Below are 288,358 nucleotides of genomic sequence, written 5' to 3'. Positions count from 1 at the left end.
TGCCAGGACCTGGGGCTTTTTGAGCTGCTCAAGGAATCACTGGGCTTTATCACCTACTCAGAGCTGTTGCAGGAAGGCCATCAGCATGGGAGGCAGGAGACAGGCACCTTAACGCCACCCTTACCACTGGATTAATTTCCTATTGAGGATGTTCCCAAAATATCACAAACTTAATGACTCAAAACAATAGAGATTTACTATCTTCCAGTTCTGGAAGTCAGAATTTCGATATAAGTCACAAGGGGCTAAGATCAAGGTGTTGGCAGAGCTCTGTTCCCTCTGGAGGTCATAAGGGGCAAACTTGTTTCCTTGCCCTTTTCAGTTTCTAGAAGTTACCTGCACTCCTTGGCTTACGGCTGCATCACTCTGATGTCGGCTTCTGTTGTCACATTCCCTCGCTAACTCCGTGCATCTAATTCCCAGCATCTCCGTGAACAATCCTCTTGCCATCCCATAGCTTTAGGATGGGACGGGTTGGAGGTACAAGGTGGAAAGTCAGTGGAGATAGTATCTAATGTGCCCAGCAGCCTGTCTGATGTCACACATGGGGTGTTGTAGGCAGGGGAGAGATGAGGTGGAGAAGTAAGGCTTGGGGCTCCCCAACACGTTCAAATGCGTTAGAGAGATGATAAGCAGTAGCCAGCATGGCAGACTGAAGAGGAAGAGAGTGCAGCTCGAGAGGCCAGGAGAAGAAAGTGTCTCAGGAAGGTAGGAATAATCAATGTGTCAATGTAACCGATAAGCTACAAGAGGCTGAGGGTCACCTATTGGGTTGGCCACATGGAGGTCACTGGCAACAACACTGTGAGCATTTTTGGTGGAGGCGCAGGTACAAAGCCCTGGCCAGAGTGAATTCTAGAGAGAACAAAGATGAGGTAGGGGCCAATCCCTTAGACAATTCCATCACAAAAGTTTCTGAAAAGGGAACCAGGGATGATGGACAGTATCCAAAGGAGAAACCAGGTCAAAGTGAGGGTTTCTGTAAATGGGAGAAGTCGCAACAAGGGTGAATCAAGAATGTCCAGTGGGGGAAAACCACAGGAGCAAATGGTGAACCAGAGAAAGGGGAGGGAGCTGTCCACAAATCAAACCCCACAGGCAAGACTCAAATGCATGTGATGTTCTGAATCTAATGCAGGACCAACTTCCTCACCAGGGCTGCTTGGTAACAGCAGCTCATATTCTGAGGAGAACCCAAGGTTACGCATTACATCAGTGACACAGAATTGCAGAGGAAACGAAAATGGAAAACAGGACACATGGGTGGCTCTGTGGGTTAAGCCTCTGCCTTCGGCTCAGGTCATGATCTCAGGGTCCTGGGATCGAGTCCTACATCAGGCTTCCTGCTCGGTGGGGAGCCTGCTTCCCCCCCTCTCTGCCTATTTGTGATCTCTCTCTCTCTCTCTCTGTGTCAAATAAATAAATAAAAATCTTAAAAAAAAAAGAAAATGGAAAACAAAAAAATCTAGACCCTCCCCGTACTTTCTCAAGGATCCCTCTACAATCACCTGGCAATCTGAAAGCTTGGACCTTCAAGTCAGCCAATCATTCTGAACAGGTCTTTCACAGAATATATTCAAAGGTGACAAGCAATAGGAATTGTATTTTTTAATACATTAACTTGGTCAAGTTACCAAATTTTTCAGTTTGCGGGATTGCACATCACCGTGTCTGCGTCTGTGTTCTCCCTCACCCCAGGTGCAGGACAGATGCTGTGTTTGCACAGCATCCCGTGTCACGAGGACACAAAACCGTTCAGACAGAAAGTAGATTAGTGGCTGCCTAGGCCTGGGGGTAAGAATGGGGTGTGAATACAAATGGGCAAGAGAGCTCTTTCTGGGGTGATGGAAATGTTCTAAGATTGGATTGTGTCGTGTATGTACAACTCAAATATACTAAAAACTATTGAATTGGACACTTTAAACTGGTGAATTTTATGGCATATAAATTATATCTCCTAAAACTACTTTTTAAAAAGAGAGAGAAGCATCTGGCTGGCTCAGCTGGTGGACTCTTGAACTCGGGGTTGTAAGTTCGAGCCCCACATTGGGTTAAGTAGTTAAAAATAAAATTAAAGAGATTACTTAAAATCTTAAAAAAAAAAAAAAAAAGGAGAGAGAGAGAGAACCTGTTCTGTGAAGACATGGGGCCTTCCAGGGGATGGCTCGGAGGGGATTCAACCGACCTCCAGCTCACTTCTTCTAAGCCAGAGCCCGTCTTCAGTGCTGTTGGATCCAGAGACACCAAAGTCACATGGCAGAAGCCAGGAGTCTGTCAAAAGCAAGCAGCAGGAGCTCCTCAAACAGAAGGTCTAGCCTCTGGTATGTCTGTATGGTGGTTTGACCTGTAATAACCGGACCAGTAACCCACAAAGATTTTCATCAGCTAATAATGAGACACAGAACCTAAAAGACTCCATAAAAATCTGCTTTTTGTTCCTTTTCTTGCTTCTGCTCTTGTCAGGACCTCCACCTCCACCCTACTCTTGCCTTACATGCCTTGTAATGCAAACAGTGTATGTCTTCCTTGTTGGTGGGACAAGAGTTAATGATTTCTCTAGAATAGGTAACATCTTGGGAAGGACCATGTGAGAATGACCAGACGAATCATAGGCATGTTTCAGAACACCGGAGCTCGACAGCTCAGTGCCGAGAACTGCTGGCTCCCAGGAATAACACCCGGGCCCTTGTCTTTGTTCTAACTGGTTCCTGGATGCCTGACAGGACACCACACAGGCCCACCGTCCTCAGTAGAGACCCCAGACTCTAAGCAAGGGCAACACTTGTGCTCCTTTCTCTTCTATCTCCCTGATGCTTCATCCGTATCTGCTCTCCTAATGTCTTCAATAAACTGCTCTCACTTCCTGCTGGCTCATGCTCGATTTTCATCCTTCACAAAGCCAAGGACTCCCCTGGCTGGTTCTGTGACCTCCGATGCAATTCCCACCGGCATCCAGAAGAGCATGGCGTCTGGTGCTCTTTGATAAGCGGTAGTGGGCTTCAAGGATAAAAAGATGGAGTTCACAGAGAAGAAACAAGGCTGCGCTCATCCAACCAATTTGTGGTGCTCACTCTAGTCCAATGACACAGAGATTCCCATTTTCCTCCCCTAAGGTCTAGCCTAGTTTTGGGTTTGCTCCTGACCATCTCGGGAGCTTGAATCCCTGTCCCAGTCCCCAGCCCAACTGGGTGATAATAATGCAGCCCTTGGATTACAGCTCACCACTCCCTACATGCAGTTCAGCACAGTCCCCTCTAGAAACTGCGTGGGCTCTCTCTTAAGGCTGAGCTACTAAAGAGAAGAAGAGAGCAAACCTCCCTGGCTGCCCTAACTCCTCAGATCCCCCTCCTGGAGCTGCCTTTAACAGCAGGGGGTGCTCAGCAATGGCCTCAGGATATCGTGAAATTTGGCCCGGAACTAGCAGACTGTCTAGGTGCTGGAGGTAGGTTCTGTCCCCCTCTGGTTCAGGCTGTAGACCTCCCGAGTCTTGTCTCCACCCCTCAATCCACCATCACCCTCTCTCTCTTACTTTTCTCAAGTTCCTTGCATCCTCACTCCCCACCATGCCCTGGTAACTGCAGCTCAGACCACCGCCATCCACACGAGCCCCCCTTTCTGCTTGATCTGCAGTGGAGAAGAGAGGCTCACATCCTGGCTCCCCTTATTCACTGAGCACCTCGGGCAGGGACTTTACGCATCTGTGCTTCAGTTTCTTTGTCTGCTGTGGGCATGAAATGTGTTAATACCAGGGAAGAGTTTATTAGCGCAGCCCCGAGTAAATGTGCCTTGTTGCCTCTTCTCCAGTCGATGAACCGGCCCATTGCAATGCCTCTGGGTGCTCTGCAGGTTTGGGGCACTTTCCAGCTGCCTTTGGTTTGGCTGTTTGTGGCCCAGGAGTTACAATATTACTATCAGAGATTTTTTTCCTCTTCTCTTTCATGCTGTTGCCAAAGTTTGCAATAGCTGAGCTGTCCATCCTGGATAACAAACAGGCTTTCTGCAGTAATTTGCACCTATTCTAAGGTAAGCCAAGACCAGAGTAGACCCTGCCAGGAGTGACTGGCTTTTCTCGTCCCTGTGCTGTCCCCATTCCTCCTCGGCTCTCTGTCACAGGACAGAGTGGAAAGAGGAGTTGGGTAGCAGGCATCCACATTTGTCACTGCAAAACCCTTCTCTTCAGTAGGGACTCATTTTCCCCTCCCTGTCCTAATTCTCTGCCCTTTTAAACCAGAGCTATTATTACTTCTAATTTGCATTGAAAGGTCCCTTAGCAACCATCACACACTGAATGGGATATCAACTTGCTTCTAATACTGTTAGGTTTACCAAAAACTTAGCTCTTCGGAGTAAAACTTAAAATGTGATAAACAGAAATGCAAACAACTTTCACCATATCCACATACATAAACATGCTCCTTTATGGAAGAGCTGCATGATGGCCAAGTTGACTAGAAGGCATATTTTGCATGAATCCCATTTTTCCCTTGCCATTGATAAAAAGCAATCTCATATATTTACCCTTGAAACATTTTTGGAGCCCAAACAGGGCCACTGTTCTTAAGATTTAAAAACACATATAAGGTGTGCCTGGCTGGCCCAGTCAGTAGCATACAACTCTTGACCTTGGGGTTGTGAGTTTGAGCAGCACAACAGGAGTACCAGTTATTTAAAAAAAATTTTTAAACATATATAATATTTAAATAAGATAGATATTTTCATACTTTAAAAAATAATACCTTAAAAAATATTAATAAGACTCTACCTTTTCCAGATAAGATAGAGATAGCAGTATGCTGGTAAACTAGTTCTCTGGAAGAAAAAGAAAGATATATTTGTAGTGTCTGCCTATATCCATGGTGTAAATACTCCCACCTTGGCTGATTTCAAGCCATCAACCGTTTAACAAAGGGCTCATAAAATTTCTGAATGCAGTGTTTAACAACCACAAAGGTTCTAGCACACTCCTGGAAGGCAAAATAAAAGGAAATATAAAATGCAAGAGGGCAACATAAGCAAAAAGTAGGTGGAAAAGGAGGAATGAAACAAGGCTAAGTGTATAAAATGGAGCCAGGAATTAGTAAATATAAAAATGCATACAATAAAGCTCTATAAACAGGTTTAATACTCCCATTTATCTTTAAGAAACTTCCAGCATGGAGAGAAGCTTACTTAGTTCACAGTGTCCTTAAAATAAAAATAAGTCTCATGCTGAGAAGTGCCATTTCCTCTTCTTCAAGTAGGTCACATTTCTCCTGAGGGTGCCCAGGAAGCAAAGACTATGTCACACAGTGAAGGTCCTCATCAACATCAAGGTCACGGCTTGACCTTGAGACTGCATTTAAGTGAGCAATTCTGTAGATGCTGGGCTGGGCCCAGCCAGAGTTCAGGGACGAACATTCCTGCTTTCCTAGTTTAACCCCCAGCAGCTGGAGATGGGGAGGTATTCCAAAGCCTTTGAGTAATCTTCCAGACTTTTGCTAAAGACCAGAATGTGGTATGAAATCATTCTCCCAAAGCCTACCTGAGGGCCTTTTCTAGAAATCCCAATCTTCAAAGCATACACAGGATGGGGCTTCTGCGTCAGGGCCCTGATCTGCTGGCTAGGCCCCAAGAACCGGAGCTTTGTGTCCCTGTCAGAGCAGTCCAGAGCTACCCATAACCCTGGGAACCTTGTAGTGTGAACGGCTAAACACTTCTTCGAGGATGAGCCCTCCAGCTGGTCTCGTTCCCCAGCCCTGACCTGCTCTTCCTTTCTCCTCCTCAGCATCCAATGGCTGTGCTCGCACAACACATACGTCTCCACCGCTGGCACCATTTGTGGGGAGATTCACATTTATTGGCACCGGTGTCTGGCACTGTTTCCCAGAGCAAAAATCAGCCCTGGTTCCCTCGGTTGGCTTATACCATCACCAAAAACACAGTGGATTCGACAACAGCCTTTTTGATGTCTTCATTCCTACTTTTTTAGGTAGAAGTGAAGACAGGTGAGGAGAGGCGTTAAGCATTTGACAGTAATTACCAAAAAGATAGCAGCAACACCTGGAACACACAGACTCTTTCCTGTTGTAAAGAGCATCTCAGGCTTTCTTGGGCTGGTTTTCCTCACTGAGGACAAAGCCACAGAGGTTCGTGCTTCACTCCCAGCCCTGGTGAGATGTAGGCACCCTGGTCTCACCCAGCAGAGGACAGGCTCTCAGGACATCTGAGTCAGGGGCCAGAAATGGCACAGGTTGTCTCCCGGGGCAGGTTCCATCCTCGTCCAGCCAATACACACATCCTCTGCCTTGGGTCATTTTAATCACAAACCCACTGCTGCCCTCACTGTGGCCTATGGTGAAACCTCGGCTCTGCGAAGGAATGTGAAAGCCACAGCGCTTTCAAGGCAACTGACAGCGGCCATTGTGCTATGATTAGTCCAGCAATGAAAAACACGCCTGAGGAAAAGGATGCAGTTGCTGTACTGCTGGGTGGAAGCATGTGTGTGTGTGTGTGTGTGTGCACGTGCGCGTGTGTGCGCACACTCTCTGGGCATCAACTTTTTTTTTTTTTTTAAGAGATTTTATTTATTTATTTGACAAAGGGATAGAGAGATGCAGAGAGCCAAGTCTGGGAAATGGCAGAGGGAGAAGGAGGGGCAGCCCTATGTAGGGCTTGATCCCAAGAGCTGGGATCATAACCTCAGCCATAGGCAAATGCCCAACCAACTGAGCCATCCAAGCACCCCTCCCAGCATCTTCTTTTCCACAAATTCTGAGGCCCTCTACTAAATGCTTCCTGCAGACATAAGTTATAACGAGATATAAGAAAATACAGGAACTGGGAAAGAAAAGGTTATTTTCTTTAAAGAATGGGAATATTCCTTGGTTTAAGTAAGAGAACAAAGGGTCTAGAGCACTTTTTTTGAGCACTGTTTCCAGAAATGTATTCATTCCTTGACACTCCTGGTGTCAAGCATTTAGTGGATACACTGAGCCAAGCACAAGTCTGCTCCCTGAGAGCCAGCCTCTCCTTTTCTGATGCACTAACCTTGGATCCCATTGCCGCTGCCCATTGGTTGATGGGCTTCTATAAAACTGCAACTGTCTGGTGGGGAAATGTGATGTATAAGGCATCTAATCCAGGAAACTTCCCACCTGCTCCATTCAAGAGACATCACAAGGCAAATTCTTTCTGCAGGCCAACAAAACAGTGAGTATTTTGATAGAACCTACAAGGTCCATCAAGGCATAATCTGGCATCGTCCGTGGCAAATAAATGCAAATGTATGGCTTCCTAGCAGCTCTCCTCGTGGTGGGTCAAAGTCCTTTCCATGGTCTCTTTTCATTCGCCCTGTTAGATGGAGATGGCAATAAATCTCCCTGTCTTCAACTCACCCCCCCAACCGTGTGGCACCTGGGGACTTGGTGGGGTCACATTACAGGCAGGGTCTGATGAGTCTGGCCCAGTCAAAGCACTGCTGTTCCCCAGGCTGTGGTATCTGGTTCAGGGATGAGCTCCCCCAGTGTGGCCTGAGCAAAGCACACCAAAGCTCAAAGCCTTCATCAGAGGGAGCTGCCATCCCCAACCCCTACCAAGGGAAGCCAGTCTCAAGAAAGGGCCAATACAGAGGAGAGCCAAGCTAGGAGACACTACGAGAAATAGACCCAGAAACACAACCCTGATCAAACCAGTCCTGGAGCTCATCAAGGACTCGGGTGACAAATCCCAGCGAATCTCCTCTGACGTTCACGCCTGTGCGTTAAATGGGATTTTCAGTAACGTAGAACCAAAAACATCCTAACTAAAATACTACGTCTTCTGAATCACTGAACAGTTAATAAAATGGAATCTACCAACATCCTGTGTAACAAGCTTTAGAAATCCTGGCTTTGGGGCGCCTGGGTGGCTCAGTTGGTTAAGCGACTGCCTTCGGCTCAGGTCATGATCCTGGAGTCCCGGGATCGAGTCCCGCATCAGGCTCCCAGCTCCATGGGGAGTCTGCTTCTCCCTCTGACCTTCTCCTCGCTCATGCTCTCTCTCACTCTCTCTCTCAAATAAATAAATAAAATGTTTAAAAAAAAAAAAAAAAGAAATCCTGGCTTTGATGGGACACCTGTGTGGCTCAGTCGGGTTAAGTGTCCAACTCTTGATTTCAGCTCAAGTCATGATCTCAAGGTCATGATCTCAGGGTTGTGAAATCAAGCCCTGTGTCAAGGCTGGCATCTTGATTCTCTCTCTCCCCCTCCCTCTGCCCCTCCCTGCTCACGGGTGCACAAGGGCTCTCTCTCTCTCTCTCTAAAAAAAAAAAAAAAAAATTCGTCAATCCTGGCTATACTCAAAAAGACCAAACAACCAACAATAACTGTCTGTGTTCATGGGGCAATGGCACATCCAATAATTCATGCACTGTTTTCTACTTATACACCGCCCTAAGAGGATTTGAGTGAGCTTACAACTTAAAAAACCCTATATATTAGAATAATTAAAAGACAAATTAAATATCTAGAAGGAAAAATGGATATATCGGAAAACAGTAATGAAGTACAACCATTATACAGAAACATAAAATTTCGTTCAGAGCATCCTGGCAGCCAAGGTTAAAAAAAAAAAAAAAAAAAGCTTAAGTTTTACATAATTCATATCATCTGAAAAAAATCCCTTTTGCCAGAAGATAATGACATTTTTCCCAGCAGTAAGTAAGTTCTACAGTGGTTGCAGTCAATTTGGAAACTTTAGGCCCCTGAACACTGACATTAGCCAAACCACTTCAGCTTATCTGTATTAGAGGGTCAAAGTGTCAACATTAATCTAAGTACTGGAAAAGTTACAATGTTTATATCAGCCCTTATAAGAAAATACAATGAGCTGCAATGTTTTTTTTGTTTTGTTTTGTTTTGTTTAAGAAAACACAATGTGGGGCGCCTGGGTGGCTCAGTGGGTTAAAGCCTCTGCCTTTGGCTCAGGTCATGATCCCAGGGTCCTGGGATCGAGCCCCACGTCGGGCTCTCTGCTCAGTGGGGAGCCTGCTTCCTCCTCTCTCTCTGCCTGCCTCTCTGCCTACTTGTGATCTCTGTCTGTCAAATTAATAAATAAAATCTTAAAAAAAAAAAAAAGAAAACACAATGTGACACAAGGCCCCTGCGCTCCAGCCAGAAATGGGAGGGCACAGTGAGGGCTTATGCTCTGGGCCCAAGAGGACAGACAGGTCATCCTCGGAGAGGCAGCTAAGCTTCTCCGGCAGGAAAGAGAAGGTGTGCTTCTCTCTCCTCATTTCCCTGGAGAAATATGGAAGCACAGAGAAATTATGCTTGCCTTGAAAGAGAAAAGGGAGCTCTGGACACAATTTGGACTAGGAGACTATGGTCGGATAACCACAGCTAATTTTTACTGAGCACAATACTCCATGTGGTAAAGTATTATTATCCCATTAGGATGATAATATCTGATGAGGAAAGTGAGGTATGGTTTTCTGACCAAGATTTCATGGCTCATCAGTGAAGGAGCTAAGGGTATGATCTGAGGTGGTCACCATGTCCATCCCACCCATCTGCTCTAATGGGAGCCAAGCTGCAGGGGACAGTTCCTTGTGAACTGGGACAGCCCCTCCAGCTTGCCCTGCCCCTTTCCACATTCCTTCACTATCCCACTCTCCCCAAGGCAGTGAAGAGCCCTGTGGAGCCTGCAATCAATGAGCCAAGGGAGCCAGAGGAAAGAATGTTCCAGTAGCAACGCAGCAGGAGTCCCAACGATGGCTGCCAGAGGCTTCCGTATGCTTCCTGCAGGTCCTGACCAAGACAGCCTCCAATCATACTTGCCTTTCCTCCTCCCTGCCTCGTGCTCCCCTCCCCCGGAATCACCTCCCAAGAAACTGCCTACAGCACAGTCCTTCACGCAGGCTCTGCTCAAACATGAATTTAACCAAGACAAGGCATGGGCGTAGAGGACATCAGAGCTCAGAAGGGACAGCTCATCAAATTCTTAGCCAGTTTGGACTTTCGTCATTAAAGTCGTTGACCACTGCCTGGCTCTGAAGAAAGAGGGTGCGGAGGAGGAAGAGGTGTTTAGGGAAAGATCAGCTCTGTAGCCAGCCAAAGGCAAGAGCTTTCCATGACCAAATACGTCTGACTGAGTGATACATTTTGTGAAGGTCAACTTGCCCATTTCAAAGTGAATCATGACAGGAATGATCAGACCCTGGAGTTGTTGGACAACATGTGGAATTCTCAGATAAATGCACTACGAAGTACTCTTCCTCTTGGGCAGTTATACAAGGCTGACGAAACAGGTCCTGTAATGATGCTTGCCAGTTTCCTCGTAAGTGGAACCCAGGCCCCTGATCTGAAGCATAAAAGAAAGGACATGTTGACTCCTTTTGCATATCCTAATGCTACAGGCGTCCATAAAGAGAAAGAAAGAAAGAAAGAAAGAAGAAAGAAAGAAAGAAAGAAAGAAAGAAAGAAAGAAAGAGGAAAGAAGAAAGAAAGAAGAAATCTAATCTTCAACCTCTTGATTTTTACTGACTGTTTGCAGTGTGAGCCAAGACACTGAGAAAGAGACCTTTCATGATGGCCTTGTATCTTGCATCAGAACCTGGGGTTTGCCTGAGGACAGCCCATGAATCTACTGCTAGATAAGGTGGTAAGCAAGGAAACAGTCCAAAGTTAGTTTTTTTTCCTACCACCACTCTTACCTCAACAATTCAAGACTTTATTCAGAAAATAAAATGCTATTAAAGAATTTCACTTCATGAGACATCTCATAAGAAAGTTCTCCAGCCAAGGAAGGCTAGTTTCTTGAGACACAAGATGGCAAGCTGCTCCCACAGATGCTGGTGTTTCTGGGCTGCTCAGAGAAAGGTGACTTCCAGACCTGGGACCCAGAGCCCTGAGGAGAGGGCCCTGGCCGGTGAGTGCTGAGGTGTCTGAGTTTGGACAGGAGCCTGCTGTGGTGGGAACTCAGATCTCTAGGAGGAGGCCCTGGGTAGCTGAGGCTGCCTGCCGTCTCTCGGAAGGGTATGGTGAATCTGGCTTCACAAGCATTGGAAAAACTACAGACAGAATTAGGTAGGATCCAGCTGCCCCCTGGGTGGAAACGTCGCCACCACAGTGGTGAACCATTATTGGAGCGAGAGTCACAGGAACCTACAAACTGGAAGAAGGGGGCCCGGAGAAAATCCCCTCCTCCTGCAGCCTCCATTCCATCGAGCGCCCCCTAGGGGCAGAGCCTAAATGGATGTGGGCAGGGGGAAACAGGAGGTTTCCAAAGCCCCAGCCCCGCTCCACAGAGCAGAGAATGATGGGTTTGCCGTCAAGAGACAAGGGCATAGACTGATGCTGCCGGCTCTCCCCAAGACTGTCAGCCTCAGAATACGAAAGCTGTGATTTTCAAATATTTCTTCTGCTTGGAATGCAGTGAAAAGGTAAAATATCAAGGAAGCCAGAGAGGAACTGTAGTCTCCTGTTATGTCGGAAAAAGAGCACTCAGCTCAGAAGGTGGGCTTCCAATAAAACCTGAAGACAGTTGAGGGAGGCATCTCCTGCATATTTTAGCAACCTCAGCATCAGTGAGGTAGACGGGCTGACTGAAGAACTGCGTTGTGCTAGAGATGCATAAACAGTAGACAACACTTGGGATGCCACTGGAAAATCAAAGGACAAGGATGATGGCAGAGAAAAAGGGAAAAGGTAGAGTTTTTCTGGCATTTAAGAAAGCGTTGTGCATTGTGGTAAAAGACTGCTTCTCCTTGGAACTCATTAATTTTGAAGAAAGCAGCCTCGTTCTTCTGCCTCTGGGTCTGAAGGCCCACATTCTCCTTTGTACTTCTGGAAAGGACCTGGAAAGCAGGCGAAAACCGGAACTCGTGTGAGCCCACATGTGGTCCCTCCCGGGGCATAAACCGCTGGTGCGCTCTCTCCCCATCCCTCCAAAACAAAATAGACCATTCGGTGGAGTAAGGTCAAAAACCATGTGTTGTGTTTTTGGAATGATTTCTGTGGAAGATATAGGACGTGTGGATGTATTAATATGTATTAATTCAGAATAATGCATGTTCGAAGTCCTGGGATAGTCAGCGGGGTGCAGGCAACTGAGAAAAGGAAATCAGCAAATACTAAGGAAATGACCTCCATGACATTTGCACTCGCAGAAAATGCCTGAGAGGATGAGGACCTTTTGAAGACCTCAGGATGGAAATCTCAGTCCCTCCATGGAGAAGGAGGCCCTCCCTCCACTTCCCAGCCTTCTTTCCAGGCCTCACAGCTGCACGGCTCCTGCCTCGCCCACAGTCACACGAGGGCATCGTGGCTCCTGGACTGGGCTACCCTGCAAGGCCTTTTCCTATTAAATGATGACAGAGACGACACTGAGGCTTAGAACAGGAAAATAGGACAAAATTATGCAATAAATGTATAAAAATGCCCTGAGGGTAAATGTATGATATACCTTCTAAAAACTCCCCACAGCTCTAAATGCCTATGATTACAGCTCTGAACCCTGTTGTTTGTTTTTGTCACGTTTAACTTCAGCTACTTGCTTTTGTGCAGAGTGGATGTTTTTCAAGTTCAAAGTGAAAACTATGCCTTTTATCTTTCTTATAAGGCTTTTCTAATCTTCACCAGACATTTCTATCCCGTCTCCTTACTGTTCCACTGTGACTCAATCCAACTAAGAAAATTTTAATGCTTTGTGGGTGCTTTAATTAGCTTTTTTGGGGGGGGAAGTAATTATAATGTGGTAATAGTCCTTTAAGAAGTCAGCTACCTTTAGGATATCTGTCCTCCTCTGAGGCTACAGACAAGGAACCAAGGAACTTAGAGGTCTCAGGCGATCAGTGAGGTCCTCCCCAAATTGTACACAAGACTTTTGTGCATACAGCCTGTGCTTTTGTGAGAGATGTCAACAGTTTTCTCTAGTTACTCAGAGAATTTGTTGACCTCAAGAAGTCTGTGAATCCTGAACCTGTCTAAAATCTGTTATATGAATGAAAGGAAGAAAATTGATAAATAAAATGGCTTTTGTTATCCATTCAATTTCCTTTCCCCACGTCCATCTCATTCACCTTGATCTCAACTCTCTCTCCGCCCCCAGGACCCATACACAGTCCTACCCCCTACACTTAGTTCCTTTAATCAGTAATAGTTGGTTATGACTTTTCTGAACTCTGTCTTTGGGGTTCAGCCAATTCCTTCCAAAACACACACAAGGCAATGGTTAGTGTGTAGAATCCACCTTCTCTGGGAGAAATATTCTGGGGAATAAGTGGCTTCATCTAACACAATCTTCTTGCCCTGGTGTGGAAAGGACCCTCAAGCTGTGGGTGGAAGGGAGTTCTCAGGAAAAGACAGTGCCTCCTACTTCAAGTTGAAAAGAGAGGGAACAGCAGAGAGAAGCCAAGTGCAGCAGGAAGAGGAAAATAGAGGAAAGTAGAAAGCAAGGGGGTCCCACCTGCCAAGCACCCCTCCTCTATACCCAGGCTGAGCTTCCTGACACCAGCCCCTACCCAAGGGCTGGCCTGAATGCCTGACATTTACACACACGCACACAAGAATGCACGCACACACACACACACACATACACACCAACACCACCATCACTACCACCACCTGAGGCCTGCTAGCTCTTGCAGACGCTTTTATTCATTCAATCAGCAACACTAAAAAAAAAAAAAAAAAAAAAAAAAAAATCAGCAATACTTTGGGGGCCTAATTATGCAACAAACACGATACTCGGCATTGAGGATCAAAGTGCAGTAAGTTTAGAGTCTAAAAAGACGGCAAACAGACCCACGTGGAGGTTACAGTGCAACTCTGCATGGGGACACACAGACGGGTGGGGAAGGGGCATCACCGGTGGGCGTCCCCACCCTGTCGTGAGGACTGTAGCTGCCCGGAGGGTGGAACCCTATGCCCTGCCCACCAGAAATCTGGAGCCTGCACCGGCTGCTCTGTTCTGCTGAGTCCTACTCTATAGCTTTTGGAAGGCTACCACATTTAAACCTAATAGATAACATGGTCAAAGATATAAACCACCAACACACATGGCTACAAAAAGATGCCCCATGCCACTGGCTGTAAAAACAATACAAATTAAAACAATACTAACAGAGGGGGCCTGGGGGGCTCAGTCAGTTAAGTGTTTGCCTTCAGCTCCGGCCATGATCTTGGGGTCCTAGGTTTGAGCCCTGCATCAGGCTCCCTGGGAGGGAGCCTGCTTCTCCTTCTTCTTCTACCCTCCACCCTGCCCCACCCCCTGCTCGTGCTCTCTCTCTCAAATAAATAAATAAAATATTTAAAAAAATACTAATAAATGGATAAACATTTTAAAGACTGCTAACAGCCAGCACTGATGTGAATGCAGGAAAATGCATGTGCTGATGGGAGTATGAATTGTCGTGAACTTTTGGAAAATAATTTGGTGATAGCCATAAATTAGAAATACATAACACCGTGGACCCAGAAGTCCCACTTTGGGAGATTTCTCCTACAGGAATAAAAGCACCATTATTGTTTAAAATAGAAAAGGAAAATAAAGTTGGAAACAAACTAAATGTCCACAATTAAGGAGAGACTGACTAGATTATGATCTCTGTACCAAGAAATACTGCACAACCATGACAAAGAACAAGTTACATTTACGCATATTTGCCAGGAATATACTAGTGATGTATCATATAGAGGGAATGTATAAAAGAAAATTATGGGGGCGCCTGGATGGCTCTGTCAATAGAACATGTGAGTCTTGTTCTCAGGGCATGAGCTTAAGCCCCAGGTTGGGTATAGAGATTACCTAAAAAGAAAAGAAAGTTATGGATAAATATATAAAAAAGATTATTTTTAGATAAAATATGAAGAAAAAAATGAGCATTTTAGCTGAGAAAGATACAGAAGGTTCCAAATCAAACTATTCAGATTAGTTATCTCATAGGGTACAATCAGAGGGAAAGAGAAGATTATTGCATTTTTCTTAATATAGCTTTGCTTTGTAAGACTTGCCACAATGGGTATGATTTTTTTTTCAGTAATTAGAAAAAATTAAGTCAAGAGAATGAGAAGACAAGTCACAAACTGAGAGTAAATATTTGCCAGAGATATATCTGATACAGGAGGGTTAAAAATAACTCCTAGGGGCATCTGGGTGGCTCAGTTGGCTAAGCATCTGCCTTTGGCTCAGGTCATGATCCCAGGATCCTGGAATTGAGCCCTGAGTTGGGCTCCCTGCTCAGCAGTGGGAAGTCTGCTTCTCCCTTTCCTTCTGCCCCCTGCCACCGTGCTCTCTCTCTCTCTGTCAAATAAATAAAATCTTAAAAAAGAAGAAGAAGAAGAAGCTCTTAAAACTCAACAATAAGAAAACTAAAAACCTGATTTTAAAAAGAGGCAAAAGATCTGAACAGACACCTCACCAAAAAAGATAGAAAAATGGCACATAAGCATAAGAAAAGATACTCAACGTCATGTGTCATCAAGGAAATGCAAATTAAAACAACAATGAGATACTGCTACATCCTTATTAGAATGACCAAAATCCAAAATACTGACAACACCAAATGTTGGCAAGGATATGGAGCAACAGGAACTCTCATTCACTGCTGGTGGGAAGGCAAAATGGTACTGCAACTCTGGAAGACAGTCTGGCAGTTTCTTACAAAACTAAATACACTCTTACCAGATGATCGAGCAATCACACTCCTTGGAATTTTCCCAAATGAGTTGAAAACTTATGCTCACAAAATCTGCACAGAGTGGTTTATAGCAGCTTTATTCATAATTGCTTAAACTTGGAAGCAACCAAGCTGTCTTTCAGTAGGTGAATGAAGGTATAAACTGCAGTATATCCCTGCAATGGAATATTATTCAGCACAAAAGAGAAATGAGCTATCAAGCCATGAAGTGACCTGGAGGAAACTAATATGCGCATTACTAAGTGAAAGAAGCCAAACCGAAAAGGCTGTATACGTAGTGATTCCAGCTATAGAACATTCTGGAAAAGGCAAAACTATGAATAGAATAAAATGATCAGTGATGGCCAAGGGTGGGGTGCATCAGGAACGAACAAGTAGAGCACAGAGGATTTTTAGGGCCGTGAAACTACTCTGGTACTACAAAGGTGGATATACATCGTTACACTTGTCAAAACCCACAGAGCATACAACACCAAGGATGAACTCTCAACTCTAAACTAATAATGACCTCATTACCTGTCAGAGCTATAACCTTCCAGGGATAATCCTTATTAAAAAGTTTCCTCTTTCCCTTATTATAATTGACAGGTCAATTCTGTTAATATGTTTTTGTTGATTTTCGTTTTCATTTGCCTCTGAAGGAGGTGGGATTTGTGCTGCTTTTTGGGATTGTGATCTTTTTTCATAGGTTAAGATTTATATTGATCATGTTTACAATATAATGATAATTCATTTTTTATGTTTTTCTGAAGAATTTAAATTATTAAATGAATGTTCTTAAATCAAGTGTGATTTTTGCATATTGTTGAAAACAGCCCTCAAAGCAATGGTTTACACGTAATTATCATAAGCCAAAAATCAAATACTTGAAAAGTCTACTGTGAAATTCTGCTGATATAAGGTTGTACTTACTATTAAAAAATAAATAAATAAATCGAATTACCAAATATAAAAAAAAAATAAAATAAAATAAACTAATGATGTCTCCAGGTAGCTTCATGGATTTTAACTGAGGTCCCACTCTCTGATGGGGACTTTGATGGGGGGAGGCGGGGCATGTGTGGAGGCAGGGGGTGGATGGGAAATCTCTGTACTTCCTGCTTGGTTTTGCTATAAATCTAAAACTGCTCTAGAAAATAAAGTCTATTAAAATTGGTTTAATAATTTTGAAAAATTCTAGAAATGTGTTCAGTTTTAGATACAGCCTGTTTAGAAATGATCGTCACATGGGTTTGCTTGGATCGCAGTCCTGCCATTTAAGGGGATGCTTTGGAGCGGTTAAAAAGAATAAAATGGAATATAGATGCTGCAATGGAAACACTCCAGCCCTACAGATATGTAAAGAAGAGATGGCATAACACATACAGTGTGACACCATTTGTGTTGAAATAGAAACAATCCATGTGAGTACATGTTTGTTAATGTACAGAAAATTGCTATAAGGAGGATAAGAGACTCTAGGCAGTGGCTGCCTGCCTACCTCTGGGGGGTGGAGGGAGGTCTCATACCCTCCTGTCCTGTCTGAACTTGATAAGAGTATATTAGTTTATAAATAAGTTAAAAACTCATTGTTTTAGGAAAAGCATCCCTCCCCTCTGCCCTATACCTCCTATCGACAGATGCACTGAGATGGCAGTGTATACTCTGACCAGCAGTTATAAAGCCCATGTCATGCTCAAGCTCACAGAATCAATCATCATTTTCTACATTTGGAACACCCCACCACCACCAGCCCTCCAGGGTCACAAAAAGAAATGTCACAACCAAGTTAGGGTGTGTCTAACTTAATGAATTATAGGTATGCCTACATTTACATAGTGCTTTACAGTCTAAGAAAGGCAAAAAGTCCCCTTTGAGGGATTTGTCTTTAAGGAAGTACTATATAATACAAGCAATAATTTTAAAGTTACATCACAAACAGAATGGCAAACCTGTCCTCACTATAAACACCTACAAAAAAATATCAAATAAATGCATCAACAAAGTGTACCATCCCGGGCCCTAGCTATTAAATGAGCAATTATGAGAGAATCCACTTTACACAAAATTTTAAACCCTCCCTGCATGGAAGGTCATATGTACATTGGGTTAAGGAACAGCCTAGAACACATCGAAAGTGTGTCTTCAAAAGCACTTGGAAGTGCCTGGTGTTTCTCTTCAATTGCCTCTGTCCCAGGAGAGCAGTGTAAGTCTCACCCAACAGCTGCGGGGGGGGGGGGGGGGGGGGGGGAAACCGCGTGACATGGAACATGGAGGGACACCTCACGCTTTCTGCCTCCTCACTCACCCCAGACAGAGCAAAACCAGGAGCATACGATACACAGAGACTTCTGGTTATCTTTAAATATATTATCTGAAGGGCGCCTGGGTGGCTCAGTGGGTTGAGGCCTCTGCCTTCGGCTCAGGTCATGATCCCGCGTCGGGCTCTTTGCTCAGCGGGGAGCCTGCTTCCTCCTCTCTCTCCCTCTGCCTGCCTCTCTGCCTACTTGTGATCTCTGACTGTCAAATAAATAAATAAAATCTTAAAAAATATATATATATGCATATATATATATATATTATCTGATAATGTTCCTCTCAATTCATGATTTTGAAAAAAAGTTCTCCAGTATTTTAAAAGAAGCTTTTAAATGTCATAACATGGTTGAAAATAAACTTTTCAATGGGGGAAAAAAAAATCTCGTTTTATGAAGGACATCCATGGGGAAGTATCACTTGACTGATAGCTGACTTTTCAAGATCACAGATTCCACAAAGGGAGCACGTAGTTGCTGTATCAGTTACAGTAAAACATGAATAGTCATGGCCACCATTTACTGACCACACACCATGTGTTTATAGACACTCTAGCTTTAATATTCACAATAACCCTATGAAGGGGCTACCCTTAGTCCCACTTCACAGATGAAAAAACTGAAGCAAAAAGCAATCAAGCCTGCTCGAGGTCATATAGCTAGGAAGGCGTGTAGCCAGAACTTGATCCAGTGCCTTCAGAGCTCAAGGACCACGTCCCTCTCCTGGCAGGGCTCACTAGGAAAGGGATAAGAAGTAAGGGATGGGCAGCAAATCCAGAGCACAGCAATGGCCTGGCCACGAGCCGCATGCAAAGTGATCTGATCCAATCAGGCTTCCACTCTGAGAACAAGAGCTAGGCGACCTGACAGCAGCAGGTATCTGCGAGCTCACCGTGTGTCCGGAGAGAGTTCCGGGGCCGCCTGGGGTGGTGCAGCATAGAAGCTTCAGAGCAGAGAAGAAGGGCTGAATCTGAATCCAGGAGCACAGCCTGGGTGGGAGACCCAATCCCATCAACAGCAAGCGTGTGGGTAACCATCCCAGAGGGCTTGCTAGGATGGTGTACGAACTTCTACCATGTCCAATGCAGCCAAGACGTCACCTCTTACACATCCTGGCATTTGGAGGGAGGGAGCCAACTGATCATGTTTCAGCCCAATTCAGCAAAAATGTATTATCCTTGACAATTCTATAAGTTGGCAGGGCTTACCTGGGGGGTTCTTGTGTTCCAGCAGTGCCTAATGGTACTCAGCTGGGGCTGGTACATCCAAGATGACTTCACGCACATGACTGCCCCTCAGGTGGAGAGGACCGGCTAGACCTCTCCTGACATGGTTTTTCATTATTCAGTAGTCTCGGGCAAGCCTTTTTACATGGCAGCTTGATCCCAAGAGGGCAATAACAGAATTAGCAAGACCAAGTAAGGGCTTCCAATGCATTCTATCAGTCAAAGCAAGTCACAAGGCCAGACCCAACTCAGGAAGAAATAAATTCCACTCCTTGATGGGAAAAGTGACATAAGCAAGAACTACTGGCAGCCATCTTTGCAGACAATCTACCACAAAACGTAAGTGGAAGCTGTTAAATCTTACTCAGCTACCAGGTGCCCTTCTGCCCTTCTCTCTTTCCTCCATGTTCCTGTCTAGAATGTGGGTGTGATGACCAGAACTTCAGCAGTCATCTTGCAACCACGAGGTCACCTGGAAGATGGAAGCTATGCACTGAAGATAGTAGAAAGAAAGAGAGGAGATTAGGTTCTAGGCGAGACAGAGGAGCTACTATACTAGACAAAGACTACCTCTACTTCCAGAGTGTCTACACATTAAAAAATAATAAATAAATAAATAAAAACAGATCTTACTTAGACAATAGTTATTTGTTTTTTCCCATAGACACAGGCTCAAATGTGAATAACTAACAGAAGGAATCAAATACCCACACTCATTTCCTATTTAAAAAAAATAGCTACGGCGCCTGGGTGGCTCAGTGGCTTAAAGCCTCTGCCTTTGGCTCAGGTCATGATCCCAGGGTCCTGGGATCGAGCCCTGAATCAGGCTCTCTGCTCAGCAGGGAGCCTGCTTCCTCCTCTCTCTCTGCCTGCCTCTCTGCCTCCTTGTGATCTCTCTCTGTCAAATAAATAACTAAAATCTTAAAAAAAAATAAAAAATAACTAATAGTACATATTCTGATTGTTAAGTTCCATTACAGCCATATAAGATATACCAAAGCAAGATTTAAAGTAACAATTTAGTGACAAGTACCTTGCCTCTAAGGTACTAGAAGGCAGTCCCTGGGAGCTTATGAGAAAGTGCTAAGAAGCTTCTCATATAAGAAGTCCCTGGGAGCTTATGAGAAAGTGCTAAGAAGCGTCTAAGAAAAATATCTTTAATGTCTTTCAGCCAAAACTAAGCCTGAGTGCCTGTTCTGAATTCCTTACCATTTAGGAAGAAATAGTATGCAAAGTTCAAATAGTATCACCATACCCTCCCTCCCCTCATTTCTCATTTCCCATTCAATCAACAAATCCTCTCCAATCATTGAGGCTTTGTCTGATTCATAGATATGTAACCTGCCTGTTCTCTCCCCTTTCAGATTTTTTAAAAACATCAAACAAATAGGCAAGTTTTATGACACAAGAATAGGATTAAAAAAAGGAAAAAAAAGATGTACCTATGAAGACTCTAAGACTGATAAACTGAAAAGTGGGAAGGCCAGTTAGGTATTACAGGCCTGATGATCACAGAGATGTAAGTTGGCGATGACCAACATACCCTCAGCCGTCAAATACAAGTGCAGAGGAAATGTCAGCCTCCAAACATAATACCTGCCTTGAAAAGTAGCTGAACTTGGCTATGCTATTATTTCACTCATTTTCATGTAGAGTTTGGCAAATGTCTTATTTGACTTTTGTATATATTTCAAAGTATTGGAGTATTTTATATTCTCATCTATTTTAAACTAGGAGTTAGCTATCTAAAACAAATGGACACATTCCTGAAATACATTTAAATACAGAGTCCTGGGCGTCTGGATGGCTCAGTGGGTAAAAGCCGCTGCCTTCGACTCAGCTCATGATCTCAGGGTCCTGGGATGGAGGCCCGCATCGGGCTCTCTGCTCAGCGGGGAGCCTGCTTCCTCCTCTCTCCGCCTACTTGTGATCTCTCTCTCTGTCAAATAAATTTAAAAAATCTTTAAAAAAAAAGATTAAATACAGAGTTCTGGGACGCCTGGGTGGCTCAGTGGGTTAAGGCCTCTGCCTTCAGCTCAGGTCATGATCCCAGGGTCCTGGGATGGAGCCCTGCATCGGGCTCTCTGCTTGGCAGGGAGCCTGCTTCCTCCTCTCTCTGCCTGCCTCTGCCTGCTTGTGATTTCTGTCTGTCAAATAAATAAATAAAATCTTTAAAATAAATAAATAAATAAATAAATAAATAAATAGAGTTCTGCTGACATAGGCAATTGAGAGCTAGAATAATTTGTTGTGCTGTTTTGTAACACTTTGATCCTAAAGTCTAACTATTTACACTAAATGTTTTTTCTAGAGATTCCTCTTTGAATGTTCATCAAAGTACAGAAAAACACAGCACCTTGGGATTCATCTACAAATCCAGTTACAGGTTTATAACTTAACATTTGATAATCAGTCAAAGGAAAACCTGTTGCCTTCATGTTGCATCCATTTCTATACCTCCTCTAGTAACTTTAAAATCCCAGCGATAACCAACGCATTCTTCACCAGAGACCTCCTCTGACTCCAGTGACCTGCTCCGAGTCATGTCCCCCACACACGGCAACCCACACAGCTCTCCTGCTGCCCACCTGGGCGCCCCACCGAGCTATGGGATCCGCTAGACTGTTTCCAAAGGGGTTTGTGTTTGTTTTGCTTTGCTTTTACTTCCCATATCCTTGCTTCTTATCTTTCTGTTCTTTGCTTTCCTCTTTCCCATCTTCTTCACTGCTTCAGCATCCACTGACTTTCGATCTTAAAACACCCCTCAAGGGGTGGCTGTTTCTTCCCGTCTGCAGCTAGTGATTTACCCACGCAAGTGCTCGAAACTCAGGGGCACAGACCCAGGCTGTACCACCCAGTTACAAAAGAAGCACTTTGGCCAAGGTCCTCGAGGGAATGATGCATGCCCAGCACTCATAAAATAACCACTCGGTCGCCTCTCCCATACACATCATCTCATTTGCATGATTTGTTTTTAAAGCTAAAATACTATGAGCCCGCTAAGCGGAAGGTCCTTTCAGATCTCCAGCCCCGGGAGCCGCCACCGTGCCCAGGCGCGGATCCCGAAATCACTAGCCCGCCAACTGCTCGAGTCCCGGCACCAGACGCCAGACTCCCGCGCGAGACGCCGGAGCGGTGGTGGACGCGGGCTCACCTGGATCCGCCGCGCAGACTCACCTGCTCACTCGCGGACTCACCTGGGTCACTCTGAGACCCGGGAGCGGGCTCACCTGGTCACGGCGCGCTCACCTGGTCCGCGCACCTGGGTTCGCGTCCCGCCCGCGCTGCTGCGGCGGCTCCGGAGGCGGCTCTGCGCCGCTGCAGCCCTGCCCGCCGGGTCTGCAGGGAGGTCCAGCCAACTTCTTCGTGTGCCTCTAAAAGGACGGCTGCTTGGAATAGGTACACCCGATTTCGCGGGGTCTTGGCGTTCTCATGCACCCCGCGAAGCCAGTTCCCTCCCAACATTGAGCGAGACCTCCCCGGAGCTCTTCCGTTTTCCTTTGGTTAGGGAATTAGCGGCGGGGCGCGGGGATCCATCGGAAACAGAAAACTAATTTTTTTCCCCCTGCTGGTGATTGTGGGGAACTGCACGTGGTGGAACAAACCGGGCACCGAGCTTCCTTCCCTCCTGGCTGCTACGGCTGGGGGTCCTTCCCACCTCCCACCCCCATCAAAAGTCAGAAAACTTTCCATTTATTCATTTTTTAAAGTGCCATACTAAGACAAGGCAACTCCGTGACAGAAACCTTCAGATTAATGAGAATGAGAAAAATTCAGACGTCACAAACTAATTTTTAACAACTTATTTCCCAGGAAAATTGCAAAGGTGAAAGAGAATAATGAGGCAGAAGAGTATAATGAGATTCCAGCTTTTGGTAACAGTAGACCAGTCTTCCTGCAGAAGACGATTATAAAAGCTGAGCAAAACATTTAAAAGCAGGGACGCCTGGGTGGCTCAGTTGGTTGGACGACTGCCTTCCGCTCAGGTCATGATCCTGGAGTCCTGGGATCGAGTCCCGCATCGGGCTCCCAGCTCCACGGGGAGTCTGCTTCTCTCTCTGACCTTCTCCTAGCTCATGCTCTCTCTCACTGTCTCTCTCTCAAATAAATAAATAAAATCTTAAAAAAAAACATTTAAAAGCAATATTTGGAGGGCTTGGCGAATAACCAAAAGAAGGCAGAAACTGCAAAGGAGAGCAACCTTGAAAGATGAACAGAAATTGTTGAGATTTGTGATTTGGTGGCTTTTCTCCCCCGAGGGCAGCCCCCTAAAACCAGGAGCTGCTCCTGCTGCAGAGAGCCACAGCCTGACTGGCTGGGAAGGGATAGAAAACAGTCTGAGGCCAGCATGAGAATCGGAAAGTTAGAGGGGTAACCCAGGGAGGCATCCGTGCAGAGGATGAGCCCCCCAATATATGCTGTATTGGTTTTCCATTGCTGCCATAACAAACTACTACAAGCTTAGTGGCTTAGAACAACACAGATCTACTATCTTATTCTGGAGGTCAGAGGTCGTGAACAGGTCTCACCAGGCCAAAGTTGACATGTTGACAGGCTGTGTTCCTTTGCCGAGGCTGGAGGGGAGAATGCATTTTCTGCTCACTCGGTTTGTTGACAGACTATAGTTCCTTGAAGTCTATGACTGAGTGTCCTGCCTTCTTGCTGGCTGTCAGCTGAGCGTCATTCCCAGCTTCCCCTGGGCACTGGGGCATTCCATGACTTGAGGCTTCCCTCCTCCATCTCCAAAGGCCTTACAACTTTGGGTTGAGTCCTTTTCATGCTTCAAATCTATCCTCTTTTTTCTTCTGTCTATCTCTCTGACCCACCTGGGAAAGGTTCCCTGCTTTTAAGAATCATGTGATTCAATTGGGGCTACCCAGATTATCTATAATAACCTCCACATTTTAAGGTCAGTAACCTTCACCACATGTGCAAAATCCCACTTGCCATGTACAATAACATATTCGCAGGTTCTGGTGATTAGGACATGGATAACTTCAGGGGGCCATCATGCTGCCTACCAGAATCAAAGATGTCACATCCTGATAGTACATTAAATACACTAGGTATGCCAATTTAATGACAGAGATTGTCAGACTGGATTAAAAACAAAATTAAACTTAAAAAAAGGACCCAACTGCACGCTATATACACCCCCCAAAAATGCACTTTGAGTACAAAGACACAAGTAGGGTGAAAGAAAAGGAATAGGGGCACCTGAGTGGCCCAGTCAGTTAAGTGTCTGGCTTCAGCTCAGGTCATGATCCTGGGGTCCTGGGATCGAGTCCCACGTAGGGCTCCCTGCTCAGTAGGGAATCTGCTTCTCCATCTCCCTCTGCCCCCCACTTGAACTCTTCCATGCCATCTCGCTCTCAAGTAAATAAATAATTTAAAAAGTAGTAATAATAAATAAAAAGAAGAAAGAAAATAAAAGGATAGAAAGAGTTACACCAGGTGGAGAGGAAGAATAAAAAATCTGAAGTAATCAGCAAACATACAAAAAGATGCTCAACGTCACTAATCCTAAGAGAAACACAAAACAAAACCACAGTGAGATATCGTCTCATATCCAGGAAGACAGTCACTAGGGAACAAACAAGCAAGCCGGGCAATACGGAGTGTCAGTGAGGGTGGGGAGAGATGGAAATGCTTGTGACTGGGACTATGAAGTGGTACCGCAACTATGGAAAACAGTGTGGAGGTGTCTCAAAAATTTAAAAATAGAATTACCATATAATCCAGCAATCCCACTTCTGGGTAGCTATCTGAAAGAATTGATAGCAGGATCTCAAAAGCAAAAACAAAAAACAAAAAACAAAACTTTGCATATCCACATCCATCTCAGAAGTATTCAAAGTAGCCAAGAAGTTGAAGCGACCCAAGTGTCCATTGACGGGGGAATGGATGAAGAAAATCTGGTAAATACACGCGAGGAAATATTATGCTGCCTTGAAAGGAATCTGGGGTGCCTGGGTGGCTCAGTTGGTTAGGCGTCTGCCTTTGCCCAGGTCATGATCCCAGGGCCCTGGGATCAAACTGCACATGGGGGGCTTCCTGCTTGGCGAGGGGTCTGCTTCTTCCTCTGCCTCCTCCTCTCCTCTGCTCATGCTCTCTCTCTCTCTCTCTCAAATAAATAAATAAATTAAATGTTTTTTAAAAAGGCATCAGAAGTGACTATATTAATATTTGACAAAATAGACCTTCAGGCAGAACATTGAGATAAAGTGGGAAATTTCAAAATGAGAAAGAGGTCAATACGTCAGGACAACATAACAACGAAAGTATTTATGCACCTAATATCAGAGCTTCAACATGAATTAAGAAAAACTAACGGGACCAAGGGAAGAAATAAGCAAAGCACGAAATCATAGTGAAAGATTTTAAGAGCCTGCTCTGGATAATATATAGATTACCAAGACGAGTAACCGGCAAACATGAAAAGACGCTCAGCACCACTAATTCTAAGAGAAACACAAATCAAAACCACAGCGAGTGAGATACCATCTCACACCCAGGGAGGCAGTCACTACGGAACAAACAAGCAAACCAGGCAACGAGTGTCAGTGGGGTCTTGATAATCTAGTAAACACAGAAAAGCCAATAAAATATCTAAAAAACACTATAGTCCAGGGATTGGTGAACTATGATCTATGGGCCAAATGCCATGCATAAAGTTTTACTGGGAAATGGCCACACTCTCTTGCTTGCTTACATAGTGTGCGTGGCTCTCTCTGTGCAGCTGCTTTTACAGAACTGAGTAGATGCAACAGAGACCACATGCCTTGCAAAGCCTCAAATACTTAACTACCAAGCCCTTCGTGGGAAAAGTTTGCTAACTCTACTCATTTCAAGAGTGTGACTGACTGTTTGGTAGAGCTATTGTACAATAGCTACTTTGAAGTCTTTGTCAGATACTTCCCACATCTGTGTCAATTTTGCTCTTGGTGTCTGTTGACTGTTTTGTTTTTTCCCATGTGACTTGAGATTTTCGTGGTTTTTCATATGCCAAGTAATTTTGGATTGTCTCCTGGAAATTTTGAAATATTATATAATGAGACCCCAGGTCTTTTTTAAATCCTATGGAGAATGTACTTATTTTTGTTTTAGGCAATAGATCTGCTTAGGTTCACACTATAAGTTCAACCCATCTTCTGAGAGTTGTGTTAAAATTTAGGTCCAGTTTCTGGGGCGCCTGGGTGGCTCGGTGGGTTAAACCCTCTGCCTTCAGCTCGGGTCATGATTCCAGGGTCCTGGAATCGAGCCCCATATCGGGCTCTCTGCTCAGCGGGGAGTCTGCTTCCCTTCCTCTCTGCCTGCCTCTCTGCCTACTTGTGATCTCTGTGTGTCGAATAAATAAATAAAATCTTTAAAAAAAAATTTAGGTTCAGTTTCTAAAGCCTTTGAAGTGTTACTTGGGTAGATCCTGAATATGTACTACTCATTGGTCATCTGAAACCTGATTGATGGTCTGTTAATTCTCTTCTCAAGGTCTCTGTTAAACTGATCAGATCCATATGTACACAGCTCAGTGAACTTGGAAATTCTCATATAGCTTAATGGGATTTTCCCATAGAGCTAAAAAAGAGCTCTTCTTTCTCCATAATCTCCCCAGGACTTTCCAGTACTTTCCTACAATGCCCCTTTCTGGTTCTGTGGCCAGAAAGCTGAAGCTAGAAAGTTACCCTTTCATTGTGTTCCTCTGTGACTGCTCCCATCTTTGGCCAAGTAGCAGGAGGCAGAAAGAGAAGGGGAGGAAAAGCAAGAGAGATTGGTTGACTGGAGATGAATGTTCCTCTTCCTGAGAATCTGGCTACTGCTGGCTCCTGTTGTGGCCTTTGCTGCTGCCAACAAAGGATGGCTTGGGGGTTAAGGCTCAAGAGATGTAGAGAAAAAGAAACGTGGAGAATTCCACATCCTCTCCAGCTACTCAGTCATAACTCAAGGGCTTCTCCTGAAGCTCTCCCTACACACATCCCACTTCCCACTTCTGGGCTTCAGGCAAAACTGCATTCAGGCCAACAGACAGCAAAGGAACAATAGTGGTAAACTCACCTCCAATTCATTGGCACTTTAAGTCCTCTTTTCATTCAACCTGCTACTATATGCTTTTCAGTCTTCCTATGGGTGCTCTATGCAGTCTGCTCAGGTTTTATGATTATAGTCAAGGGGAGAGACAGGATGGAGTGTGCTTACTCCATTCTTACCCAGAACAAGAATCCCAATAAGAGATTAAAGAGAAGATATCACTACAGATCTTGCGGACATGAGAAAGATAATAAGACAATATTACAAATAATTTTATGCCAATAAATATGACAGTTTAGATGACATAGACAAATTGTTTAAGAATACAGTTTACCAGGGCACCTGGGTGGTTCAGTGGGTTAAGTGTCGTCTGCTCAGGTCATGGTCTCAGGGTCCGGGAATCGAGCCCCCACATCGGGCTCTCTGCTCAGCGGGGAGCCTGCTTCCCCCTCTCTCTCTGCCTGCCTCTCCGCCTACTTGTGATTTCTCTCTCTCTCTGTCAAATAAAATAAATAAAATCTTAAAAAAAATACAGTTTACCAAAACCAACACACACAAAAATCGAATAGATTTAGATTTATTAAAGAAATCAAATTAGTTATCAAAAACCTTCCCAGAACACCCCAGCCCAAAACAGTTTCACTAGTGAATTCTATCAAACGTTTAGGGAAGAAAAATAGCAATCTTACATAAAACTCTTCCAGGAGGCATCTGGGTGGCTCAGTCTGTTAACTGTCTTGATTCTTGATTTTTGGCTCAGGTAACGATCTCAGTGTCGACAGCTCAGTGTGGTGTCTATTTGGATTCTCTCTCTCCATCTCCCTCTGCCTCTTCCCTGAGCACACTCTCTCTCTCGAGTAAATAAATAAATCTTAAAAAAAAAAACAAACCCACCTCTTTTGGAATGTGAAGGAGAAAGGCATCTTTTTCATTTTGTGAGACCAGCATATCTCTGACACTACACATTACATGATACTAATACAGAAAACATTCATAAAATATAAGTGAATTGGGGTGCTTGGCTGACTCAGTCAGAGAAGCATGAGACTCTTGATCTTGGGGTTATGGGTTCGAGCCCCACATTGGGTGTAGAGATGACTTAAATAAATAAAACTTTAAAAAATAAAATAGAAGTGAATCAAATCCAACAATACACAAATGTATCATGAGAAAATGGGTTTTATCCCAGGAATACAGAGTTGGTATGACAAGATCAATCAGTGTAATCCACTATATTTACGTAATAAAGGAAAAAACTATATCTCAAATGATGCAAAAAAGGGAAAAAAGGCATTTGGCAAAATTCAAATTCTAAATTCACTGCTAATGATTGTTAACTCATGGTCAATCTAGTTTTATTTTCAACCCTTTCAACTTCCTTTCCTTCCAGTATGATTGTGTAACAAATCCTTATTGAGCCCCTGCTCTGTGCCAGGCTCTGGGTGCGGGACCTTGTACAGAGCAGCCAACAAGTCCTGTTGCCAGGTGTTCACATTTAGGAGGGGAACAGGTAAATGGTGAATTAATAATTTCACATAATGAGGTTACAATGACAGTAATAAAAACCAGTTATGGCAGAGAGTGACTTGATGGGCAAGGGTGTATGTGTTGGGGGGAGTTCTTCATTCTAGAAGTTAAGAAAGTCCTCTTGAGGGGGTGATATTTGAGCTGATCTTGGAATGATGAGGAAAAGCAGTCATGGGAAGGCTCCTCACTCAAAGCAGAGAATAGCAAAGGCCCTGAGGTAGGTCTGAGCAGGACACGTTGAGTGACAGAGAAGGCCAGCATAGCAGGGCTCGGGGTGAGGGTGAGCGGGGGAGACAGGGTGAGGTCTGAAGTGGGCAGCAACCGGCCATGCAGGGACCTGCAGAGCACAGCCAGGCGACTGTGCTCCAGGGGCAATGAGGACCCTGGACACTCTGAGCAAGGATACTACCTGTCCCCAAAACTAACTTACATTTTAAGAAAGCCACTTTGCCTTATGAGGAATGGACTGGGAGAGAGGAAGCAGGCAAGAGAGGATGTAGGAAAAGAATTTGGGGGGCCATAGGGGGGTGCAGGCAAAAAGAGAGAGTGGCCAGGGCCTGCAGAGAAGTGAGCAGATCTGCTCCTGGTGGGGAGTTGGCACCCCAGGCAAGGCTGGGGAGAGGAAGCAGCAATGGCACTTGGTGGGGCTGAGACAGAGGAAGACTAGGTGGCAGGGCAGGTTGAGGAGGGAAATCAAGAGTGCCATCTGGGCCACACTGCATCTGAGAAGACAAGTTACAATGCAAGCAGAGATGCTGAAGAAGCATCTGGATATAGGAGTGTGGTGCTCAGAGGTGAGAGAAGAACTGGAGGAAAGCTTCCTGGGGGGCAGGGGAAGTGGGTGTGCAGTGCACACAGTGCACCCATCCTTTTTTTTTTTTTGCTGTACTGGTTACTGAAGCAGGTAAAGAATCCAGAAACAGATGCAGCAATGTTGAAAGGTTTGTATGTGATAAACTGGCATTTCACCTATGCTGTGGACTTGTGAGGATTGTAAGAGTTACGAGTCAGATGCTTAGAAAAGTACCTGCCACATATTCAATGTTCCTTACACTTTTTTAGACTTCAATTCCAACAGCGAAAGAGTAATTTACCTTCTAAGAGATATCCACATAACTTGCTAACCATCTAGAAAAATGGGTCAGTTCTCAACCCTATACTTAAGTAAAAATATATTTCATATTGCTTAAAGATGTGCATGGAAGAAATTAAACTAGAAAAGTATGAGAAAAACATTTGGTTGAATAGCTAGTTCTCTAGTCTTGGCATGAAGGAAGGTTTTTATTTTATTGTTTAATTTTTTTTAAGGCTTCACAATTTGCATGTCATTCTGGCACAGGGGCCGTGCTAATCTGCTCTGTATCCTTCCAATTTTAGTATATGTGCTGCCGAAGCAAGCGCTACGTGAGGCTTTTTTAATGCTACACAGGAGGGGCGCCTGGGTGGCTCAGTTGGTTAAGTTTCTCCCTTCAACTCAAGTAATGATCCCAGGGTCCTGGGATGGAGTCCCACACTGGACTTCCCGCTCAGTGGGGAGTCTGCTTCTCCCTCTCCCTCTGCCCCTACCACTGCTTGTGCTCTCTTTCTCTCTCGCTGTCAAATAAATAAATACAATCTTTAAAGCTATACAGGAAACCCAGACCCAATAATGAAAAACGTTCAACAACATACAAAATCCTATATGGCAAAAATCCTATAAACCATGCCAAAGATAAGAGGTAAGAAAGTATTGCATTATATATGACAAGCAGAGAATGAATTTCCCCCCAGACAGAAAGATCTCCTAGAAACTGATAAACCTAACAGAAGATTTCTCTTCACAGGAGAAAATGCAAAGCATCAAAGAACATGTGAAAAGAGACTTTATCTCGCTAGTATTTAGGTGAACCAATGGCCAACACATCTTTTTTTTTTTTTTAAAGATTTTACTTATTTATTTGACAGACAGAGATCACAAGTAGGCAGAGAGGGAAGCAGGGGGTGGGGGTAAGCAGGCTGTCCGCTGAGCAGAGAGCCCGATGCGGAGCTTGATCCCAGAACCCTGAGACCATGATCTGAGCCGAAGGCAGAGGCTTTAACCCACTGAGCCACCCATGTGCCCCAGCCATCAGATCTTCTTACCCAACTTCCTCAGATATTAATGCTGGGAGTGCACATTGCTACAACCTATTTTGGATGATCTGGCAAATAAAAATGTGCACATCATTCCAGTCTATAATTTCTCTTTCAGAAATTCAGACAAAAGAAATAAAAAGCATCAGTATATAGAAGATTTTTGCTGTTGTAAAAATATATGTACTGACCTGGAAAGATGTGTATGGTCTATGGTTAAGGAAAAATGCAAGTTATATGGTAAGGGACTAACTTTCTATTTTTGGTTTAGCTTTTCTGTGTACATTTCGGCTTTTATTTTTTTTTTATTTATTTTTTTTTTAAGATTTTATTTATTTATTTGACAGACAGAGATCACAAGTAGGCAGAGAGGCAGGCAGAGAGAGAGAGGAAGGGAAGCAGGCTCCCCGCTGAGCAGAGAGCCCGATGCGGGGCTCGATCCCAGGACCCTGGGATCATGACCTGAGCCGAAGGCAGCGGCTTTAACCCACTGAGCCACCCAGGCGCCCCCATTTCGGCTTTTAAGTGTATGTGTGTGTCTGTGTGTGGTGGTGGTGAGAAGGGATTTTTACACATTCAGCCATTTACTTACAGGTGGACATAGGAGAAGATACCCAACTGCTAAATGTCCGTCAGAGGAGGAGGATGGAAAGGTAGGAAGAGCAGATGAAGTAACTTTTCTTTTGAAACATTAAAATATGTCTATACAGATGTAAATGTATTTTTCTCTCTCTTTTTTTTAAAGAATTTATTTATTTATTTGACAGGGAGAAATCACAAGTAGTCAGAGAGGCAGGCAGAGAGAGGAGGGAAGCAGGCTCCCCGCTGAGCAGAGAGCCCAATGTGGGGCTTGATCCCAGGACCTTGAAATCATGACCCGAGCCGAAGGCAGGGGCTTTAACCCACTGAGCCACCCAGGTGCCCCTGTATTTTTCTCTTTACAACCTTCTGTATCATTTTGACATACACAGGCCAGATCTGAGGCCCCAGAGGCTGAGGATACCTCTTGGCTAAGATGATCCTTGGCTTTGTGCAAAAGAGCCATCATGAAGTGGAAAGTGAAAGCAGAGTTTATTGAACAGTTTAAGTGAGAGTACAGCAGACAGAAAGTCTGGGACACTCCAAAAGGAAAGGAGAATGACTCTCTTCCTCACTTGGAGTTAGGGGTTCATACTGGAAAGGGTCCAGGGAACATGTTACTTCAGAAATCCAGGATAGGGTTGAATTCAAAGGTGAGTGACAGGTGAATAATAGGTGTTATTTCATAAATCATCGAAGGTGGAGGTACTGATGCCAGACTCTGGGTGAGGTTTATTCAAACCTAATGTCCTGGAACATGTTTGAGATTCCGTTCTTTTTAGATGTTATCAGATATCTGGACATCTAGGACAAAACTCAAAGAATGATTAACTTTCTTGCCTCCCCCTTGGAGTGGGAACATAGCTTCTTTGGTTTGGGGCCTTGCAGAAAAACAGCAGAGATGAAGCCTTTCTAAAAATGGAATCCTTCAGTTTCCCTATCTAGATTTGAGTCCTTTCAGATATTGAAAATGAAGGATAAATAAGGGTCTAGTCTCTAGAATTTATTTTTTGAAATTCTAACAACAACAAAAGGCAAACAACTAAATTTTAAAATGAGCAAAGGACTTCAGTAGACATTTTTCTAAAGAAAATATACAAGTTGTCAACAAACTCATGAAAGAATGCTCAACGTCATTATTCACTAGGAAATGCAAATCAGAACCACAGTGAGAAGCCACTTCACACGCACTAGGATGGCTAGAATAAAAAATAAACTAAAATAATAATAAGTAAACAAAGGTGGAAAACGAGGGTTGGGAAAGATGCGGAGAAACTGGAATCCTTTTTTTTTTTTTTTAAGATTTTATTTATTTATTTGACAGAGATTTCAAGTAGGCAGAGAGGCAGGCAGAGAGAGAAGAGGAAGCAGGCTCCCTGCTGAGCAGAGCCCGACCTGGGGCTCCATCCCAGGATCCCTGAGATCATGACCCGAGCCGAAGCCAGGGGCCCAACCCACTGAGCCACCCTGGCGCCCTGGAATCCTTGTTAAACATGGAATTACCATATGACCCAGCATTTTCACTCCTAGGTGTTTATCCAAAAAAAAAAAAAAAAAAAAAAACCAAAAACCACCCCCCAAAACAAAAAACCATGTTCCTAGCAGCAGCAATATTGACAATAGCTGAAAGGCAGAAAGAACCCAAATGTCCATCACGGATGAAAGGATAAACAATACTCGGCATGCATACAATGTAATAATATTCAGTCATGTCACATACGAGGTGGAAGAACCTCAAAAACATTTTACTAAGTGGAGGAGGCCAGACACAAAAGATCACACCTATGATTCCATTTACAAGAAATGTCCAGAATAGCCCGAAGAACCAGAAAGCCGACGAGTGGTCGCCAGGGGCTGGGAGTGGGGAGGGGAGAATGTGTAGCAACTCCTAAATGGGGATGGGGTTTCCTGCTAGACGACAGAAATGTCTCCAAACTCGGTAACAGTGGTGTTCCCGCAACACTGAGAACGTGCCGAACTGTTAACTTTCTGCTGTGCTCCATTAAGAACGGGGGGAGAAGGGAAGCGGGCCGGCTCTTCCCTCCCAGGCCCGCGACCGCGCGGACAACGGTGGCCTCCTTGCGGGCCGCACACCGCCGGCCCGGCCCAAATCGACACCCCGGATGGAGAATCTAGAAGGCGACGTGGGTTGAGGAAATGACAACAAGGGTACCACAGAAGACGCTATCACGAGCGAGAAAGACAGGCGCGCCGAACGCTCAGTGCAGACGTCCCCAACCCGACAGGGTTACACGGCTCTGCGCAGGCGCACGTCTGCGCCGGATCCGCAGGGGACCACGGGGACCGGACGGAGCCTGGGGCGGAGCCTAGAGGCAGAGCTAAAGGCGGGGAGGGGATTGGTCTGCGTGCGGGCGGAACGCGAGGGAAACCGGAACTCCTCAGCAGTGGACGCGGGTTTCCGGCCGGAGCTTGGATTCCGAGGTAAAAGTCCGGCAGGCTGCGAAACCGGCTTCCGGAGACTGTCCCGTCTGAGCGGCGTGAGGGGTGGCGGTAGCGATGAGGCAGAAGCACTACCTTGAGGCTGCGGCGTGGCAGCTACGCGATAGCTGCCCGGGCCAGGCCCGCTATCTCCTGTAAGAGAAGCGCGGGAGGGGAGGTGGGTGGCGGCGGCGGCGGGGTCCCCCTCCCACCCTCACGACTCTCCTTCTCCTTTCCAGCTGGGCCTACAGTTCGTCGCACGGTAGGGAGAACGTCCGACGCCTGTGGGTCGGGCTCTCGGCGCCTCGCCCCGCTCCGTTCCGCGCCCGGCTCAGGACGACGCAAAAGAGCAGTCTCCTCGAACCACTGCCCTCATAAATCCCCCCGGGGGCTGCTCCAAATTGCTAGGACCTCTTTTCTAGTTACACTCCCTTCCCTTGGCGACAGTGTTTCATCCAGGCTCATGGCTTCCAGATTTGTACCCCAACCAAGACCTCTCCCCATTCTAGGCTCATATCCAGATGTCTTGTTGACACCTGCTTTGGAATGTGTGTCAGGGCGAAACTCGAGCTTTACCCCCAGCACAGTCGTCCTCCAGTTCTTCCCAGTTCAATAATGCTGATTCCATCCGGGGAGTGAATTCAGCCCCCGAAACCCTGGGGCCATTCGCGGCTCCCTGAGAGCCTTCCTCCCCAAGCCAGTGTGCCAGCAAATACGCCTCTTGACTTGGAGTATATGCAGCACCTCGTCTCTTCTCACCAGGCCATGTCGCCGTCTTGGACCGGGTCAGCCGCTGGGCTGTTGCCAGCCGCGCTCCTGCGTTCGCACATCCATTCTCAACTGAGCCGCCAGAGTGAGCGCAGGAGGAACCTAAGCTTGATCGTGTTGCTTCTCTGCCACAAACACTCAGATGTCTTGACATCTCAGAGTAAAAGTGGAAAGAAAGTTTTTTTGTGTTTTTTTTTTTTAAAGATTTTATTTATTTGACACACAGAGAGAGCCCAAGCAGGGGGAGAGGCCGAGGGAGAGGGAGCAGGCTCCCTGCAGAGTAGGGGACGCCGGATATGGGACTCAGTCCCAGGACTCTGGGATCATGACCTGAGCTGAAGGCAGTGATTTAACGAACTGACCCACCCAGGCGCCCCAAAGTGGAAAAAAAAAAAATTTTTTTTTAAAGATTTTATTTACTTATTTGACAGAGATCACACAGTAGGCAGAGAAAGGGGGAAGCAGGCTCCCCGACGAGTAGAGAACCCCATTCGGGGCTCGATCCCAGGACTCTGGGATCATGACCTGAGACGAAGGCAGAGGCTTAACCCACTGAGCCACCCAGGCGCCCCAAAGTGAAATTTTTTTTTAAAGGACTACAGGGCCCTATATCAGAAGCCCACATTACCTCTTTGGCCTGCTTTCCCTTTTGCTTACTCAACTGTTAGGCCTCCTTGCTCTTTTATAGCCTTCCAAGTTGCCCCCCATCCTCGGCCTGGAACTCTTACCTCATATATCTGCGTGGGTTGCTTTCTTGTTTCCTCCTGCTCTCTACAGGTCACTCCACAAAGCCTACCATGGCTACCTTATTAAAGACCAGGGCAGCTCCATCACCACTCCCTGTTCATCTCCTTTTTTTCCCCCCCAGCACTACACATTTGGTGTTGCTATATTTACTTTCTCCCTACATGAATTGTCCTTTATTCACTGTTCTGTCTCTTGTACACAGAACTGTGCATGACATTGGACAGTCACTCAGTAAATATGAATGAATTTAACATTTGGCAGAACTGAATTACAAGCATGGTCCTTAGTTGTTGTATACTTAGCAGAGTGCTCACTAACAAATATTTGTTGAATAAATCTGTGATGTGCCTACCTTCCTTTCCAGCTGCATCACCCCCACACCCTCACCTTTCCCTAATAGTCATGCTTTCTTTTTCACTGTACTTCCACCTGAAAGCCCTTTAACAGTAATGGATGCTATCTCCAAGTACAGATATTTGGAGTATTTGACCTTTGTCAAGCCATTTCTTTGGAGTATTTCTGGCTGGTCCACATAGAGTTTAATAGTTTCCAGGACATTTTAATCATATTCTGTTAACAGTTGTTACCAGTCTTATTTATGTTTGCTTAGGGCTCCCCCAGAATGTGAGTTAAAGATAGGTGCTCTTTTGCTCTTTATATATGACTTTCCAGCCTAGCATGGTAAATGGCTGTCTTGATGTGCATAGACAATCTGGAGCAAGTCTGTTCTCCTGTTACCTTGTACTGAGAGCTACCTGCAGAAAGCCTGGCCCACAAATCACAAAATTGTGTGCTAACTATTTAAAAAAGAAAATGAAGGTATAATTTACTGATTTGTGATAAATACGTTTGTAAAATTGGTGAGACAGCCTTTCTTACATAGTAACAAGTAATAAGTAAGGTAGCAAAAAATGGGGACTTAACCTGACTGTTGCTAAAAGGAGTGAATGGATAGAATTAGTGTTTTGCAAAATAAATTATTACCAATTTGCCTTTTTTTGCAAGTTCTCATATTTTGAGTTTGCTTAAAGAGAATATTTGTTCATATTAAATAGTATATTTTATCACAGAGTATTGGCTGTTTGAGGTAACAAAATATTCTAATTTGCTGAATCATGAGTTTTGTTTGTATAATTTCAGATGCTAACATCACTTTTGAAGGAACATGTCCATACTGTTTCCAGTTGCTGGTTTTGGATAACTCTCGAGTGCGCCTCAAACCCAAGTCCAAACTGACTCCCAAAATACAAAAACTTCTTAATCTAGAAGCAAGAAATTATACACTTAGTTTTAAAGAAGCAAAAATTGTGAAAAGATACAAAGACTCCAAAAGTGTATTGGTAAGATTTCAATCCAGTCTGTGTAAATAAACTAGAATTTCCTTTTACTTAAAATGAGGTTGATTAAGGATCAAGCTACATATAACTCAGAGGTTTGTGATAATATACACAGATTGTCAAAATATGCACACAACTTTTTTTCTAGTGATTGATCTTTCATCAAGAGTAAAACTTTGTTTTTAAAAAAAATTTTTTTTTAGAGATTTTATTTATTTATTTGACAGAGCAAGATCACAAGTAGGCAGAGGGAGTTGGGGAAGCAGGCTCCCCGCTGAGCAGAGAACCCGATGTGGGGCTCGATCCCAAGACCCTGAGATCATGACTGAGCTGAAGGAAGAGGCTTTAACCCACTGAGCCACCCAGGTGCCCCTAAAATTTTTGATTGATATATAGCTGATACGTTATTTTAAGTTGACACACAGTGATTTGACAATTACATACATTAGGAAATTCCAACCATGAAATTCCGACAATTACATACATGAAATTCTGCCTCTGGATTTAATGAAGTAAAGAGATGTGAGAATTCATTCAATTGGTCTTATGAATTGATTTAGACCTATATTTGAAGAATATAGAATCAGTAAGGGTTTGCAGGGGTCACTTAGATTTTCAATGATAATTTGCCATGTTTTATTGAAAAACAACTTGAAGTTCTGTGGCAAATGTTAAATGTTAACTGCTGTTATGAAGAACATTCTTCCAGAAGTTAACCGGGTATCACAGTCCCTTTTATTCCCCCAAACATGGTTTTACATTGACAAAGTAGAGACTTTGTTATCTTTAAAAAGGTGTTTTAGGGGTACCTGGCTGGCTCAGTAGGTGGAGCATGTGACTCTTGATCTTGGGGTCATGAGTTCAAGTCCCACATTGGGTGTACAGATTACTTAAAAAGAAAATCTTTTAAGTAAATAAAAATTAAAATGTTTTTTTAATTTATAAGTGTTCAGCCAGCAACTTTTAATTATAAATTTTCTCATTTTAAATTTGTATCTTGTCTGATTGCTGCTGCTGGATTACAGACTCCCCGAGGGCAGCCTCTCTTACCTGCTTGTACCTGGTGTAGTCCCTTAATCCAAGAATTTAATGAACATGTAATTTATTGGGTTAAATTATAAGAGAAATCAGGCCCAATATTTCTTCTTTTTATGTTAGTTGACTACTTGTAAAACATGCAACAGAACAGTTAAACATCATGGTAAAAGTAGAAGCTTTCTCTCAGCACTGAAGAGCAGTCCTACTACTCCTACGAGTAAGCTCAGCCTGAAGACACCGGAAAGAAAGACTCCCAGTTCTGCAAACCTAAATCCTAAGTGTGGTTCCAAAGGCAAGAGCCCAGCCTTGATATTCAGGTATCTTAATTCATTAAGCTATTTGCATTGCTGGTGTGAGCTCTTATTTCTTCGACTTTTCCTCTGTTTAATATATACTCCCTAAATCTGCCATGCAGTCCAGGCCTTGGCCCCATTTTTTTCCTCCATACCCTTTTCTTCTCTAATGTCCTGTACATACATCTTTCATTCCCATCTCTGCTTATAAATTCTAGCTATATTCTTTTACTTCCAACCTCTCCCTTTACTTGTTCCCAGCTGCTACTAAATATATCCACTTTATCCCCCCAGCATGTCCCCACCTGCTCATCCTCCTAAGTTCCTTCTGTCAGTGAACATGCCTTTGTAGACAGTCTGACCTGAAATGGTGAGTAGAGTAGACAACGCCTAGTCCCTTGGTCCTTGTCCAGTTAGTCACCAGTTTCTATCTGCCCTTCCTCCATGCGGTTTGCATCTGTTCTCCTTTTTTCCTCCTACTGTGTTCAGTCTGTGTTCCTCTTTTGCTGGGATTACTACAGTAGTTTCCTGCTTCTAGTCTGATAATTTCCCTACAGCACAGCTCTGATGAGAAACCTTTACCATCTCATGCCGTAGCATCTAGATCAAACGTTCCCGCATGGCTTCCCAGTCCTTCCTACCTGGCACCAGTGTGTGTGCTTTCTTACTTTGCCTTAAATCATCCTGTGTGTTAGCAAAACTGAACTGAAGTAAACTCACAGTTTATGTTCCTGCTCTGAACCTTTGTTCTTGATATTGCCTCTGTCAGAAATTCCTGGGGAAATCTCACTGAATAGGGATTTGTCAGCTGCTACTAAGTTAACTATATGACTGGAGCACCAAACTATTTTTGTAGTTCACAATACTTTATCCACTGTGATAGTAAATTTAGTTCCTTAGAAACTGTGAAAGGAATTTCTGAACATTTTGTACCAAAAGAGGAACTGAGTCTGGTAGTTCCTTGAATATAAATAGCAAAATTCTGTAAAGAGTGAAATTTATCTGTTTACTGCATTGAGTTTTTTATATTGGATTGACATTTATAAAACTGGATAAGAATTGAAATTTTAAGTCTAGTTTTCTCTATATTTTGATTTAATTACTTTGATATTTGGCATGATAAGAATTCATAGAAGTTTCTACCTTATTGGATAACTGTAGATAAAAGTTGGCATATTTAAAACATATTAAAATGAAATATTTAAAATAATTCACTTGCATATAGAACAGACTGCTTCTTAGTTATATGCACGAATGAGAAAGATATTTCACATTTGTTGTACACATGGGGAGTAGAAGAGGGATCAGACTGATAAACCCCAATAAAGTTTCATGGGTATGGAACACAGTTGGAGGGCATGAAACAGAAGAAAACAAATATACAGCAGCTGGGGAATCACTTATCCAGCAAATATTTTTAGAAGACCTCTTCTGTGCCTGGCACTGTTAAGAAGCAGTGGAATATACAGTTAGTAGTACAAATTCTGTCCTATGGAGTTTACGTTCTAGGTGGGGAGATATAATGCAGTGGCACCTGCATGTGTAGGTTGAAATTCTTCATTTTTGAGAAAGGAAGTGGTCTTGAGCTGTGAAGAAACAGGTTTTTAAAGTCCTTAAAATTGTCATGAATCTTGATATCAAACTTAAAGGGGACTCAGCCCTGATGACACTTTAACTTTAGCCTTCTTCAGGTGTGATAGAAACTTCCAGAACCACCAAGTATACCTCCTGAATGTTGCCTTAAGTCTATGTAGTGAGGAGATTTTTAACAAAATGGGAATGAATGTTGGGTTCAGCCACTGCTCCTTTACGGCCATAATAGGTGTAGTTATTATAGATTCTAGTTGCAATTATTCAGGCTAAGCAGGAAAAGCACTTTTAAACTTACGTATCAGTATACCTAAGTGTGGTTTTATGTTTGTTTTCAGGACACCTACATCTGGACAGTCAACACCCACTTGCTCCTCAAAGAATGTGAGCAAAACAAAGAAACACTTCTCTCAACTAAAAATGTTGCTTAGTCGGAGTGAATCCCAAAAGAATTCAAAAGTGGACTTCAGAAATTTTTTACTGTCTTTGTAAAGGATGGGCTCTGAAAATAAATGTTTAATGCAATTTCTGAAACTAAGGTTAGCCAGAAAAATATCTTTCTTAAAACTTTTATTTTTTCTGGGTTGCCAGGGTGGCCCAGTCGGTTAAGCATCTGCCTTCAGCTTGAGTCATGATCCCAAGGTCCTGGGATCAAGCCCCACATTGGGCTCCTGGCTCAGCAGGGAGTCTGCTTCTCCCTACCCTGGCTTGTGTGCTCGCTTGCTTTCTCTCTCTCTCACTTGCTTACTTTCAAAATAATAAAATCTTAAAAAAAAAAAAAAAAAAACCTTTTATTTATTCTTTAAATACGTGGAATCTGTATTTAAACAGATTTTTCTTTTCTGGGCATTTTTCAGTGGTTATGAAGAAAATACCTCATGAAAACGAATAAATGAAACCTGCCTACCTCACAGGTGGTTGTGAGGATCAAAAAAATATGAAAACCCTTTTAAGTAGCAAATCTATTATGGACATTGAGTGGTTATATTATCTTCTCTCCTTTTTTTTAAGATTGTATTTGACACACAGAGAGAAATAATTTTGCATGCAAAAGTAAATATATGAAAAAAAAATATATGGAGCATTCTTAATTGTAAATCATTCAAATATACCAGATTTCATTTTTTTAAAAAAGATTTTATTTATTTGACACACAGAAATAATTTTGCATGCAAAAGTAAATATATGAAAAAAAAAAAGTAAATATATGGAGCATTCTTTTTTTTTTTTTTTTTTTTTTAGAGAGAGAGAGAGCGAGCACAGACAGACAGAGTGGCAGGCAGAGGCAGAGGGAGAAGCAGGCTCCCCACAGAACAAGGAGCCCGATGTGGGACTCAATCCCAGGACGCTGGGATCATGACCTGAGCCAAAGGCAGCTGCTCAACCAACTGAGCCATCCAGGCGTCCCTATATGGAGCATTCTTAATTGTAAATCATTCAAATACACCAGATTTCTTTTTTTTTTTTTTTTAAAGATTTCATTTATTGGGGGCGCCTGGGTGGCTCAGTGGGTTAAGCCGCTGCCTTCGGCTCAGGTCATGATCCCAGGTCCTGGGTTCGAGCCCCACATCGGGCTTTCTGCTCAGCAGGGAGCCTGCTTCCTCCTCTCTTTCTGCCTGCCTCTCTGCTTACTTGTGATTTCTCTCTGTCAAATAAAAAAATAAAATCTTTAAAAAAAAAAAAAAAAAGATTTCATTTATTGGGGCGCCTGGGTGGCTCAGTGGGTTAAAGCCTCTGCCTTCGGCTCAGGTCATGATCCCAGGGTTCTGGGATCGAGCCCCGCATCGGGCTCTCTGCTCAGCGGGGAGTCTGCTTCCCTCCTCTCGGCGTGCCTCTCTGCCTGCTTGTGATCTCTGTCTGTCAAATAAATAAATAAAATCTTAAAAAAAAAAAGATTTCATTTATTTATTTGACAGAGATCACAAGCAGGCAGAGAGGCAGGCAGAGAGAGAGGAAGGGAAGCAGGCTCCCCGCTGAGCAGAGAGACCAACGTGGGGCTCGATCCCAGGACCCTGGGATCATGACCTGAGCTGAAGGCAGAGGCTTTAACCCACTGAGCCACCCAGGCGCCCCACCAGATTTCATTTTTACAATTTTCTATTGTTCCTAGCAATGTTTTATCACAAGTGGCATTTCATTTTCTCTGGTGAAGTCTTAATTTCTAGGTCTAAAATTTAGAGCAGAATACAACAGTAACGGTTTAGCTATGTTAAATATTCTCTGGAACATAAATACACTAAAATGATAGGCTAGGGTTGAATTCAACCTGTCTTCTAAAAATTCCTTAAATAAATAATTTAGATACTTTAAATTATTTCCAAGCTCTCTCTGCTGTTTAAAAATTTAAAACTAAACTCCCATTAGGGCTTGGCAAACTCTGAAAGGCCAGGGTTATTACTGAGTTGGTCTTATAGTTACATGAAGTGAAATTATATTACTAGTGCCAGCATTAGAGAGGGATGGCAAGAGTCATCACGGTGAACTTTAGCCTGTGAGCCATAGGCTGAGGGAGCTGAGCCTTCCCTCTGTGTCCAGGGCATCTGGCACAATACTTTGGTCATGGTACCTTACCTTTCTGGCTAACTTCTCACTGGAGTATCTGTTTTTCTTCTTGCTCTTCTCTCTTCTGCTCTCCCTGATCACCCATAGTGAGCTCTTTATAGTTCTTAGGACATACCATTTTCTTGCCAGTTTGGGCCTTTGCATGGTTTTGCAGAATGCCCTCCACTTCAACCCTACTGTATTATGAGGGGCCACTCTTTTATCAAAAGTGCGGGTGACCCTGTAGTTTCCCGTTTCTGATTGTGTCCCCATTTGCCTGTGAGGTCTTTGCTGGCCTGCATGATGTCATTTGCTGTGGCCCAGAGCACAAGCTCTGCAAATATCCCTAACGACTACACTGACATTTGAATTCTGTAGCCCACTTGTTCCATACCAGATTTAGAACCAAGGTCCTTTCAGCCACCTGACTGGGAAATGGATGAGAAGTGGTAAAAGCAGGAACCTCTAGATGGGAAGTTAGTCACATTACCTCAGGAGCAAATGTAAAAATACCATGGATTCTTGACTTTCTTTTCTGTTTGAGAGAAGGATTTGGGGCATCTTTAAAGAGAATACTAAAATAATACTGTGGACATAACACTCAGAAGGAAACCTAGAACTACGTCTTCATAACCTCGGATTCAGCAGTGGTTTCTTAGCTATGACACCAAAATCACAAGCAACAAAAGAAAAAATAGATAAACTGGACTTCAAAATTAAAAACTTGTGTGTTTCAAATAAGGACAGCATCAAAAAATGAAGAGATAACAACCCATTGAATGGGAGAAAATGTTTGCAAATCATGTATCCCTTAAGAGGTCTATATCTAGAATTATAAAAAACTTAAAACTCAATAATAAAAAGACAAAGATTCTGAGCAGACAATTCTCCAAGGAAACAATTGGCCAGCAAGCACATGAAAAGGTGCTCAACATCTTCCATCTAACATTAGTCATTAGGGAAATCCAAATCAAAACAAGGAGCTACCACTTCATACCCACTAGAACAGCTAAAATCACGAGGACAGTAATAAATGTTGATGAGAATGTGGTGAAATTGGAACTCTGATACATTGCTTCTGGGACTGTAAAATTTGTGCAACCGTGTAAGAATTTGTCAGTTCCTCCAGAAGTTAAACATAGTATTAACATGACCCACAACACCACTCCTAGTTAAAGACCCAACAGTACTGAAAACAAAATCTTGTATATGAATATTCATAGCGACATTATTTGTAATAGCCAAAAAGTGGAAACAAGTGAAATGTCAACCTAACTACTGAATAGATACATAAAATATGACATATCCCTATAGTGGAATATTCAGTCACAAAAGTGAGTTCCTAGAACATGGATAAACCTTGAAAATATGTTAACTGAAAGAAAGTAGACACAAAAGGTCACATAATGTATGATTCAATTTATAAAGAATGCTCAGAATAGGAAAAATACATAGAAATAGATTAGTGGCTGCCTGAGGCTGCGGGGTGAACAGGGAATAACTGCTGAAGAGTATGAAGTTTCTTTAGGGTGACAAAAATGTTCTGGAATTAGCAATGGCCAAACAACTCTGAATACTAAAACCCACTAAAGTCTACAATTTAAAAGGGTGACTTTTTTGGTATGTGAATTTTATCTCAGTAAAATTCTTAAAAAAATGAAATGAAACATTTCCTAAACAGATTACAGTGTAGATACTTGGGATTAAATGAAAATGATAGTCTCATAAGGAGAAGCAGCAGACATGCATTGTACAGCTCCAACTCCTGGACGTCCGTCCCATCGCCATAGGACTCGTTCATATGCTGATGTATCTACTGCAGTGCTTCCTGAACAGTTCCACTTAGCTCTGGGCTGTTTGTCCACCCATGGGATATGGGGCCTGGAACACGTGACCAGGGCACCAGGGATCCTGGAGGCTACAGCAACCCTATGCTAAAGGCAGCCATGATGACAATGAAAAAGAGCCCCTTACCATCCAAAGAGGGATGGGATGGGCAGAACTCTGAGGATGAAAACCTAATCAGGAATGGGTGGGAAAGGGGCAAGAGAGCATAGATCTAATGATTGCCTCATTAGTGTCACAAAGAACTTTGGTGTCACATAGTTGATGAAAATCTGTAGGCCACTGTTCTCTCCATTAGCACAGCCCATTGGACCTCAGCTACAGAAAGCACAATGGTGACTTTTAATACGACCACTACTCAGATTTTAGAACTCAAGTAATATTCCTAGGTGGTTCACCCCTGAGAGGGACAGTGCCAGTGAATTAACTGGGCTCAAAATGCAATTGCACATCTGAGACATCACTCTACTTCAAAGCCGAGTTCTCTCACCTTTCTCACTGGTGCCTGTCTTGCTTCTCTAGTGAGAAAAGCCAGCCTTCCTCCTACCCAATGGGCCAGTCTGCCCATCTAGCCTGGATGCCATCCCTGCTCTGACTCAGGTCAATGGAACAGTCCTGCCTTTTCCTTCCCCTTCACCTTCGTCATCTTCTGGATCCTTCCCCTCCCCACTTTTTCTTCTTTCAGTAAACATTTATTGATGTGTAACACCCACAGAGAAATAAATGCTCAAAGCTCTGACCACAAGCCTGGGGCGGATGCCTCTCCTGGACTTGTAAGGAAGTTTCCCTTTCTGCCTGTGCACAGCTCTTCTCACACAGAGGCCTGGTGAGACTTGTGCCTGTCCGAAATCCGGGTGGGGTGGGGGGCGGGAAGGGCTGCAACCCTAAGGTATAATTCACGTAGATAGTGTTCAATATGCTTCTGTCTCTCCTGGGACTAAACTTACAATTAAATATAAACAGGGGGGCGCCTGGGTGGCTCAGTGGGTTAAGCCGCTGCCTTCGGCTCAGGTCATGATCCCAGGTCCTGGGTTCGAGCCCCACATCGGGCTTTCTGCTCAGCAGGGAGCCTGCTTCCTCCTCTCTCTCTCTGCCTGCCTCTCTGCCTACTTGTGATTTCTCTCTGTCAAATAAATAAATAAAATCTTTAAAAAAAAACAATTAAATATAAACAGGAATTTTTATGAATAAGAATAAATTTGTATAATAATATACTTATTTGGAAAGAAAATACCAAAGTACTTTTAAAAGACATTATGGAGACAATTTTTCCAGAGACTACTTGCTTTAATTAAGTACATTTTTTCTTTTCTTCCTTTCTTTAAGATTTATTTGAGAGAGAGAGAGAAAATGCAAGCAGAGACACGGGCACAGGCAGAGGGGGAGCAAGAACCATCAAGCAGACTCCCCACTGAGTGTGGAGCCTGGCATGGCACTCGATCTCAGGACCCTGAGGTCATGACCTGAGCTGAAATCAAGAGTTGGCTGCTTGGGGCGCCTGGGTGGCTCAGGTCATGATCCCAGCATCCTGGGATCGAGTCCCGCATCAGGCTCTCTGCTCAGCGGGGAGCCTGCTTCCTCCTCTCTCTGCCTGCCTCTCTGCCTACTTGCGATCTCTGTCAAATAAATAAATTAAAAAAAAAAAAAAAAGAGTTGGCTGCTTAACCAACTAAGCCACCCAGGTGCCCCATATAATTTTTATTTTCTATTTGGATGATTAAATTATTATATCTTGGCCAGTGAGAGCCCCTTTTAAGCTGGCTTTATTCTTACAACTCCATGAGAACTTTGAAAGCATCCTTCTTGCTTTCTTGCAAAGAAAGTTCCAGGACCGTCTTCATTCTCTCAGGCCTAAGACATGGAAGTGTCCACTCTCCCAGAAACCCTGCTAGTTTCAAGTAGTGATACCAGAAACAGAATGTTGGGTATACTTTTACTGCGGGATAGTAATGGTACTGCTACCAGACTCCTCCAGAGTTAAGAGCTGGAAAAGATGAATTCTTAAAAATCCTGAGTTCTCATACTTAAAATTTACCTCTCACATTACCAAATGCCTACTTGAATGTTTTAACTCTTTAGCCAACTGAAAGTATTCTTTATAAAGTGATAAACCATACAATTATTCCTTTAATTGTAATTCTTTTTTTTTTTTCAAGATTTTATTTATTTATTTGACAGACAGAGATCACAAGTAGGCAGAGAGGCAGGCAGAGAGGGGTGGGGGGAAGCAGGCTCCCTGCTGAGCAGAGAGCCCAATGTGGGGCTCGATTCCAAGACCCTGAGATCATGACCTGAGCTGAAGGCAGAGGCTTAACCCACTGAGCCACCCAGGTGCTCCACTTTACTTGTAATTCTTAATTCTGACCAAAAATGACTTGTTTGGGAGGCAGTACAGCCTACTGGTTAAAAACCATATACTTATGGTTAAGTTAACTTAAGGTTAAAACTGTAGCCTTTGTGGGGGACTATGACATTTAATTACCTGTGTAATCTTTGGCATTCTTAATTTCTAAGAGTCTGTTTCTTTCTATGTAAAGTGACAGTAATAATAGTACTTACCTGATAAGGATGCTGTGAGGACTCAGTGAGGTAGTACATGAAAAACACCCAGAAGAGTAGATCGCGCGTTGAAAGTACTCAAGCAGTTTGTCCTAATATCATAAATGATCCCCAAAATTCTATATAATAGTAATATCAACACTAATTTAAAAAAACTACTAGAAGAATAACATCTGGCATTACCCTAGGGTGGCTGTCCCTTGAATACATTTGTAAAAAAATTGTTGCAATGATATTGACAAAGACTCTATTCTTGACCAACTTTACAGGGCTCTTCTGAGCCCCATTTTTTTTTTTTTTTTACTAGGTATCATCCTTGGGCTCTGTCTTCTACCTGCCTAGCTCAGATTTAGCAAGAGTCCTGCCAGGTCAGTTTAGGGAGAATTCCCCCACCCTTGACATCTGATCACCATGGCCTGCCTTCAGCAAGAATCCCCTCGCCTTTAATGTCTCCTCTTAGTAATTTTCCACCCCATTAACCCCAATTCTGTTCCTGGCTATAAAACCCAAGCTGTCTTTGACATCTTCCGAGTTGAGCCCCATCTCTCTCCCTGTTGGGATAGTCTTGATACTTATCACAAAAGTCCTGAATTTTTTTCTTACCCTTTTGACAAGTGTTAGAATAACTTTTTTGTTTAACATTATCAACACTTGTCTTAACATACCTTCAGCCTAATTGTTTAAGTTCATATTCAATTCAAGGCAGTTTGGTGTTCTAACAAGTGACAGACTTTGGCAATTGATTCCTTAGGGTGACATGTGAGTACTGAAGATTAGGGGAAGCCTGCTGTATGGATTCATTTTGTGAAATGCAGAAAACCCAAGTGGTTCAGTCTCCAAAGTTATGCATGAGGGGTCCTTCCAGCCTCAGTTGTGTCTTCCTGAAGTGGATTAATCCATAGTGGTAAGTGCAAGATTTTTATACCTAAGTTGCTTTGGAATAATTCCAAACCACATTTTACTTTTCTCAAAGACAGAAACTGTAGCAAAACTTTTGGAATTAACATATTCTTTTATAAATTGGGCATCTCAAAATGTTAGTTTTAAATCTTGGGTACAATTATCAATTGTCCATAAGTTAATAGACAAAAGAGAATGCAGTGGTACAAGTGTGTAAAGTATATGGTTTTTAATATATTAAATTCAATCTCATTAAGCCCTTTTGTTTTGCTATGAAATATTTTAAATTTATCTTTTCAGACCAATTAGCTTTTTAGAGAACATTTTCTTACAATCATACACACACACACACACACACCCAACAAATGTGTATTTAATTTACAATATCTAAAGAATGTCTTTAAATCCTTAACTTTTAGAGATATATAATCTTTAGACTTATCATTAAATCATACTAGTCTGAGATAAGTTATTTCATTGTTTCATTCTGAACTTAGGAAAAGATCACACAAAACTCATGTAAGGATTAGATAGTGGTATTACGTATCTATGTTTGGGTTTTTGTTTCAATATCTTGGAATTAATATTTACAGGGTATAAATCTAAATTCTCACTGTTAGTATTAGCGAACTAAAATACAAGCTACTTTTTTCATATACCCTCAGGAAAACACGAACTAGGAAACCTGGTATTTAAAGATAATTGTGACTAATAAGAAGAGATAAATAGAAGTTTTTTAGGTTAGATCTAAAACTATCTTTTATTGTGGCCAAAAGCAGACCAATTTAATTTACCAGTTACAGTTTTTATCTTTTTAAAATCAGTTTAATGTTGCATTTCCAGGTTAATACAAGCCATGTTTCTGAATTTTAAATATGTACTCAAACTTCTGCCTTTGGGTTGATCAAATACCTGACTTTTGGACAACTGGAATATAAAGGAGTGGTTGGGTAGCAGTATGGCTACCTTCAAGCTTCTGTTTAAAACTCTAACATGGACTTCTGGATTTTGTAGGGAGCATACTCCTCTACTAAGATTCTGGTTAAGTACTGTGTTGTTTCCTCGTATCACTTCAATAAGAACTTCACTATGTCCATGAGCTTCAGGGATACCTCTAAGATGCACCATCTTGTCTAGGATAAAAGTCCTCATTAGAGAGAATAGTTTATCTAAAATATTGCTGGCATACCAATTCTATTCTAAAGAATTTATAAACTTTCTAATCAGTCTTAATATATGTGCACCAAATATGCTAATATTCTCTGTAAGCATTTCCCTAAAAACTACAGTACTTAAATATATGACAGAAAAACACTCAGGCCAGTTTTACCTGGGGGATTTCAATAACCTCAATTAATATGTGAGGTTTCACATCCATATGATGCACTGACTAATGTAACAAAAATAGAAACCAAATTAAAGTTGAAAGTAAACATGAAACAGGAATATTTTAAGCAAATGATGCTTATTACTGGCACTAACTTTTTACAATAAAAGTAACTACTTAGAATTTATACAATGAGGGGCGCCTGGGTGGCTCAGTGGGTTAAAGCCTCTGCCTTTGCCTCTTAAATTTTTTAAAGATTTATTTTCTATTTGACAGAGAGCACAAGCAGGGGGAGCAGTAGACAAAGGGAGAGGGGGCAGCAGAGTCCCCACTGAGCAGAGAGCCCGATGTGGGGCTCTATCCCAGGACCCTGGGATCATGACCTGAGCTGAAGGAAGACGCTTATCTGGCTGGCAACCCAGGCGCCCTACTCTGGGTTATTTTAATGAACAGTTCTTTCACTGTACAACTGTGAGGATTATTAGACTCATTTAAATAATATAGAGCTTTTGGGGCGCCTGGGTGGCTCAGTGGGTTAAAGCCTCTGCGTTCAGCTCAGGTCATGATCCCAGGGTCCTGGGATCGAGTCCCGCATCGGGCTCTCTGCTCGGCAGGGAGCCTGCTTCCCCCTCTCTCTCTCTGCCTGCCTCTCTGCCTACTTGTGATCGCTGTCAAATAAATAAAATCTTTAAATAATATAGAGCTTTTAAAAAATTCACACTGACAACACTTTATATTAAAAAAAAAATAGATTTGGAGCACCTGGGTGGCTCGGTCAGTTGGGTGTCTGCCTTTGGTTCAGGTCATGATCCCAGGGTCTTGGGATCAAGCCTGGAGTTGGGCTCCCTACTCAGTGGGGAGACTGCTTCTCCCTCTCCCTCTGCCTCCTCCCCCTGCTAGTGCTGTTTCTCGCTTTCTAATAAATAAATAAAATCTTTTGAAAAAGGTTTTCTGTTTAAATATTATTTTCAAGTCACATGCTTTGAGATTTTAAGATTAGTATCTTAAAAAAAAAATCAAAAAAGTCTATGCCGTAAGAAAAAATTATACTTTAATCAGTCAATAAGTTCCATCATTAGCAGTTAGCTTTTTACTGGCTCTTGGTGGGGAAAATTACACCCAATTGGAAAAAAGAAAGAGCTTTATGCTATTGATATAAAATTTCACCACAACTGTAAACGTTCTGTCCATCAGTGGGTACAAAAACAAGAAACCCAGGATAAAGGAATTAGATCTTTCTTCATCATGCTAGCCAAGACATGGAGACTAGCACATTTCAAATGGAGAGAATGTTAAGCCCTAATAATGACATTTGCACAGGCTGGAGTAATTAGCACTACCAACTAGATAGGAAAAGAACCTGGGCATGAAGCTCACGGAGATCCTGCATAGCTCAAACACCAGCTCAAAAGAAGAACGAAGAGAGTTTAATTTCCCTCCATTAAGCACACTCCAGCTGCAGTATATAACCAAGGCACCACTTCCCACCTTAGGGCAGTTGTAACTAGGTTACACAGAGAGTTTTCCCCCCCCTGCTTTTACTTGTTTACTTATTTATTTATTTATTTATTTATTTAAGATTTTATTTATTTGACAGAGAGACACAGTGAGAGAGGGAACACAAGCAGGGGGAGTGAGAGAGGGAGAAGCAGGCTTCCCACCAAAGCAGGGAGCCCAAAGCGGGGGGCTTGATTCCAGAACCCTGGCAGATGCTTAATGACTGAGCCACCCAGGTGCCCCACATTTATTTATTTTTATTACTAATACACAAAGAGGTTTTTTTTTTTAATATTTTATTCATTTATTCGACAGAGAGAGATCACAAGTAGGCAGAGAGGCAGGCAGAGAGAGAGGAGGAAGCAGGCTCCCCGCTAAGGGAGAGCCCGATGTGGGTCTCGATCCCAGGACCCTGGGACCATGACCTGAGCCAAAGGCAGAGGCTTTAACCCTCTGAGCCACCCAGGCGCCCCCCCACAAAGAGATTTTAAGAAGTCAAACACCATCAGTAGCACTCTGCTATTAACGTGATCCCATGAAAGTACAAGATTTTGTAATTTAAATATCAAGGACTGGAAAAAGGAGACAATAAATACTACTGTATTAATGCTTGATTTAAAACCTCTTAAGGGGCACCTGGGTGGCTCAGTGGGTTAAACTGCTGCCTTTGGCTCAGGTCATGATCTCAGAGTCTTGGAATCGAGTCCCGAGTCGGGCTCTCTGCTTGGCAGGGAGCCTGCTTCCCTCTCTCTCTGCCTGCCTCTCCATCTACTTGTGATCTCTGTCAAATAAATAAATAAAATAAAATAAAACCTCTTAAGATCTCTCATTTGACTTGTATTTCCATAAGTAAAAGGAAACCTTTTCCTGAACAAAGAAATAGGGTTTTAAAAAAAGATGATAAACTTAGCCAAACAATACCAACACAACTGAATTTTTCTAGAATATCTGAATTAGCTAATGGCTCTGCATAATAATTTCACTTAATTCAAATGTGAAATGTATTTCTAAAACTCATTTTACATTCCACTTTAAGTCAATTATTAAGATAATTATCATTATCTTTACCACAAAGGTACTAAAAATAGTTTCCATTTTTTATGTTATTGAACAGTTAGAAATAAAATCACAGGGATCTCAGCAACAAAAATAGCTAAACCTGTGGTGGTTTCACTACACCAAGGGCTAGTGAGTCTTTTAGATCCAGTAGTTGATGACCTGACCCCAGACTGCATTTCAGTTTCTCCTTCACTGTACACACCTCTGACAAACTGCAAGACGTGCTCTAGACCAAGAAATGAAATAAGGAAATAAGGAAGAATTTGCCAGAGTGTAGAGTGGGGTTCTTTAAGACTTAAAATAGATGAAAAGCATTTCTTGGCTTGTCAAGAAAGCACTTTTTTTTTTTTTAAACAGTTGCTTTTGTTGGAGCAGAACACTCCCTCTAACTTTTTCTCATACAGACGAGGAAATCTCTTTGAGGTAAAGTGTTGGATGCCTGAACAGTGATGCACAAAGCAAACCTGGAACCTGATTGTGGGCCGGAATTACCGAGAGGGCTTGTTAAAAAGATATATTGCTGGTCCCCACCCTCTGATTTTTCTGAGTCGGTAAATCTGGAGCCCAAGAATTTGCACTGCTAACAAGTTCTCAGCTAAGGCTAATATTGTTGGCCTATGGAACCACTAATTTAGAAGAAATATGCTAGTTTAAAAATAAAAGTAAGCTTTGGGCAATTCTAAAAGTTGTCATTTTTAAACTTGTCAACTCTGAGAGAAGACACGCAGTTGAATAATCTCTGTATATCTCAAGAGATTTGACATTAACTAGAGTATACTTATCAATAGTTCATTCTAACTCTATTTTGTTGTGAATAAGTACTGCTTTGAAAAAAAAAAAACAAATGGAAATCAAAGCAGAAACTTGCACAGATATTTGTACTCCCACATTCATAGCAATATTATTCACGACAAAATGTAGAAGCAATCCAAGGGTCCATCGACAGACAAATGGATTAACAAAATGTGGCATTATCCATACAATGGAATACTATTCAGTCTTAAAAAGGACACACACCGGTGCCTGGGTGGCTCAGTGGGTTAAAGCCTCTGCTTTAGGCTTGGGACATGATCCCAGGGTCCTGGGTTCGAGCCCCACATCGGGCTCTCTGCTCAATGGGGAGTCTGCTTCCTCCTCTCTCTCTGCCTGCCTCTCTGCCTACTTGTGATCTCTGTCAAATGAATAAATAAAATTAAAAAAAAAAAAAAAAAGGACACGGGGCGCCTGGGTGGCTCAGTGGGTTAAAGCCTCTGCCTTCGGCTCAGGTCATGATCCCAGGGTCCTGGGATCGAGTTCCGCGTTGGGCTCTCTGCTCAGCAGGGAGCCTGCTTCCTTCTCTCTCTGCCTGCCTCTCTGCCTACTTGTGATCTTTCTCTGTCAAATAACTAAATAAAATCTTAAAAAAAAAAAAAAAGACACACGCTACAACATGGATGAACCTAGAAGGCGCTATGCTAAGTGAAATAAGCCAGTCACAAAAGGACAAATATTTTCAATCCCACTTTTATGAGGTACCTAGAGGAGTCAAATTCACAGAGACTGAAAGTAGAATGGTAGTTGCAAGGGGCTGGGGAATAGTCAGTTATTGTTTAATGGGTAGAGTCTCCACCGGAGAAGATAAAAAAATCTAAAGATTCATGGTGGTGATGCTTGCATAACAATATTAAACATCAGTGTACTTAACACCAGTTATGCTTAAGAATGGTAAATTTTTTCTTATGTGTTCTTTTTTTTGTTATGTGTATTTTACCTCAATAAAAACAAAAACAAAAACAAACCTGGGTGTAACATCCTTTGACAAGCCCCCTCCAGTAGTGCTGGTTTTTAACTTTCATACTTGCGTAATGTTATAATTTCACTATTAACTTGACACGTGATGCAAAACGTGGATTTGGTAATCATGGAGCTGCTACATAACGTATCCACGTAATAGGCATCGTCGTGTAGTGGTTAAGAAACACAGGCTCAGGGGCACCTGGGTGGCTCAGTGGGTTAAGCCTCTGCCTTCAGCTCAGGTCATGATCTCAGGGTCCTGGGATTGAACCCTGCGTTGGGCTCTCTGCTCAACGGGGAACCTGCTTCCCCTTCTCTCTCTGCCTGCCTCTCTGCCTAGTTGTGATCTCTCTCTGTCAAAATAAATAAATAAAATTAAAAAAAGAAAGGAAGAAAGAAAGAAGCACAGGCTCAGGACCGAACTTGGAGCTGGATCTGAATCCCAGCTTCACCATTTGACCTGTTCAGGGTCACAAAGAATTTACACTGTGTCTTAGTTTCCTCTATGTGGAAGTGGATCATCAGAGTATCTATTGCAAAGAATATATGAAGTGCTTAGAACAGTTCCTGATGGGCACTTAAGTACCATATATGTGTGAACTACATTATTGTTTAGTATAGACTATAACTGATTTGTAGGGCATTGTTTCTCAAAGCACATCAAAATAATTTGGGTACCTTGCTTAAAATGCGGACTTCTAGATCCCAAATCTTCTGAAACAGCATCTTTGGATATAGGTTCCACTGTATAAAACCTGCTACTTCAAAGGGGGAAAACTGGAGTGGGAATGGGAAGCACCTGGATTCAGATAAAGTGACCAGAAGACTTACAGGAATGGAGAACCAGGAGCAGTGGTCAGAGGACATTTCGTCAACTTTTAAACAATAAGAATCACAGAAAATTCTGATTCAGTAGTTAAGTGCACTTTCTGAAAATGTCCCAAGTGAGTCTTATCAAAGAAGTTTGGCAAATAATGCCCTAGAGACTCCCACAGATTTTAGTATTCCCCAATTCTGCTTTAAATTCAAGATGTGGTGAAGGCCTATGCTCCAGAAGTGCGAAGTTCCAAATGAATCTATTCATGCAAAAGCACTGCGGCATTACTGTGCAGTAGGCCACAGAAGAAGAGGTGATCTCATTCTCTCCCCATAAGGAACTTGTTGAAGAATGAGCTATAAAACCCATATCTTATTTTCTCCTTACCTGGAATTACAAATTGTGAAGCACATCATGGACTTCAAAGCCTGTCTAGAGTCGTGGTTGTCAACAATGTGGTCCCTCAACTCAGTGATATTAGCATCAAACTTTTAAAAATCTAAACTATCAAGCCTTACCCCAGAAGCTCTGGGAGCAGGGCCCAGTGATCGATAGTTTAATCGCCTTCCAGGTAATCCTGATGTTCGCTCAAGTTTGGGAACCACTGGCCAAGCCAAAGGAATCTCCTTCAACAGTTTCTCCACCAAAAAGTCACTGAATACTTCCAGTACTCTGCTTCCTTCCCAGTCCATTAATTTCTCCCCTCCCACCCCACATTCAATTAACCAGATTCAGAGAAATCATCTACACATTTCAAAAACAACATAAAACTTTATTAAGAACATCTTATATTGTCATCAGATACAGGCAAAGAAAAAGGGGTAAATAAACAGGGAAACTTCATCTTCCCATGTGCTATTGCCACCTCAGAACAGACTCGTGTGCAGATGGCTGGAATTACAGATGTTAACAAATGCTCTGTATAAATAAATTCAGTAACACAATGCTCCCTTTCTATACAGAGAAGAACTGGGTTTACACTTTAAAAAGCTTTGATATAGTGCAACAACTATGAAACAAGACTACATCTTTTAGGAGCTATTTCTTAATAGAATACAAAGCAGTTTTGTAGCTTTATTTTACTTCATATAATACAAATTTTTAGAATGGAAAATTCAGAAAGGGCATTCTAACTTTCCAATTAATTTGTACTTTTGAGTTTTTTCTCAGAGCCAGTTCAATAACTCTACTTTAATTGACGATCTGCTCATCTACAGTGACAACTGACAACCTAGTTTTGTTCTTTTAATTTTGCAAATCAAGATAACCAGGTCATCCCAGCTTTTGCTGATTCTGAAGAAATTCGTATAGAAAAACCCTGATTCAGAGTGCTTGTGAGAAGAGGGACCAAAATAGCTGCATCTGGACTGGTTTTCCTAGAGGGGGAGGCTGGCTACTGAGCACAGCTGATTTTTCTCAGACTCCCGGGTTCCCCCAGGTGGTTATTTTACTTACTGTAGTGATGGAAGGAGCAGAGGGAACGCCAGGGAAGCTGTTGAAATTGCCACTCCAGACAGCTCTCTGCACTGTTTGTGGAGAAAAGAGTGATGGTATCCATTCAAACCACAGTACCCCTACTGCAAGTGTGGTGACATGCTTTTCTCTCGAGGGGCCAGGCCAAACTGCACTCAAAGATGCATGATTTGCCTCATGTACATACACAGTGGAGAAAATGCTCATGATTTATAATTTGGTATTACAGTTCCCTATCTTACCCCATTTCTTGAGAAAATCTAAGTCTACCTTTTAGAAAGGAAGACAATTTGCTGCTAAGGCTTACCAAGTTAACTATCATAAGGCTGAAAAGATAATTTCTAAACCAGACCATAGTATTTGTGTTTACAGTTAGTGAATTAACCAATAGCTAAAGGTTTGTGGAGGATTGGTCAAAGGGTGGGACTGGGGGTAGGATTCAGGTTGAGTACTATCACTTATCACAAATCGCATCAAGCTCTTTAAAAAAATAATGCATTTTTATCATAAATATTTAGAACAGATACTGGCATTAAAATCAGTACCTAAGTCAGAAGTCTGTCTTAAATGGTGAAAATATTTCAACAAACTTCTAATAATTCAAATCTTCCCAGGAGTACATAGTTTATAAATTAGTTTTAAATGGAAAAAAATATATTTTCAATGGGTAAATCACCATTTTAGCAGATCATAAATAAGATCAAGACGTTGAAAATAAATTAATATACAAGTTTTTGCTTTCACTTTAACAAGAAAAACTAACTTACATGGTATACTTTTCTAACAGGATTAGCTAGGTTTTTTATAATTGTGCACTGGTTACCCCACTACCCCCATGCTAAATCTTCTTACATATCCTACACCTAGGGACAGAGGTACACAAGACAGACAGACATACACCTCAATGTGTGAGTCTGGCTGCTGCACACCATTTCCTTAGTTAGAGTGATGTTACAAATGCTGGTCAGGATCTATTAGTAATTTGTCAACCACATTAAAGGTTAAGTACATTCGTGGTTAAGTGGATTAGGTTCCCAGGTGAGCTTCCTGTGATAGTGTTTACAGGGAACCTAACTACTATTGTTTCTGTGAGAAAATGTGCCCAGAGTCCCAAAAGTTGACTAGAAGACTGGAATATAAGCCATACATGGATGGGGACTACTAATATGTGTCTATGTTTTGAAGAGAGGTCAAACGGTTAAAAGCACTGTTTTCAGAACTACTCGTACTGAAAATAAATATTTGCCTTCTCCTTCACATATAAATTCATTTTAACTATAATTTCTAATATTGAGAACAAAAGAGTAAAGCCATTCAGACTAGTGAGACATAATTGGCTTGTGGGATTTAACAGATGTTTTATTAACTATCTAGCTTGAATCTGCTTACAAGGAAAAGAAAAATGTCTAATATTTAATGAATGAAAATAATGTTTATCCTAAGTCATTATTGAGTACAAATACACAGCTTAACAATGTGATTTAAAAAGAAAGCAGGAGAGCATGCAACTGCTCTAACACACAGGGTTAGACATAAAAGGTAAAAGTACATTTGTTTTGGTAATTCTAAATATACAAATATAGCATTTGCCAGATCTACCCTGTAGTGTAGCACTGCTTAATTTCCAAATATACAGTCATTCACAAACTTTAAGGAAACATTAAAAATGTTCCAGGTTACTTTACTGAACTTCAAGGAATATTGTGTTGAGAGTTTAGAGCTAAAAATACTATTATTTTAAAAGTTAAATGGCTAAGCAAATAATAAAAGTATCATTATTTTATTTCTTTTAATCCCCTAGATGGCTTTATGTTAAAGGGATTTAAAAGGAGACTGATTTGAAAATAGCAATCAGTTCCAGAATCAAAGTTGTCCTCTTGGTAGAAGGTCAAATTTTACAACACTTCCAAAGCATTTCCATATTAATCTATTCAAATAATTCTAAACAGTTTGATCAAGGGGGTCCCTATTTAACTTTCCTTTTATTCTACACTGGCAGCTGGAATGGAACCCCTATAGGACTACTGTGGAAAAGTCCTCTAAGCTTTAATCTGACCCTTACTTTAGAGTTAAATTACTGACCTCTAGGGAATAAGGAATCAAAGGCATTAAGAGGCACAGAACTGATATTTTGGTCAGGGAGAAGGGTGAAGATTAAGTTGGAACATTTAGTCACTTCTACAATCAAGTCCTAACTATACCATAATAAAATCTCTACCAACTCTTGATTACTTCTCACCCTTTAGGAATTACATACTTTACAGTGATTACATACTGAAGAAAATAAAGAAAAATATTTGAAAATACACGAAGAAATAGAAACATGGAATTTCTCACAAGGCCCTGGATCAAAAAAATTTACAAAAAGATCTTTTGAAAATAATCACTATTTGTGAGCTTATTAATACACAGAGATCATCACTTTGTTTAAACTAAGTCATATTAACTTACCAATAAAATAGTAAACAAACCAACATTTGAAACAACTTTATAAATTACTTGTTACTTCTTTTGTTAGTCATTCTCTCAACCATATACAAAAATAACGCTACAGGACTGTCCACCTAACCTGTCTCCATTTCTTGCAAAGTCCTGGGCCTTGGAAAGAGACTGGTCATCAATCTTCACTGTAGATGTCCCCGGCAAAGGGCAGGTGCATGTGGCTTCCAGTGACATTGGGCAATCGGGATAAGTCTGGCAGGCTCTGGATCCGGGACCTGAGTTCTTTGCGCACCAGGGAAACTCTGGCTAACTTGCGCTTGTATTCCTGTAACATCAAACCACTTTCATTAGCATTCCTGGAGTTGAGAGAAAAACAATCTAGTTAATACTCTGCATAAAATCTGGTATTACACTCAGTTAATGCTCAATAAAAAAGGATGATTACAATGTTAGCATTAGGATCAAAGGAGGGACTTTGGAAATATACTGCTAGGTAAACTATTTTTATGAAAAAGCACAATCTTTTTCTTTTCTTTTCTTCTTTTTGAGAGTGTCAGAGCACAAACAGGAAGGGGAAGGGGCAGAGGGAGAAAGAATCTTAGGTTCTATGCCCAGCATGGAGCCCAACTCGGGGCTTGATCTCACAACCCTGAGATCATGATCTGAGCTGAAATCAAGAGTCAGATGCTTAAATGACTGAGCCACCCACAATCTTAAACAGTTGTCAAACATCTGTGAAAAGAAGACTACCATATTAATAAACTTAACCTCAACATATAAGATTTTAGGGCACCTTTGAGCTTGGATAAGAAAAATTACATATCTGTTTTCACAAACCTAAACTGAACATTATTTTCTATCGTGAATGTTGGCAACAAACCACAGGAGTATTATCAGTACCTTTGAGTTTGCCTCCAATAGAAATGAGTGGCTATAATATTGTATTACAGGTTCTTAAAGCTATCTTGAAATATTGTTTGTTTATTTATTTATTTGCCAGAGATCAAGAAAGAGAGAGAGAACACACCAGGGGTGTGGAAGGCAGAGGGAGAAGCAGACTCCTGCTGAGCAAGCAACCTGATGAGGGACTTGATCCCAGGATCCTGGGATCATGACCTGAGCCAAAGGCAAATGCCTAATTGAACCACCCAGACATCCCAATATTGTTTACATTTATCATGACTTTGAAATTATGGTAGTTATTAGACCAACTAAATGTTATTTAATGTCTCAGTAAAGAAGCGTATTTTATTATACAAATTTCATTATATCAACAACTGTATTTTATATATAATTTGTTTCCTTTGTAATGCTATGTCTTTTACTTTTTACATTAAAATACTGAACTTGAGAAAGGGTCCAAAGCTTCACCAGACCACCAAAGGATTCCAATGGCCCAAAAAAAGGTTAGGAAAGCCTGCCAACAGCGGCCCAAAGACTCAGAGACTGGAAACCAATCAAGATCATATTTGGCTTAGAGGGAAACAGCCCATTCTCTACACTGGGAAGATCTCCTTTTAACTGCAGTTGCCAGACTTCCACATGGAAAGAGAGGATCCTTCTATGCTTCATCACCTAGTGGAGGTGAGATGTGAAAGAGGGAATCTAGAAAATAGGTATTCTTCCTTCTAGAAAAGATGAGAACCTTCTCCCTCCTTCTAACCAATAACCAAGGCTGACCTCACCAACAAGAAAGAGAAACTTACTGATAAGCTTTTATTTTGGGCAGAAGGCCTATATACAAAAAGCCCTTAACTTTAGTGTTTCTCAACTCTGTAAGAATCAGCTAAGAGGGGCGCCTGGGTGGCTCAGTGGGTTAAAGCCTCTGCCTTCGGCTCAGATCATGGTCTCAGGGTCCTGGAATTGAGCCCCTCATCGGGCTCTTTGCTTGGCAGGGAGCCTGCTTCCCCCACCACCCCACTCTGCCTGTCTCTCTGCCTACTGTGATCTTTGTCTGTCAAATAAATAAAAAAAATATTTACCAAAAAATCAGCTAAGAAATTTTTGAATAAACAGATTTTTTAAGAGTACTTCAGTCCTACTACATATCAATTAAATGAGAATAACCTATGGAAGTGGGTCCAGAGTTAATGAATTTTGTAGAAGTTCCCAAAAGAATGCTAATACTTATGGTTATGAGCCACTTCTTTAGTTCTTCTACCTACATGAAATCAACTTGAAAGCCTCCTCCTTTAAAGAATAACCACATGTGAGGAAAGGGGTTTTTAAGAATTACTAAAACTCAACTGCTCTAAGGGAATGGGGGAGAGGAGAATTCTAAGCACAGGGAACTGGCACAGTAGCTGGCACAGCAGGCAAGGCTGGAAAAGTTCAAGGACAGCTTTGGGCACAGAAGAGAGGTGTCAATTCTTACCATGCCCACGTGTCCCTGCATCTCTAATTTATCATGAAGATCAAGATGGAATAAAAGAGAAATCTAGAATCTCAAGGCATGATTTTCCCCTACCCCTAACCCCTTCACCAGCGATACACACTGGAACACCAAGTAGTTTCAGCAGAGTAGCTCAGAGTGGCACACAAAAGATTACCGCCAGAATGTTTCACATTCTAGATGCATACTTTTCAGGAGGATCTCATTACACATGTCCACATTTAGCACATTTCTTTCTCAAAACACACTGGTATGGGGCAAACACTACTCTCCATCTGTCCCACTGTTCTTAGCTGAATCATTCTTGAATAAATAATACATAAAGCACTCTGGGGTCAGCATGATATACTGAGATGCTGTTCAAACATATTCATAAGCAATTATTCTCTGCTAAAGAATATGTTTTGAGAAATGTCTTATGTACCTTTAGTGGTTATTATTGCTCACCCTAATTTCTAGTTTCTAGCATCCTGATAGGTTGTTCTTCAATAAAGATTTGATTCAAATGATACTGGCAACTAAAAGCCTTCCGCTAATTGGTATCTATTTCAAACAAAAAATTGGCAAATATAAAAGTATAAAAATATAAAAAGCTGCCTTTTACTGAATGTCCATTACATGCCACGCATTAAAATAGAACTCATTTAATCCTCTCAATAATCTCATGAGAAGAGTTATTATCTTTCATACGCATGTGGAGTCACACTTTTCCCAAATAGAAAAGTATGTAGTAGTCAAAAGCTTTCTCTACTGTCATAGGCAGGATCTCCTACTCAGAAGATTTAAGGACCTGTGGCAAGCTGTCTGATGTGAGCCCAAAGAAGAAAGTGGATGAAACCTGGTAACTATCTGATAACATGAACCAGGCCACAGCCCTGAAAGTCTTAAATTACCCAACAAGGTGGTCTAGAAAGAGGCTACAAGATTCCACAGGTTGGTTTCTTATGGCCACAACGCTTACAAGAGGATGTATTACTTTGATTCTGATGTACAATGACAGTACTTCTCTCAGATCAAAATCATCGCAGCACCATGAATGTAATCTCACAGCACTTTTACAGAAATGCTATCACAGCAGTCCCTGATATATGGCAAGTATAAGTTTATTAATGGAGATATAGCATTTAAAAAATGAACAAACAGATGAGGTCTCCTGCCTCCACAAAGCTAACATATCAGGAGGAAGGAGACAAAAAAACATATAAATATTATTTCAGATATGAATATAGTAAAGAAAATAAAGTTGGGCCAAAGGAGAATAAGATGGATCCATGTAGGAGGAGAGTTAAGAGGAGATTAAAGATTCAAACTGTTGTTTCAGAACCACTGATCTAGAGGAGACTGACTTCCAGCATGACAGCATGAGGAGTTCAACTGACCCACCTCCTAGTGAAAACAGTTTCTAAAAACCATACTAGCCATTTAAAGATTCCGGAAATGATCCTAAAGGCAAAGAACCTATGAGGAAATATCTGTTCCAGAAAAATACATTAGGAAAGGTGAGCATCTGTGGTGTCTGAACCAAGATGTTCCCTCCCTGCCTACTCCCAGTTCAGCAAGGCAGACTCCCCTCAGACCACTGCAAGAACACAAGAATCACTCCCTGGCAGCTCCCAGAGGGCTTTCTTCCTGAGAGGGGCAAGGCATCAGCATTTGTGATGCTGCCCCCAGTTACCTGTTGCTAAGGCTGCCTCAGGATAGCGTAGTTAAGGGCCCAGGGGCTCTTCACTCAGCCTCCGTTGGTGAAACAGAGCCTCTAACTTGGATGTGGCAAGCCAAGAATACTGGGGCACTGACAATCCCTGCCCCCCATTCAGGAAGTGATGCTCTAATCAGAAAAGGAAAGCTGAGATGAAAACAGGCTGCTACACCCCTCCTCACTCTTACTAAGAGCTTAACTCCTACAACAGAGGTAACACTCAAACAATAAGTTTACCGTTGTCCCCATCCCTAGTTACAGACCCCTGACACCAAAGATTTTTGCCTGACAAGCAGGCAGTAAAACAGATAGAACATAAACTTGTCACATTTTAGTTACAACCACAAGGCAAGGAGAAGTTCAAGCCTAAGGGTACTGTCAAGAACAGTGGAGGCTACGGTGAAAGGCGATTAGGAGATTGATAATAGGAGCTAAACTGTAGGCCAACTAATTTGCAGGAGAGAAACAGGGAAGAAGACAGCTAGAAGGTGACTTTCTGATGTCAGAACAAATATCTAACACTGACCCCAGAAAGAAAATAGTTATCTCAAAGAGTGCACTTCATGCTCATTGCAACATTATTCACAGCAGCCAAGATATGGAAACAACTAAGTTTCTGTCAACAGATGAAGGGATAAAGATGATATGGTGCATACACAGAGACAATGGAGTATTATTCAACTGTAAGAAGAAAGATAATTCTGGCATTTGCAAGTGGATAAACCTAGAGGACATTATGCTTAGTGAAATCAGAGAAAGATGAATACTATATAATCTCATTTACATGTGGAATCTTTAAAAAAAAAAAAAAGGAAAGAAAAAAAAAGAAAAGGTGAACTCAATAGAAACAGTAGAATGGTGATTACCAAAACCTGAGATGTCAGGGGGAGATGGGGAGATGCTGGTCAAAGGGTACCAGCCTTCAGTTTTAAGATGAATAAGCTCTGGAGATCTAAGGTACAGCATTTTGACTATATTTAATAATACTGTGTTGTGTACTTGATATTTGCTGAGAGGAGACCTAAGTGTTCTCACCACACACACAAAACTATGTGATGTGATGGATGTGTTAATTACACTAAGTGTGGTGAAAACTTCAACAAAGTAGATATATATCAAATCATCACACTGTACAGTTTAAATATATACAATTTTATCTGTCCATTTTACTTCAGTAAAGCTGGTAAAAACAAATCTCTTCTTATTCTATTAGTAAACCAACATTGCCCCCCAAGCCCCCCAAAAAAACTCCACGAAAACTCCTAGGCATGAAAGAGAAAACAAAAATTGTGGGTCCAGTGGCACACATGTACTGTATCAGGATAAGCAAACCTGAGAAGTCAGTCAATAGGTAAAGCCAGGGGTACCTGGTTGGCTCAGTAGGTTAAAGCCTCTACCTTTGGCTCAGGTCATGATCCCAAGGTCCTGGTATTGAGCCCCGCATCAGGCTCTCTGCTCAGCGGGGAGCATGCTCCCCACACCCCCTCGCTGCTTCTCTGCCTACTTGTGATATCTGTCTGTCAAATAAATAAATAAATAAAATCTTAAAAAAAAAATAGGTAAAGCCAATACTGTTTTTTTTAATCCCTTTCATAATCTTCTCATTCTCTAACTAAACCTGCATTTTACAAAAACAGCTTTCAAAAAATTTGTGTTTAAATTTTTTTCCCTAAATGAATTCTTAATTCTGTTTCAGCTTCAACGAAAGGGAAGAACTTGAATTTTAAAATTTAAGATGAAAAATTCCTCCAGAACAAAACCATTAAGAAATCAAGCCCCTTCCCTTAACAATAAATATGAAGCTGACATATACTGCTTTTACTGCAAACATATAGTTCTGTTTATCCTGCCAGTATGAAAAACTTTTGATGCAAATCAAAACCACAAAGATCACACTTCACACCTACAATTATGGCTATAATAAAAAAAAACAGACAAGGGGCACCTGGGTGACTCAGTTGGTTAAGCATCTGACTTGATTTTGGCTCAGGCCATGATCTCACGGTCGAGATCAAGCCCCCATATCGGGCTCTTTCCCTCTCTCACACCCAACCCCCACTCCCATGTGCACACTCATTCTTTCTCTCAAATAAATAAACGAAAAGAAAAAAAAAAGAAAAGAAAAGACAGATTGTAACAAGTGCTGACAAACGTGGAGAAACTGGAACCCTTACACACACTGCTGGTGGAAATGTAAAGCGGTCTGTAATTCCTGAAAAGACCATACAGAGTTACCACATAACCCATCCATTCAACTCCTAGGAGTATACAAAAGAGAAATGAAAATGTATGGCCACACAAAAATTTTAACACGAATGTTCACAGTAATTCATTATAGCCAAAAAGGAGGGAAAAAAAAATCCAAATATCTCTCAACTGATGAACAGAGAAACAAAATAGGATATACTTCTACCATCTAATATTATTTGGCCATAAAAAGAAATAAAGTACTGATATATGCTACAACATGCAAGACCCTTGAAAACATGCTAAGTCAAAGAAGCTAGCTAAACAGACTAAATACTGTATGGTTCCATTTATATGAAATCTCCAGAAGAGCCAAATTTATAGAGCAAAGCTTAGGGCTTGGGGTGGGCTGAAGTGGAAATGGTTATGAGGTTTCCTTTAGAGTGGATAAAAATGATCTAAAATTTAAGACTCTAGTGATGGCTGCAAAATCCTGTAAATATATTTAAAAACTATACACTGTAGGAGTGCCTGGTTGACTCAGTCGGTAGAGCATGTGACTCCTCTGATTTGCAGGTTATAAGTGGGAGCTCTCTGTTGTGTGTAGAGATTACTTAAAAATAAGTTCTTAAAAAAAAAAACCAACAAAACCCTGTACATTGTCACATGGTATGTGAATTAAATCTCAATAAAAATATTAAAGGAAGGGGAAAAAAAGGCTTTGTGAGTTAGTCTAAGAACGTTAGTGCCACAAATACTATTTTTTTTTTTTAAGATTTTACTTATTTGAAAGAGAAAGAGATCATGCTCACGAGGAGGAGCAGAGGGAGACGGACAAACAGAATCTGTGCGGAAAGCGGAGCTCAATGTCGGGCTTGCTCTCACGACCAGAGCTGAAATCAAGAGTCGGATGTTTAACCAACTGAGCCACCAAGGCACCCCCAAATAGTATTGTTTTTAATGGGAAATGGATTCCAAGTTCTCCTACTTTACTAAGAAATTCACTTAAAAAAATTCAAGGATAAGAGTGAACCTGTTATTCTAGGTGCAATAAATACCAAGCTCAAGCTCATACAATATAAATACTGTCCACCAAATTCCAACCTGACTTCTTGGAAAGCCCAATCCATTACTGCAAATATTATATAAAAACCAGTGATGAACATGAGTGATAGTCAAAAGGGTCAAACAAAAGCAATGCCATAGAAAATAAACATTGTTTATAATAACTACTTTCTATACATCACCTGTACCTTACAACACCTACTAATTTACATACCAACATTCTAGATGTCAGTTTGACAGTATTCTGACTTGAGATTCTAGCTCACTGCGTATTATTTTCATTTTTTAAAAAAATTCATCATTCTGTTATTTGATTTTGAATTCAAAGGTCACAACTGATCTACTCCATACTTCAGTTAAACATTTCTTGAGTATCTACTATAGAAGGTACCAGTCACTATGTTGGGAACACCAACATGAATCATAATCCTCACCTAGAAGAATACACAATTTAATGGGCATGCAAAAAATGAATATTACAATAAATTATGATGTATTCCATTAGATGCAAAAACCACTTTCTGTGACACACCAGAACTGGAGGATGGAGGACTCTCCCACACTACATAGATCTGGGGAGGTTTTCAGAATTGAGGAGATGTGAGTAGAACATAATAGGACATGGGAACAGCAAGACAGCAGGGCAGTGAGGATGAAGGGCACGATATGTGCCAATTCACTACCGCCACAGAGCATGGTACAACATGAAGAAATTAATTTCATTACCAAATACAGCCACGTTTAAGAGGACGAACCTGAGAAGAATCCTAATTAGGAGTTTACTGCAAATGTCTAGGAAAGACAGACTAGGGCCTGAAACAAGCCAGAAGTAGAAGAGCACTGCACAAACTACACTGTACGTCAAGCAGCAATGCACTTTATAAAGTACACTGTGTGCATTCAATACCTTAATTCAAAAGACAAAATCAATTTGTAGTAAGAAAAATTAGCAAGACTGGTTATAGTTCTCATGTGAAGAATGATGAGATTTCAAGCTTGATGAGTGGTTGGATGGAGATGCTATTATCTGAGATAGCAAAGACAGGTAGAAACTCCTTTAGAGAAGATAAATAGTTTAATATTCAGCATGTGAAGTGTGTTATCCTTGGGACTTCTAGTAGAAGGCACTTGGAAATGTGGTTCTACTATTCTGGAAGTAAGATTTGGGCTTCAGAGGCAGCAAATAAAAACCTATCTATAAACCATGAGATGTGTAGTAGCCCATTAGGCCTTTATGAGTACATATATAGAAATGTTTCTGAGCCATCTTACACCATTTTGCTTCTCCCTTCCCCCACTCTATCTTCTGTATATCTGTCATCACACAAGATATTGTCAAACTTTGCTTTTCGTGGTTTCAGAAAAAAATAAAATGTATACTGACCTGATTTACTGAATCCACATCCTATGATTCTAATGTACACCAAAACATGGCATGTCCCCTCCCATTCCTGGTAAGAATCACACAAGAAGGAGAAGTAGGCTAATGACGGAAGGCAGAAATGTTCCTAGTATTAAAAAGGACTAAAAAAAAAAAAGCAGTGAAAGTTGATCAGGAAGGCCTATATGTGGAAAGGTTTGAACTTTTTTCCTTAGGAAAATACTAATTTTCCCAACTATTTTGGAACTATGTACTAGTACTAATTTTGGTACTATGACTATACAACCCTCAGAACAATATACCATTCACATCCACTATCTGAAGAACCCAGCAATCATCCTTAACCAACACAATATCTGCCCTCCAAGTTCTTATCTTATTCAATATAAAGAGGTATAATTTGAGATTTCAAAAAGGTCCACTTAAAGCATTTCATAATTGCAAAGTTTAATAGATTCTCGCTCCTAAAGTGTGGCTATACCTGGTGACTTATTTCCAAAGAGAAGAGTATGAAAAGGGGAATAAATCAACTAACTTTACAGTAGAGAAGCCTGACAAACAATGCCTCGACAAAGTGATCTACGGCACATCAACACTGATAGGTGATTTGATAGTTAAGTATCTTGACAAAATGTGGTGAAAATGGCACTTGACCTCTGCGTCTTCCTCCTTCCTTCCTTCATTCCAGTCTAATTTGGAGAAAAACATCAGACAAATCCCATCTGAGGGACAGGTCATGAAATTCCCGTGCAATATTCCCCAAAACTATCAAGATCATCAAACACAAGGAGATTCAAAAAAAGTGTCACAGCCAAGAGTCCAAGGAGACATGACAAATAAATGTAATGTGATAACCCAGATGGGATCCCAGAACAGAAAAAGGACATTAGGTAAAATTTTTAAAAATGTGAATAAAGTGTGGAATTTAGTTAATAAAAATTGGTTCACTAATTATGACAAACATACTAACATAACATACTAACATAAAATAACTAAAATAAAATATTAACAGGGGAAACTGGATATGAGGTATAATGAGAACTCTCTGTATTGTCTTCATAGCTTTTCTGTGAACTTAAAATCGTCTAAGATAAAAAGTTTATTTAAAAAAATCTAATGGACAAATTAAACATTTTCCCAGATTAATTACTGAAGCCCCTTTGCCTACATTCTTACCTTAATCTTCACAAAAGATCAAAAGACAGGTATCACTATCCCTATTTTACAGATGAGAAAACAGATGTAGGAAACTCAGCATAAACTGCTCAAGTCAGAAATGCCTGACACCAGCCACACATTTTATTTAGTAACATTCATCAAAATTAATGAATAATAAATAGATCTTCATTATTCTCAACAAATGCTATAACAATCACCATTCAGAAAGATGATACAATAAAAAAACTATTCAAGATCTTTTGTAGAATACCATTTATATTAAACTATCCAAATTCTGATGCAGATTTGTTATGAATATTACAGGATGATCTGCAACTTCGGCCTCCAAATAACACAGTAAAGCAACACACAACATTTACTAACAAATGACGAGGGATTCTATAGTATTAAACCTGCTCTGAACACAAAATTTTTGTGTAGCCAAAAATGATACAAATTTCTCTTCAGAAGCTTTTGTCCAAATTATTTTTACCTGCCCAGGATCTGCATCCAATTTCTATCCATCCTATAAGTGCCAGCTTAAATCTCAAGCCCTCCAACTGAACTTTCTCAGATTATTTCTTCCACACTGAACTTTCACTACTACCTGATCACTCAACAACATCCTGCTCTGACATGCTACTATCACATACTACACATATAGGGTATACTAGAAAGTTGATGAACAATGAGAACACCATTAATAACAAAACAATTCTAGACATTTGAGTAGCTAAAACCCTTACACATACAGTTACATTTAAGAAATGCAATATTCATAAGAAAATACAGATATTTTCATTAATGGTTCAGCTACAACCTTTTATATTTTTAAGATTTATTTATTTTGGGGGGGGAAGGGCAGAGGGAAAGAAAATCCTTAAGCGGACTCCCCACTGAACGGCAGAGCCTGACAAGGGCCGGCCTGATGCAGGCGGATCTCACAACGCTGTGATCATAACCGGAGCCAAAATCAACAGTCACCCACTCAATTGACTGAGCCATCCAGGCGCCCCAAAAATTATTTTTGAAGAGGACCTAAATCAAGTGAAAAATTTACCTGAGTGCTTTTCTACTAGAAACAAATGATATTTAAATTAACTAGAGAACCAACTTTGCATCTTTTCCTTCTACAAATTCTCTTTTTGTCTTAACCACCTATTTAGCCAAAAGCTATTTACAATATTTTAAATGAGACACATCATAAATCCATAACTGTTTTTTATTTTATTATTTTTTTCATAACTGTTTTTTAAAAGTAATCTCTACACTCAATGTGGAACTCGAATGCACGACCCCAAGATCAGGTGTCACCCCACTTCACCAACTGAGCCACCCAGGGGCTCTGTAAGTCCGTAACTATTACGTACACACTATAGTTCCTAGTAATGTGTATGTTATATATCCAAAACTCTATAAGAGATAGGTTTTCCAGTACCCCAGGCTTCCTCAAGCCACCTCTCCCAACTTTTATTCACAATTTTCCAAACTTCAATTAGCTAATTGCCACCTTTTATCATTTATTCACAGGTTGCCTATTCTGTTTATATAGTATTATTTAAATGAACTCACTTTTTAAGAGCTTCATTCTAAGAAACAACATTCATATAATCACAGCTTTGTTGTGCTACTTGGAATTTCACTCACACACTAAAATAACTACTAGAATAAATGTTCTCAGGCAGCACGTGGCAGAAGTAGCACTGAGCCACTTTTTATCTCATTTCCCTCTTTTAACAAGGCCTACATTTCTGCCCTTTATTTGCTGAAACTATATGTGTTGTTTCATTTACAGATACACACATTTCTCTCCATCCCAAAGGCCAAAAGCTTTTTATTACCACGTACTTCAGCCTTAATGCATTAGGTGTGATGTCATGTGTGGACTGAAAGTGGGTTAGAGCTAGCTTGAAATCTGAACTACCTTTTGAAAACCCTTTCTTTACAACTGAGTATGTATCGTCTAATCTTCTCCATGTTAGAAAACCTACTTTAAGACCAGACACTACCACAGAAACTTTTTCTACTTTAGCCTCACACTAACTTCCTGAGCCACTACTTAGTTATTTCTGAACTTAAATACTATTATACTCTTATCTAGTCTTCATATCCATAATTAGGGTGAAACACACTTTGTGTCCAGCAGAGCACTGGCTATGAACAGGTCTCTAGTCAATACTTCTGGGCATGAAGTCAGAAGATTTGGGTGTGAGTACTGCCTCCTCAGTTTAATACCCATGTGACTCTAGGCAATGACTCCCTGAGATTATCTAAGCGTCAGGTGTTTTCTTTATAAAAGAGGGAAACCTATTTTATAGGGATGTGGGGATTAAATAAATTAATGTACAAGTTTTCAAATAATTAAGTGCTATATAACTTTTGATTACCATTCTGGGATGTTACCAAAACCATCTTGCACTAAGAAGAGCAAAGAAAATCAATGCCCCCAAATTTGGAGTTCTTACTCATTTTAGGGCTGATCCAGATACTGTTGTTCTAAAATTCCAGTTGCTTTAAATGTTTTAATTATTTCTGAATTTGAATATTTATATTTAAATATAAATAGCATCTGTTAGCATCTGTTTTCCTGCAGATGCTACTAATAATTCAACTCTTAGGCCATACTTGACAGTGACTTCTTTAAAAAGCCTTAAGAGAATTTCAAGTGCATCCACATGTGGTCATTAAAAACTGGGCAACAACTGCAAGCATCAGGCCTGCCATGTTAAGGCCCCTTTCTCCCTATCCACTTTCTGAGAGCTGCTGTAGCAGGAGGAATGCATCAAGGAGGAAGCCCAATACTGATTCTACTGGGCAAGCTGCGCAGCATTTGCAGGATGCAAATCTGAGCATAGCCCAGGCTTCAGAATGCTATGAAAACAGAGCTTTGAGAAGTCATTCTCTCACTTTTCACTTGTAAAATCAATCCTCATGGTCCCTTCCAAGAACAAGGTGATGAGACTGGGTAACACCCAATAAAAATATATATTAGGATTTTTTTTTTCAGCAAGGGAAAGAGGGAACATCTGAGCATGATGGTTAAAGACTTTCCCCAACGATATTTCTTAACGATAGATTGTAGTGGTGTGGTATCTCCATGACACCTTGTTTCCAAAGTATTTCCAAAGGCGCATCTTTGCAAATATCTAAGCAATTTAATTTCTCCCTGTATATCTTAATATATGCATCCTTAGTCTGAAATCTGCTTGATTCAGTTCTATTTAAAATTCACATTTTATCATTCTCACCAGTCTTTATTGTAAATAAATATTTGGGAATTAAAATAAGTAAATTCTTGGGTCAGAAAAGAACAAATTAGTGTTGAGGGTAGAGTTAGTTATCCTCATGCAAAATAGTATTGAGACATAATTTTTATATTATAGAACCAATCTTTACAATCTTGGCTCCTTTTATTTGTGCTCCTGCAGATACCTAAATAGTTTTGTTCTTTGACGTATATTTCATTTGCCTCCCTTAAAATGTTAACATAACACATCTTTCTTAAGCCTCTGCCTTCAATATAACTATAAGCTTTGATTATCTCTCAGGATTCACTATACTTGACTTCATTTTGGTTACTCTGGTGTTGGGGCTCTTTGCTAGGACAGACAGGAAATGTTGATTGAAGTACTGATCAAGACTTAAAAAAAAAAATTGTACAAGGTTTTGTTTGTTTTTACCAAGACCAAAAAATTCCGTGATGTTAGGGACTTTCTGAGACTGGGAGTAGCTAAGTCTATTGCCATCTCCAGGAAAAAGCGGGCAAGGCAGATAAAGATACTTAGTGGTTTGCTCTGTCTTCTGTAAGTACCCAAATTTCACTTGGGATCTAATCCTGCTTTGGATAACCTTTAAAAAAATATAAATGCAGTTATCAAATCCTTTATTTCCTTTCAGATCACACCCCTCTCTGACAAAGCCATTTTTCCTTGATTATGTACAGAAGTTTTACCATTTAGTGGAAAATACTTCAGTGTAAATAATCTCTAACAAACCTCTGAAGGCTTACCCTCATTCTCTTAGGTAAGTTTTCTAAAAGCAGATTTTATTTTAAAAACATCCCTGAAATAAGTAATTCCTACCTGTTAGTAAGTTATAAATCTACACTGCAAAGGTTCATTAGCCTTCTAAACTGTTAACAAGTGGAAAAAAGACGGTTTCCTCAGGGACTATTTTTTTCTGCAAGGAATCCAGTCACCTGGTTATAAACTGGGTTTTGGAAAATCAATGCTAACTTGTAATAAGGGTAGATACTGTTAAAAATAAGCTTTCTACATTTCTAGATGCAATCCAGCATATTGTGATCTTAACTAAAATTTTGATGTGCTTACTAAATGCCAGCCATTGTTCTAAGTGATCCATTTAATCTTCATAGGTAGAAACTATTAGTATCCATGCATTACACATAATGAAACTAAAGCACAATTAACGACTGATTAAGGAACTTCTCCCAAAATCAAGAGATTAAGGAGCAAAAAGGAATTCAAACCTAGACAGTCTGGGTTCAGAGTCCTCACACTTAATCATTATGCTACCCTTTCACATCTTGAAATTATTAATAGGATGGGTATTCTGAAGAAATAGGTTATCCAAATAAAAGTTACTTTACATCAAATACAGGATCACCACAGTGGCAGGACTAAGTGCTGGCTGTAAAATATAATCCCACAAATTGTGACTTTTATTAGGTAGTTTAATTCTGCCATTTAAACATCTCTGGACTTCCCAGTACTGGAGAGTTTTCCTTTTCTCATGAATAATAGCATACGGGCCTTAACACTAATTTTTTTTAAACACAAAAAGGACCAATAATAGTAAAAGCAACAACAGAAAAGACACAAGGGAAATGACACAAGAAAGGGAACTAGTATACTTAGGAGTGATGACCAATATTCCAGAAAAGCAGAACCTGCTAATAATTATCCATTTTGATTTTGTTGGGGAAGAGGTTGTCCAGGAGCTAAAAGCATGTAAACTAATTCTGTTTATTAAACAACTTAAAAATCAAGTTGGGTGGTGCAATTTAAGTCAGTGAGCTATAACTATCAAGTTAATTTTTCTTTCTATTTCTATAGATATTTAAATGAGGTAGACTTAATTATGCTATTTCAGCTTCACTCTCCCAGTATGTGTTATCTAGTCACTAACGAATCACGCTATTTCAGGGTCATAAAGGTGAGCTAATCTGTTTAACTGGGTGTCTTATGAAACACTGTTACACAAGGTTTTAACAGGCAAACCAAAAGTCAGAGATTCTGAGCTGTTTGGAAGCAAAAATAGTTTCTTGGCACATCTCCCCTCCAACCCTTAATATGCTCACCTTCGGAGCAAAGCTCCAAGAGCAAAATATGATTTATAACATTCCTCAAAACCACTGAATACATCCTACCCATCTCCCAGGGCTTAGTTTATAAATAAAATACAAACAGTAACCCAACAATCCGCTTATCCTGGTCATTCAACCTCTGCTTCATCATTTCAAACAGCAAACTCACTACTTTATCCTTCACTTTTGAAGAACAGTTTCACTGGATATAAAATCCTAGGTTGGTTAAGTTTTTCTTTCAACACTTTTCATCCCTCTTCCCTTCCTGCTCAAGTGATTCTGCTGAGAAACCTGCTATAATTCTTGTCCTTTAAGAGTTCTCCCTTGCCCTTCCTATTTCTTCCAAGGTTTTGTCTTTGGCTTTCTGCAGTTTGAAAAAGACATGCCTAAGTGTAGACTGTAGGGTTTTTTGGTATCCTGCCTAGTATCTGTCCTTGGAATTTCCTAGATCAGTGGTTTGATGTCAGTCATTAATTTTGAAAATTCTTGGTCATTACTTCAAATATTTCTTCTGCTTCAATTGTTTTCCTTGTGTTCCAAGTACATGTGTGACATCTTTCCAAATTATCCCACAATTTTTCAATGTTCTATGTTGGATTTCTTTCCCCTTATTTTTTCTTTTTGCATTTCAGTTTGGAATTTCCTATTGACCTATTATCAAACTCACTGATACTTTCCTCAGCAGTGTCCAGTCTATTGAGATGACCATAAAAGGCACTCATGATTTGCGTCTTTTTATTTCTAGCATGGTATCTACTTTTCCATTAGAATTATTAACACATTAATAAGTTAAATTCCATGTCTGATAGTTCCAAAAGTCGTGTCCTACATGAATCTGTTTTGTCTCTTCAGGCTGTTTCTTGACTTCTGGCATGCTTTGTAATTTTTTCAAAAGCTGAACATGATTATCATTTAACAGGAACTGAAGTAAACAGGTCTTTATTATGAGGTTTTACCTTCTTTTGACCAGGAGATGGGCTGTTTGCTGTAGATACAGATGGCAGAGGCTGAAACTCAGTACTTTAAACAGTCCTTTACATTAGTGAATTCTAACTAGCAGAATGGTCTTGTCACCTGTAATATATTCAGTAGTCCTAGTTGTACCCTCTTATCTAAACCCAACTCCCCTGATAGTTTTCTATCTTTTGATAGTTTCATGTGGAGATAGCACATAAATTATGCCTGTCCCCAAGTCTGATCTTCAATATCCCCATTTCCTTCAGATGTCCTCCAAAGTACTGTTTCTAATTCCTGTGTCATCTTGGCCCCTGCCTCTGAATACACTGCAGTTAATTCCTTTTGCTAATGTGGAATCCAGAGTTGAGTAAGAAACCCATCAGTGACTGAACAAGCATCCAATGAAACCAAATGTACCTGCCATATTCTGAATGCGTAAATGTATCTTAACACTGTTTAAGCCAGCTATGTCACCATGTTAACTATTCCATGACTAGTGCTTCCTCTCATGAAGTGAAGCCAAGCTGGGTCCTGACCATACTGACACTGTGAGCTCAGGAAGAACTGACTAGAAGTTTTTAAGCAGAGAAAGCAATGCAAGATTCCCAGAGACCCCCATTCAATTTGCACTGGTTATGGAACAATGGTCATCAAACTGTAAACTATTAGTCTCAGAGGTAACCCTAAACTGCAGTTGTAAGTAAATCTGTATACATGTTGGATTTTTCAAAGCCGTTGGCAACTCAAAAAAAGGTTAAGAATGTCCATATTCTTCTAGTACTCTATAACCTGATTTTCATGAACACTTTTTTTTTAATTAAAAAATCCTAAACACACAGTCCTTCAAATGATAACTACTATCTCATTAGGAATTAGAATACAAAACTGTAGCAATATTACTGTATGTTACTGTATTATTACTGTAGCATAATGTTAAGTCTAGCATCTAATAGGTCACCAAACTCATCAAGTTTACAGATAATGAACTGCCTCACTATCTGTACATTTTGGTATGTAAATTATGTTTTAAAAAGTATAGTTAAAAAATAAAACGTCATGTTTACTAATGCTAAAAACCTCCCAAGAATATTACTTCACATTGGAATCAGATGACTGGATCTTAGAAAGATTCCAAGAAGAATAGGCTTTGCTCTGAAGCAATTAACTTTCTCCATAAACTGATCTAAACATGACCAGATTTAAGAGATGCTTTACAAAGAATTCTTGCTTTAGGAAGTTAAGTCTGACAGCACTCTATGAGATGGTTAGTATAAATGATTCACAGTACTCCATATATTTTTAATTGACTTAACTATGTAAGAGGTTTACATTTTACTTAAATCCGATGTATGCAATATTAAAATTATCAAGACTTAAGTTCTATTTCTAACACAAATCTTACTTCCAAAGCAAGGAGTGGATAAATTAGATGGCATAGTAACCAGTAATATCACTCCCCTAATAAATTACAATGGGATACTGAAGGAATTGGACTTAGGCAATAACTTTTTATTAAACCAATAACTTAAATATTCTTGATAGTACTTATCTCTCCACAATTTTGTCAGACACCTAGTTCTTTAAATAAGTCCAAGAAGTATAACTTATTTAACCCAATGGATAAATGGTCTTTGTTTTTTCCATTAAAGTTCCACTCCTATCTGAAATGAAGGAAACAAACAAACAAACAAATAAATGCTGGCCATCAGCTATAAGTGTTAAGTTTAGAAAATAACTTGCACATACATTTTTTAAAAAAAATCAAAGTGAATATACACAACTACTTAAAAACAAGAGTGGAACAAAATACATCAAAATGTTAATAATTGTTTTCAATGGTTGGTGTAAACTCACGAGTGCCTTTCTGTATTTCTTTCTCAGTATTTTCCAGATTTTTTTCTTTTAAGTGGGCTCCATACCCAACGTGGGGCTTTAACTCACAACCCTGAATGCTACCAACTGGCCAGCCAGGTGCCTCCATTTTCTGGATTTTCTATAACAAACGTGTATTGTTTTTATGATGGCAGAGTGTTTTTGGGAAAAAAAGCAAGGGTAAAGTTTTAAATTCTACATATTGCTTTTATAAGTTGAATTAAGCTCAAGTACTTAGAAGTTCCCAAGCATGAGATAAGGAATAGGGGGAAAAGAGCACTGAATTTTAGAACTTGAATAGATCTTATTAATCATTAGATTTGACATCTACATTTTAAAGATGAGAAAAGAACAAGCTTGGTATTATACAATTTTAAGTTCAGAGAATAAGTTCCAGAACCCATAACTCTTAAGTTCTTAGTTCATTATTCTAAGACCATACTCTACACTCACTGAAGACTAAGATATCCTAGTAGAATGTAAATCTGTACATACAGTATGGCTATTAACTATTTTTAAAAAAATTTATAACTCCTTACAGTGATGTTTTCAATTTATGATTTTCATAAGATAAAAGGAAATATATCAAAATGTCATCCGGAGCTAAGTGGCTTTAAAGTATTCAGTTTAACAGGTTTTTCAAATTTCTTTGTAATATATTAACACTTCTGGGCTTCGGTGTTCTCAGTCGTAAAACATGTTTAACAATAGTTATCTACTTTACAGAATTCCAGATAAAACAGAATCAATACTTACAACAGTACTTTGGCACAGAATAAAAGCTATTAGTTATTTTATGATGAAATTTTCAATTTTAAATCATCTCTCTCCTATAGTGAAGTTTAAGTGCAACAGTAGGGTTTCAGGTTAGATAAAAAGACACTGGTAATTTTTCACTCACAGAATTCATGGAAACATCCTTTATGCACTATTGGCAGATTCATTCAAGAGGCTGAATAATTCTGAGTATATAAAAATAAGCTAATAGGACATCAAAAGCAGAGCTTTTTGATGAATAAATGTGGGGTTGTTTTTTTTTTTTTTGCTGTACAAAGCTCAAGTGAAGGGTACTGATGCTCCCTGATTAGTCAGAAAGGGACTGCAGAGTGTAATCTAGCATGCAGAGCCCAAACTAACAAGGCAGAACTCAAACTCACTAGCCCCGGTCATCCAGATGGTCCATTCCTCCATGTAGATAACTTTTTTAAGATTTTGAGAGAGAGAGAGAGAGAGAGTGCGCGCGCGCACATGGATGCGCACTTGAACAGGGGAGGCCGCAGAGAAAGAGGGGAAAAGGGGCTCTCCACTGAGCAGGAGTCCTCATCCACCCCAGGACCCTGAGATCACCATGACCTGAACCAAAGTCAGAGGCTTAAATGACTGGGCCACCCACATTGCCCCAGATGATAACTTCTAAGTAGCGAGCTGAAGGAAAAAGGGTCACCTGCTATGCACTGTACAAGGTGTTGGATGGAACACAACACTAAATTCTGGTAGGTATAAAGCAAGCTGTACTGTTTGTTCCTATCTTCCTTCTTTGTCCCAGTTTTCCTTCTGTCCATCTTTTTTCTCTTTTGCTTTTGTTCCCTTGCCTCATCCTGCTAAAGGAAACTCTTTAACAGTGTTATCATTTACAGATGTACTGTGAAATTTTCAGTTCTGCATTACTTAAAGGGCATCTCCAACTTTCACACAAAATACACTTTGCTTGAAATGCACATATACTGGTATACCTAATGTACAGTATGTATAAATACAACATACAGATAATTCTAAACAGCCTTGACACCAAACTCAGATTTCACACTATAGTTAGCAAACAAGTCAAAGCTATTCCATGAGGATGCTACAGTCATTCCAGCTTGTACAGCAGTCTGGAAACTTATGTGGGTACTAAGACATGCTAATGGTGGCAAATATTTAGGTCCACTCAGATACTCCCTGGACTTCAACTGGTTGGCTATATGTTCCACATTAAAGGAAAATGAGAACAGAATTTTGTAATTCTGAAATGGGATTCAGCATTAAAAAAAAAAAAATACCAATGGTCCGAACTCAAAGGGAATTTCATGAATCCAAAGAGGAGGTATATTGCTTTACATTTCATGAAAGGATGAGAAGATGGCAAATTGTTACATATCTTTTGCTTTATAGATTGAAGGAAAGCTGATGGCACAACGGTCAAAATCAACATCGCAGTTCTAGTTCAAAGCCCTAAAAACTAAATTCTTCTTTTCAACTTGAAGATTAGATCTTCCTGACTAAATGTTACTCCTATTTAGGAATGATATATTATTTAAAATTGCATTGTCTCTATAATAGTTAGGTCCTTACTAATTTACATCTCAAATAACATACAGGGCTTAAAATATTAACTACAGGGGTACATGGATGGCTCATCGATTAAGCATTCAACTCAGGTCATGAACTCAGGGTCACAGGGTCATGAGATCGAGCCCTGTGTTGAGCTCCACACTGAACATGGAGCCTGCCTGTGATTCTCTTCCTTTCTCTCTGCACCCCACATCCCCTGTTCAAGCTCTCATAAACAAACCAAAAAAAAAAAACCTTAAAAAATATTAACTATAGTAATTTTTAATGTAAGAAATCTGCCTGAGGAAAACACTGTCCTTCATAATACATAATTTTGTGGCAAAAATGTCCTGTAACTTACTTTTATTCACACTTTTCAGGAATGTATTATGTATACTGACTATGTAAGTCTAAACTTCCCCAGCAACCTCACTTCTCCACAATTTCAAAGTAGCTTACCTGTCCCACTGTTTCACTCTTAAGCTCTCATTTTACAACCATTATGACTATAATGCTATTGTTTATGTTGTTTCCTTACTTGTTTAGAATTCACAATCATTCCCTTTGTCAGTCAGAATTACAAAGTACAGAGCTTTTTGTAACATGGCTATGAGAACACTCTATTTTCTGAAGGATAGGGGTGGGTCGGGATCTCCAGGTATTTAGGCATTTTCAGTACCTCAGTGTGCTAAGTCTTCTATTATATGCCAGGAGAAATTTCATCCCTCTGTGCCTACTGTCTTATGTATCGTTTTTCTGAAAATGCTTGGTGGTTCCAGTGATATTATTATTCTTATGTAACTACAGACTGTATGTGACCTGCTTCGGTTGTCAGTAAAGTGGACAATATCCAACATGGACTATAGTAGTGATTGGTGTTTTGAATATATATCATCCCCATCACTCCTGGGCCTCACCAGCCAGAGGGGACACTGCTCTTCTCCTCTGCTCCAAGTTCCCATACAGACACAGATTCCTTATCGCTGCAATCTGGTCCAAGAAGGGAGATGCATCGGAATTAGCCCTCCTGATTGTTTCCACTCTGGAGTACCCTTAGTTCCAACCTCCTGCTTCTAGGTGTTCTATGTGGGGTATAAAGTATTTGTGTAAACGCTTCCATTTAGTAAATGCCAAGATGCAGTTCCTCTCTTCAATTCCTGTCAGTATCTATCTCCTAAGAATACTGACCCTAGGAGACACCCATCATTTCCTTTTTATCAGAGCCGATTTATGTCATATATTATATATAGTAAATATAATTTCTTCATTTTCTTTGTATCAATATGTATCTTTTAAGCAACCTTGACCATCCTGACCAATCATTATGAACACAACTCTCTGACAATGAAAATTCTGTGTATCTACACCATCCAACAAAGTGGCCAAAAGTCACATGCTGAGGATCTGAAATATGGCTAGTGCTGAGGACTTAAATTTTATGTTTTACTTAATTTTAATTAACTTAAATAACAAAGGTGGCTAAAGTCCACTTATTGGACAACTCATGCAGCTCTGTTGCTCTATACATTTCATCTCAACCCCTCTATTTCATCTGGTTTTCCATCTATGTCTCTCCTCTCACCCTCTTTTCATTTCATCTATCTTTTTATTTTATATTTACATGATATGTAGCAATATGTAAGGTATATATATATCTTTATTACTTATATGATAAAGACAGACCATACTAAGTTTTACATATTTATTCTAACATCTTAAAATAGAAGTCAAGGGTAGAATGTCTAAGCAACTATTCTTTTGTTTTTTTCCTACAGAATAGAAAAAAAAATCTAAATCATCAAGGAAACAATGTAATACTTTATTTGAATCCAAATTTCTCAACATAATCAATTACATTCCAGAACACTGGGGTGAAATGTAGAAAACACTTTAGACCAACTTGATTTCTGAGACAGTTACTTTAAAGAAATCACGAAGAACTAAAAGGGTGAACATGAGCAAATACTGTACTGAATTTTAAGGAGGTAGATTCCGTAACAATAGACAAGTAAGGCTGAAGTAAGACAAGTAAGGTAAGTCAGAATCTCAAAAAATGACTAAACATATTATTTAAAAAAACACAGGAATCCAGGCACAATCCTTAAGATGCTAAGATTATAACTAGCAATAAAAAAACCTTCCTTTTTTGAGAGGACTATAGATCTAAGACAGACAAGTTAGCTAGAAAACCTCCAAGTTTTCTTGTGTGGGGCTGGAACTTCTGAGGTAGTTACTATATGCTGGGGAGGTATAATTAATATCCCTATTATATAGACAAGGAAACTGATGTACCAAAGAGGTCATATGTATTGCCTAGTTATCACTGAGCTAGTAAGTGGTGAAGCCAGAATTTAAACTCAGATGATCCAGTTCCAGAGTTCCCACTCTTCATCACAAAGCTAAACTGCTTCTCAAAGTGTTCACTGATCTAGGACCAAAGTCAACTGAGAAAAATTTCTAACCACAGACCTATGTTTTGGACTTATCTCTCTAACACATAAAAACATCTTATCTATAACTCAGAATATATCCTTAAGAAACCTGCAAAAGCAAGCAAGCCAAGAGAGCCAAACTAAGAAATGACAAAAGTCAAGTTTTCAAGAAAATCTACAGGCTGGAACATTGACTCAGTAAGATAATAAAGATACACATATTTTAGAAATTAAGTATGTAAGAATGATGAACAACTCCCAGAATGGCTGATGTTAAAAAAATAAAGAGGTATGAAGTAGTCCCAAAATTAACATGATAAAATAAATGCCAACACTCCACTGTCAAAAATAGTATGCTCCATTAAAAAAAATATACACATGCACACTTCAGAGCCTAGAAGATTATACACAACAGAAATAAATGTCATAAATTACTTATGTTAGGATAAAAATTTTATTTACTGGACCTTACTTAAATATTCTTTATTAAAAAAAATAAAGACATATTACAGATCTTACTATAGTTACATACTTTGTTTACTGAAATGATACTCAACTCCTTTTCTCAGAGCCCATTACTTTCATCAGACATACACTTTTAAATACTTACTTGAAAAATTCCCAACCCATGGATTAGGAAAAGTTATCTAAAAGCAGGGAGAGTAAATGCTTTAAGCACTCATTGCTGCAATAAATAAAATGATAACCAACAACAGAAATCTCCCCCACATTATTATTACCTAATTAAACTGTATTTTACATTTACATTAAATAGGTCCAAACACTCCTGGTATCAAGGTCTTGATATGGCATGACTATTCTAGTAGTTATGGACATTTATACTGCTGATTCTCCCATGGGTGACTTTAATAAGGCAACCTGTGCCTGTTGGGACTCCCAACAACATGAAGATTCTGGAACCACAATAACCAAACCAGTACTGGATGATGTGCCTGGTGTGCTGGCAAAATAGACGCAAGGTTCTGGTCAAGTCTGGCCTGACTTGGCAAACTCACAAAACTCTGGCACTATCATCTCCTGTGACTTTGATTCCCTTTTGACTTGCCCCAGAATTGTATCATCTGTGAGTTGTCCCAGTAAAAGCTATAATAAATCCCTTCTTTCCAAGAGAAACCCAAAAAAATGTGAGAAAACTATCTCAACTCCCAACATGAGATAAGCGTGTTGTAAGGATGAATACAACAAAAACAATACCAACAACAAAAAACTCAAGGAAAATATTAAATGAAAATAACAAAAAAAGAGGAAAAATAATGAGAAATGATAAACACCATGAAGTAAAGACTCAGAAGATTCAACATAACAGGAACTTGAGAAACTGAAAAACTGAAACAAAAAAAAAAGGCAACTTAGATCTTCAAAATAAAAGGGAACATCAAATACCAAGCAAAACTAACAAAAGACCAATATCCTACATTTGTGTTAGGCAAAGTGTTAAATGTGTAAGAGAAAGGAAAAATACAGTAACTAAGACAAAAGAGAAAAAAAAGACATGACCCACGAGCAGAAAGGAAAATCCATTCTCAGTCTTGCCTTGTACTATTTTTGTCACTCTTCATGAATGCTATACCTGTCCTTTATTTTGACATAGTAGACTAAAATACATATTCAGGTAAAAATTTTAATAACAATAATATATGAAAAATGGTAATGACACAATAAAAAATAAGAAAAATGATTCTTTCACACCAATAAAGGATCTAAGATCTTATAAACAAAATTGGTCTATAAGGAGCAAAGAGAGGGGAAAAATAAGGGGCTCTTATTTGAAATTATGCATTTTCAATATCAGTAGCAGATTCTGGTTTTTAGCTTCCATTCTGGATTTTTTATATTTTCCATTTTCCCCAATGTATTAATCTGTATGTGTGGATACACATACAAACACATAAATATATATATTTGAGCAAATACTTTTGCGAAAATTTTAAAATAAGTACATGTTTCCTAAACTATGAGGATCACTTACTACTTTTACAATTAGAAAAACTTTAGTGTCAACTATTCAATTTTTTAAGAAAGCAAAAAAAAAAAAAGGAATTTTAAAATAGTTCACTCATTATGTCAGTTACCTCAATAAAGCTGGGAAAAAATAAAAATAAACAAACTTCGCTGCACAAAAAATAAGAACAACAAAGTTTAAATTTGATCTACCTATAATCAAAATCATCCTTCCCACCAAAACTAGTTCCCTATTTTAATATTCTTTTAGTCAATGTCAAAATCATTTGACTCATGGTTTTCAACATTTCATTTATCATGGATTCCTTCTACCTCTCTATCCTCAGACCCAATTGATACATATTTACCATTTGTTTCTGATATCTGCTCATTCCTTTATTTTCTCACTGCTATTATTAACTATATTATCCATAATATAACATTTTCTAATTAAATCCTATCTGGTCTTTTTTTTTTTTTTTAAGATTTTATTTATTTATTTGACAGAGATCACAAGTAGGCAGAGAAGCAGGCAGAGAGAGAGGAGGAAGCAGGCTCCCCGCCGAGCAGGGAGCCCAATGCGGGGCTCGATTCCAGGACTCTGGGATCATGACCTGAGCCGAAGGCAGAGGCTTTAACCCACTGAGCCACCCAGGCGCCCCTCTCTGGTCTCCTTATTGCAAATTCTCTCCATTGTAAACCGCTCAGTAACTTTAACCAGGCTTGCAAACACTGCCAATGTCACCATTCCTTTCCAGCCTTTAGACTGCTACAACCATCAGCTCAACCTGACCTTCAGTGCTCTCCACAATCTGGTTCCAACCTACTTTTCAATCTCACCTAGTAAGACTTACTTCTAGTAAGTCTCAGCTGCCACAGTAACAACAGTAGAAGTTATCCATTAATGAGCACTTATTTGCTCAGGGAGAGTGCTAATTGCTTTGTAAACATAAATTTTTAATCACAATGTCCCTCTTGAAGGGTATTACTATTATTAGCTTATTCTTTGAATGAGTGAGCAACCAGAAGGCAATTACAGCTTAAATTCCTTTCTTTTTATGTAAAAAGAAAGAACACTGGCTTAAAGACTGATTTCACTTGTGGCTCCAGTTCTTCTACCCGGCAGCACTGTGACTCATACTTTCAGGGCTTCTTCGCGTCTGAGTACTGTTCATTTTATTACTCGTGTTTTCTAACATATTGTTAACATGTTATTCTATTGAAGGAAAAACAGGGCAAACTGGTAAAATAATTTTACAATTTTTAAATGGCCACTTACTCCTTTGTTTCAAATGCTCAGCTGCAATTCTATAAGCTGCATTCTTGAACACAATGCCCACCTTTTCAAAGTATTCGACTAGACTAATATGACTTAAAAACTAGTTCGCCTACTGTGCTTGATATAATTTTCTTCAAAAGCCTCAAATCTCTTTAATCATTTTTATTAAAGCAGCATTCTTTTTCTGGTTTAATTACAAAATAACTCACCAATTTAAAACATAAATACTTATATACTTCTTGCAAATTACATTCGTACTGATATTCACTCATTCACCATTTGAATCATTTACTCATTCAACAAAAACACCAGGAGAAAAGTACTATTCCAACCACTTACGATATGGCAATAAACATGAAAAACAACGTTTTAAATCTTCGAAGAGTAATATGTACCATAAAGGAAAAACAAATAAAAAGCCAAAAAGAAAATGACAGTTTAATATATTGGGTGCGAAGAGGGCAGGAGAAGGGGTAGGTGGAACCAAATGAAAAGGCAGTGAAAGAGGCTGAAGAGGTGACAGGGGCACATAAATCTACATGAAAAAAGCAGTTAAGTAAAGAACTGGTTGAGAGAGCATTCCACCCATTCTGTTAACGATTAGTAAGGCAGAAACCCTCCTGCGAGAAAATGCTTCACCTGCTTTAAGAGTTAAATGGATGCTGTTGAGATGGTTCAAGATGAGGTTACATGAAGACTCATAACTAGTGATATCATGGAGTTTTAAGTAAGATTTAAAAGTGTAATGGGAAGCACTGGAGAGTTTTAAACAGGGGTATGATGAGCCCTGACTTCTTCAAAGATAAACCAGGCTGCAGTTGCTAGGAAGAACAGGAGTTACGAGAAAGAAAAGGAAGATGAGTTGTTAACAATCTAGGTAATATGACAACCACTTAGACAAGGGTAGCTTGGCAGAAGTTACAAAACACATATACTATAGTTCTATTTTAAAAGACACAATGGTGTTCCATTTTTATAATAAACTGAACTCATATTTATCTCTACTCCCTACCAAAAAGCGACTAAAACAGTAAAACAATTTTTAAAGGTGGAAACCCAAAGGAATGAAGAAAAGGGAATCACAGCACACAGCTGTCAAGAAACTTTTGGAAGATAGAAAAAATTGGAACAAGGAATAATGACCAAAAGTGATTTAATTCATCCTGAGGAACTTTGGAGAGGCTCAGGACTTTGAGGTACCAAGCTCCCTGAAACCTAACAGTGAGTCTTAAGGTTGACAGTAAGGATCAACTGAAAATCTCTGTAGCAGTCTGTTAAAACTCTTACCCTATAGAGCCAAAAGACAGGAGTGAGAAACCAAGCCAAAGATCTGCATCTGAAGATCCAAATCATGGACAAGAAAACACATGCCCTGTTATGTACCCAGCAATATAATGCATTTTTTTAAAAAGAGAAATGAATGGCCCAGAAGACCTATACATAATATTTGAGAATCATCAAAGACGATGTAGTACAATCTTACTGAAAGTTAGATTGATAACAATGTATCAAGTCCTTACCATGAATTAGCAATTTCATCTTTAGGAATTTATCACAAAAGAAGACATATTTGAGTCAAGAGTATACTAGAAGAGCTGTTCACTGCAATAGTGTTTATAATAATATCAAAGCAACCAAAACACTTAGTCAAAGGACACAGAGCTGTTAAATTATGATATAGCCATTCATTAAAAAGGAAAACAGTATTTAAGTTGTACATATATTACATGAAAAGAACAGTACACAAGATATATGAAGCCAAAACACAGGGCTAAGCCTTTTGCTCAAGGAGCTTTTTTCCTATGATGAAAACAGATTAACTGCATAATCAATAAAAAATATTAAGATTATGATCCTTGAAAGGTAAATTAACCATAAAAAATTCACACTTAATATTTAGATCTCAAAAAATAAGAACCATTCAGAAATGAGTAATATCTACTTAAAAAAAAATCCATATAGCTCCATCTTATCAAATTACTTCTAAATTTAAATCAATGACTTCAGTAAAAAAAAAAGTAAAATGTAAGAAATAACTGAACTACAGATGAAAGATTCCATAAGCAGCTCTCCATATCTTTACCACTATACTCTTAATAAAATTTGAAATTTGATAAATAACCATCAAAAAGCTATATGCAGGTGTTGTAACACCTTCAGCAAGATTTTTAAATCTGACTTTCAGTGCTGTCTATTTAAAACATTCTTATTTCCTATAGTGAGAGAACAGACATTAGGAATCTCTAATCACTAAAAGTCTCAGGCAAAACAAAATTTATCTTAAGCATTTAAAAAATGATAATTGGGGGCGCCTGGGTGGCTCAGTGGGTTAAAGCCTCTGCCTTTGGCTCAGGTCATGATTCCAGGGTCCTGGGATCAAGCCCCGCATTGGGCTTTCTGCTTAGCAGGGAGCCTGCTTCCTCCTCTCTCTCTGCTTGCCTCTCTGCCTACTTGTGATCTCTGTCTGTCTAATAAATAAATAAAATCTTAAAAAAAAAAAAGATAATTGAACTTTCTGGGAAACAAAGCTTTATGAAAGTAAACACTCTTGAAAATCCTGGAATACACTGTCTAGCAGATAGCAGGGATGGATAACAAAAGTAAACAATGTATTCAGAAACAGGGATAAGGCCAAGTAAAGTAAGAAATATCTACTTGGGAAAATGCCATTTGAAATATTAAGTATGAAAGCAAATACATATAAAGTAAGGGGAAAGAAAGTAAAAACTCATATATACAACAATCATTATTAATTAAAATTGTAGACACGAATACCAAAAATAATACAAACAAAAATCTACTGGGGTGCCTGGGTGGCTCAGTGGGTTAAAGCCTCTGCCTTCAGCTCAGGTCATGATCCCGGGGTCCTGGGATCAAGCCCCGCATTGGGCTCTCTGCTCACCAGGGAGCCTGCTTCCCTTCCTCTCTCTCTGCCTGCCTCTCTGCCTATTTGTGATCTCTGTCTGTCAAATAAATAAATAAAATCTTAAAAAAAATTAAAAAAAAAATCTACTGCATAATTAAAGATGGGTAAGACAAATGGGCCACTAGAATAAAAAAGGGACTACATTCCCATGTATACATATATAGGAATTAAGTATAACAGAAACGGCATTTCACAACATAAGACAGATTCATTAACTCATTAACCATTAATTAGTACATGACAAAGGACATTTACTATCACTTTCAATTAGAGCCGTATGTCACACCATAAATTAAAAAATCCTAATGGACAAAATTACTAGGGAAAAAATCTAGAAAGATAGCATAGTATTTTTAAAGTTATGAAATGAGAAGACCATCTTAACGATATCCAGAAAGCCCAGAATCTATAAAAGAAAAGACAAACATTAACATGCAAACTTAGAATCAAACAGAAAAACAGTCAAAGGAAATAGGGACTATGCAACAAAAATAGCTAGTAAATATTTTTAAAAGATGACTAATCTGGGTGAACAAAAAAATAATTTTTAAACTATGAGATATGCAAAAAATTTTTAAAAATCACTGATATTCAGCATGGGTTAGGTTGTACAGGAAAAGACGCATTCATAGGGCATGGAGTTTAAAAAGGCAGAACATTTACACCTGAGACCAATACAACATAGTGCACTATACTCAAATAAATAAATAAATGCAGCAAAATGAATGAATGAATGAATGAATGAATGAATAGGCAGAAACTTTTGGTGGACTTAAGTATCCTGCCGAAACATAAACATACATTCCCTTGGATCCAGATATGCTATTCTGTTTCGGAGAATCAATCTTGCAGATACACTTGGACAACTAGACTAAGCCTGAATCACCAGGATGTTCTCTGCAGCACTACCTATAACACACAAAACTAATAAAAGCAACTCAGTGGCTGCAATCTGACACCATGAGAAGAGGGACAGGCTTAAACAAACTAAACAACACTCATACAATGAATACTACACCCTCAATTTTAAAAATGAGCTAAATCTGAATATATTGATGTAAGATAAACAAAAACGATAAGTACAGTCCTCTCTGACAGTTTTCCCATCCAGACATCTAGAACTTGGAACTATAATTTGACTTAAAAGCCATCAAACTGTGACTTCCAATATTCCATGGAATTCTAGTAATTTAAAACACACCTGGGTACAATGACACAAATAGGGATTTTATAAAAGCATATTTCCTTACAGCAGCTGTATGGAGCATCAAAGACATTCTCATTTTAAATGTGAAAGAACTGTTGATATGTGTACGCTACCCTCCCCAACAGTATCAAAACCAAAATGTCACTTTAAGTCTTCCCTATCCATGAACACCTTCCAAAATAATAAACTAGGTGAACAAGGGTTTATTCAGTAATTTCTACTTCTTAATCGTGAGATATGATTTCTACAGCCATCTGTGACATGCATTTTGTCAGCATAAATTAGATTAATAGTCTAAACAGTTATCTGCTTAGAAACCAGCTAAAGTTAGTCACAAATTCCAAAAATGATTCATAATTGCCAAAATTTTAAAGAACACTTCATGTTTTCATTCATTACAAAAGCTTTAATACCAACCTCCTTAAAAAATATGAAAGAGACAATTCCTAAATACTTATGTTCGATGTAAAGAAAAAAACAAAAAACAAAAAATGACTCAATACCTGATCAATGACAGCTGATATTCAAAGATGCAGATAACTCAAAACTATTTGATGATACCATGGCTTATATGTATGGTAAGTGTAAATCTTGACCTCTCAGTCTCAACTTCAAAGTGATGCCACCTACTTGATACAAAAAATGTCTAAATATCTCAAATCATTTCCATAATCTTTGGACAAAGAAATCACTCAGTTAATAAATGGTAACTTACAAAGACCTCTGTGGAATGACTTCCTAATTTATTGTAAATCTACATTTTTATTACTTCTAAAAACATGCTCAGCATAATTTAGGTGGTCCCTTTTTTAATATAATATCCAGTCATGCTGAAAAACAAGTTCTAGAACACTTTAAGACAGTGATTACCTCTGAGGAGGGAGGAAGCAGAAAGAGTTGGAGAGAGAGTTTTTACCTTTTACTACGAACTTAAATTTCTTTAAAACCTAGAAGAAAATGTGCCCTTTGGAGGCAGAATTCCTGGGTTCTGGACAACTCACTACCTCTTTGTGACCTTGGGCAAGTTATTTAATTTCCCTGTGCCTCCGTTTTCTTTACCTGTAAAATGGGGATCATTCTTCCCGCTATATAGGATTAATGTGAAGTGCTTACAACAGTACCTAACGCACGGTAAATGTGATTGCTATTATTATCATCAGCCTCATCACCTATAACCATCAACTATGCAATCTAGCTGAAAGGAACTGGGAAAAGAGGGAACTGGAGGGTGACATCTGATCTATTTCCAAACTTCCTTACATTTCAAACAAATTCTATTTTTATAACCAGTGATAAGTAACAAAAAAGTGAAAAAGTAGCATACAGTAGAATAACAGTTTCAGTCTTCAATTTTCAAAAACATGAGACAATACAGGCTTTGGAGTTTGATATTTATTTTTAGCAGGAAGAATATGCTAATGATGATGACATCGTTAGAAGATACGCCCATGTCCAATACCTGCAACAGAAGCTCAATAGAAGTTAAAGATACCATACCAACAGACGAAGGACAAAAATTGCATAACATTACTTACCCTTAATTCTGTTAACAATAAAACAAGTAACAATGTTTAACACAGAAGTTGCATCACAATTTCAAAAACTAGCCAAGTTCAGTATCACCTGTTCCTTCATAAAATTTTTTACCTTTTCCTTTCCATGTACAATTGCAAAACCTTTCTAAAGGTAGAGCATGGTGCCAGTAACTATGCCCCAAATTGAAAAGGGTTAATGCTAAATTAAAAGCTGAGAATTAGAGATGGTCTCGTGATCAAATAACTGGTCTCACAGGCAGATCCTCTTCGGCAGAGACCACTAAAACAAGAACTAAACACTAATAAAAGCCATTTAGTAGAGGCAGTATCATAACATACCTACAAATTTACAGAGAACTGCTTAAATAAAGGGATCCAGACAAGTTAGAAATTCTCCTACATACATATATAGAATTAGAAATTGCTAGAGCAATAAACAATTTAAACAAGAACTAGTCAAAAAAGATTCTGGTCCATTCACCCCTGACAACAGCTACTCTGCCCAATGGAAATAGGAAATGTTTCTCTTTTTCAACTCTGCATCCGCAGACTCATTAACAGTATCAATCACCACTTAACTTAAAGGAGTGATGACTTTCTTTTACCAAAGGTTGTGTATGAGCCAGGAGTGAAGTGGGAATATGTTAAACATCAGAATCAGGGATGCAACAAAAGAGTAACTTGAAGACTAACTTCTTGAACAGAACTGATGAACTTTACAGGGACAGGGAGAGGGGGACTAACATACCCAGAATTAATTCTATGCCAAAAAAACTCTTTATTTTTTGATTGTATACCTAAAAGTACATACATGTACTCAGAACAGGAATTCAATAAATCCAACCATAAATTACTATAGTTCACACAGACTTTATACTGCTATTTTCCAATTAGTTCTGTTCTTGAAAATGATAGTTTATATTCTTCGGATGAATTACTCTTACCGGAATTCCACATGAATAATTTTATAAAGCAAACAATTTTCATAATACCAAATTTCTAAGTTTACTTAGGCTGCTGACTTGGTTCAAGTAGAAAGAAACCTGTTCCTGCAAGGAATAGCTTACCTGGGCCATTGTCTCAAAAGGTCTATGTCAAAAAAATGCAAAATGTACAGGAACAGAGTATTTTGAAATGGCTACCAAAAAATAAATTAAACAAATAAACACTAAAGAAGGAAAAGGTTACGCACTTCCAATTTATGCTCTTTCTCTGCAAGGGCTTCCTTTTGACAACGAAGAAAATCTGCTAACATTCGAGTGAGTTGCTTCCTATCATCTATTTCAGCCGCCAATCTGCCATTGTAATCTGCCAGCAACATACAAGCATCCTCTACCATTTTAGAAAGCCTTTCTCCAGATTCTTTATCTAAGAAAAGCACAGAATAACAACATTATTATACAACAAAAACAATGCCATATGCCATTCCCTCACCCTGACTTCCGAAAAAGTTCCAGATCACATTTTCTTTTCTTACCTGTTATCTTATCTAGTAGGGATACTTCTTGAACTTCAACAGGCAAAGATGCTATCCTCTGATGAACTGCTGCATCACCTGAAGCTGCATTCTCTAGATCTTGCAATGCTCTAACAAGATCTAGAGTCTAAAAAGTTATACAACTTTAGAACCACAATAAATGAAGCTTGAACAAATACAAAAGACTTAAAATTTATTTCATATTCCTTACACCTTATGGGCTATAAAGTTTTAAATATAAACTACTTTTGAAGGCAGTCCATTTCTTCTAAGAAATATTAAGAAAAAGAAACTACACTATGTCAAATATTAAAAATATATATTGAAAACTAAAATAAGATATGGCCCTCAGCCTTCAGGAAGTCATACTCCAGTGGTAAAGACAGATAGTGTAAAAATAACTGTCAGACTCTGAAAGTAACAGGCTTCATTTATATGCCAAATACATACAGTGGCAAAAGGGAAAGCAGGCTACAACTTCAACCTACACAATACAAATTTTACATACAACATATTCATTATATTATCACGGTACATAAGCAGAATATTTTAATACTAAATTAGATATTTGGGGTGGGAGATACAAATCATGTTCTACTACAACAAAGAAGAGTCCTCAAGTTTCTATTTCTACATGATGTAATTAAAGCAGAAGAGCAATGAAGTTTGGGAATATGTTTAAATATGGTTACCTTCAACTACTCTATAGTTTGTTAACAAGATCATTAAAATATCATAAAATTCCATATATCTGATGCTTAATACTTCCATAAACACTTAGCCAATATAAAAATTATTTTATCACTAGAATATTTTACTTGCACTGTTTTCATATCAGATATAATTAGGAGGGAATGGCAAGCCTTTGCTGGTAACTTCAATTCATAATATCTATAAATTTATTCCAGAGAAAAATTAATACATTTTCTTTTTACTGGTCTCCATTTATATCCCACCTCCTTTTTTTCTTTTTTTAATCTCTAAGACTAGTTCCTGGAACAGTAGGAAATTACACACACACTTGAAAAATATAGGATATATCCAATTCTGTGCATCATTAAAGATAACACTGACAGATCGTTACTGATTTTTCTTTAAGCTATTCCCTTACAAAAAAGTTGTCACTGGAGTCTAGCAGAAAGTAAATGATCAAATGTGATAAGAATGAATGAGTCTAGGGGCGCCTGGGTGGCTCAGTAGGTTAAAGCCTCTGCCTTGGCCCAGGTCATGATCCCAGGGTCTTGGGAACGAGCCCCACATTGGGCTCTCTGCTCAGCGGGGAGCCTGCTTCCTCTCTCTCTGCCTGCCTCTCTGCCTACTTGTGATCTCTGTCAAATAAATAAATAAAATCTTAAAAAAAAAAAAAAGAATGGAGTCTAATAAGAAATATACTGCCCCACATATGCTTTTAATTCATTACTATGTGTTTAATATTCTAATATTTTACAAAATAATTTTGATTTAAGATATATACCACTACAAATGAAAGTGAGCTTAAGAGCAATGATTATGAAAAAGCTTGTTTCTCAGAGTTCCCCAATTAACTTTTATATTGTCATTTTTTAATCAGTCTTAGAAAGTTCTCAAATTTTCTGAAGTTCTGATAAGTAATCTGGCTTTATGGTCTTGATATGCATGCTCTCACTACAACCTGCTCTCATCTCACCTTCACATTCCCACGTGAATTAATTCTAAGTTTCCAGTGCTGGGTCAAGGATCAGATAAAAAAAAAAGCAAAGTTGTCTGAAAACAACATTAGCCTAAACTTTCTCGAAGAGAAAGAAATGAGTTCAATTGGATCCTACAAAGAGAAATTTTAGCCATTCTTATAAAGAATGACATGAATAAAATGACAGCTACAAAGCTGAACCACTGAGAATTAAGCAGTGTAACTAATCTGAAAGTAGTCATTATAAAATGAAAAGCAACAGCATTTTATGTAAGTACTAGATTAGAGTCAGACAGATACTCCTAAGAAGTACAACCGAGGTTACTCTTTTCATCATGGAGAACACAAGAGGATCAGACCCCATCTCCAGAACTTGGGTAAAATACTGTTCATGGAATCATAAGGCGGCTCTCAGCACAAAGTGCTTTGTCTTAATTATTACCAAATAGAAAGAAATATAAACCTAAGTGTTTGGTTGTTTGAAATGTTATTATTTTTTCCTCAAGCTTTTCTCCCTGATGATCATATGGGCTTCAGTACCTCTGTCAACGAGTGAACAGGTAGTTTGGTTCCAGTCCTAGCTGACCACCTCGCTGAGATTCTTTCTGCCTCCCCAGTATTAACACTGACATAACACACCCACAGTTTTATTTCTTTCAAGCTCCTTTCATTGGGGAAAGCGTTTCACCCAGCCTCTCGTTTCGTGCAGTGAATTCAGGTCCAGTCCTCCAACTCCCACGGAGCACTTTGAGTTCTTATTACCCTAGTATTTCTGGAAAGCCATGTTTGCTTCCAGACCAAAGCTTAGCAAAAACCAGGCTCTGGCACACATATGGAGTTGTGCGCTTCTGTACCACTTCTAGCCCACGAAGATATTTACCTTGTTTTATGAGTATGGCTATGTCTTCATTTTCTCCTTTTAAATTTTATCTGTCCCTCCTATATGTTTGAAACATAGAAGGAGGAAGCTTTAACACTCAATGCCCACATAATTAAAAGTTAAAAATGTTTTTCTGGAATCATCTGATGGCTAAAGAATGCTATACTGTACCAACCTGGGAGGACATGGGGTATTAAGATAATGACTCTAATCCATCTTATTTTACCAGGAACTATATGGTTCTATAGTTACATAGAACTGCATGAATACATGCTTGTTACTGTAACACTCATTTTTACATGTTTAAAAGAAAAAGTACTCTAAAGGGCAGTGTTTATCTCTAGGAATGGCATTTTCAGTGTATATTAAATCATATAATAAAACAGTCTTATCATATAATGTTGTATTTATTTAAAAGGAAACTATTTAAAATGGGGATATCTCACCAGACCTAATCATATTTAGCAATCAGATATCCTCTTTCTATGCAAAATATAGTTGCCTAATATACAACATACTACATTAAACATAAGCAATCTGTCATCAGAAAATAAGAGATAGTCATATAGCTTTTTTCTTATAATCAGAATTGTAATAAAAATCAATTTACAGAAGTAGAACATCAAAATTAATAAAGCTTGGTGGCCACATGAAGTAACAGTAACATAACTTCCTCAACAGAGAAAAACTTCTACCTGTGGTGGTTCACTTGGAGATCCCAGAGAGGAACAGTTTTCATTTTCATCCACCTTTATCTGTTCATAAGTTCGCTTCCTAGGCTTCTTATCACCATCTGAAATGGGAGAACACTGAAGTTTTAATGAAAGCAAACATTTTAACGAAGAGATCATGATAAAAGATTACACACTTACACAGAGCTTGCTTAAGTTGTTCTAATACATCATTCTCATAAACAGACCTTTCTTCCCAAATAGATAATACCCTTCCAAGGTGCTTCTTACAACTTTCATCAGTTTCACTAAAGAAAAAATACAAACAATAATTAATAGAGCTACTGAAAAGGTAATGGTGATTTTCAATACAATCAGACACTCATTCCCTGAAAAAAGCTGTTCAAATGTTTACTGAGCACCACTATGTGACCAGAAGTTCAGCTGTGAAGTGATCAAGACAGACCCACTCCCTGCTTCCTTTAAAAGCTTACAGACACATATTTTTTTAAGATTTTATTTTTTAAGTAATCTCTACACCCAAAATGGGGTTAAAAGTTACAACCCCGAAATCAAGATTCACACACTCTACCCACTGAGCCAGCCAGGTGCCCCTAGACACATTATTAAACAAAAATTTACAAGAAAATGTAAAAGTGCTCACACTGGCTACTAGGGGTTTACAACAAAGATGCCCTTAACTATATGGGGGCTGCATAAGAGGCTAAGAAGCTTCCAAATAGGTGACTTTTAAATTTATTTAACAAATACGTATTGATCAAGGCTATCTGTGGCACTATCAAAGGCACTATCTTTGAGAATACAAATGGAGGGGCGCCTGGGTGGCTCAGTGGGTTAAAGCCTCTGCCTTCGGCTCAGGTCATGATCGCAGGGTCCTGGGATGGAGCCCCACATCGGGCTCTCTGCTCCGCAGGGAGCCTGCTTCCTCCTCTCTCTCTCTCTGCCTGCCTCTCTGCCTGCTTGTGATCTGTCAAATAAATAAATAAAATCTTAAAAAAAAAAAAAAAAAGAGAATACAAATGGAGCTTTATTTATGGCAGCTGTTATTAAAGGGCCACAAAAAAGAACAAGGTATTAAAGACAAGCATAATGCAGAGGCCTCGCCCACTTCAAAACAGATTTAAAAATATATCTGAGGAAGTGATATTTGAGATCTGATGACTGAACAACAGGAAAGTGGCAAACAGACTACTCCCAATCACCTCCTACTGCCTTCATCACTACCACTGTAGACTGAGCTACTATTACCTCTTGCCTGGATTTCTTAAGTCTTTTCATTGGTCTCTTAGGCTCTTACGTCTTTACTCTATGCTCTACTAATGTCAATCAAATCATACAGCTCTTCAATCCCTTAGCAGCTATAAATCATACCAAGCATAAAACCAAAATCCTTATTCTGGACCACGGGACATGTTCTACTTCCTGGCTACTTCTCAGTCCACATTCCCTAAATACCTTCTCCTATACAAATCTCCTTGCTGATCCTCAAACATGCCCAGCACACATATGTCTCACTATTTCTGCTAAGTATTTCCTCTACACAGAATCCTCTTCTAGATGCTCAAGTGGCTCATTTCATCTTTTCCTTCAGTCTCTGTTCAAATGCCATCTCCCCAAAATAGTCATTCTTTATTTCATGATATAAAGTCCTCATATCCTCTAGTTCTTTCCTTAATTTATTTCCTCACAATACTTACTACGAGCATAATATATATTCATCTGTACATCTAGTTATTACTTTTGTCATCCACTGAAATGCAAGCTCCACTAGGACAGAACTTTATCCTGTTTGCTACAGTATCCTTAGGGCCCAGCACATAATAGGCAGTCAATAAATACTTTATTGAATTTCTCAGGAAAAGCAACATATTTAAAAGCGTTAAGGTAGAAAGAACTAAAAGAGTGAGTTCGGTTATCTTTAACTTGGACTATGAATTGTGTGTGTGGAAGAAATGTGAGACAGGAGTCTGAAAATGTGGATAAGGCCATGAAGCAATACCTTAAGTCTTGCTCAGGACTTTAGACTTAATCTCTGAAACAAATGAGACCTCAAAGGCAAGGGAGTATTATGATCAGCTCTGTAACTCTGGCTAGTTTCCTAAGTTGGTTAAACAATACTAGAGGCTCCTGCAATTATAAAGAAAATGACATTATGGGGGTTCCTGGGTGGCTCAGTCAGTTGAGTGTCTGCCTCAGGTCGTGGTCATGATCTTGGGGTCCTGGGATCAAGCTGCGTCTTAGGCTCCCTACTCAGAAGGAAGACTGCTTCTCCCTCTCTTTCTGTCCCCACCCTCCCCAATGCTCTCATGTGCACTCTCTCTCTAAAAAATAAATAAAATCAGGACACCTGGGTGCTCAGTTAAAAAATAAAATCTAAAAAAAAAAAAAAAAAAAAAAAAAAAAGAAGACATTATGGGAACTGGAATGGAAAGAAATCTAAATAACTGTGGGAACTATATACACTACATGGGATAAAGGGAGTGAAGGAGAATGGAGAATTTGATATACTATAAATCACATTATCAGAGAAAGTTAAAGATGACGCCTAATTTCTCATATGGCCATCTGGATAGATAGAGTTGGATCCACTTAGAGAGTGAAACATAGAGGAGAAACAAGTCTGACAGGGAGCAAGGACATAATATGAGTTCAATATGAGACACAGTACATTTGAGATGTCTGGAGGCATACAACCAGAAATTCATCAGGCAACAGGACACACAGGTCTAAAACAAAGAAAACACATTTGGACTGGAGAATAAGACTGTGAGATATTAGGGTGTGGATAATAACTAAATACATGCAATGTATAAAATCACCAGAGGTCAAGTGAAGAGGATGACCACAGAAAGAGGGCCTAGGACTGAACTCTTAAGAAATGCCAATATCGGGACGCCTAGGTGGCTCAGTGGGTTAAGCCGCTGCCTTCGGCTCAGGTCATGATCCCAGCGTCCTGGGATCGAGTCCCACATCGGGCTCCTTGTTCTGTAGGGAGCCTGCTTCTCCCTCTGCCTGTGCTCGCTCTCTCTCTCTCTGACAAATAAATAAATAAAATCTTTAAAAAAAAAAAAAAAGAAAGAAATGCCAATATCTGAAAAGATGACAAAAGACATTTTCTAAAAGGAAATATAAATAATACTCATTTAAGAATAACACAGAGCAGTATTTCATACACTCTAATTTTTGAAAAATGCATCCACTATGATTAAATTTGCAAGTCATGCCTGTAGTATATTTTTTATCTTTAAATCTTTCAACAGACATCTTCAGAGATTTACCCCTGGATTCTGTAATTTACACTGATTTAGTAGTTTACCCCCAATAATGCTTACTAGTAAACTACCAAACATTTGCCTGTTTGGATATAAGCATTAAAAATGGCATAAGCCAAAGCACTGACTTTTCCCTTCAGAATTTTTCTGTAGCAAAATTTTTCAACAGGCTTATTATTCTAAATATTCTATACTTCCACAGCATTTTAAAATGTTATGATATATATACCCAAACACTAAAAAACCCTCAAAATTATAAGCAATATGAAAGGAAAAGGTATGACGTTTATCCAGAAATATTAGTCGGGAAAATGATAGCTTTATAAGCACACAAATTTTTAATTCTTCTTAATGAAGTTCATTCCAAAATGGCAGTTGCTTTTGGTCTCTTAAAGGAAAGCTGTTAATTCAAGTACTCCAAATACCCACCATTGCAACAGTTCAAAAATTTCCCTTCATACAAAGTATTTAATATATTTACAAATGTCACTTATAGTTAAGTCTTTTCAAATGAAAATTTCAAAGAAATTCATTCCATTTTTTGTTGAATGGCTTACAGCAAATTTTAACAAAAGCACATATGCAAATTTAAAACAGATTACCTAGTACCCAAACAATTACCATACCTTGAAACATGTTTAAAAGCCTCCACTATAACTGGTGCAAAATCTTTTGTAAACTCCGGCCCCTTCCTTTTGCTGTTCTGAATAACATCATTGGCTAGGTAGAGAAAAGTAAGCTTCCTGTTTGGTTTGGCTGAAAAATTAAAAAAAAATTTTTTTTAATTAAAAATCTACTTAAAATATCCTAATTTAACTTGGACAAACTTTCTCGATATCTGAATCAACAAACCTACTAACCTTATGTATCATGTTCAACTCTAACTTCTCATTCTACCACCAAACTTATCAAGTCACTATTCTTTAACTCACTAGAGGTTTCTATAGTTTCTGGAAATACTTCATGAGGAAAAAAAAAAAAAAAGACTCAGTAGGAGGAGTTAGTCAACAATTAGTTTCATTGACTTACTAAGCTGCCCAAACTACTTACCTCTGATTCCTGTCTTATCACCATTCCCAAATGAGCAGCTTTATACACCAAAATCCTCAAGTCTATAAAAATGCATCTCTGTGAATCAATCTGTACTAAATTTTGTTAAAACAATTTAACACTACATGAAATACAGATTATTTGAAATAAGATGGTGACTGGTCATGTTAAGATGGTACCCTAAAGACTGAATATATGACTGTTTCAATAACCACACTGATTTTAAAGTTATCATTAAATTATTGTAAAATAAGAGTACAAAATGTAAAATACGTTGAAAGAGACTTCACTTCAACTAATTATGTGTGTTTTGTTTATGAAATAAATATTTCCCAAGCTAATAGAGTAAATGTTAGGGAGACCAAATGGGCAGTTTAGATTTTCAACCACTTTGGATTACACACCTATTTTTTTAAGATTTTTTCTTACTTATTTATTTGACTCAGACAGAGATCACAAGTAGGCAGAGAGTTAGGCAGAGACAGAAGGGGAAGCAGGCTCCCTGCTGAGCAGACAGCACAATGGGGCTCCATCCCAGGACCCTCCCTGAGATCATGACCCAAGCCAAAGGCAGAGGCTTAACCGAGTCACCCAGGCTCCCCTGGATTACACACCTTATATAACTGAATTCATCTAGACAAAAAGATGTCTCTTCTCACAATATTCCATGGATCTAGTCATCCTTCTAAAAAAATGGAAGAGATTTCTCTAATTGTGGGCCAGAATACATTCTTAGTAGTTACAATGTTAAGTTGTATAGTATTAAGTCCAACCCAAATAAGAGTCATACATATAAGTAAATTTAATTAGTGGAACATATCTTTTTTTTTAATTTTATTTATTTATTAGACACACAGAGAGAGAGATCACAAGTAGACAGAGAGGGAGAAGTAGGCCCCCTGCTGAGCAGAGAGCCGGATGCGATCCCAGGACCCTGAGATCATGACCAGAGCCGAAGGCAGAGGCTTAACCCACTAAGTCACCCAGGCGCCCCAGTGGAACATATCTTTTATATCGACTATTTTCATAATGTAATTTTACTAGGATTAAATGTGAATTATTCAAAGTAGTACAGTTATATTCAGAAACACTGTACTCTGCGGCATCCACATTCAATGGTGGAAACTTATGGTCAGTACTGATAATTGAAGGCTCAATTAATGTGGGCCAGCTTAGTGGATTTAAGACAAAATGAGCCCTCTTGATTTGAATATTCAAGTTTAATCATTCAACACATTAAAAGCCACTTCTAGTTCACATCTTTCTTGGGAGGAAACTAGTGACACACACAACCTTCTTACAAGAAACTAAAATACTGAGTCAGAAATGACCAGACTTTACAAATCTATGCCGTCCATTCCATAGTCTCATTTGCCTATCTAAAGATGGGGCCCACTACTCTGCTTTTCAAAGTTCTGGAACAGAATTAAGATATGGAAGAGAGGGCAATAACAAAGACCAACTTCTGATTCTTTCGGCTCTTGTCCAGTTAGATAAACCATTCAGTATAACTGATTAAGAGAGCAGGACCCTTTCTCATGAAGATGACCATAATGACAATTTTCCCAATATTCGATCCTGTCTCTTTTTTACCTATCCCTATCCAAAGAAAATCCCACCCAAAGAAAAGGTTAATACTACTTTTACTATGGGTTACACACTATTATTCTAAGCACTTTACATGTACTACCTAATTTACCCCAAATAATGTAAGGTACCATCACTACCAGCATTTGGCAGTTCAACAAATAGGCATCAAAAGGATTATCTGCCCACAGCGAGATATCCAGGAAGGGATCAGCCAGGATTTGAATCCAAAGTCCAACTCCTAAGCATTCTGTCTTAACTGGACTATGCCTCTTATGACTACGTTATAAATGAAAGGTGGTTATCTTTTGCAAAGATCATGTAGTGACTCAACCAAAATATTTTAGAATATTAGCAGCACTATTCACAACAGCAAAAGGTAGAAGCAACACAAGTATCCACTGACAGATAAGTGAATAAACAAAATGTGGTAGTCCATACAAATGGAATCATGACACATGCTACAACATGAATGAACCTAGAGGATATTACACTAAGTGAAGCAAGCCGGTAAACAAAATAAAACAAAACAAAACTACTTTATGGTTCTGCTCCTATGAAGTACCTAGAATAAATTCAGAGAGACAGAAAGTAAATGGTGACTGCAAAGGGCTGGGGGCAGAAAGTCACACAGAGTTATCGTTTAATGGGTATAAAGTTCCAGTTTTATAAGATGAAAAGAATTCTGGAAATAGATGGTGATGATGGTTGCACAGTAGTATGAATATATCCAATACCAATAAACTGAACACTTAGAAATGGTTAAAAATGGTAAATTCTATTACGTACCACTCAAATTTAAAAATATGTATTTTAAAATACCTTTAAATCCATGGGCTATCATCTCTTAAAAATAATTTAGAATGGTTTCTACAATGTACATTAAAGCAAAAATTCACAAGACTTCAAAATATATTTCCCAGCATACTAAAAAAACAAAACAAAACAAAAACACACAAAACAACCAAACAACCAAAACTACAGCATGGATTTGGTATGAGGTCCAAATTTCAAGACTTTATTTTCCTTTTTTTCCCCTTGTAGAACCCAAGCTAAAATATGAGAAATACCTAGGAACTGCTATATGGATACTCTTCTCCAAATTTTCAGTAAAAAAGAAGAAAATCACAAAAATTCTTTTTTCTTTTTTAAGATTTTATTTATTTGACAGAGAGAGAGATCATAACCAGGCAGAGACAGAGGGGGAAGCAGGCTCCCCACCGAGCAAAGAGCCCAATGAGGAGCTCAATCCCAGGACCCTGGGATAATGACCTGGGCCGAAGGCAGAGGCTTAACCCACTGAGCCACCCAGGTGCCCCATAAAAATGATTTTCTAGTGAACTTTGATAATAACAGAGCCACAAACTGTTATTAAAGCATACAAAATTAACAGAAAGAGTAAACAAACCATTTCATAATTCCTTAAAGTAAAAACTCTGTTGGCAATAAAATGTAATGCTTAAAACTGGGTCTGACCTAATCACTTCCTTTATTTTTATTGTCACAGGGTTCCTTATAAAAACAGTTATTTTCTAAATTTTCTATTCAATTTAAATAGCATTTATTTAATGTTTGCTATATGCCAGGGACCATGCCAGGCACTGACCTTTCCTGTTCAATCAAGAGTTTTCAAGCTCTATATAGACTGGCACATGACAGGTCACATCACTAAAAATGTGAGTTCTCTTTATTCCTTCTCTCCACTAATGTATCACGCCAACATTGGAAGCAATCACAAATATAATATTATAACCCAGTGTATCTGTATGTGTGTATACTGTTATTTTTGTGCCAATAAAGTATAACCAAATAAGGACCAGGCAATATTTACATTGGGAGGAACAATTTTCTATCTCACCTCTCTGAATTAAAAGTTCTAAGCTACAGCGGGCATTAAGTATAGCCCCTTTTCCTTGGACCTTGTATGTGAACAGGTAAATCAAAACAAATAAATAATAATAGAATCTGGCTGGCTAATATATGAGGACATAATATTACCTAAAATGTTGAGCATATGCCCTAAAAGGGCAATACAAATTCAGTTCATCATATAAGTAAGAAACAGCTACATAATAATTCACAATTAGACAATATGAAACAAACTTTGCCAGTCAAAGGACTACATAAATGCCACCTAGTTTAAGCAACTCATGATCAGTTCAGAATCTAGTTTTACTTATTCATAATCAGAAAATGAGAGCTTTGGGGCACCTGGGTAGCTCAGCCAGTTAAGCAACTGACTTGGGTTCTGAGTCAGGTCATGATCTCAGGGTCATGGGTCTGAGCCCCATGTTGGGCTCCCACATTATTCGGCACAGAGTCTCTTGGGATTCTTTCCCCTTCTCCCACTCTCTCCCCCTCTGCTCCTTCCCTCAATTGAGTATATTCTTGCTCGCTCTCTCCAAAATAAATAAATAAATAAATAAATAAATAAATAAATAAATAAATAAAATCTTTCAAAAAGTGAGAGCATCATTACTTATTTTCTTACAACTGTACAAACCATATATGCCTATTCATTTTGATATAAAGCAGAATATCATAATTTAAGGTAATCACTCATGTTTTTATGGTGACTGAACTTTAAAACCACACTAGATGACAATGCAAATAAATACAACAGCTAAAATTTTACTGTGTTATCTATTAACACAAGAACCTCTTTGCAGAGGAAGCCTACTACATGGGAAAAGCAGCAGAAAAACCTGGATAAACGAATATATACACACAGACACACACACATACCAATGAACACTACTATAGCTCTTATAGGAGGAAATCAGAAGAAAAGCCATTATCTTGAAACAAAAATCTACTAAAGACTTACTAACAACTGCGGGACAGCCTCATGTAATTCCCTGGTAAACTCATTATTACTATAAACTACAAGACATGTTCATATAGATGAACAGTTGGTTATATGGCAGAAACTATTCTAACTTTCTGCCACAGAAAGTGCACAATCCACAGGTGATTCATGAATAGATTCTATCCGTCCCAGACAGAAGCAAGAGTTCAGTCAGACACAGCTGGCTGCTTCGTAACAGCTGAGGTGGGTGAAAAGTGAGGGGGATAAAGCCAGTGTATTCCCGTACCACTGAAACAATGCCTCAGACTTTTGGCAGCCCATCTCTTGCTTTAAAACCCTTCAAAGATTATTCTCCAGATAACACTGTAAATCCTTAATAGAAACTAAAGGCCCAAAAATGTCTGTCTCTGCCCTCTATAATATTCTCTCTTCATGCCCAATACAACACTCCTCTAACTTCCCCAACTCCTACCCATCCTTTAGACCTCAGTTCAGCAGGTTCCTCTGGTTCTCCTGCACCATCCAGTACGCAGGTTAGGCAATGCCAATACGCTCTCACAGCACTCCATTCTTTCCTATAGAGCACTTATTCCAACTACAACTACTTCCATTTAATCTACCTAACGCTTCCCAACTAAACTAAGCTTCATTGAAAGCAACAACCGTCACTCTATCTACCCATCTATGGTGGAATTAAGCCCAGCAGTTGATTCAAAATTTGTTTACTTATTTACTAAATCAGTAATTTTTGGCCTAAACCTCTTCCTTTAATTATTTGTTCCACTAAGCTGGTTTCTGGTTTTAACCTCACCCAGCATAGCTGAAGAGGGGAAAATGTAAAATTACACTGCTCTCAGAAAACTCAACTTCAAATTCAGATTATGAGACAAACTTTCTTTCAGATCTAGCTAATCTTGCTTATTTTCAAAGTACTGAGTTCAAATATTTTTATCTCCTCCTCCATTCTAGAGCTCTCATAAATCAATAATCTACAGAAAAATGGGCTAATGTGAATGGAAGGATGAAAGGAATACAAATACTAAGCTTTCAAAACCAATTATTTTCCACCTATTAGACTGGTCAAGATCAAAGTCTGACACTAACTAAAGTTAGCAAAAGCATGACTAAGATTATCACCTTTAGATACCTTCAGACACTGGTGGTTAATATATACTAGTGCAACCTCTTACAAAATTAATTTAGCAATACCTGTAAAAAGTGTAAATGCACAAATCCCTTGACCCTGCAAATTTCATGTCTAGGAATTTACCCTCTGGATATATTATCATAACTGCACAAAGAAATCACTATGGATACACATAACAAGATATAACTAAATAAATCATAGTATATACATACAACCCAATACTCTACAGCTGTTCAAAAATGAGACAGAGGGGCACCTGGGTGGTTCAGTCAGTTAAGTGTACAACTTAAATTTTGGCTCAGGTCATGATCTCAGGATCATGGGATCAAGCCCAGTGTCTGGCTCTGCCCTCAATGTGGAGTCTCCTTGAGATTCTCTCTCCCTCTGCCTCTGCCACTCTCACCCCTCCAAAAAAAAAAAAGAGAGAGAGAGAAATTTATATACTGATACGGAAAGGTATCTCAGACATGTATCTCAGACACAGTGGTAAGAGACACAGTAGTATCTCAGACACTACTGGGTATTTACCCAAAGACACATTCACACAAATACACAGTAGACAGACTTACTTCAGGGAAGATCAAGAAATAATTTGGGGGAGGCGCCTGGGTGGCTCAGTGGGTTGAGCCGCTGCCTTCGGCTCAGGTCATGATCCCAGGTCCTGGGTTCGAGCCCCGCATCGGGCTTTCTGCTCGGCGGGGAGCCTGCTTCCTCCTCTCTCTCTGCCTGCCTCTCTGCCTACTTGTGATTTCTGTCAAATAAATAAAATCTTAAAAAAAAAAAAAATAATAATTTGGGGAGGGGTATGTGTCAAGAGTAACCAACAAAGATTTAAGTAATAAAGGGAAAACACATGGGGCACCTGGGTGGCTCAGTGGGTTAAGTGACTGACTCTTGATTTTGGTTCAGGTCCCGATCTTGGGGTCACGAGATTGAGCCCCACATTAGGCTCCCTCTCCTTCTCTCTCCGCCACCATGCACTCTCTCTCTAAAATAAGTAATTTAAAAAATATATATAATAAAGGGAAAACACATGAGTTATATATTCAATAATTAACTTGGGCCTACATGCTGAAAAGGGCTTCTGGGTAGTGCTCACCTGATGTTCCAATTTGACTTTGTCTTATAGGTACATTATCTCTCTTATTTCAATATTTGGTAGAAAAACAAAATGAAACAAAACAAAAAAAAAGAACACCCAGACCCAAGCAAATGGACATCTTCCCCAGTCTAATAGGTCGAAGTTCCTGAAATAATTTCAAAAATTTTTATTTTAGTATATGCAACAAATGAATTTTTAAAATCTTGAAAAGAACAAACCTCATCCCAGACCATCAGAGACAACTGTAGAAGACACTGTCAATTGGAAGAGTTCTGGAAGAATACACGCCATACAGCTTATTCACATTACACTTCTACAGTGGGACTGAGACTAAAACTTTTCTGCTCTTATAAGGATAGTATTTTTATTTTTATTTTTTTTATTTTTTTTTTTAATTTTTTTTTTTTAAGATTTTATTTATTTATTTGACACAGAGAGAGAGAGAGAGTAAGAGACAGAGCACAAGCAGGGGGAGTGGCAGAGAGGCAGGCAGAGGGAAAGGGAGAAGCAGGCTCCCCGCTGAGCAAGGAGCCCGATGTGGGGCTCGATCCCAGGACCCCAGGACCATGACCTGAGCCGAAGGCAGACGCCCAACTGACTGAGCCACCCAGGTGCCCCTTATTTTTTTTTTTTTAAAGATTTTATTTATTTATTTGACAGAGAGAAATCACAAGTAAGCAGAGAGGCAGGCAGAGAGAGAGGAGGAAGCAGGCTCCCTGCTGAGCAGAAAGCCCGATGTGGGGCTCGAACCCAGGACCTGGGATCATGACCTGAGCCGAAGGCAGCGGCTTAACCCACTGAGCCACCCAGGCGCCCCTGGGATAGTATTTTTAAAATACTACAGTGGAGGGGCGCCTGGGTGGCTCAGTGGGTTAAAGCCTCTGCCTTCAGCTCAGGTCATAATCCCAGGGTCCTGGGATTGAGCCCCGCATCGGGCTCTCTGCTCAGCAGGGAGCCTGCTTCGCTCTCTCTCTCTCTGCCTGCCTCTCTGCCTACTTGTCATCTCTGTCTGTCAAATAAATAAATAAATCTTAAAAAAAAAAATACTACAGTGGAATTTCCACAGTCACTATGGAAAACAGTATGGAGCTCCCTCAAAAAATAAAAAATAGAATTACCATATGATTTAATAATTCCACTACTGGGTATTTACCCAAAGAAAACAAAAGCACTAATTCAAAAAGATATATGTACCCCTATGTTTACTGCAGCATTATTTACAACAGCCAAAATATGGGGGCACCTGGGTTGCTCAGTAGGTTGATCATCCAACTCTTGATTTCAGCTCAAATCCTACTCTCAGGGTTGTGAAATCAAGCCCCATGTCCAGGCTCAGCAGGAAGTCTGCTTGAGATTTTCTTCCTCTCCTTCTACCCCGGCCCTAACATGCTCTCTTTATATAAATAAATAAATCTTTACAAAAAATTGCCAAGATATGGGAGAAACCCAAGTGTCCACTGATGGATAAAGAAGATGGATATACTGTGGAATATTCATTGGCCATAAAGAAGAATAAAATCTTGCCATTTGCAACAACACAGATGAACCTAGACAGTATAATCCTAAATCAAATTATGATTTCACTCATACGGAACTTAAGAAACAAAACAAAGGGAAAAAAATAGACAAACATAAAATCAGACTTTTAAATACAGAGAACAAACTGGTGATTGCTGGGGAGATGTGGGTGGGAGGGCAGGTGAAATAGATAAAGAGGTTTAAAAGTACACTTATCACAATGAGCACTGAGAATTATATAGAATTGCTGAATTACATTCTACACCCGAAACTAATAATACTGTATGTTAATTATACCTGAATTAAAAAAATACATGACTATTTTCTTATAACTAGGCACTGCTCTTAAAGTTTATTGTGTATCTAATTTAATCTTCAAAACAACCCTACACGGTAAGTTATTACCTGCATTTATCAATGAAACAATTATTTAAGTAATAAAAGGCATTCAAAGAAATGCACTGAAATCAATTAGCAATCCCAGAACCCATACTGTGGTCCCTACACATTTTCGCAATAAAAGCAGGAAATGCGTAAGATGAGCCTGGCATAACTTGTCAATGATAAAAAGCAAGAAAGCTATTTAAAAATCACTGGGGTTGTATCCAAAGGATATGGGTGACCCTCTAAGAGGTTGCCACTGGCAAAAGAGCATAAAAAAGAATGACTTATAGGGGCACCTGGCTGGCTCAGTTGGTTAAGCATCTGCCTTCGGCTCATGTCATGATCCCCCTGTTATTTCTTATAAGACCCCTGGGCCTTATTTGGAAAGTCTTTGCACTACACAAGACTAGACAGAACTATAAATGCATGTTTTCCTAACATAATTCCATAGCTGATTTTTTTCCAGTGTTGTATCTTTAACCGGATTAACTTTAAATATGGTATTGAGCAGAAATCTAAGAATCATTTCTTAATATTCTAGTTCTTCTCCCATAAATATAAAGTGTCTTATTTACCAAATGCCTGCATAAAATGGGTTTCCTCCTAAGTATCTACTCTGTTCCTTTCATACATATTCCTCTTCCTGTACTGACATCATAGTTTTCTAACTTTGATGCCTTTACAGGCTGTGCAGATACCTAAAAGAGCACAATATTTCCATTCCTGTTTTCTCTTCAACACTGTCAAAATTCATGGGGCACCTGGGTGGCTCAGTCAGTGAGGTGTCTGCCTTAGGCTCAGGTCATGATCTCAGGGTCCTGGGATAGAGCCCCACATTGGGATCCCAAGCAGGGAGCTGGCTTCTCCCTCTCCCTCTGCCTGTCACTCCCTCTGCTTGTTCTCTCTCTCTCTAATAAATAAATAAAGATCTTTAAAAAAAAAAAAAAAGTCAAAATTCACAAGACAAAAATTAAAAATTGCCTTGGCTCTTCCTCCACATCTACTTTCCCCAATGACCTCTAGAGTTAGTTAAATTTCTTGTAAAAGAACAAATTTCTTATAGACTGCCCTGACTTTACAAATTAATTTGGGAGTAACTGGCCTTTTTGCAGTGTATTTTTACTTGGCACTTTAACATACTATTCTGCTGTTTTAAATATTACAAGTGTGTATTTTAGAGCAATAAAAACTAAAAGTGTTTAGCATTGTTATAATAAAATAAGCTTGTTAAAATACTAATAAAACATGCAAACCAGAAAGTATCTTATAATATCTAAGACAAGAAAACATTAGTAAAAATACTAGTCTCAGTTTCAAGTGATGTGTCCCAGTTCCAATATAAAGACCAGTTTGTAGGGAACTTGTGTTTCCAGGAAGATGGAGCAGATGTAGTTTTCCCTATTTCTCCTGCAAAGTACAACTACCAAATATAAGAAAAGAAACAGAGGCAGACCGGGTAGGAATCTTTGGGTCAGTTCTTGGGAGTTTTCTTTTTGCCTTTAAGTCAGCAACCCAGAAATCCTAACAGGTGCCGACATAAAAAGTTCCAACACAAACTTTTCATTCTAGCCAAATGACCAGGAAAAGAGAATCCTAGAAAGACACGAAACTTTTGGACAATAACCAATCTACTCTAGCCAAACACCACAGGGAAAAAAAATAAAGCAGCACAAAAAACTGTGTCCCGCCCACATCCACACTAACAAAGGCTAACTGGGAAGCCAGGCTGTGATGTAGAGCCCCTCACCTCTCCGGGGTGGTGTCAGAGAAAGCAAAGTTAGGGAGGCCTGGACTTCCATTCCCATCCAGCAGTAAGAAGGCACTGCCCCTTGGGATGGAGTCACAGGAAGCCTAGAGGAGAGCCAGGACTTCCACAATGGCCCAGCCGTCCTAAGACCCACATTACTAACCCCGAGTTGTGGTGTCAGCCAAAATCCCACTTGCACACAACAGTAACAAAGAGTAACTCCCTCCCCTGATGGAGTAATGTCCTAGAAATTCAGATAAAACGGTATTAAATAAAGTCCAGATTCTCAAACAAAATATCTCTCAAACACAAAATATGGATCAAGCAAATATCACGCATTATACCAACAACCAAAGGGATCTCAAATTGAATGAAAAAAGACTATCAATAGATGCTAATACACGGTGACAAAGATATTAGAAGTATCTGACAAAAATTTTAAGCCAGAAATTGAGAATGCCTCAACTAGCACACACAAATATCCTGAAAATACAAACTTATCAAAATTTGTGGAATAAAGCTGAAGCAGGGCTGAGAAACTTTTAGCACTAAATGCATATAATGGAAAAGATGAACAAGTCCCGAATCAATAATCTAAACTCCCACCTCAAAAACCTCGAATAAGAGCAAAATTAACCCAAGAAAACAGAAAGAGGAAATAATAAAAGCAGAAATTACTGAAACTAAAACAAAAATAGAAGAAAAAGAATCCATGAAAGACAAGCTGTTTTCTCCCCAAGTTTTACTGAGATTTAACTGACATACATCACTGTACATCAAGTTTAAGGTGTGCAGCATAATGGTCTGACTTACATACACTTTGAAACACTTAATGCGGGCTCCTGGGTGGCTCAGTGGGTTCAAGCCTCTGCCTTCAGCTCAGGTCATGATCCCAGGGTCCTGGGATCGAGCCCCACATCGGGCTCTGTGCTCAGCCGGGAGCCTGCTTCCCCCTCTCCCTCTCTGCCTACTTGTGATCTCTGTGTGTCAAATAAATAAATAAACTCTCAAAAAAAAAAAAAAAGAAAGAAAGAAAGAAACAATGCAGTAAGTTTAACATCCATCATCTCATATAGATCCAAAAAAGTTTTTTTTCCTTCTCATGAGAACTCTTAGGATTTACTCTTAAAAACTTTCATTTATATAATACAGCAAGATAAACTAGTCACCATGTTGCACACTGCAGCCCTAGCATTTACCTACCTTATAACTGGAAGTTTGTACCTTTTGACCCCTTCTTCCAATCCCCCTTCCACCTCTGGTAACCACGTTTGATGTTTCAATGAGTTTCTGTTTCTAGGGTTTTTGTTTTTATTTTTGTTTTTTTAAGATGTGACATATAAATAAGATCATACAGTATTTGTCTTTCTCTGTCTGACTTATTTCACTTATTTCACTTAGCATAATACCCTCCAGGTCCACCCAGGTCACAAATGGCAACATTTCCTCATTTTTATGGCTGAATAATATTCCATTGTGTATATATACAATAATTTCTTTATCCATTCATGTGAGGATGAACACTTAGGTAGTTTCCATGTCCTAGAAACTGTAAATAATATGGATATTAACATGGGGGTGCAGATACCTTCTCAAGTTAGTATTTTCATTTCCTTTGGATATATCCCAGAAGTGGAACTGCTGCATCATATGGGAGCTCTATTTTTAATTTTTTGAGGATCCTCTATACTGTTTTCCATAGTAATTGTATCAGTTTATAATCCCATCAACAGTGCACAAGGGTTCCCTTTCTTCCACATCCTCTCTAGCATTTATCTCTTATCTTTTTGATAATGGCCATTCTAGCAGGTGTAAGGTGATACCTCATTGTGGTTTTTATTTGCATTTTCCTAATGATTAGTAAAGTTGAGCATCAAAGAGCTGTTTCTTTGAAAATATGGATAGAATTGACAAACTTCTACCAAAAATGACAAGGGAAAAAAGGGAAAACACAAATTTTCAGTATCAGAAATATCATTATAGTCAATATGGATACTAATGCCATACAATGAACAACCCCGGACATATAAATTTGACAACTTAGGTGAAATGGACTACACTTCCTCAAAAAAAATAGGAACTACAGCAACTCACTCAATGTATGATACAGAAAATCTAAATAGTCCTATGACACAAATTGAATGTGTAATTTTTAAGTTACCAAAAAAGGAAACTCTAGATCCAGATGGTTTCTGCTAAATAATTCTACCAAATATTTAAAGAATTTTAAAAATTCTATACAACCTCTTCCAGGAAGTAGGGGAAATTCATCTTATGACGTCAGTGCTACTCTGATTTTAAAACAAGACAAAAACACACAAAGTGGACCAGAAGTCCTTATGAATTCAGATGTAAATATCCTTAACAAAACTTAGCAAATAGAATTCATCAATATGTAGGGGCACCTGGGTGGCTCAGCCATTAAGCATCTGCCTTCGGCTCAGGTCATGATCCCAGGGTCCTGGGATCAAGCCCTGCATCGGGCTCCCTGCTCCATGGAAAGCCTGCCTCTCCCTCTTCCACTCCCCCTGCTTGTGTTCCCTCTTTTGCTGCGTCCCTCTCTCAAATAAATAAATAAAATCTTAAAAAAAAAAAAAAGAATTCAGCAGTATGTAAAAAGAATTCATAATCACAGACAACTGGGATTTTTGGTAGGGATGTACACCTGGCTCAAGATTTGAAAACTGATCAATAATACAGCATATTAAGACTAAATTTAGAAAATCACATGATCAATTGATGCAAAAAAGGCTTAATTCATCAACATTTTATTTTAAAATCTCTCAAAAACCAGGAATAGAGAGAAACTTCCTCAACTTGATACAAAATCTAAAAATAAAACTACAGCTAACATTCTAATGGTGGAAGACTGACTTCTTTCCCAGTAAGGAAAAAGACAAGGATATCCACTCTCATTCTTACTCAACAGTGCTTGAAATGCCAGCAAGTTCAATAAGGTAAGAAAAAGAACACCACAGAGGTCAAAGATGAAGAAATAAAAGTGTACCTATTTGCAAATGACGTAACTGTCTTCACAGAAAAATCCCAAGGAAACCTACCAAAAAACTCCTATAACTAAGTATGTTCAACAAGGTCAGAGAAAACAAGATAAATGCTTAAAAATCACTTGTATTTTAACATATAAGCAATGAGCATGTGGACAATGAAATTAAAAATACAATACCATTTTAAACTGCTCAAAATAGCTGAAATACTTAAGTGCGAAAACAATAAAACACATACAGGGCTACATAATGTTGATTGTGAACATCAATAAAGATCTAAGGAAATGGAAAGATGTGCCATATTTATGGGCTGGAAGACTCAAAGTAATAAAGATGTCAACTTTCCCTAAACCAGTATACAGCATTAAAGAAGCCTTATCAAAACCTCATCAAAATAGCTTTTATTAATACAGATGAGATTATTCTAAAGTCTGTATAGAAGAGCAAAGGAACTAGCACAGCTAAACCAATTTTGAAAAATACATGAGGAACCAGTTTACTCAATTTCAACATATAGTTGCAGTAACCAAGACTACATATGTTGGGGTGCCTGGGTGGCTCAGTCAGTTAACTTCGGCTCAGGTCATGACCTCAGGGTCCTGTGATCAAGCCCGGATCAAGCCCCGAATCAGGCTCCCTGCTTAGCAGGGAGGGTGCTTCTCCCTTTCCCTCTGCTGCTCCCCCTGCTTGTGCTCTCAATTCTCTCTCTCTGCCAAATAAATAACCTTTAAAAAAAAAAAAGAAAAAGACTATGTATGGTATTCACTGGTGGATCTATTGACTAGAGAACCCAGAAATAGAGTCACACAAATAAGTCCAAGTCAGTTTAAACAAAGGTGCAAAAGCAATTTAATGAAAGAACGACAGCCTTTGAGGAAACCGCTGGAGATTCTAAACATCTACATGCAAAAATCGAACCTTGACCTAAATTTCACACCTTATACAAAAATTGACTCAAAGCAGATCATGGACTTAGGCAAAATTATGTGAACATTTTAGAACAAAACATAGTGGGGGAAAAAGAACAAAATCCAGGGCTAAACAAGGTTCTTAAGTGACATCAAAAGCATAATTCAGGGGCACCTGGGAGTTCAGTCAGTTAAGTGCCAGACTCTTGATTTGGGTTCAGGTAGCGATCTTGGGGTGTGGAACAGGGCCCAGCACTAGGCTCCGCATTTGTCAGGGAGTCCATTTCTCTCCCTCTCCATCTGACCTCCCACCCCCGGCTCACGTGCATACACACTTTCTCTCTCTCTCTCTCTGTAAAACAATCTTTTTTTTTTTTTAAACATAATTCAAAATGAAAAAATTGAATAAACTGAGGTTAAGTAGGGGATGTGCTGGGAGTGAAGTGAATATAGCTATGAAAGGGCAACAAAATTCTTTGCAGTGTTGGAAATATTCTTTATCTTGACTATAATAATGTCAGTATCACAATTCTGCTGTGCTTTTTATTCAAAATCTACTTTTTTGGAAATTACAAAAACGAGTTCTGCATGTGTTACCACTGGGCAAAGCTGGCAAAGACCAAACAGGATGCAGTATTTACAAGTGAATGTGAATCTACAATTATCTAAAAATATACAGTATTTTTAAAAATTTCACATTAATATCTCTAGTTTCAGGGCTAAAAAAATCACTACACAAGCAATGCCCATAAAAGGTAATTGGAAGAAACTTCACATAGTATTTGCATACTATTTGCAGACATTAATAGCAATGTCTTTGATTTCACCCCAAGAGGATCTGAAAGCTAAAGCTTTAAAAATTAAAACTACTACTGTATTAATTTAGGCAAGATTAAGATTAAATAAAACAAAACTAACATAAAACATTCATGGTCTCTATTAATCTGAGAGCAGTTTTCAAACTTTCTGCTCTCAGGACCCCTTTATACTCTTTACCAATTATTGAGAACACCAAGAGATTTTACTCACATTGCTCATATTTATCAAAACTTACTTATGTTATTAAAAATTAAAACAGAAGAACCTTAAAATATTAGTTCATTTCATAGTAGTAATAAAAAATTAGATGTTAACATAATATTTAAAAAATGTATTTCCAGGGCGCCTGGGAGGCTCAGTAGGTTAAAGCCTCTGCCTTTGGCTCAGGTCATGATCCCAGGGTCCTGGGATCAAGCCCCACATCGGGCTCTCTGTTCCGCAGGGAGCCAGCTTCCTCCTCTCTCTCTCTGCCTGCCTCTTTGCCTACTTGTGATCTCTGTCTGTCAAATAAATAAATAAAATCTTTTTTAAAAAAATGTATTTCCAAAACTTAAAGGGTCCTGTTTTACATTTTTGCAAATCTTGAGCTTAAGAGAATATAGCTGGATTCTCATATCTGCTTTCTATTAAATAAACCATAGTAATGTTGTTTCAGTGAAAATAATGAGAAAAAGGCAGGCTTTACCCAGATATAGCGAGTACAAGTATTTTAATAGCTATTATAGATAATTGTGGGCATCCTTTTTTGAAACTACAACTCAACAAATTCTATTTTTTAGATACTAAATTGTAATATGGAATCCTAAAATATATCAATCAACTTTAAAAACTGTTATGTTAAAATCCTTGTCTACCATGCTCTTTGAATCTTTTACTCATACATAATTTTATAACATCATGTATTAGTCTTCAAAAAAATACTGGTTCACAGTTACACAGACATTCCAACTACTGAAACATTTCATTAAGCAGTATCAAAAGTCCCATGTGTAAATATCATTATTGATTTCACTGGAAAAGTGTTTAAAAACATTGGGATATTGTTAGGCTCAAGATGACACATGAACTTTTCAAAAATTCTATTCACAGATGACATGATTTTACTTATAGAAAACCCTAAAGATTTTACAAAATAGATTCCACAAAAAAGAGTCCACAAATAACAAACCTATTTAGCAAAGTTGCAGCATACAAACTCAGGACTCAAAATTCAGTTTCTATAAATTATAATAAACAACCCAAAAAGGAAACTAAAGAAAATTCCATTTATAATCAGATAAAAACAATAAAATCATTAGAAATAAATTTAACAAAGGAGGTGTAAGACTTGTACACAGAAAACTGTAAAACACTGCTGAAGGAAATGAAAGAAGACATAAATAAATTCAAATAGATCCCATGTCCACCAGTAGGAAGACTCACTATTGATAAGATAATACCCCTCAAAGTGACCTACAGATTAAATGAAAACCCTATTAAACTCCCCATGGCATTTCTGCAGAAATAAAAAACCCAACCTAAAACTTGTATAGATTTTCAAGTGATATAAAATGGCCAAAAGAATCTTAGAAAAGAAATTATGTTGGAAGACTTGTACATCCTGACTGCAAAACTTACTAGAAAGCTACACAAATTGGAATAGTATTGTACAGGCATAAATACAGGCAAACAGATAAAGGAACAAAATAGCCCAGAAATAAATGCTTACATACAGAATCATTAGTCATTATGGAAATACAAATTAAAACCCCAAGCAGAAGCGCCTGGGTAGCTCAGTCATTAAGTGTCTGCCTTCAACTCAGGTCATGATCACAGGGTCCTGAAATCAAGCCACGCATCAGGAACCCGCTCAGTGGGGAGTGTGCTTCTCCCTTTTCCTCTGACTGTTACTTCCCCTACTTGTGTGTGTGCTCACTCTCTCTAACAAATAAATCAAATCTTAAAAAAAAATAAAAATTAAAAACAAAACCCCAAGCAGATACCACTCCACATTCATTAGGATTATTTTCAAAAACAAAACCAAACAAAACAACACACAAAATAATAAACTTTGGCAAGGATGTGCAGAAATTGGAACCATGCAGGACTCCTGGGTGGCTTAGTTGTTAAGCATCTGCCTTCAGCTTAAGTCATGATACAAGGGTCCTGGAATCAAGTCCCGCATCGGGTTTACTCAGCAGAAGTCTGCCTCTCCCCCTGCCTGTGGCTCCTCCTGCTTGTGCTCTGACAAATAAATAAATAAAATCTTAAAAAAGGGGGGGGGGGGGCGGAGAAAGAAAGAAATTGGAACCACTACAAGTGGGAATATAAAATGGTACAGTTGCTGCGGAAAACAGTATAGTGGTTCCTCAAACAATTAAACATAGAATTATTCCATGACCCAGCAATTCCACTTCTGGACACATACTAAAAAGAAACAAAAAAGCCATTCCAACATATATTTGCATACCCATGTTCATAACAGCATTATATCAGACAGCCACAAAGCAAAAGCAACAGATGTGTCATCAACAGATGAATAAACAAAATGTGGTATATACATAAAACGGAATATTATTCAGCCTTAAAAAGATAAGAAATTCCGGCGTATGCTACATGAATGAACCTTGAAGACATACGAAGTTAAATAAGCCAGTTATACACATAAAATAAATTATATGATTTCACTTAAATATTAAGTAACTACAGTAGTCAAATTCATAGAGTGTAGAAGGGTGGTTGCCAAGGGCTAGGAAAGGAGAGAATGGGGACTTATTTTTTAACGGGTATGGAGTTTCAGTTTGGGAAAATGAGAAGAGGTCTGGAGATGGATGGAGATCCCAATTGCAAAACAATGTGAAAGTATGTAATGCCACTGAATTGCTCATTTAAAAAATGATTAAAATGGTAAATCTGTATTACATATACTTTACCACAATAAAGAAAGGTGCACTGTGTACACAAACACACACAGATATATACTCAAGGGTCAAGATATAACAAAATTAGTAATGTGAACTGCTTTGATTAGCAGTCAGGAATGTGATATATTTTTAGTTGTGAATGTGGTATGAAAAACATACTGAGTTTTAGTACAGAGTGTTCCCTCTGCCTTGATTAATATTTAGGTACTACCAGTTCTCACCCACATCAGCTTTTACAGTATCATAGCACATGTTAACCATTAAAAGGGGAAAAATGTCTTAGAAGTATTACGAAAATAATTTTTACCTAGTGGACTCATACACCCCCTAAAAGAATCTTGGTGATCCACCAGCCAAACTTTAAGAACACTACTCTAAGAACTGATAAATATAGGAAGAACAGAACAATATTACAGACCAAAAAAGCTAGAAATTTTCCAAGTCTTTCTCAATAAAGGAAATGTTCATAACTGAAATTCATTATGTGCCTTAAGATGTCAGAAGTTCCTAAATCAGGCACTGTCTTTAAAGGAAAAAAGTGGTGCCTGAATGGCTCAGTTGTTAAGTGTCTGCTTTTGGCTCAGGTCATGACCCTAAGGTCCTGGGATCAAGCCCCACATTGGACTCCCTACTCAGTGAGCCTGCTTCTCCCTTTCCCTCTACCTGCTGCTCCCCCTGCTATGCTCTCTCTCTCTGTCAAATAAATAAATAAATATTTTTAAATAAATTAATTAAACAAAAGCAAACCATTCTGCAATATTCCTTCCAGCTCTAGAAGTCTCAGATACTACATACTTTCCAGCATTCATTCAATAACTCATTCAACACATATTTACTAAGTATCTACCTTGTGCTAGATTCTGAGGCAACAAAGGAATAGGCTCAGTCCTTCAGTAAAAAGAAACTCAACACGGAACCATTAAAATACTGGATGACAAGTGCTATAACAATAGCAATAGAAACTACTTGGGAGGTTACACCACAGAATATGTCAGAGTTGGAAGACTTGGCAAATTTAAAGATAAGACCACTGAAAGGGAGTCTGGGGAGCAGAAAGAAAAAGAATAAAGAAAAGTGAACAGAACCTAAGGGTTCTGTGGCACACCACCAATACAAGAGGAGGGTGCATAAAGAATATCTGAAGAAACAATGGCCAAAAATGCTCCCAAATCTAGGAAAGACATGAATCTACAAATCCAAGCATCTCAATGAACTCTAAGTAGCATAAATTCAAAGAGACCCACACTGAGACACGTTGTGAAAAGACTTTCAGAAGACAAAGAATTTTGAAAGCAGCAAGGAATGACTCACTGTCATGTACAAAGAAAGCTCAATAAGACTGACAGCCAACTTCTGAGCAGAAACTATAGAGGCCAAAAGTAAGTGAGAGGCCATATTTTTATAAAAAATTGCTGAAAGAAATCTGGCAAAACTATCCTTCAATACTAAAGAAGAAATTAAGACATTTCAAGCTAAACAAAACCTGAGGGAGTTTGTCACTAGTAGACCTGTCCTACAAGAAATCCTAAAGGGAAATAAGATAATAACTAAAAGCCATAGAAAGATCATCAATAGAGGTAACTACATAAGTAAATATAGAAACCAGTATTAACATATGTCTTGGTCTGTAACTCTTTGCTTCCTATATGATTTAAAAGACAAATGCATAAAACAATTATTATAAGTCTGTTGATGGGCATACAACTTATAAAGATATAACTTGCAACAATAATAACATAAAGGGGGAGACAGCTGTATAGGAACAGTTTTTGTATGCTATTGAAGAAAAGCTGGTACCAATCCAAACTACACTGTTACAACTCTAGAATGTTAACTGGAATTTTTTTCCCCCTAAAAAAACCTCATCCCAAAAAGTAGGACTAGGGACTATAAATGGACAATTAACTCTTCCTTCCTGGAGACTAAAGGAAGCTGCAGAAAGGAGTCATGAGATTGGGTGTGAAGCCTGCTTAAGATTCTCTCACTCCCTCTCCCTCTGCCCCTCCCTCCTGCTTGCAGTCTCTGTCTCAAAAAACAGTAACAACAACAACAACAACAAAAAAAAAACAGTATATAAAAGCACATAAATGTGCAAGGTGTTTACATCACTTTTTTAAAAAAACATTTTATTTATTTATTTGAGAGAGAAACAGTGAGAAAGAGCATGAACGAGGAGAAGGGTCAGAGGGAGAAGCAGATTCCCCATGGAACTGGGAGCCCGATGTGGGACTCAGTCCCGGGACTCAAGGATAATGACCTGAGCCGAAGGCAGTCGCTAAACCAACTGAGCCACCCAGGTGCCCTTTGCATCACTTTTTCTGAGGAGAAATTCACATAATATAAAATTAACCACATTAAAGTGTATAATTCAGCGGCAGTAAATGCATTCATAAGGTTGCACAACCATGACCTGCATTTAGTTCCAAAACATTTTTGTCATTCCCCCCAAAGATGACCTCAGACTCATTAAACAGCCATCCATTCTCCATTCCTACCCCCTCCTCCCAGTTCCTGGCAACCACTTTCCATCTCTGTAGATTTACTTACTCTGGGTATTTCATACAAATGGAATCAAAAAATATGTTACCTTTTGTGTCTGGCTTCTTTCAACTTCACAGGTTTCTGAGGTGCATCCACACTGCAGCAGAATTAGCACTTCATTCCTTCTCATGATATGGCTGAGTAATATTCTGCTGCAAGAATTCCACTGCACCATATATATTTATCATCCACTGATGAACATTAAGGATGTTTCCACCTTTTGGGTATTGTGAATAGCACTGCTATAAGCATTCTTGTAAAGTGTATGTTTGAATGCCTAAATATTTCTATGCTTATGAATATATATCTAAAAGTAGAATTACTCGGTCATATGATAATTCTATGTTACATTAGTAAGTAGGACAACTGGTTGGTTGAAGAGGCTAGATACAAGGAAATTACATGGAGGATACTGTAAGGGTGCTAGGAAAAGAGGAGGATGTGGGCAGTAGAGATATTATTTAATATAGCAACAAAACAGCTGAAAGTGAGGCATATATGCAGAGGGTCCAGGCCAAACTTAAGGTTTTGAGCTTAGGCAACTGGTGGACAGTAGTCTTTCACTGGAATAAGAAAGCCAAAAACAGTAACAGTGGGATAGAAGTGGGGAAAGATGACATAAAGGGTTACTTAGTGTAAACTGAGTCTGCAGTATTAAGAAACACCACTCAATAAACACTGAGACTGGGACTAAAAAAAAAGGATCACTGAGTCATCAACATATTGATGGAGAAAATAGATATAGTAACTAAGGCACCAAATTATAAATACATAAAACAAAATTATTTTTAATCATTTAAGAGTTTTTATGTGTTAGTTATAGCACATCAATTGCATTTTTAAAATTCTCAAATAACTTGGATTAAATCCACAACAAATACAGCTGATTTACTAACTAAATTGTAGTAAATCTAGATAAAGTTGCTATATTATCAGGGTTCTCCAGGAAAAATAAGCAATAAAATGTGTATGTATATACATATAGAGATAATAACATTCAGTAGCTCATGAGATTATGTAGACAGACCAATCCCAAGACCTGCAGGCAGCAAGCTGGAGATGCGAGACAGCTGACGGTATAGTTCCAGTCTGAAAACTGGCTCAAGATCGAGAAGAGTCCATGTTTCACTTTGAGTCCAAAGGCAGGAAAAGAGCCCAGTCAGACAGGAAGAGTTTCTTCTTACTCACAGGAGGGTCAGCATTTTTGTTCTTTTCAGGCTTTCAGTTGACTGTGGCCGCCCCACAATAAAGAAGGGCAATCTGTTTTACTCAGTCTACAGATTTAAATGTTAAATCTCCAAATATCTAGCCGCCTGATGGACCAGTCAGGCTGACACATAAAATTAACCATCACAAGTTTGGTTAAGATAATAATTCATGATACTCTAAGAAAACTTCATTTTTTCATCAGCAAAACATGGTCCCTGACCACCCAAAAACTTTTCATTTGTTTAAAAAAAAATAATCTATAGGGGCGCCTGGGTGGCTCAGTTGTTAAGCGTCTGCTTTGGCTCAGGTTTTGATCCCAGGGTCCCGGGATTGAGCACTACACTGGGCTCCCTGCTTGGCAGGAGGACTGCTTCTCTGTCTCCCACTCCCCCTGCCTGTGTTCCCTCTCTCACTGTCTTTGTCTCTGTCAAATAAATAAAATCTTTTTTAAAAATTCTATAAAAGAGAATACAATACACATAATTTGTACAAATACTAAAAAAAAAGAAACAAACAAACAAAAAAAAAGCAGTTTGTTGACTAGGTAAGGATTTTAAAGCCATGCTCTTGAAGCAGAATGACTTTCCTTGAGATGGACCAAAGTGTGCCATCACAAAAACCAACCACTGCAAGCCATTTTCTCAATTAATAAAAATACGTAGTTTTTCCGTTTTAAGGTTTTTTGCACAATGCTGCTTAATTCTTTGACACGTCTATTAGCCTATACTAGAATTAATTAAAATACATTTAGTACAATTGTTTTAAAATTAAGTGTGCATATCACTATGGTCTTTATAAAGTATCAAGAAGTTATAACCTTTATAAAGTATCAAGAAGTGATATCTGAACAAGTTTGAGAAAAACCTATTTAAAGAATTAAAATAAATACATGAGAGTAAGACTGCACGGTTTGCCACTAAAAACATAATTTGCCATTAAAAAGATGTGAAGTTTCTTTAAGCTAATGTATAAACTGACGTGTAACTCCAAAAATACCAAAGTGGTTTTTTACCCTGTAAATAACAAGCTGACTCTAGACTTTATTTGGAAAAACAAAACAAGAATACACAAGAAAACTGGGGGGGGGGGACTTGCAGGGGGCTGGGCAGAAAGGACTGGGGTGGGGAGATGTCCTACCAGATAGGAAAACATACCAAAGAGTGTGATAGTGGTACATGAATAGAGACACAAATGAAACAGAATGACAATAAAAATATACCAAATACCGATAAAAATTTTATAATAAAAGAAACATTTAAAATATGTGGGGATAAAAATGAACTTAAAAAATGATGTAGGGGCACCTGGGTGGCTCGGTGGGTTCATCCTCTGCCTTCAGCTCGGGTCATGATCCCAGGGTCCTGGGATCGAGCCCCGCATCAGGCTCTCTGCTCAACAGGGAGCCTGCTTCCCTCTCTCTCTGCCTGCCTCTCTGCCTACTTGTGATCTCTCTCTGTCAAATAAATAAATAAAAATAAAATTAAAAAAAAAAGGTGTAATACTCTGTGTCAAATAAATAAATAAATAAAATCTTAAAAAAAAAAAAAAAAAGGATTTCTGGGGCGCCTGGGTGGCTCAGTGGGTTAAAGCCTCTGTCTTCGGCTTGGGTCATGATCCCAGGGTCCTGGGATCGAGCCCCGCATTGGGCTCTGCTTGCCGGAAAGCCTGCTTCCTCCTCTCTCTCTGCCTGTTTCTCTGCCTGCTTGTGATCTCTGTCAAATAAATAAATAAAGTCTTTAAAAAAAAAATGGTGTAATACACTAATGCCTATCACTTCTATAATGCCTATCACTTCAATCATGGTCTCTTAAGTCAGTGGAAATCACTACAGAAACTAGAATATTTAGTAACATAAATTAATATTTACAAATTTTTATATTAAAAAACAGATCCATCATAAATGTTCATCAATAAAGTAATGGTTATATAAATTTTGGTGCACCCATAAAACAGAATACATGCAGTAATCTTTTAAAAAGATTTTATTTATTTATTTATTTGTTTGTTTATTTGTTTATTTGAGAGAAGAGGGGAGAACCCTCAAACAGACCCCTGCTGTGTGTGGAGCTGATGCAGGGCTCAATGCCAGGACCGAGATTATGACCTGAGATGAAATCGAGAGTCGGACACAACCAACAGAGCCACCCAGACAACCCTGTCGCTCTAATTTTTTTACATGAGGCAACACCATATACACAATTATGCAACAATCTGAAATATATATTAGAAGAATGCAAAGCACAGAGAAGTCTATATGTTAATCTATATAATACTTTGCCATCTGTCCAAGCAAGATAATGAAATTATAACATATAAATTGCTATATATACAAAGAAAATTCAGGAAGAATATACGAATTGTTAATAAACTGATTCTAGGTGGGGAAAATGCATAGGTAAGGAAGAGAAGAATAATGAAAAGGAGTCTTACTCCTCTCTTTATAACCTTTCTTCCCTTTCGAGTTTTATTTTTGGGGGCATGTTATTAGTAAGATACTGCTGTATATTTTTTAATACACCTGGGAAGTCCAGGCAATTAACATAAGCATAGTGAAGTTTTTACTTAATTTCTCAGTTATCAGAGTATGGACTATTAGAGAAGGGACTAAGGAAAAGCTATAAAAAGAAGAGTAAGACTAATAGGTGCCTGAGAGCAGTCAAGAGTTACGCTACAGAACCAAAAATGCCCAAAAAACCTAGGTCACAGCAAGGTGACCATATTATTAATCATTATAATCCCCTTAATGCATTTTACAAACAAAAAGATTTAAAATATCTTAGGGGCACCTGGGTGGCTCAGTGGGTTGAATCTCTGCCTTCAGCTCAGGTCATGATCTCAGGGTCCTGGGATCGAGCCCCACATTGTGCTCTCTGCTCAGTGGGGAGCCTGCCCCCCCTCTGCCTGCCTCTCTGCCTACTTGTGATGTCTCTCTCTCTCCGTCAAATGAATAAATAAAATCTTTTAAAAAAATAAAATATCTTGAATCACTTAAAGTTCTTTGTAGACCTAGAACATTAAAAATTTATCTAAAATGTTTACTTCATTATCCTGCCTAGTTCCAAAAAGGAACCATGAACTGCTATATTTACAACGTCAAGTAACATTTGTTCTACATAAAACCACATATAAACGACTAAAACAGTAAAAATTGTCCATATATTTTGTAAACTTCTGGTAAATTCTATTCATATTTTATATCTCAAATCAAAGAAGCTTTCCCTGATTGCCACCAGACTACTTTTCCAGTTATATTTTATTTCTTCTTTGTATCACTATTCAGGTACTATTAGTAGGGTCCATTACCCTGACTGGTATGTAAGACAGCTATGTGTGTCTTATCTGCTGAATCATCCTTGGTCTAGCAACAGAGCAGGAGCTCTCTCAATAAATATTTGAGGAATGGGGCGCCTGGGTGGCTCAGTTGGTTAAGCGACTGCCTTCGGCTCAGGTCATGATCCTGGAGTCCCAGGATCGAGTCCCGCATCGGGCTCCCAGCTCCACGGGGAGTCTGCTTCTCCCTCTGACCTTCTCCTCGCTCATGCTCTCTCTCACTGTCTCTCTCTCTCTCAAATAAATAAATAAAATGTTTAAAAAAAATTTTTTTTAAAGTAATAAATATTTGAGGAATAAAGGAAACCAAAAGAATTAACTTACTGATACATTTCAAATGAAAAATTCATTTTATCCAAAAATACTCCTGTAAAATTATGGATTATCATACTATATTTGTTTAATCTAGAAGCACACCTTTATTTTTACTAGCAATTTAAGGGTAAGGCGCCTGGGAGGCTCAGTTGTTTAAGCATCTGCCTTTAACTCACATCCTGATCCCAGAGTCCTGGGATGGAGTCCTGCATCTGGCTCCCTGCTCTGCTGGGAGTCTGCTTCTCCCTCTTCCTCTGCTGCTCCCCTGCTTGAGTGTGCTCTCTCTCCCTCTCTGTCAAATAAATAAAATCTTTAAAAAAAAATTTATTTTTGGAGAAAGAAAAGTGAGAGAGCAGGAATAAGAGGGAGAGAGAAGCTGAAACAGACTCAACGATGAGCACAGCACCTGATGTGGGGTTCCATTCCATGACCACAAGATCATGACCTCAGCCAAAACCAAGAGTCAAACGCTCAACTGACTGAGGCCAATTCTATTGTGTTTGTGTGTAGAAAAGAGCCCAAATATCAGTGTTGCTTTGTAAATTCTGGTATGTTCATGGTCATTATTTCCATAGCAATGAATAACATATAATTAGTGAGATATGTTAATAGTTTTATAATTCAGCCCCAAACTTGAGTTGGAGATGAAAACAACTGCATTCAAAAGACAGTAGGTAAGAGAGTGAAGAAACAACTGCTGAATGAGAGAAAACGTTTGCAAGTCTTGCATCTGATAAGGGACTAGTATCCAGAATACATAAAGAACACTTGTTGGGCACCTGGGTGGCTCAATGGGTTAAAGCCTCTGCCTTCGGCTCAGGTCATGATCCCAAGGTCCTGGGATTGAGCCCCGCATTGGGCTCTCTGCTCAGCAGGGAGCCTGCTTCCTCCTCTCTCTCTCTGCCTGCCTCTCTGCCTACTTGTAATCTCTCTGTCAAATAAATAAATAAAATCTTAAAAAAAAAAAGAACACTTGTAACTCAATTAATAAAAAGACAAATAACCCAATTTGAAAATGGGTAAGGATCAGGGCGCCTTGGTGGCTCAGTCAGTTAAGTGTCCAACTCTTGATCTCAGCTCAGGTATTGATCTCAGGATGGTGAGTTCAAGTTCTACACTGGGCTCCAGCCTGGGTATGGAGCCTACATTAAAAAAAAGGGGGTGAGGGGAAGATCTCAACAAACATTTCCCCAAAGACAACATACAAATGGCCAATAAGCACATGAAAATGTGCTCAAAATCCTTAGCCAACAGGGAAATGCAAATGAAAATCACACTCATACACCACTTTACACCGAGCAAGGTGGCTATAATAAAAAAGACAGATAATACAAGTGTTGGCAGAGATGTAGAAAAATTAGATCCTCATGCACTGCTGACAGGACTGTATGATAGTCACTGTGGAAAACAGTCTGGCAGTTCTTCAAAAGGTTAAACACAAGATTCCTATATGACCTAGCAACTCTACCCATGGGTGTATTTCCAAAAAATATGAAAAAACACCCACACAAAAACGTGTATGCAAATGTTCATAGCACTATTATTCAAAACATGGAAACAACCCAAATGTCTATCAACTGATTAATAAAAAAATTCATATAATGAATTATTACTTGGCCATAAGAAGGAATGAAGTACTGGGGTGCCACCCAGTCGGTTATGTGTCAGACTCCTGGTCTTGGCTCAGGTTGTGATCTCAAGGTCATAAGATCAAGCCCCATATCAGGCTCCATGCTCAGCTTATAGTCTGCTTAAGATCGTCTCTATCTCTCCCTCTGCCCCTCCCACCCACACTCTCTCTCTAAAATAAATAAATCTTAAAAAAAAAAAATGAATGAAGTACTGATAGATGCTATAATACAACATGGATGAGCCTGGAAAACATGCTAACCAAAAGAAGTCAGTCACAAAAGATGTCATACTGTATGATTCCATTTAATAAAATGCTAAGAATAGGCAAATCTGTAGAGACAAAGTAAATGAATTGTTGCCCAGGGCTGGGGAAGGTGGAAGGGGTTAGGGATGATGCCTAAAAGTCAATTTCTTTTTGGGTGATGAAAACATTCTAAAATTCACAAGACTCACAACTATATGATACACTAAAAGCCACTGAACTGTATACTTTAAATGAATGAATTATGTAATATGTTAATTAGATCTCAATAAAGCTATTATATGTCACCTAGTGGCTCAGTCAGTTAAGCATCTGCCTCCGGCTAAGGTCACGTTCCCAGGGTCCTGGGATTGAGGCCCACATAGGGCTCCCTGCTAAGCGGGAATCTGCTCCTCCCTCATCCCCCCAGCTCCTGATCTCTCTCTCTCTCTCTCTCTAAAATAAATAAAATCTTTAAAAAAATTTTTTTTAAAGCTGTTACAAAACAACAAAATCCTGAGGGAGACAAACCATGAGAGACTATGGACTCTGAGAAACAAACAGGGTTTTGGAGGGGAGGAGGGTGGAAGGTTGGGTGAGCCTGGTGGTAGGTATTATGGAGGGCAGTATTGCATGGAGCACTGGGTGTGGTGCATAAACAACTGTGGAACACTGAAAAGAAATTTTAAAAATAAATAAATAAAAATTAAAAAACAAAACAAAAAACAAAAACAACAAAATCCTCATGTTTCTGATTACACTCTACTGCATTTCTCAGGGAAATTATAGCTACTTTAGTCTTCATAAAGGCCTTAGGGGATATCCCTCTAAAGAGAAATTCTTTTTCTTGTCCCCACTCCAGAAATTTTTTCTTTGAAGGATGCAAAAATAAGGAAGGTAGAACAAGAAAGGAAATCTTCAAAAACTGAATGATTACCATGTGTGACATTATCATGTTACCTATTCCTTCTTATCTTTGAAACAGTAATTTTTCCTACTAGTGTCACATTTTTGTCTTTAAACATTTCAAGAAACTAAAGAATGCTACACTTAACATAAAATGTTCACCTGATTTTATTCATTTACTTCTTTATTTCAAGTTTGATCAATTTGGTTTTTTAAAAAGATTTTATTTCTTTATTTATCTGTTTGACAGAGAGAGAGAGATCACAAACAGGCAGAGAGAGAGGGGAAGCAGGCTCCCTGCCGAGCAGAGAGCCTGATGTGGGACTCGAACCCAGGACCCTGAGATCATGACCTGAGCTGAAAGCAGAGGCCCAACCCACTGAGCCATCCAGGCATCCCTCAATTCATTTTATAAACACTTATTTTGTAGAGATAATATGAGGGTTCACGATATCACTGTACGATGGCTAAAACAATGCCTGATGTTCAGTAAATTATTCATTCTCATTCTCTTTACACTACAGGCAATGCAGGATCCTAAAGTTGAGGAGCAGAACTACAGAGGAGGTGGGGGGGACACAAAGACTGCGCCATACAAAAGTACAGTCATATCAAAGAAAGGAAACTTTTGGCAGATAATCCAAGACGAAACAAAACGGCAGTCAGTAGCAGCAGCAGCATGATCATCGCCACTACTACCACCATCACCGTCATCACCCAACACCACTCTCCTCCTAATGCATCTTTTTATAGGCCTTAAATTTTTTCTATGAAGCTTTTATCTATGGAAATATCCCCAAACCCAGTAAATATCACCTTATCACTCTCCCATATGTATCAAATTTTTGAAAAAATAAATGAAATATACGATAACACAGATCCACTTTCACTTCCTCTCTCCCTAATGGTAACCACTATCTTGCAACATGATTTTAATCACCACTATGCATGTTTTAACTGTAACTACAGGTACAAAACACAGAATTTGTTTTTGCATGTTTTCAAACTTTAGCAAATAGCATATTGGTCTGCACCTTGCCTTCTTAGCTCAACATTTTGCTTGTTTGTTATTTTTTAATTCAATCATATTGTTTCATGACAACTGCTGGTCAGTATTAGTCTATGAATATTACAATGTATTTGTCCATACTCCCAACTAATGAGATGTTTAAACTGTTTCTAATTTTGCTACTAAGAAGCTGCAATAAATGTAATTTCTTGAGCACAGGTACCAGTTTCCAGGATACATTCCTAGAAGAACTACTAGGTCAAAGACTATGTACCTTCAACTTAATTAGAGGTCACTAGATTGATCTTTTTACACTCCAACCAGCAGTGTAAGAGTGTTCCTGTTTCTCCTCATCCTCACCGATTCTTGGTATTGTCATACTTTTACAAACTGAAGGGTATAAAGTGGTACCTCATTGGTTTATTTTTTCCTGATTATTAAGTATCACTTATTGGCCTTTCAGGTTTCCCCTCATGTGAAATGCCTTTAACAGCATTACTATTTTTCTGCTGATTTGTAGTAGTTCTTAAGACAGTTTGGGTACCAATCCTTTATTGATTTTATGTGTTTCCAAAATCTGCAGCAAAGACAATTACTGCCTTTGCAAAGTTCACAGCTATTTTCCAGACCTTTATACCTAGGTTTCTCAAACCTTTCTGACCCCTCACAGAAGATGAATTCCTCCTTGAGTGCCAATACACATGCACTTATATATGAACTGAAACACAGGGCTCTAAGTCAATTTCTCCTAAGAGATTAACCACAAGCAAATACACAAGGACATTTCTCCATTTCCTATAGCCAACGCCACACTTTAGCTCTCATATTAACACATGATAGAGCTTTCATATGGGTCAGTAATCAAGCATCTATTTTGAATAATAAGTTGTTAAAGCCCCTAATTAATAACCATCATATCGATACATCGGGGTGTCTGGAACAGTAACAAGGAGTGCCGTTCTCTTTCTCCAATGAATTAAGAATTAAGGTGCAAACCCAGACTAAGCAAATAATTTTTTTTTTAATTTTTAGTCACACTAACATACATAGTTCTTACAGATACAGTCGCTCTGCAGAAGTGAAATAATTCTGAATATTTTAGTGAGAGCACATACTACTCTTAAAAGTTAACTTCATTTACAGGAGCACTAATGTTTTGCAAAACAAGTACACTGCCCTAGAAGTATATAGTCACAGAGCAAGAAAGGACTTTAGATAACTCAATCTAACTCCTTCATTTTGACGTGAGGCAACTGCAATCCAGGCAGTTAATAAATTCGCCGAAACCTAGTCCTCTAAAATCTACAAATTCGGGGTTCTTCCACTGCATCATGCATGGATGCAATTTCAGATTCCCCAATTCCAAAATTCTGATTCCGCTATTAATTTTACAAGACTGAGTTGATGTGTTATAGAAATGATGGAATTAACTCCCAACCCCACACCAATCTTTTTTCCTTTCCATTTCCCTTTTCCAGCCCTGTCTTCCATTGTATCTACAGAATGAAAGAAAATACCTGACTGCCGAATTTCTGGCCCTAATCAGGGAGAGAGCCCTGAGCCCCTGACTGTTGCCTCTGTGTTAAATCAGAAGGGCTTTTGGTTTTCTTCTGAATCCTTCGTTCCCTATGCAATAATACCTACAGTAAGGCGCAGATTCTGCGGGAAGCGCGGCGCACGCCGCTCCTCCGAGCCCGCGGACCACCGACGCCGGGGAGGGGGCGCCGGGTAGGGCGGTGCCGGGCAGCAGGGAGCTGGGGTCGCTGGGGGAATGGAGCTGGCAGGGAAGGGGGCCCGGCGGCACCAGGGAACAGGCCGGGCGGCGGGGCGACTCACCTTTACGCAGCTCCCGCTCCCACACGGTGACGATGGGCCGTGAGTGCTTGCGATGGTGGATGAGCCACAGGGACAAGGTCTGCACGCTCTGCTGCGAGTTGCTCAACTCCGACAGCTTCTTCTCCAGCGCCGCCTCAGAGAAGGCTGACATCCCTCCGACACCCCGTTCACGCCGTCCCACGCGGTGGGGCTGAGGGGAGGAGAGTTTAGCCGCCCGCGCCGCGGCCTCGCCCCCTCACCCCACCCTTCCCCACGCTTTCACCACCGCTGCCGCCACATCCAAGACCGGCCGCAAACCAGCAAGATGGCGTCTGGCCGGCAGTGACGTCAGGGCCCATCCACGCCCCGCCCTCGGAAGAGGCGAGGCCAAGCGGCTGGTCCTCCGAGCGAAAGGGCGGGGCCAAAACTGGCGCTAGGGCGGCACGTGGGGGCGTGCAGCCTGGGTTCTGGCCAGGGAAGGGGTGGAGCTAGCCCAACCGGGACTTCTATGGTAAAATTATCTGCTGAAAACGAATTAAAAATCTCTGCATAGGCGTGTAAATTGGTACAGCCAATTTGAAAGACGATTTGGCATGATATATTACATTTTCATAATTGAACCTTCACTGTGACCCTGCAATTTGGCTAACTGCCATCAGTGCTAGGAAAACAGCTGCATGTTTGCACAATGAGCTGTATGCTAGCTGTTCGGTCTGGCTCACTAACTCTAAAGAGGTGGGACGTTCACAGAAGGTAATAGGCTAGATTAATGGTGAACCTGCATAGTATAGAATACATGTAGCAGTTTAAAAGATTAATAAATCCAGGGGCACCTGGGTGGCTCAGTGGGTTGAGCCGCTGCCTTCGGCTCGGGTCATGATCTCGGCGTCCTGGAATCGAGTCCCGCGTCGGGCTCGCTGCTCAGCGGGAAGCCTGCTTCCCTTCCTCTCTGCCTGCCTCTCTGCCTACTTGTGATCGCTCTCTGTCAAATAGATAAATAGAATCTTTAAAAAAAAAAATAAAAATAAAAGATTAATAAATCCAATGGTGGGTTGGAGGGTTTTTTTTTTTTAAGTTTTAGAGTGAAAAATATAGTATAACATTGGTTTTATGAAAGTGTATATTGTGGGGCACCTGGGTGGCTCAGTCTGTTGACCCTCAGTCTCTTAATTTCGGCTCAGATCCTGATCTCAGCTTTGTGGGATGGAGCCCCCCCCACCCCTACACTGGGCTCCCTGGTTACTGCAGAGTCTGCTTGGGATTCTCTCTCTCCCTCTTCCTCTGCCTCTCCCCCTCCCCCTGCTCATGCTCTCTCTCTAAATAAATAAAGCTTTAAAAAAATAAAAGCATATATTGTATATGAATTGATAAGTATGTAAATGCATGGCAAAAAGTCTGGAAGAATACACACTACATTAATAGTGGTATTAAGTCAGGATCAGAATTGGAGCCCTTGAGCTGTGATTATATTGTTTTCATTTTTTACAAGAATGGGTTCGTGTATTTCTTACATAATTAAAAAAATTATTTTCAGAAATCTCATAATCGAGCATTTGGGGGTGCCTGGGTGGTTCATTTGGTTAAGCGTTTGTCTTTGGCTCACGTCATGATCCCAGAATCCTGGGATCAAGCCCCACCTTGAGCTCCCTACTTGTTGGGGAGGCTACTTCTCCCTCTGCCCCTCCCCCTGCTCGTTCTTTCTTTCTCTCTCTCCCAAATAAATAAATAATATATTTTTTAAACCCAGCATTTTGACATGTGACAAATGACTTATGATGTGTGATAAATCCATACATTTTGACATAGTACTATGAGTTCACAAAGGGAACACAAAGATACTGTCACATTCCAAATATAAATATAAACTTCAAGAAAGATAAATAAAAACCCCCAGGAATTCTTTTTTTTTTTTAAGATTTTATTTATTTATTGGACAGAGAGAGAGGTCACAAGTAGGCAAAGAAGCAGGCAGAGGGCAGGGCTGGGGAGGGGGGAAGCAGGCTCCCTGCTGAGCAAAGAGACCCATCTGGGGCTCCAGCCTAGTACCTGAGATCATGACCTGACCTGAAGGCAGAGGCGTAACCCACTGAGCCACCCAGGGCCCCAGGAATTCTTATCTCTTGAGAAGGACTGTTCAAGAACTTTGCACCAAGTAGGCATCAAATATGTTTTTTGTTCGATTATCGTTATAGTTCATCATTCCCATTTTTAATGTTATTACAAGGTTCAAAGGATATCTCACGAGGTGAGATAACTCTCCTCTCTCTTCCTCTTACTCTAATATCTATTCCTGTCTCTTCATGCTTCTTTCCCAGTTGTATGTACTTTTGGTTTTCCAATTTGTTTAGTCCAGTTTTTAGCCTGAACTTAGGCAGAGTTTCACTTCCCTGTCTTCTGAGACCTCAGTATATCTTCAACACTATTCCCTCCCATGAACCCTGCAGCCACCAAAATTGTTACATATCATCTCTCAAATTATGTTTTCACCTAAGATTCTAATTCTTCACAGTCCATTCTTTATCTCAATTCTACCTGAAATTTAAAGGCCACCGTAAATTCCACCTTCTTTTCTTTCCCAACGAGTCCAATGTATGCAAAAAGTTCCTTTCTGTATTATTTACTGATTTGAATACCTTATTTAAAACTTACACTAGTAATCTGTATTATTTATAATTATATAGTTTATATATTCTCTCCCCAGCTAGATTTTGCTCTCAGTGACTCAGCCAAAGCACCAACTCTTCTGTTTGTTTTAGTCCTCAGTCTGATTTGGCTGCTCCTGCTATGGACTTATACAGTATTCTGTATATGTGTGTGTAATACAGCTTTCCACACAGAGCTGTTAGATCTGTATTTATTGACATTGTTACTTATTGCTGTGTTTTCAAAATATTGGTTGTAACTGCATTTGCCCTTAGATAATTTTTTTAAGTATTTTATTTCTTTATTTGAGAGAGACAGACAGACAGAGCATGAATAGGGGGGAGGGGTAGAGGGAGAAGCAGACTCCCTGCTGAGCAGGGAGCCCGACACAGGACTCAATTCTAGGACCCTGAGATCATGCCTTGAGCCGAAGGCAAATGCTTAATACTGAGCCACCCTGGCACCCTTGCCCTTAGATAATTATAACTTATTTTCATAATATCCTCTGGCTATACTTCTTGATTTTGTCTTTCCAAACACAGGCCTCAAATTCAGAATAATGTATTTTTTCCATAAACTATCTTTGGCTTTCCTGGAATAGCCACTAAGTAACAAAGAGATGTGCTCCTTCAACTTAAAAAAAGAAGTCTATTGCAAGAAGAGACTATAAGCCAATATTGCTTATGAATATAGATGTAAAAATCCTGAGCAAAATACTAGCAAACGCAATCCAGCATCCTATTAAGAGTATTATTCATCATGACCAAGTGGGATTTATCTTAAGAGTGTAAGTGTGGTTCAGCTATAAAATTCAATCAACATTATACGCCATATTAATAGAATAAAGGAAAAAACAAATGATCATTTCAACTGATAAAAAAATCCAGCATCCTTTCATGAAAAAAACAAACAAAACAATGAAACACCTCATCAAAGTAGGAATAAAAGGAAACTTTCTGAACATAATAAGTGTATGAAGGGTGCCCGGGTGGCTCAGTTGGTTAAGTGTCTGCTAAGTTGGTTAAGAAAGCCTGCTTCTCCCTCTCTCTCTGCCTGCCACTCCCCCTGCTTATGCTCTCTCTCTCTCTCTGTAAAATAAATAAAATCTTAAAAAAAAAAGTGTACAGGAAAACCCATAGCTAACATTATATTCAATGATTTAAGACTGAAAGCTTTCTTCCTAAGATCAGGAACAAGACAAATATATACATTTCTGTCACTTCTATTCAACATTATACTGGAAGCACTAGACATAGCAATTAGGTAATAAAAAGAAATACAAGGTATCCAAATTGGAAAGGAGGGGGTAAAATGATCTCTATTTGCAGGAGACATGATCTTATACATTTAAAAAGACTAAAAAAAAAAAAAAATCCTAAGGAATCCACAAAAGCACTAGAGCTAATAAATTAATTCAGCAAAATAACAGGATACCAGATGAATACGCGAAGATCAGTTGTAGTTCTACATACCAGCAATGAACAATTTGAAAATGAAATTAGTAAAATTAGTACAATAACATAAAGAATAATAAAATAATTTGGAATAAATGTAACCAAGGAGATTTTTCAGGTGTACACTGAAAGCTGCAAAATATTATTGAAAGAAATTGAAGAAGACCTAAATAAGTGAACAGACATAACTTGTTCATGGATTGAAAGACTTGCATTGTTAATATGGCAATTATTACCCAATGCAATCTTCAAATTCAATGCAATCCACTCAATGTGGGACTTGAAGTCATGAACCCCAGATCAAGAGTTGACTACTCTACCAACTGAGCCAGCCAGGTGGCCCTGTTTTTAATCTTTTAAATTTTTTATTTTTTTTCAAATATTGTTCTTTTTATCCTTTTTTTTTTTTTTTTGAGGATGTGTGTATGCATGTGTGAGGAGTGTGAGAGCATGCGCCCGCACGAACATGGGGAGGGTCAGAAGGAAAGAGAGAGAATCTTAAGCAGGCTCCATGGCCAGCACAGAGCCTGGTGTGTGGCTAGATCTCATGACCCTGAGATCATGACCTGAGCCAAAATCAAGAGTTGGACACTTAACTGACTGAACCACCCAGGCGCCCCGGTTCTTTTTAATCTCAGTTAGTCATTCGTATTGAGTCTAATATCTAGTGGGATTTTTTATGATTTAGTTAAAACATATAATAAAACCAGCTGCTGTGTTTGTATCCACTTTCCTCTGAGGCCCACCCAGTTCCCACTAGTATCTTTCCTTGTAAAAATACAGTTCATTTCCTGGTTAATTAGCTTCAGTTACTAACTTTATTTATTTATTTATTTATTTAAGTAATCTCTACTCCCCAGTGTGGGGCTTGAACTAACGACTCCAAGATCATGAAAAACATGCTCTACCAGCTGAGCCAGCCAAGTACCCCACAAACAATTCTTTATACAGCTTACACCACAACACACAAAATATTCAAAAGCCTATAATCCCTATCATGTCATACTTGGGAGGGACAATCCTGTCTCAAAAAGTGTGTGTGGGGGGGGTATCTTACATGGTAAGTTTAGGAAATAGCAGCAAAGGTAATGGTAAGCCACTCAAGTCTTAGAACCCCTCTCAAAAGTTCATAAACTTGGATTGGCAATGATCAAAATAGAGCAGCTCCAGATGTATGAGACTCTTGAGGTGGAATATGTACTATCTTAAAAAAAATGTACAGCCGACCCTTTAGCAACATGGATTTGAACTGCATGGGTCCACTTATGTTTGGATTTTTTAAAGTACAGTACTGTAAATGTATTTTTTTCCTTATGATTTTCTTTTTTTTTTAAAGATTTTATTTATTCATTTGACAGAGAGAGAGAAAGAGAGCACAAGCAGGGGGAGCTGTAGGCAGAGAGAGGAAGAAAGCTCCCCACTGAACAGAGAGCCCAACGTGGGGCTTGATCCCAAGACCCTGGGATCACGACCAGAGCCCAAGGCAGATACTTAACCGACTGTGCCACCCAGGTGACCCTTCCTTATGATTTTCTTAATAACATTTTCTTTTCTCTAGCTTACTTTGTTGTAAGAATACAGTATATAATACATACAACATATAAAATATGTGTAAATCAATTGTTTATGTTGTTGGTAAAGCTCAGTCAATAGTAAGCTCTCACTAGTTAAGTTTTGGGGGGAGTCAAAAGTTATACATAAAAAAATGGTTAAAAAAAAAAAGTTATACGTGGATGTTTGACTCTGCAGGGAGTTTGGTACCCTTAAACCCAGCCTTGTTCAGGCTTCCCTATACTTACATCCCTACAGACTGCTCTGAAATCTTTTTTTTTTTTTCCTTAAAGATTTTATTTATTTATTTATTTGCAGAGAGAGACACAGTGAGAGAGAGGGAACACAAGCAAGGGAAGCGGGAGAGGGAGAAGCAGGCTTCTTGCTGAGCAGGGAGCCCGATGCGATATTCGATCCCAGGACCCTGGAATCATGACCCGAGCCGAAGGCAGATGCCCAACAACTGAGCCACCCAGGCGCCCTTAGTATTACTAAAATATTCCAGGAAACAAATAAATTAGGAGATCAGGTACTTGCAATTTTCCCATACGTGTAAATGCTGCCATACAGCCATTGTCTCATCAGATGATACTACAGCTCCGCTTCCAACAAAAGGAACGTCAAGTACTGACTTGAGTTCAGTAAGAGATGATGTTCTTCAAACAACCTTCCGATCAATGGAATTTTGAACTTGAACTTCAGAGAGTAATACATCCAGCAGGCTGACTTCATCTGCCCCCTGCTAAAATGGGGAAGTGAGAAAGGAAAAAGATAACCCCGCAAGTGGATTGCTAGGCATTGGCGTTCCTAACCGAACATCAACTACCCTCACAGGATAGACACAATAATCAGACAAGGCCATTCTGTGACTTTAGTGGAACAAAACAGGGCGGAGGCTACTTTGAAACCACAGAAATTCCTAACAGCTACCTCTTATAACAAACATAAATGATTACAGATTCTTTATCAATGAAACCCCACCTTTATCCTTTGGCATTGTAGATAAAATCACCACAGATCTACCGGCTCACCAAATTGCCCCTGTTTCCTGGCAGCATCCAACCCACAACAGACCCCTGCTTTCCCTAAAACCTCCGCAATATCAGCCAACACAAGCTCAAACCTTCTAATAAGCCCTTCCCAGTTCTTTCCTAAGGGTACGCCCACAGTTTCTCTGATGCGAGTCCCTTCTTGCTGCAGCAAATTTAATAAACCTAACTTTAGGGGTTTCTGGCTGGCTTAGTCTGGAGAGCATACCACTCTTGATCTCGGGGTCATGAGTGTGAGACCCATGTTGGGTGTAGAGATTACTTAAAAAAGAAGAAAAGAAAAAGTTACCAAAAAACCCCTAACTTTAACTTTAGGTAGTTCTTGTGGTCTTTCAGTTGGTGAGTTTAATATATGATATACATCAAACTGTTAATTAGTGGTTAGGTCTATGGGTAAGAAAACAGGTAGTTTCTTCTTTACAATGTATATATTCCAGTATGGGTTGAGTTTTTGACCACAAGCTTGGATTGAGGAAAAGAGTAAATATATTTGAGTGGGGCCAGAGAAAAACCTCCAGTGGCTCCCCTTGCCTATAAGAATAAGATTGTATCCTTAGTATGGCGTGCAAGGTTCAGATTAATTGAGTTGCACTGCTCTCAGAAGACCCATTGCTCATGGCTTCCATATGTTCTTGAGCCTCTAGGAGTGCCAAACTTATTTCCCAAATCCTATGCAATTCCATTTTCCACTGTCTTCCATCCATTTAAAATGCAAACAATATCCTTCCTGCAATTGCCTGTCCTCTCCCCGATAAAGAACTTCCTTTTAAAAATTAAACCAACAGGGGTGCCTGGGTGGCTCAGTGGGTTAAGCCTCTGCCTTCAGCTCAGGTCATGATCTCAGGGTCCTGGGATCAAGCCCCGCATTGGGCTCTCTGTTCAACAGGGAGCATGCTTCTTTCTCTCCCTTTGCCTACCACTCCACCTGCTTGTGCTCGCTCTCTCTCTCACACACACACAAATAAATAAAATCTTTAAAAACAAACAAACAAACAAAAAAAGAAGTTACCAAGGGCTGCAGAGGAAAGAATGGGGAAGTATTGTCTAGTGTGTACAGAATTTCTGTTTGGGATGATTAAAAATTCAGGAAATGGATAGTTGCATCACATTACACCACTGTAAATGTACGACACCACTGAATTATACCCTAAAAATGGTTAAAATGGTAGTACCTGAGTGATTCAGTCAGTTAAGCATCCAACTCTTGATTTTGGCTCAGGTCATGATCCCTCATGGGATTGAGCCTCCCTACCCCAGAGTCGGGCTCTGTGCTCAGTGCAGAGCCTGCTTGAGATTCTCTCTCTCCCTCTGCCCCTCCCCCTCCTTTACATGCACTCTCTCTCTAAGTACATAAATAAAATATTTTTTAAAATGGTATATTTTATATAATGTGTATTTTGCCATAAGAAAAGAAAAAAAACTTGATTTGAATTTTTATTATACAAAATTTCAGGAATATACAAAAATTAAAAGAAAAGGGGCACCTGGATGGCTCAGTAGTTAAGTGTTGGCTCAGGTTATGATCTCAGAGTCCGGGGATGAAGCCCCACATCAGGCTCCCTGCTTAGCAGGGAGCCTGCTTCTCCTTCTCTTACTCTCCCTGCTTGTGTTCCCTCTCTCACTGTCTCTCTCTGTCAAATAAATAAAAATCTTTTAAAAAAAAGTTAAGAGAAAAATATAATGAACCTCCATGTACCCATTGAGAGTTTCATCAATTATCAACTCCTGGCCAAACTTCTACCCTTTCTTATACCCTTCCCCCACCACACACACACTGGGTTATTTTGCAGCAAATTCCAGACATTAGATCATTTCATCAACAAATATTTTAGATTGTTCTTCTAAAATAACTTTTTTATTTACCAAGAAATTCCTAGTCTTCCCTCAAAACCCAGCTTAGATGCCATCTCCTCTGTAAAGCCTTTCTCCATGTCTCCTGGAGCTAGCAAGACCCATTTCCCTTCTGTGTAACTATGACTCCTTGCCCCTCCCTCTACAACAGGGTTTCTCAACACTGGTACTATTGATATTTTGAGACAGATAATCCTTTGATGTGGGGCTCTCTTGTACATTATAGGATGCTTTGTAGCTTCCATGGCCTCTACTTCTAGATACAAGTAGCACCCCCTTCCCCTTTGTGAAAACCAAAAATGTTTCCACACATTGCCGAAAGTCCTGTGGGGGCAACATTGTCCCCAGTGAGAACAACTTCTTCAGAACTGCCCTTAAGGACTATATCGCCTATGTTTGTTATATCTTCACTTCTAGACTGTGAAATCCTAAAGAACATAGAGAGATTCTCCTTCTCTTAGGGTAGCCAGTGTCTGATTCCTTTTTTTTTTTTTTAAATTTATTTAATTATTTGAGAGAGAGAGAGAGGGAGAGAGAAAGTGGAGGGGGAGGTATAAGGAGAGGGAGAGAGAGAATCCCAAGCAGACTGTGTAATGAGCATGGAGCCCAACACCAGGGCTAGATCTCACCACCCTGAGATCATGACCCAAGATGAAACCAAGAGTCTGATGCTTAACCGACTGTGTCACCCAGGTGCCCTGCCGGTGTCATATTCTTCCTGGGAACTTCATAGGAAGAAAGCTGGGAGGCCATGTGAACTTTGACAGATCTTCACAGAACTTCACAAAAATCTGAGGTCATTAGGCCAGCCTTCCATTCAGTGCCTTAGTTACATCTATAATATCTCAGTCCATTATTCTTCCAGCCTCTGTCAAGAAGTCAGGTTATTGGGATTCATCTTCCTGCAGAGGGGCTCATTTTGTTAAAATTCTTATGGTGAGTGGAAGCTTGCTCACTCTGTTACTTTAGGCATTGTCTTAACTCTGCCCTCTGAAATCTTATAAAATGAGCCTAATTTCAGTCAGTTTCATATGACAGCCCTTCGGGTATGTGAAGACCACCATTATATTCATTCATTAAATCATTCAAAAATACACATACTTGAACAAGAGAAAAGCCTCGCTTCCTTGAAACCTCCCCCAAAATCACCTGAATGCTTTAACGTCCTTCTTAACATTCCTTAACTGAGCCACTCCATGGCTTCCCCTAGTGTACATTCTGCCTCATTGCAACAGCCAAAAACCCAACTTGTCCAACTAATGGTGTGTTCCTCATGGTCTTTGACTGGAGGACATTGACAGATGGAACACCTAATATGAGTCAGGCACTGGGAATACAGCAATGAATGAAAACAGACAAAAAACCCTCTGCCCCTCATAGAGCTTACATGGAGGTAAAGAATGAGTCATGTATGTAAGTATAAATACATTGTGTGCTGGGGTAAGTGCCATGAGCAAAAGTAATTGGTGGGGGGGTGGTACTGTGTGTTAAAATTTTAATTAATTAATCAATTAAATATAAAGATATTACAATAAATAATTTAATAAAATAAATTTATTTAAATTATTTATTATATTTTATTTGTTTGTTTATGTTAGAATTTTTAAGTTGCTTAGCCAGGGACAGCCTTAGTAAGATGATATTTTGAGATCTGAAGGAAAGAAAGCATGGGCCACGCAGCTATTTCAGAATGTTCCCAGCAGGGGGAACAGCAAATGTAGAGGCCCTAGGAAACAGCAAGAAGAAGTCCTGTGGCTGGAGGCAGTGATCAGAGAGCAACAGTAAATAGGAGGCAGAGAGAAGAACGAGCATACAGCACCTTGTAGACCACTATAGGGGACTTCTGCTTTCACTCTGAGATGGAAAATTGCTGGGAAATACAGAGTAGAAAAATGATACGATCTTACTTACATTTGAATGAAAAAAAAGAAAAAAAAAAAAACCCACCTCTAGCTGCTGTGTTGAGGAGTGACTGGGTGAGGGGTGGGGCAAGCGGGGAGACCAGGCACTTGGTATAACCCAGTGAGAGAAGGTCAGGACTGAACTCAGGGCACTCCAGTGTTTAGAAGTTGGGGAATGGAGAATAAATAAGCTAATCATATCCAGAGGAATCCAGAAACCCCAAAGAATGCATTTGAAAGAGGGAATGATCAAATGTCAAATGTTCCTAAGACACAAGATGAGGATGAGAATTGACTATTAGATTTTACAGTATCTTCCCTGGGACTTTTCTTTTCATGAGAATATCTCATTCCATTATCCCACTGCTTTTTTGGGTAAAATATCAATTTTTTTTTAAAGTAAGCTCTACACCCAACATGGGGCCTGAACTCACAACGCCAAGATCAAGGGTCACATGCTCCACCGACTGAGCCAGCCAGGTGCCCCAAAATGTCACTTTCTAATACACTATGTAAGTTGCCTATTTATCTTATTGTCTGTGTATTCTTACTAGAATAAAAGTTTTATTAGGTGGGGATTTATATCTATTTTTTTTAACAAAGAGTAATCAAAAGATTTATTATCTGAGTGACTGGAAAACAGTGAATAGACCTATCCAGGGTAGGAACAAGAAGCTGAGATAGTATGTTTACAGAACCAGTCAGGAGGAAGAATAAAATTGCTCTTTTTTTTTTTTTTTAAGTTTTTATTTATTTATTTGACAAAGAGATCACAGGTAGGCAGAGAGGCAGCCAGAGAGAGAAAGGAAGGGAAACAGGCTCCCTGCTGAGCAGCGAGCCCAATGGAGGGCTCGATCCCAGGACCCTGGGATCATGACCTGAGCGGAAGGCAGAGGCTTTAACCCACTGAGCCACCCAGGTGCCCCTAAAATTGCTGTTTTATAACTCTATGGGACTCCTCTCTTTTAACATGTTATACTACATTTTTAGAGATCAAGTAAGTTTTTTTTTTTTTAAGATTTTATTTATTTATTTGTCAGAGAGAGTGAGCACAGGCAGACAGAGTGGCAGGCAGAGGCAGAGGGAGAAGCAGGCTCCCTGCTGAGCCAGGAGCACGATGCCCAGTCCCAGGGAAGATACTGTAAAATCTAATTAATCCCAGGACTCTGGGATCATGACCTGAGCCGAAGGCAGCCGCCTAGCCAACTGAGCCACCCAGGTGTCCCTCAAGTAAGTTTTTAAGTAAAGTAAATATAAAGATTTTATAATTTCACATTTATACAGCTTGATATCCTTTATTTATCTATCATTCTTAAAGCAAATGACAAATCTAGTTTTCAAAGATGAAAGCTTGCTGTTACTGAGATCTTCGATGTTTTCTGCAACTCCAAATCCAGGAATGTTTCACACAATCACAGGATTTTCCTTTTTAAGGTGATTAGTCTTTTTTTTTTTTAATATATATAAAGATTTTATTTATTTGACAGCAGAGATCACAAGTAGGCAGAGAGGCAGGCAGAGAGAGAGAGAGAGGCGGAAGCAGGCTCCCCACTGAGCAGAGAGCCATGCGAGGCTCAATCCCAGGACCCTGAGATCATGACCTGAGCCAAAGGCAGAGGGTTTAACCCACTGAGCCACCCAGGCTCCCTAAGGTGATTACTCTTAATGTATACATATATACTCATTTGCGTATGCTTGCCATACAGTGCACTTACAGTCACTAACCTCCTAACTGATGAAGCAGGAATCAAGTCTTTCACATGACTTCTAGTTATATCTCTTCTAAGACGCTCCAAGAGCAAATTAATGAATCTATGACATTTACTGAAAAGAAAAAGAGAAAAGCAAAAAGAAAAAGAAACATCCTTCATGGTCTTTCATTCATTTCATCAATTAGGACACACAGGGCAGCATCTTTCTCCATAACCTGGTCTCTCCCATGACCTGAATTTTCTCTTTGCTGTTCATTCTGTCCAGTACAATTGTTGCTATCATCAGCATCCATTGGTTCAGTCTTTACTCTCATCCCTGCTTCTGAATGAGGCGGATCATCAGGCAAAGCCAGGCAATTCTGAATCATCTCAATGACTCGCTCCAGGTGCTTCTGAAATCTCTCAGCTGTTTCAAGACATTGACCTTTCGGTACCTCCAGCATGACTCTCAATGTCTCTCTTGCTTGGTGGGGTCGGTATTCATTTATGAGATGATGCACATGTACAAAAAGCAGCTTAATATCTTCTGGTTTCCCTTCTGGTTTTGTACTCCCAGGGCTCCTTATCAAGATACCGAAGAGGTCTAAGAAATTAATAATGGCTCAGTGGGTTAAGCCTCTGCCTTCAGCTCAGGTGATGATCCCAGGGTCCTAGGATCAAGCCCTGCATTGGGCTGTCTGCTCAGCAGGGAGCCTGCTTCCTCCTCTCTCTCTGCCTGCCTCTCTGCTTACTTGTGATCTCTGTCTGTCAAATAAATAAAATCTTTAAAAAAAAAGAAATTAATAAGAATAGACATATTGAGTTTTCTCAGTTCCTTCTTGTGATCAAACTGCATAGGATGAAGCCATTCGATGCCCTGACTTTCTGAAGGGCGGATGATAAGATCATCACATTGGAATTGATTGCCAAACATCATATAAGTGTCTTTTATTGGAGGTGGAGGCTTGGGAACTAGGCCTTCCTGAGTGTTTTCATCTGTATATTCCTTGACGTACTGCATTGGGGACGGTGGAAGAGCGCTCACATGTTGCGTCTCACCCATAGCGGAAGATCGAGAAACTCAGCTCAGGGTTTACACTGGAGCCGACTGAGCCTGCGCCAGAAATCCGACTTCTGGTCACCTCCCACAGGAAGTGTATCTATTTTTCTAATTAAGAGATACTGCTTCAAGGGCGCCTGGGTGGCTCAGTGGGTTAAAGCCTCTGCTTTCGGCTTAGGTCATGGTCTCAGGGTCCTGGAATCAAGCCCCGAATCTGGCTCTCTGCTCAGCAGGAAGCCGCTTGCCCCACCATCTTCTGCCTGCCTCTCTGCCTACTTCTGATCTCTTTCTTTCCGTCACATAAGTAACTAAAATCTTTAAGAAAAAAAGAAGTACTGCATCAAACAGCCTCTGGTCATAGCAGGAGCTCAATAAGTATTTGTTGGATGGATGGTCTTCAGATCCATCGCCTTGTTGGCCTGACATTTACGAACATGCTCGTTTGGCACTGTTCCTCTACAACTATTAGAATATGTTCTAGACAAGTTGTCCTTTGTTCAAAGCCTCAAAGCCTGGCATTTTATGGTGCAGCCCAGCAAGTTCGGCCCGTTTGGCAGGCAATTACCTGGCTATTTTGTGCCTCCCTATCCAGCACCATGTACTTCCCTGAAGAAAAAAATAAATCCATAATCAGTCAACTTCACGGAGCTCAGGATATGTGCCTCATCTCTAATAATGTAATCACACGTTTCAAAGGAAATGGAGAAAAAAAGACACTGGCCATTAGGTTGGGAAACCTCTTTTAAGACATGGGTGCCCATCCTGAACTCCCAAATTTTCCAGCTTTAGAGACTCATAGGAGTTTAAGCCTCTTCTGTGGCATCAAGTAGCACTGAGACTTTCCTCAAACCAATGAATTTAACCGAACTTATTAAGTTTTAATTTAAGAATTGAACCGAACAGGGGCCCCTGGGTGGTTCAGTGGGTTAAAGCTTCTTTCTGCCTTTGGCTTAGGTCATGATCCCAGGGTCCTGGGATCGAGATTAGAGCTTCTCATTGGGCTCTCTGCTCAGCAGGGAGCCTGCTTCCTCCTCTCTCTGCCTGCCTCTCTGCCTACTTGTGATCTCTGTCTGTCAAATAAATAAATAAAAATCTTAAAAAAAATTAAATTTTTTAATTAAACCGGACAATTTAAGAGTTGTCCTAAGGATTGAGAGAATTATGTATAAGCCTATAACAGACCTTAATAAATGCTATCATTCTTATAACCCTTGCCCATTTGCCAAGAGCTTATTTTTTTGTGGTAACACCTTACAACAAAAAGGGTATCTGTCCTTTTGTGTCTGGTTTATTTCACTTTGCATAATATTTTCATTATGGTTGATCATGTTGTAGAAAATTGTATTTTTGAGTTGTATTTTTTTCTCATGAGCGAGAAATTTTGCAATATATAATTTTTTATATGATGAAGAGCGGTTTGAATCTTTTCCTGTGATCCTACAATTCATGTCATGTGTGCGTGCTTTCCTCCTCTACGTTTATTCACATATTTGTGTACATTAGCAGCATTTTAAGTTATTTTCACATAGATCTTATACAGATGTGTTAAATAAAACTGGTTATTTAAATTGGCTTGGGGGGAACCCCAATACTTGAACATAGGTAGCGTCATTTCTAAATTAAAGTCGTCCTCTCAATTTGTAAAATCTAAGTTGCATTAAAATTCCACAAGGAGGCAGACTGGTTCCATTAAACTGGGCTTACTGCACTGATGTAAATACATTCTAGATATTCCCAGTATTGGCATCCCCAAGTATAAAACAACTTTTTAAGCCAACATAGGGAATCCATGAAGGTATTTTCTCCCAGAGACAACTCTACAAATGATGCTTAATTTTATAAATCAGTTCACAAATCTTCCCGTTAAATTAGGTGTAACAGAATCATAGAATTTTACATTTAAACCAAATACAAGAAATAATTTATTTAATTACAGAATTCTGCCCAAGTGCAGATATCTTTACTCTTGGTTTACAAAAAATCCATGGCAGTGGGAATTTAAAATGATGTAGTTGTTGCAGAAAAAGGTATGACAGCTCTTCAAAATATTGAACATCTAATGATTCAAAAATTCCACTTCTGGGTATATATGAAAAGAAGTGAAATAGAGACCTATACAGGTATTTGTACACCAGCGTTCATAGCAGCATTATTTACAGTGTCAAAATGTGGAAGCAACCCTTCTATATCATTGAATGAATGGATCAGTAGAATGTGGTAGACACGTGCAAGAGAATATTCAGCCTTAAAAAGGAAGGGAATTCTGACACACTCTGCAACACAGATGAACCTTAAAGATATTATACTAAGCGAAATAAGCCAGACTCAAAGGACACATATTATATGATTTCCTTTTATATGGTATACCTAGAATAGTTAAGCACATAGAGACAGAAAGTAGGACAGTGGTTACCAGGGGTAGGGGAAGGGGGACTAGGGAATTATTGTTTAGTGAGTACAGACATTCAGTATGGGAGGATGAAAAAGTTCTGGAGACGGATGGTGGGGAAGACTGCACAACAGAGGGAGCATACTTTTTTTTTTTTTTTAAAGATTTTATTTATTTATTTGACAGACAGAGATCACAAGTAGGCAGAGAAGCAGGCAGAGAGAGAGGAGGAAGCAGGCTCCCCACTGAGCAGAGAGCCCGATGCGGGGCTCGGTCCCAGGACCCTGGGATCATGACCTGAGCCGAAAGCAGAGGCTTTAACCCACTGAGCCACCCAGGCGCCCCAGAGAGAGCATACTTAATGCCACTGAACCATCCACATAAAAATGGTTGAAGTGGGGTGCCTGGGTGGCTCAGTCATTAAGTGTCTGCCTTTGGCTCAGCTCGTGATCCTGGGGTGCTGGGATTGAATCCTGCATGGGCTCTCTGCTCAGTGGGGAGCCTGCTTCTTCCTCTCCTGCTCCCCTTGTTTGTGTTCCCTCTCTTGCTGCCTCTCTGTCAAATAAATAAATAAAATCTTAAAGAAAAAATGGTTGAAGTGGTACCATTTGTTAGGTATTTTTTTTTAACCACAATTAAAAAAAGACATGGTAAAGAAAATTACATTCAAATAGAGAAATTTATAAATACTAAAATTCCCACTTTACTGTATGTACTTCCAAAATCTATAAACATCCATCTGCACCCTTGTGTAAATAAATAACTTGATATTTTAAATTGTATACAAAGTCAAGAGAGAAAACCTACCTCCTTCTTGTCCTGGGGGAAAAAAAAAAACTGGGGACAACGGTGGGGGTGGGGCTCAGTCGGGGGAGCGTGCAACTCTTGATCTCAGAGTTGTAGGTTCAAGCCCCACATTGAGTGTAGAGATTACTTAAAAATAAAATCTTTACTAAAAAATGTTTAACATACAGGAAAATTTACTTTTAACATTTTGAGAATTCTATGAATTTTAATACATATATAGTTTTGTGTATCTGTTATAAGAATCAGGCTGTAGACCAGTTCTGTCCCTTCAAAAAACTTTGTGCTAAAACCTCAGAGTCATACCTACCCCAACACTAACTTGGGGAAACTACTGATCTCTTCTCCTTATCTTACTATCTTTTCTAGAATTTCATGTAAATGGTAACATCCAATATGTAGCCTTCTGTATCTTTCTTTTTCTGCTTAGCATAATGCCTTTCAAGGTCATGGAAGCTGCTGCCTGTATCAATTGTTAATTCTTTTTAATACTGAGTAGTAATGCATTGAACAAAGACACCACAGTATTGTTTAGGCATTCAACTCTTGAGGGACATTAAGGTGGTTTTCTGTTTCTTGCAATTATGAATAGAACTGCTATATAGGCTTTTTGTGTAAATACAAGTTTCAGTTACTCTGGGGTAAATACACAGGAGAGGGATTGCTGGGTCATAACATAGGTGCATGTTTACTTTCAAAACAATTGCTAAAGGGGTTTCTATGGTGGCCTTACCATTTTGCATTACCCACCAGCAATGTATGAAAGTTCCAGTTGTTCTATATCTTTGCCAGTAATTAATATTGCTGGCATAAATAAAATAAAAATAATTGTACGTACTTGAAAGTCAGCATTTAAAAAAAATATATATTTTTTAAAATTGTAAGTGAACTCTATGCCACATGTGGGGGTCAAACTCACAGCCTTGTGATCAGGAGTCACATGCTCTACTGACTGAGCCAGCTGGGTGCTCCACTAGTATTTTTATGTTAGCCCTTCTAGTAGTGGGTGAGTAGTGTTATCTGATCATGTTTTGTTTTGTTTTTTAATTTTATTTATTTATTTGAGAGAGAGAGAGAGATCATGAGCAGGCGGAGGGGGAAGAGAAGGGCCAGAGGGAGAGAAACAGATTCCCTGCTGAGTGCAGAGCCCAAATGGGATCATGACCTGAGCTGAAGTTCGATGCCCAACCGACTAAGCCACCCAAGCTCCCCTTTCATCATGGTTTGTTTTTAAATCATTTTAAAAAGTTGTGTGCCATGGATCTTCAAAAGGAATATTTGATAAGATATATTGCATTTCTGTTTCTCAGTCAATTTTCTTTCTTCAACTTAGTATACAGCATTTATGATTGTTTTTTTTTTAATTTTTTTAAAATTTTTTGACAGACAGAGATCACAAGTAGGCAGAGAGGCAGACAGAGAGAGAGGGAAGCAGGCTCCCCGCTGAGCAGAGAGCCTGATGCGGGGCTCGATCCCAGGACCCTGGGATCATGACCTGAGCCGAAGGCAGAGGCTTTAACCCACTGAGCCACCCAGGTGCCCCAGCATTTATGGTTATATTTCTAGTTTTTTCTAGATATAAAAACCTCGTGTTTCGTAAGCTTTGCCATTAGAAATATGTTACCCCTTTCAAAACTCAGTAAGACCTTCCTCCAAAAAACCAACAACATTTCAAATGTTGGTTCTATCCCTAACATGATTTACTAATTTGTGTATGATACTTCCATAATTGGGAGATACCACCCATGACAGAAGGATGTCCACGTGTGGGACACTCTCCCAAGTGGTACCAGAGAGATGAGTAAGATAGACTATGGCTTCCCATACTTCCCAGTGCTGTATATATTAAATTACTAAATTACTAGATGTACTAAATTACTAAATGTAATTTCGTAATGTTATAGGATTGACTATGAAGCCACCCCAATTTGTAGTTAAAACCTGAAAACAAATTTTCTAGGCTGAGATCATTTCATTGATGAATTCTTCCAACTATTTAAAGAATAATACCAATAGTAAGTGATCTCTCTTAGAAAATAGGGGGAGCACTTCCCAACTCATTTTATAAGGCCAACATACTCTATTATCAATACCAGACAAGAATAGTACAAGAAAAGTACAAGAAAAAAATGATCATATCAATTGATGCTGAAGATATTTGACAAAGGTTAACAAAGTTATGATTAAGAAAAGGCAATAAAGCAAATTACAGTTCATATGATACTAATAAAGGAAAAATGTTTTTCCCCTAAAATTGGATATTAGGTAAAGGTATCTACTCTCACCACCCATTTTCAACATCTTACTGGAAATCCTGGTCAGTACAATAAGGGAAGACAAAATAATTAAAATGCATATGGATTGGAAAAGAGATAAAATTGTTCCTAATTACAGATTATTCGACACTGACACCAGACAAGGACAGTGCAAGAAGACCATAGACCAATATCTATCATGAATAAACATAGAAACAAAAATACTCACTAAAATATTTGCATACTGACTCTATCAATACACAAAAAAGATAACACATCATGTACAAGAGGATTTATTTTAAAGATGCAAGGCTGGGGGCGCCTGGGTGGCTCAGTGGGGTAAAGCCTCTGCCTTCAGCTCGGGTCCTGATTCCGGGGTCCTGGGATCGAGCCCCGCATCGGGCTCTTTGCTCGGCAGGGAGCCTGCTTCCTCCTCTCTCTCTGCCTGCCTCTCTGCCTACTTGTGATCTCTGTCTGTCAAATAAATAAATACAATCTTAAAAAAAAAAGATTAATAAAAAAATGCAAGGCTGGTTCACAATTTAAAATTAATGTACCATATTAAACCACATGATCATAACAACTGATACAAAAAAATTGACAAAATTCAATATTCATTCATAAAAATTCTTAGCAATCTAGAAGTAGAAGGGATTTCCTCAATCTGATAAAGGGCATCTACAAAAAATTACAACTAACACTATGTCTAATGGTAAAATCCTGAATGCCTCTCCCACTAAGATCAGAACAAAGCGAAGATGTCCATTTTCACCATTCTTATTCAACACCACACAGGAAGTCCTAACCAGTGTAACAATAAAAGGAAAAGAAATGTAAGGCATACAGATGAGAAAGGAATAAAATGAGCTCTTCTCATAGGTGGTATTATTATATAGAAAATCCCAAACTATCTACAAAGATCTCTTAGAATAGGGGTGCCTGCCTGGCTTGGTTGGTAGAGCATACAAATCTTGATCTCGGGGTTGTGAGTCTAAGCCCCACTGAAAAACTTAAAAATCATAAAAAAGGCTCTTAGAATAAATGAGTTTAGCGAGGTTGCGAGATATAAGGTTAACACACAGAAATCATTTTTATTTCTGTATATTAGGAAATAAATTGGAAATTAAAATAAAAAATCAGAATGATTTATAATGGTACCAAAAATGTGAAATACTTAGGTATAAATCTAATAAAATGTGTGGAGGTAATAGCCAAACTATGGAAAGAGCCCAGATGTCCATCAACAGATGGATGGATAAAGAAGATGTGGTATATATATATATATATACACACACACACAATGGAATACTAGGCGGCCATCAATCCCCCCTGAAATCTTGCCATTTGCAATGACGTGGATGGAACTAGAGGGTATTATGCTAAGTGAGTTAAGTCAATCAGAGAAAGACAATTATCATATGATCTCTGTGATATGAGGAATTTGAGAAGCATGGAGGGGGATCATGGAGGGATCATTGTACCCTCACCTAATGCCATATATAAAAATTAACTCAAAGAAATAAGAGCTAAAATTATAAAACTCTAAGAAGCAAGCACAGAGGAAAGGCCTTGTGACACTGGATTTGGCAATGATTTCCTAGATATGACACCAAATGTACAGACAACAAAATAAAAAATAGATTGGACTTTATATTGAAAATTTTTGTGCACCATAGGACACTATTAAGATAAAAAAATCCATAGAATGGGGGAAAGTATTTGTAAATTACATATCTGATCAGAGGTTAATATCTGTAATACGTGGGGAATTCCTACAACTCAACAAGAACAAAACCCAAACAACCTGATTAAAACAGGGGCTAAGAGCTTGAACAGACAGTTCTCCAAAGAAGATTAACAAAGGCCCCAAAAGCCACAAAAAGATGTTCATGATTAGTCATTAGAGAAATGCAAGTCAAAACCACAATGAGACACCACTTCACACCCATTAGGATGGCTATTAGCACCAACTAACAAACAAAACAGGAGACAAATGACGGCGAGGATACGGGGAAGTTGGAACTCTTGCACTTTGATAGTTGGAATAGTGAAACTGTGCAGTTGCTGTGGAAAGTGGTACGGCAGTTCCTCAGAAAATTAAACCTAGAATTCCCACATAATCCAGCAATTCCACTTCTGGGTATATACTTCTGGGTATATATTCCCAAAGAACTAAAAGGAGGAAAACAAGGTATTTGTACCCCTGTTCCTAGCAACATACTTGCAACAGCCAAAAGGTGGAAACAATTCAAATGTCCATTGATGGATAAACAGATTAATGAAAGGTGGTATATACATGCAATGAAGTAATAACCTTGAGGAGGAAGGGATTCTGACACATGCTCCAACATAGATGAAGCCTGAAGACATACTAAGTGAAATAAGCTAGATTCAAAAGGACAAATTGTATGATTTCACCTGTATGGTATACCTAGAGTAGTCAGATGTGTAGCGACAAAACATTGGGACAGTGATTAACAGGAACTGGAAGGAGAATGGAGAATTATTGTTTAAAACGTACAGACATTCAGTATGGCATGATGAAAGAGGTGTGAAGATGGATGGTGGTGATGGCTGTACAACATGTGAAGGTATGTAATGCCCCTGAACTGTACCTTTAAAAATGTTTAAAACAGTACATTTTGTTATGTATATTTTTCTTAAAAGGATGTATATTTATGTATATTTTACCACAATTTTTCTTAAAAGGAAAAAATGTTTCTAGTTATCAGTAACATAGTGCTTATGATGATGGATGTGAAATTGTAATTTGCTACCTCCTTTAATTTTCATTACACTTCATATGGGAAGTTCAAATTCTACATGGAATTGTGGTTTCTCTTTCTGGACTATATTAGTTCCTTCCTCTCTGCACCTTTCCCCTCACCTCCTCTCCTGCTCTTTCTTGAGCCCTTGACTTCATAGGGTGGGGATATGGCCAAGGAGGTAAGTTTTTTTTCTTGTACTATTTTTTTCTCCTTCTTAAAAAAATTATTTTTTTTTAAAATTTATTTATTTATTTTCATTTTTTTTAATTATTAAATTTTTTAATTTTTTAATAAACATATAATGTATTTTTATCCCCAGGGGTACAGGTCTGTGTCTTGTACTTTTAATATGCTGAACTGTTTTCCTTTAATCCCAAATTGTACCACTTTTGATTCAGTCATGGTTTTAAGTTTTTTTCTTGAAAAATTTAATCTAATCTGCTAACATAGTATATTACAGTAATAGGTTTTCTGATGAATCATGCTTGCATTCCTAGGATCGCCTTACCTGATTTGCTATTTAGGATTCTTGTATCTGTGTTCTCTTTTGCTTTTCCTACACCATCCTCCGAGGTTTTGGGAGGGTCTGAAATTGTATCCAATTTAGAAGCTGCAAGTTAGCCTGTTGTGTTTCATGGATAATGGCTGAAGACATGATACTCCTGGGACACGAAGGACTTGATTGCTCACACCATAGCAAGCGGCACAAGCAGCACTTGCATTATTACCTCTGGCCCCTAATCCCACAGTAGCAAATTGAAAGGTCTCTGGTGGGTGCTGCACCTGCTGTGAATTTTGGGCAGCGGCTAAGCTTGGGGAATTTGCCTCTTACACAGGCCTGATCTGTCACAGACCTTATCCTTTAAGGTTGTTCACTGATAAATGGCCTGAGCCAAGAGTGGTCATGGCCCTCCATTGTTGAAATAGCTAGCAAGAATGTAGAGGAAGTCTTAGGGTCTGAGGTAAGATGCCTTTCCCAGCATGGTCTTATTTCAAGATTACACTACCCTCAATTAACATGATGAACATTTTTTTTTCTAATCCCAGAAACTATTGAAATAAGCTAGATATTTATGTGCTGCTTGAAGTTTTGGTAAAACACAGCAAACAATGCTTGGTTTGGGAAGAGAAAGGGAATAATTTTGATGTGATTATTTTAACAGTAATTGGCTTTTTTTTTTTTTTTTTAAAGATTCTATTCATTCATTTGACAGAGAAAGAGACAGCAAGAGCAAGAACACAAGCGGAGGGAGTGGGAGAGGGAGAAGCAGGCTTCCCACTGAGCAGGGAGCCCCGTGTGGGGCTCGAACTCAGGACCCATGACCCAAGACAAAGGCAGACACTTAATGACTGAGCCACCCAGGTGCCCCCAACAGTAGTTGGCTTTCTACTTTTTCCTAGTAAATATATCTCTTTTTCAGAAAGTTCTCAAGTATTCATGATCTACTCTATTTTTAGGTCTTCTAAAGATTTTATTTATTTGAGAGAGAGCACGAGCAGGGGAAGAGGGCAGGGCAGAGGGAGAGGGAGAAGCAGATTCCCTGCCGAGCAGGGAGCATGACCTGACTCCATCCCAGGACCCTGGGATCATGACCTGAGCCCAAAGCAGATGCCTAACCAGCTGAGCCACCTACTCATCTATCTCTGTCTTTTTCATTCAAGTTATTACTTGTGCATTTTTTTTTTATCAGTCTTTTAAGTTTTCTTTCCCCCTAGAGATCAGGTTTTGGTTCACATTCTACAGCTCCTGCATGTTCTTTTAATCTCCATTCTCCCCCATATGAAGCCATGGAAACTAACTCCTTAAACCTTCCATGTGTCCACTACGGAGTTCGACCTTGAGTGGGAACTATCTTTCCAGTTCACTCTGTTTTGTGGTTAGGTCCAGCACATCTTCCACCTTCAGAATCTGTGAAAAGTCAAGGCTGTGTTCCCCAATCTCAAGGAACATTTCCAGCTCTTCCAGAGCTTCCTCATCTTGCCCTGCTCTAGCAGCAGTAAGGAAGGTCTGTGGGCAGAATTCTGAAGCAGAGTAATCATTTGCTGGAGGAGATGCTTCATGTCATCCTCTGAGGCACCCTCAACCCTAGTCATTCTCTTGTTACCCATATCCATCCCTTTTACTTGGCTTGGGGAATAGAGATGATGGTCCAGTTGACTCTCAATAGGCCCTAAGTGGGGTCTAGGGTCTTGTCTATTTTATTATTATTATTTTTTTAATTTCTTTAGAATGTAGGGCATCAGTGCTTTTTCTCAAGCTTAAGGCTCTGATTGTTATAAAAGATAATTAGGGGCAGCTTGGAACAAACCGTGGGTCAATATTTCTTAAACTGTCTTTGTGATAAAGAATTTAAAACTGAGTAATTGATGTAACTGATCAATAATATAAGTGATTTGGTAAGTATACTATAGTCTGGATAGTACTTAAGAAAATCAGACATCTCAAATTCAGAGACAGAAAGTAGAATGGTGGTTATAGGGGCTATGGGAGAAAGAAGTGAGCTGTGGTTTAATGCGTATAGAGATCCAGTTCTGCAAGATGAAAAAGCTCTGGAGATCCATTGCACAACAGTGTGAATATACTTAAAACTAATGAGCTGTATGCTTAAGTAGTTACTATGGTGTTAAAAAAAAAAAAAAGAAAGTCGGATATCTGATATCAAGCTGACATGGGGAATTTATTTTGTAGAAAAGCAACATCTAGAGAATGCCACAGACAGCCCTAGTATGTCTAAAGTACTACATATAAAAATGATAATTGCTCCTAATGACAACACTGAAGCACTGAAAGATACCAAAGTACTTTCTGAATCCAAGGAGTCAAATTACACTCAGTGTGGTTTTAATGTCCTTGCCTATCTCAAAGCTCTACTATGCTGACATTTGGTAAACCAGATAACCAGAACATTCAATGCCCAAGTTTCTGGCCTTACATAGACTTACTCATATTCATCTGGTATAACTCCACACAAATATTTGAACATTCCAATTTCTTGGGTAAGGTATATATTGCTTGAATTCATTAAATATACTTAGACTTCTCTATTATACAAAGTTAAATGTACAACTAAATTAGTAAAAAGTGCTCAATATGGTTTATTTTACTGACAAATATGTTATGTGGTTTATTTTACTATGACAAATATGTTATGAAGGTACTCTACACTAGCATTGCCATTTTAACTTAAATTTTCTCTTCTATTTTGTAATGAGTTTTGTGACTTTTTTTTGGAAAGTAATCTGTGCCTTCTTAATTCTTACAGATTCTTTTTTTCTCTTTATTTCTTAGCTAAAATTCAGTACAAGCATTGTTGGTATCTCAGGCTTTGTGTGTATCCTTACCCCTAAATGCCAGCAGTTCTTCAGAGGCCTGACATCCAGCACGGGGCTTACTGTGTTAAATTAGGTTCTAGAAAAAGCATTAAAGACATTTTTCCTGAAATATACAGAATACGTCATGCCAAATCTCTTGTTTATACAATAAACTGGTAAAATTGGTAAATTGCACATATAGCTCATATTCCCAAAATAGAATAACTTAAATATTAAAACGTACCTTTGTGTTACCACCATAACTGACCTTATAAGCATAACAAATGGAAATACTAAAAAAAAAAAAAAAATCATAAAATCCACTAACCGCAAAGGCTGCGTATCACAGCTTACGAACTCTCATCTCCCTATGACCTATTCAAACTACAGACAGCAATATTTTTTCAAGCTACTCTAGCATTTACACCCTAATTAGAAATTTATACGAAACACAATTTTATGTTCAAATATGGAAATAAGCAACATAATTCCAAAACCCAAAAGTATCCCAGCATTCTGTAAAAAGAAATATCCCCAGCGGCTACATCCATGGTCACTAGCATCATTGTGCAGCATTTCAGGTACCTTAAAGAAAAAAACAAGAGCAACATTTAAGTTTTCAGAACCACGGATTAGTTTTTAGAAGAATTTACAGGGCAGTAATACTAGCTTTATACGTCGCTGCATATACTGAGCCAACTCCTTAAAATGGGACCATATACATACTGACTCTAGCTAATGTATACAGCATTTCCCAGCAGCTTAATTCATAATGATTATTCACAGTATGCTCAACAAGTCAAAGTTTATATTGGTCCAGTTCACTCTACTATGAAACAAAGAACTATACTGATTATTCTCCTTTCGTTACTGCCGGTAGCTGAACCAAACATAACATATGGCTTACCTAAGTTTAGAGATATGGAGACTTTATATAGAAAATAAAATTTTAGCAATCAGACTGGTTGGGATTGTTATGTGGACTTTGCTGACAAAACAAAGTAACTCCTTTGTCCATTAATAAGGAAATTATGAGCATTCTGAAGAAATTATGAGCATTCACAACATGTGGCTTGTGCTGGGTTTCTGACAAATCTATACAGACTTGAATGCCTGATTACTGAGATTCTACTCTCAAAAAGACACATTAGAAAGGGGTGGATATTTCTGTGTATCCTGACACACATTAGGCAGGATAAGGTGTGCTTGCGATCAGTAATCCAAAAAGATACACCCTAAAGAACCTGTATTTTCTATGCTACCTTATAAAATACAGACTCACTTATTACTCTACTTATTCTAAAGCCTTTTAAATTAATTAATTAATTAACTAATTAATTAATTAAAAAAGTAAGCTCTATGCCCACAGTGGGGCTAGAACTCACAACCCTGAGATCAAGAGTTGCACGCTCTACTGACTGAGCCAGTCAGGCACCTCCTAAACTAAAGCCTTTTTAAAAATGAGGTTTCATGGGGTGCCTGGTTAAGTTGGTTAAGCATCTGACTCTTGGGTTTGGCTAAGGTTGTAATCTCAGGGTCCTGGGAATGAGCCTGGATTGGCTCAGCACTCAAGTGTGGAGTGTGCTTGAGATTCTCTCTCCTTCTGCTCCTCCCCCAACCCTGGGATTCTTTCTCTCAAATCAATCAATCAGTCAATCATCTTACTATTTTTTTTTTTTTAAAGATTTTATTTATTTATTTGACAGAGAGAGATCACAAGCAGGCAGAGAGGCAGGCAGAGAGACAGGAGAAGCAGGCTCCCCGCTGAGCAGAGAGCCCGATGCGGGACTCGATCCCAGGACTCCGAGATCATGACCTGAGCCGAAGGCAGCGGCTTAACCCACTGAGCCACCCAGGCGCCCCTCATCTTACTATTTTTTTTAAAGAGGTTTCACTGAACATTTTCTCTATTTTATTGTTAGTCAACACTGTAATTAGACTTCTTAAAAACTTACCATATCAACCAGAGCAACATACATGAATAAGCCAGCGGTAAGTGCAAATATCCACATAGAAACATTTTCAGCATAATGACCAATAAAGATTCCTGTTGCCATTCCAAGATATGCCAGCATGGCTGACAAAGCATTATAAAGAACAGCTTGCTTAACAGTCATGCCAGCCTTTAGTAAAACAGCAAAATCACCTTTAACAGAAAATAAAAAAGGGAACAAAGAAAGGAAAGAAATCACTATTCAAACACATACCCAAGAAACTTTTTAATTTAAGAACTTCTCTAAAATTTTTGAAGAAAAAAGAAAGCAGCTAAGGATTACCAGGGGTAACAAGAATTAGTGTAAATCACCCTAACACCTCTATAAATTAAGGTATTTTTTAATCCAAAGTTTTTCTTAAGGCTTTCACTCTGTCAATGAATGAAAAATACCATGAATTTAAATTTGCGCTCTTGCACGGTCTTCAACAAGCTTATAATTGGGCACAAAGAAGAGGATTTCACTGATCATTTCACACACAAAATGCTCAGCAAATGATAAAGGCAATCTATAATTAAGAGCTTAAGAGTCTAACGTTCTAGTTATAAAAGGATAAAAAGAGCAATGAAGATGGGAATAGCTAATAGAGGCTTCAGGGAATATGAAGGACCTAGAATGTGGAACATAAGCCAGATGTGCAGGATTATAAGCATCCGGCAGGCAGATGGGAGGCCTTCTGAATGGAAGAAAACATGCCAAGAAACAAAACTGAAAATGGTAGCACAGGTGTGTGCAAATATGTATCTACAAGAAGAAAAACAAGGACATGAACTGGGATCCAGAACAACTCTGGGAAGGTTTTAAATCCTGGTGACAGAGGAGAAAAATATTCAAAACACAATTCATCAACTTCCCTTTTCTTTAGCTCCAAAGAGAATCTCTTTGCCAATTTCTCTCTGTTAATGGAGGCTGACTTCTTTGAATCCTGTGGTCTTATTCATATTGCAGGTATGAAGATAATGATCACTGATGTCACCAGTATGCTGGTCCAGGAAGGCATGTGGTAGGGTCAGAGGATGAGAGAGGAGGCCCACAAATCTTTCTGGCAACGCCATAGAGGCAATTGTGTAATCATACTCATAGGGTCAGAGTACTGGCAGGAAACAAACTTATACTCAGTGAGAAAAGAAACCTGGCTAGGCTAGTAGAAGGCAGAGAAGTTATGAGGAAGCTTGCTGGAACTCTCAATAGCAAATGCCAGTGACACTAGGATTCTTCATCCCCCTGGAAAATACTGTTTATATGGTTCGCTTACCTAATTCATGAGGCAACTCGTGACAAAACACGGCAACAGAAGTACTTAAACCACTCGACAAACCTTCAGTAAAAGCAGCCCCTGGGTAAAAATCAATCAGAGAAAGTTTGGCTACATTGTTCCATGGGTGGTTTTTTTAAAATCTTACCAGCATACAGCATGAGGTGAAAGAAGTAAACGAGATTCTGATCATGAATTAACAGAACTTTCCAGCTGCACTCTGCATATTCTTTACAAGTAACGTTAGGTTACATGCAATTAGGCTTAAATTTCCCAGTGGAGCATAAGCGGGTACAATTGAGAAGGGTAAGTTCCACTGTGCTTCAGAGTGATTAGAGGATCTTATCACAGACCTGAGACGTAATCGTTAGCACAGAAAACATTTATGTAAAAAGTGAACTGATTTAAAAGGTTTGGAAGAAAATGCAGCAGTCAAGAGTACAAATACATTTCACTGGCCTCAGAAGAATCCACTCGGTAAATAGATTTGTTCACATTCATTCTTCCACTGGCTAATAAGAAAAGTCTAAGACAAATAGCTCCCCCCATTTTAAAAACTAGCACTGTATACAACTGATTGCTTATAAAGTGTGACTGAGCATGTGCATCTCCTCCTTTGTTGCTTCTGCTGTGCAAAGTACCCAGAGGAGGAAGCACACCAGGCTTCCAGGGAGCCAACTGAGCTCCTCTCTGCCTGGTTACAAAACAGCACTGCCTCCTTGGGCAAGGGGTTCACCCTGCCAGGCCTTAGCTGCCTAACCTATAATTATTTCCACTGCTCCTTCCAGCACCAGGTCACTATAATTTTTAAGTATTCTATTATCGCTTGGTTGTGATAGAACGAACAATTCAATAGCAAAATCTCTTAAATTTTTTTTTTAACTCAACTTATCAGGTATGCCAGGATTCCTTCCGTATAAAAGATGACGGAAAAAAGTGTCTTGTACCTTAATATTGTTTATACTGCAGATAAGGGGGGGGAACTCTAATGTAAAAACAAAACAAAAAAAACCCCACAAAAACATATACTCCATGCACGTTAAAGCTTGATTTTAAGATTCTACAAATTAAAACAACTTTTGAGAGTTACCACTTAGGTAAACGGAGCAGGCAGTTTGTAGCACTTAATCTTATATAACTTTTATTTAGTACTTCATTGTCAATGTAGCTACAGAAGAAATAACATTCTGATGATCTTAGAAGTTATCAGCTTTATCAAAATGGCCCTAGTCTTCATTAAAAGGGGCCTGGTGGCTTAATGTGACTTTCAGAGTCAGCCAACAAGGAGCAAACATGCAGATGCGTACCAATTGCGAGGCCATCGCTGAAATTGTGCAGGCCATCGCCCATGATGACCATCCAGGCCAACGTGGCGATGCCGGCGTCCTTCAGCTCCTCCCGAGAGTAGCGCTGACTGTGACTGTGGGGGTGGTGGTTTTGGTGGTGGTGGTGATGCAGAATATGATGGTAATCATGATGGTGGTGAATGAGATCGTCGGACTGGCCGAGCGTATCATGAAAATGTGAATGGCATTTATTCTTGCAGCCTCGGGGGACATATTCGTTATAGACTTCCTGCGGATGGGCATGAGCTATCATGACCTCTTCTTCTTCCAGGATTGCTGGCTGTGGAGAATCAAAGTGGGAGGGCTCCTGTGAGTCCCCTCGTAAATAGCCTTCAGGTCCTAGGTGTAAACATAAGGGACATCGGGTCAAAGTCAGAAGGCTTTGTTAATGCACGTATTTCAAACATTCCCCGACAAAGTCAAAAAAGATCTTAGAGTGTGGCAAGCCTCTCACATACAAAACTAAGCAGAGTACTGCTGATGCAAAACATCTACAGGTTTTAATGAATTTTAGAAATCAATGGCCTGACAGATTAAGAACGGACTTTCAACTTTAATCTCCAATAACTAGTCCCAAGATTCTCCCTTGATTTCTTCTGCCTTACATTTTTTCTTTTTCAAGTTATTAATAAAATTCCATTTAATTAACATATAGGGTAATACCTGCCTCCTTACATTTTTAAAAGATGTCTTTTTTCCCTGGTTAAAAAAGCAGTATATACTTACTTTAGAAAAACAGTTAAGAAAAATACTGAAAATTGGAAATAAAAAACATGCATAATCCTGTTGTCTAACTTCTTTTTTGAGGGTGAAGTTCAAGGAAAAACAAGCATTTGAAATACAGCGATCACCAAGGACAATTTATTTATTATCTACTTGTACAAAGAAAAGTAAATTTCAACAATCAAGTTTTGTTTTTTCCCTTTGTCCTGTGCACGGATCACACTTTTCTTGGGCACATTCCCAACAGTGTGGTCCAGTTCTAGGGCAACAACTCCCTCTCACTGTTATACACCGCACTGGACTCCGTGATGAAGAAGGAATAGACATAAGAAGAGCAAGAACGTTTTATTTACTCTTTAGAGAAAAAACCAGGATAAAAAAACCAAGGTTGGGAAGGAAACCGTAGAGGCAGGCAGTAGCAACTGAGCAGATTTCCTCCCTGGTTAGCGGGCAGCCATCTAGTGAGCGCTTACTCTGGCCATGTACCCTGCCGGGCACGAGGGACGGATGGGAACGTGACAAAGTCTCTAACTTCAAGCACGTTCTGTTCTTGTGGGGCGACAGCCACATTTAATAAGAAAACGTGTAAATAAGGTCCTATGAGGCACTGGGCAGCATGGAGAAAACCAGAAAAGGGTAATGGGAAGGAAGTAACTTGGAGACATTTGTCTTTGGGTGATCAGGTAAGGCCTCTGAGTCTAACGGATGGGACAGGAATTTGTGTGAAGATCCGACAGGAGGCTTCGGAGCAGGAACAATAGTGAATGCAAGGCTTGGAGATAAACTTGGTGTGCTCATGGAATGAAAAGAAGGGCAGTGAGATTGGACACAACAAACAATGGGACAGAGTGGAGGGCAGGGTCGGACCATGAAGGTCATGGCGAGGAGTTTGGTTTAAAATTTTCATCTTATCTCATTTCATCCAATAAGAAATGCCTAGCTAACAGTCCAGTTACAGGAAAAACAGTAACTTCACAGCGGGGCATCACGGCAGGTGGCACACTGCATTACTGGAGAGGATATAATACCACATTGTGGTACTTCTGCCCCAAGTGATCAATCTAGTCCTAAAAAAGATTAGAAACAGCCCAAATGAGGGGCAACTAGATGCAGTATTTGATCCTGGGCTATGCTCTGGACCAACTTTTTCTTCTGGTGGAGGGAAAATATAAAGGAGTCATTAAGACAACTGGAAAAACATAAGCGAGGTCTAGAGACTAGTAATGACGTGGTATCACATTAATTTCCTGATTTTATTTTATTTTATTTTTTTTTTTTAAAGATTTTATTTATTTATTTGACAGAGAGAGATCACAAGTAGACAGAGAGGCAGGCAGAGAGAGAGAGAGGGGGAAGCAGGCTCCCTGCCGAGCAGAGAGCCCAATGCGGGACTCGATCCCAGGACCCTGAGATCATGACCCGAGCCGAAGGCAGCGGCTTAACCCACTGAGCCACCCAGGCGCCCCTAATTTCCTGATTTTAATAACTGAACCATGGTTATATAAGACAATGTCCTTTTTCTAAGGAAATATATAGGGAGCATGTGGGGATACAGAGACATCTTGTCTGTAATTTACTTTCAAATGGCTTAGCAAAACAGTGTGTGTATGTGTACTCAGAGAGAAACAGAATGATAAGGGTGGGTAAAATATGGGGGCTGTATGAAAGATACAGGAATTCTTTGTATTACTTTTTTTTTTTTAAAGATTTTATTTATTTACTTGACAGAGAGAGAGAGAGAGTACAAGTTGGGGGAGCAGCAGGAGGAGGAAGAGGGAGAAGCAGGCTCCCCACTGAGCAGGGAGCCTGATGCGGGGCTTGATCCCAGGACCCTGGGATCATGACCTGAGCTGAAGGCAGATGCCTAACTGTATGAGCCCCCCAAGCGCCCCTCTTTGCATTACTCTTGAAACTTTTCTGTATGTCTGAATTCCTTCAAAATAAAAAAAATTAGAGGAAAAAATGTAAATATAATATAAACAGCTTACTCACTGGCAATTAAAAAGAAAAGGCATTAAGTATTTCAAAAGTAAAAAAAAAAAAAAAAAATAGACAAAGGGACATGGTCCCCTATGTCCCAGATAGTCCAAGCTGCCTGCAAATCACAGTGCAGTAAACTCCCTCCAGACCTCAGATTTGTTAAGACTTACGATCATCTGCGTCTACTTTCTCCTCATTTGTTGAAAGTTGAGATTCATACTTGGACAGCTGCTTCTTAATCTCTACATCATCATCAGTTTCAGGTTTTTTCTGATTCTAAAATGGTAAGAGAAAGCAGCACTTTAAAACCATTGAAGTGCTTCTGTGTACAATTATAAACAAACAATTAAGCGGAAGACCCAGAGAAGACAACAGAGTAAAGGACATTTATTGGGATAAAAGTCCTCCAAGGGCCGGCAGGACCTGTAGTTAACTTACACAGCACCTAGCCATGTGTTTTAGGCATAACAGCTGCTCAGGATGGTGAAGCATCAAGGCTTCAGTAATATGAAATGTTGCAAAATCACATATCCATCTTTCTCAATGTCCCCTAGGTCATCTACTTTAAGTGTGCTCTGGGGAGCCTGTTAGAAATGAACAATCTTGGGCCACACCCAGACCTAATGAATCAGCACAGGGATTTTAACCAGAGGCCTGAATGATTCATACACATATTAAAATTGAACTATGCCTCAGGTTATCAATTTTAGAACCAACTGGAGACTTTTTCCAGCAGTTAGTGATCTGCTAACCAACTGCTTGGTTCCCTCCAGCCCTCTTTTGGACACCGAAACCCCATACTTCCCATACTTTTTATAACCTAAAACTATACTGTGACACTGATTAGGTGTTTGCTATTAGAACTAAAACACTTTTCCTATAATAAAACAGCATTAACAAGCTTCCTTTTTTAAAAAACAAATCTCTATTAGTTAGCCTCGAATTTATCACTAGGTTTTTAACCACCTCAATACCATGCTTGAGCTATCATCCTTATCTTTGAGCCCAAGCATAAAGGTCACCATTTGAACAATGGTGCAGTGTGTGATTTACTTACGTCAATCATTCATTACTTTACTTTGCTTACTTGTGTAGAAGTAATACTTTACTTATATACGTTTCCTATGTAGAAGAGAATACTCAAAATGACTAAAAATGGTCCCACAAATAATAGATTTCTTATCTGCAGTGCTTTTGAGTATGACTTAAACAATCACCACTGGGCCCAAGATTTCATTCTAGCTCTGATAACATGTAAACCATCCGTACATTCTTAGACTATAGAGTTTTTAAAGGCAAGCACACAAACCCATCTTTATACCGACCCCCAGCTTAGTACCTTTAACAGAGAAAGTACTTCAATGTTTGTGACAATAAATGAATTCAGGATATTTTGTATCAGTTCAGTTAATGCTTTCTTTCCTGCTGGGCAATGACTCTCCAGAGAACTTACAGATTAACCAGTTCTTTCATTCTATAAGTATCAGGGACCTATAATGTTCCCTATGCTGTATGCTGGCAATACAACATAAAGCAAGATACACATGGTCTCTGTTTTCACGGAGCTTAGCCTCCATAGGGAGCAAGGCTTTACAGATATAATGATTAAACAATTCTTTGAATGCAATTTTTCATGTTTTATAAAGGGAAAACACATAATGCTATGAGAGTGTATAATAAGCCCTAACTAAGTCCCAGGGCAGGTTTCCTTGAGAAGGTGATTCTTACACCAAGACCTAAGATAAGCAGAAGTTTGTGCGGGAACCATAGGCTGGGAATAGAGGTGGATTCCACGTAGGGAGAACAGCATGTGGGAGGGTCCTAAAACAGAAAGAGGCCAATCCCATCCCAGAAATGAAAGCAGTGCAAGGTGGTCAGGGATAGGGGGCTAAAGGCTGGGTGGCAGAAGGAGACCCAGACAATGCAAACCAAGTTAAAAGTGTGGACTATGTCCTACAAATATAGAGAAGTCACTGAAGGAAGGATTATAAATGGTGGTGTACAACTTCATCAGATTTCCATTGAAACAAATCACTTTGTTTTGCTCTGGACTGGGAGAAGGAAACAATAAAATACTGTAGACAGGCCAGTTAAAGTGGATGCTGTCACCCAGGTGGGAGAAAAGCATGGCTTAGACTAGAATGATAGCAAGGAAGAGGGAGAGAAATGGAAAAGTTCCGGATGTATTCACTAAAACTAGCATAGATACGATGATAAGGGAGATGTCATAGATGACCTGCAGGTCCTCAACGTGACCTTCACTGGTAGAAATAGCCTTCACTGGTAGAAAAAAGCTTTTGAGGTTGAACTTATTATAAAGGTCCAACTATACATAATCAAGTATGAGATATAACCCTAATTTGAATATTGATTTCAAATTGACAGATATCATATGATATATGCAATCTCCTAAGGATGCAGAATGGATATCTTCAGGAAAATCCTAGGTCCTGTTATAAGGCTGAAAAAGTTCTAAACACTCACTGTATACGGAAGAGCTTTTTTTTTTTTTTTAAGATTTTATTTATTTATTTGACAGAGAGAGAGATCACAAGTGGGCAGAGCAGTGGGCAGAGCACCAGGCAGAGAGAGAGCAGGAAGCAGACTCCCCGTTGAGCAGAGAGCCCAATGCAGGGCTCAATCCCAGGACCTTGAGATCATGGCCTGAGCTGAAGGCAGAGGTTTAATCCACTGAGCCACCCAGGTGCCCCTGTTTTGTTTTGTTTTGAGAGAACAAATGTAATTTAAAACTGTTAAATGAGTAACTCCAAGATCTGGACATCTTTAACAAAAGATAAACTCAATATATTCTGAAAGGGAAGAGAACAAGTAACATTTGCAAAACTCCTGTGGGAAGTCTGTGTAGAAATTATGCTTGCTTGCCATTTAATGTTTCTTATACGTTCAACAAATGTTTGTTAACTATCTATCATGACAGATGCTATTCTAGGCATTGGAGATGTAGCAAAGGTCCTAGCTCTTCAGAGCTTTTATTCCAGTAGAAACTATTTTAGAAATGAGATCATTAAACTTCTTTGACTATAAGCCATAGTAAAACATGTCATACACTGTGTATTACTGCCACCTTTAAAAACATTGGTCATGACACAAGATTGATTTCACAACTGAGTTAAAAATTGTTCTTTGTTAAATCACAGGGAGCCTACTTCTTAACAGTCCCATGTTAAAGAGTACCAGATTAAAGAAAAGCTATCTATAGGTAAAATTTAAAAAATAAATTGAAATTAGAATGTTAGAAATGATGGCATGTGAACTGGAGACATAGTAAAACAAACAAACCTCCAAACCTCCCCCTGAAACTAATGCAAGATCATTTGTTTTTTTAGGGAAAGAATTCCAGGGAATGTCATCAAGTAGGATATATCCTCCAATCAGTCCAAGTGAAGCACCTGGGACAATGGGAACATGGAAGAGGACTCCTGGATGAGGAGTGAATAAGCTATTCTCATTTCACTTGTTTCTTCTAACTTTAGGTCCAGTAAAGAGAAGGTTCACAATTTGTAACTTGAGGTCTTAGTGAAGGACAAATCTCTAAGGGCAAATGTTCACAGGAAGGAGAAGGAGGCAACTTTCTTGTTCACACACGCACTTGCTTCCCACAGTGAGCTCTGCACTCAGCAAGAAACAACTGCGTTTGTTTTCAAACCTCTTCATGCCAGTTAGGCTTGTTATAGTAATTGCACAATTTAATGACACATAACTCAAACTGTGAAATGATGGTGAGAATAGTTACTTCTATGAAAACTTAAGCTGAATGCTTTTATAAGATTCAAAAGCAAGTTGTTAAAAAAAAAAAGACTACCAAGTTATGTAAAGCAACCACTGCATAAAATTTACAAAGCCTAGATTCTACTCTCGTATAGCTTTCCAAGTGTGTAACCTCTTCTTCACTTGAGAGAAACCAAAATTGGAGACTGTAGGTGAAGGAGCATGGCTACAGAAAAAATTATCAAACTTCTGACTCAAAGAAAACCTTGGTCAACAACAAATGACCAGAATATGAATGTACAGGCAGTTTAAATTAAATTAAAATGTCTAAGATGTGTATATGTCCTTTTTAAGAGTTTCCATTAGGACAGTCCTTTGACTGACTTGCCTGGTCACATCAGTTTAAGAGGTGACAGATAACCATAGGTGGCCTTTTTTTTTTTTTTTAACCAGAAATAAAGAGCCTATGGTTTGGCTTCATACTATTTTCTGGTGGCAATTTGTAAAGGACAAGACTGTGAAAGTCACAAACCCTCTGAAACACGGAGAATATTCAGCTACAGGGTGAAAAATTAAAGTTGATGAGAACAGTTAATCGTAACTACCAAAAAATACCGACAGTGTGACCATAATGCTTCTTTAAAAAACAAAACATGTAGTGATGTCTGGATGGCTCTGTTGGCTAAATGTCTGACTCTCAATCTCAGCTCAGGTCTTGATCTCAGCATGGAGCCCATTTAAGAAGAAACAAAAAAACCAACAAAAAACCCACACAAACCAACAAACACAACACTTTACTGAGGTATGACTGACAATGAGGAAGGCGTCCATATTTAACAAACACACATCAATGAATTTGGGTGTATATACCCAAGAAACCGTTGCCACCATTAATGCTGTAATCATGATGCTTCAGATCTTCAAGGCTCTGCTTGTGCCTTGTTTGGTTTTACACAAAGGTTGAACCTCTGCCATTTTTACCCTCTCAGGAGTCTGAAGGGAATACTGAAAACAGAGAACTCCAGGGTTATGCCTCTGGAAAGAAAAAGTATTTCAGGGTAGTGAAACTCTCTTGAATGAAGATCATACCTGCTGCAAAAGCTCAGCTAACAGTCTAGTTAGAATCCTACTCAAAAGTGTCTAGTAAGTAAACAGTACTTTTCCTTACCTTTTTCTTCTTATCTTTAAATTGCTTGATCAATGTGAGTACATGTTCAACAAGAAACATGAAATACAAGCCCCCCAGGGCTGTCAGACCCTTCCATGTGGAATCAAAATAGGTACTTTCTTCTATGTTTTGGGAAGACAGATGACTGAAAAGTGGCCCTCTCTTCATTTCCATTGCAGATTCTTCATGGCTGTGACTATGGTGGTGACTTGCATGAGACTACAGGAAAAACAGTATGTATTTTATGAATTCATTAGTTTCATACATGTCAGAAAACTTGGCTAAGACAGTAAGGCCAAATATGGAAACCATTCAGAATTAGGCAATTAATGGGCTATGTCAGAGCTGAGGGGGAAGTTTAATACATCAAAATGACCCACAGGCTGCTAGTGATCTAGAGCTTAATGTATAATGTGCTAAGGCACTTAATGGTGTGCACTGGTTTAGCGAGATGACAGATGCATTCCCTGACTCTCATATAGGTAGCAGGTATTTTCAATGTTGAACAAGTTACCATGGCCACAAATGACAGGGAACTCCCAGACTCAAGAGGCATACAGGGTTTTCTATTTGTACTCCACACTGAAAAAGCCCATGCCAGTCCCTTTGCTGTGCTTACAAGAAGCCTAGTGTGTGTCATGGGCCCTGGCAGGTATCCGAGATCAGATGCTATGCCCCAGCAGTCTGCAGCAGGCTTTGGCCCTCACGCATGGTAGGGAACCGAGTGTGCAGCACATCAACAGAGGGGAGTTGGGGGTGGTCACAGGGTACACCCTACACACAGGCTGCGTGGTGAACATCTGCCATCTGGGGACAGGGAGCTCAGCACAGCAAAAACAGTTTTTCACTACAGTATGGAACATGATGGGCTATGTAGAGAGCTCTCAGAAGGATTTTTTCCCTACTGACCTGTAAACCTTTAAGGGAAGCTTAAAAGATGAGATCCAAATACTTAACTTTTTAATGGCGCTATTAAGTAAACTCTATTCAACTTACTTAAGAATTTACTTGTGTCAATGAGTGTGCATCTCTAATTATATACATAAATTCAAATCCAAAGGAAAACTTGTTTCTTGAGTACATACAGAATCAGTTTTTATTTCTGTAGCAATTACACTAATGTATCTGTCACAGTAATAATATCTGGGCAGAATCTATCTCCTTTTATTAACTGGGTCCAAAAAGTTAAATTAGTCTGTATTTAGTAAATTTCATTAAAGAGAAAAGCAAAAAACAAACCACGAACATATACTAAGATCTAGTATGTAAATGCAAATTTCAGTCACCTAATATATTTTAGAATCAACTCCTCTAAACCAAATTTCTAACCTCTTAAATATATCAAAGAATTCTAGTACAAACCAAAAATATATTAATCTTTTCACTGTTGAATAATAAAATACACTGATAGGACAAATGCCTATACTTACATGTGGAAGGAGGTGTAAAAAAGCATCACCACTTAATGTCCCAACGGCCAGTGCCACAAGGAAACTTAGGAGAAATTTGAAGAACACCCGATTCATGAGAGGCACTAAGATAACGCCGAGCAAAGACAGAAAACTGATGATGGAAATAGCTATAAAGCCACCAACCCAGGCTGTCAAATAAAACACAGCAAAGGAAAAATTATACAATTGATGAACTTTAACAGAGTAGCATAAAGCAACTTGTGAAAGCAAGTTGCATTTCTTAAGCTAAAGAAATACAAACTCAGTGGAAGAGGGCTGTGGTAACAGAATAATAACTGAGAAATCTCTTTCTGGTGCAAATGACAATCTGACTGAACCGTCCTGGGAAAGAGCAGAAGCCTGGTGGGAAGTTCTTCAGATGGGGGTCAAAGGGAGAAAATGGTTACCAATGATGAATTCTAGATCACTTGGAGCTGAGCTTTTGGACTCCCATACACAGCGAAATTATGAAAGAGAGGAGTTTAAAAAAAAAAAAGAAGAGGGGCGCCTGGGTGGCTCAGTGCGTTAAGCCTCTGCCTTCAGCTCAGGTCATGATCCCAGGGTCCTGGGATTGAGCCCCGCATGGGGCTCTCTGCTCAGCAGGGAGCCTGCTTCCCTTTCTCTCTCTGCCTGCATTTCTGCCTACTTGTGATCTCTGTCAAATAAATAAAATCTTAAAAAAAAAAAAAGAAGAAAGAAATATAAAAGGAAAGAATCCAGGAATTCAATGATTTCTTCAGTAAACAAGGGAACTATTTATCTACCATAGTTTTTGAGCAACGCAGGTCTACACTACAGCAGAACTGATCCTGGTTTCATTTATTAATAATAACCAGAGTTAGGCTCTTAAACAGCAAATATTAACTGACCTTCTGAAACAGTGTGACAACATAAAAAGCCCAAATTTCAGATGCCCCTGATTTCCTGTAGGATGACCTCAGCTACATATCTGTTTTATTTTTTTATTATTTTTTTTTCCTTAAGGCAAGGCTAACCAGCTTGCTTTCTTCACTTTCAAGGCAGAGAACAAACAATTAAGGTACTTGGGATTATGCTGGAAAATGAACAGGTTGATATAAATGTAAGAAAAAGTATAACATAAATGTATCTACTTGAAATTATTTTTGCATAAAAAAGTTGACTCTACCTATTTGTAAAGAATAGGTCTTTGGAGGGATTTCAGCTTTCTTTTCACTCGTTGTATGAATCAGACATGATCTAGCATCAATTTGATTGATGATGGCGGGGCAGAGATAGTTGAACTCCGTTGCATTCAGCAGAACCTGGATGCCCATGCCATGAGATATAAGCAACTTTGATGCATTGAAACACTGAAGGAAACAAAGCAGTGAAAATCACCCAAAAGCATTCTCATTACACAATCCAAAAAAGTTTTCTGATGATACAACACCCTTTCCCTACTGAAGCTACTTCTTTATTTTTTCAAGTTAATGCATTAAAACCAACTTTTGTCTTGAGTACTTTGGAACTTGCCTCAAGCTCCCTGGAGATGCTATGCCACAATGGGGATATCCTACCTCTTCTGCCTATTTTTTTCTCGGGAGAAGCAGCTCAATCACTAGTAATCCAGAAAGAAAGCCCTCAGCGGAACAACCTTGAGGATAAATGAACATTCACAAGCCTGTTAACTCATTGTATAAACCTATTAAGGAAATGAGCTTTAATTTTGAGATGGAGTTCATTAGAGATTGAGAAATATGGTGCTTTAGTAGTAATGCTACCCTACATGGCCTTAACAAGCCCAAGACACGTCACTCTTCCAGCAATGACTGTACTTGCAAAACTTAGCTCAGTTCTGTCTATTCACCTGGCAAAAGCTCTACAACGAGAGAATATTAAATTATGTAAATTACTCTTGCAGAGGGCAAGGCTGGTTAATAAAACAAACTTGTACCAGCAGGCAGCTGTTTCAACAACTTAATTAGATGACAAGCTTAGTTTGAAGAGAATCCCCTCTAGGTAATCTAAGCTCCCCTTCTCACACAAAAAAATTGGCAGTAGCACCTGTTTCTCATCTTCTGTAAAGTTACTTTAAATTCCCATAGTTCTTGGCCAATACTATTCAGGACAAACTTTAGGACTGGTGTCACTATGGGAATGACCCATTAGGATTATTCTGGAATTGGTACAGTCATAGGATGACTTGAATGAAGTACTCTAAGGTTTGCATATTAATGCATACCAACTAATTCCTTGCCCTGGACATTTCTCAGCCAAGGAAAACTGTACAGTCTGGAAGTCAAGTTTAGGAAAAACACATGACTTTAGAACCTCAGTTCCCAGACTTTTCTATTGTCCAGCACATGGTTCTTGGGAGTGGCTCCAGTTTCAGCACTCCACAAGTCATTGAGATCCCTCTTCCAAGAAGGTAACACTATTGCTCTTCTTGCCTTCTATTGTGCCTTCAACCACCTTTCCCTAAAACATGGATTCTAACGCCTGCTTTTTCCACCTTAATTCTCTACTTTTCATTAACAATATTCACCTTTTAAAGACTTTATCCAAAAATAACCTTGATTACTGCTTTTCATACTCATTTTAAATTCCATATTAGAAAACAGTTGTAGCTGCCAGCACCATTTTATAAAAAAATTACCCTCCAGGGGCGCCTGGGTGGCTCAGTGGGTTAAGCCTTTGCCTTCAGCTCAGGTCATGATCTCAGGGTCCTGGGATCCAGCCCCACATCCGGCTCTCTGCTCAGCGGGAAGCCTGCTTCCCCTTCTCTCTCTGCCTGCCTCTGCCTACTTGTGATCTCTCTCTCTGTCAAATAAATAAATAAAACCTTTAAAAAAAAAATTACCCTCCAAGTTTTCAATCAGTAATGTTTCCGACACAGTAGGGACAAAGGCCTTTGGGTTTTGATGGATGCCTGGAGGAGAAAGTAGAAATTCCCTCTCCAATAACCTCATCATTTTATTTTTACTTTAGACTCCTTGCAAGTAGAGATAGAATGGCAATGACAGGACAAACAAGCTGGCATAATGAAAAGCATTCATCTTACCTCCTGAGTATGTTCATTTGTGTTTCTGGAATACATAAAGCCTTTTCTGGGCTCGCTCACAGATTCATTTGTTTTCCTACTGGCCAGCCGGCTCACCTGGTTTTTTTCTGTGATACTGGGTGGAGTGGAACTGCTCACATCTTTGGGGAAAAGTCTTCCAGGTTTTGGAGTGTCTATTGTCTCTAGAGTGTGAGTTCCGACTTCAGAGACAGCATTATACATAGTTGAGGTCACTTCACTAGCAGTAACACCATCCTTGATTAAAACAGTCCTTTTACCATTGGTATGTTCGGATCGGTGAGATCCTTTCCCCTGGCTGTTTCTGGGATCTTTACCCAAACTATCAGGCTCATGGTCTGGGCAAAGACCTTTCCGATTGTTTTTACTGGAGGCAGCATGATTACGGTGAGAGTGGTGATCATGGTCAGAGTGATGGTCGTGGTCATGGTGTATATGGATTTTTTTAACCTTATCTATGCCTATATTCTGAAGCAATTTTCTGAACCCTTCAACTGACAAGGAATTATTTTCTCCATAGCGATGGAAAAGCTGCTGTAGATGATGTCGCCGTGTGGTAACTGCCAAGTCAACGTTAATGCCAGATTCCCAATTTGTAATAATTTTCTCAGTGGTCTGAGGGAAAGCAGTTGCTGGTTCTAGTTCATGAAGGGGATTTGTGACTGACAGAGTGAAGGTCAGAATCAAGATTACAGATAAATTCCTCGCCATTGCACCTTCCTAGAGAAGAGAAAAAAAAAATTCTTGCCTTCGCTTTTAAAACAATTTGAATTAAGAAATCTCATGCTGAAAATTGGTATCAAGTAATCAAGGTTTATAGAACACCATTTAGTGTGACTGACTGGTGTACTGCTACCTACTGTGAAAACATAAAAGAACTACATATATATATATATATATATATATATATATATATATATAAAGGAAATAGGAAGAATCCTAGGCTCTACCCTTGAATTGCTAAAACACTTGAAAGAACTGGAGAACAACTGAGTGCTGAGACCATAATTAGCACTGCAAAAGCAATAGGAACTCAGAAATTGGAGACTCATGTGGTCACAGCCATAGCTGGCAACTTCTTATTACTGCTTCTGTGGACCCTCAAAAGGGAGAGCCCGGTAAGAACAATGATTCGAAACAATACCCCATTATCCCCACTATCATCATTATTTCACAGAATATTTTAACATTAAAAAAAAGTAGAAATGACAATCTCAAAATAATTCACATTTAAAACTTTTTCTTAAATACATACAAATCAATTTAAAGCTTCTTTCCCCCAATCCCACTCCCCAAAGGTACCTAGTGTTTGCCAGTTTCTTGTATTATCCCTTAGGACGGTTTCTATCCACACTCAAATAGATGTGTCTTTTTTCCTTTATACAAACAGGATCCTTTTTCCCACTCAACAAATGACACCTTTCTGTGTTGGTACATATAGATTGATCTCATTCTCTTGAGTGACTGCAAAATAACACCTCTTCAAGTAAATTAAACTTCAGAAAAAGGGTATCATTCTTATATGGCTATAAAATGGTGAAAATTTTATCACAGACTATTATCACTCATCCACACAATAGTATTTAGACCCAAAGGCCTACACTCCAAAGAGAATAATCAAGTTGAGCTTTAGGGCACCTAGCTGGCTTAGTCAGTGGAGCTTATGGCTCTTGAACTTGGGGTTGTAGGTTTGAGCCCCATGCTGGCTGTAGAGATTACTGTGAAATAAAATCTGAAAAATGTAAAATAAATAAATAAATAAATAGCCCATTATATATATATATATAGATAGATATATATATATCTATCTATATATATATATATAAATAAGTCAAGTTGTGCCTTGAAAAGCAGAACTCAGCTAAACAAGGGAAGGTACAGTCCGGAGAAGCAGATGGACTGATATCTCAGGACCCAGCAGACGTCCATCATCAGTGATGGATGGTGATTGTGACCAAATTTATCTGCCTTCAGCCAAAGAGGCTAGGGCTGGGTTCTGGAGATAGAGACCGAGGACGGGGCAACCTAGCTCTACCACCTTCAGCTGTTTCCTGCACCAGGAAAAGCTGGTGAGATACATATTTGACGGATGACTGAAGAAACCACATGAACGAATGTCTGCGCGGGTGCCCCATAACTGCCATTTGTTTGTTGCACACTGACGCTTATCCTACTGGGAGCAGTGGAAAATGGAAGTAACTACCATAGGGCTAGACTCCTAAAAGAAGAATCTTCAGAGCCTGAAGTTTTGGAAATTCAGTTAATATACAAAAGTGAAAGATAAAGAAATCATTCGCAGGATGAGGAGCGGGGTGGGTGGGGACACGCACAGACGGATGGCTCAGTGGGCAGCTGCATGCCTTTCTCCAGGGAGGATGCTTAGGGCGGTCGCGGACCAGCCGGTCAATCTTCCCTGCAAATCAACGCGTGTGGAAGAAAAAAGAAAGCCGAAGGACAAGGGTCTGGAAAAAGGGGCGAGTGGAGAAAATGGGAAAGAGGACACAAAACTGCTTCCAAAGGCTTTTTATTTTTAAACACGACAGTACCTTCTTCGAATATGATATGAACAGGAAGGACTGTTTCCTCCTAAAGTCCTTCGCTGCACCCTAAAGCCCAACTATGCACCCGAAACTGGGAAAGTCCGGCCTCCACGGCCCGCGAGGCTCCCCTCTCCGCTGTCCCCTCCCGGACCTGCGGGACTCACCTCTCCGTGGCCTCGCCGTCCCGCTGCCCGGCCCCTCGCGCCGCTTCAGTTCCCGCGGGCGGTCCGGAGGGTTCGGAACCGGTCCGTGCTTCTCTCTGAGAAACCTCTACAGGACACGGAGAAGCGGCGGTCTCATTTGCCCGGCTGCCCCTCGGGCCGGGATACCGCCGCGCAGCCACCGGGAAGCCGCGCCCCACGCGCCTCGCCTCCCGGGAGCAGGAGGACAATTACTAATTACCGCCGCGCGCAGCGCGCCGCCGCGAACCACCGCCTCCGCCGGCCATGATTTCAGGGCATGCGCAGTGCGACCCGGAACCCCGTCCCGGTCAAGCGGATCCGCGTGTCCGCCTGTTCGCCGGCGCCACGGGGCTCGCTGGAGCGGGAGGGGCAAAGGCGCGGTCAGAGTGGGCTGTGAGCCCCGACACCAGCGAGCTGGAAACCCTTTCCTCGAGCCCTTCCGCAGCCCTGCGCCTGTCTGAGGCCCGAGACGCGCTCTCTAGGCCCCGCGGCCAGCCCCATCCGCTAGCTGGGGCCCTGGCCGTGAGAGGCAGCGGGACGTTTCCTGACAAGCACACGAGCCTCGGGTCTTTGTGGAAGGTCCTGAGCCACTCCAGTGGGGCCTTCGTTCCTGGGACGGAGGCTGTGCTTCTGCGCTGGGCCACGATCCAAAAGAGAGCTGATAGCTGCACTCCAGCACCCGGGGACCACTCGCGCCAGGAGAGGGGGCGGGCCCGGCGGGGCGGGGGCGTAGCCGCCTCCGCCCCGCCCTCGGCCGCCTCCGAAACGCGGTGCGGATAACGCCAGCTGGAGAGGCGAGCGCGGGAGTAGTTCCGCTCCGAGGGCGGAAGTGCGCGCCTAGGTCTCTCCCGTGGCTCAGCCAGCAACATGGTATCGCCGCTGCTGGAAATAACTCACGTGTTTTGCTGCCCAAACCGGGTGCGGGGAGCCCTGAGCTGGAGCTCCGGGTCCGGAGGACTTTTGGCTTTCGGCACGTCCTGCTCCGTGGTGCTGTATGACCCTCGGGTAAGAGAAGTGGCCGGACGCCCGTTTCCATGTTCTTGGGGGCGGGGGCCGAATCCTCTGCGTGCGCCCCGTCGGGCGGACTGTAGACGCAGGAGCGGCGGGGAAGGTGGGTGGGTGAGGAGTCTCCCTTGGGCGCGCGGGACTCCTCGTCTTCTCGCGCTCCGCCACAGCCTGGGGTCATCAGGTCCTGCCAGTGGCCTGTTAGTCCCACATAAGCCCACCTGAAAGACCACCTTTTTTGAAGTCTTCCGAGGGAACTGTCATACTGCTAACCAGTTTGGGTTTTAAAGGATTTGCAGTTGAGGTATGGATGAAAGCCATGATCATAGGTGCTCGTTTCTGTATTTTCCTTCAGATTTATTTAATAAGCTTGTATTGAGTTTCAAAGAAATATCACTTTTATTTTGGCTTCGGGAATAGGCATTTTCAGGAAGGCGCTGTTGGGGTAAAGGGCAAAGGGGTTAGGGATCCTAAGTAGTAGTTATAAGGCAGGACTTACACATTCCCTGAAGTTCACCCAGTCAGTTGATTATTCGCTTGTGCGTTACCTCACTTTTCAAGTGCCTAGTTTTTGCATTCTTCCCAGAGTTGTTAGGACTCCATTCTCATTGTCTAGTACAATTAGTGTTGCTTTTCAAAAAGAGTCTCGGAATAAAAAAAATAAAGTGCTAGAAATGAAAGTGCAGTGCAGGGAATAGCTGTCTATATTTCTTGTACTACTTTATTAGTTTGAGTAAAAATCCAATTTTCATAATCTTTTCACATTCAAATTTATGTATGAAATATGTATGAAATAATTGTACTCCTTTTTCTTGTCTTGAGCTTGTTTGCCACCTCTGTTTCTAGTTACTACCAAGCATTCTTAACTGGCAACAGAAAGCAGGAAAACCAATGGTAAATTTTACCATGTTGGTTAGCCATGGGCTGACTCAACTGTAGAAGCCCATCTTTCTACAGCCATTTAATGTATTTGTGCCTGTGTCTTCCATTACATTTTTACTTTTAATAACTTGGTGGTCATGTTAGGGGATTTTAACTTACCAAGAAAGTATATTGAGCCTAAAAAGTACTTTGTTTTGTTAAATATTTGCCGTTTGGGCACTTAATTAAATATAGGAATAAGAGCATGTCAGATGCTAAAATAAAGTTTTGGAGTAGTATTCATTCAGCAAATATTTGAGGACCCTCTGTGGGCTAAGCCTGGATGGGGTGGTGATGACACAAAGGTAATGGGTGATAATTCTTGACCATCAAGGAGTTCTTAATCTAGTGAGAGAGGGAAGTACTGTAAATTGCTTCACAACTTCAAATAACTTATGTGTCAGATATACTAGTTTTTGCACATTTACTTTGCATACCTTTTTCTTGTCATGAGAATTTCAGTTGGCAGGTAAGCAAATAGGAAGTTAGTGCTATTGGCTATAGAGAAAGGGGATCTAAAGAGGAAGGCACTGTAATCACAGAGTAAATATCATGAGCAGTGTGGGAAGTAAAGAAAGCCTAAGTGTGGAGGGATTTTGCTGAAAGCATTCAAGAGGCTGCTGGGAACTTGGCTATAGGCCTTGAAGGGATCTGCTCTCTGAGGAAGTAGTTGTGGCTTGGTAACTTTGTATCACTAGTGAAGGACCCAACACCTGATCAACCATGGTATGCAAAGTTGAGTTATGAATTTGAATCCAGTAATCATGAATTCCTCTATTGAGGGTTTTCTATCTTTTCTTTTCTTTTTTTTTTTTTCCTCAGTAATACCTGAGATCGGTTTAAGCATGGTAGAAGTAGGCCTTGAAAACTGTGGGCAGACAAGGAAGAGTTACCTTGTCTAGCCTGGGGATGTCAAGACAAGCTCTCCTGTAGAGAAGGATGGGGACAGTTAGTAGGAGCTAGCACATGAAGACCAGAGAGCTCAGTGTACTGAGAGCACAGGACATAAGAAACGTGGAGTGGTGGAAAAGGCATGCACACATTAGGGTGAATGGATGGTTGAAGCTATGGTTTAAAGTTTATGAATAAAGAGAGGTGACTCAGTTTGAAGTAATCCTGAACTTTTTATTAGCCTCAAAACCACTGATATCTCACTTTTATTAATTCTTTTGTAGGATAAATTATAATTTACTAACTAATGTTTTCTTCCGTAAAGAAAAGAGTTGTTATTACCAACCTGAATGGCCACACTGCTCGAGTCAATTGCGTACAGTGGATTTGTAAACAAGATGGTTGTAAGTATTAATCTGGTTAAAGCTGATCACAATTGTTTTCTTTTTTAAGATTTTATTATTTATTTGACAGACAGAGATCACAAGTAGGCAGAGAGGCAGGCAGAGAGAGAGGGAAGAGGAAGCAGGCGCCCCGCCAAGCAGAGAGCCTGACTTGGGGTTCGATCCCAGGACCCTGGGAACATGACCTGAGCAGAGGCTTTAACCCACTGAGCCACCCAGGCGCCCCCTCAATTGTTTTCTGATAAAGTATAAGTAGTCATTTTTCTTTTATCACTTGTCTTAATTTAACATTAGTTTATCTGATACTACGCAGTCAGAAAGCAGAACAAAAATGGTATGCCCAGTGAAATATCTGACTTGTACTTTATAGAACTAAACTGTGGATAACACAGCGGTTCCTAGAGTAAGAGTAGATGCAGCCCCTGACTGTGGCTAGACGCTCTCCATTGCCCACAGTTTTTGACTGAAAGCCTGTAAGCAGGGCCTGAAAGCCTGTAAGCAGGGCCTGTTCTGGGGTTCAGGCTGGGATTCAGAGGATTTGGCTTGAGATCTATTTCTTCTACAGACAAGCTTTGCTTTTTTAGGCAGGACATAGCGTCTCTGTGTTCACCCCAGTTTACACCTTAGTAATACCTGAAAAATAAATGCTTGAACTTGATCTGGTGACCTTAGAGGTTCACAACACCTGTGAGGTCAAAATTATTTTCAGAATAATATAAGAAGTTATTGACAGTTTTCATTCTCATTCTGTCTTAAGTATACGGTGGCTACCACAACAGATTCAATACAGAAGCAGATATGAAAATCTGCTTGTATTCTAATAAAGTTAGATGTTAAAGAGGTTGGCGGAAATGTGAAACAGTGCCTCTCTTCTCATTAACTTTTTGTCTTGGAAAATAATAGGGATTCCCCCCTCACCCCCTACAAATGTTATTTATGTTAACATGTGATGGGGTTCGTCATTATTTTTAAGTAAACTAATAAAAAAGTATTTTTCAAATTGCTGATTTAATTTCTAATGTGGTTGATATTGGTACATATAGTCCATATAAACAAAAGCTTTTGGGGTTCTCAAAAAATTTTAAGAGTGTAAAGGAATCCTGATACCAAAAAAAATTAGGATTCCTGGACTAGATTATCTCTAGGTCTCTTTTATCTCTAAGATTCTGTGACTCAAGAATTTTTAATTAACATATTGCTTTTAAATGGTGCTTCTGATATCCTATAGAATTTCCTCAAATGTCTTACATATACCTACTGTGGTATTCTTATGGACTCTGAATTAATTTTATTTTCATTTTCATAAACATTTATCGAGAGCATTCTGAGCCATGCGCAAATGCAAAATTTCCTGAATGAGTAAGACTTTGCCATGACTTTATCTGTGACATTAAAAAAAAGATTAATAAGCTACTTATTTCATTTGGTAATGCAGGATTAGTCATGTTAGGTCAGTAAAAATCTTTAAATATTAGAAAGAGTGGCTATTGGTATAGATATTAAAGCACAATTGTAATTATATTAATTGCCACCAGGTGACTTCAAAGACTACTTGAATTTCTGTATAGGGATTTATTATAAAATATTAATTTGGGCTTGTATATTTTATCTTCCCTTTGAAAGTGAGGTTCCATAAAATGAATTGCTTGTGTTTCACTGTAATCTATAACTACTATGTTTGATTTCCTCTAAAATTAGGGCTCTATCACCAGATAATTAAGATGTTTTTCTAATCTAATTATAAAATTTTAATAATACCATTTCGTATTTTCAGGAATGCCTGGTTGGCTCAATCAGTATAGCATGTGACTCTTGATCCCAGGGTCATGAGTTCAAGCCCCCATGTTGGGTGTGGAACCTACTTAAAAAACAAACAACCACTATTTCATATTTTTTAAATGTTTGAATTTTAATACATTACTTTTATGTACCTTATAGTAATTTCCAAAATCATGTAATTAAATGGCTTAATTGCTGTGATGTATGAAGAAGTTAAAGCCCAATATTACAGCTGTCTGGCACTAGGGTTAGGACATGAACCTGGGACTTCTGACTATAGATCTAATGTCCTTTAAACAATCCCCACCTCCTTGCCCTAAGTATCTAGCACATAGGCCAGAAGAAACAATGTGCGATGTGTGGTCCTTAGATTCAGAATTTTAAAAACGTATAAAAGGCATTACTGGAACAATTTGGGGCAATTTTAATATGGACTGTATTTTACATTAATGATACTGTGTCAACAATTAAAATTGTTGAATACAATAATTGTAATATAGAGGAATGTTCCAATTCTTAGGAGATGTATGATGAAAGCATTTAAGAGTCAGAGGTCCTAATGTCTGCAGCTTATTTTTAAATCGTTTGCCATAAACAAAGACGTCTATGCATATACATATATAAAGTGAGATATTAACTAAACATGGTAAAATGTTAACAGTTGGTGAGTCTAGATAAGGGGTATATGAGTTTTTTTATATCTTTTTGAGTTCTCATATCTTTTCTGTAGCTTTGCAAGTTCTCAAAACAGCTAGGAAAAAAATAAAAATATTCATGGAAATGTAATTTTTTCCAGCTTCTTCTACCGAATTAGTTTCTGGAGGATCTGATAATCAAGTGATTCACTGGGAAATCGAGAATAATCAGGTGGGTAGACATGTTTATAGTTGTAAGAATTAACTTATAGCTGCTTTCATTTTCAGCTCTTTTCCTCATATCTGTTATGTTCTTTTATGAAGTTGCTTCATTCTTATCAGTAGTCCAGATCTTACATCTATACTTCTCATGCCCTGTACCCTTTCCTCTAACATTTGCTCCCGTATGCATATGCTGTCACTCATTTCTGTGAATTTCCCATCACTTAGTGGTAGTTTTCAAACTGCACCTAAAGGGGCTGTTTGTTCTGTTCTCAGTGATATCAAAAGTTAACACTGCCTGTGTTCATAGGACAGCTGTTACCATGTGGGCATAGATTTATAATTCTAAGTAATGTTATAATATGTACCACTGAGTATGGATGGATCTCTATTGATGGACACTGGGTTGTTTCTAGTTGTAAGCAAAGATTAAAGCATTTTAGGCATTTAAACATCTGTCATGCAGAAGATAAAGAGGAGTCAGAATCCTGTTTATGATTCATGTATGTAGTTTTGACGGCAAAATGTACTTGAATAGCTAAAGTATAAAGGTAGCTCCATAGATATGTGCTCTAACTTGCTCTACCACAACCATGGTGCTGTGAGTTCAGTAGAGCTTTAAGAGCTGGTTGAGTTGGGTCTTAAAGTGTGGGATGGTTTCCTTAGGAGGAATTTAAGGGGTGCAGATTCCTGGTAGGAAAAATGGCATGCATATAAAAGCTCAGGTGGTATAGGAGGCCACCTGCTCATCAGTATCCAGTCTTAACCAAAGTCTAAGATGTCTTTAGGGCATGGTTTTCTAGTTTGCTCAGAAAGTTATTCATCTTTCAAAAAGTTACATGAGAAAAGGAATCTATGGGCAATCACGGTTGGGAACTAACCTAGGTATATATATATAAGGTATATATCCTATACCTTCTTTAGAGAGTCCCAGTGCACCAGGAGGATAGTGAAATCCCTGCAGAGTTGTGACGTGGATAAACGTATCTTCATTTAACAAGCATTTCCCAAACTCCTTTCAAGTTTGAAGGTTTTTTTTTTCCCTTTTAAATTGCTTAACATTCCTTGTAACTCTGAACAACATAGTTTTAGAAGTGTTCCTAGGTAATTCATTGTAGGCAGTAATACTAAAGTACAGTAGGAGAAGATTGTGTGGCAATGTGAATATCCGCTTTAAGAGTTTGTTCTTTATTAGGCATTTGGAAGTCATTGATGATTTCTAAGCAGAGGAAAATGAGTGTCAAAAGAAGATTAATCTGACAGCAGTGTGCCAAATTAGAGTAGGAAAAAATATGAAGAAAGCAGTGTGGGGTGTGTTTTTGAAGGGAAGATGATTTTGACATTTACTCTTTATCAAAAGAGTGGGAGCTGGTGTTAGGGGAGTGAGTAATTAAAAATAGTGGGATTCTGTTTTCAGGCTCTGGGAGAAAGGTGCTTCTACAAAGAAAAATAGGGAAGTAGGAAGGAAGATGGGGAATTTACTTCTAGACATGTCACTTGAATTGCTGGCCAGGCATCCAGACTTATCCTCAAGGAGAGGGCAGATGCAGAGGTGGGGATTTAATAATCAATTAGACTTGAGTAAGAGCAAAGTGGAATGTAGCAAACTTAACCCCTGTTGGACTGATCTTGGCAGAGGAATCCAGAGAATGATTTGAGCACTCGTTCTTGAGATTTTGAGGTGATACTTGCAAAACTCTTTCCTCAGTGTTGCCTCCTGCTTCTGTCAATAGAGAGGAGTGTAGGCTGAGCAAGTATCTTAGGGCAGACAGCAAATTTAGAGAGAGGCCCAAAGAGAATGTGAGTCCAGACGGGGAAGAGGACAGCAGGAGACTGAAAGGCATAAAAGGGGGATGAAGGGAATAAGAGAATTTAGGGGAAGGGTCCACACATGGAAACCTTAGAGGCTTACCGTTTTCCTTTCCATATGCATTTCCATGTACACAGGAGTTCAGCACACCTTGACTTCTGATAAAAAAATAATTCTAAGCTGGTATAATGAGAGGTTTGAGTCTCCGACAATTGAGCAGTGTTTTTTATTTTTTTTATTTTTTTTATTTTTATTTTATTTTATATTTTTTTTTAAAGATTTTATTTATTTATTTGACAGACAGAGATCACAAGTAGGCAGAGAGGCAGGCAGAGAGAGAGAAAGGGAAGCAGGCCCCCTGCTGAGCAGAGAGCCCGATGCGGGACTCGATTCCAGGACCCTGAGATCATGACCTGAGCCGAAGGCAGCGGCTTAACCCACTGAGCCACCCAGGCGCCCGAGCAGTGTTTTTTAACAAGCTGGTGAACTTGAGAGGTTTCTTTTGTTTAACTTTTTAAAATTCTCTGATGATTGATACACAGCCTTGCTTAAAAATGTAAAGTGAGTACTTTCAATAGATTTGATTTTTTAGGGAGTAATGATAGAGACTCGTGAAAAAAGTTTAAGTACAGAATAGTATAGAGAAGGAAAACTAAGTACAAAACAGAGTTAACATTCTAGTGAACTAGCTCTAGCTCTCTCTTTTGTGTGTGTAATTATACATAAAAGGGATTATACTGTACTTGAGGTTTTTTTTTTAAATTTTTTATGTACTTGAGTTTTTTTTAAATGATTTCTCAAGCCAAAGGTCAACGATTACAGAAAGTTAGTGTACAGATCCTAATACATAGCTGTTAATCATCTTGAGTGGCAGAGTTTTGCTTAAATTGTGAGAACAGCTGAGCATGCATTTAAGGGACCTCCCCTGTTTCTGTAGATGACAAATTACAGAAGACACTTCTCAGAGGACGTGGTGGAATCTCACACATTGCGAACTCTGAAAAGTATACTTAAAATAGCAGAAATGATAGGAATGATTTTGCATGGCAGGCAGGTGGACTTGATAAACAAATAGGATTTCCTCGTTCTGCTTGCCATTTTTTTTTTTCCCATTTTCTAGTGATACTTGATTCAGGCAAGTATCATGAGTGTATGCTAAAAGTACTTGGTAAAAGTTTGTTGGAGAATAGAATAATTACCCAGTTCCAAAATATAATCTTATATAATATCACAAAAAATTTAACTTCACAGTGAAAAAACCTGGCAGATGCTACCTCTACTAGGGTACCAAGGTTAACAACGCTAAAATTGGGAGAGAGTGATAATCAGGTGCTTCCTGACGTGATGCACATGGTTAGTAATGATGTCAAAATGTATATCCAGAATCTAATCTTGAGGAAATATCACATGACTCCAAAGTGGAGTGTGGAAGGAACATTCCACAAAGCTGGCTGTAGTCTTCAAGAATGTCAGTGTTGTGGTTGTCTTTCCATGTTACCTTTTTTATTGTCTACAGTGTATGTCTATAATAATATAATCAGTTCCCTTTTAGGAATTTTAGGTTAATTGCAGTTTTTCACTGTTATAAAGAGTGTGTGATGGATGTCTTTCTGCATTTGTCTTTTATTAGTTACACTAGTGCGGTTAGCATCTCTCAGTAGATTCTTAGATGGGAAATTGCTGATTCAAAGGCTGTGCACGTTCATGTGTCTGTACTGTGTTCAGACCACCTTCTCTAAACTTTACATTGTCTTCAACTTGAAAGGATGTATTTCTGGGTCAGGCATTTTTAACTGTACCTTTAATTCTGTGATTTTTAGTTAAATAAAGATGGAACTGTTAATTCCTCTTTTATCATCCATGTTTTTGTTAATTTTTTCTGATGTAGCTTTTAAAAGCAGTCCATCTCCAAGGCCACGAAGGACCTGTTTATGCAGTGCACGCTCTTCACCAGAGGAGGGCATCGGATGTTGAACTACATACACTGATAGTTTCTGCAGCTTCTGATTCTACTGTTCGAGTCTGGTCTAAAAAGGGTCCAGAAGGTAGGTTGAGAGATAATATAATCCAGATGAAATAGTAATTGTCAAGTGATGGAGGAAAATTTTTTTCAGTGTTTTAAGTCATTTTGTTCTTTGTAATGTTGTTAAAGTTTGATCATTTACATTCCCATGGTCACTGGGGACTCAGAATTGACCTTTTTCATCTTCCTCCACCCAGGGCTGTGATGATGCTACCCAACCTTTCTCAGTGGATAAGCTCACAGTTAATTGTTCATGGTGTTTTTATTATTTCTTAGTAACGTGCGTTCAGACCTTGAACTTTGGAAATGGATTCACTCTGGCTCTCTGCTTATCTTACTTGCCTAATACTGATGGTGAGTATTCTGCTAAGTATACATTAAAACAGCAATAGATTTTTAAAATATCTCCATACAACCAGAACCTAAAAGAAACATTAGGTCTTAATTTCATATCTGAACGTTTTCATGAAACAAGTTGAAATGTGGATAAGATACTTTTTTAAAAATTGAAATATAGGTGACAGATGTTACATAAGTTTCGGGTGTACAGCATAATGATTCAACTACTCTGTATGATAGGCTGAGCTTACCAGAAGTGTACTTCTGTTTTCAGTACTCTGATGATCTTTGTATACAACATAAAATTAAGGGAAGCTGTGAAGGATTTTGATAGCTGTTGAAAACTTAAGTGACTTAATATGGATGTGGGATTGATACTGCTATTTATCAAATATATTATCAACATCTGTAGATCTGATTTGGGGAAATTAACCCTTTGAAGGTCAAGGTCTAGGATAAGTTGAAAAATACTGAAGATGGACCCTTTGAACATTTCTGTGAATATGAGAGCCTCTTCACATCCTCCATAATGACCATTTGCCCAAAACCACTTAAAATTTCCCAACAGAAAAATATCCCTTTTGTTTTGAAACCCATCTGTTTGTACCTCTGATTATCCTCCACAAAGTTGATGGCCAATGTGAGTCGGTTTATCTTTGCCACCTCAGTCACCTGGAGGACATACCTGGTAGAGAAGGGCAGGCCTGGAAGCCACCAGCTTCTGATGCCCTCTGCAGTAGTAACTGCTACTCCACTATTTCATGTGATGGTCCCGTTTTGTGGGAGGGCTCCCCAGTAGGAGGAACTCATACATTCTGGCTTTATAACAGAGAATTTAAGTTTTTTCCCATCCACATTGAGGCCATGTGACTGGAGTTTACTTTTTACTTGATTTAAAGTGAGAAAATCTTTAAAAAACACACTTGTAGTTACATTTACTTAGGAAAAGAGTCCTTATTTTATCTGCTGTCCTTTGGTAATGTGAATTTTTTATAGCCTCATCTTTCATAGCACTTTACATATTTACCTGCCTTTTTTTTTTTTTTTTGAGATAATTGACGTATTAGTTTTAACTGTATAGCATCATGATTTGATATTTGTATATATTAAGAAGTGATCACCACAGTAAGTCTGGTTAAGGTCCAGAGCATACACAATTACAGAATTTTTTTTCCTTGTAATGAGAACTTTTAAGATCTACTCTCTTAACAACTTTAAGTTGTGCTATACTTACATGCCCTTTTACTTTGTTTTCCACTTGCTTCATGAATTTGGTTTTACTGTTGAATTCTCAAACAAAATGTAAGATACTTGCAGTGACAGACATACCTTTAAATTGTCCTGCAGGAGCCATGATGCTGGACTCTTGGCTCCTACATTTTCTTACTCAGTTGGGTTAACAACTTTTTGGATTAGTCTTCTTGGTGAAATGCTTTTTGTGTTATTCTTTTCACCACTATTTCTATCATAAATGACACAGGATGGAAGAAAGGACTTCCTGTCATTCTTTGCTAAGTAACCATTTAATAGAACATTTTAGAGTGTTCATTTTATTCCTATAGACGTTTATTGAGCACTTTCAGTGTATTGTTCAGGGTGTGGAAAATAGAAGCCTGGATTCTTTACCCAGGGCTTATAATCCAGCATTGGTGATAATGGTAACATGTGATGGAATATTTACAATAATGCCTCTTTTTATCCTTCCAGTACCAATATTAGCGTGTGGTGATGATGACTGCAAAATTCACTTATTCATTCAAAGAGATGACCAGGTAATTTAATGATTTAATTAAGACACTAGAATTATGTTCTGCTTAATTACATATCTTAATATAGACTCTTTCCAGATTGTGGAATTTTAAGGAATGTTCTAATCTAAACCAAAGTAATCCAGTAAGAGAATCTTTTTTGACAGTCCTCTCTTAGACAGTTTCCCACTTCGTTTGAACACCAAGTAAGTGCTGTCTTGGCCACCTGGTTCAGAGTTGTTAGGTGGGAAACAGGTTATTGGATGGGGGAAAGACAGGAGGAAGATATTTAGGTAGTGGGTTGTTTTTTGTTTTTTATTGGTTTTTTTGGTAAATTTTAAATAAAGTATATCTATGGTGAAATTCCCCTGTGTTTTTTTTGTCATTTATTTGTGTTTATTTGTCATTCTGAGCTTTGCCTACATCTTGAGTGGTTAAATGACAGGAGGGAAGTTCCAGAAAAGATGTAGTTTAAGTTTAGGCTTTTTTATTAATAATGGAGATACTTATTTCTTTGCATCCTATAAGAAAGTTTAAAATGGTTGTGAATATCCAACCACCCAACTGTTTCTATAGAACAGCACATGTTATTTTATCCTGTAAACAATTTATTTAAGGTCTATAGATACTGTATTACCTACTCAGATGAGTTAGATGATTATAAGATTTTTATTCCCAAATGAGAGCTCTATCTTCTGTCTGATCAGAGTGTTCCCAATTTAAAGATTTTATTTTATTTTATTTTTTATTTTTTATTTGACAGAGATCACAAGTAGGCAGAGAGGCAGGCAGAGAGAGAGAGAAGGAGGAAGCAGGCTCCCTGCTGAACAGAGAGCTCAACGCGGGGCTCGATCCCAGGACCCTGGGATCATGACCTGAGCCGAAGGCAGAGGCTTTAACCCACTGAGCCACCCAGGCGCCCCATGAGTGTTCCCAATTCAAAACAAACAAGCAGTGCATTAGGACTGGCTGTGACACCAAATGAAATCACTGATATACATGAAAATATTAAATTCTTCCATTAAGCCCAATGATTTTTGTTATCTTACTAGTTTCAGAAAGTGCTTTTTCTCTGTGGACATGAGGATTGGATAAGAGGCGTGGAATGGGCAACCTTCGGTCAGTATGAAATCTTGCTGAAGTACATAATGGGGCAAGTGTGTGGAACTTCAGGAAGGCGCCTTGTTTTGTGTTAGGTTTTCTTTGTCTGTAACATTTTTCTATTGTCCCTATTAGAAAAGAGGATACTTACCCCTTTGTTAACTATTAATTGGGGAGATAGAGGATGAAACTAGTTGATGTTTTGAAGAGGACACTCTGACTATTACACATGCAGATGTTCTTGAGTTCTTTGTAGAATTTTGTGGACTGTGTTTAAGAATGTTATACATTGTAACCATTTATTAGCATTGTATGTATGTTTGCCAGTGCTAGTAAAAAAGAATGTAGGTCAAATGAATGAGGGGTAGGGAAGCAAAGTCTCATTTTTTTTTTCAGGAAATAGAAATCAGAATAGTGTCGAGCAGAAAGTCTTATACCTAAGTTTAAGAATATAATGTTCGAAAAATGATAACATTTGTTGTTTTATTAGGTAGAGATCTTTTCCTAGCAAGCTGTTCACAAGACTGCCTAATACGAATATGGAGACTGTATATAAAATCAACATCTTTAGAAACTCAAGACGATGATAATATAAAACTGAAGGAGAATACTTTTACAATAGAAAATGAAAGTAAGTAATAATAAAAATATTTGATGTAACAGCTTCCTAGCTCATTCATTTATCTGTTTTGCTATACACCTATCCGAAAGTTAGTTTTTCAGAAGTATCCAATCCTGGGGCACCTGGGTGGCTCAGTAGGTTAAAGCCTCTGCCTTCGGCTCAGGTCATGATCGCAGGGTCCTGGTATCCAGCCCTACATCGGGCTCTCTGCTCAGTGGGGAGCCTGCTTCCTTCTCTCTCTCTCTGCTTCTCTGCCTACTTGTGATCTCTGTCTGTCAGATAAATAAATAAAATCTTAAAAAGAAAAAAAAGTATTCACTCTATGCCTGAAACTTATACTATGCATTTTTTAAATTTGAGGATAAGTTATTTTTCATACCTGAAACTTACTTTTTCTAACCATATCAGTAAGATTTTTAATTACAAATTGCTGAAAATGTTTAATGTTTTCTCAATAAATTAATTTATACAATGATGCCAAATTTGCAGTTTTAGCATAGGAAGAACTAAAGGAATAAAGAGAATTATCCATACCTTTACTGAATAAGACACAAGCCAAAGCACTACATTGGAGTGGTATATGTAATTCTGGTTTTCTTACTATCTGGAATCAGAACAGTACCCCTGCGTGGTGGATTCTACTGGAATGTTGTATTTGAAGGAAATACTTTGGAGTGTTCACCTAAATTATAAAGTTAGCCCTCAGTGAGCATTGTTCACCTAGGCATACTCTTCTTTCTTACTTAATTGATTTTAAAGCCCACCAGAGTTGATTTTGGTAACATCGTTTTATGGGGAGAACCAGGAAATCTTAACCAACATGTTATGAGTAGCTAGTTATTCCCAAATATGAAATTTTTGTGACCTTTTTAAAAAGATTTATCTATTTATTTATTTGACAGAGAGAGAGGCCTGGCGGGGGTTGAGGGGGACACAAGCAGGGGAGTGGCAGAGGAAGAAGCAGGCTCTCCGCTGAGCAGGGAGCCCGATGAGCGGGGTTCGATCCGAGGACCCTGGGATCATGACCCAAGCCAAAGGCAGCTGCTTAACCAACTGAGCCACCCAGGCACCACAATAAAAATTGTGACATTTTTATTAATTATTTTATTTGAAAGGTTATAATATTGATTTGACTTCCTCTATTTCTGCATTTATCTTAGGTTTGTTTTTTTTTTAAATGGTATTTTAGCTATTGCATGTTGATAATTAGTATGGAAAGCAAAGAGGCTGACATGTTTGGTTTTGCTTTTTTTTTTTTTTAAGATTTTATTTATTTATTTGACAGAAAGAGAGAGATCACAAGTAGGCAGAGAGGCAGGCAGAGAGAGAGGGGGAAGCAGGCTCCCTGCTGAGCAGAGAGCCTGATGTGGGCTCGATCCCAGGACCCTGAGACCATGACCTGAGCCGAAGGCAGAGGCTTAACCCACTGAGCCACCCAGGTGCCCCGTGGTTTTGCTTTTTAATTGGACTATAACAGTAGCTGTTCCATAAAACTTTTAAATTTGAACACATTAGTTAACATGTATTTATGACTAGAGAAAAATTTATATATCTTTAGAACTTTTTTCTCCGTAATTTTGAACAGTCGATAAAATTAATGGAATTTGTTTTTTTGTTGAATGCACTCTTTCATAGACTCTAAATCATGTTCTGATTTTTGAAGGGGGATATGTAATTGTACACCTTGGTTATGGAAATTCTTTTTCGAAGGGCTTTGAGAAAAGAATATGTCATTGTTTTTGTTATAGGCATTAAAATAGCATTTGCAGTTACTCTGGAGACTGTGCTGGCTGGTCATGAAAACTGGGTAAATGCAGTTCATTGGCAGCCTTCATTCCACAAAGGTAGGAAAAAAAGAAACCGTATTCCTCATTTCACTTAAATCTCATGTATAGAATTGTAAGCTGACCAAATGAAGTAGAGGGTTTGTTTCTTTTTTAGTTTGATTAAAAATCTCAAATAGGGATATCTGGCTGGTTGAGCCAGTAGAACATGCAACTCTTGATCTCAGGGTTATAAATTTGGGCTGCATGCTGAGTGTAGAGTTTACTTAAAATAAAATCTTAAAAAAAACAGTTAAATAAATAAAAATCTCAAATATAAGACATTTTTAAGTTGGCAGAGTATAATATGCAGCTGCTGGACATGTTCTGCTGGGCATTCAACTCCATTGAAACGTATACTGCTGAGTGGGAAAAGTGTGATTGATGCTGTGATGCTGAAACCACCACAGCCCTTTTAACTCTCTTTAGAATTAGTTTTCATCTAGTCATTATGGGATTTAAGGGAAATTGACTTTTAAGTCAACTCCAACTTCACTGGAACCTTTGCCCTCCTGGAAATAGAAGTAATACTGTAATACTGAGATAGAATATTTATGAAAAAACAAGACTTTCTTCCACTTTCTTTTGCCCTCAAATCTCCGTTTATGGAGTGATGGTTGGATGCTGAAGCTGGTGCTGCAAAAATGTGGAGCTGAACAAAGCACAAGCCTCGCATTCTTCCCCTAGCCCCTTCCCCAGGGCACGAATAAAAAATGCCAATAATGAATACTCAGGTAATCATCATCATCTGTTACTGATACACCATATTTGTTGCAGTTAAAAAAAAAAAAAAAGATATCATTGGTATTGAGGGACCCCGGTGTATTCTTTCCTGAACTTTTTCCCTCCATTCTTTCCTTAGGGCAACTGCAGGACTGAATTCACTCCATATCATTCCCATGAAAGTTTTTATACTTCTGCTACACATTCTGTGTAGCCACAAACAGTATTGCTTTACAGCTGTTAAAACTTGATATCAATATATATTCTCTTATAACTTGCCTTTTTAGCTTAACATGTTTTGGATCTGGATCCATAATGATTTGTGTAGCTCTAATTTATTTTTATTGAAGTATAATATTCCTTTGTCTAAATATACCACAACTCAGTCATCTGTGCTTCTGATGGTAGACTTCTGTGGTATTTCTAAAAATTTTGCTAGTGTAGTGCTGCACATGAACGTTCTTGTGGTAACCCATGTCGTGTTTTTCTGGTAATCTACAAACATAATGCTTGTCGGTCATTTTAAAGGCATTGGCTTTTATTCTTCAGATGGTGTTCTTCAGCAGCCAATGAGATTGTTGTCTGCCTCAATGGATAAAACCATGATTCTCTGGGCTCCAGATGAAGAGTCAGGAGTTTGGCTAGAACAGGTAAAAATGTGACTCTTTGGGGCACCTGGGTGGCTCAGTGGGTTAAAGCCTCTGCCTTCAGTTTAGGTCATGATCTCAGGGTCCTGGGATCTAGCCCTGAATCAGGCTCTCTGCTCAGCAGGGAGCGTGCTTCCTTCCTCTCTCTGCATGCCTCTCTGCCTACTCATGATCTCTGTCTGTCAAATAAATAAATAAAATCTTTAAAAAAAAAATGTGGGGCGCCTTGGTGGCTCAGTTGGTTAAGCGGCTGCCTTTGGCTCAGGTCATGATTCCAGGGTCCTGGGATAAGGCCCGCATCAGGCTCCCTGCTTAGCAGAGAGCCTGCTTCTCTCTCCCCCTCTGCCTGCGGCTCTGCTTACTTGTACTGTCTCTCTGTCAAATAAATAAAATCTTAAAAAATGTGACCATTTAAGGAACAGGAAGTTGGGTTTGATAAACAATATTTAACCCCCAAGTCTATGTTTCTGGAGCTGTTGATGTTAACTCTCTATGCATGTTGCAACATGCATGGAGAGTTAACATCATTGTTAACATAGATTGTTAATAAACAATATTTAACCCCCAAGTCTATATTCCTGGAGCTGCTGATGTTAACATAGATTGTTACATGGAACGTAACAATCTCTGGACTGTGAGAAGTGTGGAATATTGATTACGCATTATTTTCTATTATTGCATAGGTTCGAGTAGGGGAAGTAGGTGGAAATACTCTGGGATTTTATGATTGCCAATTCAATGAAGATGGTTCCATGATCATTGCTCATGCTTTTCATGGAGCATTGCACCTTTGGAAACAGAATGCGTCAAATCCAGTAAGAAAAGCGTTTTTAAATAAAGTATTTGTAATCAAATAGAGTGAAATGAAACCTATGTAAACTATGTTACAGACTTAGAATACTCTGCAGAAACATAGTAGAGGTGTTTAAATTCAAATGACATAGCTTCTTCCTATAGACATTATACTGTAGTTATACTAAGTAAGAAACTTAGCTTTTCTCAAATTAAAAAGTCTTCATTTGTCCAGCATTGTTGAGGTTTTGAAATTTGCACATAGGTAAACTTCCTACATAAGTGAACTTTAAACTATGTAAATTTTAAGCTCTGCCTTTAAATTCTATAATTTTTTTGATGGAAGTGTTTCCTAAAATGTTTCTAACTTCCCTGTCTTCTTCAGGGAGATAACATAATTTGGTCTTTCCTTGGATAGTTGGGTACTCCCTAGATAATTACCGATGAATGACTGACAAAAGGGCCATAAAACTACCTGTTACTTTGTGAAGGAATGTATTAATGCTCTCAGGGCTGTTCATAAGTGTAATTTTAAATGATCCTCTAAATACTGGGGTCTTCTACAATTTTTTTATTATTGTTAGTCTCTTCTCAAAAAGAGGTAATCTTCCTCTAGCCCTATAACTGCCTCTTAACATTATTTGGTCTCTTACTTTTTAATTTGTGTGTGGTTAAAAGGTGTGGTTAAAAATAGCATCTACTCTGGGGTGCCTGGGTGTCTCAGTGGGTTAAAGCCTCTGCCTTCGGCTCAGGTCATGATCTCAGGGTCCTGGGATTGAGTCCCACATCGGGCTCCCTGCTCTGCGGGGAACCTGCTTCCTCCTCTCTCTCTCTGCCTGCCTGCTTGTGATCTTTCTCTGTCAAATAAATACATTAAAAAAAAAATAGCATCTACTCATAAGGTTTCTCTGATGCTTAAATGAGTTCATATTTGTGCAATATGAAAAACCGCGCCTGGTACGTATGGGATAGTATATTCGTGTATTTTAAATCAAGTAAATAAATGAAAGAAATAAGAGCATTGAGTGAAATGTGAGTCCATAGATTTTGAATGTGCATCTCAGGGCTTCCCTTATAAAGTAAAAATTCACAGATTTGCATAACCTTTAGTTGGTGGGCTTTGTACTAGTTGTGTCATATGTGAAGATTCAACTTTTCATGCATGGAATGATTTACTTTTTCCCTTGTATTTTCCATTTGGTGTTGACTTTCAAGATTGTTTCTACTTGTATGGAATCAGACCTATATATACAGGGAACAAACTGATGGTTGCCAGAGGGGAAGGAGGGTGTAGGGGTTGGGCCAAGTAGGTAAAGGGGAGTGGGAGGTACAGACTTCCAGTTACAGAGTGAATAAGTCATGGGAATAGAAGATACAGCATAAGGAACACAGTCTGTGGTGCTGTCATAGCGTTGTATGCTGACAGGTGGGAGCTACACTGTGGTGAGTGAGCTCAGCATTATGCATAGACTTTCTGAATCACTATGTATGTCTAAAACTAATGCGATATTGTGTGTCAGCTAAATAAAATATTCCCTTTCCTGTCGTCCTTACTGTAAATATTTTCTCTCAAATCAGTGTATTTCAAAAGCAGTTCTTTAAAGTATCAAACAGCTAACACGGGAGCTAGTTGGATATTCCGTGTTTAAGTGGTTCTGAGATAATAGTGTGCAGGATCCATTTTGAAGTTCAGAGCAAGGTCAGTTTAAGAATGATGTGCTTTCAAGCTATTTTTATTTACATCCAAGTTAATTGAATTTTATCTATATTATTCCCATTCACTTAGATTCCAATATACTTTTCTGATGTGAAGAAAAAGAATGAAACTAGTAGCCTTGATGATAACTGAACATAACTTTGACTATTGTCCAAATAAGTGTTGCCTCACTGGAAATATCATCCTTCAGGGGGTTATGGCAGAAAAACAGTTGAGAACTGCTGTTTTAACTAGAACTAGTAGAAAACCTACATGATACATGGTGAGCCCTTATCATACTTTATGGGAATCCGTTACATAATTGCCTGGCTTCTCTACTAGATTGTAAGCTCTATGAGAACAGATTTCGCTGTCTTCCTTATCCCTGTGTTCTGGTCTATAATGTAGAATGCATGGATGAATGAATAGTAAGAATAAAACAATCACATGTTATATTCACTATGTGCTGCCTTAGTAGTTAAAGTATGAGTAGTAGAAATTCATATTTCTGTTTGCCTGTAAGTGATTTTGGTCATGGAGCTTTACCATGACTGTTTAAATGAATCAAATGGTGGGAGCATAGCATAATATATAGATATGTTGAATCACTATATCATATACCTGAAACTAGTGTAACATTGTGTGTCAACTGTACACACACACCAAAAAACAAAGGACTGTTTCTACTGCGGAGTGAGCCAAGGGATCATCAGCTAAGGCACTTATTTTTCTTAAAGATTTTTAAAATTTAATTGAGATAGAGAGTGCGCACATGTGCATGGGTAGGGGAGGGACAGAGGGAGGGGGAGAAAATCCCAAGCAGACTCCTTGCTGAGCGTGAAGCCCGATGTCGGCTCAGTCCCACGACCCGGAGATCATGACTTGAACCAAAATCAAGAGTTGGAGTATGCTTAACTGACTGAGCCACCCAGATGCCCCTAAGGCACTTTTAAATCTTGTTCTTAACTTGATAAATTATTAACTTGATAAATTTATCAAGATAAGTCTTGATAAATCTTGTTCTTAACTCAGAGTGCCTCTGAGCCATATTTCAGCTTTAGTTTTTGAGGGCCGCCTTAGAAAAAAGCATCAGATGAGTAAGAAGAAACTCAAACCAGAAGATAGAATTAAGGAACTTTGCTTGTGCTTATAATTTGACTTCAGATTTATAATAGCTGCTCCCCATGTATTTAAGGTGACTTTTTAAAAAATAGATCTGATTTTTTAAAGAAGTTTTAGGTTCACAAACAATTGAGCAGGAAGTACAGAGAGTTGCCGTATACCCTCCGCCCCCACACATGCACAGCCTTCCACACCAGAGTGGCACATCTGTTATATTTGGGGCTGATTTTAAAAACAAACACTGTACTTTAGGACTGTTACAGTGGAAAATTGTCCTGATAGTCCAAAAGTGCTGCACTTTGTTCAGAACTTTTTGGAAACTCCCTTTAGTGCTAACTTTAGAATCACCTTTTATGTCATAGAAGAAATTAATAGCACTTCTTTGTCACAACCTTTTAATTTTTTTGATGAGAAGATAGCTTAGCTTAATCACTGACTGTATTCATCGTACTTGGCTTTGGGTCACCTTTTAGCTATTTCTACAAGTTTATTTACTCCAAAGATTGTTTATCACTTCTTGAGGTTGTTCAAAACATGATCGTAGATGAGACATATGACATTTTCTGTATTTCATTGTCTCTCTTTGTTCACATGGTTGCTGGTACAGGCTCCCTCAGGAGGTGGGCCAGCTAGATTTGATTCAGCCTCTCTTCTCTACACCTGCAGCTCCTTTTACTTGATAAAGAAAGCCAGAGGGTTCCTGAGTGGTGCAGTTGGTTAGGCATCCGACTCTTGGTATTGGCCCAGGTCATTATCTCAGGGTGTGAGATCACAGCCCTGGGCCAGGCTCTGTGCTGAGTGGAGTCTGCTTAAGATTCTTTCTCCCTCTTCCTTTGCCCCTCCTGCTGGTGTACTCTCTTTTCCTTTCTGTCTCCCTAAAATAAATGAATCCTTTTAAAAAAAAAAAAAGGCACATACTCAGAATCTATTGACTAATTTTATTTAATACTCTTTATTATGTAGTTTAACAGAAAAATACTCACATAATGCTGCGTATTGCATTGTTCTGGGTGCTTTACAAATATAAATTCATCTAATTCACATAACAACCATACAAGCTTGGTAACTCTTTTGCAGAGGAGTTCTTTGAGTCAGAGAAAAGTTAAATAGTGTTTGGCTTCTAGGAGGCATTCAGTATGTGCTGAATGGAGGGGCATTTCCCCTGGGTTACTGCTTTAAAGGACGAAACATATTTGAACTTTTAAGTTATAATATGCTTGATTGGAAAACCTGTCCTTTTATTTTAGGATCCTATTATTTTAAGATCCCATCTTTTTTTTTTTTTAGCTTTTTCCCTTGCTCAGGGGCTTCAGTCTTTTCCATCATTAGCCTTAAGGGCGGAGGGCATTATCATGATTAGACTTGATTCTGAGTAGTAGTGATCTCTGATTATTTTGATGTGTCATGAATACATCCATTGCAGAGAGAATGGACCCCAGAGATTGTTATTTCAGGACACTTTGATGGTGTCCAAGACCTAATGTGGGATCCAGAAGGAGAGTTTATCATCACTGTTGGTACTGACCAGACAACTCGACTTTTTGCTCCGTGGAAGAGAAAAGACGAATCACAGGTAAAATGTCTTCCTACTTGACTGACATTTTTGTAAATGCATTTTTTATAAAAACATCCTTGGGCACATGAAAAGTTGGGCAGCATTGTTAGCCACTATGGAAATGCAAGTGAAAACAATGACATGGGACACGGGGCCGCTGTGCACTGTGGGATGGCCAAAGTGAGAAGCACTGGCAGTGAGGAGCGGATGTAAGGGTGCTGAGCAGCCAGAGCACCCACGTATTGCCAGTGGGAGTACAGAATGATACAGCAGGTAGGAAATGGTATTTCCTTTTTTTTTTTTTTTTTTAAGATTTTATTTATTTGTCAGAGAGAGAAAGAGAATGAGAGGGAGCACAGGCAGGCAGAGTGGCAGCAGAGGCAGAGGGAGAAGCAGGCTCCCTGACGAGCAAGGAGCCTGATGTGGGACTCGATCCCAGGATGCTGGGATCGTGACCTAAGCGAAGGCAGCCGCTTAACCAACTGAGCCACCCAGGCATCCCGGAAATGGTATTTTCTTAAAAACTTAGACATACGTATACTCTTGACAGTTCAGACAGTTTGTTAAAGTTGTTTTCAAAGTGTATTTACTTGCTATCTGCATAAAAATTCACTTATCCCTTGTATTTTATGTTTAATATGTTAGGAAATACTGTAAAGTCTACAGTAAAAGCTAATTTCTAAAGTCATATATACTATTAGGTAATAGTGATTGAGGGTGACTTTTGTTCAATAGACTTTTCATTCTTCGCCCTGAACTCAAGAAATTAAAACTACACTTTACCAGTGGCAAGCCACTGAACTGTGCACTATGGTAGAGAAAGCTTGTCTACTCAGCTTCAATCTCTGACAAAAGTTCTTGGAACTGACTGTGGGTCAGTCCTTGAAAACAAGTGAAATCTGTTTATTAATCATCCACTAAAAAGACGGATAAATTGGACTTCACCAGAATATGAAAATTCTGTTCCTTGAAAGACACTGTCAGGAAAATGAAAAGAAAATTTAAAACTGGGAGAAAGTATTTACCAAGCACATCTCTGGTAAGCGATTGATATCCAGGGTATATAATGAACATCTGAGAACTCTGTAATAGGAAAACGAACAATTCTGTAAGAAAATGGACAAAAGATGTGAACAGATACTTTTTCAAAGAAGGTATAAGGAGATAAGGACAGGAAAAGATTCTGAACCCTATTAGTCATTAGGGAAATGTAAAGTAAAGCTACAATGGGATACCATTACACACTTACCAAAATGATTTAAAGACTGTATCAAGTGTTGATGAGGAGCAGGCAGCTGGCGTTCATGTACACTGCTGGTGGGATTGTGAAATGTATAGCCTGTTTGGGAAATAGTTTGGTAGTTTCTTAAAAATTTAAATATGCAGGGCACCTGGATGGCTCAGTGGGTTAAGCCGCTGCCTTCGGCTCAGGTCATGATCTCAGGGTCGTGGGATCGAGTCCCGCATTGGGCTCTCTGCTCAGCAGGGAGCCTGCTTCCCTTCCTCTCTCTCTGCCTGCTTCTCTGCCTGCTTGTGATCTCTGTCTGTCAAATAAATAAATAAAAAAATTTAAAATATGCATCGATGATATCATCCAGCTAGTTCACTTAGGTGGCGTTTACCCAAGAAAAATAGAAGTCCGTGTTCATGCAAAGATTTGTACAGAAATGTTTACAACTTCTTTTTCAGTAAAAGACAAAAAGTGGAAAGAACCTAAATGTCTTACATATGTGAATGGATCAACAAGATTATGGGTGTGTGTGTGTGTGTGTCTAACTGTACAAGGGAATACTATTCAGTAACAAAAAGGATTGAATTAGCATTAAACAACATGGATGAATATGGTCTGTGGTCATATTTCCATGGCATAATAAATAATTGTGCATCTGATATTTTGCTTGTTGAAAAGAATTTGGCTTCTGAAATGTATGATCATTTTTTTTAATCCTATTTTAATACCCAGGTGACCTGGCATGAAATTGCCAGGCCTCAGATACATGGATATGACCTGAAATGTTTGGCAATGATTAGTCGGTTTCAGTTTGTATCTGGAGCAGATGAAAAAGTTCTTCGAGTATTTTCTGCACCTCGGAATTTTGTGGAAAACTTTTGTGCCATTACGGGCCAGTCACTGAATCTTTTGCTTTGTAATGTGAGTATTCCTCTAATGTTTCAACTACATCCATGTACTTCATTTAAAAATTTTTTTTCTCAGGTGCCTGGGTGGCTCCGTTGGTTAAGCGACTGCCTTCAGCTCAGGTCATGGTCCCAGAGTCCTGGGATCGAGTCCTACATCGGGCTCCCAGCTCCATGGGGAGATTGCTTCTCCCTCTGACCCTCCCCCTTCTCATGCTCTCTCTCTTTCTCAAATAAATAAAGAAAATCTTTTAAAAAAATAAAGAAATAAAAAATAAAAATTTCTTTTTCTTAAGTCTGTAAATGGAGCTCATGGGTTACAAGGAAGTCAAATCGGCTTGATAAACTTCTGTGCACACTGTGGCATGCAGTAATTTAAATGTTAAAACCAGGGGCGCCTGGGTGGCTCAGTGGGTTAAGCCGCTGCCTTCAGCTCGGGTCATGATCTCAGGGTCCTAGGATCGAGTCCCACATCGGGCTCTCTGCTCAGCAGGGAGCCTGCTTCTCTCTCTCTCTCTCTAAAAAAAAAAAATAAAAAAATAAATGTTAAAACCAGAAATTTTTTTTAAAAAGTAGCCTAAAACACTGTAAAGAATTACAATGTTAAATCAAGGCAGGAATACTGTGTACCATCACTATGTTAAGTGCCTACCATAAAACAATATATAATAGGTCATATTTTGTTTTCTTTTTTTTTTTTAAAGATTTTATTTATTTGACAGAGCTCACAAGTAGGCAGAGAGGCAGGAGAGAGAGAGAGAGGTGGAAGCTGGCTCCCTGCTGAGCAGAGAGCCTGATGTGGGGCTCAATCCTAGGACACTGGGATCATAACCTGAGTCGAAGGCAGTTGCTTAGCCAACTGAGATACCCAGGTGCCCCGAGATAGGTCATATTTTCAGGGAGATTTCCATGTAGCTGTAGGTTAGAGGTAGGGAACAGTGGAACTGAAGTACTTAGAATTACTAGATGAGACCAATGATTTTTGGTGGCTAAAGTAAATTATTCATAGAAGGAAGAGGTCACTGAAATAGGGTAATGAGAAAATGTTTACTGGCACTTTATTTGGATTTTGAAAAGGTAAGTTTTTAAGTTTATACTCTTTACAGAAGATTTGAGCTGCTTATAAAAATATATAAGTTATGAAAATTATGAAGTAGTTTTGAAGGGAAATTAGGAAGATAGTTGTGTTATACAGAAGCATGAGCATTACATGGTTCTTTACTATACTTAGAGATGGGTCACAAATTTGGTCTGAGATTGCAAAGGATAAATACACTTGATAGTCAGAAGGAAGGAGAGAGAGTGAGGAAGCGGCAGGGTAGCCCGGGCTATTCAGATGAAGAGTAGTGTATCCAGGGAAATGGAGAGACGGAGAAAGTCAAGTGCTGGGGGACCTGGGGAGGCAGGCACGATTTAGACCAGTGGGTGCTGTTGGAGGGTCCCTAAACAAAGTCCTGAAAAATACTTTGGGGTGGAGAATGTTATGGGAGAACAGGATGTCTTTGAGCCTGGAGGCTCTGAAGGCAGGGCGATTAACACAATCTGGGTAAGAAAGTTATTTGAAATAAACTCCCAACTCCGTTTCCCTGAGTGTATGCTGAGCACCTCATGACACAGGCTTTTTTGATTGTGTGAAGATCTCAGGTTCTGTTTTGCTTGTTTCTAATCATAAGAGACAGTGGGAATGAGATCAAAAGGGAAGTCTTGATTGGGATTATTGTATAGAGCTATGGGGGTGGAAGGGCAATTAGTTTCAGGATCTCTCAGTTCTAGGAATCGAAATGTGATTCTAGGATTCCACAAGAGCTTTGCTCCAGGTATACGCTCAATTCCGTGTCCTAAGATACAGAGATTCCCTAGGCTGGAAAACCTCTTGCTGTATTTTGGAGTTTGTTCCCATTGTGAATGTGGGGATAAGTTTGTAGGAGTGCTTTTTGTGGCTCTTTTCTCTGGGGTTTGTTTTTCTTGTTTTCTGAGACAAAGCGTGCAGTCTCTTATGTCCTGGGTAGCTGTGCTTGATGATGGCTTAAATTTCCACTGCTCCTGTTTGTGTTGGGTTCCAGCTCCTGTATGAGAGCCTAAATTGTGAGAAATGCTCTTAGCATATGAGCATGTGCCGGTGTTGATGGTTAGCATATAGTTTTTTGTGAGACAATTTGATTGATATAAATTGCAGGGCAAAAGCTGTTTATTGGCATTTCAATGGCACTCTGTAAAAATTTTTTTTAAATACTGAGTTATTTAAATATGTTTAAGAAAAATACTGTGTGCCTTTTTAGAAAACGGGTTTTCTAAAAGCATCATTAGGGATGTGCTTGGGAGACTTTTGGAAGTAGAGCCCTGGGCACGCCATTTTCAGCCCACTCTTTGCTGGAAACCAGACTAGTGCACTCTTAATCAGACTCTGAAACTCCCGCAGCTCTTAGGGTTTGGCAGGCTTATGGTTGAGAGGATAGCCGACTTTGTGGATTGGGTGTGGCAGGTTGGGGGTTAACTGCAGCATGTCTTTGGAGAGTGATTGCTTAGCGTTCCATCTGTTGGTTTCAAGGAAAATGGAAGTATGGGCAGAAAATGCACACAGTGTGGCCTTTAAATTGTTCTCTGCATTTATGAGCATGACATTTTGTGTGCCTGAGGTAATGGTAACTTTTAGTGTTTAAAACATATCATATCTTTTATTCCAGCAAGACGGTGACCTTCCAGAAGGAGCTACTGTTCCTGCTTTGGGGTTATCAAATAAAGCTGTCTTTCAGGGTAAGGCTTGAAGTGTCCAAAAGTTGTGAATCCAGAGTGGTATTTGAAACCTAGTTACACACTTGCATAACATGTATCTCATGTTCATTACTGATTTTTTAAATAACTTTTTAAAGATTCGTGTATTTATTTTAGAGAAGTGGGGAGGAGCAGAGGGAGAGAGAATCTCAAGCGGACCCCTTGCTGAGTGTAGAGCCTGAAGTGTGCCTCGATACCCACAACCCAAGCCAATACCAAGAGTCGGCCGGTTGATTGACCATGCCACCCAAATGTCCCTGAGTTTTTCTTTCTTTGAATCACAATACTTGCTCTGCTTTCTCCATCAGACATTCCATGCTAAGTACTCTGCCCATATGCAGGCCCTGAAATCGGTGCAGCTTTCACAGGGTGTGTTTCGTGGAGCACTCCCACTGTACATGCTGATGTGGCTAGCCTGAAGAATTTGTCTGATTGTCAGTTTGGGAAATGTTAGGTCAAAGAAAAAGGAAGGAATCTTTATGGAATTGACTGGTGCTTCAAGGAGCACATTTGGAAAATACCGGAGTAGCAGAAATACCCTTGGATTTGGAATCACACTGATGTATCTTTGAAGTACAATCAGTACGTTGAGGTGCCTCTGCTTTCTGATGGGTCTTAATATTGGGATGTGCATAGGACATAGACATATGGGGACTAATTCATGATGTTAATGTGTTTCTTTTAAACTAGGAGATACAGCTTCTCAGCCTTCTGATGAAGAGGAACTGTTAAGTAGTACTAGTTTTGAGTATCAACAAATGGCCTTTCACCCCTCCATACTTACTGGTAAGAAGTGGTAAAAAAGTGATTTAATAGAATCATTAGTACATATAGTGTGGTACCTGTTACTGTTGACCTAAGTAAAGGCTGTAGAATTCACTTACAAACATGAAAATTGAAAAAAATAATTGTAGTGCTTTACATTTGTTATAGAACCTCCCACTGAGGATCATCTTCTGCAGAATACTTTATGGCCTGAAGTTCAAAAACTGTAAGTTAAACTGTGCTAAGATGTTTGATCTGATTCTGTCATAACTTGTGATTTTTTTTCTCCTCATAATTTGATTCTCTCCTTTGCTTTCCTTTTACCTACATTCTCCCCTCCATTCCCGTCGAAACGTCTTCAGTGGCCTTCCTAAGGGGCAAGAATTGACCTTCACATAGATTTTTATATGACTTACGTATTCTGTTTACTGGATTTGTTTGTTGGTCTTCATTTTTAAAGTAGAGAGACATAACATATTTCTTTTCTGAAAAGGACTTTCAAGATTTATTATTCTGTTGTTTTTGTTTTTTTCCCTTTTGTGGTTCTCCATCAAAACCTTTTCTGGATTTATTGTTTGTTGTACTGGCTGGTTGGGGGTTAAAATTTGTATTTTAATCTTATTGTTTGAATAAGTTGTATCACTTTTAGGAAGCTGGCATTTTACTCAGGAAGATCACTTTTAGGAAGCTTACCAGTCTCTCTGTTTTTTCCCTAAATGTTTGCCTAGACAGAAATGTAATGTCCCTAAAAGAATTGTATGTTAGAGAGATTTATGTTCTTTTCACATTTTAAAACTGCAGCCTGAGATTAGGGACATATACTAATATAGGGTCATGCATGTTTTTTTCTTTTTAAATTTTAGATATGGACATGGTTATGAAATATTTTGTGTTGCTTGTAGCAATTCAAAGGCTCTGCTTGCCTCAGCATGTAAGGTAGGGAATTTTACTTTCTTACTCCATTTGTTCACATGTTACTTGAGTCGTCAGGCTCTTTAAGTTGTGGTGATGGAGGTGGAATGCTCCATGAAAGGCCACTGGAACTTGCTTTTTTCTGAATCTTGCTTTCGCAGTCTCATTTCCCTTCTGTCCCTTCAACAGCTTGCAACTGAGGGGCGCCTAGCTGGCTTAGTCAAGTAGAGCATGTGACTCTTGATCTCCGTATTGTGAGTTCAAGCCCCACAAGAGGTGTAGAGCTTACCTAAAAATATATAAATTTGAAAAAAAAAAAAAATCTGTAGGTTTTTTTTGTCTGTTGGATTTTAAGTCTGTTTCAGCCACATGCTTTTGTTCCTAAATACTTGGTTTAAGTTGATTTATTTAATGAGGTATTTTTAAATGACCCCAAAATGCAATAAATTGAAATAATTGGGAGTCCTAAAGACAGGGGGGAATGAGAAGGTCAAAGCCAGCGTGCTCCGCTCCATCTGGCAGTTTGTCCAGAAGCAGACATGGTACTGCCTGGAGGGAGTGGAGTCCCTCAGCCCGTGCCAGGGAGGGGATGAGGCGGGGTGAGGCTGGCTTCTTAGCACGTGGCACTGTGGAATAGTGCTTTTCAAGCTTCTGCCTGGGAGAATGATCTCAAACTCACAGTTCACTGTTTACCCATATTCTGTGGAGTGAATATGTATGGAGGAGGGTCTGAAAGGTCTGAGACCCACATATTTCCCTACATTTTCTAAAATTTACTCGTTTTAAGCTGATGACTTCAGCTGCCTATCTCTTGGGCCCCTCTCTCTGCTTTTATTGTGGCTTCTTGCCACCACCTGTATTGAGTCATCATAAGATCGGGGCGCCTGGGGGCACCTGGGTGGCTCAGTGGGTTAAAGCCTTTGCCTTGGGCTCAGGTCATGATCCCAGGATCCTGGGATCAAGCCCCACATCGGGCTCTCTTCTCGGCAGGAAGCCTGCTTCCTCCTCTCTCTCGCTGTCTGCCTCTCTGCCTCCTTGTGATCTCTGTCTGTCAAATAAATAAACAAACATTTATTAAAAAAAAAAAAAAAAGGTTGGGGCACCTGGGTGGCTCACTGGTTGAAGCCTCTGCCTTTAGCTCAGGTCACGATCCCAGGGTCATGGGATGGAGCCCTACATCAGGCTCTCTGTTCAGCGGGGAGCCTGCTTCCTCCTCTCTCTCTGCCTGCCTCTCTGCCTACTCTCTCCCTGTCAAATAAATAAAATCTTTAAAAAAAAAAAAAAAAAGAAAGAAATACTGCTATGCCCCTCCTGCCTCCTGTTCTTTGCTGGTTGTCCCCTCTGTGAGGATGGTACTGAGACTATTTCCTTTTGTTACGGGGCCTGTGGAAGGAATAGAGCTTAGTGGCAGGAATAGCCATGCTTCTCTTGAGCAGCTAATTTGTTTTTAGCTTTGGGCACTGTCAGTCATTAGTTGGTTATTTTTCATTTTCACGTGGGCTTGCTTGTAGCAAATGTGTACCACTTTCTTATTGTTATTTGTATACTTTTTCTGTGTATTTCATATTTTAATAAACAGTAGAAAGGAGGTGTGGCTTGGAAAGTTTAAATCTGAAAGTTTACCTGAAGGTAGCTGGGTTTCTTATTTTTTTTTTTTTTTAAGATTTTATTTATTTATTTGACAGAGAGATATCACAAGTAGACGGAGAGGCAGGCAGAGAGAGAGAGAGAGAGAGAGGGAAGCAGGCTCCCTGCTGAGCAGAGAGCCTGACGCGGGACTCGATCCCAGGACCCTGAGATCATGACCTGAGCCGAAGGCAGCGGCTTAACCCACTGAGCCACCCAGGCGCCCGGTAGCTGGGTTTCTTGAATGGAGAATGTTACCCACACATTTGGTTTTTATTGGTGAGGCAAATGATTGGATGTATCTCCCTTTGAAATTAACTTTTTTTTTTTTTTTTTTTTTTTTTTTTGTATTTGAGAGGAAGAGGGCAAGAGAGAGAGAACAAGCAAGGGGAGTGGCAGAGGGAGAGGGAGAAGCAGGCTCTTTGTCTAGCAGGAAGCCCTACATGGGGCTGGATCCCAGGATCCTGGGATCATGACCTGAGCTGAAGGTAGATGCTTAACTGACTGAGCCACTCAGGCACCTGAAACTAACATTTTTAACAGCTTTATTTAGGTGTTATTAGCATACTATAAATTGCATGTTGAAAGTGGACAGTTTGGTAAGTTTTGACATATTTGTTTATATTTGTGAAATCATAACCACAATTAAGATAATGAATGTAGCCATCAACCCCAGAAATTTCCTCTGCCCCTTGGTAAGTCCTCTTTCTTGTCCCTTCTTACCTTTCCTGCCCTATCCCTAGGAAACCACTCATCTGCTTTCTGTCATGATAGAGTACTTTGCATCTTCTAAAATTTATATAAATGGAATCCTACAGTATGTTCTCTCTTTTTTTTCTTTTTTGTGGTCCAGCTTCTTTCATTGTGTATAAGAATTTGGGGTTCATCCATGTTGTTGCATGTATGAGCAGTTTATTCTTTTTTTTTTTATTTTTTTTTTATTTTTTTTTATTAATTTTATTTTTTATAAACATATATTTTTATCCCCAGGGGTACAGGTCTGTGAATCACCAGGTTTACACACTTCACAGCACTCACCATAGCACATACCCTCCCCAATGTCCATAATCCCACCCCCCTCCCAACCCCCCTCCCCCCATCAACCCTCAGTTTGTTTTGTGAGATTAAGAGTCACTTATGGTTTGTCCAGTTTATTCTTTTTATTGCTGAGTAGTTTTCCCATGTACAGATACATTATAATTTGGTGATCTATTCACTTATTTTTTTTTTAAGATTTTATTTATTTGAGAAAGAGAGAGAGAGCATGCACAAGTGGGGGGAGGGACAGAGGGAGAAGCAAACTTCCCACTGAGCAGGGGACTCCAATACAGGGCTCTGTCCCAGGACCCTGAGATCATGACCTGAGCTGAAGGAAAATGTTCAACTTACTGAGCCACCCAGGCTCCCCTGATGTATTCACTTATTAATGGACATTAGAGTTGTTTCCAGTTTTTGGCTTTAATCTGTAGAGCAGTTGTATATCTGTATACAAGTCTACATACAGACACATGCTTTCATTTCTGTTGAATAAATACCTGTGAGTAGAAGTGCTAGATGTATGTTTATTTATTGAAAAATTTGTTTATTTATTTTAGGGTGGGAGGAGCCAGCACAAGCAGGGGGAGGAGCGGAGGGAGAGGGACAAGTGCACTCTGCACTGAACACAGAGCCCAACATGGGGCTTGATCCCAAGACCATAAGAGATGACCTGAGCCAAAATCAAGAGTCAGATGCTTAACCACTGAGCCATCCACGCACCCCTATATGTATATTTAAAGTTTAAGAAACTGCCAAGCTATTTTCCAAAGTGATTATACTATTTCCCAGTCCCAGCAGCAGTGGGAGTTCCTGGTGCTTCACACCCTCCTCAACACTCTGTATGTTATGGTCAGTCTTTGTAAACATTCTTTTTGGTGTATGACATCTCATTGTGGTTGTAATTTTCATTTTCCTAATAACCAGTGATGCGGAGCATCTTTTCTTTTTTTTTTGAGAAGTGGTTTTTGTTGTTGTTGGTTTTTTGTTGTTGTTGTTGTTTTTTAAAGATTTTATTTATTTGACAGAGAGTGAGAGAGGGAATATAAGCAGGGGGAGTTGGAGAGGGAGAAGCAGGCTTCCTGCTGAGCAGGGAGCCTGATGGCAGGGCTCCATCCCAGAACCGTGGGATCGTGACCTGAGCCAAAGGCAGAGGCTTAATGACTAAGCCCCCCCAGGTGCCCTGTGAGGCTTGATCCCAGGACCCTGAGATAATGACCTGAGCCAAAGGCAGACACTTAACCAACCGAGCTACCCAGGTGCCTTTCTTCCAATTCTTTTAATTTCTCGGTAGAATCTCTGGTGATGTCACTTTTGTTATAACTGCTGTCAGCAGTCCGTGTCTTCTTTCTTATACCTCACCCTGTGCCCTGGCACTCTTTGTTTTGGTGAGAGAAGCATTCTAAGAATTAGTCAGGAAAATAATGATAATTGTTTTTTGATATTTTCAAATAACCAGCTTTTTTATTGTCCTCTGCTTCTGTTTCTTCTGTTTTTGTTTCTATTTCTTTGATTTTTGCTGTTTTTGTTTTTTTTTTAAGATTTTATTTAAGTGAGAGAGCACACAAGTCAGAACAGGGGGAGGGCCAGAGGGAGAGGAAGAAGCAAGCTGTCCGTGGAGCAGGGAGCACTATATGGGACTCAATCCAGGGACCTTGGGATCATGACCCGAGCTAAAGGCAGACGCTTAACTGACTGAGCCACACCTAGGCACCTGTTTATTTTTTTTCTTAGATTTCATTTCCTTTTCTGTTTCTAGTTTAATAAGGTTAAAGCTGAGACCACTGATTTCAGACCTTTCTAATATAGGTGTTGAGAGCTGTAAATTGCTAAGTATTATTTTGGGGGCATTCCATAAATTTTGATGCAGTCTATTCATTTTTACCTAACTGAAGGTTTTTTAATTTACCTTTGATTTTTGTCTTTTACCTATAGGTTTTTTTGAGATTTATTATTTAGTTTTCATGTACTGAATGTTTTCCAAATAGCTCTTGATTTCTAATTTAATTTCATTGTGGTCAGAGAACATAGTATGATTTGAGTCCTTTGAAATTTAATCTTGGTAAATTTCCATGTTTACTTGAAAAGAATGTGGATTCTGTTTCTGTTGGGTGGAGTGTTCTGAAAATATGAATTACGTCAAATTGGTTGATAGTGTTCATATCGTCTTCATCCTCTCAGTTTTATTGAGAGTAGCATTTTGAAATCTTTGACTCTAATTGCAGGCTTATCTTTTAATCCTTGTATTTCAGTCAGTTTTACTTTATATATTTTGAAGCTCTGCTGTTAAAACATTTATGATTTGTTATGTTCTCTTGATTGACTTGTTTAACAAATTGGAACAATCCTCTCTATTTTTGGCAGTGTGTTGTGTTCTGCTCTCAAGTCTACATTGTCCAATGCGCATACAGCCACTCCAGCTTTCTTTTGAGAAGTGCTTGAATTATGTATCTTTTTCCGTCCTTGTACTTTAAGCTGTTTTCAAGTGGGTTCCTTTTTTTTTTTTTTTTAAAGATTTTTTTTTTAATTTATTTGACCGACATATCACAAGCAGGCAGAGAGGCAGGCAGAGAGAGACAGGAGGAGGAGGCAGGCTCCCCACTGAGCAGAGAGCCTGATGCGGGACTCGATCCCAGGACCCTGAGACCATGACCCGAGCCGAAGGCAGAGGCTCAACCCACTGAGCCACCCAGGCGCCCTCAAGTGGGTTTCTTAAAGGCAGCATATAGTTGGATCTTGCCTTTTTATTCATCTTGATATCTTCCATTTTAACAGGGGCACATTTAACATAATAATATGCTTGGATTTAAATCTTTCATCTTGCTATTTGTTTTCTATTTCATCCATCCTTTCTTTGTTTCATTTTACTTATTTTGGATTGATTGATTGCTTTTTATGAGTCCATTTTCTTTTGTTTGGTTAGTAGATACAACTACTGTGTTATTTTATTGGTTGTCTTTCATTTCATACTGCACCTCTGTCATTTGCCACAGTCTGCCTCCAAGTAATGTTGCACTGTTTCATATACAATTTAAGAACTTCATAGAAGTGTACTTTTGTTTCTCCCTACTCTTTGGTATTGTTGGACACTTCTTGACAGAAATCTGACAAGATCTTGTCATTTTTCCTTTGAGCAGTCAGTTATCTTTTGAAGAGATTTAAATAAAAAAATTTCCAGCAGATACCATTTTCTTTTGCCTAAAGGCTATTTTTTAACATTCCTAGTAATGCATTTCTGCTGATCATGAATTTTTTGAGCTTCTGCCTGTCTGACAGATCTATCTCTCCCTAATTTTTGAATGATTTTTATAGTGGGTAAGAAATTGTTGGTTTTACTTTGAGTACATTAAAGATGTAGCTCCATTTTTAAAATTTGCTTTTTTTTTCTTAAGGTTTTATTTATTTGACAGAGATCACAAGTAGGCAGAGGCAGGCAGAGAGAGAGGAGGAAGCAGACTCCCTGCTGAGCAGAGAGCCCGCTGTGGGGCTTGATCCTAGGACTCTGGGACAATGATCTGAGCCGAAGACAGAGGCCCTAACCCACTGAGCCACCCAGGCGCCCCTATTTGCATTTTTTCTGATGAGAGTCTGCTATATTTTTTTTGTTTCTTGGTGATGGGTTTTTTTCCTCCTCCCACTGCAATTTTATGTTTATTGCTGGTTTTAAACAATTTGATTATTGTTGATATAATTTCCTTCATGTTGGCTGTGCTTGGGTTTTACTGAACTTCTTGGATCTGTATGTTTATTGTTTTTATCAAATTTAGGAATTTTTTGGCCATTATCTTTTTTTTTTTTAAGATTTTATTTATTCATTTGACAGATATCATAAGTAGGCCGAGAGGCAGGTAGAGAGAGAGGAAGGGAAGCAGGCTCCCTGCTGAGCAGAGAGCCTGATGCAGGGCTTGATTCTAGGACCCAGGGATTGTGACCTGAGCCGAAGGCAGAGGCTTTAACCCACTGAGCCACCCAGGCACCCCAGACTCTTAATTACAAATTAACAGACACACGTATTCTTGTAAAACATTGAAACACTGTGAAGACAGTGTCTGTCTCTGATGAGTCACCTAGTCTAATCCCAGTCTTCCTCTTCCTGGAGATTATTCTGCTTGTAGTATGTATTGCCTCAGAATTTTCCCCTATTTATACAGATACATACAATATACCCATAGTAACAGCATGTTATTTTAAAAAATATGAGTTCTTTTTCCAGTTTATTTCTATTTAAATTGCTTGTTTGATCTCTGTTCTCCAGGCAGCTAAGAAAGAGCATGCAGCCATCATTCTTTGGAACACTACATCTTGGAAACAGGTGCAGAATTTAGTTTTTCACAGTTTGACTGTCACGCAGATGGCCTTCTCACCCAACGACAAGTTCTTACTAGCTGTTTCCAGAGATCGAACCTGGTCACTGTGGAAAAGGCAAGACATAGTCTCACCTGACTTAGGTAAACCAGCTTCCAGTTGGAAGATTATTAGTGAAACACTTATGTCCATTTTATCTACCTTGTGGAACTACTAGGTAAAGAGGACTAGAAGTAATAACAGGGTGAAGGTCAGAGTCTCACTGGTGTGAGGTCTTTCAAAGTTGTGTTCTGAGGAAGACTCGAACCTTCATTGTAAGATTTAAATGCAGTGATCTTTGAGTTGACTTCCTTGGATTATATAGTCAGGATGGCATGTATTCAGACATTTCAGTTAGAAGAAACATAAAAATCTAAAAAACATAGATTTTTTTGTGGATTGATAAAAGAGAATGGCAATGTAAGACTGAATGGGTGCCATATTCTGAGCTAGGATTTTATGGGATAGGAATAATGAAGATACAATTAAATTATGAAACTTACTAGAAGGCCCATTATCTTTACCTTTTTCCTGCTTACCCCATCACTTTGGTAGTTAGGAAGGGCATTTTAGGTATCCGTCTGTGAATACCATGACCCCTTGTTAGGATAGTAACACCAACCTTGCATTTTCCTCTGAGCCTGGCATAAATTAAAAACAAAAAGGGGATGGAAACCTTTGTGTTGTTGGAGCATGGCCTGTTTCAATTCCCCCGATTTCTTTGGGTAAAATCTAGAGAGGATTTAAAATATCTTTGTGTTGTTTAATTGTGTTTTAATTTTCCATTGGTATAACTTGCATGCAGTTTGATCTTGTGATATTCCTAGTCTCTTAGTTTCTTGTATTTTAGAGACAGACTTACATTAAACAGTACATGTTAGAGTAAACTGATTTCTTTTGCAACGAGTGATTTCCTAATGTGTAGCCTTTACTTTTTAAAAAGTTAATGTGACACTAATGATACATCCATTAATCTCTTGTATCTTTATGGATTACAGATTAATAAAATAAAAATTACTTATAATTTTATTTTTAATTTATTTTTAAGGTAATTTTATTTTTTTATAATTTTATTTTTTATTTTTAACTTTATTTTTTAGGTATAGTCCATATGAGGACTAGAAGTTACCTGACACTTAAATCTTACAAGGGCAAAGGTTTTTTAAGGTTTTTGTTTATTTGAGTTTTTTCCCCCATTATTTAAGAGTACGGTAATCTTTTTTCCTTATGTGTAAATCTGGCTACTTGCTGAGGAAAGCTAAATTGCTCAGGCTTCTTATACAGTTGAAATTTTAGTTAAGTACCTGGAAGATGTTTGTCACCAGTCACTGGAGAGTGACTAGTAACATAAAAGCATTGCCTCCTGGAAGAGTACATGTATGCCCGGAGCCTTCTGCTGAGGGCCAGCAGCCAGGTCTGTTATAAACGTCCCTATGTGTAGATTGATTGCTAAAGGGGGTGATGTGTATGACACGTAAGCATAGATTTCTACTAGATGAAAACAGCTCTGTCTGCCTTGTGAGCAGTGTGTATGGTGTTTCTTTCAGACCCAGTTTTCAGCCTCTTCGCCTTCACCAACAAGGTAACTGCTGTGCACAGTAGAATTATTTGGTCTTGTGATTGGAGTCCCGATAGCAAGTATTTCTTTACTGGGAGTCGGGACAAAAAGGTAATTTTTTTAACTTAGTGTTTTTCAAATGTAAAATAATATTACAGGTTTATTTGGATAGAAAACACATTATCCTGACTTTCTGATAAAATTAAAAATAATCTATGTATTTCTTCTGTGTTTTTCAATTGCATGCATAAAAAGGCTTTCCTTGTTAAAAGCTATAAATACATTTCTCTGAAATACCAAATATGAAAAGAAAACCCTTCAGACACATGGTGTTTGTCAGAGGGCCCCAGTTGGGGAGAAGTAGTGAATGAAATGGTTGAAGACTAACAATGTAGAAGAGCAGGAGGGGCGGAGGGGCATCAGGAGGAAAACAGTTGGCTTTTCTTTTTCATACTTCTATGAATTAAAATTTTCCTCTATAATAGAGGGTTATTGCCTTTTCATTCAGTGGAGGAAGCAGTGTATATGGGTGTGTGTGTGTGTGTGTTTCCTAAGCTTTAAAAAAATCAAAACAATTCAGTGAGGAACGGGTTCTTGACCACTGCCCTCACCCTGGCCTCTGGTCTCTCCTGTCCTCACACTCCTTAAAATGCTCTTTGCCTTTCTCTGCAGGGCCTGCAGACCAGAGGTGGGGAGGCAGTTGCATGTTTCCTTTCCTCTCCCTGCCCTCTCCAGTTGTCATGGTACAAATTACCAAAGCAAAGGGCTGGTGTGGACATGTCACTCAGTGAAACACTGAAGTGTCAGCCTCTAACTCGTTTCTTTTAGACTGTCACTTACGTCCATTTGCCGGTCCGCTTCTCCCTGGGTGCCACCTTGCTGTGCTGTGCCGTGCTGGCCGCCGAAGGAGCAGAACTGCTTTTGCCCTCCACGTGGTCGCACGTGCTGCCGCGGGGCTCCCAGGGATATGTCAGGCCTGAACCGGACGGAGTGTCACCCAGCACACATTCTCAGAAGTACACTTCTGATTACTTGGTCAGAGCCTCCTACTGGGAATCTTGCTTTGACCTGGATTTTGCAGTTGTTGTCCACTGCACTTCACTGTGTTTCTTTGTGACTAGTCACATCCCTTGGAGACATGAGCTTCTGTTTTAGGATTTTATGTCCCCTTAGTGTCTGCGGTCCTTGGTCACATTGCTTTGAAGAAGGAAGAGGTAGACCAGACGACAAATGATGGACAGCGAAGCAAAGTTTATTGAGCAAGAGTACAAAGCTCCCAGAGGGGGAGGGGGACCCTAGTGGGTTGCCCTTGGAGTTTCTAAGTTTACGGGGTTTTATGAGGTCTTTTGCAGAACTTTTTTGAACAGTCAGGGTGTGCTGAGTCGTGCCAATCAGGGCTTTGGTCATGTATCTGTCTACCTCTTACGTTAATGTCCACATGCTGATGGTCCTTTTTTTACTGACATCTGGGGGCTTAGGTCTTAACTGTCCCTTCCCCGTGACGTTGACAGATGCTTTTGTGGTTAATTGTCTTATTTTAGGATGTTTTACAGAAGTCATGTCAGCAAAGTCTGCAGAGCAGAATGTCAGTGCTATTTTATCTTAGCTGTCCTGATTCCGTGTTGTCAGGGATGCTGGCCCTGACTGCCTGTCAGCTAATGCCTAAACCTTCCGGGGAAGTGTCATTTCTCATTCAGGGTTTCGTCACAGTTAGGCCCTCCTGCCTGCTGAGTCGTTTCCCTGAGCAGCTGTGGTATAGAGGAAGAGCCAGGGCTGGACTGGTCCCCATGTCTGTGTAGTAATGTCTTAGACATGTGCATGAGCCTCTTAATGAAGATGTGACTGATAGACTCTCCCTAGGTCAGAACTGGTTTCCTGAGTACAAAAGAGTGTGCTGGATAATCCCTGGTCTCTGGGCAGGGGCAGTCCCTGTTTGGACCAGCACATTTAGGTAATTGAGGTCTCACAGACTTGTGTCTGCTACCCCGTGGCTTCTCTTTGATGCTTGTAGTACTCTGAAATCCTGAAACATCAGCTGCAAATGTAAATGAGGCATTCATTTAAATGCTAGAGTGAATATTTTGCATTATCTGTACTGTCGATACTCTGATGCATTGCTGTAAGCCTTGCAAAGAGAAAGCTTTACAGTTTGATCTGTCTGTCAGGTGGTTGTGTGGGGCGAGTGCGACTCCAGTGATGACTCCGTGGAGCACAGCATCGGCCCCTGCTCCTCCGTCCTGGACGTGGGCGGAGCAGTGACAGCCGTCAGTGTCTGCCCGCTGCTTAACCTTTCCCAACGGTTAGTCTCCAAGTGGGGCTTTGTTTTACAGTTTTGTTCACACTTGATTTCTTCATATGTAGTCCTCTTATATTTTCATAGCTTCTGAATTGCTGTTTTTTTCATAATGCTTACATTTCTTATAGGAATTGTTAAATTGATAGAATATGATGATACTCAGAGTGGGAAAATGGGTATTGGGAGTGTGGCTCACAGGTTCTTATTTCACCAAATTTAGAACCATGGTGCTTTCGCCTAACAAGTGTCTGCAGTAGAATGAGGGCCCCTGCAGCCAGCCAGGGAAACACTGGCTTGTGGGTGTGCCAGCAGAGGACAGAGGGAAAACTGTGCACCCCTGATGGAGAGGTGGCTCCATGAGGGCGCAGTAGGAGCAGTGCACTCTCTCCTGGGCTGGCACTTCTTTTATAAGCTACTGACAGTTGGGAACAGGTAAAGAACTCTGATAGAGCAATGACAGAGATAACAGAAATTCATGCTAATTAATCACTGTCTTCCCCCCTTCCCTTAAAAACAGGTATATTGTTGCAGTAGGATTAGAGTGTGGAAAGGTTTGTCTATACACCTGGAAAAAGACTGATCAAGTTCCAGAAATAAATGACTGGACCCACTGTGTAGAAACAAGTCAAAGGTATTTTCTTACTATTTTTACTTCCATCAGATTAGATTTTGTTAAAATTACACAAATTACAAATGTATTTGTTACAAAACATTGAGTTTTAATTAATTTTTATAAAATAAGTTGATTTTTTTTTATTTTTTTCAAAAGATTTATTTATTTGAGAGAGAGTGTGTGGGGTGGGGGTTGGGGGTTGCAGAGGGAGAGGGAGGGGTCTGCCTGCTGAGCAGGGGAGTCAGACATGGCTGGATTCCAGGACTCTGAGATTTTGACCTGAGCCAAAATCAAGAGTCGCCACTGAACCAACTGAGCCACTCAGGCACCCAAAGCATCAAGGTTTATAGTGGCAGTTTTTTTCTAATTTTATTGAGAAGTAATCCATACAGGTGACTTGTGTAAGTTTATGGCAAATAGCAGAATTTACATACATTATGAAACATTACCGCATTCAATTTACATCCATTTATTCATATAGATACAATAAAAAGGGAGAGAAGAAACGAATAAAGGAAAGAAGTCTCTCCTTATAAAGAGAACTCTTAGGATCTCTTCCCTTAACAACGTCCGTATACATCAAAGCAGGGTCCACGGAGGTCATCATGTCGTACATTCTGTGCCTAGTATTACTTGTCTTGTCTGGGAATTTATACCTTTGACCACCTTCCTGGGATTCCCTCTCCTCTTACCCTTTGTATCTGATAACCATAAATCTGATCTCTTTTCCTATGAGTTTTTGGTTTTATTTTTTGAAGATTCTGTATGTAAGATCATACAGTGTTTGTCTTTAGTGGCAAATTTACGCCACATTTACACGGAGAGGGACGCAAATCTCTATTAGTGGTGCTTACCACTAAGTGGTACTATGGTAGTCTCTTGAGATTGATGTTTGTTACTGTATTGCACTTGGTTTTTAAAATTTGCTTGAACAGATTGCTTGTTTGCATAATATCTTTGTAGACAACACATTTGAGATGAAAGTGATTTTCATGTCATCTAGAAAGTGACTACAGTAGATTTGTAATAAAATTGGATTAAAAATGTGGGTGATATTTTTAAACATTATAGATTGTGTTTTGGTAGCCTCATCTTGTGTTTGAACACTTCAGCTCAAATGGTGGAGCAAAATGCCCAGTGCCCCTCAAAGTCACATGCCTGCTTTCACGCATAGGGAGTGCTCCCTGAGCCTCATGCCCCGGGCCTGGGCTCTTGGCTGCTAGGCTGGCTTAGAACACCTGATGTTTATAAACCACAACCCCCCCTAGATTTCAGGATCTTTTTTTAATCTAATTTTTAACCTAAACTATTCTTTAAAAATGGCTAAATTATCAAAAAATTACTAACCTCATTCTATCAGATTTTTTTTTTGGATTCTTCAACCTTCATATATCTGCACTATTCAAAATAGAATGTCAGATATAATTCCAAATGACAGTATCATGATGAAAGTGATGGGCTTGGTGGAGAGAGACCCGTGAGCACATGTCTTTTATAAGATATATAAGGGGAGTCTGTCTCCTTACTGGCAAAGCATGTTCGTGCTCATAATGTATTGGTTAAAACTCATCCTTTTCCTGCTGCCTTTTTGGCTTCTCTCCCACCTCTGATGGTGGGTTTAGCAATTGAAATAGTTCATACTGTTGCTTACTGAAGAGGGAAGTACTCCAGTGAAAATTCCATGTTCTAGGCATTTGAAATTTTCTCTCTTCCTGAGCTCCCCTCTCTTCATTTCATCTTCCTTTCATCTTGCCCTGCCCCCGGCAACCCTCAGTTTCTTTTGTGAGATTAAGAGTCTCTTATGGTTTGTCAAGTTTTTTTTTTTTTTTCTTCTTCTTCTTTATTTGACAGGGAGAGATCACAAGTAGGCAGAGAGGCAGGCAGAAAGAGAAAGGGAAGCAGGCTCCCTGTTGAGCAGAGAGCCTGATGTTGGACTCGATCCCAGGACCCTGAGATCATGACCTGAGCTGAAGGCAGAGGCTCAACCCACTGAGCCACCCAGGAGCCCGGAAATGAGAGATCTTTAATATTATCAATAATAAATGAAATTCTAGTCATGTCAGTGTCATTTAAAATATTTTTCAGACTTCTATTGAGGAATCGTGTTTAGAGCCAGCTTACTGGTGGTGCAAGAAAACCAATAAATACCTGTTAAAATTGTACTCATTTCATCATTTTTTTAAAGTTTGGTATTGGTTTCATTTATAAAGCTCCTCTCCAGATGACTCTGGACTGCCTCTAATAATCAGAGCCAGACTCATGAAAGATGCACTGTCATTGAGATAAGTGCTCAAGTCACAGCCGGTACAGTGTGGGAGCATTGCCTTGGGAAGAATTTCAGGAAACACTGATTACAGTAGCATTGTCGAAGTGTGTGTAACCTCCAGAGGGACCACTTGCAAGGGCTCACAGTCAGGTGGTTGCATAGGTTCTGGTATGCTGATTTTTAAAATGTGTTTCATCACCTCAAGGTTTTATTTCTTTCCTCCCTTTCATCCTGAGAGTGCATCTGGTGACATGTAGGCTCTCAGCATCTGGAAGTATAATTTGTGTGCTCTGGTGTTGTTTTCAGGGCTTGCTGCCTTCAAACCTACTTAAGTTTTTAACTTTATTTGTCTTTAGTTTGGAGGTCTAATTTGCAGGTTAAATTTTTAGGTTTTATTATGTTTTTTAGGGAATTATTAATAATCTATGTTTGGTAGCATTCTAGCCCTGTCGTGGGGTTGAAGGAGCATTAATAAGAGCATCTTGCCCAAGGTCATGCAGTTAGAGGTCACATTGGAGACCAAGATTGTTTCATTGGGCAATTTATTAAATATTTCCTTATCTTTTCTTACCCAGCAGTAAAAATGTGAGTAAGAGTCCATATGTGTCACAGGGATGTCAAAAGAATAAAATAATTTTGAATGTGTTGCAAGTCTGAATTCCTTAAAAAGAAACACATTTAGTAATGTTATCTGAAAGACTGATTTTAATAGCCATTTCATGAATTCCTCTGATCATTAAAAAATTTGACGGGGCTTCTTTCTTGCTCTTTTTGGTAGTGTCTTTTGTCAGTAGGTAAGATTTAGTCTGACAGTTTTAATTAAATAGAGTAAGATGTTTTCAACTTTAGAATAAAAGTGCTGAAGTATTAGTGATGGTATTTTAAAAACCTGTACTTTTTAATTTTTACAATTTTATTTTTATTTGAATATGGTTGATATACAGTATTACATTGGTTTTAGGTGTACCTCTTAGTGATTTTACAAGTTGACATGTTATGCTATGTTCACCCAGGTGTAGCTGCCATCTGTCCCTGTTAATGTCACTGTACAGTGTCATTGATGTATTCCTCATGCTGTGCCTTTCATTCCTGTGACTTAATTGTTCCATAACTGGAAGCCTGACTCTCCCTCTCATCCACTCTGCCTAACCCTTCCCCCTGCTCTGCTCTGGCAGCCGTAGTTTGTTCTCTGCATTTATAGGACTGATTCTGCTTTCTGTAAAACCTGAACCTTTTGATTTTCAGGTTTTGACTTCAATTCATATTAAAAACATTAATAGCAAGGGCAAAGTAATTAAACTAATACATAGGTAAAATATTTCATAGTCCTAGTGTACATTCCTTTCATGATTTCTCTCTCTTTGTTTTAGCCAAAGTCATACACTTGCTATCAAAAAATTATGCTGGAAGAATTATAATGGAAAAACTGAACAGAATGAAGCAGAAGGTGCCGAATGGTTACAGTTTGCAAGTTGTGGTGAAGATCACACTGTGAAGATATACAAAGTTAACAGACGTGCATTGTGATGGGCTTAATAACTACAGGCATGTGGTCATTGGTGTCTGAAGATATTTATCCTGTAAATAGACGACTTTCTTTACCTTGTAATTTCATCGAGTTTCATTTTTAAATCCTAGAGCAGTAGTGCTTACTGGGTCACAGATCCTTTGAAATCTGAGGAAATTTGCACACTCTTTCCTCACAGACAGACATATGCTCACACCCTCAGAACCTGGCCCACACTTTCAGGGATTCAAACCTGCATCCTTGTGTCCCAGATTAAGAACTTCTCTTCGTTCTTTTTTTTTTTTTTTTTTTTTTAAGATTTTATTTGTCAGACAGAGCATAAGTGGGGGAGCAGCAGGCAGAGGGAGAGGGAGAAGCAGACTCCTCGTTGAGTAAGGAACCTGATGGGGTGCTCCATCCCACGGTCATGACCTGACCTGAAGACAGGCTTAAGCAACGGAGCCACCCTGGCTTCCCCAACCTCCGTCCGTTCTTTATGAGTAAATTTGCCTGATTCTGTGTTATTTTGGGCCTTTTCTTTTGATATGCCCTTTGGGACATTTCATTATTTATTACCCTCTTCAAAGAGAGGACGCAGAAAATAAAAAGAGATAAAACCCAGAGTTCTCATTTTTATTTTAACAGCTTTTGTAAATAAACAGACTACACTTTGTGTGGTCTTGACCTTTCTTCCCATGCACACCCACCATTTGCCAGGAATTTGGCAGGCAGTTGTGAATTTGAACTGTAGTCAGTTCTTTCTTGTGTTCTTTAAAAGTACACAGATTCTTCTTTTACAGTTGGACTAAAAGCAGACTGTGCTGACATTTCCCCTGATAGATGTAGGGGCTGAAAAGGAGAGTTGTGTCTGAATCATCGGAGTTGATGTGAAGTCACATACGTGAGTCATGAGAGAGAGGATGCCCCAAGGGTGAGTGTGTAGTGGGAGCAGAAGGAAGAAGAAGATGCTAGGAACAGAATGTTGGGTATGCCAGAAGTTTGGGATATGGGCCACAAGAGTTGGGAGCTTTGGGAGTTGGGTGGAGGGAGGTTAAGTTCAGGGGAAACTGGCCTGAGAGTGGAAGCTTTCCCTGACCCAGAGTCATCTGGGAGATCGGCAGTGAAATGAATACTATGCATAATAAATATGCTGGAAGGGTGGAGGTGAGGACTTTCTTGGTTGGAGTTTGCCATGATCTAATGTGACATTTTACTTCCAAAGGAGTTGTGATATTTTGTCTAAATCGAGATTTCTAGCATTATCCAGTATTTCTAGAAATATAGAAATATAATTTGAGCTATATAAGTAATTTTTAAAATTTTCTCATAGCTAAATAATAAAAGTAAAAACGGACAGGCAAAATTTATTTTAGTGACATCTTTTCACCCAGTATATCCAAAATAGTATCATTTCACATATACAACATAAAAGATAGTTGAGGTATTTTATATTTTTTTATATAAAGTCCTTATACAGTATGAAGTGTATTTTACACTTAGAGCCCGTCTCAGTTTGGACCAGCCCATTTCAAGTGCTCAGTAGCCACATGTCACTAATGGCCATCCATATTTGGACTGTGCAGTTCTAGACTCTTGAGTCTGTATAAACTTGTCTGATACCCTCAGGCACATGTGTGTGTGCATACACCAAAGCAGGGAGAATCTGAGTTCTCAACCTCAAACCCCAGGACACCCTGAAGGACGGTTTCCTCGCTTATCAGCTGACGGAGGTGAGTCTTTACCCCCGCTGGCATGCAGGGATCCCGTGTGTGCGGGATTCCAGAGCACATTCACTGAACTAATGTGGTGTTTTAGAACATTTTCATGCACAGAACTCAACCCCCTAAGCGTCCCTGGAAATAGGCCTAGTCTCAGAGAGTCTGAATTCATGGTTCTTGTTTTAATTTGTTAGTTGGGTTTGTATTAGGCAGTTTTCATAAGTTGTCCTGAAGCGTATTCCTTGGTAAGCACCGAGTGCTCAGTTCCGTAAGCGTCGCGAGGACTTGCTGTACAGGGGGGCGCTCTGCACTGTAAGTCATACACATGCGCTGTAGTCTCACACGCCTCTTAATCTTCTAAAGGAGTACCCTTCGGACCATACCGTATTACGAACCACATTGTTCATCATATCTAAAGCAAAAAGGATCTCTTAGAACTTTGCTCCAGAGAAGTGGAGGAGGATTTCAGAGGCCCTGCCTTGCCCTGCCCTGCCGCCTTCCCCGACCTCTCACTTCTCTGCCTGATTCAGTGCATCAGAGCTCAGATTAATGCCCAGCGCCAGCCTAAGCAGTTGCTATCTTCTGACCTGCACAACTTTCCTAGACATGGGGAGAGGTAATCGGATTGCTCAGAGTACATTTTTGCCTTGTAAAGCACGGAGCCGGATCACTTCCCAGGAGCCTCAGGGGAAGCAGAGTTGGTTACGGATTCCCAAGGGGGAATGTCGGAATTGGGGAAGACTGCAAACTCAGGAATGAAGTGAAAGGAGAGATTCGTTCTCTCTCTTAAATTAGCAGTTCTGGCCACCACAGAAAATCCTGGGTGGGTTAAGGAAAGCCAGGCCTTCTGTGAACTACTTTTTGTACAAACCCCTGCGTGTTTCTCAAGGCCCTTAGGTGGGGATTGGAACCTGGACTTGAGGCATCAGAAGCATGTTGGATCCTGGCTCACGCTGGCAGTAAGTATGGGTAAGCGGTTCCCCTCATCTCGGCATGGAGGTAAAACTAATGGATCAGCCTGACTTCCATTCAGCTGTGTGTGAGGGAAAACGCCAAATGTTCTTTCTGACTTGTTCAAGGTGGAAGTGTCTCTCAAAAGGAATCAAGGTAGGGGCGCCTGGGTGGCTCAGCCAGTTAAGTGTCCCAACTCTTGATTTCCACTCAGGGCATGATATCAGGGTCGTGGGATTGAGCCCCATGTTGGGCTCCATGCTGGGCGTGGAGCCTGCTTAAGATTCTTTCCCTCCCTGTGCCCCTCCGGGTTCTTGGGCATGCGCTCTCGCTCTCTCTGGGGGAAAAAAAAAGAAATCAAGGTAGGCAGATCAGGATGGGCACCGAGACTTCTCAGCATGATCAGGGACCTAGGCTCTTTTTCTTTGCTGTCTGCAGTCCTCAGTGTGTGGCTTCCTCACCATCCAGGATGGCTGCTTGGACTCTTGCCACGATCTTCACATTCCAACCAACGGAAAGGAAAGGCTTGTCCCTAGCTTTAAGGAAACTTCTTGGAAGTCCACACAGTTCTGCTTAGTCTCCTTGGCCAGAATTTAGTCTTGCAGTCATACTGCAAGAGCAACTAGGAAATAAATTTTTTCGGGGGGGGGGGGGGCACGTGTTCGGCTGGGAATTGAGGTACTTTATTCTGGAAGAAAGAAAAAAGAGTCTCCTTTTGTAAAAAAGCAGCCACATTGTAGGGTTGTTTTGAGGACTAAATGAGCTAGCACATGAAAAATGCTAGCTCTGGATATATATAAGACACCAACCATTAGGGGTAAATAAAGCTCAGCTCACGTCACCTCCATAGAGCCTTTATTAATCCCCTTGTTTCAAGTATTCTTTCCTTTCTCTGAATTCCACAGTATTATTTTTAATGGCATTTCTCATTCCCTATCTCTTATTTATATTAATCTTACGTTATGTCAGTTAGATTCTTTCTGTGGTAAGAAAGTTTGCCTCAAAATGATACAGGGAATTACTAGCTCACATAACTGAAAACAACCCAGTGGTAGGACAGAGTTCAAGTGTGGTTTCATCAGGGCACTATGACCCTTTTCTCTACTCTGAGCTGACCTCTCCAGGGGTCAGCTTTCTTCCAAGATTGCCCTCCCCCATGGATGAAAGTAGCTATTGAAGTTAGAGATTTCCTTGCTCATATCAAAGGGAATAAATTAAACATTAAGTCCGAGCTTTACTCTGACCCAAACATCCTGAACTAATCACAATAGGCCATGAGGGGGCAGGGAACCACACACTGAGTGGCTTAGGCCTGCCCATCTGATGTGGCGAGAGCGGTGGACTACTCTGGAGCCGAAGGCCAGCTCGTCCCATTAGGATCACATGGCTGTTGCTGTTGCTGTTGTTGTGGTTTTCCAAAGTAGAGTCAGGAGCAGTGGGTGGGTAGGCACCTGATGAACTCCTACTATAGAAGCCACTAAAGCCTAAACATGGGGCATCAGATTTGTTTTCTTGCTCTCCACAGCATCTAGCACAGTGTGTCTAGTCATGTGTTGTCAAATATTTGCTGCATTTAAGGATGAGTAAATTTGACAACACAGATGGCTGGCTGGTGGAGGAAGGATTCAGTGTAATCCACTAGTCAGTAAATAGGGAAGCTGATTTCAGGTCCTCTCCCTGTCTTGGTGGCGTAAAGGGATAGGGGGCAAAGAGCAGGAGGGAAGGTGTCAACACAGAAGGGACCAAGAAGGGGGTGGAGGTCTTGCCCAGCAGACCTGCCCCTGAGTGAACACAGGGAGAAGTTGAGACCTCAGGAAAACAGCCTCAGGAACGTCACCCCTCTGGGTCCACCCACCCTGAGCCTCGTGTGTTCTGCCTTGTACTGGCTGGTGGGGTTTTGTTGTTTTGACCATTATGGGTTTAGATATAATGGAGCCTTGTTCATGATTCCGAACTACCCTTTCAGCTTCTGTTCACAGAAAAGGTCTTCTGTCCCTGTAGCGAAGGAAGCTTCCTGGGGTTTCTGATCTTTCACTGCTTTCAAGTTGTTTCTCCCCAAACTTCTCCTCTGGCAGGCTCTAGAGAGAAACCTGCTCCATTGCTCGCTCTCACTCCTGCTCCTCAGACTCTCTTCTCATTTGTCAGGTGTCAGAGTATCTCGGCTAGCAGGTTCTCATTGTTACGGAAGAATGCATTTCACTCTAGCAGGAAATGATAAATTCACCATCCAAACCAAGTTTAGCCTCTGAAACAGCCACCCTTCATCCCAACTACTTGGCAGGAAATTTGATCCATCATAATTTCAGTCCCTAAATAACTCCAGGATCAAGAGGCCTCAGGGGTTAGCCAGTACAAAAACCTCTACCCTTCATCACTGTTGAAGGCATGGTTTAAGACTTGACCATTATAGGGGCGCTTGGGTGGCTCAGTCAGTTAAGGGTCTGCCTTCGGCTCAGGTCATGGTCCCAGGGTCCTGGGATCGAGTCCCACATTGGGCTTCCTGCTCAGCAGGGAGCTTGCTTCTCCCTCTCCTTCTACCCCTCCCCTGCTCGTTCTCTCTCTGTCAAATAAATAAAATCTTAAAAAAAAAAAAAAAGCTGACCATTATAATGGAGATACCATCCCCACCAAAATAACAAACTCTCACTAAGGTCAGCGCACCGCCACATAGCAGCACATTCACTAATCTGATTGGCCCTTGTCCTAACCGCCTGTCAGCCTTAGTACCCCAAGGTGTTGTCCTCTGGCTGTCTTCCCGCCTCTCTGCCTGTACCTTGTCACCAGTCAATGGCATGGAGGCAGCCACCACTTACGTGTTGCTCTCCCCAGGCTCTGCCTCTCCCTGAACACTTGTAGAGCCTAGGGAGTGACCTTTCCACAAGCTTCTCCCATGAGTTGTGTCTCCAACCCTGACACTGTCCTTCCTGAGCCCTGAGCCCCAATCTCCACTTAGGCGTTCTGAACCGTATTGTCTGCCTATGGCAGAGCCCCCTCCTCCCTGCATCCACGAAGGCACCCACTCCCAATAGTGCCAGGCCACCTGAGCCAGTCTTTCCTCAGTCCCCAGGTGCATTCATCGCTCTGTACCATGTGGGCCCTCGTTCCTCCTCGCCAGGACTTCTGGTGAGCCTCCCTGCATGCCTCTCAGTGCTGCTGGGGTGTCAGGCATAACTTGGACACAGCCACGCTCCTGTAGGGGTTCCTTGGCATCATCCTGTCCCTCCTGGCTGCAGAGTTTGGCTCCCTCCCTTCCCTCCCTCCCTGTCCCCACTCCTTACCCCTGCATAAGCACAGCTTGTGCTCCAGCCTCACCAAAGGCGGTGCTCCTGTAATTTTCTGAGCCTTTTCGTAGCTCCAGCATTTGCACACAAAAATGCTGCCCTCCCTCTCTCACCTTCTCTTCAGGACTTCTGGAGTCCCGCTTTGGGGAGGCTTTCTCCCTTACAGCCTCAACCTTTTTGGGAAGCCCTGTTCTCCAGCCCGGCGCAGTGCAGAGGGGGTGATCTAGCTGCGGGCCCATCTCCTTCACTGGGGGCCTCTAGCTGGGGGCCTGTCAGGCATGCTGGCTGCCCAGGACTGACAGGTTCCTCACGGGGAGCAGCTCCCCAGTGAACACTGGCTGGTGCCCCTGCCAACGCCCACTTTCCTCTTCAGTGACTCAGGCCTGAGATTGCAGGAGGCTGTAGCTGGTCTCCCTACTCCCAGTTCTCAGCACCCCTTCCAGCCTGGTCATGGGCATTAGATCTATCTAAGTCACCTCCTGGGAGCACTTTTGTGCTCAGAAATTTTCAGAATGAAATTCCAGTCCCTTAGCCTGACTTAGAGCCTTCCGAAATATACCCCCAAACCAACCTTGCCTTCTTCAGTCACTATGATGAAGTTCTTGAACCTAGGTGAGGTTCGGTGGGGGTGAGGTTTGGAGCCGATGGCTAAGAAAGAATTCTTAAGAGTCTTTGGTGCAAAATGGTGGTTTTTTAAAGCATGGGGACAGGACCCGTGGGCAGACGGGAGATGCTGCCCTGGGGATGTGAAGAGTGGCTGGTTATATACACAGGAGTTGGGTAGGTGAGGACAAAGGGGTGTTCAGAAGGGCTATTGGGGTAAAGAAGGCTGTCAGGATACTGAAGGCCTGGTTACTCTCAAGCCAAGGCCACTTTTCCTCTAATGAGGCACTAACATAAAGACAATTGGGAGTCTCCTGGTGGAATGTTACATTCCTGCTATCAAGCATCCTTGTTAGTGAGATTTGGGCTTAGGAGAAATTTAACTTTATTTACTTTTCCTTCTACCTCAGCCTCCTTCAGTTTTGTTTATGGAGGGGAGGGTGACATTAAGGCTTGAGGAACTGAGTTATGTGCCTCTGAAAATTGGGCTATTGATAAGGTAACTTCTTTGTTGTAAATCTCAAGGACATTTGTAAACCAAGGGAGACTCTGTCTTGCAGGATTGTGATCTCTGCAAGTTAACTATTTGTTTCTCGTTTATGGCAGTCAACGGTGCCTGAGGAATGTGACACATATTATGAGGGGAGCGGGTGGAGAAGGGGTGCAAGGTGCCAGCTTTTGCTTTGTCCTCAGCCAGCCTCCTGCTCCCTCATCAACTACAGACTTTAATTCTGAGAGGTACCCATCGAACTTCTGACGAGTGAGGGGATGAAGAATTCGTGAACGAATGCCTTCTGTTTAGTGGAGAGTTTTGCAAAGGGAGTCCATTGCCAGAGGAGCCTGGGGCTGGGGCCCTATGGAAGTCTGTTAACGTGGGAGCCAGGGGTTTGGGGGAGATCTCATCCAAGCTCCATGAGCGGCACCAGGGACAGAGCCTCACCTGGGCGGGCAGGGGCGGGGGGATTTTAAGTACAAAATCAGGGTTGTCTTATGTTTGCTCAGTCTGGCCGGTAGGCACATATTTTTCTTGGTTCCAGGGTGAGAGGGCTGTAAGCGGGAGCTGAAGAGCTGTTTCCCTCTGCAGCTCTAAACACTGGATGCAGAAGCTAGCTTCTTGGGACCTCAGCATGGACTGGCTCCGGCTCCTCCAAGGCCCCAGGGTCAGCAGCTGAGCCGGCTCAGACAAGGCAGGGCAGGCCCACAGCACAGGCCGCAGGAGCCCACCGAGGGATGAACGCAAGTACATTTCACCGATGGAGGCAGGAGGTTCTGCTTTAGGCAGGGTAAGAATGTGCAGTCTGATTTCTGACAGTTTTTCTGGCAGGAGAGGCCTGGGGAATCTTGGAGAAATAAACTTGAGGGTGCCAATTAGAGGCTGAACCTCCTGGCATCCCCCATTGCTTTCCCTTCTTCACAGGCTCATTGGTATGGCCCAGGTCAAAGGCTTGCTCCTTTAGGGTGCCTTCCCGGAAATCCCTAGTTGGAAGTTAGCCCCTCTCCTCTCCCCTGCAAATCTGCATCTGCGTCCTGAAGCAGTGGTAGGGCACTCAGGCCACATGGCATATATTATATATATATATATATATATATATATATATATATATATGCACGCACACACACACACATATATATGTACACACACACACACACACATATATGTGTGTGTGTCTATTTATAAAGATTTACTTATTTGACAGCACAAGCAAGGGGAGCAGCAGAGGGGGAGAGAGAGAAGCAGGCTCTCTGCTGATCAGGGACCCCAAAGCAGGGCTTGATCCCAGGACCCTGGGATCATGACCTGAATCAAAGGCAGACGCTTAACAGACTGAGCCACTCAGGTACCCCGAAGTTATTTCTTGACTGAATGGTAGGTAGTTCAGTGATTTTTAATGATCCTCAAGAGTTCTACACTGTACATAAAAGGATACAATTAAAGTGAAAAGGCCATATATAGAATGGGAGAAAATATTGCTAATTATTAACCAATAAGGGTTAATATTCAGAATATATAAAGAACTACAACTCAGCAATTAAAAACAAAAAACCAAAAAGCAACCAAATTGAAAAAACCGGCCAAGAACTTGAATAGACACTTCTCCAAAGAAGACATACAAGTTTCCAAAAAGCACAGGAAAGGATGCTCAGCGTCACTAATCATGAGGGAAGTACACATCAAAACCACCGGGAGATGTCACTTCACACCCAGTGGAATGAGCACTATGAAAAAAACAAGACGAAACACCAAAATTAGTGTTGGTGAGAATGAGGAGAAATTGGAACCCTTTTGCTCTGTTGGAACGTTAAATGGTGAAGCAGTATGGCAGTTCCTCGAAAATTAAAAGTAGAACCACGACATGATCCAGCAATCCCACTCCTGGTTATATATCCAAAAGAACTGAAAATAGAATCTCAAAAGAGGTGTTTGTTGTGAACACCCATGTTCACAACGGCACTAGTCACAATAGCCAAGAGATGGAAGTAATCCAAGTGTCCGTCAGTGGATGAGTTGGATACATATAATGTGTATACACACAATGGAATATTCCATCTTAAAAAGGGAGGAAATTCTGACACATGTACAACATCAACGAATCTTGAAGCCATTATGCTAAGCGAAATAAGCCAGTCACAATAAAAACAAATGCTGTATGATTCCGTGAATACAGTCAAATTTATAGAGACAGAAAATAGAGTGGTGATTGCTGGGTGGGGTGGGGAGTTGTTTTGTGGATAGAAACAGTTTCAGTTTTGCAAGACGGGAAGTTTCAGTTTTGCAAGACGGGAAGAGTTCTGGAAATTGCACACAATGTAAGTATACTTATCACTATTGAACTGTACACTTAAAAATGGCTAAGTCAGGGGCGCCTGGGTGTCTCAGATGGTTAAGCCTCTGCCTTCTGCTCAGGTCATGATCTCCAGGTCCTGGAATCAAGCCCCATGTCCAGCTCCCAGCTGGGCAAGGAGTCTGCTTCTCCCTCTCCCTCTGCCTCTCCCCCTGCCTATGCTCTCTCTGCCTCTCTCTCTCTCTCTCAGATGGATAAATAAAATCTTTAAAAGAATGGCTAAGTTGGTAAATGTTATTTATATTTTACCACAATTAACAACAACAACAAAAAAAGTTCTGCACTGAATTGGTCCATTCAGATGATTCACTAGGCAAGCTTGTCTGAAAGCAGCACCCTGGTGGAGCTGGGATTTGTTACTTGGCCCCAGAACACCTCTACCAGAGGTAGATACTCCTTACATTCCTAAGGAAGTAAGGAAGGCTCTCACTCTTCAGGGTGTAGTTCTTGGACCTGAGTAACACCATCACCCAGACTCATTAGAAACACAGAACCTCATTAGACACACAGGCCCCAACCCAAACTTAAAAGAATTGGAATCTGCATTTTAGTAGTCTTCCAGGTGATTCATGCAAATTAATGCCTGAAAAGCCTGTCCTGTAGGAAATTCTCTCTGGGAAGAAAGACATTAAAGGAGGGGTGAGTGGCACACACACCAGACAGTCCCTGGGAGGACCAACTCTCAGCACTTTCCCAACTTAGACATGGGGAAACTGAGGCCCTGAGGCTTGTACCAGAGAGGCTGCTGGACACATTTAACTGGCAGGGCCCTGGAAGTGGACTCTGCAGGTGCTGACTTGTCCATCTTCTAGCTGTGTGCTCTTGAGCGAGTTACTCTACGTCTCTGACTTAGCTTCTCCACCTGTAAGAGCCACCCCATAGATCTGCTTATTTAACTGTGGAATAATGAGTACAGGTAACGGTGAACATGTGCCCAGGGCATACCTGCTCTTGTTATTGTTGCCAGAAGTCACATTTCAGGAGAGAGCACAGTGGAGAGGGGTCAAGATGTCACCATTGCTCTGAGTGTAGGCAGAAGTTACGCAGAAGAGGATGGAGGTGGTCAGTGATGTCAGTGAGCAAATTCAGGCATTCATTCATGCATACATTCATTCCTTCCAGAACAAGTATGAATGCTTGTCCAGTAAGGACCTGGAGATCTGGCAGTGAGGAGGATGAGCCTGACCCGTCTGCAGGAAGAGACCACCTAAGCATGGGGACGCCCAGGGAACTGGCTCTTAGAACTGCAGCCCCAAATGGGGAACCTCCGATCATCTTTCACTCCATCCTCGCAAGCGGCCCGATCCTAGGATCACACCTAAGTTCTCCCGCCTTGTACCTGGGCTTTACTCACTCCTGCACCCGGTCCGCACTTCCGACCCCCCGGGCCTGGTCAGCCGCTCGGTACTGAGGCATTGGTGGCCAGAGTCGCTCTGCCTCCCGCACCTAGCTCTCAGGCCCAAGGCGCAGGAGTCGCACGCGAACTACTGTTTCGACGGTCCCCAGCCACGGAGACCGTTAACCAACCTCAGGGATCCCAGGCCTTTTTCCTCTTCCACGCTTCGCTCTGCCGCATTTTCAGACTCGCCGAGCACACACCCCAGTGGGGAGCAGCAACAAGTCTCCCGGCAAGCCCCACTCCCGCGAGGGTCCCGCAGCGGAGAGTGGGGTTCCCGGGTGCCGTGCGGGGCCGGGGACCGGGAGAGTCGGCCCGGGAGGATCGCCGGGGGTCAGGACGCCTCGCAGGTAAAGGCGATGCGTTACTTCTGCCACCAGGCTCTTCGTGGGACCCTAGATAAGCGAGAGCTTCGTGCTCCACGGGTCTTTGGCGGCATCTCCGTGGGCTCCGCTGGGAAGCTGGGAAGACAGGGACGTTCTCGCCCCGCCCCCAGGAAAAGGGCCGCAAAGAAGTGAAACTCCGTGAGTCAGCGCGCGGGCAAGCGGGACGGCCGGACGGGGCGTCGCCCTGGGCCGCGGACCAGGTGCCCTCCGAGGCCAAGAAGGTGCGGCCGGGGCGCGACTGGGGGCGGAGTCGCCGCGCGCCGGCTTAGGCATTTCCCCCGGCGCGGCGACCTGGACTGCGCGGCGGGCGGCCCTGGGTCATGGCCGGCGGGGCAGCGCCCGGGGGTGCCGAGCTGCTGGCTTTCGCGCGGTTCCGGGAGTCGAGCAAGCGGCCGCTCGCCTATGGCTATGGCCCGTGCGGCCTGCGGGAGCTGCGCCAGCGCGAATTCGGCCGCCTGGCAGGTGAGGCCGGCGGGGCACCTGTGTGGGGTGGAGCGCTGGTGTTCTGGGACTGACGGGGAAGGAGCTTTGGCTAGGTGGGAGCAACTCTCCTTGTCTGGGATACATTGGGGATCGAAAGACCTGGCGGGACGTGTGCACGCGTCCGCTTCGTGGACCCAGCTCCCTGAGGTCCCACCTGCTGCCCAAGATTTCTTGCTACTCTAGCTCCTTAGACTTTCCCGTGGTGCAGGACCAGCCTGCGCCTTACTCACCTGTCCTCGCCCTCCGCGGGCCAGGCTTAGTGATTCCTTTTCCCCGTGGGTGCCACGAGACCTCCGGCTCTAAAGGTCCGACTGGAGCCAGGCTTGCAAAATGCACGAATGTCCGGCGCCCCTGACTGGCGTTCAGGTGTTTACCTGAGGACAGGTGCGGTGAGTGCGTGGTCAGTGTGCCGCGTTGGGACCGCGACTGGGGGGGGGGGGTGCGGCGCGGGGTTGGGACCGAGAGGCTACAGCTTCTGGAGACTGAGTTCACAGCATCTTTTATTTTCGAAGTCTCATTTTTCTCACTTGTGCAGTCAGAACAATATCTCTGAACTCTAGCTCGCTGGGGGACTCGCATTAGCAAACCGTGCAGTGTGCTCTTTAAGTAGAGGACAAGCCTGTGAATTGGACACCGGGACCGGGGTCACGTCGTCCCTTTGATTTCCGCAAGGCAGATCAGGCTGGTTAAATTTTAAATGGCAGGGCACCTGGATGACTCAGTCGGCAAGCGTCGACCTTAGTCTGGGTCACGATCTCAGGGTCCTGGGATTGAGCCCCACATCCAGCTTCCTGCGGGGACCCTGCTTCTCCCTCAGTCTGCCGCTCCCCCTGCTTGTTCTCTCTCTCTGTGTCAAATAAATAACATTTTTAAAAATAAAGAAATAAATCTGAAATCGAGCTCCATCCGGCCCTGTGGCCTTGCCCAGCAGAGCGAGAGGGCTTCCACACTGGTGGGGACTCCCTCTTTTGCCAGGGACCTCCTGTGGGGGTCTTTCTGGAGCCTTAGAACCACCAGCGTGTTGAGCAGGGGTGGATGGATGTGCACCAGGCACTGAGATTTGAGGTGTACGTTCTCTGCCCTGATCAACAAGTGACTGCTTCCCAGCTTGTGGGAGAAGAGCAACAGTGATGTCACAGTTCATACAGTTACCTGCAGCTCATGTCCACTCTTATGTTTGGGATAGTGACTGTTTTGTCCCTTTGGGGGCTTTCAGGGCTATGGCCTCCCCTCTGTGTGTCTCCTGTCTGTATTTCAGTATGGACTCTCAGGAGGGAGAGAAGGAACCTTCTGGCAGCCTCTCAACAACCTCCCCATTCTTCCCAGTGCCACATTCACCCGGGGGAGACAGCATCTCACCCCTATGCTTCCGCCTGCTGTCCCTGACAGTTTTTTTTTTTTTTAAAGATTTTATTTATTTACCTGACAGACAGAAATTACAAGTAGGCAGAGAGGCAGAGGGGGAAGCAGGCTCCCTGCTGAGCAGAGAGCCCAATTCGGCTCGATCCCAGGACCCTGAGATGACTGGAGCAAAAGGCAGAGGCTTAACCCACTGAGCCACCCAGACACCCCCGCCCCCTGACAGTTTTTCTTATGGAAATTTCCACTCGAGGAATAGACTGGTACAATGAACAGGTGTGGAGGAAGGGAAGGAGGCTCTCCATTCTTTTGAAGGAAATCTCCTAGGCTGTTACCGTGCAGTCCATAATTATTTCTGCACCACACCTGCTTAATCCCCTAATCCCTCCAGTTTTGGTCCCTCACACCCATCACTGGCTGACCTCTCCCCTCAACACTATGCTGGGAAAGTAGAGGGATGTTCTGGGCCCCTGTTTGTTTCACTTGTGTCCCTCAGAGAACAGCACCTTTTCCCTTAAATGTAAAATCTAAATGTGATAGCCAGGATCCGAGGCCGGCCTTCAGAGCCCCTTTAACATCTACTGTACTGTATTCTGTCTGTCTGTCTATCTACCTAGTGCAAGTTCCCAGCATTTCCTCTACATTAATAGTTCAAGTAGATTTTTTTGTGGATTAAATCCATCCCTCCCACAGCTGGGAGTCTTGGAACATATTCACTTTTTTTTTTTTTTTTCTCTCATGGGGCAGGGAAAAACAAACAAAACAAAATAATATAACTTTTACCTCCTCTTCTTTTCCCCTTTTTCCTTCCCCTTATAGTTTTTGTGTAGGTTTGAGAATTTATCTGGTTTAAGAGTAGCTCTAGATAATTACATGCTTAATCTTTAAGTGCTGAAATGTTTTGCCCAACCAGTTGGATGGGAATTCCCTTATCTTGGTGAAGGGAGACTATTGAATTTTCAGATGTGGTTCAGATGGTTCTTTTTTTTTTTTTTAAGATTTTATTTATTTATTTGACAGATAGAGATCACAAGTAGGCAGAGAGAGAGAGGAGGAAGCAGGCTCCCTGCTGAGCAGAGGCCCGATGCTATGCAGGACTCAATCCCAGGACCCTGAGATCATGACTGGAGCAGAAGGCAGAGGCTTTAATCCACTGAGCCACCCAGGTGCCCCGGTTTAGATAGTTCTTGAAGTCGCAGGGTGCTAGTGGATGGCCACTCACCCTGTGTGGGGCTGAGAACTGGAAGAGACCCTGGAATTTCCTTCTTAAAGACTCAATGCCAGTGGGTTTGGGGGTCATTTGTCTGCTTCTTCTGTTAATAGCCAAATCTCATGAAAAGTTACTGTGTGCCAAGCACTAAACTGGGCTCTGTATACCAACTCTTTTTACCCCCATCCCACCTGCAGATAAAGGAACAGGGATCCAGAATGGCTGGTGGTAGAGCAGGATTCAATCAAGTTGGCTGACTTGGATTCCTCCCTGTTAACCACGATGCTAGCTGACTTCTGCCAAGATCAGACCTCTACCTAATCTAAGACAGCTGCCCAGTTTTGCAAAACTAGTCACTGGACCAAAGGCCAAAGCAGGCTTCTCCCAAAAGCTTCCTGGTCCTGCAGAAGACCATGGCCAAGGCGTGCGGTGCTCCCTCGGGGCCCCTCAGATTTCACACATGCAGTGTCTTCACATAAGCATCTCCCTGATGCCCAGGGGTACAAAAGCCTTTCTTTTGGAGTAGGGCATTTGTATTTCTGAATCTTCAGTTAACGAGAACATTATTCTAAAGCTAACTTTTTGGACTAGGTAGTACATTTACGCAGCACTCAAAAGGTGCCAAGGGAGGGTAAAGAATGGCCGAGGAGGGGCGCCTGGGTGGCTCACTGTGTTGAGCCTCTGCCTTCCACTCAGGTCATGATCTCAGGGTCCTGGGATTGAGCCCGACATTGGGCTCTCTGCTCAGCGGGGAGGCTGCTTCCCCTCTCTCTCTCTGCCTATTTGTGATCTCTCTCTTTCTGTCAAATAAATAAATAAAATCTTAAAAAAAAAAGAGTTAAAAAAAAGAATTAAAAAAAAAAAAAAGAATGGCCAGGGAACCCCCTCTCTTTCCAGCCACAGCTCTGGTCAGCTCTGAGTTAGCTCCTGCCCCTTATGTCCTGTGTGCCTTTTGAGTTGTTGTTTGTATTTATATAAGTGCGTACAATTTTTTTTATTACACAATTGAGCTGTAACATCTGTTACCTGATATAGTTTACATTTATTTGTTCATGGCCTTTCTCTGTCACTCTCATACTAGCTTCTCTTTGGTCTACTGTTAAGTCTTCACTACTTAGAACAGTGCCAGGCGCACCGTTAGTACTCAATAAACATTTCTCAAATGTAAAAATACAAGAAACTAGGAAATAAAAGGAAACTTAATTGACCTGATAAAGGTTATCTAAAATAAAAAAAAATCCATACCTAACAGCATACTGGCGAAAGACTGATAGCTTTACTGCTACAATCAGGAATAAGACAAGGACATCTGGTTCACCACTTCTACTCAGCATTGTACGAGTGGTTCTAACCAGGACAATTGGGTAAGAAAATGAAATAAAAGTTGCCCAAATTGGAAAGGAAGAAGTGAACCATCTCTATTGGTGGATAATACAATCTTGTATATAGAAAATCCTAAAGAATCCAGATATAAAACCGTTAAAACTAAAAAACAAGTTCAGCAAGGTTACAGGATATAAGCGCAATATACAAACAGCAAGCTGATTTCCATACACTAGCAAGAAAATGAAATAAAGGAAAGCATCAAAAAGAATAAAATACATAGGAATAAATTTATCAGAAGAAGTACAAGACTTAAACACTGAAAACTACAAAATAACATTGAAAGACATAAAGGAAGACCTAAATCATCAGAAAGACACCCTGTTTTCAAGAATTTGAAGACTAAATATTGCTAAAATGGCAAAAGTCTTAAACTGACCTACAGATTGAATATCATTCCAACTGAAATCCCAGGTACCTTTTTGCAGCAATTGACAAATTGATCCTAAATTTCATACAGAAATGGAAGAGACCCAGAATAGCCAAAGCAAACTTGGGAAAGAACAAAGTTAAAAGACTCACATTTCCCATAAAAGTAAAATATGTAAAATTTATATTAAGTTACAGCAATCGAGATAGCATGGTGTCGGTATGAGCACAGATGCATAGAACAGTGGAATACAACTGTGAGTCCAGAAATAAGCCCATATGTCTATAGTCAACTGCTTTTTTTTTTTTTTTAATTTATTTGACAGAGAGAGAGAGATTACAAGTAGGCAGAGAGGCAGGCAGGGTAGGAGGGGGAAGCAGGCTCCCTGCTGAGCAGAGAGCAGGATGCAGGGCTCCATCCCAGGACCCTGGGATCATGGCTTGAGCCAAACACAGAGGCTTAACCCGATGACCAAGCCAGGTGCCCCTGTCAACTGTTTTTTAACAGAAGGCCAAGACTATTCAATAGAGGAAAGAACAGTCTCTTCAACTAATAGCGTTGGGGCAGCTGGTATCCACATGCAAAAGAATGAAACTGGACCCCTACCTCACATTGTATTCAAAAATTAACTGAAAATGAATGAAAGTCCTAAACATAAGAGCTAAAAATATAAAACTTCTAGAAGAAACCATACGCAATAATTATCAGGACCTTGGATTAGGCAGTGGTTTCTTATGACACTAAAATTATAAGCAGTAGTAACAACAGGAATAGACAAATTGGACTTCATCAAAATTAATAACTTTTAGGGGCACCTGGCTGGCTCAGTCGTTAAGCATCTGCCTTCAGCTCAGGTCATGATCTCAGGGTCCTGGGATCGAGGCCTCCATCAGGCTCCCTGCTCAGCAGGAAGCCTGCTTCTCCCTCTCCCACTCCCCCTGCTTGTGTTCTCTCTCTTGCTGTGTCTCTCTCTGTCAAATAAATAAATAAAATCTTTCTTAAAAAATTAAAAACTTTTATGCTTCAATAGACACCACCAAGAAAGATAACTGGCCAAATGGGAGAAGACAGATGTCTCCACAAAAACTTGCATGTAAATAGTCATGGCAGCATCACTAATAATAGACAAAAAATGGGAACAACCCACATGTTTATCATTGGGTGAATGAATAAGTAAAATATGGTACCTCCTACTATTCAGTCATAAAAAGGAATGACATGAAAATGTCACAATATTACACTAAGTGAAAGAAGTCAGACACTAAAAGAACACATAGTATATGATTCCATTTATATGAAATGCCCAGAATTGGCAAATCTGTACAGATAGAAAGTAGATTGATTAGTGGTTGCCAAGGGCTGGGGTTGGATGGATTGGGGAGTGACTGGTAATGGGTATGGGTGCTCTTTTGGGGATGAATGGAAGTGTTGTAAAATTAGATAGTGGTGATGGTCACACAATTTTGTGAATCTGCTAAAAGTACCACTAAAGGGGTGAATGTTATGGTATGGGAATTATATCTCAATAAAGCTGTTATAAAGAACCAAAAAAAAAATCCATTCTGCAAACAAGAACAACAAAAAACATTTAAGTGAATGAAAGAAGGAATGAATCTATTTACATTGTATGTAAATACACAAGTATATCTCAGAGTTTGTTCCATGTCAGTACTTATAAAGTACTAGATGGAGATGCAAGAATTCTTTGTTTTAAACGCATGTTCAAGGATATTTATGTCATTTCCAATCTCCTGCTATTGCAGACAATGCTGTTGCACTAAATGTCCTCATGTGCAGACCATTTCACAAACCATGGGTATTTATAAGATGAATTCCCAGGAGAGGGATTGCTAGGTCAAAGAGGGTTTGCATTTTATTTATTTAATTTATTAAAAAAGTTTTAAGATTTATTTATTTGACAGAGGGAGAGATTACAAGTAGGCAGAGAGGCAGACGGGGGAGGGGGAAGCAGGCTCCCTGCTGAGCAGAGAGCCCGATGCGGGGCTCTATCCCAGGACCCTGAGATCATGACCTGAGCCGAAGGCAGGGGCCTAACCCACTGAGCCATCCAGGTGCCCTGTATTTTATTTTATTTTTTAAAGATTTATTTATTTATTTGAGATAGAGAGAGAGAGAACATGGGGAAGGAGCAGCGGGAGAGGGAGAGAGAATCTTAAGCAGACTCCTTGCTGAGTTTGGAACCCCATGTGGGGCTTGATCCCAGGACCCTGAGCTCATGACCTGAGCTGAAACCAAGAGTCAGATGCTTAACCAACTGTCCCACCCAGTTGCCCTGTGGGTTTGCCTTTTAAACCATGACCGATATGGCTAGATTGCTGTCCCTGAAGTTGTATCAGTGTAGCCTCCTACAGGCCATGAACCAGAGGGCCTGTTTTCCAGCACCTTGCCCACATGGTGAATTATCCAACTTTCTGGTTTCCACCGTCTGATGGGAAAACCTCGGTATCTCACGCTCATCTAAATTTGCTTGTCTCTGTTATGAGAGAGGCTAGAAAGATCATTTATGATCCTAGTATTGTCCGAAGCTCTCAGAGCTATTCTAGGGTTGAAGGATGTAGAGTTCACTGTGGGAAAGCAGGATCAGGGCTTGGCTGCCAGGGAAGTGGCAAGGAAATCCCAGGGAGGAAGTGAGTCATAATGTGAAATTGCTTTACCGTCATGAATCACAAATGTCTGTTGGGCTCCTTCTCTGTGTGGGATGTTGTTCCAGGGTCACAAAAGAGCTGGCTAATCAGGAACGCTTGCTCCGGGCTCTAAAGGTCATTCGATAGGGAAAGTGCAACCTTCCATTGCTCATGCCTCCACTTGGATTAAGGAGCTCCTGTCAAGATGCTGGGAGAAGTCAGTAGCCTGGGGGGTCCCTCCTGCTCAAGCTCACATGGTCCGGGATCTAGGTGAAATGAGTGGAACACGTCTGAAAAATAACCCCAGCTTTATTCTGTGTTTTCTTTCAGGAACTGTCTACCTTGATCATGCGGGAGCCACACTGTTCCCCCAGAGTCAGCTCACGAGCTTCACAAATGATCTCATGGAAAATGTTTATGGTAAAGAACAACACACCAAAACTGATTTTTGCGCTGAATGGGAGCCAACTGCATACAGCTGATACATCCCAGCTTACTAAATGTTGGATTAATCGAGCAGAACTGTGCTCAGCATGCAGAGTTGAATGGGCCCCATGGGAGTAGGGGGTCAGCGAGCCCTTGGGTCCATCCCTCTAACACATGCACTGCCAGTATAGGAAGAATTAGCTCAGGGACACACAGTTTACTTCCAGAAGGAGGGGTCAGTGTCAGAAGGGCACAGAGGTATGAAGGTGCTGTGTTTATGGCATAATGGCCCTGTGGGACAGGACAGTACAGAATGTAGAGTGGCGGGAAGGACATGCATTCTTTTTTTTTTTTTAAGGTTTATTTATGTATTTGAGAGAGAGAGAGAGCGCGCGCATAAACGGGGGAGGGGCAGAGGGAGAGGGAGAGAGAGAGCCTCAAGCAGACTGAGTGCAGAGCCCGATGTAGGGCTGGATCTCAGGACCCTGAGAGTTAGGACCTAAGCCAAACCAAGAGTCGGGGCTTAACTGACTGCCCCACCCAGGTGCCCCCATTCTTTCATTCCTTAAGTGTGTGTTGGGCCACTTTGCTGTGTGGGGCACGGTGCTATCTCGGACACCAAGGAAGCACAGTCCCTGCCTTTGTGGGCTGTGACCTAGTCAATGCAGGATCCTAATCAAGTGAGCTCCCAGTAAATATGAATGGCCAGCTGTGTGAAGGGCTGTGGACCAAGGGCGTGCGATCCCATGGGGGTGTGTGGCTGCAGTGTTGGCAGTGTGAGGGTCAGAAAAGGCTGCCTTCAGAGTGGGGTGAGTCCTGGAGGATGAGCAAGGGAAGGAGGAGCAGCCGGAGGAGCAGCCCGGGGGGGTGGGGAGGGGTGGGGGGGTGGGTTCCAGTCAGAGGTAACTGCAGGAACCCTAGCAGTTCCAGGAATTAGCCCCGCCCCTAGCACAGAGGAGGGGAGGAGAGTGGAGGAGGTCTGAAAGGAGTGGTCTGGAGGGGCTTTGAAGGAGCTCCGCGGACTTTGATGTTCACTCTAGAAAGCGTGGGCAGTTGGTGTGGATAGCACGTGAGGAGGAGGAGGTAAGCCTGGCAAGGGAGCCTGAACTAAAGGCAGAGAAGCAGATGCAGCAGCGGGGAGAGCGGCGAGTGCCCTGGTGTCCCGAACACACACTCACTTCAGCCACTGCTCCATACCTTTGAGCTTCACCCTCCCTCTCCATCCACTGTACACCCCCCCCAAAAGAGGGTACAGGTGCAGATAGTAAACAAGCTAACCTATAGGTTCTGTCCTCGCTCCTGTTTTAGAGGTGAGGAAAGTGGGTCCCCGATAGGGTAGGTGGCTAACCTGCGGCCACGCAGTCAGGACGCGCCTGAGCTGGGGGGGCGGGGTCTCCAGAGCACCGGACCCCCTCAGTTCAGGACTGTCCTCTCGTGCTGCACTAAGATCCTGGGCAGCCAGCAGATCTTTAAATCTGGGGAATAGCTTCTAGGAGAGATGCCAGTGAGGGACCCTATCGCAATCTTGATCCATGATTTGCGAAGAGATCCACAAGTTTTGAACCTTTGCAAGAGCCGTAACTGTGGGATTGGTGCGGAGAGGGGACAGCATTTAGACTGTAGGTTGTGCTGATGGTGTGGAGCTAAAAACTAGCACTTTGAGAGGCAGTGAGGGTAAGTACTAAGTCTGGTTACCAGTTACTAGTACACTGGTTACTAGTGCATATGGAAGAGGATCATTGATAGCTTTGGTGTCCAGAGATCTAGTACGACCAGATGGCATGGTATGAGAAAAGAAACAAACCCTAAAACAAAGAAGGTCAAGACTACGATATGCCGTGCCTGTGGTCCTGCTCCCAAGAAATGCTTGTGCCCAATGCATGCATGTCTCGCCCCTCAGAGTTCTGTGTCCTTGTCTAGGGGCCGTGTTCTGAGGGAGGTGGTGATACTTCAGGACACACTCATGTGGAACCTGAAGAGAGGAGGAAAACTGGAGATTGATAAGTGAAATTAGAAGAGGACTTAGCCTTGAGAATGGGCTAAGGGGAGATGTGATGGCCCCCTTCACATACTTGGGGGAATTAGATGTGTTTCTGCAGAACAACAGGGGTGTGAACCCAGGACAGCAGTTAACTCAATTAAGTGGAGTTCATGGCTCTGTCTCATGCTTGGGGGAGAGGGCAGCCTTTGGAGTTTATTCTCCTTGATTCCTTGGAATGATCAGAACCACCTGTCAGGGAGCCTGCAGAAAAGGTTCTTACATTGGCCTGGTTGCCTATGAGCTGACTTCCAGCTCTAGTGTTCTTCCTGGGTCCCATCTCGATCTAGGGGATTGGTTTATCTATTTAAAAAGTTGTTTAGGGCACCTGAGTGACTTAGTCGTTAAGCATCTGCCTTTGGCTCAGGTCATGATCCCATGGTCTTGGGATCAAGTCCTGCATCGGGCTCCCTGCTCTTCGGGAAGCCTGCTTCTCCTTCTCCTAGTCCCCCTGCTCGTGTTCCCTCTCTCGCTGTGTCTCTCTGTCAAATAAATAAATAAAATCTTTAAAAAAATGAAATTGTTTAAGAATGGAGTTGTATTTCATGCATCATAAAATTCATCTATTTCAAATGTACAATTTAATGATTTAGGCAACTTTACCAAAGGTGCCACTATCACAATAAATCATTTAGAACATTTTCGTTCCCCCAATAAGATCTCTGATGCCTGTTTATAGTTCAGCCCTGTTGCCCCCTCAGTCTCAGGCAACCACTAATTCACAACTTTCAACCTCTTTCTATATCTTTGCTGGACATTGCCTATATAAATGGACTCATACACTAAGTGACCCCTTAGGATGTTTTTGTGGCTGACTCACGGCATAGCCCGTAGATTACTTTCTGTTATGAATACTTTCCCATTGTGTGGCTACACCCCATCTTGTCTCTCTGTTCATCAGCTGAAGGGTATTCATGTTGTTCCCAGAATTTGGCTTTACCAATAAGCCTGCCCGTGAACATTTCTGAGCAAGAATCTTTGTGTGGACATGTGTTTTCATTTCCCTAAAGTATAGAGATGTGGTATTGCTGGGTCACAGAGTAGTTGTAGGGTCACCTTTTTGAGAAACCGAAGGAGAGGGTTTGGGAGGAATAGGAGGGGAGAAACAGAGGTAGTGACTTGATGGCTTTGTCTCTGTAACCTGCCAGGTAATCCTCACAGCCAGAATATCAGCAGCAGGCTCACCCACGACACCGTGGAGCATGTGCGCTACAGGTGAGTGACAGGCAGTCCCAGGTGGGGGGACTTCTTTCCTACCCCCCACGGCATCCCACCAAGGTTCTGAGTGTTCCGTGTTGGTCTAAGGAAGATCACATTCGGCTAAATGGTCACGTGCAGAGTGATGACCGTTAGGGGCAGAGGACAGGAAGGTCAGAGTGAGTAGGTAGGCAGGGCAGCCCCGAAGCACAGGCAGGCGGCCTTGAGGTGTGCTCCGGTATTGTATGTGGCTCTAGGCTGAAGCCACAGTGCCTGGGGGCCAGAGGGACCACAAGGGACCCAGTTTCCTAAGCCTCATTTTCATTTTCATTTTTATTTTTTTAAAGATTTTTATTTATTTATTTGACAGACAGAGATCGCAAGCAGGCAGAGAGGCAGGCAGAGAGAGAGAGAGGAGGAAGCAGGATCCCCGCTGAGCAGAGAGCCCCATGCAGGGCTCAATCCGAGGACCCTGGGATCATGACCCGAGCCGAAGGCAGAGGCTTTAACCCACTGAGCCAGTCAGGTGCCCCCTAAGCCTTATTTTCAGAGAGAGGAAAAAAGGTTTTCTCTGGGCTTTCTTTTCACGTGTCATTAGGCATTATTCATCAACAACCGCCCCCCCCCCCCCCCCGCAAACTTTTTACTAGTATGTGCAGCTTGAAATAGCTCTTTGTATTTTTCCACATGTAATAGTTTTTAGTAAGTAGTTTCCAAGTGGTGCCTAAAGTTACTCGAATTGCTATAATTTCAAGTGATTTCTAATTGGCAAGGGAGGCTGGGCTGCCAATATTAAAGGCACCGTGAAGTCAGTTGGTGCGAGAGCCAGAGAGCAGACTGAGGAAAGAGTGTTTTCTTTTTCTTTTGTGTTTTAAAGATTTTATTTATTTATTTGACAGAGAAAGAGATCACAAGCAGGCAGAGAGGAAGGCAGAGACAGAGAGGAGGAAGCAGGCTCCCTGCTGAGCAGAGAGCCCGATGCGGGGCTTGATCCCAGGACCTTGAGATCATGACCTGAGCCGAAGGCAGAGGCTTAACCTACTGAGCCACCCAGGCGCCCCGAAAAAGTGTTTTCTAGGATTAAGGTTTTGTGGATTTTTATCTTTTTTTTTTTTTAAAGATTTATTTATTTGAGAAAGAGCACCGTGGGGAGGGGAAGAGGGAGAAAAGAATTCCAAGCAGATTCCCTGCTGAGTGCAGAGCACGGATGCTGTGCCCACTCTGGGCTGGATCTCATGATCTTGAGATGGTGACCTGAGCTGAAACCAAGAGTTCAATGGAGTGACTGCGCCACCCAGGCGCCCCTTGGACTTTTATCTTCTCTGTGGAGGGTGGGGACGTGGGTGGTGGAGCTGCTTTTGCCAGTTGGACCCTGTTTGTCATCTCCTCGTGCAGCTGGCTCTGCCCCCGCCCTCACTTTGCCATCGTGGCATAGCCGACCTGGGTTTTTCCCTAAAAATGAAGGCAGAGAGAGGTTCTGTGTGGTAGAGATACAGCTGCTCTGACCATGTGACACCATGAGACCCCAGAGCTGGCATAACACTCTGCTTCTTCCAGGATTCTGGCGCACTTCCACACCTCCCCAGAGGACTACAGCGTCATTTTCACGGCAGGGAGCACAGCTGCTCTTAAACTGGTGGCAGAGGCCTTCCCGTGGGTGTCCCCCAGCCCGGAGAGCCCTGGAAGCCGGTTCTGTTACCTCACGGACAGCCACACCTCCGTGGTGGGCATGAGGAAGGTCACCATGGCCATGAACGTCACCTCTGTCCCGGTCAGGCCAGAGGACATGTGGTCAGCGGAGACTTGGGGCATGGATGCCGGTGACCCCGACAGCCAGCTTCCACATCTCTTTTGTTACCCCGCGCAGAGTAATTTTTCTGGAACCAGATACCCGCTGTCCTGGATAGGAGAGGTCAAGGCTGGGCGGAGGTGCCCGGTGAGCGTGCCCGGGAAGTGGTTCGTGCTGCTCGATGCGGCCTCCTACGTGAGCACCTCCCCTTTGGACCTGTCGGTTCACCAGGCCGACTTTGTCCCCCTCTCCTTCTATAAGATCTTTGGATTCCCCACCGGCCTGGGCGCTCTGCTGGTGAATAATCGTGTGGCTCCTCTGCTGAGGAAAACCTACTTTGGAGGGGGCACGGCCTCTGCATACCTCGCAGGGGAAGACTTCTACATCCCACGGCGCTCAGTGGCTGAAAGGTAACCTCACCTTGGGGGTGGCTGGTAGCAGTTCAACAAGGCGAGGGGCAGGCCTGTGTCGCCTATAGGATTGTGCAAGGGACCAAACTGGGCAACTGGGGTCAGAGATCTGGGTGGGGGCGGGATTACAGGGATGGAAGCTGGCGGCAGGGCTCAGATCTGGGAGGCGGAGGTTGGCTGGAGCGTGCCCCAGGCCCCCATTTGTGGGCTTCTCCACAGCTACGAGAGGACAAGGACTGCGAGGGGGGAGGTGATGGGCTCTTGAGAGAGGAAAGGTGGTGTGGGGAGCCATGGCCCGGGTGTTGATGGCTGGGACCCATCAGGTTGAAGGCGTAAGAGGGTGAAAATGACAGCTGACCCAGGGTTCTACTGGGGCCAACAGTGGAGAATACTATGGGATAGGGACAGGGAGCTAGTCCCCCTGCAGGTGCCTCAGAAGGCGGGGGTCCTGGATGGGAGGGTGGGTCACACCCCCACAGACCCAGGGGCAGACTCAGGGTTCTGCAGGCAGGGCCGTGTCCGCTGCAGTAGAGTCACTGGTCAAGTGTGTAGGCCCCAGAACTGGATTGCTGGCAGGGGAGTCCTGGCTTTACCACACGCCAGCTGTGGGGACATGGGCATGTGACTTGATTCCTGAACCTCATGTTTTTCTTTCTTTTCAAGAAACAATCTTTTTTTTAAATGATTTTATTTATTTATTAGAGAGAGAGAGAGTTAGAGAGCACAAGTAGGGGGAATGGCAGAGGGAGAGGGAGAAGCAGACTTCCTGCTGAGCAGGGATCTCCACGTGGGGCTCTATCCCAGGACCCTGAGATCACGACCTGAGCCGAAGGCAGACGCTTAACTGGCTGAGCCACCCAGGTGCCTGTGGTGTCTCTTTTACTTAGGACTCCTCCGTAGCTGGGGGATTCTGAAACAGGAACAGTAATGTAAAACATTTTGTATCCAAGTGTGAGAATATAACAAGTAATATAACCAAGTGAGAAGAGAATGATAGGCACACATCATATAAATTAAAGGCATATCACAATGACAACTCAAACTTTATCAAGCCAATAGGAGCATCTGAAGGCCAGGAGAAGTGGGGCAGCTCAGATTGGGCCCTGTGTGGGTCGGCTGGGCAGGATCAGACCTCTTTCCTTCGATCGGGCGGATTGCTTCTCAGCAGGTGCTGCCCCAAGATTCCCACAAAGCTGAAAATATTTACTTCCCGCTAGAAGCCTCATTTTTTTCTTGTGAACTTAGGACTAGAACTCAAGAGATTTAATACTCAAAACCCAAATGTTTTTTGAACATGTACCCAGACCATGCTCTGAATCGTTTTATAACCCAAGGAGATACAACCTTTGATGGAAACAGCAAACTTCCTTTCCCCCAAGAGTCTATTAATTATTAATTAATAAATGATTATTATCAATCAGTAACCTAAGTCATTATAGGATAATAATGTTTAATTTACTGAAGATTATTTAGTGATTAATCAATTAGTAATTGATTTATTATCAACTAATTCATTTTTTTATTATTTATTATTTTTTTTAAAGATTTTATTTATTTATTTGACAGAGAGAGATCACAAGTAGGCAGAGAGGCAGGCAGAGAGAGAGGAAGGGAAGCAGGTTCTGTGCTGAGCAGAGAGCCCGATGCGGGGCTCAATCCCAGGACCCTGGGATCATGACCTGAGCTGAAGGCAGAGGCTTTAACCCACTGAGCCACCCAGGTGCCCCCCAATTAATTCATTATTAATTCACAATTGATTCATTATTAATTGTCAGTTCATATACTTGATTCATAATTATTAATTATTAATATATTGGTTTTATAAAGAAATTAACATTTCAGTAACAAATTTTTTTTTAAGATTTTATTTATTTATTTGACAGACAGAGATCACCAAGTAGGCAGAGAGGCAGAGAGAGAGAGAGAGGAGGAAGCAGTTTCCCTGCTAAGCAGAGAGCCCAATTCGGGGCTCGATCCCAGGACCCTGGGATCATGACCTGAGTGGAAGACAGAGGCTTTAATCCACTGGGCCACCCAGGCACCCCTGGTTACTCAGTAACAATATTTTGAGCAAATCTCATCTCTAGAATATTAAAATATGAAGCACAATATTTCCATTGAAAACTTTGACTTGCTTTGATAACTCACAGCCAGGCTCATAGAGGCTATGGTTTCCCACCATCTTTATGCCCGTGCTCTCTGAAACTTCCTGTCTCCAAGCTTCCCCCTTCTGTGGCAGCCTGAGGACTGACTCTGCTTGTCAGAGCCTGGGTCCCATCCTGTCCCTGCTCTCTGCTCAGAGCTGTTCAGACACATGGTATCTCCCCAAGGTAGACATCCTCTGACTTTATCTCCTACCACTCTCCACCTTGCCAGCCAATTCCCAGCTCATTCCCAGCTCATTTCCAGCTCCTGCACACCTGCTCCTGACTGCTCTGATGTTCTTACCATGCAGGAAGTGTGCCTGCCTCTGCCTGCTTGGGGTCTTTACTGCAACCTCTCCCTGGGACACCATTTCCCTCTGAAGCTGTGAACTCAGTTTCAAAAATGATACTTGGGTTCCATAGCATTTCGAATGATACTGTTTCCAAGATCATATGTGGTTCCATAGAGTTTGGGATCATTGACGCGTAGTTCTTGGATCACGCTTGACTGATGCCCTGTCAGTGGTGTTCTCCTGGGTCAAGGGCAGCATTTCAAGAGCCCAAAGCACTTGAGGTTTTGTCTAAGTATCCATGGGGGCTGGATAACATTTCTCAATGTGGTGACTGTCTTTTAGCTCCTTTTATTACCAGGGCTATCCTCTCCCAAGAAAGCTGCCAAGCGAGCTGGCCCCATAGGTCTCAGTGTGCAAAGCCCTCTGTCCTGACGGGGAGCGCGAGCGGTGGTTTATAAGGCAACAGAGAGAAGGTATTCAGAGATTATGGCTAAGCCTAAAATCAGAACCTTGTTACACACCACAAAACACTCATGGAGATGTTGGTCACAGCTTGACCTTGTTTCCCTCAACCCTGTTACAGGTTTGAAGATGGCACCATCTCGTTCCTTGACGTGATAGCACTAAAACATGGATTTGATGCCCTAGAACACCTCACAGGTCAGTGGAGCCTTTCATTTTCTCCCGGAATGGGAGAGAAAAGAGAGGGTCTGTGCGAGTGGCTGGCCCTTGGCAGTTGAATAGTTGAAGCTCATTCTCAAGAACTTCTGAATGACTTCTGAGGCAAGAGCAAGAGACCGAGCTGCCTTTTTTTTTTCCTTTTTTGCCAGTTAAAAGAACATTTTAACAAGTAAGAGATATTATAAATCAGGAGATGCGTACTTTCACAGCCGCAGAGAGGCCATCTTTGGTCCCTCGACTGGGAATGGTTATAGGTCCTGAGACCTTAATCAGCTGATCCCTTGCTGGGCCATCCCTCTTCTCCCATGGGGGAGCTATATGAAGAGCCCACTTTGCCCACGAGGAGCTCATACTCCGAGAGGTTAAATGCCTTCCCCAGGGTCAGGGAACTTGTGATTGAGAGAATAGGGATTTCAACCTAGGCCATAACAATGCTTAACCCTGGGGCATCTGAATGGCTCAGTTGGTTAAGCGTCTGCCTTCAGTTCAGGTCATGATCTCAGGGTCCTGGGATCCAGCCCCACATAGGGCTCTCTGCTCAGTGGGGAGCCTGCTTCTCCCTTTGCCTGCTGCTCCGCCTGCTTGTGCGTGCATGTGCTCTCTCTCTCTCTGTCAAATAAATAGATAAATCTTAAAAAAAAAAATTGCCTAACCCCAAGCCCCAACCACTGTCTCTACTGTGATGCATGTCTTCTTTCCTGGCAAGTGTTTGGGGAGTGTGGGCAGGTGGGGGACATTCACTGTAGGCTGACAAGCACACGGAGACCATGTCCCATTGTGTGGAGCTTGACACAAGGGCATACAGAACTAGGAGAGCCTCTGACTCAAGTGCCAGGCATCCACCATCCTGTTGTGCTCCTGGACACTCCTCCAGAGGCTGAGCTTCTAGAACTGGGTGGTACTGCTTGAACCCATCCGTATGGAAGTGGAGTTGTGGTGAACCAGGGATGTGGCTCAATGATTAGGTAGTCACAATAATGAGAGCCTTCAGGTTCTCAACCTGAGCCCAATACTGGAGGCAGATGAAATTCACGAGAGGGAGTGGGGTAGCCTTGATGGTAAGGCAGGAAGGTGACTGGACATCATCCAGGACAAAGAGGAGATAAGGAAGACAAGCTTTGAGCAATGAGCACTTTTCCAAGGAAAGATATTAACAGAGACCACAGGACAAGCTACAGGTCTGATAGGGGCAGGGGCAATAAAGCAAACCCTAATTATTCCTACTTGTTTGCTCCTTTGGAAAAAAATGTGATGAAATGCCTGTAACATAAAATGCACTGTTTTAGCCAATTTAAGTGTACATTTCAGTGGCATTAAATACATTGACATTGTTAAGCAGCCATCCAGCCCTGACACCATCTCTAGAACTTCTGCAACATCACATACTGAACTGTACCATTTGACAGTAACTCCCCTTTTCCCCTTCCCCCAGTCCCGGGAAATCTCGATTTTCCTCTCTGTCTCTGAATTTCCTATTCTAGGCACTTATATAAGACACAGTACTTGTCCTTTTGTGTCTGGCTTATTTTACATGTTTTCGAGCTTCATCCATGTTGTAACTTGTATCCTTAATTGATTTGGATGGTGTTAAAATGATTTAAATATTAAAAGAATCAGCAAAAAGAAACGATCCTTTTAAAGATAAAATTGTGACCTGACTGGCACAGTTGGTGGAGTGTGTGACTCTGGATCTCAAGGTTATGACTTTGAGCCCCACGTTGGGTATAGAGATTACTTAAAAAAAAATAAAAATAAAAATAAAAATAAACTAATAAAGATAAAATTGTACATCTTTGCCATCTGTAACCCAAGGGTCTAAATTAAAAAAAGAAAAAAGAAGGATGACAAGAATTCTTGTGGAAGTTTCCACAGAACAACAACAGTCAGGTGTTGGGCAGGTCCCCAGATCTACACATTAATCAATATGTCCAATCCCACACACTATCTACGGATATTTACAATCATTAATCTGAGCTCCAGCTTGGTGGTTAGAACGACCTTGTTTTTCTTAAAAATGAGTGAGTGAGGGGCGCCTGGGTGGCTCAGTCAGTTAAGCATCTGTCTTTGGCTCAGGTCATGATCCTTGGGTCACGGGATTGAGTCCTGCATGGGGCTCCCCACTCAGCAGGGAGTCTGCTTCTCCCTCTCCCTCTGCTTGTGCACTCTCTCTCTCTTTCAAATAAATAATTAATAAATAAATTAATAAAATGAGTGAATTACATGTGAAGTTCATGTTTCTAATGTTTCTCAATCGTTTTTGAGGTGGGATGGAGAATATAAAGCAACACACCTTCACCCTGGCTCAGTATACCTACATGGCCCTGTCTGCTCTCCGGTACCCCAGTGGAACCCCCGTGGTGCGGATTTACAGTGACTCTGAATTCAGCAGCCCGGAGGTGCAGGGTCCAGTCATCAATTTTAATGTGCTCGACCCCATTGGGAACATCATCGGTTATTCCCAGGTGGGTCTCCTCGTCACCTCCCACCATGGTTCACAGCAGGAGCTCCGTCCTCTGGCACTCTGCCTCCTTCCGGAGCCCTGCAGGTGCAGTGAGGGTCCCTGGGTGCTTGTGGCAGCTGGGTGAAGGACAGCCCGGCCGTGGGTGGAGGAGTTACGGCCCTTCCTTAGAGGCTCCACATGCTCATTTCTGTGCCGTTCTAACAGACATGGCTGTTTAGTTTACCAACCCTCCTTTTTTAGCCAGACATTGTCAACTTCAAGTGCGAGGAAAGAGGGGCAGAGTCTTTGATCGCAGTGGAAGGGGACAAACGACAGCTTGCCAGCGAGGGAAGACACCCTGAAAGAGTGTAGGCAGAAGAGCAGTGTAGACAGAATAGTACTTCTGAGGCCATTTCATGTCCACTCAGCACGGTGGCCCCAGTGACACTTCAGACCGGATCACAGCATCACGCAAAACGGGGGCCTTTCTCCACCATGTATTTGCATGTGGCTCAGAATTCGGAAGTCCTTCTTTACAACAAGTAGAAACGACGTCCTCACAAAAGCCCTATTTGTGCCGTAGTTCATGCATATTATGAGTTCAAAGGATTTAGTAGTTTGGTTATAAAGTAGTTTGTGCAAATGTACTCTCTGTATCTATTTCCCCTTGAAAACAGGACAAATAGTGGAGGTTGGGAAGTGCTTGGGTCCTTGCCATAGCTGGGTAAGTTGGTCAGTGCTCAGTCCATTAAATCTCTAGAGTCACATCAAGCACTCACACATGGTGGTAGATGGTCCCCAGGTGGGGTGTCACAGCCTGGCAGGGCTGGGGAGACCGAGGCCCTTCCCAGAGCATGAGTTCCTGAGCAGCTCTGTGAGGAGCAGGTTCAGTGGTCAGATAAGTTTGGAAGAAGGTGTTCATCTTGGGTGGGTTTACTGCACAGACCCCCACTCAGTAAGAACCCCCACTGGCAGCCCGATGGGATTTTTAAATGCTTTTGGAGGATGGTGGGAAATGCATCTGGAGGAAATGTTTTGCTTTCTAAAATACATTATTCTGTGTGGTTGGTAACCTAAGTCTCATTCTTGCATCTGAATAAGCTTGTGCTTGCCGTGCGGTGTGAAGGAAGACAGACAGGTGACCATGAACTATGCCGGGGCAGGCAGAGCAAGGAGGGAATGTTGCATTTGGCCAGAGAAGCCTCAAAGAGGAGAAAAGCCCTGGGTTGGGCACAGGGGGAGACAGCTGTGTAGGTGTCCCACTGATTTCACCAGGACTCCTATTCCCCGAGGTGGACCCGGGACAAGTTTCTCCCTCTGGGGCTTTGTAGAGGCAGCGTGTCCCATGGGTGACCAATGGATTCTACGGCGGAGGCTTGGCCAACTGTGCTGCTGACTTGGGAAGGTCCAGCCTGGTTTCTGCAGGCTCCTTCCCCATGTGGGAATCCCACAGGGATTTGGTGGCTTTCAGAAAGGTCAGATGGTTTTATGGCTGGGTTGGGCTCTCTTTTCAGGAGATTTCAAAAGAATCTGTGATTCTTTTCAGAGAATTCAGCTTTCCGTAAGGAGCTTTGGGGTTCTTGTTTTTGATATCCAGGCCTCCTAATTCCATTCTCCTTTGTGTGGAAGTCACTCTACTCAGTGGTTAAGAATGTGGGTTCCGATTCTGACTGCCTTTGGTTGGCTTTGTGAGCATGGGCAAGTTAGTGTCAACTCTCCAGGTGTCCATGAAGCGGGGATAACAAGGTGCCCTGTGGATAGTGTTGCTCTGAGAACTAAATGAGATATGCTGTAGAATGCCTGAGCACGGGGCCCAGTAGGAAGCAAGGGCTCAGTAAGCACTGAGTGTGAGGGCACCTGCGGCGGGGCGGGGTGAGGGGTTGCGGCTCCCATGCTGCACTGTGGTGGGCGGCTCTCTCGCCTTCCCTGGATGCCGTGCTCTTCCTGGCGCTGAAACCAAACCTTTCACCTGGCCGGGATCCCGCAGGGCTCAAGGTGAGAGGGTACCACCTCATGATGGGAGGTGAGGAGGAAAGATTAAGTGTGGCCAAAACAGCTTCTTCTAGGTGGGGGTCTCCTCTCTTCTTGAATCTTGGTGGGTTTGTGACTCGCTCATAACCAGGAGAAGGCCACAGAAGGGGATGCTGTGTGGCAGAAAAGGCAGTGCCACATCAGCATTATTCCTTGGGACGTCCACTTTTGGGCCCCAGGTTACCATGCAAGAAGGTCTACCCTGAGGCTGCCGTGCTCTGAGGAAGCCAGCCATGTGGAGAGGCCAAGCACAGGCCCTCTGGTGGCAGTCCTGTTGTGAGCCCTCCTGGCTGGGACACCAGACACACACCCGACGCATTAAGTGAGTCTCCAGATGACTCCAACTCCCAGACAGCATGTCACTCCCAGCCTTGGTGTCTTCCCAGCTGAGACTCGGGAAATCATGGAAAAGAGTCAGGCATCTCCTCCGCTTTTTCCAAATTTCCGACCTACTATAGCTGTGAGCACAAAAAAATGGTTATGATTTTGTTCCACCAAGTTTGGTGGCCTGCTTAGCAGCAGTGGTAACCGGGACTGTAAATGTGGGGTATGGGGGTTGGGGGGTGAGCACAGGAGATTTCCAATTCCAGTTGGCAGGGGTTGGGGTGCGGTGGGGAGGGAGCTTCCCTAGCAGCTGCCCTTTGAATGGAGGCCACCAGACTCTGGAGATGGAGTTGGCCTGACCCCGTGGTGTGGCCTGGTCTCCGCTCAGAGAGCCAGGGAACACCCAAATTTCATTAGCAGGTCCCCACGCCACTCAGCTATTTGCCCAAGGTAAAGGAGCAGAGTTGTTTTCCTGAGGCCCCTCAGTTCAACCCAGAGAATGGCTTCTTCTCACTCTGACAGTCCAGGGGAGAGAGCTCAGGTGAAGACGGCCATGGTCTCACCAGTGTGGGAGGCCCCATTGCTGTGCACAGCCCGGCAGGAGCGCGAGCCGTCGTGTGGTGAGCTGTGTCTGCGGAGGGGGCCCGTGGCTCCTGGCTGCCTCTATCCACCCTGCACTGTGGATTCCCAGGGACAGAAGCTTCAAAGATTTGCCCAGCTGGACAAGATGTGTTTGTTTTCCTGAATGCAGTTAAGCGACTGCCCTGAGTTTAGCCAGAGTTGTCTGGGCTAAGGACCCTCAAGGGGCTCCCAGACACGTGGGAGAATGGAACCCTTGACCCACAGCTGGGAAAATATCCTCCATGTGAGCCCTCCCTTTGAGCCCTGAGGGAATACTGATCGCTTCCCAGAGCCTTCAGGAGACAGGAAAGAGCCTTGAGACTTCTGGATTGAACAGCAGTTCTGTGATTCAACTCAAAGTAAGGGATGTTATGGAAAGCAAATGGATAAGACACAGTGTCAACACAGTCATGTTTGTAGCCCAGGCTGTGAACCCAGACAGGGCAGCTCTGAATGGTAGTTCTGTGGGGACTGCTCTGTGATCAGCCTTGGGGCAGAAGATGCCAAGGAGCCGTCCTGCATCCGGGCCACTCGGATTTTATTCTTGTGGATCTCCCTTGGAACATGTGGGCTCTTTGAAACAAACAAACCAACAAACACCAACTAGTTTATTATTTTTTTTAAATTGATATAATGTTGACATATAATATTGTATTAATTTCAGGTGTACAACATAATTATTATATATATATATATCTAATCCGAAATGATAACTGCTGTTTAAGTCCAGTTAACAACATCCATCACCATACACAGCTCATTTTTTTTTTTTTTAGAGATTTTATTTATTTGACAGACAGAGATCACGAGCAGGCAGAGAGGCAGGCAGAGAGACAGGGGGAAGCAGGCTCCTTGCTGAGCAGAGAGCCTGATGCGGGGCTTGATCCCAGGACCCTGGGATCATGACCTGAGCCGAAGGCAGAGGCTTAACCCACTGAGCCACCCAGGCGCCCCCACATAGCTCATTTTTTTGGTGTGATGACAAATTTTAAGATTTAGCAACTTTCAAATACATGTAACACAGCATCAATAACTAGAGTTACCATTCTCTACATTACATCCCTGAGACTTATATATCTTATAACTAGAAGTTTGTACCTTTTGACCACCTTTACCCATTTTGCCCTCCATCGCTGACAGCCACCAGTCTGTTTTCTCTATCTGGGAATTTGATTTTTTTTTTATGGTTCCACATATAAATGATATGATATAGTATTTATCTTTCTGTGTCTAGCTTACTTCACTTAAAATCATGTCCTTGAGGTCCATCCATGTTGTCACAAATGACAGGATTTTCTTGTGTTTTTTTATGACTGAAATACACACACACACACACACACACACACACACACACAAAGTTTCTTTATCCATTCATCCTTTGATAGATACTTACATTGTTTCCATGTCTTGGCTACTGTAAGTAACACTGTGGTGAAGTGGGGGGAGCATATCATTTCAAGATAGTATTTTCACTTTCTTCAGATTAATACTCAGAAGTGGGATTGCTGGATCACATGGTAGTTATTTTTAATTTTTTGAGGACCCTTCATTCTGTTCTCCATAGTGGCTGCAACAATGTACATTCCCACCGAGAGTGCACAAGGGCTCCCTTTCTCTACAGTGTTTGCAAAACTTGTTATTTCTTGTTTTCTCATTAATAGCCATTATAGTAAGTGTAAGGTGATATCTCATTGATTTGATTTGCATTTCCCTGATGATGAGTGGTGTTGAACGTCTTTTCATGTACCTCTTGGCCATTTGTATGTCTGCTTTGCAAAAATGTCTTTTCAAATCTTCTGTCCATTTTTAATAGTGTTGTTTGTTGAAATGTGAGCTCCTAATTTGGAATTTGGCCTGAATTTGACATTCTCAGTTTTCTCAGGCATACATTATAATCCATCTGGATAAACTTTAGTTATCAGTGACATTTTATCAAATGTGTTTAGTAAATCCATGATAGATCAGGGCACTTGGGAGTGAAATTCCAAGCTCAGATTTTCACTTTATTGTTGGGAAAGGGAGGTCCACATTTTGATCTGAAACTCTGTCCCAGGCCATCTGAGTAAAACTGGACGTTCTTCACACTGGTCTCATGTCATATTGAACCCGCAGGTGGATAAAATGGCCAGTCTTTACAACATCCACCTGCGAACTGGCTGCTTCTGCAACACTGGGGCCTGCCAGAGGCACCTGGGGATAAGCGACGAGATGGTCAAGAAGCATCTTCAGGTTGGTAATGCTGGTCATCTCCAATGGTGGCCTCTCCAACCACCCTGGAGGCTGGTCTCGTGCCTGGGGTCAGAGATCCCAATCAACCATGAACTGGATTTTACTTAAAGAGAGAGAGGAAGAGCCGGCACAGAAACAAATGCAGTTTTAGTTAGAATATTTGATCCTACAGAACATTGTGACCCCAACTCTTTGGGTGACTGACCTGGGTTCAGCACTGGGGCAGGTGGTTGGCCTGAGCAGCAACCAATCCTGGGCAGCCCCGCTTGGAGAGTTTCAGGGACTTCTTGCCTTCCTTTCCCCTCCTCCCAGCAGGAGCACCCAGCCTGCTTTTGGCTTTTGTAGTGGCCTAGGCTGGCCATTTATATGTCTTTTTTGAAAAATGTCTATTCAAACCGTCTGTCCATTTTTAATAGTATTCTTTGTTGAAATGTGAGCATCTTCACATTTCACAAGACAAGAGCATCGCTGTCTTGCTTTCTTGTCAAAGGGATGAAGCCCTCCCTTTGGTTCCGAGAGAGGCTCAAGGGAGTGACCAGCAGGTGTTTCTCTTTTGTCAGTCCTGGGGAGACCAAGAAGCTGACCCATCATGCTTCCGAAACTTTGGTCTGTCTTGCTGGGTCCATGGGAATGTCATGGTGTGTGGCTCTGGGTAAATGCCTTCCATGCAGTATTTCTTTTAACCTTTTTAACAATCCATTGAGATCGGTATTGACCTCAGTTTGCACCTGAGCAAAGCGAGATTCACAAAGGAGTCCTCGTGCTTAGCGGAGCAGGGCTCAGACACACAGCGTGTGTTACTCTTACTGTTTCTTCTCCTGGGTTAAGTTTCTTCTCCAAAATGATTTCAGATTTATCCATGTGGAATGAGTCACCCTGGCTGACTTATTTCCTTTTTATTCTAGGCTGGTCATGTCTGTGGAGATGATGTGGACATCATAGATGGGCAGCCTACAGGGTCTGTGAGGATTTCCTTTGGGTACATGTCTACACTTGAGGATGCCCAGGCCTTTCTCAGGTTCATCATAGCAATGCAACTGCACCAGTCTGATGGCCAGCCTCTCCCTCAGACCACCCCTGGGGAGGCTGGAGCTGTGTCAGAGAGCGAGGCTCTGGATGCCAGGCTGATCACTGTGGACACATGTAGTTCCTCACCTCAGGAAGATGTCCGCACAGCCTCTGGGGTTGGCGACGACTCGCCTAGCACTGTGGATGCAGGGGGTTCGCACCCACATCTGTCAACGGCCACCGGAACCCAGGAGACCGCTCCAGAGAAAGCAGCAGGAGTCCTGCATGGGGGCCTTGGGCCACATGTCATCACCAATCTTTACCTCTACCCGATCAAATCCTGTGCTGCATTTGAGGTAAGGGTTTTCAGGGCAGCCCAGTGACCACTTTTTGTTTTTATTGTTGTTTACTTTATACTTTTTTTTTTTATTAAGTGAAGAAAAAAGTACAGGAAATAAAGCAAGGCATGCAGAAGATCAAAATCATATTCAGAGTGCTGTGGCATGGGAGGGGTCATTCTCATTCCACCCTTCCTGGTTGGGGCTGACTTTTGAACACGGCTAGGCTTAGAGGTACGCCCGAGACGATCCTGTTTCTGAATGGCGAACACCTAGTTACTCTTAATAATTATGGATATAATTTTCAGTGAATAGGTGTGCTGGTTCCTTGCTGAAGTATTTTACATGCTTTGTCTTGTTCTGTCTTTAAGACAAGATGAGGTGCATGGAATATCATCCCCATTTTATAGATATGGAGCCTGAGAGCTATTGAGGTTAAACAGTCTGTCCAGTCATCAATGATAGAGGAAAGATTTGAATCCGGGTCTGCTGACTCCTTGGGTCAATGCTTTTATGTGACTTGTTCTGCTGAGCCCTCCCTATTGGTATGAACTATGTTATGTCTTGAGATGGTCTGGTGTGGTGGTTACATGAGCTGGGCAGTTGGGTTGCCCACCTTGGCTGGTCAGCCAGCCCCGACAGCCCCGTGGTGGCCAAAGTGTGGCTGTCTTCCTATGGACTGTGTGTATCCCAAGTCCCAGGTAAAGGTCCCAGACTCCTGAGCCTCTGGAATTACAGGATCTTCGGTTCCTGATCAGACATACCATGGTCAGGGCTGTTTGTGACCTGCTTTTCATGGTTGTCCCATGGGAACCTGTCCTCCAGGCTGAGACCATAACAAGCAAGTTCACTTTCATTTCCTAAAGGAGGAGGGTGAGGAGTCCATATTTCCCGTGTGTGTCAGACTTGTATTTTCACAGACTGCTCATGTTCCATAGGATAGTCACACAGCACAGATACCTGGGTAGGAAGTAGTGTCCCATTTTACAGACAAGGACACTGAGACTCAGTAAGGTTTGCTAAAGCCCTTCTGTCCATTTGCTCATTCAAAAACTGCACACCAAGGACCTGCTAGCTGCCAGGCCTGGGGCCAGCACCTGGTATACATTGATGAGCAAAATGGAACAGGTTCCTTCCCTCAGAGACTGCAGTATCTCAGAAGGGACAGACACAAGACCAAGCACCACCAGAGTGAATAGAATCACACTGGTGATAAGGGACCATGAAGGCATGAAGGAGGTGCACCAGATACAGCTCTGGCAGACGGATGTCTTAGTCCTTTCAGGCTGCTATAGCAAAGTGCCACCAACTGTGTGGCTTATAAACAACAGAAGTTTATCTCTCATGGTTCTGGAGGCTGCAAGTCCAACATCAAGACGCTGGCAGATTTGATGTCCAGCGAGGGCTCACTTCCTGGTTCACAGAGGGCATTCTTCTTCTCCTTCTTCTCCTTCTCCTCCTCCTCCTCCTCCTCCTTCTTCTTCTTCCTTCTTCTTCTTTCTTCTTCCTTCTTCTTCCTTCTCCTTCCTTCTCCTCCTCCTCCTCCTTCTTTCTTCTTCCTTCTTCTTCTTCCTCTTCCTCTTGCTCTTCCTCTTCTTCTTCCTCTTCTTTTTCTTCTTCCTTTTTTAAAGATTTTATTTATGTATTTGACAGAGAGAGAGAGATCACAAGTAGGCAGAGAGGCAGGCAGAGAGAGGGGGCAAAGCAGGTTCCCTGCTGAGCAGAAAGCCCGATGTGGGGCTCCAACCAAGGACCCTGAGATCATGACCTGAGTCAAAGGCAGAGGCTTAACCCACTGAGCCACCCAGGTGCCCCCAGATGGTATTTTCTCACTGTGTCCTCACATGGCAAAGGGGCGAGGGAGCTCTCCGGGGCTTCTTTTATATGATCTTTCATCACATTAATGACAGCTCCACTCTCATGACCTAGTCACCTGCAAACGGACTCCTAACCCCCAGTGTGAGGGTATTATCTGAGCTTCCTTTAGGATTTCTGCATTTGGGGCAGGAATTCCTTAAGAGTGATACTGTGCTTTCTCAGTGCATCTCAGAAGGAGACACACTCTGTTCATTTGTGTCAATGCTGGTGAAATTAACTTCATCATTTGCTTAAGATGGGGTCTGCCAGGTTTCTCTACTGTAAAATTCATTAATAAGTAATTAATCAGTATTTTGTGGGGAGATACTTGAGGATATGTAAATATCCTGTTCCCTATCAGATTTTATTCACCAGATTTACATCTATTGATGACTTTTGCCTAAATCAGTGATTGGTATGATGATTGCAAAATGGTAATTTAAGAAATTCCATCGTTCTTTTTTTATTTATTAGCTGGTATTCTATTGTAGAACTTTCCTTCTTCCATGTTTATTTAGTCATTAATTATTCTCTCTTTTTGTATCTGCATGGACCCATGGATTCTGATTTTCCTCAAAAGGTTACAACCCATCATCATCAGTATTTATTTTGATGCCTATATTGCCGCAGACTTGGCCACGGGGAGCTCCGTCAGGTCAGCTCCTGTGTCCTTTCGATATGTCCCTATTATTCCTTGAACATTTCCTTATTCTCTGATGCAATAATGTGTTCTAGGCTCATTCTGTATGTCCCCTGCCTGAGAAATGGAACAGGTCATTTTATCAAAGGCACTTCACATCTTACATCAGGGAATGATATTGAGAAACTGATACTTGGTCACCACGTCTGATCCTTGTTCTTTCTCCTATGCCCTCTGCATGTACAGAGCTTAGAAATGTTTGCTGCTGTGACAGATTAGCATAAAGTTTTAATAGGACTCATCTGATTAGATTGGGCCCACCTGGGTCATTCAGGAAGCTCTCTCCATTGTAAGGTCCTCAACTTTAATTGCGCCTACAAGTCCCTTTGGCTTAATCCCAGAGATTAGGATGTGGACATGTTTAGGATGACCATTATTCTGTCCACCACTATATATGTATGTGTTAAGACTTTTGGGATACTCAGCATACATGTGTGCATACACACATCTGTATTTCCTTTTTTTTTTTTTAAAGAGTTTTATTTATTTAGGGCATTTAAGTGGCTCAGTTGGTGAAACCACTACCTTCGACTTGGTCATGATCCCCGACTCCTGGTATCGATTCCCGCATTGGGCTCCCAGCTCCACGGGGACTCTGCTTCTCTCTCTGACCTTCTCCCTTCTCATGCTCTCTCTCTCAAATAAATAAATAAAATCTTTGAAAAAAAGATTTTTATTTATTTATTTGACAGAGAGAGAGAGAGAGCACAAGCAGAGGGAGCAACAGGGAGAGGGAAAGGGGGAAGCAGACTCCCCACTGAGCAGGGAGCCCAATGTGGGACTTGATCCCAGGACCCTAGGATCATGACCTGAACTGAAGACAGCCACTTAACTGACTGAGCCACCCAGTCATACATCTGTCTGTATCTCTCTATCAATCAATCTATCTATCATCTATTGATCTATCATCTCTCTCTGTCAGCTAGCCATACTCCTGATTTCCCACGAACACCTCCACCTTCAATCCGATACCACATGCGGGGGTTTGGTTACAGAAGGAGGAGTTGAGCACATGAGTATCCCCACTGTAGCAGCTGAAGGCTCAGCCCCACACATGTCAGTTCCCGCCTCCCTCAGGAAGAAGAAAGGAGGAAAGGGGAAGGCAGCACATCAAATTTTTAGAGGACAAAGTAAAAGATAGAAAATTATAGACCTATTTCAACCAGTAGGCGAAGAACAGTGAAGAGTCTGAGGTTTGCTCTCCTTTTACGCTAACTTTTACACTAACCAGCTAGCCTGCCCCAGTGTTCTCGATGCTGGCAAAAACCACGAGACTCCTGGGTCTGAGACAAAGGACTTTATTACTCACAGAATAACAGGCAGCATGAGCTTCATGTTTGTGTTGCTTCCCTGTGCCCCGCCCATCCCAAGAGCAGTTACAGAGGGGCCCAGGTGGATGGTGTGCCCTTGGCTCAGCAGCCCCTCCCCCAGGGAACCATACTCCTCATGGGCTGCGAGCAGACATGCCTAGCTGTTGCTCGGGAGGAAGACGTCATACTACTGCACTGTGAACACACCTGCTCTCCTGCCCGAGGCTTGTACTCACTGTATTTACTTGTATTCGCTACACAAACATACTCAGAAAGGGAGTCTGGAACAAAGGGCAGTTAGTGCTTCTGCTCCTTACAACAGAGATGCAGAAACAAGAGACATGAAGATCATCTCCCAATAATACATTGTCTTCTAAAAAGTTATTTGTAATTCAAAACACGTTTTCCTATAGAGATAAGGATGGTGGTTTCTGGGCTTTCCTCTAGAAATAATAATGATTAACAATAAACAAACAAACAAACAAATAAGAAATAATGATGGTGGTTTCCGGGCTTACCCGAAAAGGCTTATATAGACCATTATAGTGCAGAGATTGAGTGTTGGACCAACAGAAGCAGCTATAGTCTGTAGGAGACTATTTGATAACGTGAGAAAAATTAAAGAGAGAGGTAAAAGGATTAACACCTATGGATCATCTGATATATCTTAGTTGCTTTACATTTTATATTTCATTTTTGCTTTGAGCCAATACTATGAGAAAATCCTACATGTGACAAAGCCAAGACTCAGGAAGTTGTTCAAAGCTAGTAACAGTTGAGGTGGGATTTAACCCAGGTCTGTCAGTCTGCAGAGTACCCCCACCTCTCAACACACATTTCCACTGCCTGAATACAGGGCTCACCCCGCTTAAGGTGAAACTTACCCTGACATTCGTCCTCCTTGAGTTCTGTGCCCTCCCCCTGCACCCTGAAGCTCCTCTCCTTCATGTTCCATGGTGCCCCAGTCTTCCCTGAAGTCTCTCACTGGAAGACCCACCCCAAAATGCCCCTTGATTAAAAATTGCAAATCTTTCTTCATTACCTGCTGTTGAAATTTTCATATTCTTTTGGGTAGCTGAATTGAGTGCTCAGAGGAAAACAGTTGGATGAAATTGATTCGCAGGTCAAGAATGATTGTCTCTTGGTTGGGTGATGGACATTGGGGAGGGTATGTGCTATGGTGAGTGCTGTGAAGTGTGTAAGCCTGACGATTCACAGACCTGTACCCCTGGAGCGAATAATACATTATATGTTAATTAAAAAAAAAGAATGATTGTCTCTTAACTACTTCAAAAGCATGTTTTTCACCTTTGCCTGTTCTTTTCTTCCCTGGAGACCTGGTTCCAGAAGAGCCCTCTCTGATGGGGCTACTGGCCATGCGCTGTGGCATGCAGCGCTGTTAGCAACTAAGCTGTGGACAAAACTCCTGTGAAGACCTGGCCGTACTTCACTGAAATGTCATTAGCTTTTCCCTAATGCCCTTTTTCTGTTGCAGGATCTCATCCCAGATGTCGTATTATATTTAGCGGTCATGTCTCCTTAAGCTTCTGTGGGCTGTACCGGTTTCTCAGACTTTCCTTGTTCTTGATGACCTTGACAGTTTTGAGGAGTACTGGTCAGGTATTTTTTAGCATGTCCCTCAATTTGGGTTTGTCTGATGTCTTTCTCATGATTAGACTGGGCCTACAGGTTTTTTTGGGGAGGAGAACCACAGAGGCAAAGTGCTAATCTCATCGTATCAAATATCACATATCATATCATATCATATCATAGTACATACTATCAACATGACTTATCACTGTTGATAATAATTAACCCTGATCATCTGGTTGAGAGAGTATTTACCAGGTTTGTTCACTCTAAAGTTTCTGCTCCATCTCCTTTCCATACTGAAGTCTTTGGAAGCAAGTCAGTCAGCATTGCCTATGTGTAAGGGGTAGGGAATTACCTTCCTCCTCTTTGAGGAGGGCAGCATCTACATCAATTATTTGAGGTTCTTCCGTATGGGAGATTTAACTTTTCTTATTTATTTATTTATTATTTATTCAATCATGTATTTATTTCAGTATTGACTCCTGAATATGTATTTTGTATGTTGGGTTATAATACAGTACTATATCATTATTCTTGTTTTTGCTCAAATTGTTCCAGTTCTGGCCAGCAGGCATGCTTTCAGCTGACTCCTGCATCCCTTTGACATATTCCCATCATTTTGTTTTTTTGAGTATTTCCTTACTTTTCTACCACCACCAGATGCTCCTGACCTAGCCCTAGAATCAAGCATTTCTCCAGTTTTTTTGTTTTTTGTTTTTTTAATTGAAGAATGGGATGGAATGCAAGAGCTATCTGGGCAGTGGGTGTAATTTATATTTTAATTTTGTAGAAATATGAAGAATTCAGGAAAACTCATGCACTTAAAGTGGATCAGCTCAGTGACCATGCCAGTATAGTCATAGTGTGTACGAGACATATGTCTATAGTATGAGGGTGCGCCTGTACAGCATTCACCACTGTGGGAGGATAGAAAGTGAGAGTGATGGAAGTCTGTGGGGAGGAGAGCTTCGAGATGGGGTGGAGTGAAGACTTACTTTCCATGAACATTCTTGTTTTCTCTGAATGTTGCTCCTTGCATGCACAGTACCCATTTAAAAGACAGGCTGAAGAAGAGAAGGGTAGGAAGTGGATCTGGAGGTTAATGGAAGGTATCCAGCTCTCACAATGTCTCCTTTGCATTGTCTTCTTTGCTTTCCTTTCCTTTCTTCCTTCATTTCCTCCTTCAAGAGTATGAGCTGAATTCCTGAAGTCCATCTGTACTTGCGTAACAACTGTGTAATAATGTGAAGACCATTTTTGAGGAGCCCTGCCCTAAAATACACTTACTTTTTCCTTTAGGTGACCAAGTGGCCTCTAGGAAATCAAGGGCTGCTGTATGACCGGAGCTGGATGGTTGTAAACCACAATGGCGTGTGCCTGAGTCAGAAGCAGGAGCCCCGGCTCTGCCTGATCCAGCCCTTCATTGACCTGCAGCAAAAGGTCATGGTCGTCAAAGCCAAAGGTGTGAAAACTGCGTTCATTTCCCCAAATCGACTCTCAAGAAGCTTTTTTACTCCTATGAAAGTAAAATAATAGGTTTTTCTCTATCGGATATTGAAATAATCCTGAAGGGAGTGAAATTTTGTCTAAGAAACAACACAAAGATCTTGGTCCTTGTGTTTTGAGAGATCTTTGGAGAGAGGTAAAGATCTGACAGTTCACTTAGAAAATAAAGGAATATAAAATTTGAAATTATATGTCTTTTCACTCACATTCCCTTTATTTCAGTCAGTTGTCATAATACATACTCAAGCTTTAATTCTTCCTTGTTGAGTTTTTGTTATGAACTAACATATATAAAAGTATAGATCAGCTCTGTCCAATGGAACTTTATGTGATGATGGAAATGTTCAATATCTGTGTTGTCCCAGTTGGTAGCCACTGATTACATGTGGCTATGGAACACATGAAATGTGGCCGGTGGGACGTGTACAGGTCAGTAGTTTTTTGGTATAGTCACAAGATTGTGCAACCATCACCACAGTCAACTTTAGAACATTTTCATCACCATAAAAGAGAAACTTCATAGCCATTAGCAGTCACTCCCCATTGCCAGCCTCATCCCTGGCCCCTGGCAAACACTGATCGAATCTGTTTCTATGGATTTGCCTATTCTGGATGTTTCGTGTAAACGGAATCACATGGTATATGACTTGACTGGCTTCTTTCGCTTAGCACCATCTTTTCGAGGGTCGTCTATATTTTTGGAATAATATGCCATTGCATGGATACGCCATTTTGAAAAACCCATTTAGTAGTTGTTGGATATTTAGGTTGTTTCCACTTTTTGGCTATTAGAAGTCGTGCTGCTGTGAACATTTGTGTACAAGTTTTCATGTGGCCTTATGTTTTCCAGTCTCTTGGAGATGTACCTAGGAGTAGAATTGCTGCCTCATGTAGGAACTGTATGTTTAGCATTTCTGAGGTGGCTGCATCACCATTTTACATTCCCACCAGCAATACATGGTGGGTCTAATCTCTCCACATCCTCAACACCTTTTATTTTCTGTTGTTGATTTGCAATAGTCATTGTAGTGGGCGTGTAATGATAACTTTGCTGCTTTGACTCACATTTCCTTAATGACTAATGGTGTTGACTATCTTTTCTTGTGTTTGTTGGCCATCTGTATATCTTCTTCAGAAAAATATCTATTCAAATTCTTTGCTTATTTATTTTTGAATTATTGAGTTGTGAGTGTCTTTTCTGTATTCTGCATACAAGTCCCTTTTCAGATCTGTGATTTTCAAATATTTTCTTCCATTGTGTAGATTGTCTTTTATCCTCTTGGTGGCTTGATTTTACTTTTAATCTGTCTGCCTATATCACTATGAGTTGACTCATGCTTTTTTATCCATTTTGACAATCTCTATATTTTTATTGGTGGTCCTGTTGGGATTTTGATTGTAAAATCATGTATTTTGAGTCATATATTTGTAATCATATTTTGATTGTATCACCATATATTAATTTCAAAAGAATTTATATCATATAATATTGAGTCTTTTATTTATAATAGTGTCTCCATTTAAGACTTAAGTACTCAAAATTTTAACATTTTCCAGAAACTTTTACACTTGTTTTTGCTATGTAATAATGTTTTTGAAAGAATGCATTAATTTATTTTTGAGTGCATGAAAGAGAGAGGAGAGAGAGAGAAGAGGGAGAGGTAGAGATGGAATGTTAAGGAGGCTGTGCACTGGGTGTTAATGTGGGGCTCAGTTTCACAACTCTGAGACCATGATCTGAGCCTAAATCAAGAGTCAGATATTTAATAGACTGAGCCACCCAGGCATCCAGCTATGTAATAGTTTATTGGAATATTTTTAATACTATCTTTTTTTCTTTTAAATATTTTAATTGGTTATTAATGCATATGGAAACACTATTGATTTTTGTATATTAATGTTTTACCTTGTACTTTTTCTGAATTCCTGTTAGTTTTGTTACTTGATCTGAAGATTTCCTTACATATTCTGTATAAATAAGCATATTGTCTTCTAATGATGATAGTTTCATATCTTTCTTTCTAATTTTTATTACTCTTCTTTCTTTTTCTTATCTTATTGCATTGGCTTAGGCTGCTTGTATAATGGTAAAGCAGTGATGGAAGATATCCTTCTTCATTACTGATCTGAATAGAATACTTTTAAAAGTTTCAAAAATAAGAATGATGCTTACTGAGGTTTTTGATAGTTTAGTTTTACCAGGCTGAAATAGTTCTTTCCTTATTTAGCCAAATGATGACTAATAGTCGATTCTTTTTGAATGCTTTTTCTACATTTCTTGGTTATCCTTTTTTTTTCCCCCTATAGCCTATTAGTGTGATGTCTTACATTAGTAGATTGTCTAGTACTAAATTATCCTTGGACCCTTGTAGGGGAAACACTACTTGGCAATGACTTTTTGAAACATTGATGGATTTGGTTCATTAATATTTTGTTTAGTATTTTTGTACCTATTTATTGGTGAGATTGATACATCACCTTCTTTTACTGTACTTTTCTTATTTAAGTTAAGGTATCCAGGATATCAACATCCAAAAAGAATTGAGTGGATTGTTTCTCTTTCTTTCTATTCTCTGAAGCATAAAGATATATATAATGATTATATAGGGTTTATTCCAGAATATAAAGAATGGGAAAGAGAAAGAAAACAAATACCAATATCTTCTACTTCAGATTAGCAGCACTTTGTGAAGTGATGTGATGTCCCTTCCCATCAGGGATCAGATATTCTGCTCACTTGCAGGGCACTCCCACACTGTGAGAGGACTAAGGGCATCCTTCTGCAATGCATGACAATACAAATTGAATAACAAACACTAAAACAAGACATTATAATGGTTTCATGCATGTGACCTGTCATTCCCAAAGATTTTAGGCATACTGAGCCCAGAGATCAGGCTCTCTTATTTCTCTGTATCTCTGAGCTGAGCACAGAGCTTAGTATATACATAATGAACTTATTTCCCATGAACTTTGTTGGGGGCCCTTGAATCAATTCATGCATGGATCCCAGATTATGTTGTCTTAACCAGAGGCCTATAATGACCTTTAGAAGGCAACTGAGCGCCAAAGACTCTGAGTGATTTATTTAGAGCCTTGTGTAAGGATAGAAAGAGGCTGAGTACAGGCCCCCCATTGGCTGCCCAGGGAGTGCCCTTGTCCACATGCTGTCCTCCCTGCTCTGGTTACTTCCTCATAACCAGTGTTCCAAGCTCACTTTACTGCTCTCCCCTGTGGATGCATACCTGGCATTGTGATATTCTTCCATGCACACACTTTTGACACGGCAGCGTCTGTAATTACTCAGCACAGCTTAGTCCTTCTCCAAACTTCAGGAACATTCTGGATTAGTCCTTCTTCTGGCTTTCCTCACACAGGGACAAGATTATGTAACTGTCTATGCAAGTGCAAGTTGTGGAGGAGCAGGGGACATAGTTCATGGAATACTTAGTACTCAAATTGTTGTGTCTCTGTCTTTGTCATGGTGAAAGCCCCATTGTGATGGTCAGGGCCTGAGGATCAGACATGATCCAAAGCTCGGGATATGCCCATTTGTTGTGCTCTGTGTGATGGAGAAGGACTGGGATGGGCAGGGATGAAGGCATGCATGACATGTGCTTGCCTGAGGGATAGATTGGGTCATGCCAATGAGCAGTATGACCGGCAGTAGTGCGGAGAGGGCTGGAGGGCACAGGTGGGTCACACAAGAAGAACTTCTGCTTTTAGTGTCCACAGAGTGGGGGCCGCCACACATTCTACTCAGGTGTCTTGGCTTCAGGCCTTTTCCTGGACTCTAAGGACTCACGGGGGACAAGGACTGCAGAGTAATAGAGGACTTCAGCAATTCCAGCCTTTAACAAAGGTCTTTCCCTCCTTCATGGCACTGGATCAGTTTCCTCTTGTTTCATCCATGTATTTCAGTGTGATTTTATTTAAAGAATAAATGGCACTTTTGCTGGGTAATGGGTCATGAGTGTTAACTGTTATTATTCCTGAAACTGTTACATACATATACTTTATACTCCTCCATACTTATGCAAGTAACAATAAAAAAGCTTCCTAACCCCACTGATATGATAACATTTTTATTCCTCTCTGTCAATCTATCTATCCATCTCTCTTTCCAGATAATGATGATTGATACAGGAGTCCAATTTGAGGCTGTCTCCCAGGGGCTATTGAGAATTAACACTCTATGCTTATATCTTTATAGAATGAGCCTTCATACCTGCCTATTTCTAAAGGACTTAAGGTAGCTTAGAAAACAATGATCTTGAGATGTGGAGTCATCCAGAGGTAGAAAAACCTTTTAAGGGATATATAATGTTCCAGCTACTGTGGATGTGACTGACCAAGGGCAAAGTCTTTTATGAGAAAGCTATTTGCTGTACATAATGTTGGTGGTCATGATCATGCAAAAGAGAATCTCTGTGTTATAAAGAGTTTTCCAAGATCTGGCCAATTATTTGATCCAACCAATTTCCGGGGTCATTACAATTCTTGTATATTTCATGATAATGGCCTTTCACTTAAATAGTTGATTCTTTTTGCCTGATAATAAATCTGTCTCTAACCTTTTTCACTAGGGATGGAACCTATAGAGGTGCCTCTTGAGGAAAATGAACAGGCTCAGGTTTGCCAAAGCAAGGTCTGTGCGGACAGGTGAGACTCTACAGCAGGTGAAAATCTCAGGTCTGTTTGCAGGTGGTACAGAGGGGGAAAAGAGGAAAGCCCTGTAGATTGGTCCCCAGCTGCACCCGCCCATCCAGTTGGCTGCCCCTTTCCCCTCGTGAACTCCACTCTGACCACACTGCCCCCCTCTGTTCTTCAAACCTACCAAACGTGCACCTTCCTCAGGATGCCAGCAGAGAGAGAAATGTAGCCATTTAGGGATACCTGCTGTTTGTTATGATGCTCATTCCTGGTTGTACATTTCATTTAGCTGCATTTGAGAGAAATGCTATTTTCTGGCTAATAAAGAGGTGGTTAGGCATCTTCTGCTCAGAACCTCTGATTGATGACAATGGACTTTGATGCAGTGTCTCAAAGCATTGGAAGGAAAGTGCAACTAGATGAGTTTTCCTTCTACACTTCCCTTTCCAGACACAGGTTGGAAGCTGTTTGATCCAGTAAAAATGAAGGATATGACAAGTTTTCCCTTCTATTTTGTAATCCCAATGTAGGTTATTAGCAACTTTGCATTATAAAGTCTGGTGATGTGTGGATTTTTAGAATAATTTTTAAAATTTTAAATTCTTTAAATTTTATTTTAAAAGTCTATAGATTGCAGAGTTTAAAAAAAAAAAGCTGGATCAATAGATATACTTCTATTGGTAACTTGAAGGCATAGCTTTCTTTTCACAAACCAAACCCATTATTCTTTGCCGCCTGGCCATGAGAGAAAATACTAGTCAGGCCCATAGTAAAAAAAAAAAAAAGGACTGGGTTCCAGTCCTTCTTAAAGCAAAGCATCACTCTAGAAGCTCTCAAATTCTAAGCTCTGTGGTATTTGGTGGCTATAATCAATATAAACAAGGTCTTTCAAGATGAACTTCTTGAAAATTTCTATCTGATCTGAAAGCTTTGCCCAAGCCCCAGCCCTCAGGTCTCCCCTGATGTTAGCTTGTCCCCACAGCTTCCTGGGCTCACCGTCACTTTAGGCTTCTCTCTGGGGGACGCAATACCATATTACATTATATTTATTACATTGTATCATATTTTGCAATCTAACATTTTTGTTCTTTAGAATATTATTTAAAGGAATACTAAGTAACATTCACTCCCCTCCTTTTTTTTTCTCCCCCAGGGTAAACACTTATAACTGTGGAGAAAAAGTTTCGAGCTGGTTGTCAAGGTTTTTTGGCCGTCCGTGTCAACTGATCAAACAAAGTTCAGACTTTCAAAGAAGTGCAAAGAGATGGGGCAAAGGTATCACCCTTGGAATTGGTTCTTAGGGGAGAGGCACTTGGGTTTGCCCTGGCGTACACCCAAATCAGTGCATGGAATGGATTTACATGGTGACTTGCTCATGCGCAGAAAGCAGGGTGTCTGCAGGTGGTCTCCAGGATGACCCCGAGGAGGGGAGGTGGGCTTCCAACCAGCTGCTCTGCCTGACAGGCACTCTGTCTCAGTCCTCCCTGTTTAGAAGCACAGTTTCGTTGTGTTAGAGAAAGACATTGGTAACTTGCTATGTCCTCAGATGGTATGCGGGGACAAGAGGACCCGGTTTCTAGTCTCATGGCAGTGAGAGTTGGGCAAGCCTTGAGCCTCGTGGTGCCTCAGTTGGTGTAGACCCCAACACCTTTGCCTTGTAAAAGTGCTGGCAGTTTTTCCTGCCAGAGCTGTTTTTGGCTGAAATGAGGCAGCAGAGAAGAAAGTATCTGAAGGTTTACGTCCAATGTGGGAAGAAGAGATCATTTTTGGGTGTCTGCTCATGCGTCACTCAGGGAAGCCTTGCTTGATGGCTCTCCTTAGAACCAGAGTCCATACCTGAACCTCTTTAGTTTATTCCCTGTTTTATTTTTCTGTGTGGTATTTTTCCCATCCGAGAAGCCATGCATTTTACTCAGTTGTTCTGTTTACGAGATTGTGCTGGATTGTAAGGTCTGAGACAGGAATTTTTGTACTCTTTGTTCAGTGCTGCATCCCTGAGGCCCAGAGCAGCATCTGGCACATAGTAGTTGCTCAATAAATACTAGATGCATGGCAGGATGGGTGAGTCATCGCCATACTATCGATCTGTGTAGGGATGACCCAGCTTAGTGATTAGCTTCCAGAGAGACTGGCTTGTAATCTGAGTAGCATTTTGACAGTATGGGGCCTGGTGACTGGATGGAGGACCTGCACAGATGAACCTATGAATCCCTGAAAACATATCGTGGAGAGAGGATTCAAGGGATGTAATCTACTTGCACTTTTAGAAGTGTTGGCAGTTTATCATGTCAAAAGTTGTTCAAAAATTTGAGTTGCTGTGTGATGGAGAAGGGGAATAAATGTATGCTCCTCTAATTGAGGAGGGGAACTGGTGGTGTCTGGGCATGGGTGAGCTTAGAGACATGATGAAAGGGGAGAGAGAAATGGGCAGTTCTGTGATCAGAGACATGCAAGGAGTGGGGCTCAACAGGACCAGGGCCACCATAGAAATGAGCTGATGGAATAACTCTGATCATTCCTAGTGCCTCCTGTCTACCTGGGGCTCAGCTTGATCTTCAGGAGGATGGCTAGGATCATGAAATGGGTTGTGGCCCTTTGAGATCTAAGTTTACAGGCAACGGCTTACTGGTATAAAGTGACACTAACATAAAGGTCACAATAAAGATCTCTTCCAAGGGCACGGGTGTGGAGGGGGCATCCTCTACACCTGGAGTGAGTCGAGGAGGGCTTCAGGGAGGAGGGAACTTGGGAGCTGCATCTTAACATGAGATAAGAGTTTTCTAGGCAGAGAGAGGCACGAAGGTTAGTCTGGAGCAGAATGGCAGAGCTTGGCGTTTCATGGGCCCAGTGAAGGGTTTAGGAGGGCTGAAAGTGGGTAGGGGCACCCTGGGGCAGAGCTGGGTAGAAGAGATGACTGTTTGGCTGAAGAGTCGGTGAGAACTATCTTGTGTTGGGGGCCCTCAGTGACGAACTCTGAGCTGAGGAGTTTCGTGATGCCCCATGTGTTAGAAAGAGTCTTGGCACCATGTGACGGCTGCATCAGAGAGCGGGGTGAGGGGAGCGCAGGGCAGGAGGGGAGGCAGGAGGTAGCAGTGAATGTCCTAGGGGGAGATGGGGACCTGGCTGAGGCGAAGGCAGGTGCAAAGGGAAGTCTGTCCCCTACATGATACAGTGCCAGGGAGCGTCAGCTGGAGAATGTTAAACTTCACGGATGCCGTTATGATAGAGAAGTCTTAGGGCTTTGAACATTTTTAGGTTGGGACACCTGAGAGGAACTTTTTTAGAGTTACCCTACTTCCTTGTACATTTTTAAATTGTCCTCTAAATTGGCCAGTAGAATCTCAGTATTTAGTGTTTTGATCAAGTATTCATTTAAAAAGTTATGTATGAGCATACTTTGTTTTAATTGGTCAGAAATTTCATTTCTTTCCTTTTCCTTCTTCAACTTGTATTTCCATTTGACTTCCTTGACAGAATTATATTTTATTGTTATATATTTCATACCTGAAAACCCTTCCTTGGGGCACCTGGGTGGCTCAAATGGTTAAGCGTCTACCTTCGGCTCAGGTTATGATCCCAGGGTCCTGGGCTTCTGGTCCTCCTCAAGGCACCTCTTTCCATCGTTCTGGGGAAGTCGCCATCCCTGCCTCCCTCCCATCTCTCTTTCTCTAAATGTTACCTCCAGGTTTTTTTGCTGGACCAACTTCCTCCTTCCTTCCTCCCTTTCTTTCTTTCTAAAATATTTTATTTATTTTTATTTTAGTTATTTGACAGAGAGAGAGAGAGAGAGAGAGACAGCGAGAGAGGGAGCACAAGCAGGGGAGTAGGAAATGGAGAAGGCGGCTTCCTGCTGAGCAAGGAGCCCAATGTGGGGCTCGATCCTAGGACCCTGGGATCAAGACCTGAGCCAAAGGCAGATGCTTAACCACTGAGCCACCCAGGTGCCTCTGGACAAATTTCACTTCACCATTTTATTATTATCTGTCCCCCCGCCGCAGTATTATTAACAGAGTGTTCTAAGGGGAGCCTGGGTGGTGCAGAGGGTTAAGCCTTTGCCTTCAGCTCAGGTCATGATCTCATGGTCCCGGGATTGAGCCCCGCATGGCGGGGGGGCATCTCTGCTCAGCAGGGAGTCTGCTACCCCCGCCCCGCCTACTTGTGATCTCTGTCTGTCAAATAAATAAATAAAATCTTAAAAAAAAAACAATAACAGAGTGTTCTAAGAGCTCATTTTCTTTCTGTTTCTGAGAGGTTTGAGTGATGCTTAGAACATTTTTATTATTTCCAGGGCATCATTTCTTTTCCTTTGTAGAAATAGTGTCTTCTTTTTAAAAATGCAAGCTAATGGAAGCATGATTCATTTGCATTCCAAGAAAACAACTCTTCTTTTTAAATTTATTTCAACTTTTTATTGAGGTGTAAGTGACATGTAACATTATATTAGTTTCAGATGTACAACATGATGACTTGATATTTGTATATATGGAGAAACGATCACCACGATAAGTCTGGTTAACATCTGTCACCATTTTTAGTTACACATTTTTTTCTTGTGATGAGAACGTTTAAGATTTACTCTCTTAGCAACTTTCAAATATGTCGTACAGTGTTATTAACTACAGTCACCATGGTGTACATTATATCCCCATGATGTATTTATTTTATAACTAGAAGCTTGTATCTTTTGACTCCGTTTACCCGTCTTGCCCACCCCTATCCCCTGACGCTGGTAACCACCTGTCTCTTCTCTGTATCTATGAATTTCTTTTCTTTTCTTTTCTTTTCTTTTCATGTTTTGTTTTGTTTTGTTTGTTTCAGATTCCACATACAGTGAGCTCATACAGCATCTCTGTCTAATTTATTTCAGTTAGCGTAATGCCTTCAAGGTCCATCCCTGTTGTCACAAATGGCAAGGCTTCATTTAAAAAAAAAAGATTTTATTTATTTATTCATTTTAGAGAGAGAACGAGTGAGGGGCAGAGCAGAGGGGGAGGGAGAGAATTGCTAGCAGAGAGATGCTGGGCTCCATCGCACGACACTGAGACCATGACCTGAGCCGAAACCAAGAGTCAGGTGCTTTACCACCTGCATCACCCAAGTGCCCGAAGATTTCATTCCTTTTTATAGCTGAGTAATATTGTGTGTGTGTGTGTGTGTGCGCGCGTGCGCACGCGGTTATCACATCTTCTTTATCCATTCATCCATCGAAGGATACTTACACTGTTTAAAATACTCCGTCACTTTTAGATCAGTCTGCTGGCGCGACAGCCACCCTTTCTCTGGTGAACGAAGCGCAGTATTTGCTGATAAACAGATCTAGTGTTCTGGAGCTCCAGCAGCAGTTAAGTGCCAGGTAAGGTCCTTTGCCTGGGGAACAGCAGACAGGTGTAACCCCTTGACTCTGGGAGTGAGTCTGGCACCCTGCTGGGGAGTCCTGGAGTCCCGATGAGAGACGGAGGCCCCGGGAAATCACAAAGCCCTTTGGTCCAGTTCCCACGTCTCTCCTGATGCCTTCATGGTGCTTAGTCAACCCCAATTCTTATTTTTCACTCATTCTATTTCTTCACATTTGTTGTAATTGAATTGGACTTGACCCAATTTCATTTCAGGCCCACCCTCCCACTACTCCCTGTCCCCTAGGAGCCTTGCCCTACTTCCACAGTCATTTTGAGTGGAAAGAAGAGTGATTATGGAAGCTTTTAGAGTTGTAGCTCTAGATGCTGTTTGCCTGTATTGTCAGACAGAACCGGCACCACTGCCTGTCTATGCCCACCCAGTGATTTCCAAGGGCCCTGGCGTGTTAGCAGGTCAGCTCTAGAAAGGGTTCATTCAACCCTCTTCATTGTTCTTTAAAGGACATTGAAGTCCCAAGGGAATCAGACCATTAGGGCAAAAAAAATCAGCCCATTGCTATGTGAGAGCTGGGACCAGCTGCTTGTCCTTAGTCCATAGGCCAGGAGAGCTGTGCCCACACCTGTCACCACGAGCTGGGGATCCTGTGACTCTCACATGCCCTATGGTCCCGGGCTCGTGTGTACATGCTCATAAGTATGTACTGATACAGCTTAATAAAAATGACACAGATGCACTGTTTGTCATAATTCCTCTTTATAGTCATTGGCAAAACCATACAACAGAGTTCCCCGGCCATGGCCCAGCTCGCCCTCCTTGGGTACAGAAGTTTGATGCAGCGGCAGGATCCCTGGCTGTTCACAAAGATGTCTCGGCACCGTGTGACATTCCTTCTCAGGTCCCTAGAGCCCTGGAGAGAGCAGGGCAGTGGTTGTCTGGGATTTGTGGTGTGCAAAACTAGGAGGTAGAGACAGGCTTGCTGCAGTCCTGGTTCCTACGAGGAGGGGACCATACTTCCTGGTTGAATGTAGGGCTGGGGAGCAGGAAGTGGGTGGGACAGGGAGGAGGTAGGAGGACCAGCCTGTTTCTAGAACCTGGGAGGGTCGCTTGGGACTCTCTGGTTGGTGTCTCTGTTCTACTTTCAAATTTGATAGACTCTATAATCCATATGCTGACCGCAATAGCTTTTGAACATAAAATTTTTCCTTTCACAAAGCACAAAAGAAGGGTTTGTAACTTGGAAGGTAAATCCAGAATCAAAGGATTTTAGGACTGGAAAGTACGAGCCCTTGCATTTCAGATGAGGAAACCATCCTTCTCTTTGGTCATGGGAGTCACATGCAGTATCAAAACTAGATGGGGTTCTCCTGGCTCCTGGTTTTTCACACACCATTCCCTGCTCGGGGAGGGGATGGCGATATAGCCTTATCCTCCACCAGAGCCTTTCAGGTTCTGTTTCCAGGGAAAATGCCAATCCTACTTAAGAATTCTGCCCCACCCCCCAACTTAAAAGATTTTGTTATTGAAGCACAACAAAGCACAAAAATCGTAAGCCCATAGCTCAGTGAATTTTTATAGATGTATATGCCCATTTAACCACCACCCAGATCAAGTAGAGAATATTTCTAGTAAACCAGAAATCTTCCTCATATCCCCTCCTAGTCAGCCCTGCCAAAGGTCACTGGTATTCTGATTTTGTTCACCACAGTTTCACCTGTTCTCGAATCTGATATAACGGGATCGTACAGTGTGTTCTTTTGTTAAAGTTTTCAGAGGCTTTTTTTTTTTCCAGTGCTTTTTCCCTTGGGGGAAGGGTGCTTGGAGGCTCAGAAAGTCATTTTATGGGGCCTCATGGCAGTAAACAAAAATTGTAAACAAGAGTTACAAAAATTTAAATTAAATTTCATTAAAATAACTAATAAAAAGTTATTTTAACTAATACGCTAGTTAAAACTGAAAACAGGCTGGAAGCTAGAAAGTAAATTTGTTTTTATTGAGCTATAATCGACATACACTATTATATTAGCTTCAGGTATATAATATAATGATTCAGTATTTATATGTATTGAGAAACAATCTCCACAATAAGTTTGCTTAACATCTGCCCCCATATGTAGTTGATAATTCTTTTTTTTAATTTATTTTATTTTTTTTTAAAGATTTTATTTATTTGACAGAGAGAGATCACAAGTAGACAGGCAGGCAGAGACAGAGAGAGAGAGGGAGGCAGGCTCCCTGCTGAGCAGAGAGCCCGATGCGGGGCTCGATCCCAGGACCCTGAGATCATGACCCGAGCCGAAGGCAGCAGCTTTACCCACTGAGCCACCCAGGCGCCCCTGTAGTTGATAATTCTTTTTCTTGTGATGGGAGCTTTTAAGATTTTCTCTTAGCAACTTCCAAATATGCAGCACAGTGTTAATAACTATAGTCATCATGCTGTAGGTTACATCCCTGTGACGTAGGTATTTTATGACTGGAAGCTTGTGTCTTTCGACTCCCTTCACCCATTTTGCCTGCTCCCACCCCCGCCTCTGGTAACCACCAGTTTGTCCTCTGTGGGGAATGTACTTGCTGTTGCTTTGTGATGTTCTAATATCCAAAAAGAGTATGAGCTCTTGGAACATTAAAGGTCCTTGGTAATTAAGCCTATCGATGCCCCCTAAATGCCTCGTCCAGACTCACCCTGTAGAATGGGTATTTATATAGAAGCTGGTTCACTTGACCCCCGGTCACTTGGTTTCCAGAGTCCTTCATCTCTTCAGCTAAGATCTACTCACCCTTGCCACCAGCTCTAGGAGGCCTGTCCATGGAGGTGAGACTATCTCCCAGAGGATACCTTCAAGGTCTGTTTAACAGATGGGTGTCTGTTGGCCTTCCACTTGTGGTAGAAGCTTTCTCTGATCATCTAGGCTTCAGGCCAGAGGACAGTTGGTGAAGTCAGGCATCGAGTGCTAGAAATGTTGGACAATTAAAACAGTGCAATTATCCACTCCTCCCCACTCCCCGCCCCCCCCCATTTGATATGTCTTAAACAGTGATGAGAATGGAAAGGAGGAATTGTTCCCAATGGAAGACCTCATCTCACGGTTCCGTGCCAATATTATTACCAACGGAACAAGGGCTTTTGAAGAAGAGAAGTGGGATGAGATTTCAATTGGTTCCTTGCATTTCCAGGTGAGCTGGGGGAAGTTCGGTTCCTTCCTCAAGGATTGCGAATGGAAACTGACCTCTATCTGAGGCCAGGAGGGTGGTAGGCGGGAAGCTCTCCCTGGCTTTGACTCTGCCCTGCCAAACTTTAGCAGGAGATTTGTGACATCTGCATTCTGGGGCTCCCTCTGGAAGGACCTAGGGCTTATTCCCCACGAGGGTGGCAGCGGTCCCTTCCATGGGGCAGAGAAAATATGTGGTGTACTGGTGATCGCGGGCTCAGTGCCTCCTCACTGCATCATTGTGTTTAGGCGTAAACTCTGTTTTCTTAGAATGCTTGTGTCTGTGAGAACTTTATCCTCTTAGAACCTGTTGGACTTTCCTGCCGTCCGGGGCTTGTGGAGGAAGACCCAGACACCGGATGGTCCCTTAGTGCCCACGGCCACTCCACCTTCTTCCCTCACTCTGCCTTCTGGCCTTGCCAGCTCTTGAGGAGGAGCTTGTCGTCAGAGGCAAAGCCATGGCCTGCCCTTTCTACCCAGCCTCTGAGCTCCCCAAATCATGTGGGATGGGAGGAAGTCTTAGGCTAAAACCTGCATTCTTCCTTAGAACCAATGAGGGCCCCTGAAACCTGAGCCCTCTGACCTGTCCAATGTCTGGGAGCTCACCCTCTCCCGCCTGCCATACGGCCCTTCTCTCCATTTCCTAAACGTGCCATGCTTCCTGTCTCAGTGCCTTTGCTCCTGCTGTCCCTTCTGCCTGGCACGCTCTTCCTGCAGTCACCTAGGGCCTCCACTCAGATGTCCCCTCCTTGGGAAGGTTCAACTCTCCGTGGCACCTGTGTACACCTTCAGAGCACACAGCGGGGGGGTGGCCCAAGTATGTTTTGTTTCCTGCTGTCCCTCTAAAGCCCAGAACAGTCCTGGTCTCAGGACTCAACATGCTCAGGAGCTGTTGAGAGAACGAGTAGACAGGAAAGATAAGAGCTAGGGACAGAAGAATGGGTCGTCTGCAGGGAATGTGCTCTGTTCTTAGTGGGGGGTGAAACTATTGTGATAGGAGTGTTATTATTCAATGGTATAAGTGGCTGTCATGGGGCTACCGTGTCCCCGCTCTGCATTTGGAAGGAACAGCACTGTAATACCCAGAAAAGCGGAAACAAGCACCAAAATCTTTACTGCAGAACGTCAGAGGTCGGAGGTTTTGGAGGGCAGCTGAATTGCATGGCACAAAGAAGTCCTAAAGAATTTCTTTTATCCATTTAACTCCCCAAAGTTCCTCTTATCCTGGCAGCCACTCCCCCTTGAAGAAAGCAATCTCTTCTCTGTCTGACATTCACTCCCATAGACCTGTCTCTGGCACCAACCTTCCCCCCTCCCGCCCCCCTCATCCCTGCCTCCCGACCTCCTCTTCTCCTTCCTATTTCCCATTGCTGTGTCCCTGCTGTGTCTTTAAAACACTTGCTCTCACGTATCCTGCCTGATACCAAACAGGCATCAATTATGGTGTTTGAGAAATGGAGAGAAGGAGGGAGAAATAAAGGAAGAAAAGAAGAAAGCGAAAAAACTTGAACTAGCTTCCTTTCACGGTCACAGTGAGTCCTGAAAACAAGAGCACCTGTGCCTCTTCAGGTACTCGGGGACAGAAATACAGGAAAGAGTCTTTTTTTTTTTTTTTTTTTGGTAGGCCTCAAATCTTTATTTTTTCTCTCCTTCCTCCTCTCTCTCCTCACCTCTGTGTGCATGCCCCACATCTGTGAATCTTGTGTGTAGGCCCCGTTTCATCGCTTTCTCTCCTGTTTGTTAACTGTGTCCGTCACTCCAGAGTGTGCATACTGTTCCTGAGATGAAGCAGCAGACTAGAAGAATTGCAAAATTTAATAACGAGGACTGACAATTCTGAGCCTTTGATTCGAAAATCTGAGGTGTTTCTTGCTTACTCTCTTAGCCAGGGACCAATCTGTTTGCCTTTTGGCATTTTAGTAGTAATTTTAGATATTCAGGTCTTTCTTCTTATCCTAGGTGACCTTACAATAAATGGAGTGTTACTAATAAGTATGACAAGACCGTAGGTATGAGTAGGGTGACCCCAAATCCCTTCTAATCCCTAAATCTCCCCAATAAAGGAGATAATACTCCAGACTAAGAATTTTATGTTTCTACCTCCTCCATTTCTCTTGGCTATTTGTGTTCTTACTTTTTTTTTTTTAATTAACATATAATGTATTATTTGCTTCACAGGTACAGGTCTGTGAATCATCAGGCTTACACACTTCACAGCGCTCACCATAGCACATACCCTCCCCAAAGTCCATCACCCAGCCACCCTATTCCCCACCCCCACCCCCACCCCCCAGCCACCCTCAGTTTGTTTCATGAGATCAAGAGTCTCTTATGGTTTGTCTCCCTCCCCAGTCCCATCTTGTTTCATTTTTTCCCTCCCTACCCCCTATGGCCCCAACCCTGCCTCTCAAGTTTATAGGAAAGAGTCTTTAAGAAACTTTCCTGAGATACTTTGCCTTTTTTTAGGTCACTGCTCTTAATAAACATTCTCTAATAAAAGTGAGAATATGCCAGCCCTTTGGCCCAATACTTTCACTGGCAGAAGTCTATTCCATAAAATACAATCATACAAGTGTGCAGAGCAATATTACAATCTTGCTTATTGTAGTGCTTTTATACATATGAAAAATTGGAGGACACTCTGTGTATCTACAAAAGGGAGATTGGTTAAACAAGTTCTTGCTATATTTATACAATGTAGTCTTGTGTAGGCACTAAAAAGTAGCAACTGTAGTTAGTACTGTGTCTTCTAAAAACTAACTGCTTAAAAGACGTTTGCCGATGCTAGTACTGAAGCGGAGGCTGTTGCAATGCAAAAGATTTAGCACATCTCTTTTCGAAAGTAATTTTTCCCTGGGGATCATCAAGTCATTAAAACTTTGATACCTGTTGCCTTTATCTTTTTTTTTTTTAAGATTTTATTTATTTATTTGACAGAGAGAGATCACAAGTAGACAGAGAGGCAGGCAGAGAGAGAGAGGAAAGCAGGCTCCCTGCTGAGTAGAGAGCCTGATGCGGGACTCGATCCCAGGACCCTGAGATCACGACCTGAGCTGAAGGCAGCAGCTTAACCCACTGAGCCACCCAGGTGCCCTGTTGCCTTTATCTTTAGGGTAAATTTAGAATCTCATTTAAAGAGACCGACACTAAAAAAATGTTAAATGGCAAAGAAGGTTATGTAGATTAAGACCTTTATCACAATATCAGTGACAAGAGCAAAGAATTAGAAACTGTTTACATGGCTTCATAGCATAATGGGGAACATGAGTTCCCAGGAATGCCAGGCATCGTGGCAAAGCCCAAGAATGGGGTCGTCTCTGAGTACAGACATGGGAGGGCGTCCAATATGTATTATGAAGTCATGCCAACAGGGAGGGCACGAGGTGGCCTCTAAGAGCCCAGGGAGTGTCCTGCTGTAAGCCAGAGTCCAGAGCAAACTTACAGCTTTGCTAGCAGCTGCTTGCCTCTGGGGACAGAGAGGGAGGCCACTGCTGAGTGCTTTCTCTTCTAATTTTTTTTTTTAAGATTTTATTTATTTATTTGAAAGACAGTGAGAAAGCACACGCAGCGGGGAGCAACAGGCAGAGGGAGAGGAAGAAGCGGGCTCCCCATTGGGCAGGGAGTCCCATGCTGGGCTCAATCCTGCTACCCCAGACCCTGGGATCATGACCTGAGCCGAAGGCAGATGTTTAACCAACTGAACCACCCAGGAGCTCCTCTTTTAATTCTTAACTCTTCTGTGTCATTTGAGTTATTTTTCAAAGAACATGTATCCTTGTAAACAATTTTTTAAAAAAGATTTTATTATTTGACAGAGATTACAAGTAAGCAAAGATCCAGGCAGAGAGAGAGGAGGAAGCAGGCTCCCTGCTGAGCAAAGAGCCTGATGTGGGGTTCGATCCCAGAACCCTGGGATCATGACCTGAGCCTAAGGCAGAGGCTTTAACCCACTGAGCCACCCAGGCACCCCATTGTAAACAATTAAAAAAAAAAAAACCCAATGGATAAAAGAGTACTAGAAAAAAAAAAGCTTAAAAGTGACAATGTTTTAAGAAAATTGATTTCTTTGTCTTGGTGTTGTAAAGAAGTACCCGGAAAATATCTTTCTTTCTGCCAGTTTGAGAAACTGTTTTAAGAGAGTCTTTTTACCAAAGTGACAGGATTTTTACCTGAAGTGTTGTCTGTTGGATGGGGCCCCCGGGTCCAGGGCTGGTGGGACATCCCTTCTGTGGGACATCTCTCCTCCTCCTCCGTCGTTGTCGTCGTCGTCGTCGTCGTCTTCGTCGTCTTCGTCGTCTTCGTCGTCTCCTTCTCCTCCTCCTCCTCCTTCTTCTTCTTCTTCGTTTTAAAATTAACATATAATGTATTATTAGCCCCAGGGATACAGGTCTGTGAATCATCAGGCTTACACACTTCACAGCACTCAACATAGCACATACCCTCTCCAGTATCCATCACCCAGCCACCCTATCTCTCCACCCCCCTACCCCCTAGCAACCCTCAGTTTGTTTTGTGAGATTGAGTCTCATGGTTTGTCTCCCTCCTGATCCCATCTTGTTTCATTTTTTTCCTTCCCTACCCCCACAACCGCCCATCCTGCCTTTCAAATTCCTCATATCAGAGAGATCATATGATAATTGTCTTTCTCTGAATAACTTATTTCACTCAGCGTAATACCCTCTAGTTCCATCCATGTCTTTGCAAATGGCAAGATTTCGTTTCTTTTGATGGCTGCATACTATTCCATTGTGTGTGTGTGTGTGTGTGTGTGTGTGTGTGTACACATATATATACATATATACCATATCTTCTTTATCCATTCATCTGTTGATGGACATCTAGGTTCTTTCCATATTTGTTTGGCTATTGTGGACATTGCTGCTATAAACATTGGGGTGCACGTGTCCCTTCAGATCACTACATTTGTATCTTTAGGGTAAATACCCAGTAGTGCGATTGCTGGGTTGTAAGGTAGCTCTATTTTCAACTTTTTGAAGAACCTCCATGCTGTTTTCCAGAGTGGCTGTACCAGCCTGCATTCCCACCAACAGTGTAGGAGGGTTCCCCTTTCTCTGCATCACCAATGCCTGTTGTTTCCTGACTGGTTAATTTTAGCCATTCTGACTGGTGTGAGGTGGTATCTCATTGTGGTTTTGATTTGTATTTCCCGGATGCCAAGTGATATTGAACACCTTTTCATGAGTCTGTTGGCCATCTGGATGTCTTTTTTGCAGAAATGTCTGTTCAAGTCTTTTCTGCCCATTTCTTGATTGGATTATTTGTTCTTTGGGTGTTGAGTTTGATAAGTTTTTCATATATTTATTATTTGATATGTCATTTGCAAATATCTCCTCCAATTTCTCAGATGTCTTTTGGTTTTGTTGACTGTTTCCTTTGCTATGCAAAAATCTTGGATCTTGATGAAATCCCAATAGTTCATTTTTTTTTTAATTTTTTATTTTTTCAGCATAACAGTATTCATTATTTTTGCACCACACCCAGTGCTCCATGCAATCCGTGCCCTCTACAATACCCACCACCTGGTGCCCCCAACCTCCCACCCCCCCAATAGTTCATTTTTGCCCTTGCTTCCCTTGCCCTTGGCGATGTTTCCAGGAAGAAATTGCTATGGCTGAGGTTGAAGAGGTTGCTGCCTGTGTTCTCCTCAAGGATTTTGATGGATTCCTGCTTCACAATGAGGTCTTTCATCCATTTTGAGTCTGTTTTTCTGTGCAGTGTAAGGAAATGGTCCAGTTTCATTCTGTGTGTGGCTGTCCAATTTTCCCAACACCATTTGCTGAAGAGACTGTCTTTGTTCCATTGGACATTCTTTCCTGCTTTGTCAAAGATTAGTTGACCATAGAGTTGAGGGTCTGTTTCTGGGCTCTCTATTCTGCCCCATTGATCTATGTGTCTGTTTTTGTGCCAGTACCATACTGTCTTGATGATTATAGCTTTGTGATAGAGCTTGAAGTTTGGAATTGTGATGCCACCAACTTTGGTTTTCCTTTTCAACATTCCTCTGGCTATTCAGGGTCTTTTCTGGTTCCATATAAATTTTAGGATTATTTGTTCCATTTCTTTAAAAAAAATGGATGGGACTTTGATAGGGATTACATTAAATGTATAGATTGCTTTAGGTAGCATAGACATTTTCACAATATTTGTTCTTCCAATCCATGAGCATGGAACATTTTTCCATTTCTTTGTGTCTTCCTCAATTTTTTCCTGAGTACTTTATACTTTTTTGAGTACAGATTCTTGGCCTCTTTGGTTAGGTTTATTCCTAGGTATCTTATGGTTTTGGGTGCAATTGTAAATGGAATTGACTCCTTAATTTCTCTTTCTTCTGTCTTGTTGTTGGTATATATAAATGCAACTGATTTCTGTGCATTGATTTTATATCCTGCCACTTCACTGAATTCCTGTATGAGTTCTAGCAGTTTTGGAATCTAGTCTTTTAGGTTTTTCACATAAAGTGTCATATCATCTGCAAAGAGTGAGAGTTTGACTTCTTCTTTGCCAATTTGGATGCTTTTAATTTCTTTTTGTTGTCTGATTGCTGAGGCTAGGACTTCTAGTACTATGTTGAATAGCAGTGGTGATAGTGGACATCCCTGCCGTATTCCTGATCTTAGTGGAAAAGCTCTCAGTTTTTTCCCATTGAGAATGATATTCGCTGTGGGTTTTTCATAGATGTCTTTGATGATATTGAGGTATGTACCCTCTATCCCTACACTTTGAAGAGTTTTGATCAAGAAAGGATGCTGTACTTTGTCAAATGCTTTTTCAGCATCTATTGAGGGTATCATATGGTTCTTGTTCTTTCTTTTATTGATGTATTGTATCACATTGATTGACTTGTGGATATTGAACCAACCTTGCAGCCCAAGAATAAATCCCACTTGGTTGTGATGAATAATCCTTTTAATGTACTCTTGGATCCTATTGGCTAGTATTTTGGTGAGAATTTTTCATCTGTGTTCATCAGGGATATTGGTCTGTAATTCTCCTTTTTGATGGGGTCTTTGTCTGATGTGGGGATCAAGGTAATGCTGGCCTCATAAAATGAGTTTGGAAGTTTTCCTTCCGTTTCTATTTTTTGGAGCAGTTTCAGATGAATAGGTATTAATCTTCTTTAAATGTCTGGTGGAATTCCCCTGGGAAGCTGAATGGCCCTGGACTCTTGTTTATTGTGAGATTTTTTGATGACTGCTTCGATCTCATTACTGGTTATGGGTCTGTTCAGGTTTTCTGTTTTTTCCTGGTTCAGTTATGGTAGTTTATATGTCTCTAGGAATGCATCTATTTCTTCCAGATTGTCAAATTTGCTGGCATATAGTTGCTCATAATATGTTCTTATAATTGTTTGTATTTCTTTGGTGTTGGTTATGATCTCTCCTCTATCATTCATGATTTTATTAATTTGGGTCCTTTCTCTTTTCTTTTTGATAAGTCTGGCCAGGGGTTTATCAATCTTATTAATTCTTTCAAAGAACCAGCTCCTAATTTCGTTGATCTGTTCTACCATTCTTTTGCTTTCTATTTTACTGATTTCTGCTCTGATCTTTATTATTTCTCTTCTCTTGCTGGGTTTAGGCTTTCTTTGCTGTTCTTTCTCCAGCTCCTTTAGGTATAGGGTTAGGTTGTGTACTTGAGACCTTGTCTCTTGAGAAAGGCTTGTATATTTTATATATACATATAAAATTTATACATATAAAATATAATCTATATACTTTCCTCTCAGGACCGCCTTTGCTGGGGACATCTCTTCTGAGGGTCATGGCTCAGCAGCCTCAGAGGGGTCCTGGCCTGGGAATCATAATATTCTAGGCAGAGAAAATAGAATGCTCTGTCCTTGATCCTGGAGGGTTTAGTCTTCTGATCTTATGGAAATCTTATTCCATCTGAGGGATTCTTATGTATAATCATGAGAGCTTCCATGTTTGAGCATGACTAAGTGCCAGGTCTGGACTTTGCATCCTAGAAATAGTATCTGGAATCCTTACTGAATCAAGCTAAGGGGCTGGATGATGAAATGAGGCTTTGAGAGGTGGTAAGTCTGCCTGGGATCAGGGCCAGTGCTGGGCAGAGCCCCATACAACACCCCCTCACTGCTTATGGAGGCCTGCACATCCTGACTTTGGTACCGCAGTGAGGTTGTATTTCCCCTGGCATGGTGCCCACCAGCCAGAAGGAGAGCAATCAGAACAGGCCAAGACACATCCACATTTAGTTGTTTCTGATTTTAGTGCATACTTTGTGTTTGCCAATGAGTGAGCAGAGATCTGAAGGAGAAAATCAAGTGCCTTTGCCCTTTTTATATGTGCAAAAAAAAAGAAGCATTTTGTCACTGCTGAGTGCATACTTTCTTTTTTTGTGTTAACATTTATGGAGATTTTCTCGTGGAGCAATTCATGCTCATGACAGACTAATAGACATTCTACCATATGGTATGACCCCTGTTAAGACACTGTTATATGCATATATATATGAATACACATGTGATTTTGTTTCTACTTATCTCACTTATAAACATAAATACTTTCCCTTTTATTTCAAGCCCTTTCTAGATTAATTTTAATACCTGCATGATATATACATGGAGTGTGGCCATTCTTCTCTACTGTTTGATGTTTAAGATACTGTTTGATGTTTAAGATATTTCCCCTACTACACATAATGTGAGAACGATCCTTGTACATGAAGCTTTGTTTGTACTTGTGATTTGTTTTGTTTCTTTTCTTTTCTAAAGATTTATTTATTTGAGAGAAAGTGCCTGTACAAGCAGGAGGGGCAGAGGGAGAAGGAGATAGTCTCGAGCAGACTCAGAGCTGAGCATAGAGGCCACCTGTGGGGCTCGATCTCGTAATCCTGATATCATGACCTGAGCCAAAACCAAGAGTCAGACACTCAACTGACTCTGCCACCCAGGTGCCCCAGCTGTGGTTCTTTTCTTCTGTGAAATTCCTGGTAGTGAAATTTCTGGGTCAGAGGGTCATGGACACAGTAAGGTTCTTACTGGTGACTCTTGTGCTGGGGGCCGTGGATGTTTATTTTCTCCTAGTTTACTCTACGATCATTTAGTTCTTTTCTTCCTGGGAGGATCCAGGAAGAAATCGGAGATAACCATCCAAGATCTGCAACCACTCTTTTCTTTCTCTACAAAGCCCTGAAGCAGCAGATTTTCAGCTGATGAGCAAACACGGATGATTCCCCAGGACCCTGTGAGGAGGTGCCCCGTTCTGGCTCCTTGCAGTCAGAGTATGAGCCCCCTGTGTGAGTGGGGCTGGATTCTTCCTCTTACAACCTGTCCTCTTGCACTCAGCTTCCTCCCTGCCCAGTGGGAATGTCTGGTCACTTTCATGGAAATGTTGTCTTTTCCCTTCTCACCTGCCAGGTTTCAGGGCCTTGTCACAGATGCCAGATGATTTGCATCGACCAGCAAACAGGGCAGCGAAACCAAAATGTTTTCCAAAAACTTTCTGAGAGTCGCGAGAGAAAGGTAAGCATGATTGCAAGCTATGACGCCTGTTTTAAGATCCTGGCTTGTTATCCACACCAGAACAGTAGTTCCAAGTAATAGTGCTGAGTACATTTTAGAAGTGGGAAGACCTGGGGTGCCTGGGTGGCTCAGTGGGTTAAAGCCTCTGCCTTCGGCTCGGGTCATGATCCCAGAGTCCTGCGATCAAGCCCCGTATCGGGCTCTTTGCTCGACAGGGATCCTGCTTTCTCCTCTCTCTCTCTCTCTCTCTAACTGCCTTTCTACCTACTTGTGATCTCTAGCTGTCAAATAAATAAATAAAATATTAAAAAAAAAAAAAAAGAAGTGGGAAGACCTTCTACCCCTGATGGGCTACCATTAAGATTCTGACCTCTTCCATGGCGCCATCTTGTTTTTCCTTTCCCTCCATTTCCTTACCTTTGTGAGTCCTATAATGTGTATTTTTGGTACTCTCAAATTTCAGTGAAGAGATATGGGGTATAAATAAGAAATGAGTAAATCAGCAAAGTAATTTTATTGTCCTGATCATTATTTTCTTCACCACGGATGTCTCATGAGCATAAAATGCCCTCTAGTGAGTAGAGTAGCTGCACAGACAAATTCAGTAAATTTCACTCTCAGAAGCCCTGTAAGATGTCTTCTTGAGGTTTCCTATGACCCAATGTTGTTTTCGTGGATGCCAGATGATAGAAACTGAACTACTAACAGACTGATTCTTTAGGAAGAGCTATGTCTAGGCTAGTACTTTCTGTTTTTTTTGTTTTTTGTTTTGTTTTGTTTTGTTCTGTTCTGTTTTTTGCCAAGAATTCTAGGAAGCCAGGTAAGCAGTCAGGCTGCATGGAGCCTTTCTTGAACATTAACTGAAATAATGTAAATATTACTCTCTCTCCAGTAATAAATTAGAAGGTTAACTCACAGTAAAAGGTTCTGCCCTGTTTCCTGTGTTTGTTTTATAGAATGTTTGTTTCATAGTATGTAACTTTGTTGGTTTCATAGTATATAACTGCCACAGTCTCCCTGTGGATGCAGGATAGATATGGTTTGCGCTGGAGTATTTTACCAGGTGTCTGTCCGCTCAGTGGAAGCAGACTATGTCACCTGGGGGCGTGGGGACCTTGGGGCTGCACCATGTAAGGTGCCTGGGGAGGGGATGGGTGGGCCCAAATACTGTGGGGCATGGAAGGAAATAGTACTTCTTAGAATCACGGTAATTCTCATGTGCACACATCTTTTTTTTTTTTTTAATAATTTTTGGAATAATTTTAGATTTACAGATAAAGTACAAAGAGATTATAGAGAGTTCATGTGTACCCTTCACCTGAATGTACACAAATCTTTAGGAATTAATTTGGCCTCAGCCCCTAGCCTGAGGCCTAGAATGCGGGGGCATCCAGCTGATGTTATCACAGCAATGGCCGGGTCTGGGAGCACATTGCACGCTACAAAGGGTTCTTATGGCTCACTTGCATTGATGGCAAACTTGGAGTAGATTCACACAACTCTGTATTTTGCACGTTCCGTCTTTATTCTAAAGAGTTTGGAGAATGTAACCTACACCACATAAAAAAAAAAATCACATCAAAGAAAATGCTGGATTTTGCTATTATTTTCATAAAATAGTTTTTACATCAGGGAACAGAGCAGAAATTGGCCTGGCAGAGGTCAGAAGCAGAGAGCCGGTTGCAGGCCCTCCTACTGGAAGCTCTGGGTATATAGGAAGGAGGAAAAAAGGGTGGGTCCAGCCATTAACAGGTGTGGTGTAACTGTCGGGAAAGGATAATATGTATGTATGTATGTATGTATTTGTTCAATTTTAAGAAAGAGAGAGCATGTGTACAGATGCATGCAAGCAGGGTGTGTGTGTGGTGAGAGGGGCAGAAGGAGAGGGAGAGAGAGAATCCCAAGCAGAGTCCACACTCACTGTGGAGCCCCACACAGGGCTTGATCTCACCATCATGACCTGAGCTGAAATCAAGAGTTTGGCATTTAATTGAGCCACCCACGGACCCTGGGAAAGGAGATTTTATTTTATTATTACTTTTAAAGATTTTATTTATTTATTTGACACAGGGAAAGAGCATACAAGCAGGGGGAGTGGGAAAGGGAGAAGCATGCTCCCCACTGAGCAGGGAGTCCCATGTGGGACCTGATCCAAGGACCTGGGGATCATGACCTGAGCCAAAGGCAGACACTTAACCAACTGAGCCACCCAGGAGCCCTGGGAAAGGACATTTTAAATGAGAATCTTTGGTGTCTGAAATTGGGATTCCTGTTTCTCATTATATTCTAAGACATGTCTTTAAAGATTTGACTTGATTTTAATTGAGCATTATTATTTACAAAATTTTTCAACTGCTAAAATAATCTAGTTTGTTGCTGCTGTCTTGTTCACAGGTGAACTTTGGAGTGTACCTGATGCATATGTCTCCGGACTTGTCTTCCCCACGTTTCCTGTCTGTAGGATCTCAGGTGCTCCCTGTGTTGAAAGAAAACGCAGAGCACCATGATTTACCTGCTTCTGGCTAACATCAAGATGTTACCTCCTAAAACTTTTTTTCAGCATAAATTAAAATTTCTCTTTTACAACTCTGACCACTTTTATTCAGATTGGCACATGGCTCAGTAGACCACCATCTTTTGAACAAGGAGAGTTCTCTTGGGAGTAGAGGGAGCTCTTGTCGGCTTCCTCTAACTCCTGCTCTCCCTGTGTGCCCTGCCAGGCTCAGGAGGCCGGTTCTAAGGCCTCTGTGCTCCGTGAAGTGAACATAGCCCTAGAGCTGTACTGCACCCAGTAACCTTCCCCTATGTGTTTGAAATAGGATAACTCTAATTTGATGAGGGCTTTTTTTTTTTTTTTAGATTTTTATTTATTTATTTGAGAGAGAGAGAGAGAGAGAGAGAGAATGAGCAGGGAGGGGGAGGGGCAAAGGGAGAGGGAGAAGCAGACTCCCTGCTGAGTAGGGACCTGGCATAGGGGTCGTGGATAGACACTTAATTAACTGAGCTATCCAGGCACCCCCCACCCCAAGTATTTTATTCTTTATGATGCTATTGGAAGTAGAATTGTTTTCCTTACTTATTTTTCAGATGGTTTATTTTTAGGGTTTACAAATGCAGCTGATTTTTGTATGTTAACTTTGTATTCTGCAACTTTACTAAATATACTTATTCTAACAGATTTTTAATGGAATCTTTAGGGTTTTCTGTATATAAGATCATGTCCTCTCTAAATAGGGATACTTTTACTTCTGCCTTTCCAATTTATATCTATTTATTGCCTAATTGCTCTGGCAAGGCCCACTAAGACTGTGTTGAATGGACGTGGCAAGAGTGAGCGTTCTTACTTTGTAAGAACTTTCAGTTTTTCACCATTGATCATGGTTTTAGCTGTGAGCCTTTTCCATGTTGAGATATGCTCCTTCTATTCCTAGTTTGTTGAGAGTTTTTATTATGAAAGGGTGTTACATTTTGTTAAATGCTTTTAACGCATCTATTTAGATAATATGATTTTTAGCCTTTATTCTGTTAATATATTGCATTAACAGATTTTTATACATTGAATAGTGCTTGCACTCAAGGGATAAATCCCACTTGGTCATGGGGCATGATCCTTTTAATGTGCTAATGGATTCATTTTGCCAGTATTTTGTTGAGGTGTTTTGCATCTTTATTCATTAGGGATCTTGTCCTATAGCTTTCTTGTGGTGTCTTTGTCTGTCTTGGGTCAAAGTAATTCTGGCATCTGTGAGTTTGGAAGTGCCCCCTCTTCTTCATTTTTTGGGAGCAGTTTGCAAAGGATTGGCTTTAATTCTTCTTTGAAATGTTTGGTAGGATTTGCCAGTGAAGCCATCTGGTCCCGGGCTTTTCTCTGTTGGGAGGTTTGTTGATTACTGATTCAATATCTATATTTGTTATAGGTCTTTCCAGACTTGGTATTTCTTCATGATTTACACTCACTAAGGTGTGTGTTTCCAAGAATTGACCCACGTCTTCTAGGATCTCCATTTGGTTGGAGTGTAATTGTTCATAGCAGTCTTTTATGATCCCTTTTATTTCTGTGCCATCAGTTGTAATCGTTCTTCTTTCCTTCTGATTTTACTTGAATCCTCCTTTTTTCCCCTGTAGTCTAGCGAAGGGTTTATCAATTTTGTTTATCCTTTCAAAAAACCCAACTCTTAATTTTGTTGACTTTTTTCTGGTGTTTATTTTCTTTTTGTTTTTTAAGATTTGATTTATTTGAGAGAGAACTAAAGAGAGCATGAGCAGAGGATGAGGGGTAGGGGGAGAAGGAGAGGGACACAGAGAGGGAGACTCATTGCTGAACAGGGAGCCCTACCCTGGGCTCCATCTCAGGGCCCCAGGATCATGACTAGAGCTGAAAGCAGATGCTTAACCACTGAGCCACCCAGGTGCCCTGTTTTTCTATTTCATTTATTTCTGTTCTAGTGTTATTTCCTTCTTTCTGCTAACTTTGGGCTTTTTTGCTCTTTTCTAGCTTCTTGGGGTGTAAAGTTAGGAAAACCATATTGTTTACTAAACAAATTGCTTTGCATTTGATACAAGTAAAAACATTATTAAAAAAAAAAGTCCCACTCCTGATCTGTGGTGGCTACTGTGTGCCTCCCCCTGCTCCGGATGGCAATCGGGAGGAAAGGAAAAGCCAGCTTCTGTATTCATGAGCTTGGTGGTTCATATCTGGGGATCCCCAGACATGCTGCTTTGATGGTGGCC

At 40.9% G+C, this 288,358-nt stretch overlaps 6 protein-coding genes, 1 long non-coding RNA gene and 1 other non-coding gene across 16 annotated transcripts; 4 read left to right on the top strand and 4 right to left on the bottom strand.

Moving 5' to 3' along the window:
- Positions 1–30,022: 30,022 nt before the first annotated feature.
- LOC125082741 (U6 spliceosomal RNA) lies at positions 30,023–30,128 on the bottom strand. Its single transcript, XR_007122067.1, has one exon. It is a non-coding gene; the product is annotated as a U6 spliceosomal RNA (small nuclear RNA).
- Positions 30,129–33,801: 3,673 nt separating this feature from the next.
- C12H18orf21 (chromosome 12 C18orf21 homolog) lies at positions 33,802–40,168 on the top strand. 4 transcript variants are annotated; one of them, XM_047697958.1, is made up of 6 exons: positions 33,891–34,012; positions 34,097–34,119; positions 34,620–34,710; positions 36,513–36,712; positions 37,868–38,064; positions 39,969–40,168. In XM_047697958.1, the coding sequence occupies exons 3-6, from the start codon at positions 34,623–34,625 to the stop codon at positions 40,120–40,122; spliced, it is 639 nt and encodes a 212-aa protein (XP_047553914.1). In that variant the 5' UTR covers positions 33,891–34,012; positions 34,097–34,119; positions 34,620–34,622; the 3' UTR covers positions 40,123–40,168. The 4 variants fall into 4 exon arrangements, with proteins under 4 accessions (XP_047553915.1, XP_047553913.1, XP_047553912.1 ...); XM_047697959.1 differs by having other exon boundaries at positions 33,802–34,012; positions 34,097–34,710; positions 36,513–36,580; XM_047697957.1 differs by lacking the exon at positions 34,620–34,710 and having other exon boundaries at positions 33,822–34,012.
- A 14,531-nt stretch (positions 40,169–54,699) lies between these two features.
- Positions 54,700–129,863, bottom strand: RPRD1A (regulation of nuclear pre-mRNA domain containing 1A). Of its 2 annotated transcripts, XM_047697436.1 has the most exons (8): positions 129,543–129,861; positions 98,171–98,300; positions 94,453–94,559; positions 94,276–94,373; positions 91,032–91,158; positions 90,747–90,922; positions 57,991–58,188; positions 54,700–55,474 (listed from the first exon to the last, which is right to left on the bottom strand). In XM_047697436.1, exons 1-7 carry the CDS (start codon positions 129,691–129,693, stop codon positions 58,039–58,041), a joined length of 939 nt encoding a protein of 312 aa, XP_047553392.1. In that variant the 5' UTR covers positions 129,694–129,861; the 3' UTR covers positions 54,700–55,474; positions 57,991–58,038. The 2 variants fall into 2 exon arrangements, with proteins under 2 accessions (XP_047553392.1, XP_047553393.1); XM_047697437.1 differs by lacking the exons at positions 54,700–55,474; positions 57,991–58,188 and adding an exon at positions 89,315–89,478 and having other exon boundaries at positions 129,543–129,863.
- Positions 129,864–140,896: 11,033 nt separating this feature from the next.
- On the top strand, positions 140,897–141,757 carry LOC125082150 (uncharacterized). Its single transcript, XR_007121900.1, has 3 exons — positions 140,897–140,967; positions 141,202–141,404; positions 141,623–141,757. It is a non-coding gene; the product is annotated as an uncharacterized LOC125082150 (long non-coding RNA).
- LOC125082149 (mediator of RNA polymerase II transcription subunit 7-like) lies at positions 141,738–142,832 on the bottom strand. Its single transcript, XM_047697440.1, has 2 exons — positions 142,469–142,832; positions 141,738–142,280 (listed from the first exon to the last, which is right to left on the bottom strand). The coding sequence occupies exons 1-2, from the start codon at positions 142,722–142,724 to the stop codon at positions 141,838–141,840; spliced, it is 699 nt and encodes a 232-aa protein (XP_047553396.1). The 5' UTR covers positions 142,725–142,832; the 3' UTR covers positions 141,738–141,837.
- A 10,757-nt stretch (positions 142,833–153,589) lies between these two features.
- SLC39A6 (solute carrier family 39 member 6) lies at positions 153,590–173,965 on the bottom strand. Of its 2 annotated transcripts, none has more exons than XM_047697422.1 (10): positions 173,640–173,965; positions 170,918–171,655; positions 169,043–169,226; positions 167,875–168,044; positions 166,445–166,663; positions 161,718–161,823; positions 158,806–159,183; positions 157,499–157,579; positions 156,205–156,395; positions 153,590–154,834 (listed from the first exon to the last, which is right to left on the bottom strand). In XM_047697422.1, the coding sequence occupies exons 2-10, from the start codon at positions 171,644–171,646 to the stop codon at positions 154,682–154,684; spliced, it is 2,211 nt and encodes a 736-aa protein (XP_047553378.1). In that variant the 5' UTR covers positions 171,647–171,655; positions 173,640–173,965; the 3' UTR covers positions 153,590–154,681. The 2 variants fall into 2 exon arrangements, with proteins under 2 accessions (XP_047553378.1, XP_047553379.1); XM_047697423.1 differs by having other exon boundaries at positions 171,014–171,655.
- Positions 173,966–174,376: 411 nt separating this feature from the next.
- Positions 174,377–218,017, top strand: ELP2 (elongator acetyltransferase complex subunit 2). Of its 2 annotated transcripts, none has more exons than XM_047697421.1 (22): positions 174,377–174,662; positions 176,800–176,878; positions 179,454–179,524; positions 183,213–183,369; positions 183,624–183,701; positions 185,394–185,458; positions 186,487–186,553; positions 187,026–187,166; positions 188,906–189,001; positions 190,253–190,353; positions 191,034–191,165; positions 195,384–195,533; positions 197,479–197,667; positions 200,336–200,405; positions 201,114–201,209; positions 201,357–201,414; positions 202,052–202,124; positions 209,017–209,209; positions 210,653–210,774; positions 212,829–212,962; positions 213,477–213,590; positions 217,209–218,017. In XM_047697421.1, the coding sequence occupies exons 1-22, from the start codon at positions 174,525–174,527 to the stop codon at positions 217,363–217,365; spliced, it is 2,481 nt and encodes an 826-aa protein (XP_047553377.1). In that variant the 5' UTR covers positions 174,377–174,524; the 3' UTR covers positions 217,366–218,017. The 2 variants fall into 2 exon arrangements, with proteins under 2 accessions (XP_047553377.1, XP_047553376.1); XM_047697420.1 differs by having other exon boundaries at positions 190,232–190,353.
- A 10,683-nt stretch (positions 218,018–228,700) lies between these two features.
- On the top strand, positions 228,701–286,240 carry MOCOS (molybdenum cofactor sulfurase). Of its 3 annotated transcripts, none has more exons than XM_047697418.1 (15): positions 228,701–228,985; positions 236,304–236,393; positions 239,586–239,652; positions 241,192–241,833; positions 244,854–244,930; positions 247,214–247,413; positions 252,480–252,596; positions 253,502–253,960; positions 260,702–260,864; positions 265,495–265,570; positions 266,715–266,836; positions 270,809–270,914; positions 273,949–274,087; positions 283,523–283,627; positions 286,022–286,240. In XM_047697418.1, exons 1-15 carry the CDS (start codon positions 228,844–228,846, stop codon positions 286,151–286,153), a joined length of 2,637 nt encoding a protein of 878 aa, XP_047553374.1. In that variant the 5' UTR covers positions 228,701–228,843; the 3' UTR covers positions 286,154–286,240. The 3 variants fall into 3 exon arrangements, 2 of the variants coding, with proteins under 2 accessions (XP_047553374.1, XP_047553375.1); XM_047697419.1 differs by lacking the exon at positions 228,701–228,985 and adding an exon at positions 236,092–236,190; XR_007121899.1 differs by lacking the exon at positions 273,949–274,087.
- The last annotated feature ends 2,118 nt before the right edge of the window (positions 286,241–288,358 follow it).

This window comes from Lutra lutra, chromosome 12 (genome assembly GCF_902655055.1).
Source record: "Lutra lutra chromosome 12, mLutLut1.2, whole genome shotgun sequence".
NCBI classification, from domain to species: domain Eukaryota; kingdom Metazoa; phylum Chordata; class Mammalia; order Carnivora; family Mustelidae; genus Lutra; species Lutra lutra.
The sequence above is the reverse complement of the archived record's forward strand: the minus strand, read 5'-3'. Positions and strand labels throughout refer to the sequence as shown.

Bases quoted from the DNA above. Each gene is read 5' to 3' on its own strand.
- C12H18orf21 (XM_047697956.1), top strand. From the start codon at position 34,593: ATGCAGCACCTCGTCTCTTCTCACCAGGCCATGTCGCCGTCTTGGACC. The intron at 34,711-36,512 runs GTGAGCGCAGGA...GTATAATTTCAG, and splicing joins TTCTCAACTGAGCCGCCAGA to ATGCTAACATCACTTTTGAA. The intron at 36,713-37,867 runs GTAAGATTTCAA...TTTTTATGTTAG, and splicing joins AAGACTCCAAAAGTGTATTG to TTGACTACTTGTAAAACATG.
- RPRD1A (XM_047697436.1), bottom strand. From the start codon at position 129,693: ATGTCAGCCTTCTCTGAGGCGGCGCTGGAGAAGAAGCTGTCGGAGTTG. The intron at 94,560-98,170 runs GTATGGTAATTG...TTTTTTCTTTAG, and splicing joins GCTTTTAAACATGTTTCAAG to TGAAACTGATGAAAGTTGTA. The intron at 94,374-94,452 runs GTAAGTGTGTAA...CTCCCATTTCAG, and splicing joins ACAACTTAAGCAAGCTCTGT to ATGGTGATAAGAAGCCTAGG.
- LOC125082149 (XM_047697440.1), bottom strand. From the start codon at position 142,724: ATGGGTGAGACGCAACATGTGAGCGCTCTTCCACCGTCCCCAATGCAG. The intron at 142,281-142,468 runs TTATTAATTTCT...CCCACTGAGCCA, and splicing joins AAAACTCAATATGTCTATTC to TTATTAATTTCTTAGACCTC.
- SLC39A6 (XM_047697422.1), bottom strand. From the start codon at position 171,646: ATGGCGAGGAATTTATCTGTAATCTTGATTCTGACCTTCACTCTGTCA. The intron at 169,227-170,917 runs GTAAGATGAATG...TGTTTCCTTCAG, and splicing joins CAAATGAACATACTCAGGAG to TGTTTCAATGCATCAAAGTT. The intron at 168,045-169,042 runs GTAGAGTCAACT...TTTATTTGACAG, and splicing joins GACCTATTCTTTACAAATAG to CCTGGGTTGGTGGCTTTATA.
- ELP2 (XM_047697420.1), top strand. From the start codon at position 174,525: ATGGTATCGCCGCTGCTGGAAATAACTCACGTGTTTTGCTGCCCAAAC. The intron at 183,370-183,623 runs GTAGGTTGAGAG...ATTATTTCTTAG, and splicing joins GTCTAAAAAGGGTCCAGAAG to TAACGTGCGTTCAGACCTTG. The intron at 185,459-186,486 runs GTAATTTAATGA...TTATCTTACTAG, and splicing joins TCATTCAAAGAGATGACCAG to TTTCAGAAAGTGCTTTTTCT.
- MOCOS (XM_047697418.1), top strand. From the start codon at position 228,844: ATGGCCGGCGGGGCAGCGCCCGGGGGTGCCGAGCTGCTGGCTTTCGCG. The intron at 252,597-253,501 runs GTTGGTAATGCT...TTTTTATTCTAG, and splicing joins TGGTCAAGAAGCATCTTCAG to GCTGGTCATGTCTGTGGAGA. The intron at 283,628-286,021 runs GTAAGCATGATT...TCTTGTTCACAG, and splicing joins CTGAGAGTCGCGAGAGAAAG to GTGAACTTTGGAGTGTACCT.